Source organism: Triturus cristatus, chromosome 9, assembly GCF_964204655.1.
Source record: "Triturus cristatus chromosome 9, aTriCri1.1, whole genome shotgun sequence".
Lineage (NCBI taxonomy): Eukaryota > Metazoa > Chordata > Amphibia > Caudata > Salamandridae > Triturus > Triturus cristatus.
The window spans coordinates 1152457354-1152701146 of record NC_140592.1 but is presented as its reverse complement, the minus strand read 5'-3'; the positions used below and the strand labels follow the sequence as shown (position 1 = coordinate 1152701146).

General features: G+C 44.9%; 1 long non-coding RNA gene across 1 annotated transcript; it reads left to right on the top strand.

The window, feature by feature from the left end:
* The first annotated feature begins 4127 nt into the window (after nucleotides 1–4127).
* Nucleotides 4128–143878, top strand: LOC146799535 (uncharacterized). Its single transcript, XR_014968936.1, has 4 exons — nucleotides 4128–4463; nucleotides 18140–18255; nucleotides 44779–44838; nucleotides 143703–143878. It is a non-coding gene; the product is annotated as an uncharacterized LOC146799535 (long non-coding RNA).
* Nucleotides 143879–243793: the final 99915 nt, after the last annotated feature.

Sequence of the window (243793 nt, the reverse complement as noted above, 5' to 3'; positions counted from 1 at the left end):
GGACTTATTTCATACCGACTACGAGTTTAGATACAGCTTATGCTCATCGGCATAATTTGACGTGCTTATTGTCGGAAACTGAAAAGAAGTTTATTGGCCAGATTGAGGATAGATATAGAAAACTAACCCAGAAACTAAACACAGGAGAGAGTCCAGTAGATTGGACTGAGGAGGAGAGATTACACAGATTCAAGGGAAGTTATGGACCTATAGCATTAGATCAAGTACAGAAGGGGAATTTGTGTGTAGGACGTCCTCAGACCTATTAGTACAAAGTTCCAGTGGGACATAGTACGTGTGACCAAACCTTTACTATGGAAGATTCTGCTAAGAACTTTTTGCAGGGTCCGGTGCAAGTGATTCCAACGGTGTATTTCGTATGCGGAAAGAATGCTTATGTGAGATTGCCTGTGGATTGGTATGGTACATGCTACTTGGCTATAATTTTTCTGAAGATTTACCATACAGAAGATTTAAATTTGTTAGAGACAGGACATCATTCTAAAGTGCGAAGAGCTGTGAGTGCAGGTGCAGTGATTAGTGATATCTTTGGAGTAATGATACCAGGTTTGGGCGCGGTTCTGAATTACGTGAAAATAAGAAAGCTGGTGACTGTGGTTGATGAATTGTCAATGAACACGGCGAGGTCATTGCTGTTGGTTGATGGAGAGATGTTATCGATAAGAACGATGGTTTTGCAAAATCGTCTTGCTTTAGACGTGTTATTGGCAAAAGAGGGTGGAGTCTGTAAATTGCTGAAGGTCCAGGAATGCTGTACGTATATTCCAGACAATAGCAAGAATTTGGAGAAATATATAGCCAACATTACAACGGTGCACCAGGAGATTGTGGAGTTGACTGAAGAGAATGTGTGGGAAAAGATTGGTAAAGGATTTGGTCGTGTTGGAAGTTGGTTTGCAAACTTGGGAAAAGGGTTCCTCGGATTTGTGCTGAAGCCACTGGTTATTGTTGTGGTTTGTGTGATCTGTTTGTGGGGACTTATTAGAGCCTGTAAATGGTACAGGGGAAATAAGTTTGAGAGAGCTCTCAGAGCGAATGAGAGAAGAATGGCGAGACTGCAGGACAGTCAATATCAGAACCTTAAAAGGATGGAGGGGTTCCGACAGAGTAGAATGCAACAAGCACTGTTTAGGTCGGTTCTTTCTCCAAAGGGAATGAAGTTGTGATGGTGTGATGACAATTGTCATCAAAGGGGGGAACTGATAGAGCGCCATGTGATTCTGAGATTTGTAGGGGTGCATCATATTCACTGTTAGTCGGCACCCGCATATAATCGATGTATGTCTAGAAGCGTCATAGAAATGTATTTGCTATAATCATATAACATAGAAGTGTTAGACATGTAATAACGTTTTGCGAAGTTTAACGTTGCAAGCTATTGTGAATGTATTTGGAATAATGTAGATGATTAGGTTTCACAATCAATGTAATGGATTAAATGTGTGCCACGTTAGAATTATAAAGTAGGGTGCTTATTTACAAGATGATTATGCTGAACTAATACTTAGAATGTGGTTTCATAATGCGTTTAAATTTGTTAGGCCTAACTGCATATGTAGAAGAGAAGGCCTGTTCATTTCTTATTTTAGCTATATTTTACAGGCTGACAGGGATTTCTTGGTTAAGGCTTGAGTTGTCGTGAAATGTAAAACTTCAAGATGTGAAGAGCTTTCCTTTTCGTTCCCATGTTTCTGTTGCAGGTGCAAGGACATTTATCTTAGTTAGTGAGAATAAGTCTTTGTTTTAGGAGTTGAGATACGGTGAGAAGCCTACAGGGGAGTGCATTGGAATGTGCAACTGTAACTCTTAGTATGGAAGGTGCCTGGGACCCAAGGTCAAGCTAACGGACGATGGAAGATGGACAGTTCTGGATGGAAATTTACCGGAGGAAGACCTGGTTGAAGAGGTGTGCCGGAGGGCGTGTTCTGTGATTTTGGGGTTTTGTATTAGGGACAGACTCCTGTGGGCTGAGCAGATGAGGTTTAGTCGGGAAGCTAGAAGGAGCATCCAAGATCGAGCTCTCACTAAGTGAAGACTTCTTAGGAAGTTTCACTTCTGACACCTTTTCCATGATTCTCTTGCTTGGGAGGGAATGCTAAGTAGGGATGCCACTTAGAATAGAGTAGGGACAGAAATGTTTTGACTAATGATTCCTAAGATCGATATCAGCATAACTATTTTTTATTTGATGCTTTTAGAATCTGTAATTCTTTTTATTTTTAGTCGAATGCGAATTCTTCGTAGGCTAGCTTTTGTGTTAGTGCCCATTTATCTTTTGTGCCTCGTATTGAGGTGCCTTTATGTTCAGATGTTTTTGCTCATAATAAAATCTCGGAAATTTTAGATCCCGAGTCCTTTGTCCTTTAATGATGTCAACTTGCGGTAGTTACATCCTGATAATTGTGTTTACTCCCTCTACTCTATTTGGCAAGTAAAAAGATCCAGTCGACCGGAGAGGGTTCTTGTAGATAATTGGTTAGACAAGAATTCGGCCTTATCAAGCTCATTACATTAGTGGTAAGACATCCACCAGAGCTTGGCTCAGGAATGAAGCACTGGCAGAAATTTACAAAGCTGCCATGTGAAGATTGGTACATACATTCCCAGGACACTCCTTCCTAAATTCAGGTACAAAAGCGGAAGCTAAAGCGGTCTGTTGGTGAGGCCTACAAAATGTTCTTTCTATCGTATTGGCATAGGCAACATTTCCTTTTCTTTTGTCATTTTTGCCAACATCAGATGATAGCCAAGAATGTATCCTGGTTTAATCTAAATACCTCCCTGATGTTAGGATGCAGGCCCATATTTAGATAGCATTAGAGAGAAGAAGCTGGAGAAAAAAGTCCCACCAACATTTTCCCCACATTTAATATGTGTAAATTATTGTTGTGTTCTGCGAAAGTGTTGTTTTTAATCTTGTTTTAACACCCTATGTCCAGTAATATTCAGGGTGATTACTGTCATTGAAATTAAAATTACTTGTCTACAGATATCACGACTATAAATGGGGGGTGGGGTGGCAGATTTACAAGCCTCTTGCACCACGTTTGCGTAATTTTTCCCATATTAAAAATTATGCAAAAGTGACGCGAGAGGCTTGTAAATCTGCCCCGTGATTGCTACGTCAATAAACTGAGGGGGAGATTCACAAGCCCCTTGCGCCACTTTTGCATCACTTTTCCCATGTTAAAAGTGACGCAAAAGTGGCTCAAGGGGCTTGTAAATTTGCCCCTGAGTACTTTTACAGTAGTGTCAGGTTACATAGACTTCAGACTGGTGGAAAACAGGAACAAATGTTCTTTTGTCGTGTGTTGTTGCTTGTGCATCAGGGAATGGAGCAAGCAGTGTATGCTCGAGTACTTTCGATTTAAAGGTGATTGTATTCGGGGAGGAAATGAGAAATATGAATTTGCTCTAAATATTTTTGAAATAGAAAAGATGAATCCGAGTTTGATCCAAAATCAAATTGCTGTGTTCCTATTACAAATGCAGCATAACTAATGCCAAATTCTTTCGTTTAGTTGTCAACAAATATTACTCTTAGATCACGTATTTCATAGTTAAAAACCCACACCTCACTCAGAAAATGATTCGGAGGCAACATGATTGCTGCATATTTCTGCATCTGTTTCACAACATTTTCTACATTTTGCGCATTTGGTTCACAATATTTTCCTTAATTTGTCATGGTGAAAAAAAGGTTTATGTTATATACCAGCACAAACCTGCTTGATCCATTCCTTATTGCTGAACTGGGAAAAAGACAGGGTAACAATTAATTTATTGTGGCAGAAGCTCTGAAAAACATAGTTAGTGACCATCTGGGGAATGCTACCACTGTGCATGCATGTGGTATAATTTCCTTTTGAACCAATCTTGGGATAGCTTTGACTGGCTTTCCATTTTTAGGTCTCGCATAGGGCAGCGCATGCGCTGCCTCTACGAGGCATTAAGTAATTAGTATATTGGGAGAAACTCCGCCCATTGCCGCTTAAATTCTCCTGCCTCTTCCCATTCGTTTAACGTTGTCATAGCTTTTCTTATCGGGCTTATTATTGGCTGTAGAGGCCGTGCTTCACTTCCGTTCATTCCGGAAGCAGCACCGCCTAACTACAGTTTCCGTCCGCTCTTCAGGCTAATCTGTGTCCGAGGGGAACTTTCTTAACTAGCCACACACCGCGATTTTAGTGCCGAGGTCTGCATGCTCCGTCTCTCGCTCGGTTTCAGTTTCATTAATAGCACACCTCTGAGCAAGCTCCTTGTGTGTGGTGCACGCCGTAAGTGCTCTCGTCCATCAGAGCTGCTGCGTGTGTGGTACAGAGAGTATCTGGTGTTTTGGTCACACCGTGTTCCTATTGGTGTCTCCAGGTGTTATCAGCAAGAATGATGGCTCACGTTCCGGAGCTGTGCCTCGATGGAGACTGCCCAGGAGCGCTGAATCAGTGAGTAACGTGTGTGTTCGACTCGAGTACTCCCTGCCACTGGTCTCTGTGTGCTCTGTGACTGCACGTTCTCCGTGTGTAAGTGTTGTCTCTGTGTACATTGTGTTGCATTATATAACTATGCGGTCTGACCCCTTCGCCACACCCACACCCCTCCACGGACGCCTGCACTTCATGGTTCGTGAAGCGGGCGCCGTTGCCGACGCTTCCTCCATGTGCCATGGGTCCCCCTCCCTCCCCATCCATGGCTTCCAGCGCGTGCTCTGCTTAATTTCACCCACAGACTGGGCTTTAGGCCATTTCTGGCCCATGAGACGAGGCGACTCTAACAAAGGCCGCATCTCCTGGGGTGCATTAATGATCCTCATGGTCTGCTTCAGTTCACACCAGCTGGCGCTGCGGTCACTGACTCTGTGCCAGTCCTATCTTCTGCTGAATCTAGAAATTCGTGATTTTTTTTACATACCGTCTTGATGCCCTTTTCATCCTTCTGAGGTCGATAGCATTAGCAGCCTTGCATCCACACACAATACTCTCACACACACTAGTTACTATCAAACACACACATGCTGCACACACACACATCTGCACTGCTCACACACAGCGGCACTGCTCACACACAACCAATGACACAGGCACTTCGCACACACACATCGGCACTGCTCACACACACCGGCACTGCTCACACACGCAGGGACTGTTCACACGCAACATCTCTCTCTACACACCTCACTCACTCTCTCAAGACCCCTCGCTGTGCTGATCTTTTGCTTCTGTGGAGAGGAGGGGATGGTTGAAGGGGGAGATGGATTTTCTTAATTCTGCCTCAAAATTGGTTACCTGTCCAACAACCTAAACTGCCAAGCTACATAAAAACGCCCCCAAAAAAAGAAATGTATGACCTTTTACATACCAAACAAAACATGCTTTATTTACAACAATTTGGTCCTACTAACTAAAGTCGTGGTCTTTTCGCCAGATATTAGAACGCTGCGTTTCAGGCATTTGGGGGGGGAAGAGAAAAGATTTTCTTTAAACGGTGCTCTAGTTTCACTCAATTAATGAGCTGCTTATTCCTTATGAAGAAAACAGATGCGGCGTTTGTGTCATGTGATCTCTGTTCTCGTGGCCACCCCGTGTTGCTGCAACAAAACACGGAAAGTCTGTTCTTTTTAATGTTGTTCGTGATTTTTTTTACATACCGTCTTGATGCCCTTTTCATCCTTCTGAGGTCGATAGCATTAGCAGCCTTGCATCCACACACAATTAGGCCACAATTAGTTTCTCGGTTTAGTGTTGTTCCATCGCAACATTTTATCGGCGAGGTTTTATTCAAAGTGGACATTTTACACACTGTACCACCTAAAGAAGATTAAAGCGCTGTATACATTAACAGAACTAAAGCGCCACAGCAATACAGCACCATAGCGCGTTTTTTGCAATTGTGTTTCCCATTAGTGGTGTGATGTTTTAAAATACGCCACTCACAGCGTTGTTCAATTCAACAAATGCAGCCCTTATATAGCAGCCTAAACATATACATTTTTGGGACAGCAAGGCGTATTTTTTATTTTTTGGCCGCTGTGTCGCTTTTAGACAGTGTCTATACTGTTGTGTCTGCTTACAACTCCTACTGGGATTTAAATCAATCAATTTGACTTCGCCTATTTGGCTAAACATAAGTGTCTATTATTTTACAGCCGGGCTCTACAACTCTTTACACAAAGTTTTCTGTACTTTGCTTTCATAATGCAATCTCCTAACTGCAGTTTGGTTGTCGGAGCAGAATGCATTTTTTAGGTGGATGCAGGTACTATAATACCCTGTTACGGCATGTTTAGGACGTTCCACAATATTATGTGGCAGCTGGTAAACGTATGCCATCTACAAACTTCTTACAGGACACAAAACATCCCTCTAGCACTTTGTTTGTTGTTTGGAGGTGGATCTGTTACTCTTATCTATAACACCATCCACTGTTCGCACTTAATTAGCTGCTACAAGCAAACTGTTCTAGATAGTAAACCACATGCTGTGCCTTTCTTCGTCTCTTTGATCGCTCCCAGTGTATTGTAAATAACAAACAAAACAGACTAAAAGACGCCTTGCCCACATCTGTCTGTTATTTCGTAGTTGTTTTATACATTACGTGTTAACTGTGTGAGCCATTTTCATGACACTTCCACTTTAGCATAATTTGGCGTATTATATATTTATTTAAAAATGTACCTTTTTTTTTTTACATACTTGGCGCTTTTGCTTCTGCTATCGCATCAATACATTTCGAGTCGGTGTCACTTATATTCACGTGCCGCTTTTGCTGTTCTAACATTAGGTTACTGTTTAGGGCAACTCACAGGACATATTTAACTAGTGTTTGTTTTGCATGTTTATAAGCAGCGCTTTAAACGTGCAACTATATTTTTATACCATTTGTTAATAAATATTATCCCACGACACATATAACAACAAACAGAGGCAACAAATACCAATTTTTATTGATACCTTCTGCAATGTTTTACAAATAGTAGTGTACAGATGCCCTTATGTGTATCTTATAAGTTCTGTTAAACGTTTCTGTGCGCTTTCTGGTGCCTTGCAGGGCACAGCCACATGCAGCATCTGCCAATTATTTCTTACCTACTTTTCTATTTAGTGTCCAATATTTGCCTTTATCCGTGTTCGTGGTGCTTTTACTTTATAAAGTTCGGCACTTTGATTTTTTGTATCCGTACTATTTTTATGGTTTACAGATACACACTATTGCTACCCTAGCTTATGCTACATATACTATTACACCAGCAAATATATTAAATGCGAAAGGTATAATACACATACTTACTCCACAGATACATAAAAACTGTAGTTAGCTAACACATTCAGTACAGAAAACAACAAACAATGCCAAAACCTCTAACTCTAACTAATGCGAGACCTATTGCATTGCAAATGCTTGTTTAAACAAAGATCTCACATTTATTTAACCTCATGTGGATTGGCCCACATAGCACATAAACCACTCCTACAATAATATTTTTATGAAAATATTGCCAGTCGCAGATATTCCGATTCAACATCGGTGCTGGTGCACAGGTATAAAACTACAAACTTCGCGTTCTCCATCCTTAAGAGTCTTACTTAAAAGTGCTCCGTGATGTGAAAGAAAATCCAATGTCTGGTAAGAGGTTCGTCACCCCTGAAGATTGCAGATGTAACATTTTATATGTACTGCCAATTTCACTTGTAAAAATGAGGTGACATTCTGTCTTGTTAAGAAAAAGTAATAATTTAACACTTACCGGTTGCACAAAGTGGGAGACTTGAAGGGGCTCCTGTTTTTTTTAATGGTCAGACAGATGCTTTCGCTCCTTTATTTCCTGAGATTAGCCTGGAAACTGTTAAAAGGAGGAGCCCACCTGCATGTTGTTCTGAGCGCCTGGAAACGCTGTCCTTTACCGAGGAGCTGCTATGACCTGTAGGATGCAGCAGTGAAGGGAGAGTGGGTCTTTGTTCTTTATTTCCAGTTGCTGGCAGAGGGTTTTATAGCGCTGCTTCACTCCTATCCTGATATGGACAATTAAAGTTCATTTCTCTCCAAGGCACGAGTGTCTGCGCGTGCCCTCTGAACCGAAAAGTAGGAACCACCCGTGCAGGGCGTTAATGTGTAATCTCCTTTGGTGGTATCAGTGTGCAGAACATATGGGCGCCGTGAAGTGCTTGTTTGTTATGTTATTAATGCTCTTGCAGAGTATATACGTCGCGTGGCTCTCTGGTACTATCAAGAGACCTGTCCAACACGAGCAGCTCTCAGAGTGCATTGACAAAGCCAAGAGGTTTGTCCTTTCTATACTGCATGACAACAGTCCGACAGAGCCATCTTATGTGTGTCTGTGTGTCTGTTGGGCTTTGTGAATTTAGTAATTTCCCAAAGCCCAACAGACACACAGACAGTGACACACAGACACACATACAGGATAAGTGCCTCGTCAGGGTTCAGTGCAAACGCAGGCACCGGCTGATCCACGTTCAGGATCACATGGAGGTGTGTAATGGAGACACAGGGGGTTCTGCAGCAGGGAGCACATTGCAATGTCCAATAGGCGCATAAGCTGGCGTGCAGTAGTTGTGAACAGGATGAGAGAGCGTTTAAAGATGTCTCATTACGCATCAGTAACTCATCGAGGCCTGTTTTTCCTGTGAATAGTAGTAATTGAATTATTCGTTAGTTTTATAGATGACGGACTACAAGTACCAGAACTGAAAGACACAATGATTGGGACCAGGTGAGCTCTGAACGAAGTGCATGTCCAGCCTGTCTTTCTAATTTATTTCATTGATTTGTTTGGAGGGGAACAAACTGTTAATTGCTAAATACTATATTTAAAATGCATTTTTAGCACTAGCACCATTATACACAGGCAAGAGGAAAGGAAACGCGTGCAGAGCTGTCAACCCACATGAAGGCACCCAGGCACACCTTTAAAGCTGCAGGAGGCCTGGTGTTGTGTTTATTTTTCTTGTATCACGCTGCTAAATGTAATTATTTCAAGGTGCAGAGGCATAGATGAAGTACAAGCAACTTGGCAATGAGTAACTGAGTAAGTTTTTAAAAAACAGGATGCACAAAGGATGTGATACCTATGGTATACATATCATGGTCATACAATAAGCCTGTGACATGTCATGTCAGGTCAGGAATGCCCACTTGGCAAAGTGTGCTATGTTCACATCCGCACCAGGTGTGATGAAAGGGACAAAGGGGAAGGTATCCGTGGCGTGCTGGCTCAAGTAGTCCCCCGAGCAGGGCACAAGTCCTAAAAAACAGAAGTGGGGGGACTAACCAGGATAGGCATTATGCAAGTGAAATCATGACGCCTGCCATCACAGCGCATGATGTCACGAGGCGTGACATTGCATGTGACATCACAGGAAGTGACCTCACTGGTCGTGACATCACAAGAAGTGATATCAGATATTAGGACATCACACATATAATTATCAGGTGTATATCATGAGTGCATATGAGATTTAACAAATTAGTAGTAGTAGTAGTAATTTTATTAGCATAGTTACTTAAAACCATTGCTATACAAAATAAATTAAGAACAGGTATGGTAAAAATACAATTCTAAGTAAAATCAGAATAAAAACAATCGCATTTCCTTAGATAGACTGTACACACAACAGCTTCTTGAGTATAAAGTTCTTTTTTTTTTTAAATTGAGCACTTCGAGTTAATAGGGTTATATCTTCTTTCTCGGTTTCCTCATGAGTTTGTATGATCAGTAATGTCAATCGACAAGCAATGTTAAGTCGATGATGCAGGTCCCTGCATCATCGACTTAACATCGTTATAGATTAATTTTTGGCATCTTTTTTTCCACTGCCTTCATAAATTTTACAAAGCTGCAATTCATGCGAGGATCGTGGGAAGAAAAGCAAGCGAGAACTGCCTTTCTTCGTGTGCGGATCCCTTGCTGATTAAAGTGGTGTTTCAACAAGTGTTTTCGTTCATCGCGTAGTTTCTCACAAGAGCAAATCAAGTGCAGCATATCCTCTTGCCCCAAAACACATAGCCGACAAAGAGGATCAGCTTTTATTTTAATCCAGATTGGAAAATTTTGAATGCAGGGGAGCAGGCCCAGCCTGTGCTTTAAGAAGCACATTTTGGCGGATTTAGAATATCCCTCACCAAAATAGCTCTGTGGTGCCTTCGTTGAATACGAGTTTAAGATCATCCAGCCATGCGTTCTTTTAGAAAGGGCTGCCTTGTCTTGAACCCATGATAGTTGTTTGATCGATTTTTTGACCAATTTTTTTAATGTTGTGTGGTTTGCTGGGGTATCCCAGAGCTGCTCTAATCCCGTGTTCTTCAGGCTGTCCTGTAGGAACTTGGCTGCTGCTGAGGACGGGTGTTGGGCTAGCTCCATCCACAGATGTTCATTTAATGTTCCTTATTTCGATTTCCTCACTTTGTCCCAGGCTATCATGTAGGCTCCCTGCCTTGCCAGGATCTGTTGATCAATGCCAAATTCAAGCCTGATTTGAGCTGGTGAAGTTTGCTTGGGCAGGCTGAAGATGATTCTGTAGGCAGCTGTTATTGTATTATCAAGGATCTTGGCGTCTCTTCCTCTAAGCACCTCACTCCCGTAGGTAATCGTTGGGAGAAGTTTAGCGCGGATTACTTGCATCAAGGGCAGAAGAGACGGACCAGAAAGTTTGTTGTTTAGAGACTGCAGCGAAATTGCCAAAGATATCCCTTTCCCTTGAATGCTCGTTCTTTGGGCGGAAAACTGCCCTCCGTTGTCAATTTTCACTCCTAGATATTTATATATTGGCGTGTCTCCGATTCTTATTTTTTCCCAGTACCATGGTGTTGATTTGTTTCTTTTCTTGCTGATGGTCATTGACTGGGTTTTCTCCAGATTTATTGTAAGCTCATTTTTACTTGAGTAGCATTGTGTTGCATTCAGGAGGTGCTGAAGTCCTACCTTGGTATAGCTTATAAGGACGATATCGTCAGCATAAAGTAGGCAAGGTAGTTGCAGTCCTCCTAATTTGGGGGCATAGGAGTTGCAGCCATTTAAAATGGGGACAAGGTCGCTTAGGAACAGATTAAATAGGGTGGGGGCCAGGATGCAGCCTTGTTTCAGGCCCTTTTTGGTCGGTATGCGCCTGGACAGGACGGATCCATCCCCCACCTTTATCTGTACCCAAGTCTCTGTGTGAAGGTTGATTAGCAGGTTCAAAAGGGGTCTAGGTATCCCCCAATCGTTTAATTTAGACCATAAAAGGTTCCGATTTATATGGTCAAAAGCAGCCTTGTAGTCAATGAAGCAGAAGTGTATGGGCATTTTGTTAGATTCTGCCTTATCTATTAGCATGCCCATGTTCAAGATGTTCGTCATTGTCCCTACTGCTTTGGCAAAGCCTGACTGGTTTGCCGGGATTAAGGATCTCTCTGTTGCCCAGGCCATCAGCTCTTCTAGTAGGATGCCTGCAAAATATTTTGCCTCATTGTCGATTAAAGCCACCAGTCGATAGTTTTGAGGGGAAGCCTTGTCTCCTGCCTTGTGAATTGGGGAGATAATTGAGCCCTTCCAGGAGCTTGGCAGGATGTTGTAGTGTCTTATCTCCAGAAAAAGCGGTTCCAGGGCTGCTGCCCAGCCTGCCACATCTTGTTTATAGAGAATTGGCGGGATTCCATTCGGCCCTGGTGCTCCCTCTCTTCTTCCCTTCTTGATTAAACGCTGAATGGTGTTTTGTAAGTTCAGCAGATTCTCTCTATCGTTTCCAATCTGCCCTTCTGTATAGCTTGTGTTATTACTCGTTAGAGATTTTTGAGTGTCAAACTCATGGTCTTGGTTATGTCCCGCAGCCTGATGAAAATGGCTGCCAAGATAGTTTGCCCATTTATCCTCTGAGATGTTAGATGAGACCCCATGGTGCATGGGTCTTATAAATGAGTTTATTGATTTCCAGAACCTTGCCCCGTCATTCTGTTTGATGTCAGAGTGTAGTCTCGCCCATAGGTTATCCTCAGCGTATTTGTTTGCTTCCCATTTTGATTTTTTCAGTGTTAATTTTAATTTCCGTAGTTGATCGCGCTTTGCTAGGTTCATAGGATTCTGTTGAAGTTCTCTCATTGTGCGATAGATTGAGGTTTTGATGCCTCTGATTTTTCCTTTATGTTCTTGGGAGAATTTGCTCGATCGTTCGTTGCTTAATTGTGGCTGTATTTTAGGTCTTGTAGCGTACATGGACATAGTATTTGTAAATTGTTCCCATTTTGTGATTTCGCTGTGTCCAGTGCAACTCCCAAAATGCTGTTTTGCTCTTTCCACTAAGGTTCCGTCTGTTGCTGCTGAATACTTAATTTTTTTGAAGTTGACGGTATGGGTTGACTCTTTTGGTTCTTTCGAGAGCTCAAAATTGGGTTTTGCAATCTTAAAGGTGGTTTCTTGAGGGCAGTAATCACTGTCTCCGCTACGACCTATCCGGTATGATTTTAAAAACTGAAATAATGGTAATGAGATGAAGGTATAGTCTAGAATACTGCTTGTTCTTGTTGAATGAAAAGTTGCGGCCGGGGGATTGTCTCCAGATGTCCTTCCATTTAAGGCCCTGATGTTGAAGTGTACCAGATCTTCCAGAATCTTATTACCTAACTTTGTTTGCTTGGGAATCTGTGAAATCGCTTGTGAAGGAATATCCCAGATTGCATTTTGAATTAGTGGCTCGTCTTCTTGCGTGGCACCCATGAGGTTGAGGTTGAAGTCCCCAGTGAGAATAACGTTTGTTGTAGGTCTTTCCCTTATGCAAGACTCCACGAAGCTGCAAAGGTTTTTAGCTTCTTTTCTTTTCTTTCTCGGATGAATGTAGACGTTGATTAGGGTAATGTCATTTTCAGCGGAGCCTATTGTAAGTTGTGGCAGATTAATATTTACCTCCAGCAAGGCTGTGAGAGTTGGGCCGACTTCTTTTGCCGTCAAAATGCTTGTGGCCGCTATATAAGTTGCTAGGCCACCTTGAAGGTGCCCGTATTTAGCTGACCTTTTTGCAGCGGAGAAAAAGCGTAAGTTGCCATGAAGGTGCGGGGGGTCTGCAAGCCATGTTTCTTGGAATGCCACGACATCGAAGTTTCTGACGTATGTCATAAACTCTGGGTCTGATGTTTTGGAGGCCAAGCCATTAATGTTCCATGAGCATGTTCTTAATGAGTCATGTGCGGCCTCCCCTGGCTTGAGGCTGGTTTGTCATTCGTTGTTATTTAAAGTTCTGGCTATCCATCTTGGGTCGGGCAGTCCCGATGGTTGTATGTGTTCGTCTACTATACGTCGGGCACTGTCATTATATGGATCGACCTTATTGCCCCCTGGCCCTGCCCCGCCTCTCAGGACCGAATTTCTAAGGCTTTTCGTAGTGGTTAGTTCTGCCTCTTTTTCCACCGGGGCAAGAATTTCAGGGTATCTAGGCTTTGTATATGGTTTTATTGTGATCCCCCAGTTTTTAAAGGTTTCAGCCTCAGCATATATTTTTTGTGAGATTGCCAAGGTTGTCCAAGTTGCTTTTGTTTTTTCTCTTCCTGTGTGCTCATCGACTACAAATTCAATGGATACCAGGTCTGAGCTTTTTACTTCTGCCAAAGAGGTGACATGAGATAACAGTCGTAGGATGTTACCCCTATTCAGTATATCATGTCTACCTTGCGAGCGGTAGTTCGGGTTGAACCAAACGACGCCTGTTGTATGACCTTGTTCACTTCTCTGCTCACTCTCTGTTTTTGGTTGACTAGATCGCATATCCTCTACTAGTCTTTTTACAGTTGTTTTCGTTTGGTTAGAGTTAGGTGCAGTGATTCTTAGCTCTCGGCCAGGTGTTTGCTGGGTTCGTGGAGGTGACTCAGCGGATGTATGACGTTACAACGCACACTTTTACAACGCATGCACTTACAACGCATTTTTTACAACGCATAATCCATTACAACGCATGACATTACAACGCATGACACTACAACGCATTTTTAAAAACTACCTTTACAACGCATTTCCATTACAACGCATACTACCTTTACAACGCATACCATTACAACGCATAATATTAAATTGCATTTAAGGTAAGTATTAGATAGTATAGGGGTAAAAGTTACTTTTCTAACTCCAGGGGGTGCAACAGTAGGGTAAGTGTTGGATAGTATAGGGGTAAAAATTACTATTCTAACTCCAGGGGGTGCAACAGTAGGGTAAGTGTTGGATAGTATAGGGGTAAAAATTACTATTCTAACTCCAGGGGGTGCAACAGTGGGGTAAGTGTTGGATAGTATAGGGGTAAAAATTACCATTCTAACTCCAGGGGGTGCAACAGTAGGGTAAGTGTTGGATAGTATAGGGGTAAAAATTACTATTCTAACTCCAGGGGGTGCAACAGTGGGGTAAGTGTTGGATAGTATAGGGGTAAAAATTACTATTCTAACTCCAGGGGGTGCATCAGTAGGGTAAGTGTTGGATAGTATAGGGGTAAAAATTACTATTCTAACTCCAGGGGGTGCAACAGTAGGGTAAGTGTTGGATAGTATAGGGGTAAAAATTACTATTCTAACTCCAGGGGGTGCAACAGTGGGGTAAGTGTTGGATAGTATAGGGGTAAAAATTACTATTCTAACTCCAGGGGGTGCAACAGTAGGGTAAGTGTTGGATAGTATAGGGGTAAAAATTACTATTCTAACTCCAGGGGGTGCAACAGTAGGGTAAGTGTTGGATAGTATAGGGGTAAAAATTACTATTCTAACTCCAGGGGGTGCAACAGTAGGGTAAGTGTTGGATGGAATAGGGGTAAAAATTACTATTCTAACTCCAGGGGGTGCAACAGTAGGGTAAGTGTTGGATAGTATAGGGGTAAAAATTACTATTCTAACTACAGGGGGTGCAACAGTAGGGTAAGTGTTGGATAGTGTAGTGTAATATTATGCGTTGTGATGGTATGCGTTGTAATGGTAGTATGCGTTGTAATGGAATGCGTTGTAAAGGTAGTTTTTAAAAATGCGTTGTAGTGTCATGCGTTGTAATGTCATGCGTTGTAATGGATTATGCGTTGTAAAAAATGCGTTGTAAAGGTAGTGCGTTGTAAAAGTTGCGTTGTAAAGGTTGTTCCCCTGACTCAGCGTTTCTTTGTTCATTTGACAGCCCTCCCTCTTTTTTGCGGGGGCTGAATCGCATGTCCTCTGCTAGTCGTATTGCATTTGTGTTGGCCTGATTTACGTTGAGTGCAGTTACTCTTAGGTCACGACTGATAGTATGCTTGTTCAATGCTAGTTGCCCGGCCGGGTGGCACTTGTCGCCGGGCCTGGAGATGTTGCGTGTAAAATCCACTGACCCTATAGTGGATGTTTCTTCTTCTCTCTTCGTGGGCGGTGCTTCTTGGGTGATTATCAGTGGATAACTTGCTGGCTGCCCTTTGCCTGTCTCTGCGTTTTCTGATCCTTGTTTGTTGCCAGGCTTCGCACCCCAAGTGTGTTCTTGATTTTTTATTTCCTGTAAGTTGGGGCCGTGCTGTCTGCCACTTTTTTGTGCCTGTTTCGCGCTGGATTCAAGGAAAATATTGCGAGCTTCACCGGTTTGGAGGCGTAATTTTTGTGTCCCGTTTCCGGCTCTTTTTGTATGCGAATCCCGGGTGGTTCCGTGGTTTTTGTTTTGGGCTTAATATTGCACCCCGTCTTATTTGGGATTTTTGCCTTGGTGGGAGTCTCAGATGTGCTGATGGCTTCCTCAATTTCCGGTGGGCACATGGCACTCTCGGATTGAGCTGCGCTTCGATCCATAATTGGAACTTACCCAAAGAGGTGCATAAAGCCTTTACGTTGAGAGACAATTTTGTGTTTCCTGCCTTTGCGTTTTTTACCTCGTCTTTGTTTGGTGTTCGTTTTTGGGCTTGCTTTTTCTTCCTCAGGGTTTGCCGAGAGTGGAATTTCTGTTGTTCCGGTTTCACAGGTCCCTGTGCTTGTTGGAATTGTAGATGGAGGTGCTCTTAATTTAGAATTGTCTTGTCTGTTGCTCACCGGCGTTTCTTTGATCCTTGAGTTGTTTGTGTCAGCCTCGAAGAAGACATTTTTTGACAGTACAATTTGTCATTCCAAAAGCATATCAAAAGAGAAAAAATCGAATATCTTGGCCCTGATATACTTAATCTTTGCACCATTTACAAGACCAAGGTTCCCTTTGATTAAAATTGTACTGTCAACATTTTTCTCTCTGGTTAACAAATGTTTGACATATAATGCTTTGTATTATGTTTTAACTGCATTGTATTTTATGAACTTATGTTTTTTTAACAATTATGTGTTATACACAGTTATATTAATAAAAAACTTTTAAATTATTGGAATTGTACAATAATATGTTTTAATAAAGCAAAAAATCTTTTTGAGATAATATCTGTATGTTGTTAAGGATAGAAAATTGTTGCTTGATGTAGCATGAGGAAAGGATCATTATAGGTGTTTTAACGATGTTCTAAGGGATACTGCACTTTTCAACTATTTAATAGTACTCCAATCCCTTAGTGTGATAAGGGGTCTCTCTCTTTTGTTTACATATTTTCAAGTAGCCTTGCCTATTTAAAAGGCATTTTGTTTTTTTTTTAGCTCCCAGCTCCTGCCTGTCACATGGGAATGCCTTAATTACATATCTTTCTTGCTGTATTGACTCTCCTTTCTATGCTGAGTTTCTTTTTCCTTTCCTTGTACCAAGAGGGACTGAGATAATGCTTTTCTCTCTTCTGCGTCCCTGTCAGCTTCTACAATGTGCTTAATTAACATATGGTCAGGTCGTGACCTCCATTAATTGTGCCTCAACGTTCTGACACACTGTGGTCTATATTAAAGGTCCAACATTGTCCTCATTAAAACGGTTAGTCATTGCTTTGAGCTTGTCGCACGCATCTTTTAAATGATTTTGTTGAGAGGCGCAGTGTGTTTTCACAGCATATGGGCAGGTTGAGATCTCCTTTAAAAGTTGTTGATCACCATTCTCGACGTTCCATGATGGCTAGTGACATTTCTCCTCCTGTAAGAGCTTCATCTTCTGGTACAAAGCCTAAGAGAGTTAAAAATGATCCCCCCTCACCCATTTTGTCATCGCATAATCCTGTCCTTGATACTATTCTTGATGAGGTGAGGGGTTTGAACTCTTTTATGTCCACAACTAAGGAGAAGCTTCAACAAATTGAAGATAGGTGGATTACTATGGAAGTGAAGGTATTCAACATGGAACAGCGCATCAGTGATTTACATGATGTCTCTACTAAAATTCCTATACTGGAACAGGAAATTCAACGTCTTAAACTGAGGATCTTAAAAATCGCAATAGATGTAATAATCTTCGTCTTTACGGCTTACCAGAAAATTTGGAGGGGCCGGGCCTCCTCATTTTTCTTAAGAAGTTCCTGCCTGAGCTCCTTGATCTTCCATTAGAGCCATCACTAAATATCCAACATGCTCATCACCTTGGACGTTTTCAACCGAACTCTATTAGACCTAGAGGAATTATAATGCTATTCCTGGAATGTACAGATCTTATGAGCGTTCTTCAAGCAGCAAAACTAAAGCGTCGCCTTGTATGGTCTGGTCACACAATTTATCTCTCTCAGTATATCTCTAATGCTACTAATGCCAGAAGGAAGAAATTTCTGGCTCTTCGTCCTCAGATGAGACAGTAAAATATTCGCTAGGGCATTTTGCAACCTTGTCTGTGTAAAATTACTCATAATGGTTCCTCTCGCTCATTTGATGATCCTATTAAATTGAGATCCTTTCTTCACAGTCTCTCACCGAATACTGTTGATAGTTCTACTCAACGTCCCTGACCTTTTTCTCTTTCATCTTTCTAACAGATTCCATATGGCTGTTCATTTTCCTACTTTTTAATTTCTCTTCCTCTGCTGTCCATCTGTTCTCGGTGCTGTTGCGCCCCATGCTCACTTTGTTTACACTTTTTCTTAGATCTGGATCTCTTTCCTTGATCTACCTTATTTACTTCTTATTTTCTTCTCTTTATCTTTTTTTCTGTTTGTCCTCTCTTTTTGACAATATTTTGTATGATGCATGTGCTTATTGTTGTTCTTTGTTGTTATACATATTTGTTTTTGTATTAATCTAATAAGTGGTGTTTTTCTGTTTCCAGCTGTTCTCCTGAAGTGTATCATCTTCATTCATGTATTACCTACCCCTCCCTCCAATATGTGTAATGTTGTTACGTGGAATGTTCATGGTCTTGGACACCCCGTCAAGAGACAAAAGGTACTTTCCCATTTGTCCAAACTAAATTTTCATGTTTCATTTATTCAAGAAACTCATGTAACAATATTGAATCGCTTAAGTTAAAAAGACAGTGGGTGTGTTAAGTTGTCTATTCTCCAGCCTCCAATAGGAAGGGTGGTGTTGCTATACTTTTTCATAAGTCATTATATGTACAAATGTTATCTACTCAATGTGATTTTGATGGACGTTGGGTAATGGCCAAGGTTGTTATACACAATAAAGAACTTGTTTTATTGAATATTTATGGCCCTGTTAAGCCAGATCCTGACCTTTGGAATAATATCAAGATTCTACTTTCCTCCATTGATGGTCCAAATATTATTGTTGCTGGAGATTTTAACCAATGGTTAGACCCATTCTCTGAAAGACAGTCCAAATGCAAATTTAATCCCGATAAATCCCACAGATTATTTCAATCCGCCATTACCTCTCGTCCATTGTTTGATGTTTGGAAGACTTGTAACCCTGACTCCCTTGAATTTACATTCTTCTCTAATGTACATCAGACCCGTTCTAGGATTGATTATATTTTGGTTAGTAAATCCTTACTCCCAACTATTCAATCTTCCGAGATTGGATCTATTTTCATTTCTGACCATGCTCCTGTCCTTTCTGCACTTGACTTTTCTCTGAGCTCTCCTAAATTTGTTCACTGGAAACTTAACAACTTTTTGTTGTCAGATTCTGTCTTCATTTCTGAAACTACTGCTTTTATTAATGAGTTTTTTTACTATCAATAATCCTTTGGATACCTCCATGCCTAATAATTGGGATGCGTTAAGGCCTCCTTTCCTTCCTTAACTATCCCATATTCAGCACGAACTAAGAAAAACACAAAGGCCAAGTATACAACTCAATTACAACAAATCAAATCGCTGGAAGTATTTTACCTCCAGATCTCCTTCCATTCTTCATGAATTAATTAAGGCCAAATCTGCTCTTAACAAATTTGCAACAGTTGATGCCTGTAATGTCCTTCTTAAAATTAAGTCAAAGTACCCCGGGGTCAAAATAAAGCTGGCAAGATGCTGGCCAATTTAAAAAAAATTAAATCTGAACCTAAAAATATTGGCCCTATCCTGAATGAATCCACTAACAAGTTTGGGTCCTCCGATGAAGATATTTCTATTGCTTTTCACGATTATTATCAATCATTATACTCTGATAACACGAATCCCTCTAGTGTAAATTTACTCACCTTTTTTACGGACCTTCCTTAACCTCCATCATTGTCTGACGAATTTGAGGTATTAGAAACAAAGATCACTCTCCAAGAGATAACGGATGCCATTAAATCTCTAAGAAAATCAAAAGCACCTGGTCCTGATGGCCTCTCTGCTGAATTGTTTTTTACTTTTTCCTCTATTTTTGCCCCCAAACTCCTTATTCTTTTTAACTCCTTCCTTGACGACTCCAAGGCATCTGGTTCCTTTATGGAAGCTTTGATTGTCCTTGTTCCTTAACCCGATAAAGATCACACCCTCTGCAAAAATTATCGCCCCATTTCTTTATTTAATTATGATTGTAAGATTTATGCTAAAATTCTTGCCTCTCGACTTGAGAATATTATCCCTTTATTGCTTAAAAATGATCAAGCTGGCTTTGTTAAGGGTAGATTGGCAGCGGATAACTCCAGAATGTTTGCTAATGTCATCTCCTTTGGGAAAAAGTATAAGTCTCCCCTTGCAGCATTGTCCTTAGATGCAGAGTATTAACTGGCAATTTATGTTTACTACTCTGCAGTGGTATGGTTTTGGTTCGAATTTTATTTCCTGTGTTAAATTGTTGTACTCGTTTCCTCGTGCCAGTATTTTTGTGTACAACCACTTTTCTAAACATTTTCCTTTATTAAGGGGTACCTGTCAGGGATGTCCTCTTTCGCCCTTGTTATTTGTTTTATGTTTAGAACACTTCCTTGAGCGCATTCGTGTTAACACTCTTATTTCTGGTTTTATGCCTAATTCTATAGAAACCAAATTGTCAGCGTACGCTGATGACATTCTGGTATATATGTCTCATCCTATTACCTCTCTCCCTCCCTTTTTATATGAGGCTCAGTTGTATTCCAGTATTTCTGGATTTAAATTGAACTTCCCTAAAACAGAGGTTTTACCCTTGAACTCCCTCTGCTCTCAATATATGCTATATATATGTTTAAGTACACTAACTTTACCTGGTGTCCTTTAAAAATAAAATATCTTGGTATTTGGTTTTCTTCTTCCTTATCTACTACCATCAGTTACACGTTTAATGCATTATTTACCAAAACACAAACACTACTTCATTCTTTGTCGCCTCTTCATTTGTCATGATGGGGTAGATTGGATACTATTAAAATGATGATTGTCCCCCATGTCCTTTATAATTTATCCATGTTACCTTTTCGGATTCCTGCTTCATATTTTTCGCAAATTAACTCTATTTGCATTAAGTTTTTATGGAATAATAAACATCCCCACATTGTCCTTGTGAAACTCAAACGCTCCAAAACAGAGGGTGGTGTGCGCTTTCCTGACTTTAAATTATACCATTCTGCTTTTTTAATTTGTCATTTTTTTGCCTTAATTTATGAGTTTGCTGATAACCCTATCTCTCGTTGGATTGTTTTTGAAGATGTTTCTTTTCGAAATATAATTTATATGTCTAATTGTACTTTCATATCAGATAACCCTATTCTAAAATATTCCCAACAATTTATGTATAATATTTTATCAGTCAGTCGGTCTTGAGCCATATCAATGTTTTTTGTCCTCTACTGTTTGGTATAATACATTAATTAAATATAGACGTAAATCGTTTTACTACAAACACTGGAAAGGAGAAGGGAATTATCTTTATGCATCATTTGATTATTCATAATTCTGTCATTCCCTTCCCCCAGTTGCAGTTGCAGTATAACTTGCCTGACTCATTTCTTAATGAATACCTCTTAATATCAACTGCTTTTTCAGTCCTATTTCACAACTAATAAATTTCCATTTGCTAATCCTTCACTCGTTCCTCCCACACCGTTATATGGTGTTTCTCAAGACCAAAGGCCTAAGGCTACTTCTATTTCTGAGATGTTGTTATTGCCAAGTACTGAACGTTCTAAATCTCATACCAAATTACAATGGGAAGCGGATTTATCTTTATCGCTTTCTATTCCTTTATGGAATACATTCGGGCTCAAGTTATTTAAAACTTCTAGTGCAGCCCGCATTACTCAATCCTTTTACTGTATTTATAATAGAGCTGTTATTACTCCTGCATGTATATCCAAGTACTCCCCTACCTATTCTTACCTTTGTTGGTCCTGTTCTGCGTCCACTGGGACTTTAATTCGTCAATTATATGAATGTTCTAATGTATTAAAGTTTTGGCAATCTGTTTGGTCTAAATGTATGAAAATATTTCAATGCAATATTCCATCATCATTGCAAAATGTTTGTCTTGGCTCCGCCTCACCTACTTTAGATGTTTCTTCCCCTACCTCTTTGTTGCTTGACCTTTTTATTGCCCTAGCATTTAAAGTGATTTTATCTTGCTGGAAAGATAATTCTAAATTATTATCGTTAATTTGATGGCACTATATTTGTGATGAAAACAGGATTGCGAATGTTTCTTCTCTTTCTTTATCTCAGAAAATTAAATCCGACTTATTGTGGTTACCCTTTATTCTTATCTTTCTACCTATGCACCTGCATCTTAGTTTTTCATCTTATCCTCATTCTCTCCCTTTTATATATTTATTTTATACTTTATACATCTCTTTTCTCTCTCTCTTTTTCTCCGTCCCCTTTTCCTTTCTATTTCTTCCGACTCTTTTCTTATTTCTTTTTCTCTTAAATTATTTGCCCATGTTCTTCTTATACATTAATTGTTGTATTTTATTTACAATGTGTTCATTTGCTTGATAATGTTTTTTCTTTTCTCCTTTATCTGAAAACTTAATAAAAATGAGTAAACAAAAAAAAGACTTCGGTTTAGGAAATGTAGGTGACACCTGCCTGCAAATGAAATACTGACTTGGCGCTAGCTTTGAGAAGATACTAATAAGACCGACAGATGTTGAGATTTCTCAGAGGCAGGATGTAGGTTTCACAAGAAACACTGATCATCAGCCCTCCATCCCACCCACCCACTCAAAATCCCAAAGATCTCCTGGGAAACATACATAATTCACTTGTTAAGCCCAAACCTGTGTACAGGAACGGATGAAATACATCACCAGGTAGAGAGAATACGCAATTTTAACAAATTGTAAATGACAATGCCTTTTATTTATGTTTTAGTATTTAAAACATAAATAAAAGTAATTGTCATTTACAATGCTAATAGCTTAAACTCACGTAAATGCGAGACTAATTGCATTGCAAATGCTTGTTCTTGCCAGGAATGAGGTTGCGGAAAACAACAGTACAGACAGTGGCATGTAAGTTCAACATGGACCCGGAGTAGAATATCTAATGCTAATTACGGGAGACGCACCAAAACCAAACAGTACTAATATATGAGAAAAGGGGTGTAGGGCGAAAAGGAGGAGAAGTGGGGGAGGCACAGGGACGAAGTGGGGGGGTGGGAAGAGGAGGCTGGCGGGCACGCTGAGCCCTAGTACGATAAAACAGGGGAGGGGGGGCGGATACAATGGGAGACTGGTTGGCAGCTACGAGGAGGAATGGAGGAATAAGGATTCAGGGCGGCAAAGGGGGGGAGGCGGTTGTCCTGCAGAAAGGGGGACCTCGCTGTTGTTTCTTACAAGCTCTTTCAGTTTTTTGCTCTCTCCCTCGTGAAGATGCAGACACTCAAGGACTGTGGTCTGATTGTTTTTATGTCCTTTTACCAGTTTGAATGAACGATGATAATTATTTAGAATTACGCAGGTGAAAACAAGCTATGGTCCACAATTTTGCAACACAGACTTAGAAGCCCTGCTGATGAGGTCGAAACAGAAAATCCTATGCAGGATTGTAGACTTCAATCAACACAGTGAGAATTTGAAGATGAAACCTGGATATTTATTTGTCACAGTGGATCATAATAAAAGTTTTTAAGCCATTTACAAACTCCAAGATTTTTATTGAATCGTATGCGTTGCCTAGCAGGTAATTGTTATTTAGAGCAGCCAGACACAGTTTAAGTGATAATGTTCTAGACAGATGCTATGTGATTCAAGCCTCAGAGCTGCATCGGTTTAGAATGTTGAAGACCACCAGTTGTAATGTGATTAAATAATCCTCGTGTGCACACTTACATAAAAATTACTGAAAGTGAATATACGCAACTACCAAGTTCCAGAAAATTGCGGTTTAGATAATCAATATTTTGTGTGCTCCTGGGGTAACGTCTTCCATTCGAAACGTCGTATAAAAATACGATTTCAGCACATCCTAGGCAGGGTGTGTCCCCCTGGGCACAACTCGTGTCCTGTTGATAGGCTCCTCAGGTTGTAAATCACGAAATGATCAAAAGAAGGTTGAATCCATATTTTTGTTTTTTATTTAGATCCTTGTGATAATTCTCACATGTTCAATTCAAGTAGCAAAACTTAAATCATAATGACTGGATTATGGTATCCAATGCATTTCGGGTATCTACCCTTCGTCAGGGCATAATCGTGTAATAAACATATAATACTATGAGGGACTAGAACTGTGTTCATTTTATAATTTTGTTTCATAGTGTTATGGTGTTGCATAAAAGTGCATGCAATCACACAGGTGAAAATCAGATGCGAATGCGTCTCTAAATCACTTCACTGAAATTAAGGCATTACAGTACATGCTGCCACACAAGTGAGTTCGAAACGAAAGGCTTCTCAGAAATTGCCACGCTGGGTTGTGTGATGTTGAAATTCGTCAAGCGCTGTAACCTTACTTCGGGATATTAAACAGATCGTGAGAAGCTTGGCACCACTAACCCCTAGCACGTTTTCGTTGTTAACACGGACACATCTCCCGAAGTAAGGTTACAGCGCTTGACAAATTTTAACATCACACAGCCCAGCGAGGCAATTTCTGAGAAGCCTTTCGTTTTGAACTCACTTGTGTGACAGCATATACTTTAATGCCTTAATTTCAGTGAAGCGATTTAGAGATGCCTTTGCGTCTGATTTTCACCCGTGTGATTGCATGCACTTTTATGCATCACCATAACACTATGAAACAAAATTATAAAATTAACACAGTTCTAGTCCCTCACAGTATTATATGTTTATTACAGGATTATGCCCTGACGAAGGGTAAATACCCGAAATGCATTGGATACCATAATCCAGTCACACTTACATAAGACCATCTCTTTCGAGCTTGGTAACTACATACAATTACTAGAGGTGGGTGAAATTCACATTTTTCAATATCCGGAAAGCAGACCCCAAATCCTCTGCCAAAGCAATGACTGCCTTCTCTTGGTACACAGGTAGGTGGCATCACCACTTATGCATGAGCCAGGTTCACCAATCTAACCCTTTTATTCACCCAGTCAATAATTGCCATGCGTTGGCGCCCAAATAATACTTTATAATGGACCACAAAATATGCATTTTATTTTCCGGATTAGCACTATTTCCGTATGCGATTAGCACTATCTGCCAATTATTTATTCCAGTTTCATATAGCGCAAATAAGACCCAAATGTGTTTAAAAGCGTTATATGAGCAACCCTAACATTATATAAGGTCACATTGTTGTGTTTCGATTTATATACCCGTACATAGGCTTCCCTAAATCATGTCCTTATATAGGCACAATTCGCATTGCCCTTATTTAGCATTAGCCATGCTATCCAAATACAGGCATGGTCACCTACATCCGTCCATCCCACGTCACAACAAGTTCTTAGAAACCAGACCCTTAAGCCATCGGGACTTTCCCTAGCTAGGATTATTGTTTTCTCCATGAATTTATCTATTATGCATGAACTACTATTCCTTGGGGGTTCATTCATGACGCCTTCCTCTGCCCGACTTTACGTCAATGCTAGCATTCCTAAGCACCTTCCAGGTATAAATATACCTTCCCTTACCATGGCAAGTGAGGCTCGGCATGGCTCAGCTCGACTAGCCTACACAGCTCGATACGGCTCGCCACGGCAGGTTCGGAAGGAATTCGAGTTCCCGCCTGACGCACTGACCAGACGCTGTCATCCCTGCTCGCAGAGAATCCAGCTTCCAGTGTTCTGACTCCCTTCGTGGGGTGTTGGAGTTTGAGATTCGGAAAGAGATTCCCACCTCTCTCATTCTAAGGTATGGAGCTGACTAGTACCTAGAGGGACTCTTGGCATATAAACTTAGTATATACCATTCTATAGAAAACAGCACCTACTTCTTACCTTGTACTATACTTAGGTTAGGTACACTGGGGTAGAACTATTTTAGAAGCATCAGACGAGAATTCACTTTTTAGCCTGTGTTATTTATGTAGGTGTATATGAATATATGTCATAGCTAAAAGACAATGCTATTGCAGTATTATTTCTTCTTACTGCTTACGCTGTGCGTATTATATCTTGCTTACTGTCTAATGATTGTAACAGCTCATATCTCTTACACGAGAAACAAGACTGTTCAATAAATCCTTTTATTAAAACGCCTGTCTATCTATTTCTGTGTAACTCTGGAGAAACTAAGCATGCACGATTGACTGAGTGAAACTGTTATCTGTTGTTTTCACGATTCAGAGACACGTTCCGATTCTAAGGGAAACTAAGTTGTCATGTTTATGCGGTTGTCAGAAACTACTCCCTTCTTGTTTATTCGAGAAGTTTCTAGTTACCTCTGAGTTAGCTGGCACACAAAATAAATAAGTTTAATGTACTTGATAGAGGCATACTGACCTTAGTCCTATGCAAAAACGATAGTGTATATTATTCCAATGCGCAGAGTCTATAAGGGAAATAGGAACTACAGTACATGGTGCCCAACGTTTGGTAAGGCACTAATTTAATGCTAGATACTGAAGTAACTCAGTCGTGCTTTTCTCAGAGACCCCTAATCATAATTCTCCATAAGATGTCTGAAGTGGGTAGGGTTAATATCCGCCATAGCTGAGTAGGACGCAAATCCTATGTATTAGCTATTTGGTTTGTTCAACGTTGAAGGATACAGTGTTCCAAAATATTGTGCACCTTATCTTTGTTTCCTTGAAACTTGTTCTACATTTTCAAAAAAAATAATGTCCACTAACAGGGATGTTGTAGACGCGTCTGATCAAGTCGCAACTGGTTTTAATCTTACAGGTTTAAATGAAACCGATGAGGGTGTTATACACACCCCTTCAAACTTAAGGAGAGCCATCATTCTAAAACTTATAAAACATGGCCTAACACCAAGAAGTGGTAGAGCAGTTTTTGTGATAGAGGCACATGAATCTTTTCAGACAGAGGTATTCTATTCATGGATTACATTCCCAGAATCAAATCCAGTAACACATGTGTTTCACTTCTTCAACGAAGATGAACCACCTGAGGAATACATTCCTTTCGAGGATGTTGAAATTCCACTCACATACCAGGAGCATCAGCTCTGGTTTAAAGGCGCCCTAAAACATTACAATCACATTACCAGGCTCGGTCCATTAGGTAGTCCAGGAGCAACATGGCCGATTTTAGCCAGCTACACACCTCATCCTGACATTGAAGCAATGTCAGACGATGAATTACTCACTTAACTCAAAGAGTTAATAAAAATTTACAGACAGTTAGTACAATATGTCATGTGGACTTTAACAGTCCAACCACCAATAACCATTCCAAATCAAACCCCTCATCAGGGGAATACAATAAAAATTACTCCAAAGACTTTACACGCAGTCATGGGTAAAATGCCCACAAAACGTGAACAAATTCCATTCTGGTTAGATCAAAATATTACTCAAATCGAAACAGTATTTCCTAATACTAGCCCTTATGAGAAACACAGAATCCTAACAATCTGTTTACCAATGGGGATCACACCACGTCTGGAAGACTGCACCACTTGGGGCACAGTCTTTGCTGCTATCTATACTAAAACACCAGGGGTTCTGTCTATTGCGGTAATACCTGATGTCCTGAAACAAATTCAAAATGAATATGGGGCAGAGTCTGTTCTGCATTTATGTATGAAATTACTAAAGAACTTCGACCAGGTCTCAACAATAATATTATCTAATGTTAAAGGGGAGGCAGCAGCAGTGGCGATCTGCCAACGATTAAGGAAATTTGATGTAACAGAACACCAACAAGAACTACCCAGAAAAATGGAAAAATCCTATGAAGAATTAGGCAGAGATAGTTTAGGTGGAAAACCAGTTAAACCACAACTGTCTGAAGGTCTCAATTAAACACAATCCAACATTCAAAAGAGAAACGTTCTCAATCCCGAGGTAGGTCTCCTCAAGGTATAACCTCAGGAACAGGGATAATTTGAAAAAACCTGACAGGTATCAAGATACTGATACACATTCCTCTCGTACCTTTCAGACATCTTCACAGAAATCTCAAAGAAGCGGACGGTCAGATCACAAGAATGAACGCGTGAAGTCCAAAGACAATCAACAGGTTCAGAAAAACAAACCAAAACCTCAATTCAATTAAAAAAAAGGTGGCAGGTCTGAAGATCAGACATGCCGAAAATCCTGAGAACACAACTCAAGAACGGAGAATGGGCTCAGACAGTGCTGGACAGTGCAGCAGAAGTAACAATAGCTCGCCAGAACCTGAAGGAACTTCTGGAGACAGTGGACTTGAATGAGTACATAACAGTAGAGGCTGTAGGCACCAGAGTTAGTACTCCACAAAGGTTATATGAAATAACACTCCGGATGGAGGGAGACACACCAAGAAAAGTGAAAGCACTCTTTTGGGAGAAGCTTTCATGGGGTTATGATATACATCTAGCAGAACAGGACTGGCCACCAGAATTTGTCAGGGAGTACCCACATGGCGAAGACATCATTATGCCAGCCTTCTCCAACCATGTTCCTATACATTTAAAATATACTTATGCCAGGAAATGGGCAGTAGCCCAGGCCCCAGCATTATACTAAAATCATGTAGGATCGGATGAGGACTCACCGCACCACAAAATCAAATTAAAATGTCAACCTAATGCACAAAGGCAATACCCAATTAAGCAAGAAGCTAAAAAACAGGTCAGGGAGATCTTAGATCAACTTGAATACCAAGGGGTGATTGAAACATGCACCTCATCAATGAACAATCCTTTGTTTCCTGTTTCCAAACCAGACAACACATATCGTCTAGTTTTGGATTACAGACACCTGAATACTTGTTCTAAAACATTTGCTGTGCAAAATGCACACAGTACAGCATTAATGAATAACATTGTGCGTAAAAAATATAAAACCACATTAGATATTTCAAATGGTTTCTTTTGTCAAAACATAGCACCTGAAAGTAGGTACTTGACAGCTTTCTCAATAATGGGGACCCAGCGTCACTTCTGTTGACTCCCACAAGGGTTCAAGAACAGCCCGGGGTTATTCTCAGCAAGAGTAACAGAGTTACTACAAATTTATGATGACAAGACATTATCATATGTCGATGATATCTATCTGACAGACGATGACTTGGATAGGCACTTAAACAGGGTAAATACCATTATACTGGGCTTTGCCTCTGAGGGCTACAAATTCAATTTAAAAAAGTCAAGAATTTCCCATCTCAAAGTCCTTTTCAAGTGAAGGAAAAAGCCTGGCAGCTAACTTTTTAGAAAAGTGTATGCTGTTCCAACCTCCAAAAACCCTGAAAAACTTCCAGTCAATTCTAGGTTTCCTGAATTTCGGAAGAACCTACATTCTAAATTACGCAGAAAGGATTAAACCTCTCTACGAATTAATCAAACCTGATTTCAAAAACAAAAATTGGACACAGGAACACCCAGATATCCTGCGTTCACTACAAGCAGACACGTTAGCTGAAGGTGAAAAAATTCCAATTGCATACAAATCACATTTGTATACACAAGCGGAAATGCGATTCACTTTGACAGAAAAAATCCTGACAGCAGTTCAAACCGCTGTAGCAAAAGAAAGAGCTCTAGCTCAGGGGAAATGCATTATTATCGTGACTCCGGTACCAGCCTTAGAGGCGGATACAAAAGCGAGCATTCTAAATGCAAGAGCTTTACAACCTAGATGGATACAATGGGTTAATTCTTTTGCTGCAACAGATGTTGAATATGTTTTTGATCCTAATTTAAAAACACAAGCATTCCTGCAATACGAACACGAATGTCCTCTGCCTATTGAGATTCTACCTCTTGACCAGTATGAATTTATAATTTATATTGACGAATCAGCACGACCCGCTACGGAAAGTAAGCAAGCTTACAGTGCAGCGTGCACAATCGTTAAAGGTCGCATGTGCGATGGTAAATTCCGACCAATGGTCACAAAAACACAATCTCTAGGAGATTGTACAGTTCAGCCAGCTGAACTACAAACATTCAAATTGGCACTTGAAAATACGGATCGCGAATTCCCCACACTTATAGTGTGCGATTCTTTTTACTGTGTTCAATCATATAATGAATATTTACAGAACTAGCTTCAAAATGGTTTCAAAGATGCAAAAGGTGGCACAATCAAGCATAAAACGCTTTGGGAACAAGTAGTTCAGTTGCGAGACGGACTACAAAACACTCACGTGATGCACACGCGATGGCGTTCACGTTGCAGGGACTTCATTGGCTGACGAAGCCGCAAAAGGGGCTGTGCAAATGGCTTCCGTAGCTGCGATCACTCGTTTAAAAACAACGATAGACAGTGAGATATTGTTGGCTGTCACTGTTTCAAGCAAAGGCAGTGGTGCAGCGTTACCTAAAAAATTTCCACTCAAATACTCGTATATAATTGATGCGAACAACGTTCCTTTTGCTCGAATCCCTGGAGTGGGGGATAGGGTAATTCCAAACATGGAGCGTAGATTCGGACTAATCCTAGCAGCACATGAAGGGATAGCCTCTGCCCATGCAGGTGTTTCCGCCACAGTATTGTTATTAAAACAGAGATATTAGTGGCCCGGCATTAGGAAGCAGACCTAAAACTATGTTTTGTAATGTGAAATATGCCAACAGATGAAAGTCTCTACAATGAAACGTCCTGCGCAGACGTTCCTGTTAATTTCAGATAAATCATTAGCTTGTGTTTACCTGGATCACTGTGGTCCCTTGCAAAGGGATGGTAACTATAAATATATCATGGTCGCAGTGGATTCGTGCCCAAGGTTCCTATGGATGTGGCCTCAGCGCTCGGCTGACGCTCGTACTGTTATAAAAGATTTGCGAGTCTTTATCGGCACATACGCAATAGGCACACTACATTCTGACCAGGGCCCTGCGTTTAGCTCTCGGGCTTACAAAGAAGCCATGGTCAGTTTGGGCATTGCATTGCGGTACTCCTCTCCATACCATCCTGAGGGAAATTCGGTTGTGGAAAGGAAAAACCGGGACATAAAGTGGTCTATAACAGCTAGAGTATTAGGTTCGGGTGACTGGTGGGTCAAACATCTTTATGGGGTCCAACGCTAATTAAACAATTTTCTCTAGGGGGGGGGTCACTCCATATGAGGTCCTATTTGGGACAAGAGTGTGGGTTCCTGATCTCGAATGTAAAGGCACAGTGGTGGAAAATAAACCATTTGATATCAAAGATCGTTTGGCTGTTTTACAGGATTTAAATGAACTAAGATCGAAACAAAGCAACGTGTTCCTGAAGCCAACCACCACTGGGGAAAATCCAGCCATCCCAGGAAGGCCTGTCTGGATCCCAAAGCTTGGGGATCTAGTCAGAGAGAAGATCGCGGAGAAGAAGGAATTTGGGCTTTCTTACAGACAACCAGTACCTGTCCTAGCCATTCACGGAACAAGAACAGTACTTCTGCCGCCCCTTGCTGGTAAAAAGGAGAAAAGATTTGTGTTCATCGACCTCATCAAACCACACAATGTGGCCAATACTAAGCAGTAGGCCATGTGGACTCCGACCAAGTAGCAGACGCACTCCTCTAGCTACCAGCCAAGAGGTTCAGACTGAAAGACTCATCACCATCGAGAATTCAGCAGTAAGAGATGAAGGACTAAGCAACAATGCTATGGAACTCATTCCTCTTGAAACCCAAATAACAGTTAGTCCGGATACACATGTCTACACCAACATAGCAAATGATCCACTGGTTCCAGCGATTTCAACAAATCCTAATGCAATTTCAACCATTGACAGAACTGCCTCTGGCTATTTCATTAACTTTGATACGTTTTCTGAAGATTCAAGCGAACTAGAAACGACACCAGCCAAAAGAACTTTCAAAGAATAAGCACAAGACTTCTTTCATCACGTGAAAAAGACTTATCTGGTTTCACCATGGATTGAACTATGGAGTATTTCTGGAATATTTTTCTTTCTGCTTTGGCTAGCTTTAGTGATGACTCTGAGCATGCTGATAAATGGAAGATATATTAACTCATCACCATCGAGAATTCAGCAGTAAGAGATGAAGGACTAAGCAACAATGCTATGGAACTCATTCCTCTTGAAACCCAAATAACAGTTAGTCCTGATACACCTGTCTACACCAACATAGCAAATGATCCACTGGTTCCAGCGATTTCAACAAATCCTAATGCAATTTCAACCATTGACAGAACTGCCTCTGGCTATTTCATTAACTTTGATACGTTTTCTGAAGATTCAAGCGAACTAGAAACGACACCAGCCAAAAGAACTTTCAAAGAATAAGCACAAGACTTCTTTCATCACGTGAAAAAGACTTATCTGGTTTCACCATGGATTGAACTATGGATTATTTCTGGAATATTTTTCTTTCTGCTTTGGCTAGCTTTAGTGATGACTCTGAGCATGCTGATAAATGGAAGATATATTAACTTGGACACAGAAAGTAAAATTGTGAACTTACTTTTGAAATCACACAAATCATCCCATCGTGAAGCAAGAGACTTGTCAGCAGTGAACATCTCAGCAGTTCCTATACAAGACGGTATAGTTTGGGACAGAACGGATTATGATATATTCGACCCGTCTGAACTTTTGAAGATTCCACACTTATTTAAGACATCATTAAGTGACTTTATTATTACCTCTAGTACCTATGCTAATGATTGGGACATTGAGACTGTTAATAACATGATGTCTGATCTAGAAAGGTCTGCTGCATTCTCTAACCATGAATACTTAGAGGGTTCTACAGACTATGAACAGCTTTTTTGTTACAACCACTATGGTCATCATTTCTTGCATAAATCTGCAATACCTAGAAATGTATTTATGTATATCCAATGGGAACATTGTCCTACACCACCAAGGGGTAGCTCAAAAACGTTTGTAATGAAGTTTCCATATTTTACAGGGTACAATACATCCAATCCAGAAACGTTTTACTTTAAAAATGTGAACAAAACAGGAACAAAAAATATGTTAACCAATACGAAACAGATTTATTCTGCAGCCTTTATTGCCCAACTGTCTAGACAGATTTCTACTTTTGGAAACACACATTTGACACAAAATCTGTCTGGGGTACAAAAGATTGGCAAGTGCAGGGGATAGAAGCTTTGTTTAGAGCCTGCATCATCCCACAGCAGATAATATTTTTGAATGACACTGTCCAACAAACGTCTTGCCTTGGTTTAGCCAAGATCAAAGACATGAACACACCTTCTGTACCAACTCCAGCTAGTAATAGCACTGAACAGGGAGCGGTGACAGTAGACACACTTTTACAAAACAACAGATCAGATTCCAAATGGGAAAAATGGTTGCTCTGGCCCACAGACACAAACATATGTCAAGAAACATTCCCGAACAAAATACAGGGATTTACTATCAATAGGCCAGACCCATGCTATGTTCAAAGACACCATCCAGGGGTAGTAACAACATACAGTGTAGGAAAATTATGCCTTGATTGGCTACAGACATCTACACTAGAGGATGTGAAACAACACTTATCTTTACTTAAAGAAAACGCAAACCTTAGGGATTTTTTGCTAGGTCCAAGAAAACCGCCTCAAAAACGTTTCACATATGCCAGCATCTATGCTGCTTATAATGAAATATGGAAGGTTACACAAGCAGACGCCGCAGAAAGATTACGAGAAATTGATCATATTAATTTAGAGAAATCTCTCGCTGTGGTAGACAATGGGTTAACGACTCTGTCATCCAGGATATATTCATTGGGCAACATTGTATCCTCTGCTAGAGACATTGTGGAGCAAGATTTGGTCCTGCTGCAACAAGGCCAGTCTCAATTACGTTCTATTCTGTTATTAGGTTGGACGCTACAAAGCTTGCGTGCAGGCTATGTGCCTTGGCGTTTCATTAACACGTCGTCTGTTTTCAGAATACAATCTCACTGATAAACAGATCGAACTGGCACAAAGGGGAGCAAAGTATACAGTGCTGAGCATTGAAAAACTGAAAAAATTGCCATTTACGGTAGCAGAAAAACTGGCTACAGAATGGATCATTCATGGCAAAATAACTCTGCCAGTTACAACTTTTCATTTTCAGTATTGCCTCAAACACATGCCAGCAGCCAAATATGAAAGGTTGGGTAAATAATACATCAGGACATCCTGGGATTAACCTCACACACACATATGTTGGAGTGGGGGGCGTGAAGTGTTTCTTAGCGGTACACGCTGTGAAAATGCACTGAGCGGTTCACTCATATGCCGGGATATTAATTTACACGGGGCCTGTAGCAGTTCTACTGCAAATTTATCCTGCCACCTGCAAGGTTCACCTGCCGCTGTGATTAATCCAACGTTTGGACAACTTTCAAATGGGAGTTACCTCATGTTGAATGATCAGAGCTGTTGCGGCATGTTGCTAGGTATCCCATATCTAGTAACGGTTAGGTCCAGGGTGACTTGCTGTATGCAAGTCTTGTTCCCCCAAATAGACACAGACAGGGAGTTGCCTTTATGGCCTTCACTGAACATCTCTTCTATACGAACTGAAACTTTAAGCAGAATAAAAGCCATTCTTTTACAACAAACCGTGCCTTTGACCTCGGCAAAGAAACCTATGATCTACAAATTGCAAGGACTTCGGCTGAGATACAGGCACTTTTACGTACAAACTGCCCTACACATTTCACAGAAATGTTGGGACGAATCTTAAACATGTCTGATACGAGCGGTATTGTGCATGTATTTAAGACCGTATGTTCAGGACTGTTAACACCTTTTCAAGCAGTCCTCGGAATCATTCCAAACTTCATGCATTCGGACTTTGGTGGTCTGCCGCTAATTCTAGCAATTGTTTTTATTCCTACTGATACACCATGGCAAGCCTATCCACCAGTGTCACTCTCTGCGACCTGGAGAAAGCTCTCCTGGAGAGGAAGTGTTGTGAACGCATAGTACAGCTATTGGGTTTACCTCGTCTATGAGAACTAAATACCACATGGTTTCTGTTGTTCAGACCAATCTGGAAAGATTGCATCTTACCTGTTCTATGCTGCCTGCTTTGTGGTGAAGAATGCGTGCTAGACATCTGTCTAACACTCCCATCAGTCATGCCAATGGATATCGATACTCTGCTGGACCCGATAACGGCCCATGCTCTGTGTTGTCCCCAGAGGCTACCGATTCTGATGACGGCATTCATTGAGATCTCACAGACGCAACATGCTACTGCTGAGGTACGAGATGGATCAACAGGCACACAGATAACATCGGTAATGGACACTGCTACTGACGATGTGTCACATCTATGTGCAGTTAGTTTTCTAAACAAGGTAATCACCTATCACCGACTTTGATAGACAATTTTTTGTCTACAGGAATAGAAGATTTCATGTTTTCACCAGCATCTTACACTGACTTTTGATTTGGCTCACAGTGTACCGGATAATCTATGCATTTGGCCTTCATTTTTCAAAAACAAAAGACTACATTTTGGAACTTTTCAGTTAATTGAATTTTTTCTTTTATGGCTTACAAACTCTGCTTACAGTAGAACTGTTCATAGAGAACAGACTTCTTTGAAATCTTCCAGAGACACATTGTCACCTTTTCTTTGCATTTATGTAATAATGGCATGAAATGGCTCTCAACTATTTTTTTTCCTTTCTGTAAAACTGGACCATTTCATTACATATGTGTATATCTTTCTGTCCATTCACTTAGCATTCACTGTAAATATAGGCTTAGAATGAAACATTGCTTTAATATGTACAGCACCTTTGCATTTCATGTCTAGCAAAGTTTTTTTACCAAAGACTTCTTTTAGTATGCTTTTACAAATGTTTTTAGTGAACATGTGATACTCAATTTTATGTGTTTAGCATTTAGAAATATCAATCATTCGTCAATGGAGTGGGTGTTGTGTTCCGACTTAGATGCCCGTACATAGGTTTCCCTAAATCATGTCCTTATATAGGCACAATTCGCATTGCCCTTATTTAGGCATAGAATCCCAGTCCTTATTTAGGCATTAGCCATGCTATCCAAATACAGGTATGGTCACCTACACCCATCCATCCCACGTCACAACGAGTTATTAGAAACCAGACCCTTAAGCCATCGGAACTTTCCCTAGCTAGGATTATTGATTTCTCCAAGAACTCATCTATTATGCATGAACTACTATTCCTTGGGGGTTCATTCATGACGCCTTCCTCTGCCCGACTTTACGTCAATGCTAGCATTCCTAAGCACCTTCCAGGTATAAATATACCTTCCCTTACCATGGCAAGTGCGGCTCAGCATGGCTCAGCTCGACTAGCCTACACAGCTCGATAATGATCGCATGGCAAGTTCAGGAGGAATTCGAGTTCCCGCCTGACGCACTGACCAGACGCTGTCATCCCTGCTCGCAGAGAATCCAGCTTCCAGTGTTCTGACTCACTTCGTGGGGTGTTGGAGTTTGAGATTCGGAAAGAGATTCCCACCTCTCTCATTCTAAGGTACGGAGATGACTAGAACCTAGAGGGACTCTTGGCATATAAACTTAGTATATACCATACTATAGAAAACAGCACCTACTTCTTACCTTGTACTACACGTAGGTTAGGTACACTGGGGTTGAACTATTTTAGAAGCATCAGACGAGTATTCACATTTTAGCCTGTGTTATTTATGTATGTATATATGAATATATGTCATAGCTAAAAGACAATGCTATTGCAGTATTATTTCTTCTTACTGCTTACGCTGTGCGTATTATATCTTGCTTACTGTCTAATGATTGTAACAGCTCATATTTCTTACATAAGAAACAAGACTGTTCAATAAATCCTTTTATTGAAACGGCCGTCTATCTATTTCTGTGTAACTCTGGAGAAACTAAGCATGCACGATTGACTGAGTGAAACTGTTATCTGTTGTTTCCACGATTCTGAGACACGTTCCGATTCGAAGGGAAACAAAGTTGTCATGTTTATGCGGTTGTCAGAAACGACTCCCTTCTTGTTTATTCGAGAAGTTTCTAGTGACCTCTGAGTTAGCTGGCATACAAAGTAATTAAGTTAAATGTACTCGATAGAGGCATACTGACCTTAGTCCTATGCAAAAACTATAGTGAATATTATTCCAATGCGCAGAGCCTATAAGGGAAATAGGAACTACACTACAACATTTTTATTTTTTACAGTACGGGAAGATTAAGTGATTAGCCCAGAAGCACCAAATGTTGAGCCGAGACTCGAACCTTATTTACTTGTTCTAAAGTTGGCAGCTCTTGCCCTAACGCCACATCCATTTGATATATATCAATTGTGAAGTAGGAATCTTCCTGTTATATTTAAAAGTTGAGCGCTCCCAATTAACTTACAGTCGCCCTTTGTCTTTGAGATTTGCCGTTGTAGTCCTATGTTTATAGCAGCTGCCACAATAAAGTCCTACTTGTGTGTTTGTGGCGTATCCTCAATGAGAACCTTGGGAATCTGGTGAAATTAATATATTGAAAAACCGCTGCTATCGTAACACCTAGAGCATGTGCACACTTATTGCCACGACAGATGCAGACCGTCATGTCTACAGAGGTCATTCAGAAGCAAAACACAGAAATGCACACACTAAAAGAACCTGTAACAAAAAAAATATTTGCTTTTGTCCAAAAGAACTGCCTGGCCATGCTTCTCCGATAAGAAAGGGGGCTGGCGTTCTTTGCACACAAGCCGGACCTCTGCCGGAAAGAAAGTGGCTTTATCAGTTCCAGCATCTCAGAGGCTGTTTCATGATTAACCACAGAGGCCTAAGGGGGTAGCTGTGCCAACAGCCCATGGTGACGTGTTGAGATAACAAAACAAGATATAAGCGAGATTAGCCCAGAACCACATTTGACAACCCACTGATGCCATGGAGGTACTGCTCATGCAGCTTGGAGCACCAAGAAGACCACAGCAACCACCGCCACCGCTCTCGCCTCCAGGTCCACCATGGAGGCAGTGCCAAAGAAGATAGCGGGTGTATCGTCAACACATCACCCTGATAGACCTAACACCAGAGGATGTGATAGTCCACTACAGGCTGAATAGGTCCTCCATCCCCCTTATATTGACCCAGATAGCCCCCTGGCTGCAGGCACCAACACAGCATTGCAACAAAATCCCTCCGCAGACGAAGCTTCTAGCATTGCTGCACATGTTGGCCTCAGGTACCTTCCAACTAACAACTGCCAGAGTCATCCTTTTCAAGGTTCCTCCTAAATGTCTTCGATGCTATCATCAGCCTGATGCTACAGCACCTACGCTTCTCCAACACTGCTCAAGAACAGCTTGACACCAAACAAGGCATCAATGCCATTGCTGGCTTTCCCCATGTGTTGGGGGCAATTGCCTGCACCCATGTCCTACTTGTGCTTCCTGTGGACACTGCACACATTTACCGGAACAGGAAGCACACACACTCCATGAACGTGCAGGCAATGGTGGACCACTGTGGCTTGTTCACCGATGTCGTTGTCAATTTTCCAGGGAGTGTGCATGACTCTAACATCTTCCGGCAGTCCATCATCAACCAGCGGTTTAAGAATGGCACATATGGAAATGGACTGCTTGTTGGAAAGTACAAATTGAACACATCACACACAACAAGTCCAAAATCATGTAGCACACAAATGTGGGAATGCACATGTAGCAAATGTCAAACAACATGCCTTGAAATATATCCAACCATACACAAGAACCCAATGGACTGTGGTCCTTGGGGGTAGCCTTGTAGACGACCTTCCATCCAAAGTCCTGCCCCTCTGTCACACAGCTACAAATGCTGGGAGCCAAGTAGGTGTGATGGTGGGTCAGGACCTATGAGGAAAGTGTGAACACAAGCCCAAGTATGGTGGCGGTGTCCAGCATTGTCACGAGCTTGTGGAGTAGAGACTGTCCCATGCTGGCACAGAGGGCACGTCTTCATCCCAGCCTGATGTAAATTAGTGCATTGGTGACTGTATTCTTGGATTTGGGGGGATCTATTTTAAGCTCTTACAGAGCATGCAGAGGGTGTTGAAGTAGCTGGATGTGATGGCAGTGACCTGTGGTACATGGAGAGGGAGGATTTGAGTACGATGCCCATTTCTCTGGCGTGGTCTGTGTGTGTTGTGAGACTGCCGAGGGTGGCACTGTTACATGCCGCTGGGGTGTTTCCAAGGATGACAACTCATGTTCTCTCTGCGTTGAGTCTCATGCAGTTGTTGCTCATCCAGTCTGCAACTACCTGCATTCCTTCCTGGAAGTTTAGTCTGGTGGTGGTGGGCTCTTTGGTGAGGGAGAGAATGAGCTGGGTGTCCTTGGTGCAGTATACTCTGCTGAGTCCGTGCTGTTGAACGATGGTGGTGAGGGGGGCCATGTGGATGTTGAAGGGTGTTGGGCTGAGCAAGGATCTCTGGGGCACTCCGCATGTGAATATTTGTGGGTTCAGAGAGGAAGGGTAGCAGTCTGGTCCTTTGGCTTTTGCTAAGGATGAATGATCAGATACAGTCAAGGGTGGCTCCTTGTATGCCTGTGTCATGTAGTCTGCCCGCTAGTGTGTGGTGGGAGACAGTGTGGAATGCTGCTGGCAGGTCAAGTAGAATCAGGGCTGCGTTTGCGGCCTTGGCCGAGGAGGGTGTGGATGTTTTCTGTGGCAGCGAGTAGGGCGGTCTCGGTGCTGTGGTTGCTTTGAAATCCAGGTAGAGACGTGTCCAGGATGGCGTTGTCCGTGGCTTATCTGGTGGTCTTGGTGAATTCATGGATGACATTGAAGAGGTATTTAGAGTTGGTGGAGTATGCAACTATTATGTCGTGGATGAAGGTCCTATCAGTGCTACCGATGCGTTGGTGGTATTTGAACATGGTGTCCTTGTATGTCTAGAAGTTAACATGTGTCTTGCAGTTTCTCCTGTTTTTCTCCAGGGGTCTGCAGGTGTGTCTGGAATATATGAGTTTGGTGGTGAAATATGCGGATTTGCTGCTGCGCTGTCTGTCAGAGTTGTGTGGCAGGGTGAATTTGTCTACGCATTTGGAGATCCATGAGTGGGATTCCCTGGCAGCGCTTTTGGAGTCTGCTGCAGTGTTGGGGGAGTTGCAGTTGAGGGTTGATTACATCTGCTCATCGGTGACTTCCTTTGCGGGGAAACAACCTTTACATCGCGGCCATTAGACCGTGATACCTTTACAACGTGGTTGTTACAATGAGCGCGTACAACAGGATGCCATTACTGTGCAAGTCATTATATCGACTTGCTGTAGACGGCGCTCTAAGATAAGGAATAGTATAATTTACTATTCCAACATCTTCCCTACTGTTGCGGAGGCTGGAGTTGGAATAGTAAATTATACATTCCTAATTTTACAGCGCCATCTACTGCAAGTCGATGTAATGACTTGCGTAGTAATGGCATTGCGTTGTAACAACGTGGTCGTTGTAACGAATGCGTTGTTACCTACCGCCTAGTAAAAGCACGCATTGTAACCTACTATATCCCCCTTTGCGTGGTGCAATGTGCGGGTGTGTCTGGCGTGGTTTTGTTGACAAGGAAGTGTATGCAGTGATGGTCAGTCCATGGGTGATGTGTGGTGTGGCTGAAGTGTACGCTGTTTCCTCCTGTAAAGAAGGGATCGAGGGTGTGTCCAGCCTAGTGGTGTAGTGAAGGCAGCGTTTTAGATGCATACATTGTTATGTTAGCATAAGCGCCTTAGTCGTCAGAAACGCCATCTTGCCACTTTTTGCTGCTTTTGCACACAACACTGCAGATACATGTTATTGTTTGAAAACTGCTTGCTTGCCTTTTCTTCACATGAGAACTGTCTGTTGTTCACATCCCTAGACGTGCACTGCAACCCTGGTCTGAACATTGTGTGCAGAAACAGTCTGAGCCCCCAAATAATGTATGTTTTTGAGTTCAGGTTGATCGGCCCCCACTCTAGCCATAACACGCACACAGCTGCAAATATCTGAAAGTCGAGAGCCTTTAATATTGCAGTTTGCATGCATTAGACACACATTCTGGAGAATAACTTTTCCAGGCGCAGAGCAAAGCTGATCCTGTGATGTGATTCACCTAAGCTGATCTTTACGGTATGGGGTTCCCCATTCAAGCCTAGAGACCTTCTATTAGTATAATAATACTAGCTCACTAGTGAAGGGAGGGTGGTTGTATTCCACGGTCATTTGTAATATGATTTCTCCCTTCATTTTCTATGGTATTGTAACAATGCTGATGGTTTTAATTTTAATCATTTGTCTGCTTATGTTAGCCAAAGTACTGCATCTTAGGACACGTAGTTTATAAAATAAACATTTTAAACTTTACCGTGCCTCTGATTACTCTTGTTGTGGACTGATATGAGAATAATAACGAACAGGTACTTCTGATTCCCACCATTCCTGAGAGTACTCTAAGTCGCTTGTTCTGGGTTGTCTATACATTGGGACCTCCAAGAGAATACGGATAACGAATGGGACACTGATGCTAGTCGGATTGGGGTTCTGGGTACTGAGGTGAGTTTTTGGTACACCACAATTCACTGAGGTCCTGGTTTCCTGCACATAGTTCTGTGCATGAGCAGAATCCCTGCAACAGTGGGTCGGTGTGGGTGAGAGTTGTGTCATTCACATGTTGCCGAGCTCTTCATCCAGAGAGTAGTGGAGTTGGTGTCTTTGGGGTTGTTGAGGTCGAAGTCCAGGTCTCCGATGAGTAGGTAGTCCATGGAGGTGATGGCGTGGGGTGTGAGGAGGTTGTTGATGGTGTTGGCAAAGCAGCCCATTTGTCCGGGGGTCTGTAGGCAAGTGTGCCGCAGAGTGTGGGGACGAGGCAGAGCTGGACCTGGAACTGCATGTCTTCCGTGGTGGCAAATGTGTTGCTGGAGGTGGAGGAGCAGAGGGACTTTTTCAAGCACAATGGTGAGGTCTCCTGCCGGGTGTTGGGGGTTAGTCCTCCCTCCCGATCGTGTCTCCATTTGGGATTGTGAGGGCGATGTCAACGGCAGAGGAGTTGGTGGTCCAGCTGTCCAAAAAGTAGGCGATGTTGGGTGACAGTGTGTCCTGGAGGTACCAGATGACAACGGTGTGTCTGTACAGGGAGTGCATGGTGATGAGGATGCATCTTAGTGCGTTGGCGGTGTTGGCGGCCATGGCGGTGGTAAAGGTCATGGGGTAGTGGAGGCAGGATAACTGGCCGTGGGTGGTGTTCATTGTGGCCTGTTGTCAGTTGTACGTCCTTCTGGGGTTGAGTGCGAAAATGGTGGATGAGTCGTAGAGGTAGACTTAATGAGATCCAAGGTCCCTGGCGCCTGTTGTGTCTGGGTCACGGACAGAGACGCAGACATGCTTGATATTTGTGTGCCTTTGTTGCACCAGCAGTGCTAATGTGCAGCCGCCGCCATTACATAGGGTAGGGGGATGGACAAGCAGCTGGGAGGCAATGAAATTTGCATTGATGCTGGAAAATTGTCTGAAGCTACATACGGCAAAGCGAATTTACCTAAGTAGCACAAATCACACACACACAAACAGGAACACTGCAAACACAGCATGCACATCTACTAATGGACACATCTCTATATTTCATGTTACAGGTGATCAAGTATATGCACTATCTCCATGGCTGATGACACCCCTCAGAGCCACAAACACACAGACACAGAGACATTACAATGTCGCACTTGGACGCACCAGGTCCATTGTGGAGAGAACATTTGGTGTACTCAAGTCACGGTTCAGGTGCCTCGACATCTCAGGAAGCAGACTGCAGGACAGCACTGAACTAGTGTGCAAGATCATTGTGGTATGTTGTGTGCTGCAAACAATATGTGTCCGCACCAATGCACCATGGATAGAGGTTCCGGATCAACGGGACAATCCTGAGGATGACGAAGAAGAACAGGCTAATGCTGCACACCCCCCAGCCATGGCTGCAGGAACAGTACGAAGGGACAGAATCATCCACAATTTTTTCACATGACCACATAAAAATATGACAACCCTTTCTTTGTTTAGACTGTGCAAAATGCACATGTGCATAGTTCTTCCAATAAAACATCACAACACAAAAACCTTGTGTGCATATTCATACTCTGCATGAGCACATACATCTGACAAGTGAAAGTTTAACAATGTGCGGTTATTATTGTTGAATTGTATGTTTGTGGGTGGGAATGTGTTGTGGGGTCAGAGATGAAATTTAGGGTGTGTTTTGGGGTCAGATATGGAATTAGGGTGTGTTTTGGGGTCAGAGATGAAATTTAGTGTGTGTTTTGGGGTCAGAGAACAAAATTAGGGTGTGTTGCGGGGTCAGAGATAAACTGTAGGGTGTGTTTTGGGGTCAGAGATGACATTTAGGGTGAATTTTGGGGTCAGAGATGAAATTACAGCAATACAGGTCATCTGAGGTAAAACTTGCAGTTAGCATCCAGGTTTTTGCCGCACTTATGCTAATGCGATAATTTTTTCATAACCACGATAGGAAAATATAGCTAAATACATGTGTAAACACGAAATATTACCGCAAAATCCAATTCGCATGCAGAAAATGATCGCAAACTCCAAAAACGGGCTGCAAACACACAGGAAGTGATGTCAGCATGCATCCTGTTGTTTGGAGGAGTGCACTTTCACTTTTGAGCACACTTTTTGTGATTGTGAAGAGAGTTGGAGGTTTTTGGTGTTGTGTGCTGCTGAATTTGATTTTGAGAGTGTGGTTTTGTACTGTGAACTATCTCGAGTGTCCCTGTAAAGTCTTGTGTAGTTGTCCTTACTTGTTTTTCGTGTCTAGTACTATATTTTGTCCGGTGTTTGTCCAAGGGGTGTTTTAAATTATTAATCGTTGTTGGGGTATATATTAGGGTTTTAATTTTTTAGGAGTGGGTTTAGGTGTGTGCTGGGAGATGGTGGATGTGGGTAGGGAGGGCAGGATGTCGGAGGGGGCATTGGGGGCTTCCTCTGGCTGGTGACGCACTACCTGCCATTGATGATCGAAAGTGGAGGCCGGATCCTGCGGGGCTATACGGTACGTGTGAGGAAGGTGAGGTGGGAGAATGTGAGGAGCCAGATGCTGAGAGTCTTTGACGTGGACAGGACTGTCCGACAGTGGAAACATCGATGGCAGGATTACGTTGGCCATGAGATTAACATGTTGGACCACCAAGGAGTCCTCATTGGCCAACAAGGTGGTAAGTACAGCCTCAAAATAGTTGAATGAACACTTTTGTTACTAATAAAAAATGCTGTCTGTAACACAATGGGGTATATGTACAAGTATTTTGCGGAGTGAGGCATTCTACATCATGCCTTCAGGCCTATCTTTCCCACCATAGAGACGCAACGCTGCACCATGTTTACAAGCATATGGAGCAGGCTTGTGTTTCCACCTGCGCTGGTGCAAAAAACTTGCAGTGTAGCGCCCACAGGCACTCTTGCACCATAGTGCAAGTGTGTCTGCGTCCCGCGAAAAGATTGTTCATGTACATGAAGTCTGACCTTACATGACATAAACAAGCCAATGCATTATGATAATTCCATGTGTGATGCACAAGGCAGCACACATGTAAAGATTATAAAAAATGAGGAATAAGGCTTTTCTCAGAGTTTTGCTGAGATAGGAACCTCTATTCACTAACATCCCATGTTGGCGCAGACTACTATGTACGCTGCCCTTGTACCTCTGTCTAGAGTAACATTGTATGAGATATGAAGCTTAAAATATTTAGCATATGACTTCTCAAGAGTGACATACACCATGAAAAGTTTTGACACACCCTTGTGCAGTCTCCATCGATGTTATTGTCAAAAGAGCATGGAGGACATGATTATGTTTGGCCAAACAGGGCCTTGGGAATGTGTCACACATGTCATCTGTGCATAATGTGTGAATGTGCAAACATGGTTTTCTTGTTTGCCCTCACTCTGCATTATCATGTCTTGTTGGAATGACAGGCAAACTCAACACAATCATGTATGCTACATGAACTGCAAAAGTACAGTTACAGAGCATTTACATTGAAGGTGATCAATGACTAGGACGCATGTGTGAATTATGTTTTTGGTTACCAACACACATTTTGTTTTATGTCTCACAGCTAGAAGACCACTCCTTACACAGGGGGACATCTACGCCTTCAGGGACCCACACGCCACTGGTGAGTACACCCATTAAATGTTGTCAATGTGAGTTGTGATGAATGTCAGGATCAAATCATATCCTTAGTACCAGGCAGTATGTGTGTATATCACATGCACCTTAACTCCTGTGTGATGGGCTTTGGTGGAAGTGTGAAAGATGTACAAATTAGTAAGTGAAGATGGAGGAATGCATATGTCTTCCGTGCACATCCCCAGTCAGTGATACCCATGCAAGATATATCTATGTGTTCTGTCTATACAGCACATGCATGCTGATTCCAGAGCGTACAGACAGGAGAGGGGACATGTGAGTGGTGTTGGTGATGAGTATGACCAGACATGGAATGCGTGTACATCCTTGGCTGAGATGACTGTACAAGTGTGCCAGATTATGCACAAGTAGGTAGTGTTTTACTGGCTGTGCGGTGTCAGATACAGGTCTGCACAGTACTATCATATGTATACTGCATAACAGCTTTAAAATCTTTCCATGGCATAGCTTAAAGCCAAGGCTTCCAATGGCACGTTCACCCACCAACTAGCAAAGATGGGCCTTTGTATGTAATTGACATGTTTTGTCACTGCAGTGGTGTTTTAAAGCTGTCTCCTTGGACTCATTCCCCTCATTTGACTCAAGGTTAAATGTACAAGCCACTCTAGCAGAATATGTTACGTTACCCCACATGCATTTTCCAGGCATGCTTTTTAAGTTTGAAATGCTTTATTGAGAAAAAATTGTTAAAACAGAGAGATACCAACCATTACAAACAATATTATCCAGTACATAACTAGGATGACAATAGGCTAATACCACATAGCAAAAAGACAAAAGCATTTTATAAAATGTTATAAGTAAGAAGGGAAGACAAGAGAAAAGGGAAACAAAAGGGGAAGAAGTAAAAGGAAGAGAGGGAGTGAAAGCACTACAAACGAAATATGAAGAAAATAGGGCATAATGAGTAGGCAAATAAGAAAATCAAAAACATATTAATCAGTGAATGTAGGAGTAATAGGAGAGGCATGGAAAATTAAGAAAAGGAGGACAGAACAAATATCATTCAAGGAGGTTTAAGATTTTCAGAAGAAAAATGTGAATTGTTTTTCAAGGCCATGCGATCAAGGTATGTTGTAAGGGGTAACCAGAAGAGATCTCTGTTGAGAGTGGGGGTGCAGGAGGAGGTAAATGCCACATCAGGTCTATGAAGGTGACAAAGAGAATTCCACCAACATTGTATAGAAAGGTTGTTGAGAGTTTTCCAATTAAAAAATATGTTGTGGAATGCCAGAGCAAGCATAAGGTCTAATAGACCAGAGCAATGTGGGGGGAGATCTAAGGAATCAGAAAGGCTGCCTATAAAGAGAAGAGGTATAGAATAGGGAATAGATATTGCAAATAGACGAGATATGTAGGACCAAACTTCATCCCACAATGTAGCAACAGGAGGGCATAGAAAGAAGAGATGGAGAAGGTCAGCATCAGGGAAGCCACAGGTCCAACAGTTAGAATCTTTAGAGATAGAAAAGCGAGAAAGAGAAACTGGGGAGAGATATAGTCTGTGATATAGAAAAAACAAAGATTGGGTCAAAGAAGCAGAGCGAGAAACTTTTAGAGATCTGGACCAAATTTTATCCCAAAGAGCAACAGACCAATCACATCCCAGATCCAACTCCCAAGCAAGTTCCAGTTTAGATTTGACACGGTTTGGATTGGGAGATGAGAAAAATTTATAAATAAGAGAAGCTTTAGGGAAGGTAAATAAAATTTGAAGAAGAGAAGATTGAGAAATAGGAGAAGATGAGGAAGGAAGGGAATAGTGAACGTCGAGAATAAGAGCCATGAGAACGGTGAACTTGCGTAAAAAGGATTGAGGACACTGAAATAGAAGTTGAAATCGAGGAAATGAGCAAGGAAGAAGTCCATCAAAGAGTTGCTTAACCCATATGAGACCCTTTGATCTCCAAGAAGTCCAACAAATAGGTCTGTTGTTTAGGAGAATAAGCGAATTATGCCAAATGGGGGCCTCCAAAAAGGATTCGCGAGTAATTGGGGCAGATTGGACCAAGGGTCTCAGAAGGGAAGAGGTATATCTAAATAAGGGAAGAGAAGTATATGGATTCTTGGCAGAAAAATGTATAACTTCATTGAGAGAAAAGGGTGAAAGTAGCGTACGTTCTATAGAAAGCCAGAGAGGAGTAAAAGAAGAAGGTTCTGATGCGAGCCATCTAGAGGCTTAACGTAGAGAAAAGGATTTATGATAGAGGCGAAAGTCTGGGAAATTGACTCCACCATTCAATTTCGGTTTACGAAGAGAAGCTAAAGCAATCCTAGACTTTTTATTTTTCCATAGGAATCTTGAAAGGCAGGAGTCAAGACGTTTAAAGTGAATATCGGGGATGTGTACAGGGAGCATGGAAAAGGTATATATAAGGATAGGGGAAATCATCATCTTAATCGAGTCCAGCCGACCCCACCATGAGAGATAAAGAGGATTCCAAGAGGAAAGTGATTTATCAATACGGGAGAGGACTGTAGACATATTCAATTGAATGGATGAGGAGATGGAATTAGAGAACCATATACCCAGGTATTTAATTTTTAAGGAATTCCAGGCAAAACCAGTAGAGGAAAAATGATGAGGAAGGCAAAATTTTGTAAGAGGGAGAATCTACGTTTTATCAGAATTAATCTTGTAACCAGAGACTTGTGAAAAGGAAGTAAAATCAGATAATAAGGCAGGAATAGATATTTCGGGGGCAGAGATAAATAAAAGGATATTGTCTGCATATGCAGAGAGTTTCAATTGATTATTACCATACGGAAAACCAGAAATGGATACGTTATTCCGAATAGAAGTCAAAAAGGGTTCAAGGGCTAGAACAAAGATAAAGGACAGCCTTAACGGACACCGCGCTGGAGAGGAAAATAAGAGGATAAATGACCGTTAACTAGAACTGAAGCTTTGGGAGCAGAATAATGTAGGGAAGTGAGGGAGATGAATTTAGGACCAAAACCATGCCAGTGTAAAGCAGCAAACAGAAAGGACCAATCCACTCTGTCAAATGCCTTCTCAGCATCAACAGAAATAGCAGCTAGAGGGATGGAAAGAGATGAGACTTTATTTAAAACGTTGAGGAAAAGACGATAATTGTCCGAGGTAAGCCTGCCTTTAACAAAGCCACATTGTTCTTTACCAATGAGATGGGGCATAAGAGGATCCAAGCGAAGAGCGAGCAGTTTAGCAAATAATTTATAGTCCACATTTACTAAAGATATCGGTCTGTAATTTTTACAAAATTGAGGATCACGACCCTCCTTGGGAATAAGGCAGATTGTGGCTTCATGGAAAGTTCCTGCCGCTTTGCCAGAAAAGAAGAATGATTGAAAGAGTGTTAAAAGTTTAGGGAGTAAAAGATCAGAAAAATGCATGTATAATTCGACAGAAAAACCATCAGGTCCCGGCGACTTACCTTTAGTAAGAGTCTTTAAGGCGCTATCAAGTTCAGTAAGAGAAAGTTCGTGTTCAAGGCCAAGAAAATTGAGATGAGAGGTAGAAGGGGTAGGAAGCTTCTCAAAATAGGATTGAATAAGAGAGGCGGAGGGAGGAGATTCGGGTGTGTAAAGGGATTGATAAAAAAGCCGGAATTGGGTAAGTATATCTTGCTCTTTGTGTACAAGTAGATTATCTGAAGAATAGATAGAATCTATAGAAGTACGTTCCTTACGCGATTTGAGATAGTTAGCTAAGAGTTTACGCGATTTGTTGCGACCACCATAGTAACGGGCACTACTCCGAAGAAGAACTGAGGAGGCATTATCAGTAGTAGATTTGTTAAAATCAAGTTTAGCACATATGAGATCTGGTAAGACAGAATTAGTAGAAGAGGTGTAAAATCTATGTTCTAAAGACTTAATATGAGCCAACAAAACTTTCCGTTTGTTAAGAAAGAGTTTCTTTTTCTTAGAAACAAAATCAATAATGAACCCTTGTGCCGTCGCTTTAAAAGAATACCAGACAAGATAAGAGGACAGAGAAGGATCAGAAATGAGTAAAAAGAATTCGTTGGCAAAGGAAAGAAAAGAAGAAGAGAAAAGAGGGTCCGTAAGAAGAGAGTTATTGAACAGCCAGCGAGAAGATTTAGGGTGTGAAGGGAGGAGATCAAAGTCTGTTACAATAGGAGCATGATCAGAAATAACTATGGGTTCAATAGAAGAGGATAAGAGATTTTGGGAAAGGGATTGAGAGAGAAAAATGTAATCAAGACCAGAAAGAGAAGCATGAGGGCGAGAGAAAAAGGAGTAGTCTAGAGTATCAGGATGTGAGAGTCTCTATGAGTCAATGAGATGCGATTGTGAAATAGTGTCAAGGAATTGTTTATGGGATTTGTGAGGTATAAAGCGGACAGATGACTTGCGATCAAGAAGCGGATCAACAATCTGGTTACAATCACCACCTAAAATAAACATGGTATCTCTGTGTTGGAAACATTTCGTTGTAATTAAAGGCCAGAAATTACAGTCAGGTTGAGTAGGACCATAAACATTAAAAACAGTTAAAGGTACAGAATTAATTAATAACTTAGCTAGTACCCATCGACCTTCAGTATCATTGTCCTGGGATACAACCTTACATTTTAGTTTCTTGTGGCATAGAATAGCAACACCATTTTTTTTATTGGAAGATGGGGAGAATGGGACCGTACCCACCCAGCCTCTTTTCAACTTAAGCGATTCGGCTTCAGTAAGATGAGTTTCTTGTAAAAGAACTAAATCAGGATTCTAAGAAGCCAGGTGAGAAAGTATTCTCGGTCGCTTAATAGGATTAATAAAACCTTTTACATTCCAAGAAATAACTTTGAAAGTAAAAACAGTAAAAATGTAATAGAAGAAAAAAGCCATAAGGACAAGAAGAGAGAGAAGAATGCCAATAAATAAAAGAGAAGAGAAAATGAGAGAAAAGAGAGATTTTAAAGAGGGAAACATGGGAGCACAAAAAAGAAAAAATGGAAAACGCATGTATAGGGAAAGTAATAATGAGAAGGAACAAAAGAGGAGGGAAAGGTACCACCAATAAATAAAAGGGACAGAAGGGATAACAGGGGAGAAGAAGGGAGAGGGAAAAACAAGAAGAGACAGTACATATCCAAAAAGGATGACTGAAGACAACATGCCTGAGGGGGAGAGGAGAACAGAGAGCGATGGGGCAATGGCGACACTCAACAAGACGAACCCGCCAAATGCGGGAGTCCGAACCACACCAGGACAGGGAAAATGCAGAAGAGGAGGCACACAAATTGAAAAAAACCCAACGAACCTGTTAGAATAAAACAAAGAAAAGCAATTAACAGAGAAAAATTTTTAAAGGAGAAAAATAGTCAGCAATCATTAAATATACAAGATAATGAGTCCTAAGATCACTGATGTCTAAAAGGTAAAAACAAGAAAGGAGGTAAAGCTTGAGAGGGACATTACACTAAAACAACTAGTATAGCATCAGAACAATAAGACCGTAATGAAAGCGGAAGCAAGAAATGTAAATTCAGGAACACTAAACCTGTAAGGAAAGAAGGTTATATGATCAACCATTAGAAGAGGTGGAGGTGTCCATGCCATTGGGAGCGTGAATATGAATAAAGTTTTTAAGTTCTGCAGGATTTTGAAAAGTCCATGTTTGATTCTGGTATGTGACTTTGAAAAGACATGGATAGAATAAACCATATCTAGCGCCCAAAGAGCGAAAAGGAGCCCGAAGATTCAAGAACTCCTTCCTTCTGGTCGCAGTAGCATTGGAGACGTCCTGTGAGAGAAACACTTTTTGACCCATCCAGGAGATTTGACGTTTGGAGCTAGCAGCCGAAAGGACTGAGAGAAGATCTGTAAATTTCAAACAGAGGATGATGACTCCACGTGGCTTGGTTGAGGAAGATGTACGAGGACCAAGTCTATGTGCTCTTTGGATACTGAGAGAAGTGGTAGATGGCATATCCAGAAGTTTCGGGAGAAAGGAGGTGAAAAACGAGACAGGGTCGTCTCCTTCCAGAGATTCCGGCAGACCATAAACGCGAAGGTTATTCCTCCTGTTGCGATTTTCTAAATCCTCGGTGTGTTGCTGAAGAGCGAGGACCAACTTTTCCAAAGAGGAAATTCGCTGTGAATTGGCTGGAATATCTGTAACTTGCTGCTCCATCAGCGATACTCTGCTCTCCATAGCGGACCATTTCTCCTCAAGAAATTGCATCTTGTGATTAGTTTCTTCAACAAACGGCCGTAAAGTGCGTATCTCGTCCAGGAGAAGTTCCAGAGAGACAGGGGGTGTCGTCTTATCTGGAGAGGGAGGATCTTGCTTCAGGCGCTTAGAGGAAGTAGTAGGCGAAGAAGCCTTACCAGCCGATGTTTGCACCGACGAAGGGCGATTGGAAGAGACTCCCGCCATTGGGTCTGCGTTAGAAGAAGAGTCCGTAGCGGAGGAGAGCGAATTCGTTGCCACAGGAGGACGCTTAGAGGGGATAAAAACAAACTTTGGACAGCGCAGTTTTCCCATAAAGAAGTAATAGTCCTCAGACCTCAGGGTGTCCAATAGATGGCGTTGCAGTCAACACAGGGGAGCATGACGCCGAACAAGGCGAGGGAAAAAGGAGCACTCCTCACAATTCCCCCTCCTCCAGGTAACAATGCAGCTCCTGTGAAGCGTGACAGTAACAAAGTCTACAAAGTTATAGGTTCTCAGTGCCAAGAAAAAATAACCATTGCAGCTGAGATAAAAACAGAAGTCGTTTTCATACAGAGGAGCCTGCAAAGCATAATGTGTAAAATAGAAGCATTCCTGGTGTTAGTGACAGTTAGAGTAGAAATACCAAGTCTTAAGGGCCATAGAAGGTGGCAGCGTGAGAAAATCCCCTCCGTGTAGGCAGCATGACGTATTTCAGAGCGCGCGAAAATCACCTCAGCAGAGGCAGCAACTCGCTATCACGAAACGTGCATATTTAAGATGGCGGCCGCCCCGAGGGAATCCACCCAATAAACAAACGGTGTAACGCGGATCCGCCGACATCCACAAACAACCTCACCCGAGGCACGGAGTGTTCCCTGAAATGATGCTGGCGGCCGACAGGCTGTTCCGAAGGAAAATCACGCCGGTCTTGTTGAAAGAAGGTCCCGGTGCGGGAGAGCGGAGACCCTAGGCAGCCATCTTGCGCGGCGCCGTAGCCACGCCCCCTCCAGGCATGCTTTTAATCCACATGTTTTAACACACAATACATTTTACAATGCTGGGCTTTACAACGCAATTCATTAAAACACATTACCCATTACATCTCAATGACTATTCTGACTACAGGGGGGCGTTACTTTTGGGAATGTCTTGTAACATTTAGCGGTGTACAGTCCTGTGTTTTGAAAATTCAGCAGGGTCAAAGATGTGGATTAAACCACGTTGGTCCCGATCACCACCACTACGTCACCTATTGTGAGGTAGTGGTGGCGAGAGGGGCTGCGCCTCATGTGCAAGTCAGTGATCATACACCAAATGTTGTTTTACCATGTGTGATGCTAGATGCAGCACCAGTGAAAGTGACAGTAAGGCTTCTCCAGGATTGTTCAAGTGCATGAAGGGACACCTTCTACCCACGAACAATCATCACATGCACACATACACCCTTACATTCTGGTGCAAGGGCACCTGCGTTGGCGCAAAGTAGTTAAACCTAGTATCATCACAGGATGAAAGGCAGGGCTGCACCATATTCTTGTGAATATGGTACAGCCTTGCATTTCAAAAGTGGTGGAGAGTGTTGTTGAGCCAAGGAGGCTAACGACACGCTCCACCACTTCCTAGTACATATCCCCCGTTGTTCATGTACAGGAAGGCACACGTTCATGTACATATACAAAACATGGCATTTTGAATATTGCATGTGTGCTGCACAAGGCTGCACACATTGAAGAATCACCTACGATGAGAAATGTATTGGTTATCCTCCTTTTGACTATTTTGGACCAGGATTATCAAGGTCTTATTTCTGGTGCTGCCTCATATGTAGGTCCCCCCTTGTACATAGGGGGCAGCGTCAAATACAATGGGTGTTGCGCTTGAATGACCCACACAACACCCACTGGATGCACCTTTCACACTAACCATAGTATGAAAGGGTGCCTGCGTTACGTGTCTTAATGCTGCCTTGTACATACAGTGCAGCCCCTTTCTCCACAATAATGTCACTGAAAGTGATGTTATGGTGGCTATAGTGGCTTGTACATATGCCCCTGACAGTGTCATGTGGTTGTGACACTACCAGTCCCATGCCATTCACTGTCATGTCAGTGTTGCCAGCATGTTGTAACTGAGCATTGATTTTACATTGCATTGTATATCTTTTGTTAGACTGTAGGCTCCCATGTTCCACTGACCTAGTGTTTCTGTGTTAAAAGGAGAGAATTGACATAGTCTTCATGACTCACATTTGATCATTGCTCTTCTTTGACAGACAACATGTCGCCAGTTGGTCCATGCATTCGAGGTCAGAAAGGACCGGTATCTCCAAATCCTCAAGGTGGCGAAGAGATACCACAAGTTGCCACCTGATAGGTGGAAATCGGTGCCCAATGTAGGCCAAGGACACAGCCAGAGTGTGACACAGGCCAGACTGGGCACTTCTGCTGACAGGCGTGGGTACCAACATGGGCAGGGATCTGCACATCCCCCTGGAAGAACACTGAGACAAGCTGCAACCTCAGTATCCAGAACAAATTCTGGTGCTCCCTCACAGACCCAAGGACAAGCTACATTGGCAGCAGCAGGATCTGATCAGGAGGTCCCGTTTACCATGCGGGACCGCCGTGATATAATGGACATGAATGTCAGGTTGGCACATTTAGAAAGTGAGATGGCTGAGCAGAACACCCACATGCAGGACATAAAGGCTGCCCTGGGTCTTCCATTTTGAACTGGCCAATGGAGAGCCATCCCCCTTTTCTACGTTCCCCCAATGTAATTTATACTTAGTAGTTAGTGATAGGATAGTTTTTTAATTGTTAGGTAGTGTAGTTGTAGTGTACTAATAGGTAGTGTTACATTTTAGCATAGATTTATATTTAATATCTTGTAGTATTCGTGGATACGTTTCCTTTTCCTTTGGGTGGGGGGGTTGATGTCTTTGATTTTTTTTTTAAATATTCAAAAAACCAAAAAAATGTATATTTGTGTATGATATCTGTGTAGTTAATTTATGTTTAGCTAAGATGTATTTGTCCTGTCTTCTGATGTGCTTTAAGGGTGGGAGGGGGTGTTGATGTCTCAGTAGTTTATTTGGTTAAATGTTAATAAATTCATGCTGTTTCGGAATTCAGTTAGCACTTATGTCTGAAGTGGTTTGGTGGAGTGTTGGTTTTTAGCTAGTTTCCAACTTCTTCAATCTCAGGGCAATCATTTGAATGCCGTAATGTGGTCATGACATGTTACTTAGCTGGACGGATAGTCTCAGCATCCTTTTGATTTGAGCACACTGAACTTGCATGCATTACAGTCATGGCCTAGGCTATGGACACTCTTTTGTAAAGTTGAACATCTCATGTGTGACTCACAGAGTTGGAATGCACATTGATGCACATTTGCAACACAATGTTGAAACATGGACTTTGACATTGCAATTCTTGTCCATCATGATGATGGATGTCTGCACTGTGTTCCACAGATTACATCCACACCCTTCATATCATAAGAACCTGGCGCTGAGTCCATCTAACATGCACACACATAGGCACACTTGCTGTGTAGTGCAAGTGTGCCATCATTATGGACATTGGTTGTTCCTGTGGCTGTTGGCTCACCCTCCTGCCCATGCACAATCTTGTAAATTAGCTGATCAAATGTGCATGGCACAAGGCAGAACACAGTTCTGCAGCAAACAGGAGGGGTTATGTAGCATTGCTCTCTGTAGTGCCAGTGCCATACCCACTTTTCCACACTGTTACTTTTGTCATTGCCTCATAGTGATGCCACACTTGAAATGGTGATACAGCATCTGACTATGTGCTAAGGGCAGTGCACTACACATTCCTGAACACATTGCCCTCTCCTTTCACAGTGAGCACAGCATGAGAGGGTTCCTTGTTTCCAAGGCATTGTTAAGCCACGGTAAGTGCCTGACTGTGGACTTGCACTTAAGACTAAGTCCCTATTACCAACACAGCTTCACTGAAACAGACATTGTGATTCCAATAGCAGGTGGGCGATATGTGCCATAACGAATTGTTACCTATGTGCATGTGATGTGCTCTATCTTGGAATGTCACATGCAATGACCCCCATCACAACAGGCTTTGTCCACCCCGTAGAGTGTGAGTAGATCTGCCAAGTGAGACTTGTTACTAATGCTAAATGAAGACACTACTTGTGGCATGCAACAGACTTGGACCTATTTCCACACATGCCTATTGCCATCATGTACTGAGGGCAATGTTGGGATATTGCTAGTAGGTCATATTTGATCAATGAGGGCACGGCTAGATCTCACATGCCCAGTCATCTTACTACCTAGCTGTGACACAGTTTAACATGAACATTTATCATGTGTCACTCGGTGTACATTTGGATGGATTCACTGCTCAAACATTATTGGAGACTTCTATACCTGAAAGGTCATGATAAACACACATCTGCGTAAATTGTAGGTTTTAATTAGCTTGTGCATTGGCTTTGGTGAAGACTGCCACAGTAATTGGTCAAACAACCCCCATATTTCATAGATGCCCAGTGGAGGCCTGACAGAGTCCTTTGTGTGGAACATGCCCAGAGATAGAGGCAGAGGTCAGTCAGCAGGCTGACTGCAGTGTCTTTGTGTACAACACAATTTATGGCAGTTCATATTGAGGTCAAAGGTGAGTGTCACAATGTGTAGAAGAGGACATTAGAAGATGATGTTCCATGGCATGGTGCTAAGCACAGATCCAAGGTAAAACTAACCATTTGGCATTGATGAATAGTACCGCTTTCTTCTTAGCAATATTGCAAATTATTCAACATCTTCGTCCTCTGATGTGTCATGTGCCTCTGGTGTGCGTGGTGGTAGATTGTCAGTGCCACTGTGAAGCACTGACACATCAGGGGGCGGAGATGTAGATGTTAAAACTTTCTAATGTTGTTGCCAGCTGAACAGACAGTTACAACACCCATTACCCTCAACGTTGACACAATGTGTAGTGTGTAAGTGGGCCTGGATCTCAGGGCTGTGTATTCAAAAGTATTAATTTGTGCGTCTCAGGCCCTATCACCCCGCCCCCACATCACATCATGTGCGAGTGGCAGGGTGATGTGTGTTTGTGAATATTGCACACAGATGCTGACATGGATGATACATGCTGTACTATTTCGGAATTTTTGCTGCCAGTGTTTGTGTGCAGATGATAACAGTCCTGACTGTATATTTGTTCATTGACCCTGTTGACTTTCCCAAAATACTTGTTTATATGCAAATCAATGTTTGATGGGCAAGTCACACCAGGACTAATGTATGGTACAGTTTTAGGTATGGCAAATGTGTGCACTTGAGAGTATAGGAGTGCTTTTTGAGCTAAGGAGGGATGGTGACATGTATCTATTAGAGAATTGTGGTTGCTAAATTGCTATTCTTGCTTGGTGTCATACTTGACCTATCATACTTCTTTACAGAGACTCTTTTACTTCTGTGAGTATGGTACACAGACAGGACACGTGGTAAAACATTATGGTGACACATTCCTGTTATGCGTAGTCCATGCACTGTACTATTGAAGGCATGTCCCCCCTGCTTATGGTATGACATGACATTTTGACTCCACTGTGCTGAATGTGTGCATTGTGGGATATGCACCTTTTAGACAGGAGGCTGCATGATCATTATGTTGTGACAATGCATGTGTTCATGGTATGCAGACTCACTCCATGCTTTCTCACTTGGTGTACACAGGGCTGCATCTAATGAACATGGAAAGGGGCACATTCCCTGGAGATGCGTCAGGCTGGCAAAATGTCCCCCTTGCCTCAACACCATGCACATACAATTGTCTGCACAGGGCTTCATCTCTTTGATGACAAAATGAGGCTGCACTGTGAATGCGTCAGATGATGTGCACAAGTGAGCATGCCCCTACCGATGTCAGCACACATGCACCATTGTGCATGTCTGTCTGAGTTGTGTGCAAGAATGTGGATGTGCACCAAGGTCCCCCTTCATTGACATAGACAATCTAAGAATCAACTCAGAAACCCTTGCACAATGGTGCATGTGCAACAGTAGTACTTTGTCTGGGTTCGGCAGCAGAGTGGTAGGGACTGAAAAATGCAGTGAGCTGTAGGTCTGGACAAAATCTGCATAATATCCTTTGCTAAAATTACCCAAAATGCTCATAAAGGTAGTCGCACTATATTTTAAAGCAAAATGTATCACATTTGTGGTGGGCGGGCGCATTTCCCGCTGAAAAATAGTGCAAACCCCACATGATGCGAACAGCAAGTGCTCGCATTTGGTTTGTTCTCCTCCTTCCCATGTTCCTGAAATAGGATTGTTATCCCAACAAAGTCTCAGTTAGACAATTTGGCATAATAGCGAAATCTAACAATCTGTGTAACAATCATAACAATATGTGGTACAAAATCCAGAGATGGATTAATCACAATGCTCAAGTCACGGGCAGAAACAGAATAAGGCAGTACAGTGAGAGGAGAGAATGATAGGTGGAGTGAAAAAGGTAGATCAAGCTGTGACAAAGAGAATCTCTGTTTTCTTGAGATTAAGGCCCTCATTTACAACATTTTGGTGCAGAACAGTGCAGCAAGGCTTCGTGCTGCGCTGCCCTGTGTCAAAAGAAAAGGTCAGGAATGCGCTGCATCTATGAGATACGACGCATTCCTGTCTACTTTCAGTGCGCTGGCACACAAATGACTGTCTTGCGCCAATGCAGGCATCCTTGCACCATATAAGGGTTTCCGCGTTGTAGGAATGATTGTTTTTGTGTGGAAAGAAACACCTTCCTGCACAAAAACGATCAATGGCAGTGCTTTCAGCACACATAGAAAGAGAAAAAACAAGCATTGGCAATGCAATAGGTCTCGTAATTGCAAGATTTTGAGCTATTGGCATTGCAAATGGCAATGCCCTTTTATTTGTGTTTAAAAACTTGCATTGTCATTTGTTATGTTAATGTTGATGTTAAGAATAACTTGTAAAGCGCACGTACACCGGGTGGTTTCATGGCACTGTGATAGGCTCTGTCCATTACCTATGGAGACGTCAATTGTAGGCTTGTGCAAATAGCCATGTTTTGAGGGACCTTCTGAACTTCATAAGGTCCGTGCAAGACCGGATCTCTAAGGGGAAGGAGTTCCACAGTCTAGGGGCGAGGGTTGCAAATCTGTGGCCTCCCTGACGTTTCCGTTTGAACGCGGGGGAGGAAAGGAGCGAAAGGTGAGCAGAGCGCAGATTGCAAGAGGGGGTGTGCTTGAATATCAGGTTGTTTATAAATATGGGGTTTTGACTGTGCAAGGATTTGAAAATCTGGGTTGTTGCAGGATCAATCTGGCTGCGTCATTCTGGACCATCTGCAACGGTTTGAGCAGATAGAGTGGCATGCCCAGGTACACTACAATACCAATAGGTCAAAGTTTCTAAAATGTACGACCTATTGCATTGCAAATGCTTGTTGTTTACAAGCCCCTATGCTGCGCTTTCACTAGAGGCCACGCACCTTTCTTTAGATGAGCTGTGTCTAAAGAAAGGTCAGCAGCCGCTATTAAAGTGAAAGCGCGGTACGGGGAGCTTTTAAGTTGACAAACAATTGCTTTTTTTTTGTAAAAGCGCCCTGTGAAAGCGCGCAAGGAATGCTGAATGTGCTGAATGTCAATGGCACAAGCTAATGACAAACATGGGCGGAGAGTGCGCGGGGCTTCAAATCTATACTGCAATGCAGCATGGCTCGCAGCGCAGCGCTTGCGCTGCCCAGGCTCGACCTAACCAGAACTGACAAAGCAAAGTGGCTCTTGCGCAGTGAAAAACTGTTCATTTTGCGAATGAAAAGAAATTGGGAATCCTAAAGCAAACCAGCACAATTATTTAATATTTGAAATAATTCAATTCAGAGAAAAAACATAACTGAAGTTTGTAGCGAACACGTTGGTTTTTTCACGCAGCATGTCAATATTTAGAATTCACTTTTCAGACCCTGGGAGTTCTCCACTTCTGTTAAAAACTGTTGCAGGTATCTTTAGGCCGTTCCAGGCTAAGGCAAGGGGTCCTGTTTTTTGCCATTTCTGGATCACTAAGAGTCAGTATATTTAGAGTCCCTGTTGCTGTTTTCTCAGAAAACCCATTTCTGCACACCAGTTGAACAGTCCTTTCGGAGTTAGACAAGCCTTCAACATACCTGCAGCAGATCAACTAGAAAGAGAAGAAGGACACCTCCCCTGGAGAGGATAAAACATCTAGAATCATACTCACTTCCTTGGATGCAAGGACAAGCCTCTGGCATGCTTCCATTTAACCTCTGCTAAGGAAGACACATGGAGGATTCCCGGGACAGGAACTTCAATAGTCACAATGTCTGCCAGTGGTGTGGTTACAGAAATGCCGGCTTCACCAGCCAGAGGCCACAAGAAGAGCTCCTATGTCCAAACCCTACAAAAGGAACAATGTTTACCCTTTGAACTGCATCGCCTATTAAATCAAAACTACTCTTGCTCTGCAGTTACATCCTGTCTCAGTGCGTGTGTGGTTGTCAGAGGGAGACAAAAAGAACAGGGTCACTAGATTCTAATCCCGAAAAATATAAACTACTGAGCGGTTTTGGAAAGAAGCAGAACACAGAGGGAATACAGGAACCTCAGCAAGAATGACCGGCAACAGGGTACTCATAAGTCTCCGTCAGGACCAAAAGATTCTTGTTCTCTGCAGAAGAAACACTGCATGCAAATACTAAGTCTGGAAAGCATTTAGAAAGTGGCTAACAAAATGAGGAAAAATGAACGGGTGTTCAACAGAACCATACAATTAAACAAGCGCACTCCTACATCTGGGAAGGTTTGAATACTGGAGGGCGACAAATATCAAAAACACCAAACCAGCATATAGTTTGAGGAAAGTTTGTCACATTTAAAAGGCATGCCTTTGTAGTACTTCTTATTGGACCCTGGAAAAGATCTTCGGTGGCTTTAGTCTCAGAGACGAAGCACGTCCGACACTACTGCTAGTTCCAAGAAACGAGGGTCCCATCGGACGTCAGAGGGTCCCATCGGACCTCAGAGGGTCCCATCGGACGTCAGAGGGTCGGACGTCAGAGGGTCCCTTCGGACGTCAGCTCCCCGAACTCCACGCCCAGTTGTTCATGGGAGACATGTACACGAGGGACTGCCAATGCGTTCTTGCTGTATCATAGTCCATGCCTCTCAGGAAAGGGATAGCTGGTACTCCCCAAATGTGGCAGCAAGTCCCCCCCATCATATTGCACAGATTGTTTCCATTGGGGATCCGGTGCGGAGGGGGCCTGCAATGTTCCAGATGTACAATGCTGCTATAGTGCAGGGCTCAATGCAGGCCACACTTACTTCAGTGAGGTCTGTCTCTCCTCCTGACACCGATGCACCTCACACTCATCCCAGTCACACTTGTCATAGATGAAACAGTGACACAGATCCAGCACCAGAGACATCATCAATCAAAATCATGCTTGTGGCACAGCAGGAAGGTCTTTCCTATAGCCCCGCGCGCCCTACTCTTACTCCCCAATACCAAGAGAGACCAATGCAAGAAGCCCCAGACTCCACATTTCATCGATCAAGAGAGAGGAAACCTTGGACCACCCCTAGTTCTGGAAAGATGACGTTTTTGCAAAAAGACTCATCAGGGAGGAGAGACATTGATAATAAGAGCCTTTTGCAGGTGATTGTATTCCCACACCATGCCCGCTGTATCACAGCCACCAACTCACACTTGGAATACAAGGATCGCAACTTGCAGAGCTGCATTTAACTAAAAAAAGGTAATGTGGATGATTCCAGGCACTATCGGTAAATATTGTATTGTGTGTGCTTTCCATGCAGATGTTGCCCATCATGTGTTTTGATAAGAACAGACAACACAGCCTCGGGCGGAGGCAGAACAGATAAAACGGAGGTCTGCTCAGGGGAAACATTGCCTTACCAGGTTTCGGGAAAAGAAAGGCAGGTTCATGACAACAGCAGAGTAACTAAGAGTAAACACAGCCCTTGAATGAAAGCACAGCTGCAATTACCAGGTGAAGGCGCTGGTCTCAATCACGATGAACTCACAGGTGTCTGGCCTGGGGTGCAGATTACAAAAAGACCAGCCCTCTTCACTCAGTCAAGGCAAACAACAACTAGACCGCAAAACGCACGAGACAGCCTGGGTACGGGTTCCAAGCCACTGGTCGTGCACAGCCTTCCCTTGGACTTTATTTTGTCGGGCCCTGGGGAAAGTTGGGTCCCAGACCAGTCTTCCCCCGGGGATCTTCACGCAGGGCCAGAAGGACATGGGGAGGGGGTCAAGGGGTTGGGTAAAGGGAGGGGTTAGGGTGGGATATACAGGTGCAGGAGAAGAGGTCTCAGCCTCTTCCTAATACCTGGCACCACTGGGGAAGGATAGTTCAAGTTGGTCCACCCACCCACCCTACAAGTTATAGGGGATTGGTTCGGTGATGTTAAGCGTGCCAGTTCAGGACACGTTGCGGGTGATTGGGCCAGCAGTACTTTGGAGGGGTGCTGAGTCACATACAGGCGGATCCACCCTTTGGGGGGTAACAGGTGATGGATGGCGGGGTGCCAGATGCAATGAGCAACAGAGAAAATTCAAAAGACGATGTTGGAGGGAGAGTGAATCGGAGAATGGGGAGGTGCAGGAGGTAACAGAGTGAAAGGGTAGGAGTGAAACAGATGTGATGGTTCAAGGATGGGTGTGGATAATGAGGGGTATGATGATGGTACAGTGTTATACTTGCACTGATGTTATTGGTTAATAATGTTAACTGTTAGAACCTAGTCCTAATAAAATGGCCTTTTACGCTTTAAGTAACAATGTGGAGTGTAGTTATTGTGCAATGAATCCCCCATAGGACAGAAATTATTCTCAAAAGCTCAGCTTTGTTCTCATTGAGCACCACAGCGTTTTTGAAGTTTCTTTCTATGACATTTTAAAGCCACGGTTGAAAATAATCTGACTGTCATTTTATTTACACACAAAATTTAGCAGAGTCTCCAGGCAGATTTCACATATTTATTTATATCAACATCAGGGGTCCCCGCGCTGCCTGAGGCTGTGCAGGAAAAACAAGCGCTCGCCAGCACTCCTTGGAAACATAAAATAAAAAAACGCCTGACCTGCAATAGCCAGATGGGAGGAGGGAAGAGAGGCCATCACACGCTGTACTGTGTGGTGGCCGACCAAAATGCTCTCTGAGTGAAATCGCTGGCAAGAGAGCTGAACACACAAAGTAGGGACTTTTACAGAAACGCACCAACAAGAAGCCAGCATTTCTGAATGCTGCAGGTAAGAGCCAGTAGAAATGGGTGTATTTGCCAAAGCAACACCGAGAGATACAACAGGTCATCGCTGATGCTCAACCTAACGAATCAAGTTACTGGGGAGCGCACGGTTTTGCCCCATTTCCAGATTGAAGCTATGCTGTAAATCTTGGAACGTGTCAAAATACATGGGCGTTGAGTGGGAACATCCACTGCGACACCTTTTTCATGCCTCCCTGATGCAGCGTTGCCTTACACCGTAACTACGAGGGTATAAAAAGCCATGCAAGGTGGCTTTTTGTGGCCTCCCATATATGGCTCTGCAATCTGCGCCGCCGGAACGTCAACAAAAGTGATGGTCTGGCAGCGCGCAGGGCTTGTGAATAAGCCTCTAAGTTTAAAAAATGAAAAAACATTCAAGTCTTCACTGCCCATAGGCAAGTGTAGACATATTCATGAAGAGAGATGGTGAAATACGGAAGTTAAAAGAAGATTTGATAATCAGCATAGGAATAAAAGTTAAGACCATGCAGTGAAATAATAGAAAAACAAGGGAGTATTGTAAAGGGAAGAGGAAGCGGATATAGAATAGCACCTTGAGGAACACCAAAGTGAGCTCTGTGGGAAGCATCTTCTATTGTTTCGGTGATATAGAAAGAAACAAAGGTCTACACTGGAGGGTCCCTTGCCACTAATGTTTAATTGCTCAAAGGAATAAAAAGAGGTGGTAATGAAGGCACATGAGCTTTTATATAGACCACCATTCGTTTGTATAAAAAGCAAGCACTGGCACTAGGGTTTCTCTTTCCCGCAGCTCTATTCATGTTGCTGTGGGACCAGGAGTGCAGGCAGAGTATGGAGGGAGGGAATAAGTGAGTCTTGGACCTGGCCCTTCATGCAGGCTTATCTGTTATACTGAAAATAAACCCTCGTTAGTTATAAAAGATATAGGTTTATTAGGTTTAGTGTAGGTTACAGGTAGGCCCCACCAGGAGCAGCCTCCCTGCTGCTTAGCCTATTCCAACTGACGCTCCTTCCACTCTAAACACTCCTAGTATTCTGATGACCTACATACTAGCCGAGCAGCGGGGAACATAGGGACAATAGGAAGCATGCAAAACCGCAACATTGTCCTCAAACCATTACGTCCCTATGCCTATTTTTCTGACCTTCTTTTTGTTGGCTCGGGCACATCACCAGTGCTCCCATCTCTAAACATGGTATGATTAGTTTACACCTGTTTGGCATATTTGAATTTCTTGTAAGTCCCTTGTAAAGTGGTATACCATATACCTAGGGCCTGTACATTAAATACTAGTGGGCCTGCGGCATTGCTTGTGCCACCCATAGATGTAGCCTCTCAAACCTGTCTCAGGCCTGCCACTGCAGGGCTTGTGTGCACAGTTTAGTTCCACTTTAACTTGGCATTTAAAAATACTTACCAAGCCTTAAACCCCTGTTAGAACTGGGGGTCTCTAGTTGGCAGAGGTAGGTACCTTTGACCAAATAGGGACCCTTGCTTCTAAGTCAGGGAAAAGGGGTTACACTACTGGATAACCCCTGCTCACCCACTTGGTAGCTTGGCACGAGCAGACAGGCTTATCTCCGAGGCAGTGTGTTAAGCATTTGTGAACACATACAGTAATACAGTGAAAACACTACAGATGGACACCACACAGGTTTTATAAAAATAAGTATTCTTTATTTAGACTTAACACAAGACCACAAACGACAAAAATCCACAATACTGTACTCAAAATTTACTTAAAGATGGTAGAAGACACTTAGTTCAAGTTGCTGGTAAATGCAACACAGTTCTCACAAAAGTACCTGGATGCGTAACGCAAAATAAACAAATGGCTCGCAGCGTTGGAGATGCGTTGGTTCCTTGCTTTAGGGGAGACGATGCGTCGCGCCTCAATGCTTGTGCAGAGTAGGGGATGCGTTTTGATCCTTACCGGAGAGGAGGTGATGCGTAGATTCTCGTGCTGCAGCCCGGTTGCGATTCGGCAAGATGGCGCCTCGATGCGATGCGACAATCCGGTGCGATGCGATAAGATGGCGCCCTTGATGCGATGATGTTGTGACAATTCGGGCACGCCCTGGCAGCCTTGCGGCGACTCTGTACTTTGGAGCCGCGACAGGCCCTGTGACACGCTTCTCCGATGATGCGACGGCGACCCTCACTGTTGCGGCGTGCTTCTCCGGTGAGGCGACAGCAGACAGCTGCGACGAAGACACAGTTCTGCGAGATGCGGCGGCAGCACGATTCTCCGGCGATGCGATGACTACAGCTGCGGCGGTGACACGCTTCGCTTCTCCGATGATGTGACGGTGACCCTCATGGTTGCAACGCGCTTTTCTGGTGATGCGACATCAGACAGCTGCGACGAAGACACGCTTCTGGGAGATGCGGCGGCACACTTCTCCGGTGATGCGATGACTACAGCTGCGGCGGCAACATGCTTCTTCTTGTTGCGTCACGCTTCCAGCTCCCAGCGACACGCAGGCTTCTGTAGATAGAATTCCCAGCAAGGAAATTCAGAGGGGAGCTGGTTGTGAAGTCTGTTGTCCCTGAGACTTCAGCAGGAGGCAAGTACAAGTTCAAGCCCTTGGAGAAATATTCTACAAGATGATGAAGTACACACAAAAGTTCCTTCTCCTCTCCTTGGCACTGAAGACACCACTGTAGGCCAACTCAGCAACACAGCACACTGGCAGAGGGGCAGTCCACTCCTACAGCTTTCTTTGGTTCTTCTCCTTGGCAGAGGTTTCTTGTTGTTGTTCCAGAAGTGATCTAAAGTCTTGGGGTCTGGGTCCCCATATTTATACTACTTTTCTCTTTGTTCTCTGAAGGCAGAAAGGCCTTTGCCTAGTCCAAACCAGTTCAGGTCAGTCCTGGGGCACTTTGTTGACAAGACTCCTTCTTTCCTTTCACAGTGCAGACCAGGGACATCAGACGCACCACAGGAGGTGGAACCAGCATTATGGCGGGGAGGCACAGCCGTATTCAGGTCCCAGGTGCAGCTCCTCCCACCCATCTACATGCAGATCTCTCTAGTCAGCTCTGTGCTGACTCGCCCTGTCTCCTGGACTCCCCCAGCCCCTGTCACTCACAGAACCCGACACACAATACACAACCTAGCAGAGGCAGGCTTGGACAGTTAATCAAGAAAATACCTACTTTCTTAAAGTGGAATCTTCAAACACAGAATGTTAACACCAACTTCACTAAAAGATGTATTTTATCATTCATTAGTTCAGGCATACAAAACTCGAATTTCTACCTAGTTCCCTGAGTCAGTTAGGATTATAAGATGTAATAATCAAACTGCCCATTCTGGCCTATGGGGAACAGGTAGCCTTGCAATAGTGACAAGCATTGGCATAGCCAATACGTCTAGCTTTTGGGACCTTATAAGTATTTAGTTATGCAGCACAATATCCTTGGTGCAATAACATCAACTGTTGCATGGTTAAACACTTAAAAGGTCCCAAAGGTGAGACCTATTGGCTAAGCTCGATGACTCAATTATGTGGTGTCCTTCTGAATTGTGTGGCATGATGTGGAATTCTATGGTGTGGAATGGATGTATGTGGCGTGTAGTGTAAGAGTTGAATTATGTGGTTTAGTGTTGAATTATGTGGTGTTGATTGGATGGATTAATGAATAAGAGGTTGGATGATGAGAGTGAAAGAGTTGCTGGATGTATGGGCGAAAGGCTGGATGGATGGACGTGTTGAATGGGTTGATAAATGGATGATAGATGGATTAATGAGTGAGTGAAAGGATGGGTGTAAGAATGGATGAGTGAAAGATTGAATGAATGTGTAAAAGGGAGGACAGATGGATGGCTGGATGAAAGGTTGGACGGGTGGATGAGTGAATGGATGGAAGGCTGAGTGAAAGGGTGGATGGGTGAGTGAAAGGTAAATGGATGGATGGATGGATAGATGTGTGAGTGAAATGGTGGATTGCGGGTGATTGAAAAGATGGATGGATACATGCATGGATGAATGAGCAAAAGGATTGATGTAATGATGCATCTAATCACAGGCATTTACAAATGCAGTTTATCACATTAAAGCCAGACAATTTGCCAAAAAAGGATTGGTTTCTTATTGGTTGCATATACAAGAAAAATAAATGAATATGATCCTGTGATGACAGAGTGTACTTTTCACTGGCAAAATAGTCCCTCGAGCATTTTAATGGAATCACTTTAAAGAAAATGGAATGATACACCTGAGGACCATTAATCACTACAGGTATCTTGACATTTTTATTGTTGCCTGGAAATTGTTAGAAGCAAGGAATGAGGCAGCATGTTGCACAATATAAACAACAATTGTAGTACTCACCTTTTAAAGCTGTTAGCTTTGCAAGAGCGTGTTTGTATTGGCGTTAGAAAATAAATTAAATACAAATTGGCACTGGTAAGTCACAACATAGGATCTTGTATGCGCACACCTGGGTGGCCATCCCACAATACTATTTATTAATAAAAAAGCATTGCAAAATTGTTGACCTTCTGTGCATATGTGTGTGTCTGCTGCGTGATGCAGTGGCAGTTGTTGTGACATATTCTTTTAAACTTTTGTGCACCATTCCAATATGGTGAATGGACATTTTAGAAGGGTAAATAGAAAAAATGTATGCACAGTGTTGTGCAAAGCAATAGAAGCAACCTCCCTGGAAGCAGTGTGATGCTGCTGGGGCAACACTGGAATAATTGAAAAATAAATAAATAAAAATAGAGTGCAAGCAGGAATCGGATGGGCAAGAATCACGATATGCAGGAAGCAAACGGACCAGTAGCAGTGTTATTCTGCCGGGCATTCGCACAATGATTTGTTGAAAAATGTATAACTATTTTAATTTCTTTTGTGTAATACCCGCTCATGCTTGCTTCTAAGAAATGCAGTTTTTTGAGGTTATGGGTTTCGAATCATGGCAAGTCAGACTCCCTTCTCCATTCATCTGAGGTGGGTGAATTGAGAACCATGAATTGGGCAACAGTTATATAACATAGGGTAGTGAAAAACGTGAGTTGGCCATTATAAAGAGCTATATAAAACTCTTGACATTATTGTTCCTTATATGTACCTTTTCATGTAACTTTCTGATATATTTTCCATTAACAATTCTCTCACCAGTTCAGGTGGGGGGGGGGGTGAGGGTGGGGGCGGCAGGGCTTTCATTTTCAGCATTTCTTGGAGAGTCCTGCCTCAGTGAGGAGGAGTTGATCCTAGTAGTAATGATTGGGGTGTTGGCGCGTAAGTTTAGGAGAAATGACTATTACTGGTAAGTGATGACAACATTCTTTACAGAACACAGGAAGATACTTGTAGGAATATACCTACTTTGTACAACACACGGGTACAGTAACCTGTGCATGTCCTCTAGACATTCTGGAGATTTCTATTAGGGTGAGGCCATTTCAGTTAGTATGAAAAAGAATGGGATAGGGCTGGGACTAATGAAGCAATATACATGCAAGGAGCAGCCTGCCAAAGGGGCGATGTGCACGTGACCAGTATATGTATAGAAGCTTGGTGCAGAACCAACTAAAAAAAGCGTGGTCATGTTACTGTCAGGACGTCCTCTCCTGCGTGGGAGTAAATGGTTAACATTGTACGGTGCGCACAGTGGGCCACTGTTCGTCAGCCCTTGGAGTTCGGGAGATAGGATTCCTCAAAATGTTTAAATAGTCCACACGAACAACTAGGATGTCAGTAATTAGAGGGTATGTCTGGTAGAAACTGTCTCCATCCTCAGCAGTACTGGAGTGGAGGGAGGCAGGAGCTCCCAAGAGATGCCCCCACCCCACTGACCGCCTTGTGCCCCTCCTGGCATGTGTGGGGTCTGCAGGGCGAGATCCCTGACCCCTCAAAGTACACCCACCAGGGCAAGAAGGAGAAATGTGTTAAGAAGCAGAAACTGGTGGGACCAGGAGCCTCAAATTAGATCAATAATGCACTTTGTATCGATTTACATTAGGAGTAAAGATGAGAATAGGAAAGATGGGGAAGGGAGCGAGGGAAAGTCGATTCAGAGAAGGGAGAGGGGACAATGGGACAGGAGAGGGGCAAGGGTAGAGGAGAGAAGCCAGGGGATGAGAGATGGGAATAAGGGGAGCGAGGAACATGTGTGGTGGAGAGAGGGACACATACACACAGAGTGGAACCGAGGGCAGCAGAAACACGGAGCGGCAGGAAAGACCCAGAAACAGAGAGTAGAAGGAGAGACACGAAGAAACAATCAGAAAACTGGAAAAGAGTGGGTGATAGAGAGCAAGAAACAGAAGGAAAGAAAGAGTGAAGAATGGCAGGGAGGACCACGAGTCGGGGGGGTCTGGGTGGAGTGGGTTGTAGAGAGAGGCAGACAGAATTAAGAAGTTGAGTGCAAAAAAAAGCATAAAATGCCATAGTCCGTGTACCATGGGTAGGAGTCCCCCAAACTGACAGTCATATTTCAGCAGAGGAGTCTTTTTCTATTGAGCCTTTAAAGTCATGCAAATAAAGTGGTATTTTAGTGGTTCACTTGGCCAGCTCCCTGAACCCTAAGGTCGAGGTAGCCACTCACGCGGGATACAGACCTGGTTCAAATCAATGGCCAGGGCCAAAGATGAAACTGAGGTGTACAGCGCTGCTCTAGTCTTGGCCACGATCACACAGGGATGCACGCGCCTCGGGGGTTACCACCTCTTCACTGTTTCCGCTCTAAAAATAAGCCATAATTGTACACGGTGCGAGCCATCACCGGGGAGCCAAACGCAGCGCAACGCTGTGAATGCCCGGCGATTCCATCTGCTCGGGGTTTAATGGGCGGATGCAGGCCGCGCTTCGTTCAGGCTGTTATTCTTCAGCCTCTATGAGAGTGTTTGAAAAGTAATGATTTGTAGAATGGGTATCACGGTGGAAGCGCGGCCTGCCTTGTGCACGTAGCATGAAAATGTGTGAAAATAGACCTGAGGCTCGCGTGTGCTTCAATGTCACGGGCCTCAGCTCGCACAAATGTCAATGAAAACGCTTACCTCTCGCCAACCTCCTTTCCAGCCAGAGACTTCAATCAAAAGAGCTGCGACGGAACGCTTCCAAATAAAACGTGAACTCTGGGTGTACTCCAGCACCCATCCAGGATTCAGGGAGGACTTCCGGCAAGAGCAATGCCCAATAAACAGAGCTAGTCTAGGGAGCGAGAGTAAACAGAAGGAGCGAGGGTAAACAGAAGAAGCGGGCAGCTGCGAGCCGGACTGAATCTAATTTCCCACTGATCCGAGCAGCGCACTAGCACGAGAGGCGTTTATTCGCTCTAGCGAACCTGTGAGGCATCCTTCGTCCAGGAAGCTTCTTCGGTACGGAACGACGTGCAGAAAAAACAAGGTGCTTTGCATTTGAAGTAGTTAAAAAAAAAAAAAGACGCCAAAAGTCAAAGCAGGGCTGAAAAGACGGCAAAAGTGAAAGCAGGGGTGCACGCGCTGCATTTGAAGTAGTTAAAGTGATCGCGGACACGGCAAAAGTGAAAGCAGGGGTGCGCGCACTGCATTTGAAGTAGTTAAAGTGATCGCGGACGCGATCAAGCACGGCGAGACACATGGCGGCTGCACGCGTGCACGCTCACGTGCACGCAAGCTTTAGGCCGCAGGCAGCACTTGGAAAACCCACATACAAAATGTCTCAGCCAGGCCAGCGCATGCGCTGGATCAGGCGAGACCTAAAAAACGAAAATGGCTGTAATTCACTATTAGGACATGCCACACACACCAGAGCATGTCCTACCTTATACTTACAATGCACCCTGCCCTTGGACCTACCATAGGGGTGTCTGATATGAAGAAAAGGGAAGGTTTAGGGACTGGCAAGTGGATGCCCTTGCCAAGTCGACATGGCAGTCAGAGACCTCACACAGGCTCTGCAGTGGCAGGCCTGAGACACACTTTACAAGCTGCTTCTGTGGGTGGCACAACCAGTGCTGCAAGCCCACCAGCAGCATTTGATTTACCAGCCCTGGGCACCCATGGTGCACTGTACTAGGGTCTGACAAGTAAATCATATAACCCAACCATGGAGTCACTAATCAATACATCAATTTAACAAAAGGGAGAGCATATGCTCTTTAGCACTGATCAGCAGTGGTAAAGAGCCCAGAGTCATAAAACAGCCAACAACAAGTCAGAGACAATACAGGAGGAAGGCAAAAAGTTCAGGGATGACCCTGCAAAAAGGGCCAAGTCCAACAACCCCCTTTTTATTACACCAAGGTTGCCCCTAAGGTAGGCCCTTGGTAGCCCTATGGGCAGGGTTCGGTGTAAGTAAAAGGTAGGACATGTGCCTTTATGTGTGGCATGTCCTGGTAGTGACGATCAGCCTCTTTTGTTTCTCACTGCTGTGGCTTTCAGGAATGTAGCAGACAATGGACGATTGTGGGTGCACTAACCTTGGGATTGCCTGCAGAGTTCTCTCTTTCCCACAGTCAATAGTCCATGTGGCGAGCTAAGGGGGATGGCCCTGCCCAGCCTCGTCTTTGGCCAGGGCTTTGCCGGGACGCGGCCCGGGCAACGCCCTCGCGCGGATGATGGTAAATCAGTCTTGACCCTGCTCCTCCCGCCTGGCTGAAGACGGCTGAAATGCCAGAAACCGGTCCTAGGAAGCTTGTTTCCAGTCCAGGGAAGGCATGGCTTGGCAGTTCGGGCTGGACTGTTCCCATGAGGCACAGGGTCAGACTGATTTGCATATGGCCATGTCTGAACTGGGGTGGCAGAGTGGGCTAAAGAACGGTGATGGATCAAACCCAGATCTGTTGACTGGGTGTGAGTGTTTGATTGGTTCTGATGCTCCGTCCATCACCACCCCCTTTTGTACCTGCTCCTCATGGGAACAGTCCAGCTCGAACTGCCAAGCCAGGTCCTCCCTGGACTGGAACCAAGCATCCTAGGACCGGTTTCGGGGTTTCATCCCTCTTCAGCCAGGATAGCTTGATTCCAGTGGCATGGAGAGCACGGGACTCACGTCTGAGCATACCCGTCCCACTCGGGGTGACAAATGCAAAAACAAGAGTTGATGGACAGAATGCAGAACAACGTCATACATTCACCCCAGTACAGAGATCTGGGCCTAAATCCATCTTTTTTTTGCTCACCATGCCATTCCAGTTTGAACCCAGCCATATGCAAATCAGTTTTGACCCTGTGCCTCATGGGAACAGTCCAGCCCGAACTGCCAAGCCAGGTCCTCCCTGCACTGGAACCAAGCATCCTAGGACCGGTTTCGGGGTTTCACCCCTCTTCAGCCAGGATAGTTTGATTCCAGTGGCATGGAGAGCACAGGACTCACGTCTGAGCATACCCGTCCCACTCGGGGTGACAAATGCAAAAACAACAGTTGATTGACAGAATGCAGAACAATGTCATAAATTCACCCCAGTACAGAGATCTGGGCCTAAATCCATCGATTTTTTGCTCACCATGCCATTGCACTTTGAACCCAGCCATATGCAAATCCGTCTTGACCCTGTGCCTCATGGGAACAGTCCAGCCCGAACTGCCAAGTCAGGTTCTCCCTGCAATCTTGGATAGAAGAGCATAACATATTAACACCTTTACAAGCAGGATTCAGGGCCAAGACCTCCACTATTGACCAGATCTTTAGATTACAACTTATCCATTGGAAAAATGTGGTTTTAGGGGGTGGCAGCCTCTATCTTACATTTGTGGATCTTAAATCCGCGTTTGACTTGGTGCAGTGAGACCAGCTATGGGGCATACTTCTCGACTTGGGAGTACCAGAATATCTTTGCCACCAGCAGCTCAAACGCTTGCACTATATATACTATATATAGTTTATATACAACAACTATGCGTGAATTAGATATGGTAAAAATTGTGAACTTTCCGTCCCTTTCCCTGTAGAGAAAGGGGTGCGACAGGGATGTGTCCTGGCCCCGACACTCTTCTCTCTTTTCTTAAAGGGCCTAATCGAAACTCTGTTAGCTGGTATAGACATTGACGCTCCGAGGCTGGCAAATCGCAAAATTCCAGCACTTATGTTTGTGGACGATACGCTGCTACTCTCTAAATGGCCCATGGGTTTGCAGAGGGTACTTGAGGTATTTAGTTTTTTTTTGCAGGAAGAGGGGACTGGAGATATACCTCCAAAAAACCAAGTATATGGTTTTTAATGCTAATACCCCAAATTGCCCACATCCCCAACTACATGGAAGGGCTTTAGAGAGGGTGTCCAATTTTGATTACCTAGGGTTCACACTCACCGAAAAAATTGACTGGGGGACACATATAATAAAAGCCAGTCTAAAATTGACTCAGTCCACGGGGAGCATTTTAAAAATATACAAAAATTGCACCCATGAAGTGATAGGTCCACTATCAGAAATCTACAAAACGCAGGCTACGGGAGCTTCATTGTACGGGGCAGAATTATGGGGCCAATGTCCATCAACTTCCCTATCCATGCCAGAGAACCTATTTTTTAGGCAACTGCTGGGCCTCCCCATTAACACCGCTCAGAATGGACTTAGGGATTGGCCCTGTAGCAGATGTAGTTTCCTCTAGACCCCTCATATACTGGCGTCGCCTGTGGAGTACACCTAAACTAGATGCCTATAAGGAGTTCAAGGATGTCATGACCCTTCTTGGTGCAGGGAAACTCCCCTGGCTAGCTTATATCAGGAATTCTTGTCAGGCACTAGGGAGGGCAAATATGTGGACCACACCAGAAGGGACCTGTCCCACAATCTCCAGAAAGGCACTACTCGACTCTCACAGAGAATATAAACTGGCCCTACTATGTCAGGGGACCAAACCAAGTAGCTTGACTTCCAGGTTTCTGGACATCAAGCAACAATATAGGTCAGAACCGGCACTTGATCATATCCAACCATTATTGGCAAAGAAACTCTTTCTTCAATTCAGACACAGGGTGCTCCCGCTTCGAGCGTTTACTAACAACTGGCAGAGAGCCCACAAACTTGATTGCCCAGGGTGTGACCAAGTCGAAGAAACTGAACAACATGTCCATTTCTTTTGCCCCGCCTATGGAAGGCCAAGGTCTAAGCGGGTGTTACAACTCTGTAGAAACATCGGGATCAGACACTGCACAGAGGCCTACAGGCTCCTCAAGTATGAAACTGACACACTTATTGTGTTTGCCATTTCTAGGTTCCTTTACTCGACGTGGTGCATTCGCAGAGCAATTTTAAAGAAAACTATTGTAGGAAATCCCTAGTTTCCAGTACCCTCTATACACGCTGCTATGCTATGTTTGCACATATCCACTGTATGATTATTGGTATCGCAAATTTTCTCCCTCCGGGTTCTTCTTTGTTTTTTAAATGTTTTATATTACCTGTTATAATGCGGTTTTCTAACATTGTTACATCTATCTACTAGATAAAGTCAAAAGCTTTTTTTAACATTTGTTAGGAGTTTTATATATACCAATGAATTGGCTATTTGTTTTAATATGCAATATTTTAACCCCTCCTGCACTCAAGGTAGAACACTTATCCCTTGTTGATTATTGTCTATTGTACCTAAGTTTAGCACCGAGTGCTGTTGTGAGGGAGCGCAATGAATTAGAAAATTAGAAAATTCTCCACAAACCAGATTCATACCATTTTTTAATATAGCACTAATGTACATAAACTGTATGATGACATATTTTAATATTTTTTCCTGCTATGTAATGTTATATTGTCTTTTTTTATGTGCTTTTATGGCTATAAAGTCGAAATAAAGCTTTTTGACTGACTGACTGACATATGGCTAGGTCTAAACTGGGGTGGCATGGTGAGCAAAAGAACTATGGATTTAACCCGGGTCTCTTGACTGGGGGTGAATGTTTGATTTGTTCTGCATTCCATCCATCATCTGTGTGACTTTTACTTTTAGAAAGTAAGCTTTTCTCTGTGCTTATGACTCTTTCTGATTTGCAGTCTGACTCCAATACACGTTGACAGATACACTCAGTGCATTCTTTCCAGACAGTGACAATACAGGAGGGACTGGATGTGACAGGGGTTATATCTGCATTCATCTACATATTAATGTTCTTCCTAGGCTGGGAGCGTTCCTCAGTTTGCATATGTATAGGTTGTGTCCTGCCCTCGCACAAAGAGTTGATTTACCCCCAATGACATCTGGAGCCAGGGCTGGGTTGAAAGAGATTTCTGTGCACTTAAAAGAGTTTATTTGAAGTCACCCCTTGAACAAAGATAATTTTGAGTATGAGTACAGGGGCTCTAACCCCATGATTTTAGACACTGCGGTGACTTTTAACCCGGAGCTGCTGGCTCTACATGCTTCACATTGCCAGAGAACTGCTGGGCTGCCAGGAGGAACCACCATTTGGACTATTTGCTGTATTGTGCTGCCCTGCTGCCTGTTGGGTTGCTGGAGAGGCTGTCACCCTGAATTTGGACTCTTGTGCTGACCTGCCAGCTCCTTGCTTTGTGTCCCAATGCTCTCCCTGGGCTTGTAGCTTGCCCTGTGCCCTACAAACCAACATGTGCTGAGCGCTTCTGTACAGCATAAATCTGAGGGGCGAGTGCTTTGGTTAAACCAGCACATGGTGAGAGCGTCACTTTCTCTAAGAGCACGTGGAGAGCTCTTCACCTTTCATTCACGCACGTTAGGCACTTTTACGAGAAAAGTGTGTGTGGAACACCGTGTACTGCAGGGAGCCACAGGTGATTTCTCCCCCATTCCTTTTCTCTCAGCACCGCCTCCCCAGCCGGAGAGAGATGCCGCAGCGGCAAAGGAAGCTCAGCTTTGTAGCCCCAGGGAGTTAACCTCATGGGAGTGGAGAAACTCCACTTGCTTCATGCTCTGGAGGGGGCCCGGTGAGGGAAGTCACACCCGCCCTTCCCTTCAGGAATACTGGATTTCGCCAATGGCCATGCAGCTGTGAAAGCCACAATCGATTTTACCGTGTGAGCTTAGTAGGCGGGCTCCGTCCCGTGGCCCGCCGGTATCCCTACCGGTGTTCCCCACCCAGCGACGCTCTGGAGTGACGAGTGGCTGGGGGGAGCCCCTCTTTTTTATAAGGTACTATCAGCCTGAAGCTGCACCACACACCCGCAGTGGCTCCTAGGTGCTTGCCACTTCACCAGCGGTGCCAAACGTTCATTGGCAGCTGCTCTTTCTCAATGCAGCCTGTGGGGTACCCAGGGAGGTCTCGCCACTCTTGCCTACCATGTGTGTATCCCTGACCCCTCGTTGGGCCGTACCCGGGTGCACATTTTCCTCGGGTAGGCATTACTGGGTGAGTCCTCGACGGAGGCCTCCCGATCAAGAGCTTGATGAATCAGGGAAAAACTTGCCTGAATGGAAATATTACCGTAATGCATGTAGTAGGTGTGCAGGTGCACCTTTGCCCTAAGGATGATGCCTAATGCCCGTATACAGTGCAGTAGGAGTGGAGGTGCGCTGCACCCTCCACTTATGGTGTTGTTTTGTGATCCATGTACTGCTGGTGATATTTGGTGATATATGTGTTGTCCCTAACCTAAACTACTGCACGTTTGTGCCCTGATGTTATAATGTATGTCATTTTGATTCTTGCATTGTTCAAGATAACGAGAACTACCTCAGTATTGTATAATATGCACAGTATCTATGATTCATGTTATTTTGGTTTTGTTTTATGTATAATATACTAGATTGTTTTATATAATCATTTGTGCAGTCCCTTTTGTGGTGTGATGTAGGAAGCTGGCTCTGTGTATATTATACCAAAGTAAGATATAGTGTGCACAGAGTCCAGTGGATCCCCGGAGGTATATCAGGGGTTAAATTAGGTAAATACTAACAGCTCTCTTTGTGGTAGTGTGGTGTGTTACGCATTTATTGTGTTCACTCAACCAAGGATTGATTACACACACTCGGACACAGAATCCAAACCAATTAGGTAAGTATAAAAAGAGATACTTGTATTTTATTTTGTAGAAACAAACAGCACTTGGCACAGGTAAATAAGAACACTTTCAAATGCAAAGCTGTACACAGAACTGCAGTTGTGGATTGTTTTGGTATCTTTCAAAAGTTTGTATTACTTTTACAGTTTAAAACACAGTGAGATTACTTTTGATTACTTTTGGATTACTTTTCAGTTACTTTGAGATCATGAGGTGGTATACCGAGATATCACACACTGGCTGTTGTTACCTACTGGTAAGTACGCCAATTCTTGATGTAAAGCACAGTGACTTTCTTTTCATACAAAAGTTCAGCTCGATAACATTTTTAGGAACTAAACATCACAACATTGGTTCCTATGGGGAAAAGAAGGTTATTGGTTTGCAAGTAAGTAAACAACCTGCAAGAATAGTGTTTGGGGATTAGAACCAAGGTTGTCCAAGGTTCAGGTAGTCACTCAATTTGCACCATCAGCGGCACCAAGGGGCGGGCGGGTGCAGAGTGTAAGGGCCCAATGTTAGCCAAAGGGGCTAATGATGCCTTCCCTCGGGGATTGCTCATGAGCAGGCTACTTGGCTGAGGGAGCAAAGCTCCTGGCAGTCAGATCAGCACTGCAAGGGCCAACAATCAGCACAGGAGTTGCACCACCAGCGGCACAGGAGCAACTGGGTGCAGAGTGCAAAGGCGACGTCGGGACCCTGTGGATGTCAATGAAGATCTCTGGTTCGGAAAATATGTTGCAGGCCTGGGCAAGGAGGCTTCCTGGAGGTGCCACTGACTGGAGAGGTAAGTTAGGATCTTAGGGGATGCTTGGACACCATCAGTTGAGCCACACAAGGCAGTGGGAAATTGGGTACAGGGGTGTCTTTTGGTGCCGATTTCTCCTTACCAGCTCCGGTCGCGGTCGGGGGGACCCTTCAGGTTGAGTCTACAGGCGTCGGCTTGTAGGTTGAGGAGGTCAGGGATTGCCATATCCCAAGTCAGGATCACTGAGGTGACCTCCTCTTAGGGTTGGGCCACTCGAACTCTGGCCTTGGGCGTTGGGAGTGAGTGGTGTAGAACCACAAAGCTGCTTGGATCCAGTTTCTGTGTTGGAAGTCTTTGCCTGAGCAAACCCGGTGCTCACAGGAGACAGAGTCTTTAAGTTGAGTGCAGGGTAGTACGTCCGGGCTCTGGGGGGCTGCTAGACATGCCAGGGTTCTCGCTGTAGGCAGGTTGAAGTCGAGACATGCCAGTAGGGTTGGGGCCAAAGCAGTAGGTGTCCTCTTCTCCCTGTGTCAGCACGGCTCTTCGGTCTTTCTTCTTTCTTCCTCGAGTCTGAGGACGCTGTGTTCAGGTTTGGCCCTAAATACTGCATTTAGGACGTTACAGGGTTGTGCAGGTTGGGACCAATGGGTCCCTTCGCTTTTCTGTTTAATTTCCTTTATTAGTTTTACAATTTTTATGTATTCCAACAATCAAATTGTTCGTCCTCAAATATTCCATGTAAATATACATTGTAGCGGTTGCAATAACATATTATCTCAACAAATTAAGAAAAAAGGTGTGGGTGGGTAATATGATAACAGGGTGATAAGGTAACAGTGGGAATGGAAAGGGGAAATCGCACCTCACAAAATTGCCATATCAAATGTGGTTGGTGTAGCCATCACAGTGTTGGTCACATAACTTGTCATCCCTCCCAGCGCCTGCGGCCCATGTAGTATTGTCTCGATGTTAACAATGGGTCCCTTTGTTAGGGTGAGTACACCTCCTATTATGCCACCCTCCAGTGGGAGGAGGGGCATGAGCCCCTTCCTAATTGGCTGGGTCACCTCATCTCCAAGATGGAGAGAACTGAGATATGTGCTTCACCTCGCCTCCCTCGTCTGAGGGGTGGGGTTGGCAAAGGTGGGCACACCTCTCCTCCTAGCTCAGTTCTCCGTCGATTCTCCAGTTCAAAGTGGTGGTAAGAACCAGTGGGAGCCAGTTGTTGGGGGCAGCAAAAGGCAGGGACAGCTTACAAAGCCGGCAGGCCTTTGAAGCTTTCCCTTTCATAGACCTAGCCCATCCTGGGGGAGGAGGTGTGACACTTCTGCCCAAGAGGGCTCTTTTGTGGACCCAGAGTGCGGAGGCTATCTACACAGGGGTCCAGAAACCTGTTTGGTGGTGGTAAATGGTGGGCAGTCATTCAGGAACCACAGCAGGGCTGGTCACTTTTGAGGAGTCACCTCTAAGATTCGCTCTGTGTGCATTTTACATCAAGTCCCACACTGGCATCAGTGTGGGTCTAATCATGTTCTGAGAAGTTTGCGTCCAAACTTTCCAGGTTTTCAGTGAAGCCATTGTGAAACTGTGGAGTTCGTAATGACCAACTCCCAGACCATATACTGTTTATGGCTTCACTGCACTTACATATCTAAGAATGGACTTGGACACTGTAGGGGCACAGGGCTCAGGCCACGGTACCCTCACCTGTGGTCTAGTGTATCTTGCTTGAGGGGTGACTTACATAGGCCACATGCAGTAGATTGTAGGCCTGGCACTCAGGGATGAGTGCCAGATCGACTCTTCACTTTTCTCTGCACCAAAACATGCAGGCTGCAATGGCAGTGTGCAGGTGTTAAGGTACAGGGCCTTTAATGGTGGCACAATACGTGTTGTAGCCCTTAAAGGGTTTCTCTGTTCACAGTGCCCTTGGTACCCATGGTACCTTTTACAAGGGGCTTACCTGTGGCCAGAGATTCCAATTGGAGGTATAGAAGTACAGCTTTGGGAAAGAACACAGGCCCTGGGAACAGGCAGGAACCCAGGGCACACCAAGTCAAAGTTCTTCATGTGTCAGGCAAAAGGTTGGGGGCAACCATGCAAAATGGGGCACTTTCCTTCACAACCTTATCCCCAAACAAAAGAGGATGGGGCTAACCTTTCCCTAGAGAGTTTTCATTTTCTAAGTGGAAAAATCTAGAAAGGCCATCTGCATTGTCATCGGCAGTCCCAGGCAGTCCCAGGTCTCTCACCTTATTGGGGTTTCAGAGTTGGGCTGCCAGGGCGGGTTGGCGTATTTGCGGGCTCTTAGCAGCAGCGGGCGCCATCTTTGATTGGGCTGCCTTCCTTCCCAGCCCTGCCCCTCCTCCACCGCCCCGCCCCGCCCCTACTTAAGAGCTTGGACTTGTTCTCATATCGTGTTTGCTAGTAGCCCGGTGGCAGTGGGCTGGCTGGTATAACGCTGGATAACTGGTCGCGATTTCCCTGCTCTCCGCCCCCGCTGATTACTAGCGCAGGCGATGTTTACTTGTACTGTATTTCACTGCTATTAACTGTTTTTAAAGTTTGTGCAGGTCTCTCACCTTATTGGGGTTTCAGAGTTGGGCTGCCAGGGCGGGTTGGCGTATTTGCGGGCTCTTAGCAGCAGCGGGCGCCATCTTTGATTGGGCTGCCTTCCTTCCCAGCCCTGCCCCTCCTCCACCGCCCCGCCCCTACTTAATCGTGCAGCATGTGTCAGCGCAGCGGACGAGCGCAGCGGGCGCGACGTAGGCGCGCCGGAGTTGCGCCAGAGTTAAGCCCGTCTGCGCCCGTCCGCGGCCGACCGGGGCTAGGGGCACGAAAGGCAACTCGTTTACTTATGTATTCGCCAGCCCTACTACTCTCCTACTGGGTCCCCGGAGCGGTTGACCCTCTGATCAGTACCCACCTGAGACAGCTTGATTTATACTCCCCCCCACCTCACTGTCCTCCCATTATCGGTCCACACTTAGTTCCTTCACCCAAAACACCATCCTGTATTCTTTTGCCCCCATCAGCCCCTCCAGCACCAATTTGCAATACCTCAGCAATACTTCTAAACACTAGATCCGCGGTTAGTCATCAATACGATCTATTTGACTATATTGACACTCATAACCCAGACCTTATATTTTTAACTGAGACCTGGTTCAAGGCTGACTCCCTACCCAACGTATAAGCCGCGCTGCCCCCATCATACTCTGCCATTCGAGCAGACCGGCCTGAGGGCAAACGGGGTGGTGGAGTAGCCTTAATAGCCCGGACCGACTTCAGCTTCCAGATTCTCCCATCCCTACCCATTCCTGAGGTGGATTACCTTGTAGCTCGTTCAACCCTCCATCAGGTACCATTCACTTTTGTCTTAATTTACCGTCCTCCCCAGCCTACCCTATCCTTCCTTCCTAGCATTCAGGCTCTCTTAGCCACCCTGGTGGTTAACAACTCATCGGTACTAGTTCTAGGGGACCTCAACTTTTGGCCCAATGAACCTGCTGAGAGCCCTCAATCCAAAGAATTTACAGACTTTATGATTTCTTTAAATTTCTCACTGCTCACTCATGGCCCCACACATACACACGGTCACATGTTGGATCAAATCTGGGCATTAAACATTCCATCTACATCCCCTATAATTTCCCCGTGTTCCTGGTCCGACCATTCTATCATTTCTTTTTCCCTTGCACTGACCGCGTTGGTCAAACCTCCTCTTCCCAAAAACACCTGGGTCAGGAAATGGGGAAAAACGGATATGCTCTCTTTTTGTTCTACCCTGGCCAAAACCGCTCCCGATCTTACAGACCTCACTGCTACCTCTCAACTGGCCGCCATTGACAACTGGCTGACTTTGGCGGGCGACGAATTCGCCCCCCTGAGGCGACTCACTGTTAAGCGGGCCCATGCAGCCAATCGATGGTTCACTTCAGAACTAAAAGAACAGAAATTAGCAGCCAGAAGAGCCGAGCGAGCCTGGAGGAAAAACTATAGTCCAGAGCTAAAGACAATGTATTTGTCTGTTCTAAAAACTTATAAAAAGGGCATTCTTGCGGCTAAAACGGAATTCTACACTAGCAGGATTATGGCAGCTGAGTCTCGCTCAAAGGAAATCTTTACTACGGTCCATGAACTAGCGCTATCCAGTAGAACCACGGCTACCATCCCCCCCTCTCAGTCCCTCTGTAACTCGCTCAATGAGTTTTTTATTGACAAAGTAGCCAAAATTAAACTTAACATTCCCCCACCCTCCCTCACATTCGTCAATCCCTCCCCTCCGCCCACTGTCCCTAAACTCAATCTCATCCCACTACTAACTGAGGACACTTTCTTCCCATTACTTCACCGAGTCAAATCTGGTTCCCCCTTAGATTTTGCCCCAGCCCATATCCTTAGGGAAATCTACTTAACCTCCCCCATTCCCCCTCTGACCCTCCTTAATGACTCATTAAGGAAAGGAAATGTTCCTGGCATACACAAATCAGCGGTTGTAATACCCATTATTAAAAAATCTGACGCTGATCCTTCCTCCCCCTCCAATTATCGTCCCATATCCCTACTGCCTTACCTAGCAAAAATTCTGGAAACTCATGTCACAACCACCCTAAGTACTCATGTCGAAATCAATCACTGTCTCTCCCCCCGTCAAGCCGGTCTTCGCCCATTGCACTCCACCGAGAAAGTGGTGATCTCGGTAATGGACGCGCTACGTGAAGGCATTGACACCAACCTCCCGCAAGCCTTGATTTTATTAGATCTGTCCGCCGCCTTTGACACGGTGGATCACTCCATTCTCCTCAATCGTGTCAGGGCGGCGGGCATAGAAGGCCTAGCCTTCTCGTGGATTGAGTCCTTCCTCACAGGGAGGGCCCAAGCTGTCCATCTGGCCAATTTCACCGCGGACTTTCGTAAGGTGGAATGCGGGGTCCCTCAAGGCTCATCACTTTCCCCCCTTTTATTTAACTTATACATCCACCCCCTCATTTTTTCGTTACAGCAGATGGAGGTCACGGTGTTCAATTACGCCGATGATCTCCAGCTAATCTTTAACCTTTCTAATTCCCCTTCATCTGCCTCCAATGTTCAGACTGTAATGACATTCATTCAGGACTGGATGAACTGCAACCACCTCAAACTCAATCCGGACAAGACTGAGTTAGTCCTGACCGGAGGTGGTTGCAGCCCATGGACCTCCTCCCACTGGCCCTTGTCACTTGGTGTCCCCCCTCTTCCCGTCCCTAAGGTTAAAACTCTTGGGATTTTTCTTAACTCACAACTCTCTATCCACTCACAAGTTGGTTCAGTGGTTTCTGCTTGTTTTTTTTCACTAAGACTAATTAGGAAGGTATCCCGTTTTTTCTCCCTCTCTGCCTTAAAAATTATTGTGTTGGCCATGGTGTTGTTGCGAGTTGACTATGGTAACATCATCTACAATGGAGCTCCAGCCTATGCGTTTTATCGCTTGCAGCTCATTCAGAATCAAGCGGCTCGTTTGATTTATGGCTTACCCAAATACCATCGTGCCACTCCCCTGCTTAAAGCTTTGCATTGGCTCCCGGTGAGGGAGCGTGCTCTTTTTAAACTCGGTTGCCTCACTTTTCAGGCAAGATCGGGTACAGCCCCCGAGTTCATCTGCGCTGCCATAAAACCGTACCTCCCAGGTCGCGAACTCCGCTCTGCCCACATGGCTCTCCTGACCATTCCTCGCTTCAAGAAAAAGAAATCTGGCGGAGCGAAATTCGCTTCTCTCGCCCCGCTCTTCTGGAACTCTCTTCCTGCCGCTCTCCGTACTTCTCCCTCATATATACAGTTTCGGAAAGATCTTAAAACCCTGTTATTTGAGCAAGCCTACATTGTCTAGCCTCTACTGCCGACTGCTACTGCACCACTTAAAGCGCCATGAAACCGCATGGTATAAGTGCGCTTAATAAATGTTTTTAAATTCAAATTAAATTCAAAATGTTCCACTGTGAAGTCCATTCCCTGGAGGGAGATGTACCATCTCAAAAGTAGGGATTTTCCCCCTTCATCTGCATTAGCCATCAGGTCTGTGGTCAGTTTGAACCTCGGAGTGAGTACCAAACAGGTATGGTCTCAGCTTCTTCAGGGACCAAACCACAGCAAAGGCCTCCCTCCCAATGGCACTCCAACGCTGCTCCAGGGGAGTAGCCTTCTACTTATGAAAGCAATAGGCTGGTCTTATCCATCATAATTGGTCTGGGATAGGACCGCTCCTATCCCTAGCTCAGAGCCATCAGTCTGTACAATGAACTGCTTTTTTTGCAGGAAGAGGGGACTGGAGATCAACCTCCAAAAAACCAAGTATATGGTTTTTAATGCTAATACCACAAATTGCCCACATCGCCAACTAGATGGAAGGGCTTTAGAGAGGGTGTCCAATTTTGATTACCTAGGGATCACACTCACCGAAAAAATTGACTGGGGGATACATATAATGAAAGCCAGCCTAAAATTGACTCCGTCCACGGGGGGCATTTTAAAAATATACAAAAATTGCACCCATGAAATGATAGGTCCACCAGCAGAAATCTACAAAACGCAGGCTAGGGGAGCTTCATTGTACGGGGCAGAATTATGGGGCCAATGTCCATCAACTTCCCTATCCATGCCAGAGAACCTATTTTTAGGCAACTGCTGGGCCTCCACATTAACACCGCTCAGGATGGACTTAGGGATTGGCCCTATAGCAGATGTAGTTTCCTCTAGACCCCTCCTATACTGGCGTCGCCTATGGAGTACACCTGAACTAGATGACTATAAGGAGTTCAAGGATGTCATGACCCTTCTTGGTGCAGGGAAACTCCCCTGGCTAGCTTATATCAGGAATTCTTGTCAGGCACTAGGGAGGGCAAATATGTGGAGCACACCAGAAGAGACCTGTCCCACAATCTCCAGAAAGGCACTACTCGACTCCCACAGAGAATATAAACTGGCCCTACTATGTCAGGAGACCAAACCAAGTAGCTTGACTTCCATGTTTCTGGACATCAAGCAGCAATATAGGTCAGAACCGGCACTTGATCATTTCCAACCATTATTGGCAAAGAAACTCTTTCTTCAATTCAGACACAGGGTGCTCCCGCTTCGAGCATTTACTAACAACTGGCAGGGAGCCCACAAACTTGATTGCCCAGGGTGTGACCAAGTCGAAGAAACTGAACAACATGTCCTTTTCTTTTGCCCCGCCTATGGAAGGCCAAGGTCTAAGCGGGTGTTACAATTCTGTAGAAACATCGGGATCAGACACTGCACAGAGGCCTACAGGCTCCTCAAGTATGAAACTGACACACTTATTGTGTTCGCCATTTCTAGGTTCCTGACGTGGTGCATTCGCAGAGCAATTTTAAAGGAAACTATTGTAGGAAATACCTAGTTTCCAGTACCCTCTATACACACTGCTATGCTATGTTTGCACATATCCACTGTATGATTATTGATATCGCAAATTTTCTCCCTCCGGGTTCTTCTTTGTTTTTTACATTTTTTATATTACCTGTTATAATGCAGTTTTCTAACATTGTTACATCTATCTACTAGATAAAGTCAAAAGCTTTTTTTAACATTTGTTAGGAGTTTTATATATACCAATGAATTGGCTATTTGTTTAATATGCAATATTTTAACCCCTCCTGCACTCAAGGTAGAACACTTATCCCTTGTTGATTATTGTCTATTGTACCTAAGTTTAGTACTGAGTGCTGTTGTGAGGGAGCGCATTCAAGAATGAATTAGAAAATTAGAAAATTCTCCACGAACCAGATTCATACCATTTTTTAATATAGCACTAGTGTACATAAACTGTATCATGACATATTTTAATATTTTTTTCTGCTATGTAAAATTTATTATATTTTCTTTCTTTATGTGCTTTTATGGCCATAAAGTCGAAATAAAGCTTTTTGACTGACTGACTGACATATGGCTAGCTCAAAACTGGGGTGGCATGGTGAGCAAAAGAACTATGGATTTAACCCGGGTCTCTTGACTGGGGGTGAATGTTTGATTTGTTCTGCATTCCATCCATCATCTGTGTGTCTTTTACTTTTAGAAAGTAAGCTTTTCTCTGTGCTTATAACTCTTTCTGATTTGCAGTCTGACTCCAATACACGGTGACAGATACACTTTCCAGACAGTGACAATACAGGAGGAGCTGGGTGTGACAGGGGTTATATCTGCATTCATCTACATATTAATGTTCTTCCTAGGCTGGGAGCGTTCCTCAGTTTTCATTTGTATAGGTTGTGTCCTGCCCTCGCACAAAGAGTTGATTTACCCCAAATGACATCTGGAGCCAGGGCTGGGTTGAAAGAGATTTCTGTGCACTTAAAAGAGTTTATTTGAAGTCACCCCTTCAACAAAGACAATTTTGAGTATGAGTACAGGGGCTCTAACCCCATGATTTTAGACACTGCGGTGACTTTTAACCCGGAGCTGCTGGCTCTACATGCTTCACATTGCCAGAGAACTGCTGGGCTGCCAGGAGGAACCACCATTTGGACTATTTGCTGTGTTGTGCTGCCCTGCTGCCTGTTGGGTTGCTGGAGAGGCTGTCACCCTGAATTTGGACTCTTGTGCTGACCTGCCAGCTCCTTGCTTTGTGTCCCAATGCTCTCCCTGGGCTTGTAGCTTGCCCTGTGCCCTACAAAGCAACATATGCTGAGCGCTTCTGTACAGCATAAATCTGAGGGGCGAGTGCTTTGGTTAAACCAGCACATGGTGAGAGCTTCACTTTCTCTAAGAGCACGTGGAGAGCTCTTCACCTTTCATTCATTCACGTTAGGCACTTTTACGAGAAAAGTGTGTGTTGAACACCGTGTACTGCAGGGAGCCACAGGTGATTTCTCCCCCATTCCTATTCCCTCAGCGCCGCCTCCCCAGCCGGAGAGAGATGCCGCAGCTGCAAAGGAAGCTCAGCTTTGTAGCCCTAGGCAGCTAACCTCATGGGAGTGGAGAAGCTCCGCTTGCTTCATGCTCTGGAGGGGGCCCAGTGAGGGAAGTCATACCCGCCCTTCCCTTCATGAATACTGGATTTCGCCAATGTAAGGCTGCCCGGGGGGGGTTGCGCAGCGGCCCGCCCCTTGGAGGGCGGCCGCCTTAGTGCCACAGGAAGCCACAGGGGTGGGAGGTCGAGTCCCTGGGCTAGTCCGGGGGAGACCCCAACAGATAGCTGTTTCCGGCGAGGGCGGGCAGGAGACAGGGGTACTTATACTGTCTCCGCCCCCTCCTCGTCCTCTTGTCCGCTCGTTCGCCTTGGGCCGAGGTCGCAGTTCGTCGTCGCAGAATCGTCGTGTGCGCGCTCAGCCTGCTACAAGCTTACGTGGTGAGTTTGCCGGTGACCTTCCTCTCGTCCCGGCCCTGTCCCTGGGCAGTACCAGGAGACGGGGCCCTGTGGTCGGTGTACCACGGGCGGGGGGGAGGGCCGTGCGTGGAGTGCTGTCGGTGTTGCGTGGTTGTGGGGTGACTAAGGGGTCTGTATGGTGGAGACGCGGTTCGTGTCTCACACTGGTGGTGTGCGTCAAGATTCTATCATGCGTTAGCAAGCGGGAAAGGAGTTGTGGCCGAGAGGGGGGGGGGGCGGACAACCTTTATGGGGGACCGGGGGATTTTCTCCCGGATACGACGCTGACTAGGCCTGTGTTCCGGGCCAATCCCGACAGACGCTTTGTGGCCTAAGGGACGGTCGGAGACTCCCAGTCTCAATTTTACTGTTTTAAAGGCGTACACGCAATTTGTGGTCTGGCGGCTAGTTTGCCGACTCTGGTGCTGGAAACCGGGTTTCGAGCCTCGGGGACGCGTTCACATCCTGTGATTCTGGGCGATTCACTTAATCTTCCCGATCCTGAACCCAAGCAGTTGACCCGGGTTCGATAAAAACGATGGGCTGCACCATGCTCCTCGTGTGTATGTTAAGGTTTACTATTTAAAACAATTGCAAGCGCCTTGATGCCCGAGATGTGGCGGGTGCGGGCCTCTAGCACAGTCTGAGGTCACGTGACCAGGCATCTTATTGAGTGTGAATTGTTACAGGTCCTATTTAGACTTGTAGGCGCATTCTTATTGTCTAGTGGTAGTGTCTGCGCGGCGCACTGTACAATGTTTACTATCTTTAATGTGATGCTCTTTGGAACTCTCACGCGTGAACCCAAGCCTGACGGCATTCCACCAGACTCGTTAGTTAATGTGAATTGTTTCTTCGTCGACATAAATGCGTTAGTGCCCGACTGGCTGGTGCTTTTCTGCAGTCTGTACACGCAAGCCTCGAGATATTGTGCGAATGGCTGGGGTTGGCATGTTCTCGTGCAGACATACAGTGCCCGGGTGGTTGCTGCATGTCTGCATCACAGACGTCGATGCAGTTCGGCTGTGCCAGGGTTTTCACTTGCGCTACGGCGCATCTGCAGCCTGGTCCAGGCGGCCTCCGTAGGTACAGTATGGAAGGTTTGCAAGGCTGCCCGGGTACTTAGGGGCAGATTTATGAGCCCCTTGCGCCACTTTTGCGTCACTTTTCCCATGTTAAAAGTGACGCAAAAGTGGCGCAAGGGGCTCATAAATCTGCCCCTTAGTCTTTAGTTGATGTGGTCCGTCGGCTTAAAGCGGCCCACTTTGGTGCAGCAATCAGGGGCTCGAGCCTCGAGTTCGCGTCCTCACCCTGCGAGCCTTCGCTGATTCATGCCATACCATTATTATTAGGACCCTGACAGGCCCGGCTCAGATGTCCCTGGCGCGGCTCGTGCACCTAACTCCTGCCCCGGCTCCCCTGTGGCTCAAGGGCCCATGCGGAAGGAGTCCAGCTCCTGCAGTTGCAGCGCCAAGACGCCCCTAGGCATGAGCTGCGCTATATAAATGATATTTTAGATTACATTACAGCAGTGCATTTACCGTGCCCACACTCAGCGCTCCTAGTCCCCCTTGTCGCTCTCGCGCCATCTAGAAGACCTTATTCATGCGATGCTCCCGGGCCACGTAAGCGCTATGATATGATATGTTGGCAAGGGTTGGCCTGGCAGCGCCGCTCCAGAACGTAACTGGTGCTCTCCTTAAAGCGTCCCATTACCTCCAGGTCGATTTCGCGCCATATATCAGCCCACCTACCTCTAGAGCGGGATTCGCACTGTCGTACTCGTGACGTGATCGCACACGTTCATTTGCACGGACCGCGCACGCAGGGTGGGCGGCATGGGACCCGGCTCGGTTGGTCCTGGGGGTTAGCGTACGGGCCGGCCGTCGGACCCCTGACAGCTGGGGCTCTCCGACAGGCTTGTATCCCCCCCCCGGACACGAGGGGCATGGCTGCGGGCACCAGTGGTATAACAAAAACAAAAAAAAAAAAAAATTAACAACAAAATTAGTAACTTTTCATTTTCCTCCTTAGTTTGTGACTGGTGCCCGGCCGATCTGGAATATCGCTCGCTGCTGGACAGGGGTGTAAGTTCAATGGAGGCCGGGGGGTGGGGGAACCGGAGTGTATGCACCGGGTGCAAGCATCGGTCTCCGTGTAGCGCTGGACATAACAGTTCTTGTTCTCTGTTTTACACAGGATTTTGTGACTCCACACGTTCGAATCAGACGGCCGTGCGCACGCTCCGTGAGATTAGGAACGAGGCGAGGGATGGATAGCGAGGGTGAAACGAGAACGTAGGGCCATCTGCCGCCTTCAAGTATAGCGAGTCAGTCGTGGCGTCCGCAACACCATCAGAACTGGTGTTAGTCACGTGGTACTCTGTGTCTGGCCTTAGCAGATTGCAATTGGACTGAAGTGAGTCGAGGGGGCACCTTGCAAATGGTACAACAAACTTACGCTTTGGAGCAATCATGCTATTAAGCAGGCAGACACCACTCACCCATGCATCGTGGGTCTGGGGTTTTTTAGTGTGTGCACGAGACTAGGCCCGATCTGCATCCAGGGCGCGCTTTCGTCCGCCCCCCAGCGCAGCAGAGCGGTTTGCTGCTTTACGGTCTTTAGTGCTGGGCGCACGATTGTTTTCCCTCGGTTTCGCTCTCATATGCAGTCACTATTCTTGTGGTGATTCAGTGCACTGTGTGTAAGTCAAGTAGAGTTGGGCACAGTTAGTACTCGAATGGGAGGTCTGTTTTGTGTCTCGGCGGGTATAGGTTGTGACCATTCTGATCTGTGGCGTTGTATGTACCGAGTGAAGCTCTGCCCCTTGGCCACAGCATTGCAGTTTCTCCGCGAGAGTGTGCGAGTTCGACAGCATTTGAGTCATGTTTGGAGAGGAGCATAGTTTAGGAGACTGCCTCAAGTCTTTAGTTTGACTAGGCACTTTTTAAGAACTCTGCTCCATGGCTGTGAGATGATTTTCATCTGGCAAGGAAATATATGTTAAGGGCTTGTTTAGGGGACAACATATTCTGATTGGCACAAATTAAAAAAAAAAAAAAAAATTGTTTTTTTTGAGGAGGAAGGTAAGGGTCATGTTTATCATTGCCTTGTTTTTGTAAAATGTGATATATTGCTCAATGAAAAATAGGGGTTGCATCACACTTTGGTACTGAAGTAGTCGCAACGCAGCACAAACGGTGAACTGCAGCACTATGCATCTATACATATATGTACCACAACTCCCCACCACAGCGACATCTAGGGTCTAACCATTGTTCGTTGCATGGCAGTTTTCTGTTCGAAAAGAAACCCATTGCTAGGCACCGTGCTCCTAATTGCACCAGTCTTTGGGCAGGGTTGACCATATGAAATTGCTAGTGTGTGCTGCCCATGCCTTGCTTTTAGCCGTTGGGGCCAGGAATAGTCAATTGGTTTTGTATACTGCAGGGGGAGGGACTCCTATCATCTTCAACCCTGCCAATATAGAGCAGTGCTACAAACTTTCCAGATTTGCAGTTACATGGGCATCGCTCCTTTTTGCTATCCTCGCACAATTCTAATGCATGTTTATGTAAGGGCACGGCATAGCACAAGACCTGCTAATTATATACATCCTCCAGTACCTTCAGTATACGTGCGCGCACATATCTCTCACTTCCTGTGGAGGGCAAATGAGACCGAGTGGACCTGAAACACCTAGTAAATGCGTGGTGTGTTGGTGGCCGGTCTGTATGCCATAGCCAGTGCCTGAGCATGCTGGGTAGCCCTGCAGACCAGTTTTACTCTGTAAAACACTTGTAGCTGCGCAAGGCTCCCTCGGTTCTGTCGAGGTCTTTTATATTAGCCGAGCACTCCTGGGACACTGCACCACTACGGTCGGGAGCAGGGGGAGGTGTCACTTTGCTTCCAGCACTTAGGCTAAGCAAAGAGTTACGCCTAGTGCTGAGTAAGTGTTAATGTTACCTGGTCGTTCATAGGGGCCCCTTAGGGTAGGATGGCCTAGTGGCAAGGAACGGCTAGGGTGGTTTACGTGTGCTTCAGCGATCATGGAAAAGTATGCATCGCGGGCCCTGGCTCACACGGAAGTGGGCAAAGATCGCACACTCCACAGGTGCCGAGGCTTGCTCTTTGCCTGGCTTTGGGGCTCCAGGTTACTTCTGTAGTGCTAGGCCTTCAGATGCTGTAAGGATGCCCGTTTTTATTCACTCGATTGTCAAACGATTGGTATTTCCGGGGTTATTCCGCGGGTGTTGAGTGTTTGGCGCTTGTTGTTTTTCCATTGGGTCGGTTTGATGCGGGATGGTGGTTTTTGGGCACAGCCACGTGGTGGGTCTTTCTGTGTCTGACTGGGGTTAGCCTTCCTTTAATCTCCCGGTCTGTCACACACGGTTGCAAGACTTTTCTGGGAGCAATAGGGGTCCAAATACTTGTGGGGTTGCCAGGCTTGGACAGAGGTTGGTGGCGAGCTCCCACATCATTCGGTAGGAGGATTTCGTAGAGTCTTGGGGCAGGTCACAGGCTGCTTCCTCTCGCTGTGTTGTTCTTCTAGGTGTGATCGGGTCAAGCGACGGAGGAGAGCAATTATCACATGGTATATCTGGGCATGAAGGAACGAACGCCAGGCAAGATTGTAGCGTAGGCAGATAATGGTACTTATCGGGGACTGGACGTTGGTCTCAATGGCATGCCGCCATGCAAGAGGACCATGTACCTAGGTCACGTACATCAGGCAGTGACAAGTGATCTGGGACCATGTGTACTAGAATATACAGGAGTGGTTCCCACCACGGTTGGTCAGATGGGAAGCTGTCATCTTATTCTCACTGTATACCCTTACTCCATCACTCCTATTGTAAGCTGAGGATGCCTGTTGACGCTGTTAGACCTGCTATTAGTTATTACATTACTTGTGTGCCTTGGCATTGTTTGGCTCGCATCAGGGCCAGTTTGGGGTTACTGGCGAATTGTTTGCTCTAGGGCTTAAGCGGGCGCTTCTAGGACAGGGCAAGATTGATTAGGCCAGGCAGCATGACAAAGGTCTTTTCGGCACTGGCAGAATGGTGCAGGCTGCGAAGTAGTGCCATTGCAGAACATAGATTTGTCAACATTCTGCTAGGAAATGTTTAGCAGCAGGAAGGTATTGAACCATGGCGAGCAATTGGTTGTGGGTTCGTGCTCATCAGGAGCAAGGGAATTGCATTCTGTTCCATCAGGCTACGGGTACCGTCTATAGCACCAGAATCTGTGAAGCTGCCATTTTCGCCCTGGGCTGGGGTGTCAATGTCATCCAACTTTGCAGCCAGACTCTAGGCAGGCAAAGGCATACTTGCAATGGTGCAACAGGCACTCAGCAGTAGAGTTAGATGTGTCATCATACCCCGATATAACGTCAGTGATGAAACGTAGGTTGTGGCCACACACGACCAGGCACTCTAGGGCAGTTGCTTTAGTTATGCGCATGTTTCTTGGCAGTGTCAGAAACATTCAGAACGCAATGCTGGTGGTTAGCCTGTTGTCATGCTGTTCAGAGGTATTTTAGCTCAGGCATGGCCAAGCATGGGTTATAGGCCGGTGGTCTGCCCTGGGATTCGTGTTAACAGGCAGGTGAAGCAGCAGAACTTGGAGGGGGTTGGGTTTGACCTCTTGATACAAGGGTGGAGCCTGGTTGCTCACTTATTAGCCCGCCCTTGAGTTCGACGAAACAGGTACCTTGATGCGAGTATCGGTACCGGGTAACTTCTCCCGCCCTCCAGCACTGGCTGGCAGCTAGGCAGGTTGTGGAAGTGGCTTATGGTCCATACGATTAAGGGAAACAACGGGGCAACACTTTGAGCTACAAATCTGCAGGAGAACAATTGGCGTTGTTCTCCTCTGTGGTCACCCTGATCTGTCTCTCTCTGGTATACTAGCAGAATTTTGGGAGGGCAAGGCTTTACATTTGGTGGTGACTGATGACATACGATGGGCGTAATCCAACGGAGTGAAGGAGGAAGTAAGGCAGGCTTGTCAACTCTTACCTCCTCCCGCATGGGCACTGCCAGGCAGGAGTGACTTGGCAAAGAGATTGTTATTTAGCCATGCAAAGGCAACCTTGGACCATCGCCTATTTTAGGTTTAAGGTCATTCCAGTTAAATCCACGGGGGAGTTAGAAAGGATGGGGGAACCTGTCCTGATTGTGCCCGCTGGCCGCCGGCTCGGTTGTGGCGTAGACTTGTTTTGGCTGGACCTGGGAGAAGCCCGGTATCAGTATGCTGTAGGTATGAAGGCCTATCGGGAGCCATGCGCAGTTGCGCAGAGCAAAGTGGTCTTGGCTTCATCAGGCATGGTCTTGTACACGCCAAGTCCACAGGGTGCCTGGAGGGAGATGGGGTGCACCTCTCTAGTTTAGGCATGGACCTTTTCATACTGGACCTAGGGGAAGCTTGGGCTGCAACAGGTTGTAAGTAAACAGGTCTACCTTGGTGGGGGGCCCTGGTAGTGACGGTGGCCACTCCCAAGGCTGTGGAGGAGTTACAGGGCGATCCAGGGTCTGCACATACCAAGGGGTACAGCATGCAGCAGCACCGCGGGGTGCTAAGCCAGGATACCCAGGGATGTTTAGCGGGTCCCCTGGAAGAACGACGGCGCCCCGTTAACCGAAAGGCGGTTGTGGGTCTGAGCAACCGGGGGCTGCCATGTATGCTCCGCCCACCCATCACGGGGGGCGTGTGAAGCATGTGGACTGGTGGTCCACGGATGGGAGGGGTGGACCCTCCCAATATTTGGTATACACCAGTTGGCGTTGCCATGGTGACTCTAGGCTTATCAGACGGGCAGGCGGCATAGGGCTGGCCTGCCCCCGTAAGATAACCCACCTTGTTTGCATATTGGTTATGCTAATAAACCTGCAGCAATATTTCTCCACTTACATTACAGTGTCGTGTGTTTTATTTATGTACTTATGTACTTATGTGCTTTGTGATAACTGTTGCCGATATTGGCACTATGTAAGGCTGCCCGGGGGGGGGGTTGCGCAGCGGCCCGCCCCTTGGAGGGCGGCCGCCTTAGTGCCACAGGAAGGCACAGGGGTGGGAGGTCGAGTCCCTGGGCTAGTCCGGGGGAGACCCCAACAGATAGCTGTTTCCGGCGAGGGAGGGCAGGAGACAGGGGTACTTATACTGTCTCCGCCCCCTCCTCGTCCTCTTGTCCGCTCGTTCGCCTTGCCCGCCCCTCCGCTTACCCGGCGTCCGGAGGGACAAAAAGGGGGGGGCAGGTTTTTTCTAACAATTTTACTTTGTGTTGCAGGAGGAGTTACAGGGCGATCCAGGGTCTGCACATACCAAGGGGTACAGCATGCAGCAGCACCGCGGGGTGCTAAGCCAGGATACCCAGGGATGTTTAGCGGGTCCCCTGGAAGAACGACGGCGCCCCGTTAACCGAAAGGCGGTTGTGGGTCTGAGCAACCGGGGGCTGCCATGTATGCTCCGCCCACCCATCACGGGGGGGCGTGTGAAGCATGTGGACTGGTGGTCCACGGATGGGAGGGGTGGACCCTCCCAATATTTGGTATACACCAGTTGGCGTTGCCATGGTGACTCTAGGCTTATCAGACGGGCAGGCGGCATAGGGCTGGCCTGCCCTGGGATCGCCCGTAAGATAACCCACCTTGTTTGCATATTGGTTATGCTAATAAACCTGCAGCAATATTTCTCCACTTACATTACAGTGTTGTGTGTTTTATTTATGTACTTATGTACTTATGTGCTTTGTGATAACTGTTGCCGATATTGGCACTATGGCCATGCAGCTGTGAAAGCCACACTCGATTTTCCCATGTGAGCTGAGTAGGCGGGCTCCGTCCCCGTGGCCCGCCGGTATCCCTACCGGTGTTCCCCACCCAGCGACGCTCTGGAGTGACGAGTGGCTGGGGGGAGCCCCTCTTTTTTATAAGGTACTATCAGCCTGCTGCTGCACCACACACCCGCAGTGGCTCCTAGCTGCTTGCCACTTCACCAGCGGTGCCAAACGTTCATTGGCAGCTGCTCTTTCTCAATGCAGCCTGTGGGGTACCCAGGGAGGTCTCGCCACTCTGGCCTACAATGTGTATATCCCTGACCCCTCATTGGGCCGTACCCGGGTGCACATTTTCCTCGGGTAGGCATTACGGGGTGAGTCCTCGACGGAGGCCTCCCAATCAAGAGCTTGATGAATCAGGGAAAAACTTGCCTGAATGGAAATATTACCGTAATGCATCTAGTAGGTGTGCAGGTGCACATTTGCCCTAAGGATGATGCCTAATGCCCGTATACAGTGCAGTAGGAGTGGAGGTGCGCTACACCCTCCACTTATGGTGTTGTTTTGTGATCCATGTACTGCTGGTGATATTTGGTGATATATGTGTTGTCCCTAACCTAAACTACTGCACTTTTATGCCCTGGTGTTATAATGTATGCCATTTTGATTCTTGCATTGTTCAAGATAACGAGAACTACCTCAGTATTGTATAATATGCACAGTATCTATGATCCATGTTATTTTGGTTTTGTTTTATGTACAATATACTGGATTGTTTTATATAATCCTTTGTGCAGTCCCTTTTGTGGTGTGATGTAGGAAGCTGGCTCTGTGTATATTATACCAAAGTAAGATATAGTGTGCACAGAGTCCAGTGGATCCCCGGAGGTATAGCAGAGGTTAAATTAGGTGAATACTAACAGCTCTCTTTGTGGTAGTGCGGTGTGTTACGCATTTATTGTGTTCACTCAACCAAGGAGTGATTACACACACTCGGACACAGAATCCAAACCAATTAGGTAAGTATAAAAAGAGATACTTTTATTTTATTTTGTAGAAACAAACAACACTTGGCACAGGTAAATAAGAACACTTTCAAATGCAAAGCAGTACACAGAACTGCAGTTGTGGATTGTATTGGTATCTTTCAAAAGTTTGTATTACCTTTACAGTTTAAAACACAGTGAGATTACTTTTGATTACTTTTGGATTACTTTTCAGTTACTTTTAGATCATGAGGTGGTATACCGAGATATCACACACTGGCTGTTGTTACCTACTGGTAAGTACGGCAATTCTTGATGTAAAGCACAGTGACTTTCTTTTCATACAAAAGTTCAGCTCGACAACATTTTTAGGAACTAAACATCTCCACATTGGTTCCTATGGGGAAAAGACGGTTATTGGTTTGCAAGTAAGTAAACAACCTGCAAGAATAGTTTTTCGGGGTTAGAACCAAGGTTGTCCAAGGTTCAGGTAGTCACTCAATTTGCACCATCAGCGGCACCAAGGGGCGGGCAGGTGCAGAGTGTAGGGGCCCAATGTTAGCCAAAGGGGCTAAGGGTGCCTTCCGTCGGGGACTGCTCATGAGCCGGCTACTTGGCTGAGGGAGCAAAGCTCCTGGCAGTCAGATCAGCACTGCAAGGACCAACAATCAGCACAGGAGCTGCACCACCAGCGGCACAGGAGCGACTGGGTGCGGAGTGCCAAGGCGACGTCGGGACCCTGTGGATGTCAATGAAGATATCTGGTTCATAAAATATGTTTCAGGTCTGGGCAAGGAGGCTTCCTGGAGGTGCCACTGGCTGGAGAGGTAAGTTGGGATCTTAGGGGATGCCTGGACATCATCAGTTGAGCCAAGCAAGGCCGTGGGAAATTGGGTACAGGGGTGTCTTTTGGCGTCGGTTTCTCCTTACCAGCTCCGGTCGCGGTCGGGGGGACCCTTCAGGTTGAGTCTACAGGCGTCAGCTTGTAGGTTGAGGAGGGCAGGGATCGCCAAATCCCAAGTCAGGATCACTGAGGCGACCTCCTCTTGGTGTTGGCCCACTCGAACTCTGGCCTTGGGCGTTGGGAGTGAGTGACGTAGAACCACAAATCTGCTTGGATCCAGTTTCTGTGTTGGAAGTCTTTGCCAGCGCAAATCCGGTGCTCACAGGAGACAGAGTCTTTAAGTTGAGTGCAGGGAAGTACGTTTGGGCTCTGGGGGGCTGCTAGACATGCCAGGGTTCTCGCTGTAGGCAGGTTGAAGTCGAGACATGCCAAGAGGGTTGGGGCCAAAGCAGTAGGTGTCCTCTTCTCCCTGTGTCAGCACAGCTCTTCGGTCCTTCTTCTTTCTTCCTCGAGTCTGAGGATGCAGTGTTCAGGGTTGGCCCTAAATACTACATTCAGGACGTTACAGGGTTGTGCAGGTTGGGACCAATGGGTCCCTTTGTTTTTTTGTTTAAATTTCTTTATTAGTTTTACAATTTTTATGTATTCCAACAATCAGATTGTTCGTCCTCAAATATTCCATGTAAATATACATTGTAGCGTTTGCAATAACATATTATCTCAACAAATGAAGAAAAAAGGGGTGGGTGGGTAATATGAAAACAGGGTGATAAGGTAACAGTGGGAAGGGAAAGGGGGAAATAGCACCTCACAAAATTGCCATATCAAATGTGGTTGGTGTAGACATCACAGTGTTGGTCACATAACTTGTCATCACTCCCAGCGCCTGCGGCCCATGTAGTATTATCTCGATGTTACCAATGAGTCCCTTCGTTAGGGTGAGTACACCCCCTATTATGCCACCCTCCAGTGGGAGGAGGGGCATGAGCCCCTTCCTAATTGGCTAGGTCACCTCATCTCCAAGATGGAGAAGACTGAGATATGTGCTTCACCTTGCCTCCCCCGTCTGAGGGGTGGGGTTGGCAAAGTTGGGCCCACCTCTCCTCCTAACTCAGTTCTCCCACCGATTCTCCAGTTCAAAGTGGTGGTAAGAACCAGTGGGAGCCAGTTGTTGGGGGGCAGCAAAAGGCAGGGACAGCTTACAAAGCCGGCAGGCCTTTGAAGTTTTCCCTTTCATAGACCCAGCCCATCCTGGGGGAGGAGGTGTGACACTTCTGCCCAAGAGGGCTCGGTTGTGGACCCAGAGTGTGGAGGCTATCTACACAGGGGTCCAGAAACCTGTTTGGTGGTGGCAAATGGTGGGCAGTCATTCCGGAACCACAGCAGGGCTGGTCATTTTTGAGGAGTCACCTCTAAGATTCGCTCTGTGTGCATTTTACATTAAGTCCCACACTGGCATCAGTGTGGGTCTAATGTTCTGAGAAGTTTGCGTCCAAACTTTCCAGGTTTTCGGTGAAGCCATTGTGGAACTGTGGAGTTTGTAATGACAAACTCCCAGACCATATACTGTTTATGGCTTCACTGCACTTACAATGTCTAAGAATGGACTTGGACACTGTAGGGGCACAGGGCTCAGGCGATGGTACCCTCACCTGTGGTCTAGTGCATCTTGCTTGAGGGTGACTTACATAGGCCACATGCAGTAGATTGTAGGCCTGGCACTCAGGGATGAGTGCCAGATCGACTCTTCACTTTTCTCTGCACCAAAACATTCAGCCTGCAATGGCAGTGTGTGGTTGTTAAGGTACAGGGCCTCTAAGGGTGGCACAATAAGTGTTGCAGCCCTTAGAGGGTTTCTCTGTTCACAGTGCCCTTGGTACCCATGGTACCTTTTACAAGGGGCTTACCTGTGGCCAGAGATTCCAATTGGAGGTATAGAAGTACACCTTTGGGAAAGAACACAGGCCCTGGGAACCTGATTGGCAGGAACCCAGGGCACACCAAGTCAAAGTGCATCATGTGTCAGGCAAAAGGTTGTGGGCAACCATGCAAAATGGGGCACTTTCCTACACAACCTTACCCCAAACAAAAGAGGATGGGACAAACCTTTCCCTAGAGAGTTTTCATTTTCTAAGTGGAAAAATCTGGAAAGGCCATCTGCATTGTCATCGGCAGTCCTAGGTATATGTTCCACTGTGAAGTCCATTCCCTGGAGGGAGATGTACCATATCAAAAGTAGGGATTTTCCCCTTTCATCTGCATTAGCCATCAGGTCTTTGGTCAGTTTGAACCTCGGAGTGAGTACCAAACAGGTATGGTCTCAGCTTCTTCAGGGACCAAACCACAGCAAAGGCCTCCCTCTCAATGGCACTCCAACGCTGCTCCAGGGGAGTAGCCTTCTACTTATGAAAGCAATAGGCTGGTCTTATCCATCATCATTGGTCTGGGATAGGACCGCTCCTATCCCTAGCTCCGAGTCATCAGTCTGCACAATGAACTGCTTGGAGTAAACTGAAGCCTTGAGAATAGGTGCTGAGCACCTTGCCTCTTTTAAGGGTGTCAAAAGCCTTTTGGCAGCCAACTGTCCAGTTCACTTTCTTGGGCATCTTGTTGGAGATGAGTTCTGTGAGGGGTGTCACAATAGACCCATATCCCTTCACAAACCTCCTGTAGTACCCAGTCAAGCCAAGGATTGCCCTGACTTGGCTCTGGGTGGTTGGAGCCTCCCTAACCAGAATGGTCTAGATTTTGGTTTGGAGTAGTTGAACGTAGCCTCCTCGTACTATGTAGCCTAAGTATACAACAGTTCCCTGCCCTATCTGGCACTTGGATGCCTCAACAGTTAAGCCTGCAGTTTGCAGAGCCTGTAAAACCCTCCCTAGGTGGACCAGCTGATCCTGCCAGGAAGAGAGCTAAACACAGCAATATCTTCAAGATAAGCTGCACTAAAGCCTACCAATGCAGCAAGGTCTTGATACACCCACCTCTGGAAGGTGGCAGAGGCATTTTTCAGACCAAAGGGCATCACAGTAAACTGGAAGTGCCCATAAGGTGTGGAGAATGTTATTTTTTCTTTTGCTCCAGGAGCCATGCCAATTTGCCTGTACCCTGCAGTTAAGTCAAAGGTACTTAAGTATTTGGCAGCCCCTAACTTATCTATCAGTTCATGAGTTCTAGGGATGGTATGTGCATCTGTCTTGGTGACAATACCAGACTACAGGAGGTAGCCCATATACCCTGAAGAGACTAGGGCAATCATGTATATCATAGAACAGTGTCTCAAAAGGGTGTAAATTAAAGGTCAGTTACACGTAGCACAATTAGTTTGCTGTGAATTGATTCAAAGGGGGAGAAAAACTTAGGGAGACAAATTGCTTATCCAACAAAAATGGTATTTTAGTGAATATATACATTTGACATATTAAGCTTCATATAATCAAACGTATAAAAGGCACTGTGTTACTTTGAATGACATGTACCTGTATGATACTGTGCATGAGTGCTTACGAAGGATTGTGATGGCGCAAGTGAAACGTGAGGAAGTATGTACAGCGATAGGAGGGGGCACAATGAGGAGCAGGTGAAAGTGAAATTTACATAGTTAGGACACCCTAACAATAAATGGTCATGAATACAAATTAATCAAGTAGGGTATCCTTGAAGAGAGCACCGAGAATTCCGCTGTAAAAAGTTTACGGCGTTTTGGCATGTTGAAGTATTTAGGCCATCATCAGGAGCAGGTTACTTTTACTGATATTGCAGTGGCGGGCGGGCACACTGTCAAAAATCCAGGTGGGATGCTGTCAATTTGTAGTTGCGGCAAGGTCACAAGTCATTTGCGATTGGACCTGCGCAGGTTCAGTTGGGAGTGACGTAATTGCGAGTCCCAAGGGGGAATAGGGATCATTCGGAGTCACAACATCCCAGGTGCTGCTGGTCTGGTTCCACATGGGGCCTGACTCTTGCCGGCCCCGTGTGGAACCTCGCCATGACCAGAGCTGACCAAGCCAAGTAGCCAGACCAGCAGCACCTGGGATGTTACGACTGTGAGCGATCCCTATTCCCCCTTGGGACTCACAATTAGGTCCCTCCCAACTGAACCTTCTCAGGTCCGATAGCAAATGCCTTGTGACCTTGCCTACCCAGGTGAAGACACCAATGATCACCTTGGCTACCACAGAAGCTATAGTAGTCCTACGGGGAATGGCTTCAGGATACCTAGTAGCATGATCCACTACTACTAGTATGAACTTGTTTCCTGAGGCTGTGGGAAATTCAAGTGGACTCACTATATCCACTCCTACCCACTCAAAGGAAACCCATACCACTGGTAGTGGTGTCAAGGGGGCCTTTGGGTGTCCCCCTGTCTTGCCACTGGCTTGATAGGTGACACAGGAGCTTACAAACTCCTTCACTTTTCGGAATATCTACAGCCAATAGAAGTGGGTGACCAATCTTTCCCCAAGTTTAGGTCTCACCTAGATGTCCAGCTAGGGAGATGTTGTGGACTAGAGTGAGTAGAAACTCCCTATACAACTGAGGCACTACCACTCTTCTAGTGGCACCAGATTTGGGGTCTCTGGCCTCAGTGTACAGGAGTCCTTCCTCCCAATAGACCTTGTGGGTGCCACTGACAGCTACCTGCTCCTCTGCAGCAGCTTGCTGCCTCAGGCCTTCAACAGAGAGGCAGACCTGCTGCCCAAGGCATAGCTGTTCCCTAGAGGGCTCCCCTGGGCCCAAGAGCTCCACCTCATAAGGTTCAATCTCCATGGGCTCAGTTCCCTCTGGGCTCACAAGTCCTCTCCATGGGGAGAGGGGTCTTGACCTGTGTGCTGCGTGGAAGCTGTCTTACTAGTCTTCCCACCTTTCCTCTTGGGAGGTTGGGCCATTATTTCAGGCTCCAACTCTCCTTTTTCACCCTGTGCTAGGTATTATGCTCTTGTTTTCACACACAGGAATTTGCAGCATAGCTACACATGTGTCTTTCTTTCTACCTCAGCCCATGCAGAGGTCTCCAGCTAAATTCCAAGCAGATAGGCGGCTGTGAGTTTTGGAGAGACCACCACCTGTTTCAGGCCAGCAACCCTCCCTCCCCAGTCTAATGTCACCATCGCCATGGCATGGTAAGCAGTGACACTGTCAACATTGGTAACTGGATGGCTTTTTCCAGTTAGGTATTGCTCTGGGAAAACCAGTTTAGCTTTCACCATGGTGACACTGGCTCCTGTATCCCTCAGGGATGTTATCTTAGTCTCATTCACTTAGGGGTACTGTAGGTATTTCTTATTAATTAGGGGGCCAGACAGCCAAGTGGCTAACCCTTCCTCCCCTTCAGAGGCTAAAACAGCCTAAGTGTGAACCCTGATTTGCTCTGGGTACACTATTGATCCCGTCAGGAGATTTGCAACACCAGTAGAAACTGGAGAAGGACTAGGGGTATTCTTGTTGTGACAGGCAGGATATCCAGTTCGGTGTACCCTCTTGTTACAGTGGAAACACCAGGCCTTTGCAGGATCAAAATTATTCCCCTTGTACCCACCAGTGGGCGGGGAAGAGTTCTTAGGCCCACCCCCCTGGACAGGATCTTGGGGACATTTAGAAGACTCTTGATGTTTATCTTTGGGTTTCTCACCCTCTTTTCCCTGGGGAGGCTTTGTAACCCCTTTCGTTTGGTCACCCAGTGGTTGTTTTGGTCACCCATGTCTTGACCCAGTGGTATGCCTTCTTTCCCAATTCTTGGGGAGAAATTGGACCTAGGTGAACCAGATACTGATGCAACTTTTCATTGATGCAGTTACTTAAAATGTGTTCCTTCATAAACAGATTATAAAGTCCCTCATAATTCTGCACTTTACTTTCACTCAACCACCTAGTGTTTTTACTGAAAACTCTACAAATTCCACCCAGGACTGGCTCTGGAATTTTTGAGCCCCCTGAATTCAATTCTGTACACCTCAGTAAGAAGAGTCCAAATCCCTCAATAAGGGTGCCCTTCATGAGTTCATAGGACTCTGCTTCTGTCCCTGTAAGGGTCAGAAGTCTGTCTCTGCACCTACCAAAGAATAGTTCCCAAAGGAGTGCCCCCAGTGAGTCTTTCTTACTTTTCTGGCATCACAAGCCCTCTCAAAGGCTGTGGACCACTTGGTGATATCATCACCATCCTCAAATTTAGGGACAATCCCTTTGGGGATTTTAGGATCATAGGATCCTTCTCTCTCTTGCTTTTTATTATTGCTGCCACCATTGATGAGTCCTAGACCCTAATCTGGTCTCTCTCTTTCTGGAGATAGGAGCCTAGTCTCCAGCTCTAGCCTCCTGGTCAACCCTGTAAAAGGTTATCCTCTTCAGTGAAGTTATCTTTACTGTCTTGTACAGAGTCTAACCTATCTTTGTAGCTTCTAGACCCTCTACTCCCTGGCTTGGAGGTGGGAACTCAAAGTTTACTTCCTCCCTAAGTAGTTCAGGTGGAGTGTTAAAGACCTCACCCTCCTCACTACCTTTCCCATTTCCCTTTGAGTCTTCCTCATCAGGAGAGGGGTGGTCCTTCTCATACTCTGTCAGAAACTCCAGGGGCCATATTATAAAGAACGGCGATAACAATATGGAGAAAAGAAGGTTATCGATTTGCAGGTAAGCAAACAACCTTCAAGAATAGTTTTTGGGGAGTTAGATCCAAGGTTCCCCAAGGCTCAGGTACGCACTCAATTTGCACCAGCAGTGGCACTGGGGCAGCCGGGTCCAGAGTGCAGGGGCCAAATGTTAGCCAATGGGGCTAAGGTGGGCCTTTGGTCAGGGACTGCTCATGAGCAGGCCGCTTGGTTGGGGGAGCAAAGCACCAGGGGGTAATATCAGCACTGCAGGGGCAAACAATCAGCATAGGAGCTGCATTACCAGCGGAACAGGGACGGCCGGGTTCAGAGATCTAAGGCCACATGGGGGACCCCGTGGATGTGAATGGAGATCTCTGGTTCAGGAAAGATACTTCAGTCTCGGGCAGGGGTTTTCATGGAGGCAACCACCAGCTGGAGAGGTAAGTTGGGATCTTGGGGGATGGCTGGACACCATTGGTTGGGCCACCCAAGGCTGTGGGGCATTGGGTGCAGGGGTGTCTTTTGGCATCAGATTCTCCTTACCAGCTCCGGTCACAGTCAGGGGCACCCTTCAGGTTGAGGCTGCAGGTGTCGGCTTGTAGCGTGCGGGAGGTCAGGGTTTACCAGATCCCAAGTCACGATCACTGGGGAGACCGACTTGTGGTGTTGGGCCACTCAAACTCAGGCCTTGGACATCAGGTGCAGAGTGGTGCAGAACCGCGTAGCCGCCTAGAACCAGATTCCTTGATGAAAGTCTTTGCTTGAGCAAATCCTGGTCTCACGGGAGACAGAGTCTTTAAGTTGAGTGCGGGGTAGGTCCTCCGGGCTCTGTGGGGCTGCTGGCTGCTGAACACGCTGGGGTTCTCACTATGGGCAGGTTGAAGTCGGGACAGGCCAGTAGGGCTGGGGACAAAGCAGTAGGTGTCCTCTTCTTCCTGGATCAGCATAGCTCTTCGGTCCTTCTTATTTCTTCCTCGAGTCTGAGGAGTCAAGGTTCAGCGTGCGCAGGTCGGGACCAATAGGTCCTATCCTTGGGGTGAATACACCACCAAATATGATACGCCACCCTGCAGTGGGAGGGTGGGCATGGCTGGGAAGCTTCCCCTTTCATGGACCCAACCAATTCTGGGGAAGAAGGTATGACACCTCTGTCCAGGATGGGCTTTGTTTTTGGACCCAGAGAGTGGAGGCCCTCTACAGAGGGGTCCAGAAACCTGTCTGGTGGTGTCAAATGGTGGGCAGTCATTCAGGAACCACATCAGGTCTGGTCGTTTTTCTAGGGTCATCTTTAAGATGCCTTCTGTGTGCATTTTACATTAAATCCCACACTGCCATCACTGTGGGTTTAATGTGCTGAGAAGTTTGCTGCCAAACTTCACAGGTATCAGTGAAGCCATTATGGAACTGTGGAGTTCGTAAAGATCAACTCCCAGTCCATATGTTCTTTATAGGTTCGCTGCACTTACTATGTCTAAGAATAGACTTGTACACTGTAGGGGTACAGAGTTCATTCCACTGTACCCTCGCCTGTGGTCTAGTGCACCCTGCTAGATGGGTGACTTACCTAGGCCACAGGCAGTGGCTTGTAGACCTGGTACACAGGGATGTGTGCCTGGTCAACCCTTCACTTTTCTCTGTACCAAAACATGTAGTCTGCAATGGCAGTGGGTGGGTGTTGAGGTACAGGGCCTCTAAGGGTGGCACAATAGGTGCTGCAGGCTTTAGAGGCCTTCATTGGTCACGGTGTCTTTGGTACCCATGGTACCTTGTAAAAGGGGTTACCTGTGGCCAGAGATGCCAATTGATGGTATAAAAGTACAGCTTTGGGAAAGAACACAGTCCCTGGCAACCTGATTGGAAGGAACCCAGCGCACACCAAGTCAAAGTGCATCATGTGTCAGGCAAAAAGTGGGGAGTAACCATACAAAAAGGGGCACTTTTCTACATGTGTACATTGTGTTCCTGTGTGAGTGTATTGTGCAAACGCTTTGCACATTGCTTCTAGATGATAAACTTGGCTGTTCTGCGCAAAGCTACCAGAGGGTGAGCACAGGTTACCTTTTGTGTGTAACTTACTTGCCCTGAGTAGAGTCATGGGTTCTGTCTGGCTTAGGTGCATAACCTAGCCAATCAGAACCCCATTTCTAACAGTGAGGAAACTGAGATTACCATGAGGAAAGAAGAGGTGAGGGACAGAGTGACGAGAAGTGATAGAGAAATTGTGGGGAAGTTAAAGTAATGGCATGGAAAAGAATGGGTGGGAACAGTGGGAGCAGCAATGAGCAAGACACACCTGAAAGAGGGCCTTGATAAGAATGAGTAGCAACACAAAGGTGAGAAAGGTGGTAGAATGTTCCATGTCACACAGGGGTAGGACAATGAGGAGCTTTACACACATGTAGAGGGAAAAGGAGCAAACTGTCGTAGCCAGCAGAGCAGACACAAGGGGGATTGAAAACTGAAGAGGCGACAGGAGACCTGTAGCAGGAAAACAGTCTGGCACGAGGTTCTAGGTAAGAACTCAATTGGAAACGGAGCTATAACCATACGGTTAATAATATTAAGTGATGGAAAAATCTTGAATCTTTGGAAAAATACTCCTCTGGGCTGAGCCAAGAAATGATTGACAAACTCGCAAGTCAATGGCGGAAATAGGCTGCTTGAAAAAGGCTAATGGATGATGGTGGCGGATTCAAAATCTGCTAGACCTGTATTAGAGAATATAAGTCTGTTTGACAAATGTGCTGTCAAAACCCAGACATGAAAATAAAAAACTCAACAGCCAAAGCACAAGCTTATGTTTCTCATTTTACTGCGTGCAATAGCTGGTGATTTTAAAAGACAATTTACTGCACGATTTGTGTCAATATCCATTTCTGCTAATTCTGTCCTGTCGCCCATGACATCTAGGATTACTGAGTAAGTCCATTAAACAGTTCATGTCACGCAGCTCACAAACAGGATTCATTCATTATTCAACCTTTTCAGCAAAGGAATGCATGCAGCCTGGATCCTTTCAATTTAAGTGTGGAGTCGCCACCACCAGGGCGGAGTCTCAGCAGTGTCAAATTAGTATTAGTAAAATCACATTTTTAGTTTGTGAATAACAAAAGAATAGTACATATACACAAAAGCATATGTCTACCTTTGTGATTCAGGCCCAGAGGGTGAAGGAAGCCTGCAGTATGTGCTGGCATCAGACCTGAGGAAATCAGCAAATCGTGAAATCCACCACCCATAAGGTGTGTCCTTAGGGTGAACAGGCAGCCCCAGGAGAGCACTGGGAACCCAAAGCAGCCCAGGCAGTTTTGTCGGACTGGCCCCCACCCACAGTGGGGGGCGGCAGCAAGCATGAAGCGCTGCTGGGTAACAAAACCGGTTCTGCTTTTGTTACTGGAGGCTGATTTTGCACCATCGCTGCAAAACCAGCCCCCAGTAACAAAACCGCCCCCACCCTTCCGGCCTCCCGGGAAACGCCCGATGTCCTCTACAGCCAGTCCGGCTTTGGACAGCCCTGGGCTTTTCAGGCTCTGTCCTGGGGCCCAACAGTTTTCATTAAAATAAATATGTTTCTTGGGTTAGGAGAGAGGATTTGGGTGTGCGTGAGCACATTAGTGCACAATTTTATGCATACTCATGTTTCCACTGGTCTTTACTGTACATCACAACTGGCACAGAGATTAATTGCTTTAAAGACTCCCCTGTGCAGCACAGCAGGATTTGAAGAGGGGCGAATAAGCATTCTAAAAATGTCCTCCAGCAAGGTCCTGATGTCCTAATCTTCCACTGAGATTTATCACAGTATGGGGAGGAACAAAGGAGTGCGTTATTTAATGAAAGCATTATTTTGAAGTAGGTTGACTGATTTTAACAAAAATGTGCACACTAATAATGAACTTTGAAAATGTACCAATAATTTCTTCTACAAATTTATAGCTTGAAGACACAGCTTTCCATCTCCATTGGACTCTTCTTTGAGGCTCTCTGTTGGTAGTAGTGTGCAACACGTTTTCCACCTACATTGTACGTACTCCTTTTTGGCCAGGATCTTGGCTGGCAGTATAGTGCAATTGAATTCGCACACTTAAAAAATAGTTCCCTACTAATATAATTTTGTAGACACTTTTTCTCCCCAGGGACTGCTAATCTCTATATACAGTAGAATGTTATTAACTACTTCCATAACAATAAAGACATTTATTGTAAATTGCAGTGTTGATGTGTAACTATCAACCAGCTTTTGAATTCTTTTTGTTCTTAAAAAAAGAGCAAGAATGTATATGGATATTTCTAGGCTGAAGTCACATCCCACTTTTTAATTGACATATAGATCTCCACAAATTGAATTTGTTAGACTCTTCTAGTCCCCAGTGACAGCGAGTGTCTATGTATAGTAGGGTGTTATCAACTATTTCCATAACACTCAAGACATTTATTGTAAGTTGCAGAGTTGACTCATCACTGTCAGCCAGCTTTGGTAAATGCATGTATGCTTTAGAAAAATTAGCAAGTAACAGTTGCAAAAGTGTATGTGCAAATTTCTAGTTTGAAGCCATACCCCCTCAGGTTTGTGACTGACATTTCAAGCAATTGTGGCTGACTTGAGAGGGGCTTCTAGTAACCACCCTTGGAACTACTGCGGCTTTACAGCCCTTGCTCTTATTTCCAATACATTGGTGTTGCCATTATAAACTTTCCTTGATCCGTATGACAGAAATGTCCCCAAAGCCTCAACGGGCATTTGCGCCCACTTTATGTACCCCTGGGGCACTTTGGTATTACAAAGGGGCCTTAGACGCTTGTGCGGCCCCTTTTGTAATACAGATAGCACTGGTACACATGTAGCACCAGCGCTATCGAGAAAGGGTGTTCCCTCATTTGCATGAGGGCATGGCACCATGCAAATAAGGGAATTAGCCTCTGTGCCCATGCTGTATTACCGACTTCGGTGGAGAGGCAAACATGCTCTTAGGAGGCACACTGAAAGTGCACTACAAACAGATGGTGCACCGTCACTGCACCCCCTAGAGGCAGCCCTCTCAAGGTATGAAAGGGGGTCCCATGGACACCTCAGACGTCGTCCTGCAGGTGGGTGCAGTCACTTATGGCACCCAACTGCAAGGGGATGTCTAATCCCTTTTTAAAGTGTAGGCAGATTGCTACCTGCACAGAGAACAGGGAGCAGCTTTTCCACAGCTACTTCGAATTTCTCTTAAATGAGCTGCGCCGGGAGGGGTGGGGGGGGGAGAGAGTGCGGATTCGCGACTGCCCTGGGGCAACACATTCTTCATAATAAGGCACACTTTCCTTGTGGGCACCTGGCACACCTTCTTAAATGTGCACCTTGACACAAACAGGGGAAATGCGCCCTCTAAGTAATATGGGCTCTTGTGTGCAACAATTCCAGAATGTTAGAGGAATCCCAGAAAAGTTGCACAGTTGCCATTCTTCACTGGGGTGCACATCCTCATTCCTTAAAAAACAAAAATGTAAAGGTTTAGTAGTGGACATTAGTTCATGGCAAATGTGGTCCTGCATTAGTTAATATGTTTGCTTATTACACTTGCTTGAGGAAAACCTGGACCTAGGTGCAAAGCAGTGCTATATATATTTTCTCTTGATGTCCAAGTTGTGTTCCTTATGCACAACTCATTCTTCCAAAGTGCCCAGGAAGGGCTATGACACCATTGTACTCTTCTGGGAGGACCTCTGTTGGTAGTGTAGTAAAACAAGCTTTCTATCTCCATTGTGCTCTTCTGTGAAGGTATCTATTGGTTGTAAATCTCAACTGCTGCTTTCAGTTTCCACTGTGCTTCTCACACCTCTATTTGTAGTATAGCACAACTGGAGCTTTCCAGCTCCACCATACTCTTCTATGAGGACATCTGTTGATAGAACACTGGAAAATGTTTTCCATCTCCATTGCAACTTCTAAAAGGCCCCCTAATGAGTACAGCATGACTACAACTTTCTATCTCAAGCTCCACTGTACTCTTATATGAGGACTGCTGTTGGTAGTGTAGCACACATGTAGCTTTTCATCTCTGCTGTACTCTTCTGTGACAACATCTTTTGGCTATATCATGCAACTTCAGATTTCAGGCAGTTTTATGTTGCGCCAGAGTACCGCCCGACAGTAACCCTTGCTCTGTTCTTGAATGGACAGGATGCGCTGCATGAGGTCAGCAGGGGAGAGGCCGGTGAGCAGTCTCATTTGCTGTCTTAAATACTTACCTTACGGTGGGCGACCTGCCGGTGTCATCTCCCATGACTGCATTCTTCTCCATGGGAGAGTCAACTGAGAGTATGCTGTCAGCATCTTCATGTTCTTCCTGGTCCTTCTTCCCAGAATTCTCTGGGAAGGAATTCTGGGTGCCTGCTGACTTGCAACTTCCTGGGAGCTACTTCCTGCTCCAGTAGTATATACAGACACTTTTTCTCTGCTCCTTGCGTCGCAGCACTTTTTTGTTCCTGTGGGTGTGTTTCCTCGCTCCTATTTCTTCCTGTGTTCCTAAAAGGTAGATTCTCTCCTTTTGTCTGCATCTTCAGCTCGTGCCTGCCTGGTTGTGTTATTCCTCAGTTCCATATTACCTGTGGTTGCTGCCATAAGAAAGTTTTTTGCCTCATGGCTTTTTGTACTCCTCTGGGACTCCTTCTGGAATGAAACATCTACTTAGGCACTTCCAAGTGGCAGCGGCATTGTGGCTACTGGAAGGGGTCTGCCCTACTTTAGGCAGACCAATTCTGTAAAATCTGGGGCTTAACGGGTAACTCACAGTCCAAGGTTGCCTTTTGAACATCCAACGCCCGACAGACCTGACATTATACTCTCCTTAGAGGACATCTGTCACTCTAAATGGCATCATTCCTGGTCCTAACTTGGTTGCTACTCATGGTGCTGTGGGTATAAAGAGTACCAGCCTTTTACATTGTTAGGCTGTGTGGAGACTCGTGTCTCGAAGTCAGTCAATGACAAAAGCAAATATAAAAAATCTTCACAGAGTGCAAAGCAAAAAAACTGCTTTGTGCACAAAATCTAAGAATGAGATAAAGAATAAATTGAGTGATGACAGTCTTTTTTCAGATTTACAATAGTTCCACATTCATTCTATAAAAAATAAAAAACACATCAAAGATAGAATGGTGTGAGAATTAAATGCTCTTGTGGGATGATCCAAGATGTGATTAACAATGTCTCAAGCCAATTGTGGATGAAGGCCACACTAAAGCTCCCTTCCGAATGTATGGAGTATCAAAAAGGAAGGATCAGCACTCAACATATATTTAGTTAATTATACAAGACATGCAATCAGAGAGTAATTTTGCATATGGCACAGACTCTGTTTTCAATTTTCATCAAATTGTCCTTTATTTGTCACCTCTTTTCTTTTCATTAAAATCTAATGTAGCCAACGTGTTTCGTCCCGTGATCGGTACTTAATCAGGGCTTAAATTGTAGTATAATTTGATCAAAAATTCCAGCTGGAAAAATACCTTGACGTGCTGCACTAATGAATACAGACTCGGATGCCTAAAGAGGCTTTGACTTATAGTGCCCATATTTGACACAAAGTGCAGAATGGGTCTTCCAATAAAGAATGGGAGGGATATTATGATCAGAGTGGTGTAACCCTGGGATCTGGAGCAAAACTCAGATGAAATCTGGGACCCTTGATGCCCTAATAAAGTGGAAGTGGGGAATTTGTGACCAAATTATACTACAGTGTCTTGTATAGTGAACTAAATATATGTTGAGTGCTGATCATTCTTTTTTTTATTGTTTTATGAGAACTTGTTCCCATATGGGGAGTTAGGAGGTTGGCTGCTGGATCGTTGCGTTACTGAACTTTATTTATCTTACAAATAGTGATAAGTGTGATTTAATTGCCTCAGCCTTATCTTTGTGAATCAAATGGATGGACTATGTACGGAGCACTTAAGAAAAACTGTGATTCAATTCTTGGTAGTCTTGTGTTCCTCCAGCAGTGCAATGTTGAAGGCTGTAGCCGAAAACGGCTCCTCAAGTTCACACAGCAGAGAATTTACTGACACAAAAAACTCAAAGCGTGGGAAACTTGAATCTTCAGCCCAGCTACAACACACCTTGGTCAAATTTGCTTGGTATGTTGGTCCAGGTCCTCCAGAGGTCTTTGGACCCAAAAGGTTTCTAAGGCTTAGGTTTTAAAAGGTAGTAGAGGTCCAGACAGATACAGCCAAGGGTTCAAGGACCTCAGGAGCTGCACTTGTGGGCTCAGGACCACTCCAGCAGAGGCCAATAGCAGGGCCCAGGGCGGGCCCAGTTGGAAATGGCCAGCTAGGCAATTGCAGGAAAGGCCTCTTTTAGCTTGATGTTTCCCAGTAGCTTGAATAGGGAACCAGCCTTATGACCTCTTCTTTGTCCTGAGCCCAAGAAGAAGCATGTCCAGCCCTGGAGGGCTCCTTTCAGGTCTCATAGAGCACATTCGGTCAAGCAGAGGTGCCAAAAAATAAAGGAAATCACAAACGTTTGTGAGTTCCCTTTTTAATTTCCATAGGAAGGTTTGCTCTTGGATAGAGAAAAAATGTCTAACAGAATTACATCAAATTTGACATGGTGGAAGGACTTTACCCATGGCAGTACCTTTGCTTGGTTTAGTGGAAGTCAGTTCAGTAGTAGCTCAAGAAATGTATTTTTAAAAATGCGCTCAGTTGGCATGAATTGGTTGAAGAGATAGAGATATGTGGACTATTAGATCCTCCGATTATCTGTGGATCAAAAAATAAAAAAAATAAAGAAATGCCATTGACCGAGGAAGCTTTTCCTCCTGTTGGCCATTTCAAATTTACGGATCCTGAAGAGTCTCCATAGATCCGAAACAATCTGAATGACTGACCACAACACCATAAGAAAATGTAACGGCCACTATTTAAGGACTTAGCGACATATAATGGGCCAGGGTGAGCGCACTCTGACCTCAAGGCCAATGTCGAGGGATCCCAAAGAGAACTTCTCTGTGTATAATAAAAAAGAAAGAATTGTCACAGGATCTACGGTTCCAGCACATAGATGCAGGGGGTAGGGACCAGTGATGCAACGGATGCAATGAACCGGGCCTAGAGGTAGGGGGGATCCCCCACAACTGCCCCTTGAGCCCTGAGAGAGGACCTTCTTTACCATGTTTTGAGTTCTGAAGCTGAAAGAACATTTCATCTTGTAACATTTTCTGTGCATTCGAAAACAGAGGTCAAATGTCAGTCTAGTCTTCTGAAAAATTGCAATTTAGTCTTTAACCATGGAGGCTGTTGTTTACTTTTCTTTCACTTACTGCCGGGTGTGTGAATGTTGTAAAGTGAACTATGTGAAAATCGTACTGTGTGAAATGAAAGGCTGTGGGATGTCTTTTCTTCTTAATCACAACAAAACTTAAATACTGATAAATGAATTGTGCAAAGATTTTAAAATAAATAAACAAGAAAGCACAAATGAAGTGCCTTTTTTCTAATTCTAAAGTGGGATGGAAAAAAGATTTAATAGGATCAAAACAAACCAAGACACTTGTGATGCAAAATGGCAAATATTCTCTGACACCTCGTATGTGCTCTATATAATTTTACAGGTAAAATTATATGTCTGTGCAAATGTAGTGATCATGTCAATGAAAAATGGGCTGTCTGTAAATGACAGTGGCTACCACACCATGCTCTAGTGATATATTTGTGACACTGTGCTCCTAAATGCAACACCAGCTACATATTACACCCTTACCACTCTCCTGCTGAATAGTCATGGTTCATTTGCCACACTTGTTCTTTGGGTGAATCTTGGATTTTTCTGAATCCTATGAGTTCAGTGACCTGCCATTGATGGCAACCCCACTAATTAGAAAATTATTACAGTAGCAATGCCTACTAAGGTCACAGGAGCACTTAAAGCACTGTAAGCTTGCTGTTAGCTCTGTCCCACTCCACCAGCTGCAGTACTCCAAGCAGCAAAATCTACTGAAGCACATGGGGGGGCACGAAAAGGGACTTATTGTGTGCACACTGAATAGCTAAGCAGTACGCATGCTCACTTTTGTAAATGCAAAGTGTATTATTGGGCCCTGGCTGAAGACGTTTTGGCAATGCTGCTGGGTGGCTTCTGAAGACAAGACAATCACAGTAATCACTGCATTCAGACTGATGGGTAGATGGCAGATGATGGCAGTTAGCAAAAGGAACAAGACTTACTTAGGACAGAGTGCTAGAACTCTAAAAAACTATTTTCACGTTCTTTGTTTCATTTTATGCTAAATAAATAAACAGGTAACTTTAAACAACTTTGTGGAGTCGCTAAAGCACAATTCTTCCTTACTGAAACCAGACGTAGGAATAGATATTTTCTGAAACCTGTTGAAACTGACCATAATCTTGGAAAACAGGATGTTGCACTCCAGAGCGAGATACTGTGAGAGGTGGAACTCAAGAAGCTGTGACACACAGTACTGTAGTAGAGGTGAATGAGCCAACAAATTAACAGGGAGAGCAGAGTTAGGTGTCTGCCTTGGCCCTAAGAGCCCGTCATGGAACAAGCTGAGCCATCGGAACATTGGGCATGGAATGCATGTAACAAATATATGGCAAAAATATTATAAAGTGTCTTAAAAATTCAATGAGGTAAATTTCTTTGACAAGCTTCTCACCTTAGTACCTCAGAGTCTATCAATACATTCAGAGGCATTTATCAAAAGTGATCAATTTTAAACATTAATGTTCCCACCTCCTACTCCAATGACACGAGTGAGCTCAGAGGAAAGTCAGTTGTTATGCACACCCTCTACATCTGCTACATTCTTATCTAACAGCGCAGCATTTCACTTCATTAAGTCAAACACATGTCTGCATGACACCGCTGGCCAACATCATCCGATCCAAAGATATGATCATAATTTCCTATGCCGAAAACACCCATCTCATTCTCTCCCTGACAGTTAAAGTAACCACCACCAGAACCAATTTCACCAACTGCATGGCCATGGTAGGAGGATGGATGAGAACCAACTGTCTAAAACTCAGTTCCGACAAGAAGGAAGTACTGGTGGGGGCTTGGCTAAGCAAGATGGCTAGCTAGACGCGGAACCCTGGAGCTCCTGCCAAATATAAATAAATCCTGCACCATCCTTTTATTACGCCCCAGAAAAAACGTGCTGCCCGGCTGTAACATGTTGGCAAGTCATCGTCGCCCGGAGGTCGGACCTTCGGCTTTTGAAGGACGCAGAGCTGGGGACATTGATCGTGGGGCCTGTGGCGTAGATGAAGCCCTGGGCTGCAGTGGTGGGCTGGTCCCAGTGAGTGACGGGATCCAGCTCAGTGGAGCAGGTGACCCAGACTGGCGGAATATCACGGACGACCCTTGAGCCGGGGTGCTGCGAGAGGCAGAATAACAGTGGGTCAGTGGTCCACCCTCCTTCTGAGTGGTGACTCGAGGTAGTCTGAGGGGGCCGGGATTGCCGGGGGCTGCCGAAGACTGCAGAGAAGGAGAGAGAGAGGCGTCTGGAAGCCTCTGAAGGGGCCCTCTGAACACAGGGACATGTCAGACCGCAGGCTAGCAGCACCGCAGATTTGTTCTGAAGACCGGGAGCGGAGACCCCGGCGTGATCACTTGAGCTGGGAGCTGGCTGAAAGTGGGCGCGCCCCCATTGCTAGGCACTTCAGATGTGAGGACAACCTCCTGCAGCAGGGGAATGGGGCCGTGTACAACAGCTTGCACGAGTGGTCTACTGTGTGGAGCCCTCCCCTGGGTGGATAGAGATCGGACTGGATCTGCCAATGGTAGAGAGGCCGACGCAGCACTACAATAGAGGGATGTGCCTCAGCTGGTGGGCAACTCGGCGGGGCCAGGATTAAGTGTGACGGAGCAGGAGGAGAGCTGCTGTGAGGCCCCAATGGTGTTGGGTGAGCGGCACACTGGAGATTCCCCAGCCCTTGGGACTGGGTGTAACATCCAGCGGCGCATTTCTTTAGTGATTACACAGCTTCAGGATCCCAGACAGATCTGAGTCGGAGGGCTCAGATTGGGAAACGTGGAGGCATGGCCGCAGCACGGGGACAGTGTTGCTAGGCGGGGTCCCTCCTATTGGGAAACTGGAGTCGGTGTTGGGCGAGTTCCCAAACCTAAAATATAACTGGATCTTCCCATGGGGCGTCCTGATATCAGAAGGCCATCCCTAAGGATATAGGAGGCAAGTATGTGCAGGCAAATAAAATAGATAACTACACCATGCCACTGAGGTTGGAGGGGTGCTGAGGGTGCAGACACGCGAGCGTCCAATGGGGAACTGGAAGACCCTTCGCTTGCCGAATTACTGGCTGAGATCAAGGGATCCAAAGACTGCACCATAGCTAAGTTGACACTGTCACACTGGAGATGGGACTACTTCGCACTGATGTCCGGAAGATCTTGGACAGGGTTACTGCCACAGAGGGTGAAATGCAAACCGTACAACAATCGGAACTAGCCTTATTGAAAGTTGGAGGAACAGGTCGAAGACGTGGAGGGGCGTTCAAGAAGGAATAATCTTCGTATAACCAGCATCTTAGAAAAGGCGGAGGGACAATCGATGGATTTCTTTCTAGAGGATTGGATCCTGAATAAGTTACATCCCAAAAGGATATCCAACTTTTTCACAATAGGGCGGTCGCATTGAACTCTGGCGCCTCCACCCAAACCGGGAGCACTACCACGCGCGATAATAACCCAGTTGTTTAATTTCAGAGATCGAGATATAATACCCCAACACGACAGAGCGCATGGCACCCCAAAGATCAATGGACAAGTGATCGTGATATTCCCGGATTACACACGTAAGGTACAGGAACAGAGGAAGGACTTCGGAGCTACTGAGAAAAGGTTGCGAGACAATGACATGAGATACAGCCTCTTGTTCCCTGTGAAACCCAGAGTCCAGCATAATGGAAAGGCATACTTTTACACAACTCCTGCAGAAGACAGTGATTGGCAAGACACGCTAGTGACCATATTGCAAAGGAGTGCCCTGGAGCGAGCAAAATCTAGATTGGATGGGCTGAGGCAGGGCCCTCAGGCCTAGAGGCACTCAGCGGAATCATTGCTCAATCATGATGAATGCCTTTCGGCAGGATCCTGGTCTGCCCGGATGGTACCCTGGTAGACTATGACTGTATACCAGACACAGATGAGCCTCCACAGCAGCAGCGAGAGAACAAGAGCAGAGGAGGGCAAACTACTGCCTGTGAGTGAGCAGATGCCGGAACGCTGGTTTGGGGGGGACGAACTACTGTGATGAATGCACGACTGCACAACTATGGCAGCGCTGTGTCAGGATCGCTAGTATAATCTTTTTGAAATCTTTATAAGTATGTATACTATGTTCGCATGTGGAGGAGAGTAGGTAAGGCCTTGACAGCTTCTTTGAAAACATGTATTTTTGTAATGTGGGTACTATGTTCACATAAACTGCTGGATGCTCCACGTGGGCAATGGTCCATCGGGTGGGCTGAGTGCCTTGGCCTTGACTGCTCGTTGGAACCCTGGCCCTCTGCTAATAGCGAAATGACACAGAGACCGTTGCCTCTTCAGCGGGTATGGCGGGGTGCATCCAGTGCAAGGGCTAAGTTGGGGTGGGCTCTCTAGAGTAGACACACTGCCAGAGGGAGGGCTTAGATTGACTGTTGGATTGAGGTTCTAGAATATGCGATAATCAGGGAGAAGTCAAATGTGGGAGGGAAGGGAAGGGAAGCTTGTGTCTTAAATTGTCCATAACCCACAAAAAGATTGATGGCCTCTGATTGGAAATACGTTGCCTGGAATGTCCGGGGATTGGGCAAATATGTCAAGAGGCAGAGAATACGCACATACCTGTGCAGATATCGTGTATCAATAGGCTTCCTGCAAGAAACACACACATGGGGGAAAGTTTGCCTGCCATACACCACAGATCGGGGGGGGGACAAATCTATGCAACCACTTTTTCTAGTTATGCCTGGAGAGTGTTGATCTGGGTGGCACCGAGGGTTCCATTTGCGGCAAAGGAAGTCAAGATCGGTATGTGATTGTGGCTGGCACACTGGATGCCAGAGAAATTTGCCTGGTGAACGTGTATGCCCTGAAAAATGATGATCTCTCCTTCTATAGTGGAATCTTGGGGGCAATCATGGAGCACTCACGCCCTGCGGCAATTCTGGCGGGAGACCTGATTGTGTGCTTGATGGAGCAATGGATCGCTACCCCCTTGCACAAAGCAGATTTTTTGGTTTTCACTCTGCAAGGATTTTTTATATTTGCTTTTGTAATTGACTGACTTGGAGACACGAGTCTCCACACAGCCTAACAATGTAAAAGGCTGGTACTCTTTATACCCACAGCACCATGAGTAGCAACCATCTTAGGACCAGGAACGATGCCATTTACAGTGACAGATGTCCTCTAAGGAGAGTATAATGTCAGATCTTTCGGGAGTTGGATGTTCAAAAGGCAACCTCAGACTGTGAGTTACCCGTTAAGCGCCAGGTTTTATAGTGGCATTGTTGTATTTAGTTAAAGTTCTAGGACTACATGATGTCTGGAGGGTGCGCCAACCTTAAGATATGGAGTACTCATGATATGTACCCGCTGTTAATACATATAGTCGGATAGACTACTGTCTATTATCGGATGTGATGCTGCAGTGGGTTACGTCATCCGCGTATTTGGCCCACTGTCTTTCGAATCACTTGCCGTACTGGTTTCCATCCCCATGCAGGTACAAATACCAGCAATTCAGCTGTGGAGTATGAGTGTGGAAGCAGTATCTGAACAGGTGTTTATGCACAAATTGACAAGGGCGCTAAATGGCTATTTTAACAATAACTGGGACAGTGCCTTAACTAGGGCAATGGACTGGGATGCTATGAAGGTGGTATTGAGAGGAGAGTGCCTGAAGATAACGTATGGTGTAAAGAGAAAACTCCTCGCAGACATTGATATGCTCAAGAAGAGTCTAGGCGCATTAGAGAAAGATCTGATTGAAAAACCTCTCAGTCTGCAGGCTTGGCAGGAGTGTAGGGCAGAAATACTGGACACTTGTGACAGACTTGATAAATTCTCCCGCTCCACATATAGGAAAAGGCTACATAGGGAGGGTGACAAAGCAAGCTGTATGCTCGCAATGATCATTCGTGGTGAGAATCAACATCCACCAATATCGGGGCTCCGAGACAAACAGTGTAGACTAAGATCACGGAACGCCTGCAGGGCATATATGGAGCCCATGAAACAACTAGCCCCCCGGAGATTAGGTCCTATCTAGAGGAAATTCGAGTGCCTCAACTATCTGTGGTAGGCAGTCAGTCTGCTCCTAAATGCTGCTATCACGAAGGGGGAGATACTGACAGCTATCAAAACCTTAAAGTCGGCCAAGGCCCTAAGGTGTAGATGGCCTTCCGGCCGAGTTTAATTGCTGCCAACAAGAAAAACTGGCTGAGCGACTACTCGAAGTGTATCAGGAAACAAATGGGAGGGGAGTGCTCCCGGAGTCTTTGAGGGAGGCGATAATTGTGATGCTGCAAAAGCCTACTATAGATGGCCAGGTGGACTCCTCCTACTGCCCACTGTCAATGCTAAATGTGGACCTGAAAATCCTAAGTAAAGTACTGGCCACAAGGTTATTGGGATTCCTACCACAACTTATAGCGGATGACCAGTGTGAATTCAACCCGAAAAGGAACACACAGTGTAACCTCAGGAGGTTGTCGCTGGTTCTTCACTCCCTTGTCTTATGCGAAGGGCAATACGCCACGGCGCTACTGGATATCAAACAAGCATACAATTCACTCTCCTAGGAATTCCTATGGGAAGTACTGTACAAGATGCACATCGGTGAACACTACATAAAATGGGTGCAATTATTGTATAAGGAACCCTCAGCCAGAGTATGTATAGGTGAGTTGGTATCACGTGGCTTTGCAGAACATGGAGGACACGTCTGGGATGCCCATTGTCACCGCTCCTATTCGCAATAGCTATGGAGTCGCTTGCTAGCCGCCTGCGGGATGTACTACATGAGTGGGGCATGCAGGTTGGGGACACCAGACACATGGTAGCACTATATGCAGATGATTAATTAGTCTATTTTAGAAGTTCCAATCATGCTGGAGGTTCTGGGGGACTTTGGCAAGCATGCCAGATTACGCATTAACCATTCCAAGTCTAAATTGTTCACATTAGGACTCTGGCGGGGAGACCGGATGCAGATATGCCAGATCTGGCCCTACCATGGGAGATTCAGTGTGAGACACCTGGGCATAAGGGTCACACATAATGCTAAGGAGTTTGAGGAGGCTAATATAGGAAGAGTCATAGGCGGTCTGAAGCATAATGTAACATTTTGGAACACACTCAAAACTGTCATTGATGGGGAAAATTGGCCTGGCCAAAATGGTAATGCTCCCTAGGTGTTTATATATTTTTCAAGGCACCCTATATGATATACCTAGGCAGGTATTCTTGGTACTGGAGGAAATGCTGGTGGAATTTCTCTGGCATATTGGGAGGAAACAAGTGAGTTTGGTGACCTTGAAGCATGAATGGCGGATGGGTGGACTCGTGGTGCCATGTATGGAATATTACCTGGTGGCACAGCTCCAGCATGCAGTACATTGGATGGATGAAGGGGATAGTTGGGCGAGCAGATTGCTGTGAGGCACATGTGGTGGACATCCGCTACCGGAGGTCCTGAGGATCGGGCTGGGGGCCCCAGAATGGTTGCCCTATGCGGCCCATATGGTTTGCAGGGCTTGGGATAGAACAGTACAAACAGTGATTAAATGAGACCCATATGCGGGGGAATTGAACATTTGGGCACTACGCCCGTTCTGCAATATAGAGGTCTATTTCTCTGCAGAGATGGCGGAGAGGCGGCTGTGCGACGCTGGAAGATCTCTACCCCAATAATAGATTTATAGCACTAACTGACGCATTGGAGACTTTCCAATTGGACCCTGGACAGTTTTTGCAATATGCCAAGATCACGGCTACCTCTTGTGAGATCTGGCCGTCATTCCCTAATGAGCCATCCACATCTCGAACGCTAGAAGTTATCCTGATAATAACTGGGGGCAAAAGGCTGATTCCTCATAGATATAGGACCCTGAGGGAGGACGCCCCCCAAAAAACACTGGTGATACAAGAACGGTGGGAGGCACAGATAGAAAAACCCATTATGGAAAGAGATTGGGAGAAGATACATGAAGGGGTCAAAGGCACATCCACAAATGCGAGGTTTAAGCTCCATCAGTACAATGTTGTGCATTGGGTGTATCTGGCCCCCAGTAGGCTGCAGTCTTTATACCCGGAATGTTCTCTAGAATGCCCTAGGTGTGGGAAGCAGCCGGTGAATTTTCTGCACAAGTTATGGAGCAGCCCAGGCTTAGATGAGTACTGGCAGACCGTCCTCTTAACACTCAATTCTGTAATGGGGTGGGAGACCCCTAGGGAACCATTACAGTGCTTACTGGGGTTATTACCGTTTCACAAAAAAAAGAAATTAAGCAGGCGGCTCATGGTGTTGGGGCTGACACTGGCCTAACACAGGATTGTAATAAGATGGATGTTCCCTAGACGACCCAAGATAGAAGACTGGCTGAAAGATATGGCTGAGTGGATAAGCGCTGAGGGATGCCATATGAAGGCAACCCTTAGGAACAAAAAAGTGAGTGACGATTTGAGGATGTGAGCGGCAATGCTAGCAGAGCTGCTAACACCACCAGATGAGCTACCCCATAGATTGTTGGGGACAGGAGCAGATCTGAGCCATAACACATGGTTACATTCCAATTGGGGTCTTGGGTAGACAGGTGGCGCAATTTGCTTGATTTGCACACATAAGGACACTTTGATGGAGGATGTGGTCGCTGGTGGATTCCCCTCAAGTACAGGGTAACTTGGAGTCACCTGCACACATTCCTGGTTTACTGAGCCCGAGGTAAGTGGGAGAGGGAAGGGCGGGGTGATGTTGATAAATTATGTATGCATACACATGCATGAGATAATAAGTTGATGTCTTCTGCAAAATGTACTCAATGTTCTACTTATTTGAAATGCCCAAAAAAAAGATTTAAAAAGAAAAAGAAGGCCTCCCTATGGGACTCCACCTAGTGGCCCTCAGAGCTTGGACCAAAACTCATACACACTGACCATGCAATAAATCTGGGGATCATCCTGAAGAACAAGTTTAACATGACATCACAAGTCAACACAGCGAGCAACTACTGCTTCCACATCCTGCACATGCTATAAAAGATCTTCAATCTTTAAGGGTCTGTGACAGAAAACCAGGCGGACCATCACACAGCACTCATACCAACAGACTTTACTACGGCAATGCATTCCATGCTGGAATCGCCAAGCAATTCCTACACAGACTTCAGACCATCCAGAACACCACTGCAAGACTCAAACTTGACCTCCCCTGCTGCACCACATTGCATCAAACTTGAAGGAGCTTCACTGGCTCTGCAACCACAAGCGCAGCCAATTCAATTCCTCATGCACACATAAAAAGCCCTACCAGCATGCCGGGACAGCCACATACACTTTCACCAGGCTGCCAAACATCTACGCTCTGCCTCACACCCACTACCATCCCCCCACCTTCACAAAAAAAGAACAGGTGGTCGCTCATTCTCCTATATCACCCGCAAAAAAATGAACAACCTCCCTTAATACATCTGAGCCTCATCCTCACTTCTTGAGTTCTGCAAGGGGCTGAAGACCTAGCTCTTCAAGTAACTCCACGGTGACCATGTGCCTACACACCTCTGAAATGCCTGGATATCCTCACAGTTGATTAATGCTCTATCCAAATAGTCATAACATAGCATAGCATACCATAGCATACCATAACACAAGAGAGATTTGTATGCAGCACACATCCTCATGGATTTCAAAGAGTTCTTATATGTAATAATGAAAAACAGAAGGCACAATAAAAGACAATGAATGCCAAGCATTACACAATGTGATCACTTGCCAAAGCCTGGATTAATCGCAGATTTTCTGGTCTCACACTGTGTAATTCGGCCACTAGTGGTATCCCTTTCTTGCTCCTGCTTCACATCACAGTTTAATTCTTTGTCTTTCAGTCCTAGTGCATGAGGTTAGAGTGTGGGTAACATTGTATCCAAGTGAGGGATTGTATGGTACTGCCTAGTGCCATACTTGTTTATGTCTTTGAAGGGACCTGCAGTGGCCCTTCAGTACCACACTTACGCCATGCATTTGATACAAGCTCACACTGGCCCTGAGTGCCAGACTTGTTCCATGTCTTTGACAGAGCTTACACTGGCCCTGCAGTTCATACTTGTTCGACAACTTTGAAAGAAGCTTGTAGTGGCTGATACTGCAATACAACACTTGTTCCATGTCTTTAAAGGAAACTGACACCGGTCTTGCAGTAACACCCTTGTTTCATGTCCTTCGGGGAAGATTGTGATTCTCTTGACCAGTGATTTATGTCTTTTGCTTGTGAACTAAGGACCACCTGCACTTCCGAACCCTATGCTCTATTTATTTCTGTGTTTTTCAGGTTTTACCAAATTCTCTCCAGCCATATATTTTCTCAAAAACAATATATAATGGGCTTTAGGTAAGCCCACTTTAGTTATTCATCAGGCAGAGTATCACTCAAATAGTAGTTCAGCCTTAAAGAACAGGAATCATAATATTGGGCAGTGGATCAGCCATCTTCAGCCATTGACTTTGTTGCAAATTTCTATATCTGCCTAGTGGACAACCGCTTGTCTTTCGGATGTCAGATAGTCTGAATAACAGTATTTTACTTGCTTACTCGGTTTAACTCTGGACCTCAGGAGATATTTCCTTTAGTTCACCCCCCAGCAGCTCACCTGCAAATGCAGACTGGCACTATTTGAGTAATGACTGTACCAGCAGTTTCGTTGCCATTGGACCCCAACTTTCTTATACATAGCAGTAGGCAGGGCACCGGGCATCCCTACTACAATACAAGCTTCTAAACCATGCCACATCTTGCATACACTCTCATTTGTACTTTTTCAAAATGCAAGACCAGTGCAAAGCTCTACTTTTTAACTTGCTGCCCTCATTACGTTGGTATAAAAAAATATATATATATATTTCTTTTTATTCTATCTTTTTTATTTTAGCATATCCTTGCAATACAAAGAAACTTACATCCTTATTTTAGAAGGGAAGTGGGACTTTTTATATGCCAAGACTCTTCCTCATAAAAGTCATTAAAGATCAGACACACTTAGCCTGCAGTGCTCATCCATGTGTGACTGATGGGAGATTAGATAACCTTGGTGGACATGACGGCTTCAGTATAGCTTCCTTCAAGAGCTTTTAATTACACTAGTGGACCGATGCACAAGATAATCAATCTGTATCTCCTATGCCATCATCTGTCCAAACTTTGCTCAATACTGTTGAGCAGTATACCTGTGAGTGAGCAGTGTGCTTGCAGGAGTGCAAGATAGCCACCATGTTTTGTGAGTTTACTGTGAGAGATGTGTCTGTGTGAATGCAGGATTAACATTGCCTTTTGTGAGTGCAGGGTAAGTGCTCTATAAGTTGAAAGTTGTGCCTGTGGGAGTACTGGAGTGGGGTTTTTCTTTAAAAATCGTATACCCTCTCCATTTTGCATGTTTAGATTAATAAGATTAATTAATTAATAGTAATTATACTAATGGTTTGCTGTGTGAATTGATCAACATTACTAATATAAGAAATACACGTGGGAATTGCATTTGCATGGCCTAATTAATGACGTAAACTAAATTTGTATGCATATTAATAATAGATATTCAGAAATTGCATGATTATATGTTGCTTTCGTGATGTATCTGTGATTTGTGCTTTATTAATGTGAATATAACCCGCATTAAGTGTTGCTTCGGCTAGATAAATACATACACATATGGGTATTAGTAAGGGGATAACAGATTATTAGTCATTTCTATGTATTAATTACAGTATTAGGAGGAGTATTAAAGGTGAAGCTTAGATCTTTCTGAATAGGGTTATGTGAGTACTCTCTTCCATTACAGCGAGTGGAACAATCACCTCTTTGAAAACAGGTTATTAGATGGGTGTATGTTGGTGTTATGGGCCCCACCAGCGAATGTAGTGTTGTGTGTGATCTATGATCTGTGACGAAGGGAGGGATTTTGCATTCCGCGCTGCATCAGTTTTTCTTGGTAGCAGAGATATGGTTTACTACTGTTTTCGTTTAGTGATCATTGCCTGTAAATAGCTTATTGATTATTGATTGGTATTGATTTATGTACTAACACTATATGTTGGGTTACGTTGAGTTATATGTTGTTAGCACGGCTTCTGGGATGTAGGAAGTCGGAAGTCTGTAACAGTTCCGTAGTAGAGCAGAGGTAAGCGCAGCTCTCGGGAAAGACGGAATTGTTGTTGCCTTGTAGGTACACAGGGGAAATGTGTGACAAGTAAAGTTGCATGGCGCATTGTCTGGGTTCGATTCGGCGGCATCGTCGTGTGTTGCCATTAGAAATATTCTCGGTGTGAGAGAAGTGTGTATGATAGCGAAGGTTACCTGTGAAATTTTGGTCTTTAAGTACCAGGAAACCAATTGGCATACCGATAACGCTTATCACTGAAAAGGTAGCAGGTGTTCTCTGAGCTTGTTAGAAGGACAAAGTAGAGGGAAGCGCTGCTTTTTTAACGTGTGTTATAATTCTGTAGTAGAACAGACTGTTCGCTGTTCTCGGGAAAGACAGGATTCTGTGCGTATGTACTACATTTTCTTGTGTGAATGAGTGTGAAAGTAAAGGCATTCGGGTTGATTGCGAAACTCTAGGTTTATTTAAAAAATGCCAGAGAAACAATTAGCTAATGCTTGCTAGAAGGGTGAAGTAGAAGGATGTGCTACTTTATCAACGGAAGTAACGATTCCGTAGTAGGGCAGAGGTAAGCGCTGCTCTCGGGAAAGACGGAATTCTCGTGAGAAAGGTCTATTGCTATTCTTTGGTTAGCGAAGCGGACAATGGAGATGTTTTAGTGTTGTTACTAATAGAATGGTAAAAGTTGCAGTAAGAGTTCACGGAGCGGTCTTGTAAAGGAGGGGTAGACAGGAGCAGAGCTGCCGCAGCGGCTGCTGACGTCAAACGACCGCGCTGGGATTGGACAGTGGGTCAGAAGTGTAGAACGCTCCGGATTGGTGCGTTAGTGTAAAGCCGCGCTGGGATTGGAGAAGTACAGGGTGACGTAAATGCTCTTCATTGGTGCGTTAGTGTGAGTCGCGCTGGGATTAGAGGACTGTGAAAGTGATGTAGACGCTCTTGATTGGTGCGTTAGCGTGAAGTCGCGCTGTGAGTGGACAGAGTAGCGGTACAGTTGTAAGAGACTAGCGATACACAAAAACCAAGAAAATGTATTACCAGCCACCAGATAGGGAAAAGAAATCCTGGTTTGGTAAAGTTAAAAGGTGGTTCAAGAAAGATAAACAGGTCAAAACTAGGGAAGGATAGTTAGTTCCTCCACCGAAACCCCCCGCAGCTTTAATGGTTGCGAAGTATGGATATTATACTTGTATTTGGGTAGATAATTGGGTAAAATATACCAAGGACGATGGAGTCCTAGCATTTCCAGAACATGGTTCCTTTAATTTGGCTGTTTTAAGTAACTTGCGCCAGAGGATGATGTACTTAGAACCAAGACCTAGACCGATGCAGTTTGAGGCATTGACAGAATGGGAAGACGAAGCCCATGAGCGAGAAAAGCAAATAAATGGTGGAATGCAAGTATGACTGAGGGTTTGTTTCCTGTAAGAGCGGTAGGAGAGAATGAAGGTAGAAAATGTGTGGAAAAAAGGAAAAATGTGGAATCAAGAGGTTACGGAGCAAATGATTCGGATGATGATGTGTTGGATGATGTGTTTTATAAAAATCCACCACCGTACCGACCAGAACCAGAAATGTTGACACCAAATCCCCCAATGAGAGAAACATTACGAATTATCAAATCAGAGACTATGTCACCAGATTTAGAAAAAAGAAACTCCATCAGAGAGGTAGAAAAGAGATTGGAGAATAAAATGGATAGCGAAAATTCAGCAGAATTGGCCAAAACCACTCTAGAATTAACAGAGAAAATAAGAGAATTAACTAAGAATCTAGAAGCTGTAACAGTTCCAGTGACTATAGGTCCGGTAATGCCCATTTTTGAGAAGCAAAAAGATAGTGAACATTGTTTAACGGTACCATACCGGAACAATAATGTGATTGAGAATCCAGAACGGAGTCAAATTGAGAATCCATGGGGACAGACAGTAAATATGTTTGAACCACACATTTCAAATAATCCTTTTTTAAATCAAAATTATGCTGAAAGGAGTAGAATGACAATAGAAACTTTGTTAGAACCCCGGAGAAATCCAGAACAAAGTAGTGTAGAGAACCCGGTGGGACCATCTGTGGAAGAACTGAGTGAATGGTTAAAAGGGTTGCAGAGACCAGATAAAGATTCCCAGTCAATAGATGTGGCTAAATTACGGATGATATTGGAAAAATTGATTGAAGGGACTATTCCGGTAGAAAAATTAAAGTTTTATCAGGATGAGGAGCTGTTATTCCTATGCAAAAGTGTGACATGGAGAGCGAGGAATCTGCATGAAAGACTAGGAGAAGTTGCGAATGAAATGGGTATAGACATTGATAAGGTAAAAGCCTTACAGAAACCCTATCGAGTTGATTTTACTGAAAAAGACATTGAAAATCTGAACACCACAGGACAGATAGGTCAGATTAAGGACATAGGGCCATATGTAGGAAGCCAAATACCGGTCGGTAACGGCCGATTTTCGGTAATTATCCCGTTACCGACCGGTATTTTGGCATTTGCTATGTAGGGGGCATCTTTCAGGATTCGGTAATTTACCGAATCGGTAAAATTACCGAATCGGTAATTTTGCCGATTCGGTAAATACCGAATCCTGAAATGAGATGTAGGTAACACTCTAATGAGTGTTGTGAGGGAATTGAAATTCGGTATTTAACACCAAATATAGGTTGGTGTTAAATACCGAATACATTGCAAAAAGCAATATTTTGCTGAAAAAAGAGTGCCATGTGGCAGACATACATGCCCTTAGGGCATGTATGTCCGCCACATGTGCACACATGCAGGAATCAGGGGTGCAACAGGGTGTCAATGTGACACCCTGCCACCCTTGACTGTGCTCCCCCATTACCGAATCGGTATTTACCGATTCGGTAATGAGGCATACCTTCCCATTCATTCCTATGGGCCTCCAGGCCCATAGGAATCAATGGGAAGGTATGCCTCATTACCGAATCGGTAAATACCAATTCGGTAATTACCGATTTTCTCCGATTCGGTAATATTTACCGAATGATTACCTACATACAAGTTACCACTTCTTAAATACCGAATCGGTAAAGTTCGGTATTTAAGAAGTGGTAAATTGTATGCTACCTACATATGGCCCTTAATCATTGTATTGAGAAAATGGGGAGATGTGGATAAATGGAGAAGTAAATGGTATAGAAAACGTAATGATGCCTCAGACAGGACAGTTTCGGCATTCCCTGTTAGAGAAAAAGAAAAGGTAGTGACTGAATACCCCATGAGAGAGATCCCAGGAGGAGGATATGTACATGTCCCATGGACAAGACAGGACATTTTGTCATTTACGAATGATTTCCCTCGACTAGGCGAAAAGCCTGTCGAGTGGTACAGACAGGTAGACAGATTTGTAAAATTATCAAAGGTACTGTGGATAGATAGTACCAGCAGATTTGTGGTCTGAGTGCAAGTTGATGATCAACTGGCCAACTCAGGAGTACCCTAGGGATCCTAAGACAGGAGCCCAGACCCTGAAGTAATGAAGAAGTATGAACAGGTTATGGTATTTTTGAAAAACAAAGTGCCCCCTAAAGAGACAGATTGGGTAAAGATTGATTAAACGCATCAGGAAGCAAAGGAATCAGTACATGCATACTATGAGAGACTAATTCAAGCTTTTAAACAGTTCAGTGGAGATGAGAACCTGAGTGATAAGGATTTGAGTCATTTCGTATACAGATTTGTATATGGTTTATGCCCAGAAATTGGTGACATGATAAAGCAGCATACAGTTGATTGGCAGAATAAGAAAATAGATGAAGTACTGAGACATGCTAAATATTTCAGTGACGAGATTGAGGCTAAACAGCGAAAATTAAAGGAAAAGGTAATGTGGGCACAAGTAAAGCTAGCTGAAAGGCAGGAAGCTCAGTTGGTCGAACAAGCAAATAACCCAGGAACTAAACCGAGATTTGGCCCAGGAAAAGGGAAAGGTAATATAGAAGAAGCTAAAAAGAAGTTCCCCTGCCATAATTGCAGTAGGTTAGGGCATTGGAAATTCGAGTGTAAATACCCTCCAAATACTAATAATGAAAACGCATCATTGAATCCGCAGGTGCAGAGTGAGGTGAGTGGTCAACTGCAGCAACAGCAGCAGGTGGTTACTTCACAGAATCAGGTGCCAAAACCACCTTTTCCGCAGAGCAGAAACACCCAGAAGTATAGTAGTGAATCAGGATTCTACAATGAAGAACAGGTAAATAAACCGCCGCGCGTTCGCGCCGTTTCACAGTATTGGCTGCAACGCGATGGGAGTGACTCAGAGGAAAGCTATTGACGGTGCCGAAAGGAGGAAGAAGAGTGCGTACTTGGCGCAACTCTAGAAGTAGACCAGACAGGACCATTTGTAGACAGGAAGGTTAATGATGAAAATATTACTTTCCTAGTGGACACTGGTGCTACTCGATCAACTGTTAGATCAGCTGATGTTAAGAATCTTCCTCTTTCGGATGAAACAATCCAAGTGGTTGGTGTGTCCAAGAGACAGTTAAAAACATTTTTGACAGAACCAGTGAAAGTTAGTATAGGGAAATTCACAGAAATGCACCGCTTTGTTGTGTGTGACACCAGTCCGGTGAATTTATTAGGTAGGGACTTGTTGTGCAAGATGAATTGCACTATATTCTGTACTCCAGATGGAATAGCCTTTGAAACACCAGATGAGGATGTGTTATATAAAATGACTATAGCTAACAGAGAAAATGAGGTAACTGAGACTGATGCAATATTCAACCCTGATGAATTACCTAAAGAACTAAAAGAGTCAGTGAAGGCAGAAGTGTGGTATTTTACTGGAGAAGACGTAGGGTTAATGAGAAACGTAGATCCAGTCAGAATAACTGTGAAGGAAGGAATAAGTTATCCAAATGTCCCTCAGTACAGATTGACACCGGAGATAATTGAAGGGGTTACTCCAATAATTGAGAAAATGATCAAGCAAGGAATTTTGAGAGAGATTATGAGTAGTCCATGTAATTCACCGATAATGGGACTGAAAAAGCCTAATGGGAAATTCAAGATAGTGCAGGATTTGAGAAAGGTAAACAAAATTGTGGTATCATACTGTCCCATCGTGCCAAACCCATCAGTAATTCTGTACCAGATTCCCCATGATGCGGAATGGTATACAGTAATTAATCTATGTCATGCATTCTTCTCTATCCCATTGCACCACGACAGTCAGTCAATATTTGCATTTCGTTTTGGAGAGCGGATTTTGGCATGGTGCCGAATCCCACAGGGGTATACAGAGAGCCCCTCAATATTCAATCAATTGTTGAAGAAATCTGTGGAAAGTCTGCAAATGCCTGAAAGTTCAGTACTAGTGCAGTATATCGACGACCTTTTGGTGGCGTCAAAAACACGTGAAGCTTGCGAGGTAGACACAATAGCACTACTGAATCATTTGGCAGACGGAGGATTGAAAGTGTCACCAGCAAAATTACAGTATTGCAAGAAAGAAGTGCAATATTTGGGACATAAAATTGAGAAAGGACTGAGAAAAATAACAATAGACAGAATCAGAATTATAAAAGGAATGAGAGCCCCCATGACCCAAAGAGAGGTGAGAATGTTTCTGGGAATGGTGGGGTATTGCAGTCAGTGGATTAGTAACTTTTCCCTGATTGCAAAGCCCTTGGTGCGATTAACAAGGAGTGATGTAAAAGATCTCCTTGAATTGAACAAGGAAGAATTGGCAGCATTCAAAAGATTAAAAGAGGGTTTGTGTGAAGCACCAGCACTGGGCATGCCTGACTATGAGAAAGAGTTTGAGTTGTACTGCAGTGAGAGAAATGGATGTGCACTCTCTGTGTTGATCCAGAAGCATGGAAGATTGAGGAGACCAATTGCATATTTTTCCTCAATGCTTGACCCAGTGGCTGCAGCTTTACCTGGGTGTCTGAAAGCAGTGGCTGCAACATGTCGAAGTTTGGAGCAGAGTGAAGGTATTGTGATGGGGTATCCATTGAAAGTGTTTGTACCACGTGATGTGGCGATTCTTTTAACAAGGAGTCATACACAGTATATGACCCATAGTCGGCTGACTAAGTATGAGAAGGTCATATTAGGTGCAACGAATGTGAGCCTTGCGAGATGTGTGAATGTGAATCCTGCAACATTGTTACCTGATGCTGAGAATGTGGATGTGAGAGATGAAGCAGATCATGATTGTTTGGATGTGCTTGAGTACTGCACAAAGCCACGACCAGATATAAAGGATGTACCTCTGCCTGAGAGTGATTTTGTGTTGTTTGTTGATGGGTCATGTTTGAGAACAGATGAAGGAGTGCTAAGCGCAGCATATGCAGTATGCACGGTTGCAGCAGTGATGGAAGCATCTTATTTGAAAGGAGTGAGGTCAGCTCAAGTAGCTGAACTCGTTGCTTTGACCAAAGCATGTAAAATTGGGAAAAGTGTGATAACTGACAGCCAGTATGGCTTCGGGGTCCTCCATGATTTCGGCCAGCTTTGGCTGCAAAGAGGTTTCCTGACCTCAAGTGGAACCCCTATAAAGAATGCTGAAGTGGTTGGGAAATTGATTGAGGCGATACAGCTGCCTAAACAATTGGCTGTGGTAAAATCTGCTGCCCATAGTCAAGGAAGTGATTACATCACTACTGGGAATAGGTATGCTAATGATATGGCACAGTATTGTGCACGGAACCAGAATTCAGTCAATCGGGCCAAGGAGAGAGAAATGTCTTCTTGCTCAGTAATGTTTACTAACACAGTAGGAACCTGGGAAGAAGTGAGACAATTCCAGGAAGAGTCAGGAGATGAGGAAATGAAACAATGGATAAAAGCAGGGTGTGCACCAAGAGAGAAGGACCGTGTGTGGGTCTATCGAGATGGAAGACCAGTAATGCCTGATAGCATGATGTCTACCATGGCACGGATGTATCATGGCCAGGGACACATAGGGAGAGACGCCATGATAAGGTCTTTTAAGCAGACCTGGTACAATCCAAAATTCAGACTTGTAGCAGAAAGCCTGTGTCAGACATGCCTGATATGTCAGCAATACAATCCTGGGAGAAAGACAGTGGTGAGTCTAGGGACCATAGGCCGGGAAGGTGGACCTTTTACCAGAATGCAAGTTGACTTCATCGAAATGCCTCCGTGTAACAGACTGAGGTATGTTCTGGTTGTAGTTTGCCTGTTCTCCAGGTGGGTGGAAGCATTCCCAACAAAAAGAAATGATGGGATGACAGTGGCAAAGCTACTTTTGAGAGAATTCATCCCTAGGTTTGGGTTCCCTGTGACTCTTGAATCAGACAGAGGAGGACATTTTCATAACGAGATTGTAAAATTGATTTGTGAAGCATTGAATGTACAACAGAAACTAAATTGTGCCTACCGACCAGAGGCTTCTGGTGTGGTTGAACAGATGAATGGTACAATCAAAAACAGAATTGGGAAAATGTGTTTAGCCACTGGTATGAAATGGCCTGATGTCTTGCCTCTTGTTTTAATGACCATTGGAGCAACACCAGACAGAACCACAGGGTTAAGTCCTCATGAAATAGTCACGGGACGAGCAATGAGGCATGTTTACATTCCAGTCAACAAGCTGATGACAATAACTGATGACATGGTGTTGGAGTACTGTAAAGGCCTGGCTGACGCAGTTCATTCTGTGTTTCATCAGGTTGGAGCGGATGCCACCACCCTTGAAAGGAAGCCAGCCCATGATCTGAGCCCAGGAGACTGGGTAAGGATAAAAGTCCACAGAAGAAGAAATTGTTTGGTTCCAAGGTGGGGAAAACCAAGACAAGTCATTCTGACCACAACAACAGCTGTGAAGTGTGCTGGAGTGAAAAACTGGATCCATGCAAGCCATACTTTGAGGATACCGAATCCAGTTGACAGCAAAGGAAAAGAGTACTATGACGAATCAGAGTCAAGTACTGAATCAGATAACGTAGAGCCAAGAACACAAGAAAATCCTGAAAGGGGGGAAAAAGAACCTGATCAAATATTAGTCCCCAAAAGTATCTCTCTGAGAAGACAATTGCAGATTTCTGATATCAGTTCAGATTCTGAAGACGAACAGGGAAGACAAGGTCCCAGAAAAGAACACAGAAAGAAAAAACGAGAAGACAACGAAGAAGCAGTAAAAGAAATTCGAGAGAAGGAAGTTTCAGATGAAAGACCAAGAGAAATTCCACCTGAAATTAAAAATCAAAGTGAAACAGGGACAGGTACAGAGAGAGAGAGGGACAGATTGCGGAAGACCCCCGAGGAGGCGTAGGGAACTGCAACATCCAGCTAGGTGAAGGGACAAGTAGCCAGCAGGAAGACTGCGTGTCGGAGACCCCTAGGAGGGACAGAAGTAGGGAAAACAGTGGTGGAAAAAGAAGTTGTCGAAAAGAAAAAGCAAGTTGAGACAGAATCTGAAGAGAGTGAAAATGAGATACCAGAAGGACGAGTTCTAAGGAAAAGAGCTTGGAGAGAGGAAAAGAACAATAAAGAAAGTAAACAGAAAAGAGTCAAAAAGGATGAAGTGTGGCCAAACAAAATAAAGAGATTGAGATATCGGCTGACACAAGTGAAATCACCAGGAGCAGATCAGGTGAATGAAGTGACAAACCTAGACAAATCAAAAGAAGAAGAGATTAATCAAGAAGAGGGAAAAAGAACGAGGAAACCTAACCAGAAGTATAAGTCACCAGAATGGACGTACATGGCACTGCCTGAAACGGAGGAAGAGGCAGATAGTCAAGGAAATCCAGAGGAGGCTGTACTGAAAGTGGTTGAAGAAGAAGAAGAAGCAGGAATCCTGAGAGTTATCTTATCCGACATCGGAGAAGAAGAAACGGAAGATCAGGAAATTCTGTATTTGGATGAACTGAAAGAAGTGAAAAATGATGAAATGCCAAACTGAGAAAATCTAGAAAACTACTGATGAAGAAGTAACAATTGAATCAAACGATAGATACTGGTAGAACTAAGTAGGGCCTTAGAGGCCTAAGATTAGAAAACTAGTCGCGAAATAAAGAGGCTAAGTCAAAAGACACAGTCCAAATTAACAAAATGGCTAACATAGATAATAGCAAAAGAAGATGTACATTCATGAGGAGATGGTGTAAAATGTGTTGTTGTTGTACAGGATTATTAATGCTTCTATGGAGCATACTTGCTCTTTTGATTTCTTACAAGTTCACTATCGATACATTAGAAGGACACACTGAGAACATCACTAACATTAAGAAGATTGAAAAGGTAGTTCCAACTAGAATAGATAAGAATTATTTACATAAAGCTAGGTCTATTAATGATTTTTCAAATAATGTGTTTTCAAAGTTATTGTATGAAGACCATGGATGTAAGGGATTGCTATGTATGTATGCAGTTACCTGCTTCTGTGTCAGAGGGAGTGACATATCATCACCTTCCAGCAACATATGGAATAGCATGTAGTGTGATAGCAAGCTTATTTTATGAGACAGGAAAATCAGAATATTATTTTTCAGATGTAGATAACATTTTTGCGCAAGTACCTGCTAATAACAAACTAAACAAAGTAAGACCAGCTAAAGTATTAGGTGATTTTTTCTTAGTGACTAAGGAGCTAACATTAGAGTATATTTTTAAAAATAATTTGACATGCAGTTTGAAGAGTGAAGAAAAGACATTCCTAGACATGGTCGAGGAAAGGAGATTGAAAATGAGAAGAAAGGGATCTGAAGGAAAAGGGGAGAAAACAGTCTGGGATGTAGAAATGGAAAAACATATGCAGGGAGAGTCTAATCCAACTTTGGCTCTAGATTGGCCTTAGAAAGGGAAACTGTGTATAAGAAGAAATCAAACGGCGTATGCTAATCGTTTTGTAGGGAATAGTGAGTGCCATGATACATACCGAATCATAGGTGGATGGGGATTTAAAGGTGGAAGAGATCCAGTCTTTCCTGGACTTTATTTTATCTGTGGGAACAGGGCATATTATCGTTTGCCAGATCATTGGTATGGCACATGTTACGTAGGCCTGGTCTTTCCATAAATCTTTCACATGTACAGAGATAAAGATGGCGTACATAGGTTAGGTAATCATTTAAGACGTAGTAAAAGAGAATCTTGGGCAGAAATTGTAGGTGACATTTTTGAAGCATTGATACCAGCAATGGGAATATCTCTGAATGCGAACAATATTAGAAGATTATCAACAGTAGTGGATCGCTTGTCAACAAGCTCCGCTGGAGGATTTTTATTGGTCAATACTGAAATGGTTGCCATGCGTGCTATGGTAATGCAAAATCGACTTGCCCTTGATATATTATTGGCAAAAGAGGGTGGAGTCTGTGGAATGCTGAAAGTTCAACATTGTTGCACTTCCATTCCAGACAAAAGCAAAGATTTGAAGATTTATATTAAAAATATTACTGAATTGCATGACGAAATTGTACCACTGGAGGTTGAAGCTGTTTGGGAAAAGATTGGGAAGAAAATTGCTGCTATTAAAAATTTCTTAGTGAAAATAGGTAGTACAGTTATAGGTAAAATATTATTTCCATTAACTTGTGTGATTTTCGTTTTATTAATATTAAGATTAGGATGTATGTGTTGTAAAAACAAGAAAACAAAGAATAAAATAAAAATAGAAAAACTAAAAAGAAAGAAGGATCCAGATGGAGACTTAACAGAAATAGCTTTAGAAGAGTAGAAAGAAAGTTTGTATAAAAAGGCAAAAAGAGATGAAGAAGAAACTAAACTATAATTAAGAGCAAGAATACATTTAAATTTTCCGTAAAAGGGTGAATCAATTTAGTGTTGTGGTGGTGATAAAATCACCAAAGGGGGGATTGCTGAAGTGGGGTTTTTCTTTAAAAATCGTATACCCTCTCCATTTTGAATGTTTAGATTAATAAGATTAATTAATTAATAGTAATTATACTAATGGTTTGCTGTGTGAATTGATCAACATTACTAATATAAGAAATACACGTGGGAATTGCATTTGCATGGCCTAATTAATGACGTAAACTAAATTTGTAAGCATATTAATAATAGATATTCAGAAATTGCATGATTATATGTTGCTTTCGTGATGTATCTGTGATTTGTGCTTTATTAATGTGAATATAACCCGCATTAAGTGTTGCTTCGGCTAGATAAATACATACACATATGGGTATTAGTAAGGGGATAACAGATTATTAGTCATTTCTATGTATTAATTACTTTTTTGTGTTTCTTTGCTTAAGTTGACCATTTGATGGCCACAAAATGGCCGACGTCCCTGTTAGACGAGAACAACTCCATTATGAGCATCTCTGGGTGAAGTGCGCATGCGTCGCCATCAGCTGCCGCGGCCTTTACACGAGCCCGACTCAACTGTGACAACCAAGGCTATACCCCGGGCTTTCGGCCAGCTGCTCTGAAAGAAACAATGAAAAGATACTATTGCGTGGATTGGAACTATATCTAAAGACACATTATATGTATGGGAAAGAAGTCGAACTTTCCCCAACGGACCAATCAAATTTGTTCAAAATATCAATCGTTACACTTTGGAATGTAAATTTACTATAAAAATGGTAGACTAGAGAGGTTGAGAAAAAGTTTTTCCGGTCGAGACCCTTCAGAAGATTTGCGATTTCCTGATGTTATGCTGACGGAGAGGACGGTGACACTGCAGGACAGCTGTTTTCCAAAGACTCTGACAGTATGAACTGATGACCGAGATTTTGACTTAGAGGGCGACTTTTAGCCAGAATAGGTAACTATGATGATCTATTTTGCTTGATTAAAACCCAGAGAATCGAATTTCAATTATTTAGATACAATTTAATATTCATCACAAGAACTGTGTTGGGTCGTTATTATTTGAGGAAATGTATTTATGTAAATGATGTTATAGATTTTGATATCACTTCAACCTGCAGCTAGTGGATCCATGGCCTATACATGGGAGGAGTACTAAAGGTGAAGCTTAGATCTTTCTGAATAGGGTTATGTGAGTACTCTCTTCCATTACAGCGAGTGGAACAATCACCTCTTTGAAACAAGTTATTAGATGGGTGTATGTTGGTGTTATGGTCCCCACCAGCGAATGTAGTGTTGTGTGTGATCTATGATCTGTGACGAAGGGAGGGATTTTGCATTCCACGCTGCATCACAACGTGAGTCTTATGCCTGTGTGAATGTAGCATGAAGGATATGCCTATGTGACGGCAGCAAAGTGAGTGTTGGGTGCCTGCATATGTATTTGTATGCATGCACTTTACAAGGGCCAAGTCTATTAGCTTAGGTAATGATTTTTAGGTCGAGCCAGGCAGCGCACATGTGCTGTCTGCAAGACTAAAGTATTTACTAAAAGGAGGTAAGTCCAACCTGCTGCTCCTCATAGATTGATTCCTCTGTTGCCCTCTACTTTACTGCCTTCTAATTGGCTCCTGACCTGATACGTCACTTCCGTTATCTTGCTATGCAGCACCGCTCAACCACGCATTAATTTCCCTTGATTAATCGTCATCCGCTGCGATTCAGGTACTTTTTCTTCACCCCACCTCCCTTTCCCCCTGCCATCTCTCTGCCCATTACTGCTTTCAGCAACGGGGGGATTTGCTTTTTTTAAATGACTTTCTCCTGTTGCACGCGGTACATGCTTTCCTGCAAGGGACCACTTTTCACCTCTCTGCTGTCTGCTTCTGATTGCCCCGGGGTTGCTTCACAACTCTGCTCCTCATCGCCCTGGTGCTGCACTTAATATTTCAGCACAGCACCTGCTTCCATACAAACAACGATGGGTGCGGGGGTGGGCGCAATATAAACAATGGTGGCAGCAGCTTTTTTTCTTTTCACAGCAGGGGCCCGCTTTTATAAAGCACGGCGAGCACACAGCCCCTGATTAACAACAATGGTGGTCACAGATTTATTTTCCCACAGCCGGCGCCCGCTTTTATAAAGCGCTGCAGGTATTTTTTTATATTTTCTTTTTTTAAACGGTGGCTGCAGTGCTTTTATAAGAGTAGGCACCGGCTGTGAGGGAAAAAAACTATGCCGCCACTGTGAAGAAAAAAAACTGATGATTATATGTTGCTTTCGTGTTGTATCTGTGATTTGTGCTTTATTAATGTGAATATAACCCGCATTAAGTGTTGCTTCGGCTAGATAAATACATACACATATGGGTATTAGTAAGGGGATAACAGATTATTAGTCATTTCTATGTATTAATTACTTTTTTGTGTTTCTTTGCTTAAGTTGACCATTTGATGGCCACAAAATGGCCGACGTCCCTGTTAGACGAGAACAACTCCATTATGAGCATCTCTGGGTGAAGTGCGCATGCGTCGCCATCAGCTGCCGCGGCCTTTACACGAGCTTGACTCAACTGTGACAACCAAGGCTATACCCCGGGCTTTCGGCCAGCTGCTCTGAAAGAAACAATGAAAAGATACTATTGCGTGGATTGGAACTATATCTAAAGACACATTATATGTATGGGAAAGAAGTCGAACTTTCCCCAACAGACCAATCAAATTTGTTCAAAATATCAATCGTTACACTTTGGAATGTAAATTTACTATAAAAATGGTAGACTAGAGAGGTTGGGAAAAAGTTTTTCCGGTCGAGACCCTTCAGAAGATTTGCGATTTCCTGATGTTATGCTGACGGAGAGGACGGTGACACTGCAGGACAGCTGTTTTCCAAAGGCTCTGACAGTATGAACTGATGACCGAGATTTTGACTTAGAGGGCGACTTTTAGCCAGAATAGGTAACTATGATGATCTATTTTGCTTGATTAAAACCCAGAGAATCGAATTTCAATTATTTAGATAAAATTTAATATTCATCACAAGAACTGTGTTGGGTCGTTATTATTTGAGGAAATGTATTTATGTAAATGATGTTATAGATTTTGATATCACTTCAACCTGCAGCTAGTGGATCCATGGCCTATACATGGGAGGAGTACTAAAGGTGAAGCTTAGATCTTTCTGAATAGGGTTATGTGAGTACTCTCTTCCATTACAGCGAGTGGAACAATCACCTCTTTGAAACAAGTTATTAGATGGGTGTATGTTGGTGTTATGGGCCCCACCAGCGAATGCAGTGTTGTGTGTGATCTATGATCTGTGAAGAAGGGAGGGATTTTGCATTCCACGCTGCATCACAACGTGAGTCTTATGCCTGTGTGAATGCAGCATGAAGGATATGCCTATGTGACGGCAGCAAAGTGAGTGTTGGGTGCCTGCATATGTATTTGTATGCATGCACTTTACAAGGGCCAAATCTATTAGCTTAGGTAATGATTTATAGGTCGAGCCAGGCAGCGCACATGTGCTGTCTGCAAGACTAAAGTATTTACTAAAAGGAGGTAAGTCCAACCTGCTGCTTCTCATAGATTGATTCCTCTGTTGCCCTCTACTTTACTGCCTTCTAATTGGCTCCTGACCTGATACGTCACTTCCGTTATCTTGCTATGCAGCACCGCTCAACCACGCATTAATTTCCCTTGATTAATCGTCATCCGCTGCGATTCAGGTACTTTTTCTTCACCCCGCCTCCCTTTCCCCCTGCCATCTCTCTGCCCATTACTGCTTGCAGCAACGGGGGGATTTGATTTTTTTAAATGACTTTCTCCTGTTGCACGCGGTACATGCTTTCCTGCAAGGGACCACTTTTCACCTCTCTGCTGTCTGCTTCTGATTGCCCCGGGGTTGCTTCACAACTCTGCTCTTCATCGCCCTGGTGCTGCACTTAATATTTCAGCACAGCACCTGCTTCCATACAAACAACGACGCGTGCGGGGGTGGGGGCAATATAAACAATGGTGGCAGCAGCTTTTTTCTTTTCACAGCAGGGGCCCGCTTTTATAAAGCACGGCGGGCACACAGCCCCTGATTAACAACAATGGCGGTCACAGATTTATTTTCCCACAGCCGGCGCCCGCTTTTATAAAGCGCTGCAGGTATTTTTTTATATTTTCTTTTTTTAGACGGTGGCTGCAGTGCTTTTATAAGAGTAGGCACCGGCTGTGAGGGAAAAAAACTATGCCGCCACTGTGAAGAAAAAAAACTATGGCCGTCATTGTTTGTTTTGTGCCTCTTTTTAGGTCTCGCCTGAGCCAGGGCAATGCGCTGCTCTGGCGAGACATTTAGTAAGAGCGGCTTTTGGAAGTGCTACCAAAGCGGCCACCAGCTTGCGATTACGTGCACAAGCGCACGCCTCGGTCCGCCTCTGCTTTCACTTTTGGCACCGTGCGACGCTGCATCTGCTTTCACTTTTGGCGCGCGCGCACAACACTGCATCTGCTTAAAAACTTCTATTTCTTTACTTTTGCTATAATCGCGGCACCCGCGCTTTGCTTTTAACATTAAAAGTGAAGCGCGGGTGCCGCGATTATAGCAAAAGTAAAGAAATAGATGGTTTTTTCTATTTCTTTACTTTTGCTATAATCGCGGCACCCGCGCTTTACTTGTAATGTTAAAAGTAAAGCACGGGTGCCGCGATTATAGCAAAAGTAAAGAAATAGAAAAAAACATCTATTTCTTTACTTTTGCTATAATCGCACCACCCGCGCTTTACTTTTAACATTAAAAGTAAAGCGTGGGTGCCGCGATTATAGCAAAAGACGATCGGTTGGGCTAGGAACTACTTCTTAACCACTGCACTCCTTTTTGAAAGATGAGTTTCCAAACATTAATGTGTTTTATCTTTGTTTATCTAACAAATTACAGCTAAATCTAGGCACTGCTTTTGGCTTATTTAATCTACTTGATGTACTCTGTAATATCGCTCTGTACCCTGGTGCAAACACAGGATATTGTTTTCTTTTCATGTTTTTCTGTGTATATATTTTATTTTTAACATATGTAAATGTGAGGTGCTCTGATGCCCTTTGGGGCCTGGCTCCTGTTTATATAACACCTTCCACATTAATAAATAAAACAAAAGTTCTTCCAAATGATTGGAGTAAATGAGCTGCCGGTGCCTCACATCATCCCTTTCTTTGGATACAAGATGTCTCAGAGGTCTCTTTTTTATATCCAACAGATAAACAACACGGTATCTTATGCTTTTCTGTTTCTCTATTGATTGGAATTCATGAATAGCTTTCATCATAAAAACAAACAAGCATTGGCATTGCCAATAGGTCTCGCTTTTGGGATCTTATAAATATTTAGTTCTGCAGCACAATATCTTTGGGGTAACAACATTAACTGTTGCATGGTTAAACACTTATAAGGTCCCTAAGGCCAGACCTATTGGCTATGCCAATGCTTGTTTTTTCTTGCGGCTCTCCTAACTCATTGTTTTTTGGTCATGTGAATTAGGCTTTGCCTGTAAATTGTGGCCCCTTCTGTGTGTTCTTCCGGTGACCTTTATCTGTGCCCTACCAACATTTGTGAAGAAGAACTGAGTTGCAATGGAGTTTGCACAGTGAATTTGATTCCAGCAAGGCAGAGCGAGTGTTGTGTCTATCAGGGTTTTATGCAGTACGGACTCATGCGGAGTATCGCTAGTTTGCAAGCTGACGCTGATGCTCTGTACTGCGTTGCTCACACTCGCCTTGTACTCTGTAAAGGCAGAGATTGCTAGTTTTTGCTGCAGGCAAACATGGGATCGGAGGGCAGAAATGTTTAATCGAAAGGAGACAGATTAATAAAGCTCAGTGCTAAAACATGCAAATATATTCTGAGCTAAATTGTAGTTTCGCTTCTGTATGGCCGCAGTTCCAGTTTCCTGATGGCCCCTCGTCTTTTCTTGACTAAATGACTGACGACGTGCCCAGACAACTATCGTGTGTAAGAACTAACCGACCTCTGCTCGCGATTTAAGGCACGTTACGCGTTCGACTAAATTGACTTGTACATTCCATAGAATGCCACCAGAGAAATGTGGGTTACGTGGATTAGTGTAGCGCAGGTGAAGGGCATTTTGTTGCGACAAGGCTTTCCATTTCCTTAACCACAGGTCATGTCAAGCTGGAGCATACAATTGCAAAAAACAAGGTTAAAGGATCATTTAGGTTTTCAGAGCAAGAAGCACTCACTGTGGGCAAGAAACTCCCATGGCACGTACAAGCCGGGCAAGCTGCCGAAAAACCTTAAACCCAAATGCAGACAAAGGATGTAAATGTACCCTGTCAAGGGACAGTCAGTGAGGTGTTTTACTAGTAGTTCCATTATTCATATTTCACATTAAAATTATAATTGTCCTACCTCACATTCATACCCTTTTGAGATAAACTAGCAAGGAATGTCTTTAAAAATAATCAAGAACCAATTACAATATAACGTTACAATATGACTCCACGTCATCAGGGACATTAAAGTATTCCCTTCAAAAGTCATTTTTTTCTGGCGTGTTGGTCCAATTTGTTTGTTTGATTTTGTCCAAAACTACAAATCCCAGAATTCATTTGTATGTCATAGGAAAGCCTAGCTAGGCCTGTCCTTGATGCCATAGAGTCATCGGGTATCCTTATTTCAATGTAACTTCAGGGCAGGATATTAAAAACAGTACTTCATTTTCCATATTTTGTCCCAGAAACTGTGATTCCTGCTCAAAATCCCTTAGGGCAGAGGATGTGGTGTAAGGGCCAGAGCTGCCGACTTTGGAATTGGTGAACTAGGTTCCAGTCTCAGAATGGGTTTAACATCCTGTGATTCTGGGAAAATCACTTAATCTCTTTGTTCCTAAAACAACAAAACAAGCATTTGCAATGCAATTGGTCTCACATTTACGCAGGTTTAGCTATTGGCATTGTAAATGACAATGCCTTTTATTTATGTTTTGTTTTTTAAAACATAAATAAAAGGCATTCAGGCACATGCATCAACCTTTTTTGCGAGCGCAAACGGTGCGATTTGCAAAAATCGTCCACGTGCGCCCGCAAAAAGGGGCTCTGCGATGCATGAAACTAAGAGGCTCTTGCAATTTAAGAAAACGCAATTTATTGCGATTTCTTAAACTGCGAGTGCATTTAAGGAATCGCAAATTGCGATTCCTTAAATGCAATGCATGATGAAATCACAAATAGCGATTTTGCTAATGGGGGCGCAATTTACCATCAATTTGACCTTGATGGTAATTTGCAAAAACTTCAAAAAATGCACTAAAGTGCATTTTTCAAAATTGCAGGTCACACATACATGCTCTTGGTGCATGTGTGTGCGCAACATGTGTGCACAATTCAATTTCAGGGGTGCAACAGGGTGTCCTTTTGACACCCTTGCACCCTTGAAGTGCATGCGCAATTTGCGAGTACCTAATGGTACTTGCAAATTGTGCATGCAATCTCCTATTCACTCCAATGGGCCTGTAGGCCCATAGGAATGAATGGGAAGGTATTCCTTAATTACGAGTCACAATTTGCGAGTCGCAATTAAGGAATGTTTGGGAATCGCTAATTTAATAGTGATTCCTACATGCATAGGCTTTTGCAATTCCTTAATAATCACAATTATGGAATCGCTAAAGCCTACATTGATGCATGTGCCCCATTGTCATTTACAATGCTAATAGGTTAAATACTCGCAAATGCGAGACCTGTTGCATTGCAAATGCTTGTTTGTGTTATGACTTTGACTTGCAAAAATGCAGTGCAGCGAGTGTAAATACAATAGTATGTGTATGAGAACAGTAGTGAGTTTTGATATGGCAGATGCAGACTCTGTCTGAGGCGCGTCAGAGGCAGCTGACAGACTGAGATGTCCCCCTAGGGAGGGGGGGCCCAGTTACTTTCCTTCCACTAGTACCCATGGCAACCTAGCAATGCCACTGCCTAGATCCACAGATCCCAGGGTTCCACGGATCCTCCACGGATCATGGAATCCTGGGACGGTCCAAAAGGTGCTGGTGCATTTGTACATATGCATTTATGCTTATGTGCAAGTATCACTGTATCTGTGGCTGGAAGACTAACAGTAACATGATATTTTATTTTTTAAAGAACAAAACCCCTCTGTCCCTCTACCTTGCTCTACCTGGGATTATGTTACAGCAAAATACAGAATCTTATCAATATTGTATTTTGAATGTTGTGCTTTGTTAGGTCTTTTATTAGGAAGTTGTGCTAAAAACACATAGGGGCAGATATACAAGCCCCTTGCGCCACTTTTGCGTCACTTTTCCCATGTTAAAAGTGACGCAAAAGTGGCGCAAGGGGCTTGTAAATCTGCCCCATAATATTTACAATTGTCTCAATTTTTTCCTAAGGCAAGCAAACCTGCAAAACTCCTGATGAGGGTCAGGCTTTGATGCACACCGTGAAAGTGGTAGATTTATTTCAGAGTTTACGACTTTTATCAAATTTATGCTATACAGAAAAGTGCTTTAAAATGCACCATTTAACAACAATTCTTTCAAAAATGTTTCAGAGTGAACCTTAGCCTAGACCCTTTAGATGCCAGTAGGGCTAACTTGCTTTCCTCACTCGCTCTTGGCAATTTAGAGTAAATTACTCCCGCCACTTTCAAAGATCACCAGTCGCCATGGGCGCCCACAGATATTTATTCAGGGAGGGGGGGCAGGTATGATTAAAAAAACATGTCGAGATCGCGCTGCCGGCATTGTACCAGCAGCGCGATCTTGACATATTTTTTAAAGGGCAAGTGACAAATCCGGGTGGTGGGGTGACGCCCATGCCAGTCACTGCTGGCTGTTAGTGCGCTCAGTAAACGAAAGAAATAGAAATACATGAGGCTAAGGTTGAGGTGTGTCTGCAGCTGATGCTGCTGTTATTTTATGTACGTCCATGTTTTTTTTGCATTTTCACAGGTGCTGTTGTCTTCGACTAGATGCTACTAACCTTGCTTGCTGGTGACAGAGCAGAACTGAGGGAACCCTGGGCGCCCTGCTGCTGGAATAGCCGCAGTGTATTTTACTGCATTTCACATGGAGCAAACTATACCCCCTAGAATGTGGAGCTACTGTGTGCGCCTAGGGTTGCCACACAGAACGGTAACTATAAGATGAAAGCACTTTAACATGTGTTCTAGAGCTGCTTTGATGCTCCCTGACTGATGAATACAGCAAACAAAGACAGAGAGGCCAGGCTAAAAATGAATAAAGATCGTTTTATATAAAGTCTGTTTAAGGATCATGTCCAGCCAGGCCTTTGCAGAGTCTTACTAAATGGCTGGTATTTTCAAGGTTGGTATACCTATGTTGGACTGATTTTTCTGGTCTTAAAAACCATACAGAATGCACAATTACATGGAGTTTAATGCATGCATTTATCACATTTAATGTATGTGAGAGCCTCTGGGTAGTCCTGGGGTGAGGGAGGGGTGGATGAAGTGGGGAAGGGAAGGCAAAAAAACACTGGAATGAGGCATGGCTGCTGCTACAGCCAAAGTATCATGCAATTTTACTCTGCAGAATGGGGTCTGGTTGGAAAAATTGGATGGAGACTGATACACTTGGAATCAGGTGGCGTGTAATTCCATGAGGTTTTACTACTAATGAGCACCTAAAATGGGTTTCTTATGCTAGCAAGAGTGTCCTCTTGAGTGAGTACTGCTTTGTGCTGCATAGGAGGCCTTCAAGGTCTCGGTGTGTCATATCTACCATTGCGAGTAAGTCTTAGAACTTCCGCACATAATTCAGCCGTGGTCTGCCGTCTGGGAGGTTTAGCCACTTTGACCACGCTATAATATATTGTTAAGAAGGGTCTCACCAGGACCGGGACTTGTCAGTACTTCTATATTTTTCACTATTTATCTTCTGGTTCATTTTAATTCGTTTTTGGTTCTAGGAAGCGTCTGTAATGTAATGTAATGTAATGTAAAATCCACTTCTATAGCGCTGCTATCACTCCAGGGAGTATCTTGGCGCTCACCCAACTCAGGTGTACGAGAAGGGGGGGGAAGAGGTAGACAACATCTCACACAGGACACTGCATCTTTAAACCATTGCTATGCAAGCTGAATCGGACATAGAGTATACCCAGGTTTTTAGTGCTTTCCTATAATGGGTTTCATCCGACATGGAACGTAAGAAAAGGGGGAGCTTGTTCCAGGCCTTGGCACCCAACACAAAGAGAGATTTACCACCCTTTGTTGTCAGTCTGAATTTAGGGATAACCAGCAGATTCTGACCCACAGACCTTAGACAGCGTACTGGATTATATCGTCTAAAGCCCTGGCTTAGATATTTAGGGCCTTGATGGTGAAAAGCCCTAAAGGTAATCAAGAGGACCTTAAAAAGGATCCTCTTTGCAATTGGAAGCCAGTGTAGAGCATCCATTGCCGCGGAAGCTGATGATCTGCGTGGCCAGCCTAGTACTAGGCGGGCTGCTGCATGTTGGACCATTTGAAGTCTGTGGAGTACCGATCTATTGGTTCCAGCATATAGACTATTACAGTAGTCCAGCCTAGAAGTAATCAAGGCTACAGCAACAGTTTTCCTGGCTGACAATGGCAGAAGATCGAAGAACTTTCTCAAGGTTTTAGTGATGTGAAAACACGTGCCAGCTACTGCAACAGCTTGTTGTTTAAAGGACAACTGATTGTCAAATGTAATGCCTAAGTTCCGGACTGATGTGATGGTATTAGGGGGAGTTTCCTCCCCGTCAGGCCAACATCCTATCGGGGAAAACAGATTTTCTTTCCCAACTGGTAGAATTTCCGTTTTACCCGCATTACATTTAAGGTGGTTATTTGTCATCCATTTAAATGTTGCAGCTAGGCATCCTTTGAGATTTTCTTCGGCGCCAGCCTGCTCCCTGTCTAGTACTAGCATAAGCTGGGTGTCATCAGCATACGAGATGGTACTGATCTGAAAGGAAGCAATCAAATCTATCAGGGGAGCCAAATACAGATTAAAAAGTATAGGACTTAAGCTCGAACCCTGGGGAACTCCAGAGCTAAGGGCCTTTGCTTCAGATTGGTACTGGCCCAATACTGTAATTTGGTGTCTGTCCCTGAGAAAGTTTCTCAGCCAGGTCAGGGCTGTCCCATCTACCCCTGCGGCAGCTAGACGGTCCACTAGGATGTTATGTGAGACCGTGTCAAAGGCTGCCGACAGGTCAAGTAGAATTAGGACAGCCTTTTTTCCTTGGTCGATGGCCATACGGAGAGTCTCAGTTGTAAACAGTAGGGCAGACTCGGTAGAGTGTTTTGACCGAAAACCTGACTGATTCTGATGTAAAATGTCGTTTGCTTCCAAAAAATTCGTGAGTTGAATATTCACACATTTTTCAGTCAATTTAGCCATCACCGGGAGCAGGGAGATCGGGCGAAGGTTGGAAAGGGTGGTTGGGTCGGCAAGAGTCTTTTTCTGAAGCGGCTTGACAGCAGCAAGCTTCCAATCACTAGGGACGTCTGCCGTCATCAGTGATGAATTTATAATACTGTTTATAATAGGATTGATAGTTTCTGCTAAGGTTTGTAAAGCCAAGGGAGGGCACGGATCAAAGGGAGATCCGGATTTGCTTGCGAGAATGGCTTTAAGGGAGTCTTCAACAGAGACAGGAGCAAAAGTATCCAACCTAACTAGAGGTTTAACCCTCTCCACTCTTTCATCTGCTTCTGGGATGGAGGAAGCTGGTGGAAAGGTTCTTACAATGTTAGCAATTTTGTTGTCAAAATAATCTGAGATGTCATCACATAGGCTTTGAGATGGCGGAATGTCCTGCCGCAAGGCAGAAGGATTCATAAAGTCCTTGACTATTTTGAAAATTTCTCTTTGCTCTTGAGCAGCCGTGTCGATGGCCTGAAGATAGTAGGCTTTTTTGGCTGATTTAATATCAGCATGATACTGTCTTCTTGCCTGTTTGTAGGTGTCGCGGGCAATGATGTCATAGTGCCTGCGCCACCGACGTTCTAGTGTTCTTATTTTACCCATTTCTATTCTCAAAGATGGTGTAAACCAAGGGGCCTTCTTTTTCTTTTTAATAGAGTTTATAGTGTTGGAAGGACCTAATTGATGGCCTATTTTTGTTAGCCAATCCCGTAAATTTTGGTTATCTACGATGGTGTTGCCTGTTGGCACCGGGGTACAAATTCCAGGAATATCCAACACGTCCAATCTGCTAGGTAATTGTTTCCAGTTAGGCTTACAACTCAGATTGGGGGCAATGGTGTTACATATGGTGCTATTCAGCATTTTATGCTTTAATGAGATTTGAAACGGGATAAAGAAATGGTCGGACCAAATCTGAGGACAGGGAGATTGAACTGTCAGCCTGGTGGAATTGGAGCAAATACAGTCTATTGAGTGACCTCCTAAATGTGTCTGTTGGTGAGTCAGAAGACTGAGTCCTAAGATGTTGATAATGTCCATGAAACAATCAACTCCAGGGGCTGTTGAAGAGTCAAGGTGCAAATTTAGGTCACCCAGTATGGTGAAGTTCGAAAATCTGAGTACCAGATTACTGAGTGTGTCTCCTACCGTTTCCAGGAATTCCTTAGGGGGACCTGGAGGGCGATAGATGAGTACCCCTGAAAATGTAAAAGAATCATGTATTCCCAAGGAAAATGATAACGCTTCTGCTCCTTTTATATCAACAAGTTCATGGGAGGAGCATTTTAGGGACCTACGATGTATAATAGCAAGGCCTCCACCCCGAGTTTCCCTTCTGTCCAAGCGCTGAATAGAAAACTCGTCAGGGAGAGCTATGACCAGATCAGGATTACACCAGGGCTTGAGCCATGTCTCAGTAATCAGAAGCCAATCAAGCTTATTTACGATGATAAGCTCGTGTATGTTTTGAGCGTTTTTACATAATGAACGAGCATTGATAAGGCCACCTCGCAGTGTTGGACCGATAGGAGCAGAGTGTGCGGTCGTATGATGGTCGTAGATAGGACCGGTACGTGCTGGCGCGGTAATGGCAGCCATACCTGTAAGGGCTGAATGGATGCAGCCTAGGGGGGGAGACTCCCGCCTCCGATGCGCTGACGGGCGCAGACGGGCAAGACTCTGGCCCGACTCAGGCACGAGTCAGGCACTACCGCTGCGCGTCACCGCTGCGCGGTCCTATGGGAGCTTTAAGTAGTGGCTGCCCTCCCCTCCGCCTGAACACTGGAGCGCTCAGCGCAATGGCGCCGCGAAGGAACTCCAAGATGGCGTCAAGCACCGGGTGAAACAACTGATTTAGCCCGCTAAAGAAGCGGTGAGTTTACAATTTTAAATGCGAGTATGTGGGCGATGGTTGTAGGTTAAAAACAAGGGAACAAATAAACAATATGCAACTAAGATACAAAATAAGGATCTGACGATTTTAAAAATGCACAGTTCAAGTCCTAATTGCGCTTGTTAAGTGCTGGCTAAAATTAACAGCGCCGCGGTCAGTATGTCCAGCTTTCCCTCGGCTAAGCTGTCAAATGCTCGCCTTAAGTAGTGGCTGCCCTCCCCTCCGCCTGAACACTGGAGCGCTCAGCGCAATGGCGCCGCGAAGAAACTCCAAGATGGCGTCAAGCACCGGGTGAAACAACTGATTTAGCCCGCTAAAGAAGCGGTGAGTTTACAATTTTAAATGCGAGTATGTGGGCGATGGTTGTAGGTTAAAAACAAGGGAACAAATAAACAATATGCAACTAAGATACAAAATAAGGATCTGACGATTTTAAAAATGCACAGTTCAAGTCCTAATTGCGCTTGTTAAGTGCTGGCTAAAATTAACAGCGCCGCGGTCAGTATGTCTGCTATCTGCAGTTCATTTCGGAATTGCCCCAGCGTTGCTCTGAGATATTTCAGAAACAAATCCTTCTATGCAAAAATGAAGGAGTGTGTTAATATGGAAAACGAGGCATACATCGATGGAAAATAAATATCATCTTTATTAACAGATTCGCCAGTTGTGAACTCTACATCAACCTTGACTCTCAAATATGCTGTTAGGCAGGCTCTGAGACCTGGGCCTGGGAATTGCTGATTTATGGTCACAGGTGGGAGGGTGCGCAGCTGACATGCAGGAAACTCTTGATCAATCCCACAGATAGGCGCAGTGACATTACAATGGTCAGGGTAGATTGTCCCAATAAAGAACACATGATCGAAAGGAGAACGGGCGCTCCTAAAAACACCATAAAGTCAGATGCCACATGAGTTAGGAACACTAAGACAATCAGGACCTAGAAAACGTAGTGATCACGGCCGCCCCATGCCGGACATTTGGACACAATTAGCACTGTCCACGTGAGGTTGAGACCCACCTGTAGTAACTATTCACCATAAATGTATGACTCTAAAGGCAGCAACCAATATCCCTCACCATATGTGGAATGCCAGAAACCTGTTATCGCCTATTGTATTTTGCATATGAGAAGGACACCAACCGAATGTAAATTGAGATAGTCCTCAGATCTAGTGAGCGTACAAGCTGACGAGCTTTGGAGTTTTAGTGTGCCCAGAGCGTTATTGACCGTAGGAAATTTGTGGCAGCATGTCCAACAAACCCAGAATAATTCTCTACTAATGAAGGAATAATCCCAAAACCCATGTGAATAGAGATACGGCAATGACGGAACCAGCTTTGGTAAAAATTATGATGAACATTGATGCAAGCACGAAATCATGTACTACACTAACCAGGATGCAAAGGGTTAATGGTGCTGTGATGTGATGCAATGTGCTCTACCCCTCTTACAGTCCTCAGACCTAGTGCCTGCAACTGTTCTCCCGGCCCAACTGTTTAATTAAAAAACGGTTCCTGTTTTGCCAAGCGCCTCTTGGCTTCTACTTTTTAAGGAATTGTACTTCAAGCAACATTTTGGTGAGCCACCCTAGGAGGACTGGGCCTCATCCCCGACTGCAGCCGAAGGAAGGTGACCCCATCCGTATGGATTCACGTTGTACAACGAGAAAGGTGGACAGACACTTCAATTGATTAGAAGCTCTGCAGAATCCCCAGGGCAGAGGTCCATCCTGAAGCAGCCGTCAAAGAGGGTAAGAGACTGCAACTCAACCTAAAACATTGTATAAAGCATTTGGTAAGCTAGGGAGAAACATAAAAAGATAACCTGAGCACCCTGCCACTGACCGGGTCAAGCATATTACCTATTTTAATTGTCCTAACTGTATCAGTTGTAAGGTGGCCTTGGAGGAGTTTGCGTGGGAGTCACCTTTGTTTGATAGCTGACCGCTAGCTACGGTGAATATAGTGTAATGATGTATATAGCCCTTGATAACACCTAGGACGCTGATTTCCGTGACTTATCTATCCTGATTGGGTGGAGTTGACACCTCAGATTCCTAGTTTTTTAGTTCAACGTGTTTCCAGTGCAAATGCGGTTTCTTAACACCAGTAGCATCTGGAAGGAGTGTGCGAGGTGCATCGAGCTTGACCCCAGACGTTACAGGGTGGAATTTGTATAGGGAAACTTGGACCCAGGAAACTGAGCATAACTCATGTGTGGCCAAGAGGGGCCCCTGATTCCAAAGTTATTACTAAATGGTTTCTATTATTACCACCTTTGTTTGGGAGTAGATAGTCACAGACTATCCAGTTCACTTAGAAACGAGTTCCACGCTAGTCTTCCCTTGCTAGAGGATAATATGTGATGAACATACAATTTTTTCTGTCAGCCATTATTGAATTGTATTATTGTGTGATGGTATTGCATTGCTTGTCTTTGAAAATTGTATTGTGTAAAAATTTGAGATTGTGCAGACTCCATTTTAACATATTGCACATTTGCCCTGTGTTACAATACTACATATGCAGTCTTATCTTGTTTTATTGAAATTCTCGTTCAAACTGTTTGATGTAAAAATTGTAAGCGATCAGCTCATAATATGTAATTTGTAAGAGTGCACCACGTAGGAATTGCCCCAACGATTCGACAAACGAATCTAGAAAAACGTAATTTGAATTGTATTATCCAAATTACTAAAATTGCCATGGATTCCCCAATAAAGCTCAGGGTGCCACCTCAAAGACAAGTAAAATACACATTTCCACTGGGTCGGGTGGGTGAAAACGTGTCAAGGAAGTTTTTGGCGGTTCTCAATAGCGACTCAGCAAACTTGGAAGATGAAGGTGTCTCCAGTCCCCCTGAGAACCTATGGCATGGGTGGGGTTACAGTGTTTGCCCAGGTAGCCGGGGAAGAGAGCGAATTTTAGGGTGAAGCCAGGTTAACTAAAGCAGCGCTTAGCTCTGAGCAAAAGGGACAGGCCAGACGGCCTGAGGAAGAGAGGCATGACCGGAAGCTCAAGACAGAGAGAGCGCACAACCGGAAGTTAGAACATGAGTACAGGATAGCGCACTGTCCTCATGAGGAAAGCGAAGCCAGGTACAGGTGACTGCACTGGGAAGAGTCAGAGGTCGATGACATTCTACTAACAGGGCTCAGAGCCACATTGTTCGGTCAACATAGGAGAGGGGCTGACCAAGAGATAAAAGAACAAAGCAGCCTGGTACTTACCCACCTGCAAGGCAGGAAAAACAAGCTAGCACCAGTGCTTGCACACGAGGGAAGTATCAATGAGGATGCACATTGCTCCTCACAGGTGCACGGCAAAGATAATAGCTAAAAGGGAAGACAAGTCCTTTGTGTACCCATTTTTTGACCTAATAGTGGATAGGATTGGGGAGAGGGACCAATATAACTGGCCTTGGTTGAGGGAAGGATCATTTGAGCCAAAGCACATGGCAGTAGCGGAGGCCTGCATCAGGCATGAAGGAGGAAACCCTAAGTGGGACTTCCTCTAAATGTAGCGGTGCCTCACGGAATGGGAACACTATGTTGACGAGAAACCCATAGAATCACCTAGCGTGAGAGCGTACCCATTACTACAGAAAGGAGTGGCAGGAATTATATACGTGCCATAAGCCCAGATGGACAAAGAGGGTTTGAGGACAAAGTTATAGTCTTTGCTGGATGGGGCAGGGAAATGGATTACATGTTTTGAGAAAAACACTGCAGGTATCAATCTAGCGATAGGAGACATTAAGAGTTTGGTAAGTAGTCTAATTGGGGAGTAGACCATCACAGTGTTTGCCCAAGCTCTCATTCCAGCAATCACGCTAACAGATACCCAGCATGATGGCGTCTCATTTAATACACACAGGCACTGGATCTGGACAGCCCTGAGAGAAAATTTCCCTGACCGCCCCGATGAAGGAGGGCTAATGGCAGAAACCATTTAGCCTGAGGAAAGCATAAACAATTTCCTGAATTTAAAAGATGGGGACAAGAGACAGGACAGCTGTCAACCAATACAGGCCACAAGTTACAATTTTCTACAATATTCTTAAGAAAGGCTTACCCACCAAGATACAGAGCAGTAGATAAGTGCCAGATTTTTATTTTTTTTATTTTTTATTTAGTGCCCATAAAGCGCGGACATTACCCAAAGGTGTCAGAGCGCTGTACAATAGAGCCAGTTACGTTACAAGAGAAAAGTGGTACAGAATATAACATTACACAGACTGAAAATGAAGGGTACACAAACGCAAAGTCCAACACAGCACACAGGGGTGTGGAATGTACAGGAAAAAATACAAATTTACAACGAAGAGCGAACTTCCAAGATGGACCTGAGAATAAAGGGTGCACAAACACAAAATCCAACACAGCACGCAGGGGTGAGGGATGCACAGGAAAAAATACAAATTTACAATGATGAAGACATACCATGATCAGCAGAAGCAGAGCTTAGTGAACCAGGGCCAGCCAATACAAACTCCTACTAAAGTCCTTCTTCAATACCAAGCACAGAGTAATCAAAACATGCCCTTCGCTCAGTCGCAGGGAGGTCCGTCAGTTGCCACACAACCGCAGCAGGGATCCAGCAATTGAGCAAGCACATTGCAGCAGCAGCCACAGACAAGGAAACCAGGGCAACAGGGACTGGTATCACAACCCTAGCAGGGAGGGGTTACAGTGTGAGGAGGAAGCGCCTTCATGTAATCACAGGGGGAACAACCTTTACAACGCAACTTTTACAACGCACTACACTTACAATGCATTTTTTACAACGCAACATCCACTACAACGCATTCCATTACATCGCATGACACTACAACGCATTTTTAAAAACTACCTTTACAACGTATTCCATTACATCGAATACTACCTTTACAACGCATACCATTACAACGCATAATATTACACTACACTATCCAACACTTACCCTACTGTTGCACCCCCTGGAGTTAGAATAGTAATTTTTACCCCTATACTATCCAACACTTACCCTACTGTTGCACCCCCTGGAGTTAGAATAGTAATTTTTACCCCTATACTATCCAACACTTACCCTACTGTTGCACCCTCTGGAGTTAGAATAGTAATTTTTACCCCTATACTATCCAACACTTACCCTACTGTTGCACCCCCTGGAGTTAGAATAGTAATTTTTACCCCTATACTATCCAACACTTACCCTACTGTTGCACCCCCTGGAGTTAGAATAGTAATTTTTACCCCTATACTATCCAACACTTTCCCTACTGTTGCACCCCCTGGAGTTAGAATAGTAATTTTTACCCCTATACTATCCAACACTTACCCTACTGTTGCACCCCCTGGAGTTAGAATAGTAATTTTTACCCCTATACTATCCAACACTTACCCTACTGTTGCACCCCCTGGAGTTAGACTAGTAATTTTTACCCCTATACTATCCAACACTTACCCTACTGTTGCACCCCCTGGAGTTAGAATAGTAATTTTTACCCCTATACTATCCAACACTTTCCCTACTGTTGCACCCCCTGGAGTTAGAATAGTAATTTTTACCCCTATACTATCCAACACTTACCCTACTGTTGCACCCCCTGGAGTTAGAATAGTAATTTTTACCCCTATACTATCCAACACTTTCCCTACTGTTGCACCCCCTGGAGTTAGAATAGTAATTTTTACCCCTATACTATCCAACACTTTCCCTACTGTTGCACCCCCTGGAGTTAGAATAGTAATTTTTACCCCTATACTATCCAACAATTACCCTACTGTTGCACCCCCTGGAGTTAGAATAGTAATTTTTAACCCTATACTATCTAATACTTACCTTAAATGCAATTTAATATTATGCGTTGTAATGGTATGCGTTGTAAAGGTAGTATGCGATGTAATGGAATGCGTTGTAAAGGTAGTTTTTAAAAATGCGTTGTAGTGTCATGCGATGTAATGGAATGCGTTGTAGTGGATTTTGCGTTGTAAAAAATGCGTTGTAAGTGCATGCGTTGTAAAAGTGTGCGTTGTAACGACGTACATCCAATCACAGAGCCAAAATACAGAGTAAATATAGGCCCCTCAGTAAATAAAGACAGGAAATAATAATAATACTAATGGCCTAACACTCAGTAGTTACCTCCGGTAGCAAAGACAAACAGCATCCCCCTTCGCCCTTTTTCAGAACAGAGAGGATTACAAACAGCATTGGATGCTCAAAACATTTTTACTCACTTCCAGGAATTCAGGGCTTCTGTGGGCTGTGTCATCAGGTGTCCACATTAGGTCCGGCATTGATGATGGGGCCATAGGAAAAACTGAGTAAACAGGTTGCCTAAGGGCTTACAGAAACTAGCCACCACACTGCTGCTGATCCCCCAGGGAGGAGTTTGTTTCCGCCCCCAGGAACATGGCACCTGACGAGGGGCAGAGAAGTAAACAAAAACCCGATTCCCAGGTCCCTCTGCAGTCGAATGGGACGTAATCCAATCACTAGGCCAACAGGTCCCGATTTCCTTGGGCCTCATGCACAAGCTTGATGTTTTTTTCATGGCGTGCAGTTCCAACAGCACCCCAGAATGCTCTGGCCTCCAATGCAATGGAGGCCTCCCTTTCAGTTATGGACAAAGCCATCCGCGGTGAAGGAACCAATGCTCTTCTTGGGCCTTAAAACTCCACAGCTCCCTGTAATGCTATTAAGAACGATATATTGACCATTTACTCCATCTTGTGCAACTGACTCAATTTTCTGTGCTCGTGATGGAGCAGGTAGTGCAAAAATTTGTATACCTCCTCTATTTTGCATGAAAGTATTAATTGAATAACCTACTAATAATAATTTACTAATGGTGTGCTGTGATTTATTATAACTAGCCATTTGCATACACAAATTACACGTGGGAACTTGCTATTTGCATGGCAAAATAACTCTAATAACTAAAATATGTACGCATATTAATAGTAGTATATGTGGTAATTAGATATCGCATGATTTATGTTGCTTTTGTGACATTTACATCTTCGTGGAGGACTGTAAAGGTGAATATATTGCTTTAAATGTCGCTATATGCTAGGAAAATACTAATATATAAAGGGATTAGTAAGGGTATAACATTAGAAGCATCATTTCTTTGTATTAATTATTCTTTTGTGTTTGTTTCGCTTAAGTTGACATTTGGGCCTATCGCAATATGGCGGCAGAAACTGAGTTCAGCAGTGGCCATCGTTTCCTGAAGCGCGAAGTCTAATGCACAGACTCGGATGGCTCCATGAACTTCCTAACGACCTGTATACACCCTGTCCCTGTCAAGGATAGGATATTGGTGGACTGCCAAGACCCCAGACATTAGAAACTAGTATAAAAGAACAATGGATTCACACAAATAGAAGACGAAACTTTGCAACAATCAGTATTGGATCATCGCCGGAAACGTATCAGCAAAATCCATGTGAACGTGGACTGTCCAAAAATCGGACGTTTGCCCCCAACCAATAGAAATCATTCTCCGCCCAAAAATGTTTCATGTTATCCAGAGATGTATTATAAAAATAGTAGTAGAATAGGGAGGGGTTATCACATTTGGCTTGTTACTATGACTGCACACCCTCTTTGACCCCACAGGCGATGACGGAGGCTGGCACGACTTCTGGTCCTTTGACGATCTTTGGGACTGTAACGTGCTGAGCAAAGGACTTTCGGACCCTGAGCTCTGGCCTGCTTATTTGGACAATCTAACGACAAAATTCGGTTATGCAGAGCAAATGAATTAGAGAAAACCCAGATAGCCAGAATAGGTAAATATGATGTTCTGTGATTTAACTAAATCGATCTAGAAATTCTAAACTTTTGAAGAGACAAAGGCTAATATTAATTACAATGAAATTTTAGATAAACAAATTTTGATTAACAGAAATTATGAGTTTGTGGTTCTTCGTTAAAGAGAATTAAGGATTCTGAGTATTAAATGTGTTTTAGCTGTTTCTAAATCACCATCAACCAATCCAACTAATTGGTCTGTCGACCAAGTGGTGGAGTGCCTTGATGTTTAGGATTAGGAATCTATAGGTGGCGAATGTTAATGTATATTTTGTAAAGTAACTTTTCTTTCACTATAGGTTATAAGGTACCCCACCCACATGTCCAGCACGTAAATCATCATCCCTCCTGTGTGCAGACTCATGAGAGAAAACGTATGAGTGTTGGCGTTATGGGCCCCACCAATGAATGCGTGTGTGAATGAGCTAGTGTGACGTCGGGTCTGCGACGCAGGAAGGATAGTTGTAAAATTTGCTCTCTTTTTCCCCGACTCTCTCTCTCTCGCGCTGGATCAGTTTTTTCAGGTAGCAGAATGATGGTTTTATTGCATTGGTTTGGTGATTATTGCTGATAGATTTGATTATTGCTTATTGATTTAGAATATTGATTATTAATTGTGGATGTTGGATAAGTATTGGTTTATGTATTAACACTCTATGTTGAGTTGTGTTGCGTTCTATGTTGTTTGATGACTTCTGGGATGTAGCAAGTCGGAAGTTTGTAACGATTCCGTAGTAGGGCAGAGGTAAGCGCTGCTCTCGGGAAAGACGGGATTGTTGTTGCCCTGTAGGTACACGGGGAAAACGTGTGACGATGGAAGTTGCACGACGCATTGTCTGGGTTCGATTCGGTAACATCGTCGTGTGTTGCCATTAGGGACATTTCTGTATAAGAGAAGTGTATGATAGTGAAGGTCATCTGTGAAATTTTGGTCTTAAGTACCAGGAGTCCAAAAGGCACTCTGATTACGCTTATCACTGTAAAGGCAATAGGTGTTCTCTAAGCTTGAAAAAAGGGTAAAGTAGAGGGATGTGCTACTTTATTAACGAATGAAATAATTCTGTAGTAGGACAGAGGTAAGCGCTGCTCTCGGGAAAGACAGGATTCTGTGTGAATGAACTACATTTTCTGTATGAATGTGTGTAAATGAAATAGCAGAGCAAAAACCAAAGGAAATGATGGACGGAGTGTTGAACATTGCATGCACTCGCCCCCAGTCAACTGATCTGGGTTTAATCCATCACCGTTCTTTAGCCCACTCTGCCACCCCAGTTCAGACATGGCCATATGCAAATCAGTCTGACCCTGTGCCTCATGGGAACAGTCCAGCCCAAACTGCCAAGCCATGTCTTCCCTGGACCGGAAACAAGCTTCCTAGGACCGGTTTCTGGCATTTCAGCTGTCTTCAGGACTGTTCCCATGAGGCACAGGGTCGGACTGATTTGCATATGGCCATGCCTGAACTGGGGTGGCAGAGTGGGCTAAAGAACGGTGATGGATTAAACCCAAATCAGTTGACTGGGGGTGAGTACTTGCAATGTTCAACACTCCGTCCATCATTTCCTTTGGTTTTTGCTAAATGAAATAGCATTCAGGTTAATTGTGAAACTCTGGTTTTAATTCTCAGGAGCATTGGGTCTCCAACAGGTGTTTTATTTCTGGAGAAACGGTTAGCTAATGCTTGCTAGAAGGGTGAAGTAGAGGGAAGTGCTACTTTTTTTTTTTTTTGTTTTTTTTTTTTTGTTGTAAGACATTTATTATGAACAAATGAAATAGATGATGCACACTGCGTCACGCCAACAACCCGGAGTCCGGCCGCTATCAGGTAGGTTATACAAAGATTACATAAAAATATCTCAGAGGCCATCATCCGGCCGGGTTGATCATTCAGAGGTAAACTTAAGATACAATAAAATCTTCAGTGTTTACAGTGCATCTCTAGCGAGTAAACGGTCTTACTTTTCTTACAGTGCTGCTGACAATTGAAAGATAGCGAAAATCAATGAAGCCGCCCCCGAGTAAGCAGCAGTCAACCACCCGCTGCAGCAGCCTATAAAAAGGATGTGTCTGTCAGCACCATGTTTCTCCCAACAGGACCCCCCAACAAGCTAAACCAGAAACTTCAAACATAGGTGCAAGTACTTGGAAACAGCATCCATACAACACTCCAGTTCACAAAGGGGTCGCGCGGGCCCGCCACAGGTTGTCCAGATAGAGGGCCAGCCATGTTCAGGTCGGGCACGGAAAGGCATCTTGGCTGTGTACGAATTAGCGAAGGATGTATGGGGTGGGGGGGAGGGGCAGTGAATTGTCCACAGGAGGACCAGTAGGACGGGGGGGGGGGGCAGGGGACTCCATCCGGGTCAGTGGAGGCAGTAAACGCAAAACTTGCGTCTGGGCAGTTCCTGTCAGTGTAAGCGCGGGACAGCGGGACCCCTATCATTAACCTACGCAGCGCGTACCTTTAGCCCATGTCGTCTGAAATACTCGTAGCACGTGAGGTACCTGTGGAGTCAGGGGCCGTGCGTTCTGTAGTCCACTGTACAAACGGGCCCCATATGTCAGTGGGTCTGGAAGCGGTGGGCATGGTCTCCCAATAGTGCGTCAGTTGTGTGTGGCCGTAAGTCACATCCCTGATCCAGCTCTCAAGCGTGGGGAGGGCCGGCCTGCCCCAGTGTATAGCGATCTGTCGTTTGGCATATAACAGGAGTAATGCATGTAGTTTCCTGTCGCAGGGCTCAGTGTGCTTAACATACCCCAGCAATCCCAGCAGTGGAGACGGTGAGTCACTCCTTTGTGTGATTTGATTGATGGCATTGAAGATCCCTGACCAGTATGCCCTCAGCTTGGGGCAGCTCCAAGCCACATGAATAAAGGTGGCATCGTCACCCCCACATTTCCAGCAAGAGGCATCCTCACGGATACCCATACGGCGTAGTAGTGTCGGAGTGCGGTAGTATCTGTGTAGGAATTTGAAGTGGATAAGCCGCAGTCGGTAACTAGGGGATAGAGCTGTGAGTTGCGCGCAGCAATACTCCCATGCGTCATCCGGCAGCTGGTCCCCCAGGTCCTCAGCCCAAGCGGTCTCGGCCGTGGCTACTGTCACCGGGGCTTGTTCCTGCATGCAGTTATATAATCTGGACACCAGCTTCTTAGGGGAAGGTCGTGAGAGCAAGTTTTGGAGGGCGGCTAGTGCGCAAGGCTCTTCCGGGAAGCACGGTCCTATCTTCTTGCAAGATTCCCTAAGGGAATGATATAGTAATTTGTCAGCAAACGTGCAGGGCTGGTCATCCCCATCCGCAGGCATCTCGAAAAATGAGCCATCTGGATATAGGTCAGCGAAGGTGAGAAGTCGATTCCCACGGATAGTGAGGACGTCACCTCTTGCCGTCAAACAAGGCAGCATCGGGTTGCCCCTCAGAGGAACCGCCGGCGCATAAAGCAGGGAGAGACCAGCTCGTTTCCGAAGTTCACGCCAGGACCAGCGGACCATTTCCACTGTGTCTACACCACGCGACGGGCACGTAACCTCTCCATATAGTGCCACTCGTAATGGCAAGGGGGCGACCACTGCCAGTTCCACCGCCACATGCGGCTGGTAGGGGGTGGGGTAGGCCCAGAAATGCAGGAACTGAGCTTGTGCACAGAGTGAATAGAGCTTCAAGTCCGGGGCCCCCAGGCCTCCCTGTCGGAGCGGAAGCGTGAGTAGGTCCCAGGAGACTCTGGCTTGGCCGCCGGCCCACACCAGTTTCAGCAGTAGTGAGCGGACCCGGGTGTGGAAGTGCGTTGTCATAGGTAGTGGTACGTTGACGAACAAGTACAAGAATTTGGGAAGGACCACCATTTTGGCCAGTGCAATTATAGCGACCAGGGACAGCGGTAGCCTATTCCAGACTTCGACCTTTCCTTCCAACCAGTCCACCGCCCTACCAAAATTCAGCGACCACAACTCCTGCACATCTCGGCTGATCCAGATGCCCAAATACTTGACAGCTTCCGTCTCCCACCTGAGGGGGTAGTCAGGGGCAGGTCTAACAGTGCTCTCCGTCAGGGGGAAGGCCACTGACTTCGACCAATTAATGGATATCCCTGCCAAACCCTCAAATCTCACAAATTCTCGAAGTAGTGGGCTCAGGTTGTCCTTAGGGTTCAGGACGTACAAGGTGACATCGTCCGCGTACAGCGAGATCAGTAAGCTTCTAGCACTAAATCCGATGCCCCTGGCAGTGTGGTGCTGCCGAACTCGAGCCGCAAGTGGCTCCATCGCAATCGCAAAGAGGAGCGGGGACAGAGGGCAGCCCTGCCTAGTACCCCTCGAGACATCGAATGGCTTGGAGACGAGACCATTAACGCTCACTCGGGCTCTGGGTTTCGTGTAGATGAGCTTGATAAGGGTCAGAAAGTTTTGGCTAAATCCCATCCGCCTCAGTACACTGAAGAGGTAGGGCCATTCTAAGGAGTCGAAGGCTTTGGTGGCGTCCAAAAACACCACCGCTGCCTGTACTGACGGGTGTAAATAGTGAAGGACCGAAAAGATCGTTCTGAGATTATGTGATGTTGCTCGGCCAGGGATGAATCCCGATTGATCTGGGAGCGCTATCATCGGCAACATCGGTTGTAATCTATCGGCAATTACTTTTGCGTATATCTTGGCATCTACGTTTATAAGGGACAGGGGCCTGTAAGAGTCCAGCTGTTGGTCATCTTTGTCTGGCTTGAGGAGCGTGACAATGAGAGCCTCACGCATGGAGTCTGGGAGGGAATTTGACTCGAGAGCCTCGACAAACACAGAGTGTAGTCTCGGCGCTAGTTCAGCCACGTAGGTTTTATAAAAGGAGGTGGTCAGGCCATCTGGGCCAGGAGCTTTATTGGCCGGCATGCTTTTAATCACCTGGGCGATATCTTGCACTGTAACGGTGAGATCCATGTATTGTCTGTGGTTGTTGTTGAACCACACGAGTGCTATGGAGTCAAGGAAGTCCCGCAGTGACGCCGGTGTCGTGGGCTGTCTTGAGGTGTACAGGGCAGCATAGAAGTCTGCGAAGGCGCCTAACACCGCCTCTTGGCCTACTACTAGACGTCCGGTGTTATCATAGATAGTGTGTATGTAGTTCGACTGTGTGTGAGGAGCAATCAGTCTGGCAAGAGTCCTGCTTGGCCTATCTCCCTCCCCATACCTGCGCGCCTCTGCCTGCCTCCCTAGAAACCGCACCTCTCGCTCCGCCTCCTCATTAAATGCCAACAGTTTAGCTTTCAGAGCGCCAGCAGTCGCCAACGATGGGCCGGAGCTAAAAGCAACATCTAGGTCCTTCAGTTCCCCCTCAAGTTTAGCTAACGCGTCTCTTATGGTGCGTAGGACCCCTGCTTTTCGTGCAATACATTGACCCCTTATAACAGCTTTAAATGCATCCCACACAATGGCTTCAGAAGTGGCAGATCCAGCATTCTCAGCAAAGTAATTAGTGATATCCTCTCTTATCTCCTCTACAAACACAGGGTCTGTGAGCGCGTGTGGGGGAAGGCGCCATTGGAACGCCCTACGTGCAGCGTCGGGGGGATGCAATACCAACATACACGGAGCATGGTCTGATAGTGATCTAGCCATAATATCAACATTTGACACCCATGTCGCAACCTCAGGAGACACCAACCAGAAATCTAGTCGCGACCAAGCAGCCTTATGATAGGTGTAGCAGGTCCCTACTTTTGCACCCGGATTTCTAACTCACCACACATCTGAAAGTAGACCCTCACTCATGATATCAGAGATCGCTTGGCGCGCTCTAGTGTGCTGCGGTCTGCTCACACCTCTGCGATCCGTGTCATCATTTAACACAACGTTGAAATCCCCCCCCAACACAACCGCCTGGCAATCCAGCAACACAATTTTCGCCCAAACATTTCTAAAAAAGTCAGGATCATCCACATTCGGGCCATAGATTGCAGCTAGGACAATGGGTCGCCCCTGTAAAGCCCCATGGAGCAGGACATATCTTCCCTCCGCATCCCTCACATGGGAGTACTCCCGCCAATCCAACCCTCTGCGAATGAGTATAGCTACGCCCCTCGCATAATTTGAGTAAATGGAAGAATAAACGTGCGCCCATCTTGAATTCTTCAATCTAGCTGAGGGGGTGACATTCAGATGTGTTTCTTGTAGGAAGCAAATATCTACATTGTGTCTTGACAACACGCCATGCAGCAAGCGGGCTTTTTTGAAGTCCCCAAGGCCTCTAATGTTCCAAGTCCAGATTTTGATACCTCCCATTAAAGCATTTGACAGCCCCGAACCCCCATCTCATAACCCCGCCCCCGGAAGCCATCCTGGCACCTAGACACCATAGCCGCAGACCCAGCGCACAGAAATATAGGCATGTGTAGTAGTACATTGCACCCAATACGAACCAAAACTCGCAACATATTAAAACCCCCCCTCCACCCCCTTCCCTCAGCAACCCCCCAATCAGGTCGTGACATATCCCAGTAACATGTACGCAATGCGTAGAAATACCCCAACATCAACAACAAAGGGAGGCACCCCATGAGGCGTGGTGCGCTCGGCTAACACCCCCGTATACGCGGGGTGGCTACTATCAAACTTTAGTGGTCCTGGGTTCTGGCAGTGCCCCCACCCCGTAGTCCTCAAGGTCCGCAGCCAACCAGTGTCCCAGTGGGAGCGCGGAGACGGCAGCACAAGCCGGTGCACAATGGCGTCTCAGTAACTTACCCCCAATTAGTCAGTTCGGGAGGAGCAAACCTGTGCGAGAGTTCAATCCGGCTTTCAACTGTGACACAAAGAGTAAATTTGCAGCCTTGCAGGGTGAGCATGTCAGAGACCTCAGTCGTTGTCACTCAGGTGCTCCGAAGCTTCCTCGAGTCTTGGCGATTTTCTCCTGGCCCCAGCACAAATGTGTTTAGCGAATTTGAGGGCTGATTTGGCGTCAGTGAAGAAGTGAGAGGTGTTTTCGTGGTGGACCTTCAGCTTTGCCGGGTATAGGAGAGAGTAGGGCACGCCGGCTTGTAGTAGAACTTTCTTCGCTGGTAAGAATTCCTTCCGGGCCGCTTGCACCAGAGGGGTGAAATCTGGGTAGAAGGAGATGTGATTACCCTGATGCGTGATCTTACCCTTCTCTCTCGCCAAACGTAGAATGACGTCCCTATCTTGGTAGTTAAGTAGTTTAGCCAGGATCGGACGCGGTGGGGCTCCCACCGGGGGTTTCTTCCCCAGGGACCTGTGTGCCCTCTCCACCGTGAACACCGGGGACAAGTCCGGGTCGAACAGTTCATGCAGGAGGCTCGACACAAACGATTCCATCTTTCCCGTGTTTGTAGTCTCTGGAATGCCCGTAATGCGGATGTTGGATCTTCTGGAGCGCGCTTCCAAATCGTCCGACTTGGCGCGCAAATTGTCGAGTTCACGCTCCAGCGTCGTGATGTGCCGCTTAGCCTGTTGCTGGAATTCGCAACATTCAGTTTGCCTATTTTCGAGACAGTCCAGTCTCTTCTCGTGGGTGTCCACCTTAGCCTTCACGGTTTCGAGTTGCGCCGTCATGGTATCAAGTTTTGCATCTATGCTCTTCAGGCTGGTCCTCACCTCCATGATGAGGGCCCCAAAGTCTATGTCCGGGGCAGCACCCTGCGATGCCGATGCGCCAACATCCGGCTCCATTGTCGCGGTCTTCGGAGGCTTTCTACTGTCAAAAGTCAGCTTAGGTTGTTTGGCGTCATTTTTCCCCATCTCAGCAGTCAAGAGATATCCACCGGCCAAGCAATGGGGCAGCACCCCTCTGTGCCACCGCTAGCAAGTGCCCCGTATGAACGTGACTGTCCAGGCGGTGCCAGTGCGCGCCAGGCGTGACTATTAACACGCAGCAAGTAGGGCCAGCCGCGTTAGTGACCTCTGTAGGTGCCCAGTGAGCTCAGCAAGCTTCAGCGGTTAACTAGGGCCTTCTCCGGATTCAAAGTGGCGGGCTCCCGCAGTGCAATGAGGGGTCCGCTCACACCACTAGAAAAGCGCAGCACCGGGGCTCAGGGGATTCAGGGCTGCAAGGTGCTTCTCCGTGCGTGCAATTGTGTATCCCGCCGAGCTGAAGATCAGCGGGAGGTCCCGGCGCTGCTGCGAAGCGGCAGGATCGACAGGGCTCCTCGTCCCTCCATGGCACCCTCTCACCTCCTCTCCGGTCGTCGCCTTGATGTAGCTGGCGCAGGCCAACTTCTCCGATCTCCACCGGGCTCGACACCGGCCAGCGCCGCCCTCGGCGGCTGCAGGATCACCGCACCACGGCGCGGCTGTTCTGCCAAGCCGCGCCGGTCTCCTCTATCGCCCCGCAGCCTTCCGCCAGGGTAACTCTCCGTCGGCAGCAGTGGGGGTTTAACAGCGAGGAGCCCACAGCAAGTACCGCTCAATCAGCTGGGGCCTCTACAGCCGCGGCCCACCGTGTCTCGCGGCTTCCAGCGAGAGGCACTTCCGGCGCGGGTCAGGACCAGCCCACCAGCCGGCAAAAAAAGTCGTCCGTCTCCGCTTCGAAGGGGAACCGTCCCCGCGCTCCCAACTCGGGTCGGAGGATCACCAGGGTGCAGGTAGCAGAACCCGGGAGGTGTGGGGTTCCGCAGTCGCCAGGAACAGGATTATGCAAGGATCAATCGGAGTAGCCGGCGGAGCTCACTCAAAGAGCGGCCATCTCGCTGCTCGGCTAGCCACGCCCCCAGAGGGAAGTGCTACTTTAACAACGGATGTAACGATTCCGTAGTAGGGCAGAGGTAAGCGCTGCTCTCAGGGAAGACGGAATTCTTGTGAAAAAGGTCAAGACTATTCTTTGATAGCGAAACAGACAATGGTGGCGTTTTTATGTCTTTCCTAACAGAATTTTAGTAAAAGTGAATGTAAAAGGTTTGCCGATACATTTTGTAAAGGAGGGGTCAGCAGAAGCAGGAGCAGCAAGAAAAGCTGATGTCAGAAAGACCGCGCTGGGATTGAACAGTCTGTAAGAGACGTAGATGCTCCGGATTGGTGCGTTAGTGAGAGTCGCGCTGGGATTGGAGAATTGCAAAAGTGATATAGACGCTCAGCATTGGTGCATTAGTGTGAGTCGCGCTATGATTGGATAAAACAACCAAAACAGTTGTAGAAGAAATCTAGCGATACAGAAAAGAGAAAATAGTGTATTACGAGCCACCAGAGAAGGAGAAAAAGTCCTGGTTCGGTAAAATCAAGAACTTATTTAAAAAGGACAAACCGATTGTGACTAGAGAGGGACAGTTGCTCCCTCCAGCGAAATCACCTGCATCTTTTATGATTACGAAATATGGTTATCATACATGTATTTGGTTAGACAATTGGGCAAAATATACAGCAGATGATGGAGTTTTGGCATTTCCAGAACATGGTTCATTTAATTTAGAGGTTTTGAGAAATTTGAGAGAAAGAATGATGAAATTAGAACCAAGACCTAGACCTACACAGTTTGAAGCATTGACAGAATGGGAAGATGAGATGTATGACAGAGAACGGCAACGAAGTGGCGGAAGGTATAGATATATGTTTGGTAGATCATATGGACAAGAGAATCATGATGATAGAATGAAGAGATGGCGAAGTGCAAATATGACTGATGGGTTGTTTCCTATGAGAAATGTTGAAGAAACCACTAGTAGAAAGTGTACGGAAAAGAGAAATAATACAGGATCAGAGAGTTATAAGTATGGTGTGCATGAGTTGGAGTATGATGTGCTGGAAGACATGTTTTATAAAAATCCACCCCCGTATCAACCAAATTCCACATTGACACCGAATGCCCCAGTAAAAGAATCGCTACAGAATATATAATTTGAAACAGTACCACATGAGGTAGGAAGAAATAATCCTTTCAGAGAAACAGAAAATATTCAAGTTAGTAAAATGGCAAATGAAAATTCAGCTGAATTAGCTAGAACTACTTTAGAATTTACTGAGAAGATTAGAGAATTAACTAAAAATATGGAAGCCGTAACTATTCCTGTAACAATAGGACCTGTAATGCAGATTTTTGATAAACAAAAGGATAGTGACGATTCCTTATAATGGAAACAGGGAAAATGAAATACAAAGAAGAGATACAAGAGAAAATTAGTGGGGACAAACGGTAGGAATTTCAGAACAAAGTACTCCTAAAAATTTGACAGTAAATCAGTAAATCAGAGTTTAGTAAATAGAGCAATAATGAAATGATTCCTGTAGGTCCTACTTCTGATGAATTAAGTGAATGGCTAAGAAGTTTACAACAAAAAGATGCTGAGCCTAGACCTTTAGATGTGTCCAAATTAAAAATAGTATTAGAGGAATTAATAGTTGGAACTATTCCTACAGAAAAATTAAAGAACTATCAGGATGAAGAATTAATGTTTTTATGCAAAAGTATAACGTGGAGAGCCAGGAATTTACATGAAAGACTTGAAGAAGTGGCAAATGAAATGGGAATTGATTTTGAAAAGGTAAAGTCATTACAAAAACCATTTAGAGTACATTTTTCTGAAAAAGACATTGAAAATTTAAATACGACAGGACGAATGATTCAGATTAAAGATTTAATCATATTACTGAGAAAATGGGGCGATGTAGACAAATGGAAGAGTGGATGGTTTAGGAAACGAGACGATGAAATGGACAAAACGTTTGCAGTTTACCCAGTAAGAGAAAAAGAAAAGGTAGTAACTAAATGTCCCATGAAAGAGATTTCAGGTGGAGGCTATGTACATGTCCCCTGGACTAGACAAGATATTTTGTCATTTAACAATGATTTTCCATGACTGCGCGAAAAGCCAGTCGAGTGGTATAGGCAGGTAGACAGGTTTGTAAAATTATCAAAAGTTCTATGGATTTGAATAGTCTTTATGACATAATAGTACCAGCAGATTTATGGACAGAATGTAAGGTAATGATTAGTTGGCCTACACAAGAATACCCTAGAGATCCAAAAACAGGTGCCCCTGATCCAGAAGTAATGAGAAAATATGAACAAGTAATTACTTTTCTGAAAAATAACTTACCTCCTAAAGAAACTGATTGGGTAAAAATTGATAGAACTCATCAAGAAGCGAAAGAATCAGTACATGCCTACTATGAAAGGTTTATCCTTGCCTTTAAACAGTACAGTGGTGATGAAAACTTGAGTGAAAAGGATTTGAGTCATTTTGTATATCGATTTGTGTACGGATTGCGACCCGAAGTAAGAGAAATGATTAAACAACATACAGTAGATTGGCAAAATAAAAAGATAGATGAAGTCCTCAGACATGGAAAATATTTTAGTGATAAAATTGAAGCAAAGCAGCGTAAACTAAAAGAAAAGCCATGTGGGCTCCAGTAAAGGTGGCAGAAAGACAGGAAGCTCAATTGATTGAACAGGCAACTGGTACGGGTATGAAACCAGAAAGGACAATTTAATATAGATGAAGCCAAAAAGAAATGGCCATGTCATAATTGAGGAAGAATAGGGCATTGGAAATCCGAGTGTAAATTTCCCCCGAGTGCTAATGGTGATAATGCATAGTTGAATTCACAGGTGCAGAAAGAGGTGAGTTGTCAACCGCAGCAACAGCAGCAGGTTGTTCCCCAACAGAATCAGGCACCAAAACCGCCTTTTCCACAAAGCGTAAATCATCAGAAATACAGTAATGAGACAGGATTCTACAACGAAGAACAGATAACTAAGCTGCCGCGTGCTAGTGCTGTTTCGCAGTATTGGCTACGACGCGATGAGAGTGAGTCAGAAGAAGGTTATTGACGGTGCCTAGTGGAGGAAGAGGAGTATGTACTTGGCGCAACTCTAGAAGTAGACCAGACAGGCCCATTTGTGGATGGAAAGGTAAATGACGAAAACATTACTTTCCTAGTAGATACTGATGCTACTCGTTCAACTGTTAGGTCAGCTGATGTTAAAAATCTTCCTCTCTCGGACAAAACAATCCAAGTAGTTGGAGTATCCAACAGACAGATAAAAACATATCTCACTGATTCAGTAAAAGTTAACATAGGGACATTTTCTGAAATGCACCGCTTTGTCGTGTGCGATTCAAGCCCTGTAAACTTACTAGGGAGAGATTTGCTGTGCAAGATGAATTGCACCATATTTTGTACTCCCGATGGTATAGCATTTGAGACTCCAGATGAAGATGGACTGTATAAAATGACTATGGCCAATATGGAACCTGAGATTACTGAGGTATTTGCTGTATTTAACCCCGAAGAGCTGCCTCAAGTGTTGAAAAAGATAGTAAAGGTGGAGGTATGGGATTTCACAGGAGAAGATGTAGGATTAATGAAAAATGTAGATCCTGTAAAAGTTGCTGTAAAATAGGGAGTAAGCTACCCAAATATTCCCCAGTACAAATTGACACCCAAGATAATTGCAGGAGTTACTCCTATAATAGATAGAATGATCAAACAAGGTATTTTGAGAGAAATAATGAGCAGTCCATGTAATTCACCAACTATGGGCCTGAAAAAGCCTAATGGAACATTTAGAATAGTGCAAGACCTGAGAAAAATAAACAAAATCGTTGTGTCATGTTGTCCCATTGTACCAAATCCATCTGTGATTTTGTATCAGATTCCTCACGATGCAGAATGGTACACCGTAATTGATCTATGTCATGCTTTCTTTTCCATCTCATTGCATCCTGACAGTCAACAGATTTTTGCGTTCCGGTTTGGCAAACGTATTTTTGCATGGTGCCGAATCCCACAGGGGTACACAGAGAGTCCTTCAATATTCAATCAGATATTGAAAAAGTCTCTAGAAGATTTAAAAATGCCTGAAAGTTCAGTTCTGGTCCAATACATAGAAGACCTGCTTGTGGCATGAAGAACTCGAGAAGCTTGTGTAGTGGATACCATTGCACTGCTGAATCATTTGGCAGATGGAGGACTTAAAGTATCCCCATCGAAATTGCAATTCTGTCAGAACGAAGTACAATATTTAGGCCACAGAATTGAAAAGGGACTGAGAAAAGTAACTGCAGATAGAATCAAGATAATAAAAGGAATGAGAGCCCCAATGACGCAAAGAGAAGTGAGAATGTTTCTTGGAATGGTTGGATATTGTCGTCAGTGGATAAGTAACTTTTCCCTGATTGCAAAACCTTTGGTACGCTTGACGAGAAGTGATGTAAAAGACCCCATTGAATTAAATAAAGAGGAATTAACGGCTTTTAAACAATTGAGAGACAGTTTGTGTGAAGCACCAGCACTTGGTATGCCTGACTATGAGAAAGAGTTTGAACTCTATTGCAGCGAAAGAAATGGATGCGCACTTTCTGTATTAATACAGAAACATGGAAAACTAAGGAGACCAATTGCATATTTCTCAGCTATATTAGACCCTGTAGCTGTAGCATTGCCAGGTTGTTTGAAAGCTGTAGCAGCCACTTGCAAGAGTTTGGAGCAGAGTGAAGGAATTGTGATGGGATATCCTGTGAGAGTGTTTGTACCTCATGATGTGGCAATCCTTTTAACAAGGAGCCGCACTCAGTTCATGACACATAGTCGTCTGACTAAATATGAGAAAGTCATCCTAGGTGCAACGAATGTGAGCCTGGTGAGATGTCTGAATGTGAATCCTTCAACGTTACTACCTGATGCTGAGAATGTGGAAGTCAGAGATGATGTGGATCATGACTGTTTGGAAGTGCTTGATTTCTGTACCAAACCCCGACCTGATATAAAATATGTACCTTTGACAGAAAGTGACTATGTGATGTTTGTGGATAGATCATGCTTGAGAACAGATGAGGGAATTCTGAGTGCAGCATATGCAGTATGCACAGTAGCAGCTGTATTAGAAACATTGTGTCTGAAAGGAGTAAAATCAGCCCAAGTTGCTGAACTATTTGACTTAACAAGAGCATGTAAGTTGGGAAAGAATGTGAGAGTGACTGTGATAACCGATAGTCAATATGACTTTGGTGTAGTGCATGACTTTGGCCAAATTTGGTCCCAAAGAGGATTTTTGACATCGAGTGGAACTCTTATAAGGAATGCTGAAGTAGTTGGAAAATTACTTGAGGCGATACAGCTGCCTAAGCAGTTAGCTGTTGTGAAGTGTGCAGCCCACACAAAGTCCAACGATTGCGTATCGGCTGGCAATCAGTTTGCAAACGATATGGCTCAATATTGCGCACAAAATCAGAATTCCATTAATAGGGGAAGAGAAAGAGAAATTAATTCATGCCCCTTGATGTTTACTAACACTGTGAATATATGGGAAGAAGTAAGGCAGTTGCAGGAAGGAGCAGGAGATGAGGAAATGAGACAATGGGTGAAAGCAGGATGTGCACCACGGGAAACAGATCATGTATGGGTCTATGCCTGATAGCATGGTGTCTGCCATGGCACGGATGTATCATGGACAAGCACATGTAGGAAGAGATGCAATGATCAGACTTTTTAAACAGATACGGTATAACGCAAAATTTAGACTTGTAGCTGAAAGTCTTTGTCAGAGATTGCTTATATGTCAGCAGTTCAATCCTGGAAGAAAAACAGTGGTAAATCTGGGAACGATAGGTCGAGAAGGAGGGCCTTTCACCAGAATGCAGATTGACTTCATTGAAATGCCCCCTTGTAACAGGTTGAGGTATGTTTTAGTGATGGTTTGTCTGTTCTCTCGATGGGTGGAAGCATACAAAACGAGAAGAAGTGATGGAATTACAGTAGCCAAGCTATTATTGAGAGATTCATTCCTAGGTTTGGTTTTCCAGTCACGATTGAGTCAGATAGAGAAAAACATTTCCATAATGAAATCATTAAGTTAATTTGTGAAGCATTGAATGTACAACAGAAACTACATTGTGCCTATCGCCCAGAGGCTTCTGGTGCGGTGGAACAAGTAAATGGCACCATTAAAAACAGACTGTGAAAAATGTGTTTAGCCACAGGTTTGAAATGGCCTGATGTCTTGCCTCTGGTACTCATGACTATTAGATCCATTCCAGATAGGAATACAGGTCTGAGTCCCCATGAAATTGTTATGGGAACAGCAATGCGACATGTTTTCATACCAGTCAACAAACTTTTGCCTGTATCTGATTACTTGGTGTTTGTGAGAAGTTGGCCTGGCATATGCTGGTGACTAGTTATAGTGCCCACCTTGCACCAGTCCAATTCGACTCTTATGGTAGATAGGCTTAAGACAACCTTTTAAAGAAAGCTATCCTAGTGGTAGCTGTGGAGAGCAGTCTTCAGGCTAAGTCTCTGAGGAATGTAAAGCAGCTTGTTTTACCTTATAATCTCTTGAATTACCAAATTAAAGGACACCACACAGGTATATATATCAAATATATGTATTTATTTCTAGACACACTCTACTAATCTCTTTATGAGATTAAAATTCAGGAACACATTCAAATATCAACGTTTCACAATAAGTTAAGCACAAATATGGCTGGTGCCCAGGGGCGTACCAGACCAAATACTAAAAAAGAGGTTTAGGAAAGTCGACTTGCAATGGGACAAGGCCTAGGGCCTGTAGAATCGCTGGGGCTTCACTAATGCAGCAAAAGCAGGTAAGTAAAAGACCCACGCAGTGTGAGAACACAGCCGCGAGTTCCCTATTGATTTCAATGGAGCAAGTCGCGGTTGGATTTTTAAAGTTTTAGGGTACTTCGAGGAAGTCTACAAGCAAGCCACTGACAAGGTAAGTAATTCGAGGGCCGAGACACACTAGGGCACCGGAGTTCACGAGTTACCTCACCCAGGGAAGCCGGGTGCATAGGTGTCTATCGGTGTCGGGTCGCGTTGCTGTTTTCTATGGAAGCCAAAGAAAATTTGCTGCTTGCGAAGACTGAAGAAGTGTCCGGTAGAATCCAAGGCTGGATTCAAGATGAAGATGACCTGAAAGCAGAAGGGACAGTGTTCACAGTCACTTGCCAGTGACCTGGGACCAGAAAGATGGATGCCCACGGATGTCGGGTGATTTCAGGCGATCAAGGGTGTTTTTACTCTTCGCTCACGAGGGCCAGGAGGGATCAACAATGACCAGCAGCTGGATTCGGAGTGTCCCACGATGTCTGCAGCTGACTGCGGTGTTGGCAACCAGGTTGGAGCCAACAAGCCTTGGCAACAGCAAGTCTCATGGAAAGTAAATTTAGTCAATGGTGCAGACCAGCAAGGTCTGAGGGACTCACCCAGCAAGGGTAAGTGAGGGCAGGCCTGGAGCAACCAGGGGAGCCCTTTGGTTTGATCAGAAAATCTTCAGGGGACACACAAGCCAACAGGCGAGGGATCACAAAGACGCCTCATGAGGAAATGCTTCACAGGAGCCCACGGTCACTCAGGATGGTGTAGGCTGCTGATTTTTGGTGCACAACCTGCTGGAGGCTTGGGCCACACATGGTCCAAAGCACAAGTTTGTAGAACATCGTGAAGGGGTTGCAGTTGACAATAGTGCACGGTACTCGGTTATTGCTGTTCCTCGTCACTCGTGGGGTCCACTCGCCTCAGCTCTGCTGGGGACTCACAATGGCCGTCGAGAAGTCAGGAGATCCCCTTCTGGGGACTTAAGCTCCAGCAGGAGCGGGAAAGTTTGCCACCGTTGATTCAAAGTTTTTGGTGCCTGCCAAGCAGGGGAGTCACTCCTTGACTCCAAGGGAGATTCTTCTGTCTTCCAAAGGTAGTGGAACATTGAAGGACCAGGATTCTTCTTGTAAAGCGTCGTCCAGGTTTATCTAACTTGCAATGGCAAGGTTTCCCTATCTTATACTAAAAGACAGGGAGGGACTAGCTCTATGATCACTCCTCTGGGAGGGTCAGGGTAGGGGGTGGTTACACCCACTTTCCTTTGTCCAGTTTCACGCCAGAGCAGGGACAGGTAGCCCCTGAACCGGTTTGAGCTGGCATATGCACAGAGGAGCCTACTGCTCCCCCAGTGCAGGACTTCAAAGCACTTTAGGAGTGCACCCACCTAGCCCCAATACACTAAATCCTGTCTGGAAGGTGGTGACACCTCCCTGTGACAGAATGCCTATTGTTGGGCCTCCTCCACTGTAAGTTTCAGTCAGCAGCAGGAGGGCAGCCCAGTGTCTGTGCTGGTGGCATCTATTTTGTGATGCCAGGGCTCTTTCAGATTTCTACCGTGTTACCACAGTAGGTACATGTCTTCCCCTCTAGAAGAGTGGGATCATACTCCCACACCAGTTACTGGTGTGGGGTATGGTTCCAAGTTGTTTGACACCAAACACGATATGTTTTGATGCAGTCATTCCAAAGTTAGCATTTACCGGTAGGTTATAATGCACTTAAGAGTATATGGTTTAACCGCATCCACAAACAGCCACAGGGAATAGACCCTGCCAGCTGCAGAGGGGCCCTGCTCAGGCAGAGGCACCCCCTCACATTGTAAACCAAGCACCCTGCCCTTAGGATTGATAGGGCCTGCTTTAGGGGTGACTGATAGGTTTATATGTGTGAGTATGGTGAGATATAGGAACCTATACCTCAGTGAGGAGTGCTAACACTACCTCAACCAGGCTGCAGTAGCAGGCCTGTGGTGTCAGATGTAGTCTGCTTCCTAGGGGTGGCATAATACATGCTTCAACCCCTGGTAGGCCTGTGAAGTACCTATGTCCTTGGTACCTAGGGTACCATATGCTAGGGGCTAATAAGGTACCACAGCATCCAATCACTAGTGCAGCTAGTATGCACTCAAAGTTGTTTAGCGAGAACAGAGAGACTGGGGCCCTGATTAGCAGGGACCCAGCCAAACTACAGCCAGAAACCAGTGTTAACATAAAAAAAAAAGTGGGGGCAACATAAGTGCAGATCCTACTCTCCTACACAACCCCCCCCCCCCCAAACGCAGGGACACTAAACTAACCTGGACCAGTTGAGTCTTCGTGTTCTAAGTGGAAATACCTTGAGAGTCCATCTGCATTGGCATGTTGGGTCCCATGTCTATGTTCCACTGTATAGTCCATCCCCTGTAGGGAAATGGACCACCTTAGCTGTTTGGGATTTTCACCTTTCATCTGTTTGAGCCATAGGTGGGGCTTGTGGTCAGTCTGAACTATGAAGTAAGTGCCAAACAAGTATGGCCTCAGCTTCTTCAGGCCCCACACCACAGCAAAGGCCTCCCTCTCTATAGCTGACCAACGTTTCTCTCTAGGGGTCAGCCTTCTGCTTATAAAAGCTACTGGCTGGTCTTGACCTTCATCATTCAGTTGAGACAGTACAGCTCCCGCACCCAGCTCAGAAGCATCTGTTTGGACAATGAACTTTTTTGTGTAGTCGGGACTCTGTAAGATGGGAGCAGTGCACATGGCCTGTCCATGGAACCTTTTTTGGCATTTTCTTAGAGGTAAGATCATTTAAGGGGGTCACTATAGATCCATATCCCTTAACAAACCTCCTATAGTACCCAGTCAGGCCTAAAAAGGCTCTAACCTGTGTCTGGGTTGTTGGAGCTACCCATTCCATTATGGTTTGGATTTTGCTCTGTAATGGTTGAACCTGGCCTCCACCTACAAGGTGGCCCAGGTACACAACCTGACTCTGCCCTATCTGGCACTTAGTGGCCTTGATAGTGAGGCCTGCTTTTTGCAGGGCCTCCAAAACATTTCTGAGGTGGACCAGGTGATCCTGCCAGGTGGAACTAAAGACAGCAATATCATCTAGATAAGCTGAGCAATACGTTTCCATACCTGTCAGAACTTTATTCACCAACCTCTGAAAAGTGACAGGTGCATTCTTCAAACCAAAGGGCATCACCACAAAGTGATAGTGCCCACCAGGGGTCGGAAATGCTGTTTTGGCCTTGGCATCATCAGCTAACTTGATTTGCCAGTAGCCAGCTGTTAGGTCAAATGTACTCAGATATTTGGCTGAGGCCAAAGTATCAATGAGCTCATCTGCCCTGGGAATTGGATAGGCATCAGTCCTGGTGACTGCATTGAGGCCTCGGTAGTCAACACAAAACCTCATTTCTTTCTTACCACCCTGCGTATGAGGTTTAGGCACAAGGACTACTGGACTAGCCCAAGGGCTATCTGAAGGCTCAATCACACCTAATTCCAACATTTTCTGGACTTCAGTCCTGATACAGTCCCTGACATGGTCAGGTTGCCTGTAGATTTTACTCTTGACAGGCAGACTGTCTCCAGTGTCCACCTCATGGGTGCACCAGGAAGTCTGACTAGGGGTCAGGCTAAACATATGTCTGAACTGTTGCAGAACTTGTCTGCACTCAGTTTGCTGATGGTCAGTGAAGCTGCTTGCCAAAGCAACACCATCTACTGACCCATCATCAGGGTTCTGTGAGAGCAGGTCAGGGAGAGGGTCACTCTCCTCCTCCTGTTCCTCATCAGTTGCCATGAGCAAGCCCATGTCAGCCCTGTCCACATATGGCTTTAATCTGTAGACGTAGAGCACCCTAAGGGGGCTCCTGGGAGTTCCAAGATCCACCAGATAGGTGACTTCTCCCTTCTTCTCAACAATGGTATGGGGGGCACTCCATTTGACTTGGAGAGCTGCTGGGGTCACAGGCTCCAGCACCCACACTTTCTGTCCTGGCTGATAGACAGTCAGTACAGCCTTTTGGTCATGCCAAGCTTTTTGCAGTTCTTGGCTAGCCTCCACGTTTTCAGTTGCCTTCCTCATGTATTCAGCCATCCGGGAGCGGAGACCAAGTACATAGTCCATACATCCTGTTTGGGAGGTTTGAGAGGTAACTCCCAGCTCTCCTTCACCAAACATAATGGACCTCTGACAGGGAGCCCAAACAGAAGTTCAAAAGTGCTGCAGCCAACCGCCTTCTGTGGAACCTCCCTGTATGCAAACAGAAGGCAGGGAAGTAAAAGGTCCCATTTTCGACTCAGCTTTTCTGGGAGGCCTTTAATCATTCCCTTTAGGGTTTTGTTGAACCTTTCAACTAACCCACTGCATTGTGGGTGACAGGGAGTAGTGAACTTGTAGTTTACACCACACTCCTTCCACATTGCTTTTAGATACCCTGACATGAAGTTGGTACCTCTGTCAGATATAACCTCCTTAGGGAAACCCACTCTGGAGAAAACTCCAATGAGGGCTCTTGCCATCACAGGGGCTGTGGTGGTCCTGAGGGGAATTGCTTCTGGGTACCTGGTGGCATGATCCACTACCACCAGGATAAACCTGTGCCCAGATGCTGTTGAATGGTCAAGGGGACCAACAATGTCAATCCCTACCCTTTCAAAGGGAACCCCCACCACAGGTAGTGGTATCAGGGGGGCCTTTGTTGTGCTACCTGACTTGCCACTGGCTTAGCAAGTGACACAGGAGCGACAAAACTCCTTGGTGTCCTCTGACATGTGTGGCCAATGAAAATGTGGAACAAGCCTGTCCCAGGTCTTGTTTTGGCCCACGTGTCCTGCCAATGGGATATCATGTGCTAGGGTCAAGAGGAACCCCCTAAACTTCTGAGGTATTACCAACCTCCTGGTGGCTCCAGGGGTAGGATCTCTAGCCTCAGAATATAGGAGTCCCTCATCCCAATAAACTTTATGGGACCCGCTAGCTCTTCCAGCAGCCTCAGCAGCAGCCTGCTGTCTGAGGGGTTCAAGAGAGGAGCAGCACTGTTGCTCCTTACTCAGATATTCCCTCGAAGGTCCCCCTGCATCCAAGAACTCAACCTGACCAGGCTCAAGTTCCTCTGGGGCAGTTCGTTCTTCAGGCTCTGCTTCTCCTCCCTCAGGAGGGGAATCTGAGATCTGAGACAGAGGGGAAGGCACTGCCTTAACCCTACTGCTCCTCCTCTTGGGTAGCTTCTGGTCCATAGTTTCAGGATCCAGAGCTGGTTCAGCTTTATGCATTTTGGCCTGTGACCTTGTCACAGCAAATACCTCTGCACGTATGCCCAACATCTCAGCCTAAGTCCATAACTCCACTTCAGACCAGGCTGAAGTCTCCAGATCATTGCCCAATAGACATTCGACAGGGAGGTCTGCACTGACTACTACTTTCTTGAGGCCAGTTACCCCTCCCCAGGAGAAATTCACAACTGCCAGACTATGGTTGGTCCTGACATTACTTGCATCGGTAACCTGGTACATTTCACCCAGGATGATCTGTGCAGGGTCCACGAGATCCTCTGCCACCATGGTGACACTAGCACCTGTGTCCCTGAATGCAAAAGCCTGTTTGCCATTTATTATAGGCTGCTGTTTGTATTTGCCCAGATTACTGGGGCTCACTAGGAAGGACATGTCAAGGTTTCCCTCACAAACCAGCAATGCCTGAGTGGGTACTCTGACTAGGCCAGAGTCCACCCTTATTCTGATTACCACCTCCACCAGTAGCTGCACTAGGGGAAACAGCTGCCTTAGGGGCAGGAGTGGTGGTGGTTTGGTCTTTGGACTTGGTACAATCAGAAGTCCAGTGTCCTTTCTGTTTACAGAATTTGCACCAGGGCTTCTTTTGGCCTTTTCCCTTTGTAGACTGTGAATCCCCACCACACACAGATTTTTGGGGCCCTTGTGAAGAAGTCTGGTCTTTTGCCTTATCCCCACCTTTCTCTGAGCCTTTAGGATCTTGCTTCTTGGTGTCACCCCCTTGGTTTTGGGTTTTCTGCCTCACCCTGGTTCTGACCCATTTATCTGCCTTCTTTCCCAATTCTTGGGGAGAGGTCAGATAAGAGTCCACCAGGTACTGATGCAACAACTGGTTTTGGCAATTATTAAGGATCTGTTCTCTCATCATAAGATCATACAATCCCTTAAAATCAGTAACTCTACTACCAACCAGCCAACCCTCCAGAGCCTTGGTTGCACAATCTACAAAGTCTGTCCAGTCCTGATTCTGTGCTTTTTGGGTGTCTCTGAACTTCAACCTGTACTGTTCAGTGGTTAAGCCAAACCCATCTATTAATGCACTTTTCAGGACATCATAATCATCAGCATCCTCTTCCCTAACAGTGAGGAGCTTGTCTCTACCTTTATCTGAAAAGGAGAGCCACAAGATTGCTGCCCACTGTTTCTGGGGGACCTGTTGAACTTTACAGGCCCTCTCCATAGCAGTTATCCACTTGTGGATATCATCCCCACTCTGGTAGGGAGGAACAACCTTGGACATGTTCCTATGGTCTGGAATGTAATCTCTGCCTCTAGGAACACTTTTGCTGCCACCAGGGGGGTCTAACCCCTCATTTTTAGAAGCTCTCTGGAGCTCAAAGGCTTCTCTAACTAAGGCCAATTGCTTGTTTCTGAGGGCAAGCCTGGCTTCCTCATACTGGAGAATCGTGTACCTTCTTCCAGAGGAGGTCTCTCTTCTATTGGAGTATGAGTTCCTCTGATGGACAGATTCTCTGTTAGAGTGATAGGAGTGGTTATATTCCCTTGAAGGTGACCTAGGCCTCTCTTCCACTCTGTCAGCTCTCTTAGGGAGAATTAATCTGTCCTGTGCAGACCCTTGTGGGTCTGGCCCTTCAATCACAGACTCCAGGTCATCTTGATTTTCATCATCTGACCCAGAGACTATGGCTGACCCACCCCCTGATCCAGATCCACTAGCTCCTAGAGCCAGTCTAAGATCATCTGCTATCAGTAGATTTATCAGGTGTAGTGTGGAGGGTCTCTGTCCTAACCCCAGGTGTCTTGCAACACACATGGCCTTCAAGTCAAAGAAGGTCATGTCCTTATACTGAGGTTGGGTGGACCCACTGGCTCCATTCCTTGAGGACATTCTAGTGTTATGCATTGTTGCACTAACTACACTAGTTTGTGGCCTACTGATCCTAGCTTGAGCTGTAGCAAGGGTGTGCTATCTCTTCACAAACAACTCTAAGTTCAGTACGCTGCCCACCAATGTGAGAAGTTGGCCTGGCATATGCTGGTCACTAGTTATAGTGGCCACCTTGCACCAGTCCAATTCGACTCTTATGGTAGATAGGTTTAAGACAACCTTTTAAAGAAAGCTATCCTAGTGGTAGCTGTGGAGAGCAGCCTTCAGGCTAAGTCTCAGAGGAATGTAAAGCAGCTTGTTTTACCTTATAATCTCTTGAATTACCAAATGAAAGGACACCACACAGGTATATGTATCAAATATATATGTATTTATTTCTAGACACACTCTACTAATCTCTTTATGAGATTAGAAGTCAGGAACACATTCAAATATCAACGTTTCACAATAAGTTAAGCACAAATATGGCTGGGGCCCTAGGGGCGTACCAGACCATATACTAAAAATGAGGTTTAGGAAAGTCAACTTGCAATGGGACAAGACCTAGGGCCTGTAGAATCGCTGGGGCTTCACTAATGCAGCAAAATCAGGTAAGTAAAAGACCCACGGGAGACGCGTGCAGTGTGAGAACACAGCCGCGGGTTCCCTATTGATTTTGATGGAGCAAGTCGCGATTGGATTTTTAAAGTTTTAGGGTACTTCGAGGAAGTCTACAAGCATGCCACTTACAAGGTAAGTAATTTGAGGGCCAACACACACTAGGGCACCGGAGTGCATGAGTTATGTCACCCAGGAAAGCCGGGTGCATAGGTGTCTTTTGGTGTCGGGTCGCGTCGCTGTTTTCTATGGAAGCCAAAGAAGATTTGCTGCTTGCGAAGACTGAAGAAGTGTACGGTGGAATCCAAGGCTGGATTCAAGATAAAGATGACCTGAAAGCAGAAGGGACAGTGTTCACAGTTACTTGCCAGTGACCCGGGGCCAGGAAGATGGATACCCACGGATGTCGGGGGATTTCAGGAGATCAAGGGTGTTTTGACTTTTCGCTCACGAGGACCAGGAGGTATCAACGATGACCAGCAGCTGGATTAGTAGTGTACCATAACGTCTGCAGCTGACTGCAGGGTTGGCAACCGGATTGGAGCCAACAAGCCTTGGCAACAGCAAGTCTCAAGGAAAGTGAATTTAGTCAATGATGCCGACCAGCAAGGTCTGAGGGACTCACCCAGTGAAAGTAAGTGAGGGCAGGCCTGGAGCAACAAGGGGAGCTCTTTGGTTTGATCAGAAAGTCTTCAGGGGATCCACAATCCAATGGGCAAGGGATCGTGAAGACACCTCATGAGGAAATGCTTGACAGGAGCCCACGGTCACTCGGGATGGGGTAGGCTGCTGATTTTCAGTGCACAACCTGCTGGAGGCTTGGGCCATAAATGGTTCAAAGCACAAGTTCGTAGAACATCGTGAAGGGGTTGCACTTGACAATAGTGCACGGTACCCGGGTATTGCTGTTCCTCGTCACTCGTGGGGTCCACTTGCCTCAGCTCTGCTGGGGACTCACAATGGCCATCGAGAAGTCAGGAGATCTGCTTCCGGGGCTGCAGGGACTTCGGGCTCCAGCGGGAGTGGGAAAGTTTGCGACCGTTGATTCAAAGTTTTTGGTGCCTGCCAAGCAGGGGAGTCACTCCTTGACTCCAAGGGAGATTCTTCTGTCTTCCAAAGGTAGTCGAACGTCAAAGGACCAGGATTCTTCTTGTAAAGCGTCGTCCAGGTTTATCTAACTTGCAATGGCAAGGTTTCCCATTCTTATACTAAAAGACAGGGAGGGACTAGCTCTATGACCACTCCTCTGGGAGGGTCAGGTTAGGGGGTGGTTACACCCACTTCCCTTTGTCCAGTTTTGCACCAGAGCAGAGACAGGTAGCCCCTGAACCGGTTTGAGCTGGCATATGCACAGAGGAGCCTACTGCTCCCCCAGTGCAGGACTTCAAAGCACTCTAGAAGTGCACCCATCCAGCCCCAATACACTAAATCCTGTCTGGAAGGTGGTAACACCTCCCTGTGACAGGATGCCTATTGTTGGGCCTCTTCCACTGCGAGTTTCAGTCAGCAGCAGGAGGGCAGCCCAGTGTCTGTGCTGGTGGCATCCATTTTGTGATGCCAGGGCTCTTTCAGATTTCTACCGTGTTACCACAGTAGGTACATGTCGTCCCCTCTAGAAGGGTGGGATCATACTCCCACACCAGTTACTGGTGTGGGGGTATGATTCCAAGATGTTTGACACCAAACACCACATGTTTTGATGCAGTCATTCCAAAGTTAGCATTTACCGGTAGGTTATAATGCACTTAAGAGTATATGGTTTAACCGCATCCACAAACAGCCACAGGGAATAGACCCTGCCAGCTGCAGAGGGGCCCTACTCAGGGTGAGGCACCCCCTCACATTGTAAACCAAGCACCCTGCCCTTAGGATTGATAGGGCCTGCCTTAGGGGTGACTGATAGGTTTATATGTGTGTGTATGGTGAGATATAGGAACCTATACCTCAGTGAGGAGTGCTAACACTACTTCACCCAGGCTACAGTTACAGGCCTGTGGTGTCATATGTAGTCTGCTTCCCAGGGTTGGCATACTACATGCTTCAGCCCCTGGTAGGCCTGTGAAGTACCTATGCCCTTGGTACCTAGGGTACCATATACTAGGGGCTCATAAGGTACCACAGTATCCAATCACTAGTGCATCTAGTATGCACTCAAAGTTGTTTAGAGAGAACAGAGAGACTGGGGCCCTGATTAGCAGAGACCCAGCCAGACTATAGCCAGAAACCAGTGTTAACATCAGAAAAAACTGGGGGCAACATAAGTGCAGATCCTACTCTCCTACAGTGTTGGATTATTACAAGGGGTTGGCTGATTCCGTTCATTCTGTGTTCCATCAGGTTGGATCGAATGCCACCACTCTTGAAAAGAAGCCAGCTCATGATTTGAGCCCAGGGGACTGGGTGAGAATAAAAGTGCACAGAAGATGAAACTGTTTGGTCCCACGTTGGGGAAAACCACATCAGGTGATCTTGACTACGACAATTGCAGTAAAATATGCAGGAGTGAAGAACTGGATTCATGCTAGTCACACCTTGTGAATTCCAAACCCAGTGGAAAACAAGGAAGGAGAATACTTTGAATTCAGATACAAGCTCTGAATCAGATACTGAAGAAACAAGAACGAGACAAATTCCTGAAAGGGGGGAATCAGAACAAAGTCCAGTTATTGCACCAGAGAACCTTCCTTTAAGAAGAAAGTTACAGATTTCTGACACCAGCTCAGAATCAGACACCGAACCTGTTCAAGCACATAAGAATGAGAGTAAAAACAGTGAAGAGACTGTAAAAGAAATTCTTGGTAAGACAGTCCCGAATGAAAGTTCAAGAGAAATTCCACCTGAAGTAACACAATTAGATTGTAAGGTATCAGATACCCCAGAGTAGTTGTAGGGAACTCACACATCCAGGTAGAAGAAGGGAGCAGGAAGATTGTGTGGAAGAACCACGAGGAGGGACAGAAGTAGGTAATAAAAAAGAAGTGGTGGAAAGAAGAACCACTGAAAGTAAAAGTCAAGTTGGAACTGAATCAGAGGACAGAGATGAAGAAGTACCAGAATGTCGAGTCCTGAGAAAGAGAGCATGGAGAACTGAGAAAAATGAAAAAGGAAGTAAGTTGAAAAGGCCAGCAAGGGATTAAATTTGGCCCAAAAAGATAAAGAGGTTAAGATACAGATTGACACGAGTAAATTCATTCAGGGCTGAACAGTTGAATGAAGTGTCTAGCCAAGAGAAATTGAAAGACGGGGAACAAACAACAGCAGAAGAAAATAAGAGAACGAGAAAACCTAACCAGAAGTATAAGTCACCGGAATGGTCATATGTGGCACTGCCTGAAGTAAAAGAAGAGGCAGACAGTTAAGGGGATCTAGAGGTGACTGTACCAGGAGTGGTTGAGGAAGATGAAGAATCGTAAATCCTGAGAGTTAACTTGTCCAACATCGGAGAAGAGACGGATGTTCAGGAAATTCTGCAACAAGATTACGAAAGAAAAGTGAAAGACGATCAAATGCCAAACTGAAAAGATAAAGAGTGCTCAAAATGAAGAAACAATAAATTACTGGAAAAGAAATAAACTGAAAAGAACCAAGTAGGTGCTTAGAGCCTTGGGTTAGACAAAACTAGTTGTGAAGTAGAAGAGGCTAAGTCAAAAGACACTGATCATTTTTCGAAATGGCAAACACAGAAAATAGAAAATCTATATATGTGTTCCTTAGAAGATGGTGCAAAATGTGTTGTTGTACAGGAGTACTAATGCTTCTGTGGAGTGTGTTGGCATTAATGGTTTCATTTAAGGTTACACTAGAAACAATAGAAGGACATAGTGAGAATAAAACTAATATAGAAAAGATTCAGAAGGTATATCCGACTAAAATAGATAGAAGTTATTTACAAAAAGACAGGTCTATAACTGATTTTTCTAACAATGTATTTTCAAAATTACTATACGAATATGTGAAGACCATGGATGTAAGGGATTGTTATGTCTGCATGTAGTTGCCGGCGTCTGTATCTGAGGGAGTGACTTACCATCACCTTCCAGTAACATATGGAATAACATGTAGTGTACTAGCAAGTTTGTTTTACAAGATAGGGAAATTAGAATATTACTTTTCAGATGTAGCTAACGTATTTTCACAAGTAACTGTAATTAACAAGTTGAATAAAGTTAAGCCTGCTAAAGTGTTAGGAGAATTTTTCTTAGAAACTAAAGAATTAACATCAGAGTCAATATTTAGAAACAATCTAACTTGCAGTTTAAAGAAGGAAGAGAAAGTTTTCTTGGATATGGTTGAAGAAAGGAGATTAAAAATGCAAAGGAAAGTACCTGAGGGAAAAGAAGAAAAGACCGTCTGGGATGTTGAAAGAGAAAAACATTTGAAAGGAGAAGCTAGTCCAACAATGGCTTTAGATTGGCCTCAGAAAGGGAAGTTGTGTATTAGAAGGAATCAAACTGCATTTGTAGGCACAATTGATTGCCATGATACTTATAGAATCATGGGTGGATGGGGATTTAAAGGAGGAAATGATCCAGTATTCCCTGGACTATATTTTATCTGCGGGAACAAAGCATATTATCGATTGCCAGATCACTGGTATGGCACATGTTATTTAGGCCTGGTTTTCCCAAAGATATTCCATGTGGGAAGAAGAAAAGATGGTGCACATGAGTTAGTAGTCAACTAACACGTAGAAAAAGAGAATCTTGGTGAGAAATTGTAGGAGACATTTTCGGAGCGTTGATACCAGCAGTGGGAATATCTCTGAATGCACACAAAATTAGAAAACTATCAACAGTAGTGGATCGCTTGTCAACAAGCACCGCTGGAGGATTTTTATTGGTAAATACTGAAATGGTTGCCATGCGTGCCATGGTAATGCAAAATGGACTTGCCCTTGATATAATGTTGGCAAAAGAGGGGGAGTCTGTGGAATACTGAAAGTTCAACATTGTTGTACTTACATTCCTGACGAAAGTCAAGATTTGAAGACATACATTAAGAATATAACTGATTTGCATGAGGAAATTGTTCCACTGGAGGTTGAAGGTATTTGGGAAAAGATTGGGAAAAAGTTTTCTTCTCTTAAGAACTTTTTACTAAAGCTGAGTAGTACCTTTATTGGTAAAATATTACTTCCAGTAACATGTGTGATTATTTTAGTATTAATTTTAAGACTAGGATGTTTATGTAACAAGAAAAGAAAATTATGAAAACACATAAAAAGAGAAACTGTAAGAAACAAAGAGAAAAAAAGAAAAGAAAAGGATTTTGAAGACGTAGAATTAGAAGAGTGGAAAGACAATATGAATAGAAAAACAAGAGAAGAAGAGACAGGTGAAACAGTTATGTGAACTAACACAATAATTAAGAGAATTGAATTCATTTCTTTTACTAAATTTTTTCAAAATTTAAAGGTAGTGTGGGGATGTTAAAAATCACCAAAGGGGGGATTGATGGAGCAGGTAGTGCAAAATTTTGTATACCTCCTCTATTTTGTATGAAAGTTTTAATTGAATAACCTACTAATAATAATTTACTAATGGTGTGCTGTGATTTATTATAACTAACCATTTGCATACACAAATTACACGTGGGAACTTGCTATTTGCATGGCAAAATAACCCTAATAACTAAAATACGTACGCATATTAATAGTAGTATATGTGGTAATTAGATATCGCATGATTTATGTTGCTTTTGTGACGTTTACATCTTCGTGGATGACCGTAAAGGTGAATATATTGCTTTAAATGTCGCTATATGCTAGGAAAATACTTATATATAAAGGGATTAGTAAGGGTATAACATTAGAAGCATCATTTCTTTGTATTAATTATTCTTTTGTGTTTGTTTCGCTTAAGTTGACATTTGGGCCTATCGCAATATGGTGGCAGAAACCGAGTTCAGAAGTGGCCACCGTTTCCTGAAGCGCGAAGTCTAATGCGCAGACTCGGATGGCTCCGTGAACTTCCTAACAATCTCTATACACCCTGTCCCTATCAAGGATAGGATATTGGTGGACTGTCAAGGCCCCAGACATTAGAAACTGGTATAAAAGAACAATGGATTCACACAAATAGAAGACAAAACTTTGCAACAATCAGTATTGGATCATCGCCGGAAACGTATCAGCAAAATCCATGTGAACGTGGACTGTCCAAAAATCGGACGTTTGCCCCCAACCAATAGAAATCATTCTCCGCCCAAAATGTTTCATGTTATCCCGAAATTTATTATAAAAAGAGTAGTAGAATAGGGAGGGGTTATCACATTCGGCAGTTACTATGACTGCACACCCTCTTTGACCCCACAGGCGATGACGGATGCTGGCACGACTTCTGGTCCTTTGACGATCTTTGGGACTGTAACGTGCTGAGCAAAGGACTTTCGGACTCTGAGCTCTGGCCTGCTTATTTGGACAATTTAACGACAAAATTCGGTCATGCAGAGCAAATGAATTAGAGAAAATCCAGATAGCCAAAATAGGTAAATATGATGTTCTGTGATTTAACTAAATTGATCTAGAAATTCTAAACTTTTGAAGAGACAAATGCTAATATTAATTACAATGACATTTTAGATAAACAAATAGTGATTAACAGAAATTATGAGTTTGTGGTTCTTCGTTAAAGAGAATTAAGGATTCTGAGTCTTAAATGTGTTTTAGCTGGTTCTAAATCACCATCAACCAATCCAACTAATTGGTCTGTCGACCAAGTGGGAGGAGTGCCTTGATGTTTAGGATTAGGAATCTATAGGTGGCGAATGTTAATGTATATTTTGTAAAGTAACTTTTCTTTCACTATAGGTTATAAGGTTTCCCACCCACATGTTCAGCGTGTAAATCATCATCCCTCCTGTGTGCAGACTCGTGAGAGGAAATGTATGAGTGTTGGTGTTATGGGCCCCACCAATGAATGCGTGTGTGAATGAGTTAGTGTGACGTCGGGTCTGCGACGCAGGAAGGATAGTTGTAAAATTTGCTTTCTTTTGCCCCGACTCTGTCTCTCTTGCGCTGGATCACTCGCACACAGTTGCAGCGTGGGGATGAGATGTTTTCACTCTTCACTTGTTTTCGCTCCTCACCATGCAGAGTGAACTGGAACATGTTGTGTGGGATGCGTGCTTGGTACCTTTCAGAGCAGAGATTGTTGTTGCCAGAGAAATGTGTGGAATGTACAGCTCTGTCTCGTAATCAAAATACAGGGGCCTGGCCAGCTTCTGTCTTGACCTTGAAACAGACCAGTATGGTCAGCTCGGTTTTTGGTAACAGAAGAAAGTGAGCGAGGTTTCTAGAGCCTTCTCCTCAGGTTGAGTAAAGGTATTAAAGGCAGGAAATCTTGGCACCCAGACGGGAGCTTGCTGTGGAACAGACGTGTTGCCGCAGGGAACTTTTTGAAGGTCCCGATCAAGAATTCTGCCGGGGCTGTCAAGGGCTCCTTCAGTCGAGTTTTGCAAGAATGTCGAGAGAACTATTGGTGATGCATTTCTGTTACTTACATCATGCATATAATTTTTAAGTTTCTCTGCTCCATTTATATAGGTTATTTCGGTTTTGTGCCTATGTTACTTGATATTTGAGAATCTGCATTAACCAATATATTATGCCTTCCTTCTTAAAGTTTTGAATTAATAAATATGTGTGTCACTTTAAATGCACCTGCATCTGTTTTCTTGCTTTGCCGTAAGAGAGTGCTGGGTCCTGTTTTATTGCCTCATCTTTCGGGAGTGCTGATTTATGTGTGTTATTTAAAGCCGCTGCAGTACATTTGCCTCTTCTTGGGAGTGCTGGGTTTATATGTGTCCTTTCGTTTCAGATCAGAAGCAATACACCCCCCCCCCCCACATGCAGAAGTTAACAAGCCTAGAAGCCTCGGTGTGGGGTGACCAGGCATCTCAGATTTGCACGCAGTCCTGTTTTTTTTCTTTTTTGATCATTCGTTTTAGCAGATTTTCTGGGTTTTTTTGGGAGGCACCATCGAACTAGCATTTTGAGTCCATAGTTGGTCTATGTCCAGCAGCACCTAGGAGTCTGTGTTTGCTCCGTTGGTGAGCACCGTCTTCCAGCCATTCTGTGCCCCTCTGCAACGTGAAATTGTAGTCCTACTGTCCTGTACTGTCTTGTCTTGAAATTGTAGTCATACTGTCCTGGCATGATTTTTGGGGGCTTGGGAAAAGTGGTCGCCCTACCTCAGCTTAATGCTGAGCTTGAAACTCCAGTTGGAGCTTTTCAGGACTGCCAACCAAAAAGAAAACCAGGAAACAGAAGTCAAAGATGAGCACAGCGATGGTGTTTTTGATCATGAACATCCCTCCTGGCTCTGGACCTTCTGAACTGAGTCACTCTTCCATCAGGTGGTAGACCTGGGATGGCACCCTATGTAATCGTGGAACTGGCCAGATAAGATTTCCTTCCATACATGTGTAATATTAACATACCAGGGGAGAAGACTGGTTTCACACAAAACATGATAAACTGTACATTTCAATACCCAATATTTTGCTACGCTTTGGAAATAATTGTGAAATCTCTGTCTTTTGCATCACTGGACATGATTATTACAACAGGAGTCTCTCGTTGTTAAAGAGGCGATTGAATACATAAATGAATTCCATGTGAGCAGGTAATAATGTGTTTTTATTGTTACCAGTTGCTGGTTTATGGGTTTGTGGACATTTATGAAGTACTGTTAGAAAATATCATTCAATAGCATCTTGGAACTGGTTGCCAATTTATTTAATGATCACCATTCAGTTAAAATTAAATAGATCCCAGCCTTCTCCACCCTAAAGCATCTGTTTTGGGCTTAATCAATATAGATAGTTTCACAAAGACTCTAAAAAATTACAACACTCTCTGATTAGCAGTGCAAAGCACATTTTGTTTGATATAAATGGCAAATTTGAGGATACAGGTCAAAAGTACTGGAGGATTGGATACCACACAAATGTTGCACTTTCAGATTGCTGAAGTTTGAGCAATCGGTAAGCTTACAGTGACCTGCTTATTGCTGTTCCATATGGGTTTATTTGATAGACTCCATTTAATTACAGAGAGGGTCCAAGAAGTTTGGTGTCCCAATTTAAAGCCAGAGAAGCCAGGCTGGTATGCTGATGAATGTGACTGTACAGTATTAAAAGAAACTGAGAGACCTCAGATTGAGAAGTGAGCGTCTATACGTTTCTCTGGCTTTAAATTGGGACCAAACGTCTTGAACCCTCTCTGTAATTAAATGGAGTCTATCGAATAAACCCATATTCGCCAATTCATTTGAAAGTCAAGATCGACTACTTAAGAGTTTAGATACAACCGCCAAATAACGACGGCAGTTTTCTTAACAATTTGTTTGGAAATCTTAAAAGAAAAATATTTAGGGGTCAACTTTTTAAATTCACTAGTCCTGAAGATGGCCTTATCAACGAAAATCTAAAGACCGAAACGTCGACTCACACATTGTTTTCCTGTAAAATAATTGACTGTAATTGTGAAAAAGTGTTTGATAACTATTACAGTGAAGGCATGAATAACTGAACGGTTCCCTTCCAATACAATTGTAACTGCTCTTACTTCAAGTACCCTTTTTGAAATTTGATTATAAACTTTATTAGTTTTATATACACCCGTATTTACTCCTTTTTATGTTTATATTGCTTTGGATTAATTTGTTCCAATCTTTTGATGGATATATACTCATTTGAGATATATTTTCATATGATTGACGCATAATTGGATAGAATTATATTGTCTTAAGTATAAATTGTGAAAATTGAGTTTGTAAGCAAATCATAAAGCCTTACATATAACTGAGATTCAGAACTACACAACTAAGTATTTGAATAAATCCCTTGAAGGCACCTCTCACCTGCAGTAAAGGAGTAGCATGTGTCCGTCTTGAGAGCCTGAAGATCAGCCTAGCTGCCTCATTCATGGCCACCTGTAGTTTAGTTAGCAGTTTCTCGGGGAGACCAATGTACAAGGTGTTGCCATAATCCAACCGCAAAACAATCATTGCCGACACAACCATCTGTAGTGTGGCAAATGGGAGGAGGGGAGCCAGTTCCGTAGTTGTCTCAGTAGGCCCACACAAGTCCCGACCACGGTGGACACTTGGTTTGACATGGTTAGCTTGGCATTCATTTTGATGCCTAGACTTATTACAACCGGGACTGGCGGCGTAGGGGTGGTACCCAGCCCTCGTGGCCAGAAGAGGTCATTCCAGGGGTTGTTTTCGGTGGTGATGGCAAGAACCTCGGTTTTGTTGGGATTGATATTGAGCGAGTTGGCTGTCATCCAGTTAACTGTGTACCTAAGTATGTTTTGCACGCGGGCATGGGCATAGGAGGAGTTGTCAATCTGGAGGGTTATTTGTGTATCGTCTGTGTAATTGAACACTTGCTAGTCCATGCGGGCCAGAGCAGTCACAAGTGGTTGGAGATAGATGTTGAAGAGAAGGGGGGACATCGCTGAACCCTGGGGGACTCTGCATGTTAGTGTTAGTGCACCGATGTTAGACACCCGGTCAGCCAGTTGGACCCTTTGTGACCGACCTGACAGGAAGGACGCAATCCATTGATGTGCCATCCATGGATACCCAACTCTGAGATCCAGGACAGTAGTTGGTCGTGATTGACCATGTTGAACGGCGCTGATGGATCTAGTAGAACCAGGGCGTACGGCTTCCTGCTGTCGACCGTGAGACTAAGTTCGTCCAGCATTAACAGCACCACCAGCTCTGTGCTGTGGTGGGCCCTGAAGCCTGCCTGCCGCACTTGGAGTATCTGTTATTTCTCAATGAAGAGTGATAGAGTTTTGAGGACATGCTGTTCCACTACCTTCACCAGGAAGGGAAGCTGGGAAATGGGCCTATAGTTCTTAAGATTGGCTGCATCTGCCCCTGTTTTTTTCAGTAGGGGGGGTAACCCTGGATTCCTTGAGGTTAGCACGGACACAACCCGTCTCCAGTGATCGATTGAGCAGGACGAGGACCTCCCTCTCTACCCCAGGTAAGGCCATTTGGAACACCCTTGGTGGGCAGGGGTCTTCTGGCTAGCCTGGCTTGACACGGTCCATCAAATGGGACAGAGAGCCTTGGTCCAACCTTGGAAGGGTGGTGACAGGCGTACCGTGGGCGCAAGGCGCTAGGTCTGCCGCCAGGCGGCACTGGTTAGTGAGGGTGTTGTGTATGTCAGTTAAGATGTCCCTGACTTTGTGGAGGAAGAAGGACTGGAGCTTATTGCGCTCTCCCGGACTGGAAGTGGATTTTTGCTCTTGGTTCTTTTAAGATTCTTGAGGTTTCTTTCTGCTTGTTATCGGCATCTGTAATCCTGGCCTCATAGTATTCGGCCTTCCTGGTCATAATGGCTTTTTTGTATATAGCTTACACTGCTTTGTGTTCTGCAAGCGTCGCTGGCCCTATGATTTGCTCTATAGCCTCTCATGTTGGCGTAGAATTTGTTTCCTTCCCCTCAGGTCCTCATTGAACCAGGAAGCCCCTTTGCCCCTGTTCCTAACTCTTTCCCTCTGAGCAGGTGCCACCTTATCTATGGCCTCTGTCAGCCTGCAAGTGAGGGACTCAATTTCCTGATCAATTTGGCTAGATCATCTCCCTGGACATAGACACTGAAACTTGCTAGTGGCCATGTCCTCCAGCAGAATGATAAGGTGGGCATGCCCCCAGCATTCATGTTGCATGAGGGTGACTGGGGGCTGATGCAGAAGAGCTTCTGACTAAGCCACTGAGGCGGGCATAAGAGGGCAAGACCTCCGGTGCACTCACCCCCCTTGGAGGAAATAATCATTTTCATGTTCTCCACACTGCAGAGTTAGTGTTGAGGACATCAAAATCACATCTTTTGCTGCTAAGGGGTTCATAGAGGTGAAATGTAGTTTCACAATGCTGTAGTTAATGATTAGCAGCAGTCATTCATTCTCAATATTTTAAAACCCACAGGGACCCTAAAGCCTTCATGAAGGAGCCACTTCGCAAGCGGCAATAATGAACAAGAACGTAGCCTATAATTTGGCAATCCACCCCACGGTTGTTAACAGCCACATTTTCAGGCCTTGTGCTGGCTTTTCATCTCAACCGGTAGGGAACTGAAATTCAACCTGAACTGTAGAGACACATTCGCCGATGCCTGGGTGCTTTAACATTTCTTGGTGGGACTAAATGAACTTGAACTCATTCTGCTGCCAAACTCAATATAAAATAACCACCATTGAATCTGTAATTATCTACCTACCAGCTAATTCAGCAATTACCTCTATAGTCCTTATTGCATTTTTAATATTTCTAACATCTGGCCTTTGTTACTTCATGATATTATTTGTATATACTATAAAAAATTATCTCACAAGGAGTAGGGGTCTAAGGGATAGATTTACCGACTCAAACAGTTTGTAATCCCCAAATCAACATATGTATACAAAAAAGAAACTGTGAGTCAAAAGAGGTTGAGTGACCGTAACAAAACCACTAAGTAAGTACTGATCAGGATTTAATTGCTGTTTATAAAGTGCCAACTATATCAATAGGTATGTGTATGTGTATATGAATATATGAAAAAGATTCCCATCACCCACAACAAGTGGCTCGCTTCATCATTTGGGAACCTGGGAACTTCACCAGAGAACCGTCTTCTACCAGATGGACGTAGATATCGGTTCAATAATGTGTCCCAAATGTATCTACTGATGTGTTTATTAGATCGAAGGAACCATCAAATAACTAATAAGGGTTGATGTGTGCAGTGCTAGTGTTAAAGAATGTGCTAATTAAAATTGGTTAACCAGGCACAAAAGTGTTTTTAATGAAGTGCTACCTGGATACCAAAATAAAACAAGACAGTGCTGTAACAGTTTGAAAGGATAACTGTGTTGGAGAAAACTGGTCAACATGTTTCAGCTCTTGGATACATTGTATCCTAGCTTTCGTCAGGACCAGAACGCTACTGCAAATAGTAATGTTGTGACTAAGATACATAGAAAATTTTTAACATACAACCTGGACCTTGTTTTTCGGTACAGGAAAATACCTACAAAAGAAACAGCATTAATCAAAAGCAGACTAACAGAGTGGTTGAATGTGGAAGATCGGTCAACAACTGCAAAATATTCTATATAAGGTTTTTGCAAAAGTACCATTGAGTGTACAAGAACAACCATATAGCCATAATCACAAAATAGGAAAAACGATGATTAGGTTGTCACTCACCCGAATTAATCTGGGTATGTGCCTCACCCCGCCTGGCAACTGCTCAGGTTAGGAGGCACCGCTCTGGGGAATAATATGAATGTAGAACATAACGTTATAAGGCTGCACTTGTTGAAATGTTCAAACATCATATAGCGCTGGGTATATCTTTTCGTCTCTGGAATCCTTAAATAGGATTCGTTACCTTAAGCGTACACCTCCCCTTCTCGCTCAGACACTGCGAGAGGTACCGACGGAGAGGTAAGACTAATCTCTACATACTGCTTTGGTTCCAAGTTTTAACTCCTAATTTCATGACTCTTTGAGTACGACTGGGTCAGAGTGGGTCTTCCTGTCACACGATTTGCATTGAGTATAGCCCAGCTACCTCAGTGTAGGATTTGACTAAAAAGGTGTACTCTTACCGTTTTAACGTGATCGCGATTTGAGCACACTTATTTTTCCCTTATTATACGCGTGCTAAACTTTCGAAATAGTGACAACAATGTTAAACATCAGCATAAATCACCGGCCTGTGTACTTGTAACTCTCTCTTTGAACGTTTAAATCCCTAAACTTACAATGTTGTTTGGCATGTTTTTTGACAATTGGACTTCCGTGTTTTTAACCGCTTGGTTGCCATACCCAGCGCTATATGATGTTTGAACATTTCAACAAGTGCAGCCTTATAACGTTATGTTCTACATTCATATTATTCCCCAGAGCGGTGCCTCCTAACCTGAGCAGTTGCCAGGCGGGGTGAGGCACATACCCAGATTAATTCGGGTGAGTGACAACCTAATCATCGTTTTTCCTATTTTGTGATTATGGCTATATGGTTGTTCTTGTACACTCAATGGTACTTTTGCAAAAACCTTATATAGAATATTTTGCAGTTGTTGACCGATCTTCCACATTCAACCACTCTGTTAGTCTGCTTTTGATTAATGCTGTTTCTTTTGTAGGTATTTTCCTGTACCGAAAAACAAGGTCCAGGTTGTATGTTAAAAATTTTCTATGTATCTTAGTCACAACATTACTATTTGCAGTAGCGTTCTGGTCCTGACGAAAGCTAGGATACAATGTATCCAAGAGCTGAAACATGTTGACCAGTTTTCTCCAACACAGTTATCCTTTCAAACTGTTACAGCACTGTCTTGTTTTATTTTGGTATCCAGGTAGCACTTCATTAAAAACACTTTTGTGCCTGGTTAACCAATTTTAATTAGCACATTCTTTAACACTAGCACTGCACACATCAACCCTTATTAGTTATTTGATGGTTCCTTCGATCTAATAAACACATCAGTAGATACATTTGGGACACATTATTGAACCGATATCTACGTCCATCTGGTAGAAGACGGTTCTCTGGTGAAGTTCCCAGGTTCCCAAATGATGAAGCGAGCCACTTGTTGTGGGTGATGGGAATCTTTTTCATATATTCATATACACATACACATACCTATTGATATAGTTGGCACTTTATAAACAGCAATTAAATCCTGATCAGTACTTACTTAGTGGTTTTGTTACGGTCACTCAACCTCTTTTGACTCACAGTTTCTTTTTTGTATACATATGTTGATTTGGGGATTACAAACTGTTTGAGTCGGTAAATCTATCCCTTAGACCCCTACTCCTTGTGAGATAATTTTTTATAGTTGGTTTGAGCAGCTTTGGCTGCGGGTCTTTATATCCTTTTTTAAGGGTATTATCACACTATACCCTGTTTTCTAGGGGCCACGCTGGTTTTTGGTAATTATGGCGGAATGCACAGGATTGTCCTTCGACGAAAACATGTTACAGACCATTCTGAGTTCTAATCCCAGTATTCTAGAGAGTCTACCCACAATCACTAGCAATACACAAGATGATTGGCAGGTCCTACTCAATTTAAAGAAAACTCATTCCCGCACCTTTATACATGGGGCTATAATGGCAGAGTATTTGAGGAATAACAGTGCCCCGATGGGTTTGATTGTTACCAATGCCCCTCGTCTCTTTTTCTCACAGACAAGACATTTCTGAAAGATTGGTCGATGATCGCGTGGCGATGCACCCGCGACTGGCTAATCCTAATCATTAGTACTGCGAAAAAAGCAGCAGACATGATACTTGTAGAGATACAGACCTTAGAAGGTCAAATCAAGGCATCTATCACCAGCGCCTTATATAAGAGAAATTTGGATGAAACTAATAAGTCCAATAAGGAGCATAAAGATTCCATTCTCCTGACAAAAATTGAGAAATTCAAGAAGGACCTAGCACGGTTCTCTTTTGAAAAAATTTATCCCTACACAAGTGAGAATTACACTCCTCCGGAGTTCAACAGAAAAGGCAAAAGATATGGGTCTAATTATTCGTCGTCAGGGTCAGACACTCCTTCCACTGACTCTGACGGTTCCAACACATCTATACCACCTAACAGAACTTATAATCCTCGTTCACGTCCAAATCGCAGACGAGGTACACAAAACTACTATGAACAACAAGGTTCTTGGTGGCCCCCATCTCCATGGGGATTTCAGCCCTCTCCCTTTGCACAACCCATGCCTCCCTTTCCATACCAACCCTCCCCTTCCTTTGGGCAGCTACCTTTTTTAGGACAGGGTCGAGGACGCAACAGAGGCAGGAGAAGAGGAGCAATGACACCACAGGTACACTGGCAAACAGATTCAACCCCACAGAACACACGCAACAAGAGGGGGGCACCATCAGCGGGCCAGAACATGGACATGACGACCTAGTGGTCAATTTGAGTCAGAAAACACTCACTACAGTGGAGTTGAGTGTCTTGAACAAAGGTTTGGGATTCGTGCCAACAAATGTAGGCGAGCCTTTTCAGTTGAGGCATGAACTTGAAAGGTTTTTTAGAAAAATACGCCTCCATTTTTTCTTCAAAGACAAGGACTCTGTGGCTTCTAACGAACTTGATGCCACAATTCGCTCAGACACCGGCTTGAAACCTCCATCGACTTTCAATCCACCTGCTCATCTCACACCAGACCAGGTGAAAGTTTTTGAACAAGCTGTAATACACGACATCGATTCACTCGATTTCAAGAGTGATAGAATATTTCAGAATCTATCGAGAGCACAGAAATTAGCTCTGAAAGAACTCCAGAATGACAAGTTGATTACCATAAAGCCCGCCGATAAAGGCGGAGCCATCGTCATTATGGACACTTCCTCCTATCGAGAAGAATGTCTGAGACAATTGAGCGATATTAAATCATACCGTCTTCTTTCAGAAGACCCCACCTCACGTCTGACCATGGAAATTCATGACCTTGTCAATGAAGCGAAGGAATCTGGCTGGATTAGTTCACAGGAATCGGAATTCCTGGTTACTAAATTCCCAGTCATGCCATACTTCTATGTACTCCCAAAGATACACAAGCCTACAAGACCGCCACCTGGTCGCCCTATTATATCAGGGATTGGTTCTCTTTTAGAACCACTGTCCACCTTTGTTGATTTTTTTCTGCGGCCCATGGTGAGAGATATGCCAACTTATCTCCAAGATACCAAAGATGTCTTGCGTCTTCTGCCAGAAACTGCTTTCAATATCGAGACTGACCTTTTGGTGAGTTTCGACGTGGAATCACTTTACACCTGCATTCCACAAGAAGAGACACTTGAAGCCATCAGAGGTCTCCTAGATAACAGTGACCGAGACACCACGACACCGACGCAATTTATTATGGAATGTGCCAGACTGGCGATGATGGAAAAAATTTTCCAATTTGAAGAGACTATATACCTCCAAATCTCCGGAACATCTATGGGGAGCATTTTTGCTCCCAGTCTGGCCAATCTTTATGTTCATATTTTTGAACAAAATTGTGTGTTAATTGATCAAAATCCCTTCCGTGCGCAGATTGCGTGCTGGAAGAGATATATAGATGATATCTTGGTGATCTGGCATGGTCCAGTTGCCACTCTGCTGGATTTTCATGCATGGCTTAACGCTCAAAACAATTTCCTCAAATTTACAGTCACATATGACAGAAACAAACTTCCGTTTCTGGACATTATGATCTACCCTATTGCAGGGGTATTGGGAAGTGAACTGTACAAGAAGCCTCAGACAAAGAATTCCCTTCTGAGCTTCCAGAGTCATCACCCTCAATCTCTCCGACACAATCTTCCAGTGGGACAGTTCCTGCGTATCCGCAGGAACTGCTCCACGTTGGACAGTTTTCAGGTCCATGCACAGTCACTCTCTAAGCAACTTCAAGTAAAGAAATATCCAGCACATCTGGTGAGAAAAGCGCGAAAAAGGGCATGTAACAATAATAGAGACGCCTTGCTAGAACCACCAGTGGCTAAGGAACCCTTAACGAGAATGACATGCGTCACCACCTTCAGTACACTATCCAATAGTGTCCAAAAATCAATAAGGAAACACTGGCGCATCTTGAATGTAGCAAAGGAGAGTATTCCATTACCACTTTTCTCATTCAAAAGAGGAATGAGCTTGCGTGATAATCTCGTGCATACCAGACCTAGGATGAAAGATAAAGAAACTACTTCCACATTATGGGATTTACCACCCGTACAAGGCCACTACCCATGTGGCTCATGCTCTGCCTGTCCTCAAACCCAGCCAACTAAGTCAGTTGACCTAGGGTTGGAAAAACCATGGATTTTACGGCGACACACCAACTGTAACTCAGAAAAGGTAATTTACCTTATCACGTGTCCGTGCTCACTAAGATACATAGGTATGACGACCCGCAAGATCAAGGTCCGTATCAGTGAGCACAAAAGTACCATCAGGCGGAAGAAACAAGCCACAAGACTTACCACTCACTTCTTGGCTTTTAACCACAAGCCAGAAGATTTGAAATGGCTTATTCTAGAACAACCATTCATTCCATCCCACATCACAGACATTAATAAATTCCTTTTCACAAAAGAGCAGAAGTGGGTTTATAAATTGCATAGTGATGGCGTGGGACTGAACGACCAGATACCGTGGACTTCGCTCTGAGTTACATACACAGGCTATATCAGCCTAGCGTTGTCCTCGAAAAACAGTAGAACGGTCATTCATTATACTACTCTTCCTGATCTGAGTCTCGAGTATTATTACGCTATCACCTAGCTGTTAATCCGATTTTATATTCTATATCGGAATTGATTGTAGATTATACTCCACAAGGAAAATAAATCGTTACTGCTATTTTACTAGTCCTTTCCATGTACTGGGTTACGTTGTGTGGGGCCTGTCAACATCTTTTCGATCCCAATAAAGCTGGGTTTAGTACACGCGCAAACTTTAGTCAGACTACATTTCCCAGGATCACTTGTACGTCATGCCACAACGTGATTACGTCATCAGTCGGCGTTTTCTCCTGTTTTGGATTATGCGCCGAACGGACATGACGTCTCTGGAATCCTTAAATAGGATTCGTTACCTTAAGCGTACACCTCCCCTTCTCGCTCAGACACTGCGAGAGGTACCGACGGAGAGGTAAGACTAATCTCTACATACTGCTTTGGTTCCAAGTTTTAACTCCTAATTTCATGACTCTTTGAGTACGACTGGGTCAGAGTGGGTCTTCCTGTCACACGATTTGCATTGAGTATAGCCCAGCTACCTCAGTGTAGGATTTGACTAAAAAGGTGTACTCTTACCGTTTTAACGTGATCGCGATTTGAGCACACTTATTTTTCCCTTATTATACGCGTGCTAAACTTTCGAAATAGTGACAACAATGTTAAACATCAGCATAAATCACCGGCCTGTGTACTTGTAACTCTCTCTTTGAACGTTTAAATCCCTAAGCTTACAATGTTGTTTGGCATGTTTTTTGACAATTGGACTTCCGTGTTTTTAACCGCTTGGTTGCCATACCCAGCGCTATATGATGTTTGAACATTTCAACAAGTGCAGCCTTATAACGTTATGTTCTACATTCATATTATTCCCCAGAGCGGTGCCTCCTAACCTGAGCAGTTGCCAGGCGGGGTGAGGCACATACCCAGATTAATTCGGGTGAGTGACAACCTAATCATCGTTTTTCATATTTTGTGATTATGGCTATATGGTTGTTCTTGTACACTCAATGGTACTTTTGCAAAAACCTTATATAGAATATTTTGCAGTTGTTGACCGATCTTCCACATTCAACCACTCTGTTAGTCTGCTTTTGATTAATGCTGTTTCTTTTGTAGGTATTTTCCTGTACCGAAAAACAAGGTCCAGGTTGTATGTTAAAAATTTTCTATGTATCTTAGTCACAACATTACTATTTGCAGTAGCGTTCTGGTCCTGACGAAAGCTAGGATACAATGTATCCAAGAGCTGAAACATGTTGACCAGTTTTCTCCAACACAGTTATCCTTTCAAACTGTTACAGCACTGTCTTGTTTTATTTTGGTATCCAGGTAGCACTTCATTAAAAACACTTTTGTGCCTGGTTAACCAATTTTAATTAGCACATTCTTTAACACTAGCACTGCACACATCAACCCTTATTAGTTATTTGATGGTTCCTTCGATCTAATAAACACATCAGTAGATACATTTGGGACACATTATTGAACCGATATCTACGTCCATCTGGTAGAAGACGGTTCTCTGGTGAAGTTCCCAGGTTCCCAAATGATGAAGCGAGCCACTTGTTGTGGGTGATGGGAATCTTTTTCATATATTCATATACACATACACATACCTATTGATATAGTTGGCACTTTATAAACAGCAATTAAATCCTGATCAGTACTTACTTAGTGGTTTTGTTACGGTCACTCAACCTCTTTTGACTCACAGTTTCTTTTTTGTATACATTATTTGTATATAACCAAAGTTTTATATGTCCCAGGGCCTAGTCAGTGTATGCTTTGCAAATGGGAAATATCAGTTACATCGCGGTCTTCACACTGCAATACCTTTACAAGGTGGGCATTACAACGCAAGTCATTTCACTATAACGACTTGCGTTGTAATATCTGCGTTGTAAAGGTATCGCAGAGAGCATTGCCCAGTGCTACACAAGTACTTTGCATTCTGGAGACCTATCAATAATTAAGCCAGCCACTGTTTCACTCTAAATTCTCCAAGTTGGTCATGTGAACTAGTGACCATGTAATTTCCCTAAAAATATCTAGTTCACCTTATCCAACGCCTTTTTGGTATCTTAAACTTCACAACAAAGTGCGATCACAGATTTTCCTACCTAAGCAAGCCACTTACCTAATAGTTTTATATTTGTGGCCAAGGGTTTCATGTACAAAGCCCTTTTGCATCTCAAGTCTGCAGTTCACAAAGTTACAGGGTTTGCATCCTAGAAAGGGCTTTTCTTTGTGTTCAAAAGCCCTTCTACTAGTTGTAAAAAAAATCCTACCCGTAGAGGGACTTTTTTGACCAAAGGGCATATCAAAAATAGGAGGGTGTGAAAGGGATTCCTAGCCACTATTTATGAGTCGGATGGACATATATCAATAGTTTCTGCAGGCAATTGTTATCTGAAACCATTGATCAGATCTTGACACCTCAGAGGGTGTGGCATTTGATTCACAAATGGGAAAAGGTCCAAAAAGGACCCCTTGCTCTTGTTGAATATTGCAAAATGTTCCACGGACAATTGGCTGTGGTCTGATGGGACCACTGCCAACAATGAACCCTGAGAAATGTTTAAAAAAAAATATATATTTTGGTTAAACGCAGTGTTGTTTCTTATAAGGAAAAAAGACTACTTTTAAAATAAAAAAGGTTTTTTTCAACACAGTCACGTGCGTGGTGGTCTGCTGACCCTTGCAGTCTACTATCCCTGTAATTGTTGCAACCTCCCTAATGACTATTAATTCAGCAGGCTGCGACTTCCTGCTTCAATATTTTGTGAACCGGCCTATTTGTGCATAGGCCCGTTCGCAAAATATTATTCCATTCGCAAAAAGTCAGTGGTCAATTTGAGATCACTTTCTGTGAATGCAATAATAGTACATGAGGTCCAAAGGCCATCCAGATATAAAAACCTCTAATTCTAAATGAATCTCTATCTTAATTTATAAAGCAATATCAAATCTTCTAAAACTTGTATATGTTTAAGCCTGAATCACTAAATCGTCAAGCGCCATTCTTTTGAGGTTTGATTTGAACGACACCTAATTTTACATGCAAAGCTTAGCTTTCTTCCAAAGAACTCAGGATTGTAACACGGACACTGCCCCCGTGCAGCCTAAGAACTACAATTCTTTCAGATATGAGAGTCTTAGGGTTGCCTCAATACACTGTGCAACAAAGCCCCATCATTTTACATCACTGAAAAAATTGTCCCACATTTTGTCATTCTACTTGCAAGATCTGCCCTTTCTTCCTCTTTAAAGTAGTCTGTCACAGCAGGAGTGGCTCCAAAGCTGATGGCCCAACAACACAGGCCATGGCCATCACCGGAGTTTACACCTGGATGTCAGCAACAGTGATACGTGTATCAAAAAATTAGCCCAGGGCTTCAGCCCTACTCTTTATGACTACCTTATCAGGCCCATCTCCTTCCTGAGATGTGCCTAGTCCCATTGCTTGTGACTTCGCTCTGAATCAAAGAGCTTACTTTGAAGTCTCTAGTGTGTCCAACAAAGCGTACAGGAATGCATCAATACACAGATCTGTCTGGGGGAATTGCTCTACTTCCTCTCCATGTTTCACCATGTAGCCCTGTGACTCGAAAATGAAACCTTTATTCTGCCATGTATTGTGCCATTCACAGACACACATACACCCAGCACATATATTTAACATGCACACACTGCACATCATTACACCCTTCATGTACTGCACCACTTACAGGGGAACATACACCCAGCACTTGCATTGAACATGTACGCACTGCATTCTATCTGTAATGTATCCTTCCCAGGCACACATATGCCCAGTTCATGTACACCACTCATGTTCTGTGCAGCACTTCAAAACACCCAGATGTAGGCCAAAGGTTAAGTTAAGGACCCAGCAGTGGAACGTTCAATAAAGTAGCCTGTAGGCCTCACTTTTGTGACACAGATAAAAAAAGAACCTGTTCACTCCTACTGATCGATACACGGTATGCTACCACCACTGCACTCCTGCTGTTTAACTCCTGGTAGAGGCAGTAGGTTTTCACCATGATGAGGGTAGCGCTTTGGGAGCGTCTCCCAGCCCAAGACTGCAATCCTTGAGACAGGCTCATGTCATGGCACACACACATGATCCATGTTTGACTATGACAACAAAAATCAGCATTAAGGATCCAGACATCAGTACAGTTGGAGCACTCAGGGCAGGGGTGCACGTCTGTTACCATGCATAGGACATGTCTGTCCTAACATGCCCCTCCCAGATCAAAACACCCTCAACCACCTCTTAATCTGGAGAGGTTGGGTGGTCAGATTAGTAAAACCGGTGGGAAAGTCCACCAGCATTCCCATGACTTAATCCGGCTTGGTGCTCCACTACAAAGTCTAACCTTTGCAAATAAATATACAATTTTAACACCTTGGGATTGTCTTCCTTCATAGCCTTCAACCATTTCAGTGGCTTACGATCTGTTTGCCCCACAAACTCAGTGACAAACAAATACCGACAGAATTTACATAAGGACCACACTATGACAAAGTGCTCCTTCTCAATAACTACCAAGTACTGCTGTCTTGGTAGTAATCTCCTACTAATAAAGGCTACTTAATGCTCTCTACCTTTGTCATCCATTTGTGTTAACATTGCTGCAACTGCTTTGTCAGATGCATCCATCTATACAATCAAAGGCTGACTAATCAGGTGTTTTCAATACTGTTGCAGCGCATAGGACCTTCTTTAGTTCCTCAAATGCTCATATAACTTTTCTGGGCTTCTGTCAATGAGGCAACTATACTTCCATAATTCACCACAAGGTTTCTACAATACCCCTCCTTAAAAGGACCTCACTTCAGTGTGGGTAGTAGCCACTTCCCACCACTCCATCACAGACTGAATCTTGGCATCCCACGGGTGAATCTTACCATTCCTCACCACATGCCTAATGTAGACTACAGAGGACAGCCCCGTCTGACACTTGGACACCTTGCTGGACAGTTTCACCTCCTGTATCTTAGTCAACACTTGTCCAAGGGGTTTCAAGTTGTCCTGCCATGAATTCCTGAACACTGCAATATCTTACAGGTAGGCCAAAAAGAACCGATCCATCCCTGTGAGATCATGGCTCACCACATGCTGGAAAGTGGCAGAAGCATTCTTCAAAACAAAGGGAATTACCTTAAACTAATAAAGTCCCTTTGGAATAGAAAAAACTGTCTTCTCATTGGTATTTGGTGCCAAAGTAATCTGATCAGATTCAAAGTGCTCAAATACCTAACCGAACCACAAGCTCGTCTGCTCTGTGAACTGTGTGGGCATCAGTTTTGGTCACCTTATTGACGGCTCAGTAGTCCACACAGAACCACAGGTCAGCAGACCCTTGCTTTAGTACTAGAACCACGGAACTAGACCATGCACTAAGATCTTTCAGTGACCCCGCAGGTCCAACACTTTGGCAACTTCCACCTAAATGTATCCCTGAACCCGGTCAGACATTCTGTACCCTGCCCTTTAGTGGCAGACTATTACTTGTGTCTATGTCATGTACACATGCAGGTGTCAACCATGGGGCCAGCGAGAAGAGATTGGCAAACTGTCCCAATGCCTCTTTACATTCCTTCTGCTGCTCAGACGTTAACCCAGGGACAAACTAAACCATTTCCGCAGTGGAATCATGTCACTATGCAGCACCCCAGGAAAATGCTCACTCTCTCCTCAACTTCCTCTGCCATAGCCATGAAATTCACTATGTAATCTCTCCAGAGGTAAGGCTTCAGCCTGTTCACAGGGAACATCGCTTGGTTTTCTATGTGGCACTTGTGTATACAAAGTAGTTAACCTCAGAAACCTTCTCAACTACTCTGTATGGCCCACACCATTTGTCCTCCAAAGTCCTAGGACAAATAAGCTTTCACACCAACAACTCGTGACCTTCATGATACCCTGTCATTGTAGCTTTCTGCTTGTATCATACATTCCTTAAACCATTCCATCAAACCATTGGTTTGTGGATGATATGCTGTAGAGAAGTGGTTTGGTACATCAGCTTACTCCAACATGTTTCTCAGGTAAGAGTCGTTGAATCTAGTTCACCATTTTTGAAAGTCTGACGCTTGAAAAGATGCCCAGGAGAGCACTCGCTACCACCCAAGCAGTCATGCTCCTCAGAGGTACAGCTGGTACCTGGTGGCATGATCCACCACAGTCAAGATATCCTTGTTCCCTGACTGTTAGGGTAGGTTGAATGGATCAATTATGTCTATTTCTACCAGCAGAAATGGAACACTCACAAATAGTAGAGGCACTAATGGTTCTCCCTCATGTTTTACCACTCATCTGGCAAGTGGGACAGGTTCCATCAGACTGCTCTGGGTCTCTGCTCATCCCTGGCCAATAGAACAGAGGGTCTAACCTAGCCTGGGTTTTTATAATTCCCAAGGGTTGCGCTAACCGCTCTTCGTGGTCCAGTGACAACAAGAAGTTCCTGCGCACTAATCGACTTACTAGTTTCTTGCTAGTTCCGGGTTCAGGATTTGCTGACTCACAATAGAGTAGGCCATCCTCTCAGTTAACATAGTGTTTCATGACCACTCCTTTGCTAACCTGCTCCTGGGCTTCTTAAAAGTTTCACAAGTCCAGGACACTCTTCCTGTGCCTTGTGGAAATCTTCCCAGGTAGGCCCTACAGCTGCTATCAAACCTAGCAGCTCTGGAAGCGACCCAAACTCCTGAAACTGTTCTGCTTCGGAAGCCTCATCCTCCCCTCCCTCTGGAGCAGAAGTGATGACCTCCATGGCCATTGCCTTCCCAGAGTCTGCTCTTTCCTGCAAACAACCATATCCTGTTCCCTGCAAATCAGAAATGATCCCTGTCCCACTCTGAGACTGATGTGTCGCATGTGCTCTGGTTGACACAGCTGACGTTGTCCAAGTCATAAAGGCTTCTGGTCCTGGCACCAAGCCTGGGGCAATCAAAACATTGCCCATGAGACATCCATCACCTTACTTTTTCCTTACCCCAACATCAATCACGGTTGTCTTACAATTGAGCTCGAGCTCAACCTTGGCAAGCAGATACTCCATTCCCGCTCCACTGGCTACCACACCTGTATCCGTGGTCCCAGGGAATATCTCCTCTGGCTTAAGGTAATTCCTCTCAACTATAGTACAGAAGACTCCAGTATCGGTCAGGGCATGCACTTTCCTCCCATTGATACAACTTGCTGGGATTAATTTGCTTTGGAGCATCTGGGTCCCTCTCCAGGAAGTCTATAGCTAAGATACTGAGTGCAACTGGGCCTTCTCTGGTCCCTTCTTCCACGTGTAACATGCTTACTGATAGTGCTGGATCAGGATGTTTCGCCTGACAATCTCTCTTAAAGTGTTCCACATTGTGGACCTCAAAGCAAGTCACCACCTTGGACTTGCTTTGAGGTGACGCAACGGCGGCGCAAAAGTGGCGCAAGGGGCTCGTAATTCTTCCCCCATGAATCTAAGTTTCAAACGAAACACCATCCCCTCTCTTGCAGTTCTGGAATCTTTGAAGGTACTGAGCTGGCTTTGTCCCAAGAAGCCTAAATAAAACTTCCTTAATTCGCTCATGGACCATCTGGTCTGCCACAGAAATACTTCCAATGACGGCTGTCCCTTCCACTGGCATTCACCCCATCAAGACAGCTGCCTTAGACACCTCATTTGATTCTAAATGTCCTGACCTTCCACATACACATGCAAAAAATGTTTTGATACCTTGGAGACAATCTGGTCTAAACTGGATGTAGAGTCACTTATACCAGAAGGAGTTGTCATTGCTGCCATACTTAGTTTCTCAATCTCAAGGTCTATCCTTTCCCTTTCCATCTCTCTTTCCTTCTTTTTCTCCTTCCGCTCTCGCAATTTCTTCTCCCGGGTCCAGTCCTCCTTTCGCCTCTCATGTTGTTCCAAGTGAGATAGTCTTAGCGTTTCCCACTCAAACTCTCTGACTGTCTCATCTTCCTCGGCTTTATCTTTCTGATGCTCCAACTGCAAGCTTAGGGTCTCTACTAGACTCAACCCACTCAAGAGATTTACTCATGGAATTGGTGACAGTGGTATTCCAGAACTTTGAGGTGGTGTACACACCTGAGGTATTCTAGAAACTAAAGGTCATGAGTATATTGGTGAAACTCTGTAAAATGCAACAGGAGGCACAATTTGCATGTGTCTGGGATAGATCAGTTTTATGAAGATCCTAGAGCCTGAATCCACAGCACTCTCTTCCTGGCATTCTATTATGGTTTCCTAACCCTTTTACCCTGTGTTTCGTGCAGGTCCCTAATGAAATTAGCAAGGACCTCTTTGTCCTTATGCCTGCAAATTGTGCCCCCTCTGCCCCTTCATGAATCCTCATGTGATCTATGGACACAGTGCTGAACTCTATTCCCAATTCTCTTTGCATGACTCTTTTGTGCTTAAAAAGCTGGACCTATTGCACTACTGTCGTAAACTGGAAATGGCCGATGCCACATCTGTATCCTTGCTTCTGAACATTAAACACCCCACTGCTTGCCATCAACTCTCAATAGCCGCCTTCAGAGGGCCACAGGGCAAGCAGGGGTTACAGAGCCCAACCAAGGGCCTTTCAGTCCTGATGTATCGAGTCCCATCCTACTGAGAAAACGGGCCTAGTACCCCTTCAGCACTTGACTCTCAGTGATAGTGTGATCCAAGCAGACCAAGGCTCACAGAGGAGGGGTGGGGTGTGAGTGAACACAAGCTAATTACTCAAAATACGCACAGCGTCAGCAATAAATTATTGTCCAGCCAAATACTCACTTTTATGAAGAAGGAGAAGTATTTGTATTTACCATAAGCTACACAAAGGTAGATACTACATTCACACACAACAGCACAGTCCCTCTGTGGTCAGGGCTCTAGTGTTTTGTAGGCAGTTCCCTCTGTCCCAATTCCTCCTTTCACTAGCAAACTAGGTTATTTCCCATTCACTTTAGACAACACTTACTAGTAGTCCGAGTCTCAAGAGTTCTCTTCAACTCTATTGTAAAGTCAAAAGTGTTCCAGCACTTGTGAATTCTCTAGCAACCCTGTTCTCCAGAGACCAATTTGGCCCGAAACCAGCCTTACCTTTTTCTACAGGATCAGAGTGTCTGGAGTTCCTGGCATGGCTGGATCTGGTGAGTTCACTGCATGTGGCAGAGACAGGCAACACTAGATGATCCCTTCTGTCCTCACATGTGGTCACGCCCCTGCAGCTCTTCACAGCTCCTCCTTGCAGGGTAAATCTTTGATCCATCTGAAGAACCAGAACCTTTTGGGCCTGGCGGCGCAGGGTACGCCTTAATCTCCTGGCTTCACCTGCTTAGCTACACAGAGACACAGGACACTCTGTCGGCGTTAGAAGATCAGGTTTATTTAGCTGCAGCTAGTACAGTTATCCCAGAAGTACACAAGGTAGGTTCTCAGGAGACTGCCACTTCACTCTGTGGCGCACAATCTTATATACCATATAGAAACATATACATTAACCAAATATACACCCAGAGCATACAAGTAAGAGCCAATAAGGAAAGTTGGAAAACAGGGCAGAACCAATAGGAGAGTTTGGAAAACAAAGTGTCAGATGACTCAAAGAAACCTCTCCTCCAACTATGTTTGTCACCCCTCCCTCAAACTAATTTATTAACAGATTCGTAACTAACTTTCAGGTGGCGAGATACGTTTGTGTGTATTGGAGGACAGTTGTGAAACGAGAGAATGCTAGCAGAAGACAGTGAAGGCCAGACGATAAGATAAAATCAGAAAAGAATAGTGTGAACCAACAGATAGTTGAGACGGGGATTAGAAAACCAGACGGGGATTAGTGTACTCGGCCAGTCCTAACACCAGCTTTGCAAATAGAGGCAGAAAGGTTGTTTTTAACATGAAGCTGCAGAAAAAGCAGAATAGACTTTGTTCGCCGTGCTGCCTGAGTGATGGCAACACAAAATGGCGGCGGAGCACAAAATGGCGGGTCGATTCGATCGCGATCGGAAATCGAAGTTCCTCAGACCCTCCTTTTGCCAGAACTCAGGCAAGATAGACTCATGTTAATCTGAGTCAATGTCGATAGCCATAAGGTCAGCGAGCTGTTGCTGTAACATCATTCTTATATTTTCTGTCACTTGTGGTTTGGGTTTAGGGATGCACATAGTAGCACATAGGTCACAGATGGCAGGACCACAGTGCATACAAAGGCAACAGGAGAAAATAATGGTCAAAATTATTCCAAGAAATGTCAACGCTTTCCAACCCCATTTGGACAGTAGTCCCCAAAACCACTCCGTAAAAGACCAATCTCCTTCGTCCTGATGAATAGACTCAGAGATTATGTGCAACTTGGAGATAGCTTGGTATACTGTCGGAGCGTCATTTGGTATGAAAATACAGCAACTTGACCCAATCAATTTGCACACCACCACAATCTGCGAGAACAAAATCTAAGGCAACTCGATTTTGTAAGGTCATAAGACGGTCCGCCTGTAGTTCTGCCGTGATATTACTTAAGGCTCCTACAGTGATGTCTATTGTAGTTTCTACGACACGAACCAGTTGCCTTATATTTCTGCTGTTAGCCATTGGACCCCAGAAGGGAAGAAATCCTTTAAGGAAATCTCCTCCCTCTTGTCCTGCTGTGTCCTTCGAATCAATAATCCCTCTGCCGTATCTGTTTCGATCATGATTTGCGGAAGCGGTGTAAGTAGGAGGAAGAAGGAAAGCTATATAGCAAGTACCAGAGAAACCTGTTGGCAACCACGTATAAGCCCTATTATAACAAATGAAATATGTGCCCTGAGACGGCACTAGAGGAGGCGAGTTTTGAGAGGAGTAAACATACGTGTGGGAACAGCTATTTCTTTGTATATTGTCAGAAAAGTGATCGTTAATTTGCAGACAGAAATTTCCCTGATGAGGATTCGTCCAAATTGGTGGAGATTGTCTTTGTTTGACTTTATCATTAAGGCTAGTGACGTAATGGGTGACATTCCAGTTTGTATATGCTTTTCTTTCATCAATAGAAATCTTACTATTTTCCATGATTTTAGCCATAGCTACCATTCCCTTAATTAATGAGCTATGACTAAAATCTGGACCACCAATATACGAAGTAATAGATCATTTGAACTTGCTTTGGTAGGCATTGGAGAAGATGACAAAATAAGCCCAAGCAGAACCCTCATAAGAAAACGGAAGAACTAAATATGGCATTGCTTTCTCTGTGGTATGTGGCATAAGTCCACACACCCAACAGTCAGTCGTATTGACCACTAACTGGCGTTGGTGTAACAATTGGACAAAGGAATTGTTATAATATTCAGTTCTTCTAATGAGTTCATGTTGAGGAAGGGTATGAAAGAGATGTGGAGAGACAGTAGAAGAAGACGAAGAGGAAGAAGGAGAGACAACTTTTTGCTGCAGAGCATAAATAATCCAACCTATAAACACCAAAGCAATACACAATAATATAATAATACATAAGGTTATATTAAAACAACTGTACATTAATTTACAGGATTCTTTCTTTATTTCATCCTTTCTTTCTCTTTTCCCTAGTGTAGTTTCCATCTTTCTAATGGATGCTCACGGCAATCTTCCTCGATCGCTCAATCACGATTGTCTGCCGTCCTATGACACTGCAAGTCCTGCAGGCCTATTGCCACTACTCAGGTCGCAATCAAGACTCCTACCGTGACCCTGCAACCGGGACAGAATACTACACAAGAGAGAAATTTTAAGAGTTCTTTGTTCTAGGTCTCAGATTGTAGTGTTCTTTTCCAGGTATGGTCTGATCTTGGAACAATGTTCGAGGATTAGTCGTATTCAAGCGACGATGTGCTGGTATTGCTTTCTGCAGAATGTCGTTGTCCTCTTTCTCAGACAGTGTCTCATTCAGGCGTGCATCACTAAAGGGCATGAATCGTGGAACCTTTTCACTTTCAAAGTCACCAATGCCCCTGCGCACCCATTGATCGTAAGGTAAGGGCAAAGGCACTTTCTTACAATGCACGCCGTGAATCCAATTATTCTTTCCTTCGACTTTAACTGCTGTTCTCGTGGTGAGCAAAACCATTCGGGGCTCTCTCCACCCCGGTTCCAAATTTCTCGTCCTTTGGAAATTCTTGGTACACACCCAGTCACCTGGTCGGATGGAATGACCTGGGTCGGTGGAAGTCTCTGGTAAAGCACTCTGAACCTGTTGGTGGAGAACACGCAATTTAGTCGTAAGATCATGCAAGTAGTCAATCAACATTGGATATGGCAAGTCTGAGTATTTCTTAGGGCGAGGGACTCCCCATACGTTAGCTGGACGTCCAAAAACCACTTCGTAAGGGCTAAGTCCCAAACAGGAGTGTTCTGCAGTTCTGGTGGATAGAAGGGCCAATGGTAAAGCATCGGGCCAATTTAATCCTGTACTAGCCTGAACTTTCGCTAGTTTTAACTTTAAGGTTCCGTTATAGCATTCTACTAAACCCGCTGACTGTGGATGATTTGCCACATGGAACTTTTGCTTGATACCAAGACCTGCACAAACTTTTTGCATGACTTGGCCAACAAATTCACTCCCATTGTTACTCCAGACAATGCGCGGCAAACCAAACCTGGGGAAGAACTCTTTTAATAGAACTTTAGCTGTGGATAAGGCTGTGTTGTCTTTTAAAGGATATGCTCTATCCATCTTGAAAAGGCACATACTACCACCAGAACATATTTAAGGTTCTTGCATCGCTCCATATGAATATAATCGATTTGCAACACCTCAAATGGATATGTTGGAGGAGCAAAGTGACCTGCTGGAGTTGGGGTTCCCTTTCCCGGGTTGTACATTATACAAACAATACAATGTTTCACTATATTGTCTGCACATTTTGGGATTTGTTCGTTTTGCCACACTGGAGCCAGAAGTTTGCATATACCCTTTGCACTTAAGTGGGCTGGACCATGCGCCATAGTAACTACTGGGAGTACATAGGCATCTGGTAACAGCCAACGTTGATGTTCTGATAATTCCACCCCACAACCCATCTCATCCAACATTCCTGTACTTTCTTGCCATTTGCTCAACTCTTTCTCTGAAGCCTCTTTCTGAATCGCTCTTACACTTTCCACTGTATCCTCATACATTCCTCTTTCTCTAACCCAATTCGCAGGACCCGCCACATACATTCGACTTGTTACATCTCTCGCTGTCTTTTTCGCTACTTCATCTGCAAATGCATTTCCTCGGCCAACATCATCGGTAATCCTTTTGTGTGCACTACACTTCACAATCGCTATTTGGGTGGGTAAGGCAAGTGATTCAAGGAGATCAGTCACTAACTGACCATGTTGTATTTTGGTGCCATGTGAAGTCAGAGAACCCCTTTCCTTCCAAAGACGCCCAAAGTTGAACGCTACACCAAAAGCATACTGACTGTCGGTGTACACGTTCACTCTCTTCCCTTTTGACAATACACATGCTCTCGTTAAAGCTATCAATTCTGCTGCTTGAGCTGAATTGTGTCTGATGCGTGCTGTTTCCACAATTGTATGCAAAGTAGTTACAGCATAGGCTGAAACTGTATCTCCATTAGGCATTTTAAAGCAAGAACCATCTACCCATAGAGTTCCATCCGGATTCTCTAGCGGCGTATCTTTCAGATCAATTCTTCCTTTTGTTTCTTCCTCAGTACGAAAGAAACAATCATGTTGCTCCTCAACACTTTTCTCATCTGGAAGGGGCAACAGAGTAGCTGGATTCAGGGTATTACATCGTTTGATGTGTACATGACTAGCCAAAAGTGTCAGCTCGTATCCAGTTAGACGATCACTCGTAAGATGCTGTGTTTTTGTTCTGTTTAGTAGAGTATCCACGCATGTGGTACCATGACAATGAGAGTGTTATCTAACACCATTCCAGCAGACTGTCGAATAGAAATTGCTGCTGCCGCTGTAGCTTTAAGACAACTAGGCAATGCTTTAGCTACAGGATCTAATGTAGCCGAAAAATAGGCACATGGCCGCTGTTTGTCCCCAAATTGCTGTGTTAAAACTGACAACGCACAACCTTCTCTCTCGTGAACATAGAGTGAAAAAGGCTTACTGTAATCAGGAGTACCCAATACAGGAGCAGAACACAGAGCAGTACGTAAGTCGGTAAAACTCTTTTGGCACTCATCAGTCCATGGAAGGGGCTGAGGTGTATCTTTCAAAGTGAGTGCCAACAAAGGCTTGGCCAACAGAGAGAAGTTAGGGATCCACTGCCTACAATAAGAAGTAATACCCAGAAAGGCACGTATTTCCCTTTGTGTGGATGGCACAGACATTTGCGTAATCGCCTGAATTCGTTCTGGTGTTAATCGCCGTCCCTCCTTTGATAGGAGATGACCCAAGTAGGTAACCTCTCGACAGACATATTGTAATTTGGAAGGTGAAACCTTATGATTCAGATTAAACAAATGGCGTAACAATGCAACAGTGACATTTTTACAAATATCTTCTGAATCAGCAGCGACTAACAAGTCATCCATGTATTGGATAAGAGCTGCACCAGACGGCAAATGAAAAGTATCAAGATGACATTTTAAAGCTTGGCTGTAAATAGAGGGACTTTCACAGTAGCCCTGAGGTGCGCGCTTAAACCGGAAGCTTCGGCCTCCAAGAGAGAAGCCAAAAATGTCCCTACTCTCTTCTGCAATGGGAATGCTAAGGAAGGCATTCTTTAGATCAATAACAGAGAACCAAGTCGCTGTGGAAGGTATCATCGTCAACAGAGCAGTGATATCTGGAACAATAGGAAATTGTGGTACAACAATTTTGTTTACCTCCCGCAGATCAATTACGAAACGATATACAGGTGGCTGAGAAGGATCAGTGCGTTTAAGAACAGGAAGAATAGGACTATTGCATGTGTTACCTCTTGTTTCTTCAACCACACCCTTCTGGATCAAATCATGAATGATTTCTAAAAGCGCTTTTTCACCTTCAGTGGAAATCCTATACTGCGGGATGCGCGGCAATTCAACATTGGGCTTGAGAGGGACAACATAAGGTGGAATCTCAAGACAACCCACTTCATTCGGACCCGTGGCCCAAAGTGTTGCTGGAAGAGAAAGCAATTCAGGTGGAAACTGATCTTTGGACAAATACATTGGGGAAATCAATTTCTGTCCTAAAGTAAGATGTACACCAGAAGGAGAACAATATATCGTAGCATGCATTCTTTTCAATAGGTCTAGACCCAACATATTCTCACCACAACCATTCGTAAACAGAAGTGAAGCTTACAAATCGTAAGGGCCAATAGAAATAGGCAAAGGTCAAGAAACCGGATTACGAACAGGGGCGCCAGAAAATCCTACAGAAACATTCGTTAAGCCAGACAAAGGTGCCCCAGGGAGTTTAGAATGAATGATAGAACTTCTCATCGCCCCAGTATCTAGAAGAAATGGCTCTGAAACACCCATTGTAGATCCATTCTGATCTACTGGTACTAGCACACACCCCTGTTTTAACCCTTTTGTTGTCGGAATGGGTTTAGAGAGATGTGTGCCCGCTCCTAGTTTAACTTTAATCCAGGTGTTTGAGTGGAGTAGTATCAGCACGTCTAGGAGATGTTTAGGTATTCCCCAGTTATCCAGTTTCTGCCAAAGTTTGTTGCGATCCACGTGGTCGTGGTGCAGATTAGAGCTTCCGAATCCCCTCTACTTCCACGGACGGAATGATTTCACAGTTACACACGCATACACACATCATACGCTGGTGGGGCCCATTACACCAACATTCACCCTAAATCACACTATCCGTGCACTGTAGAGGAGAAACCACCTTCCACATGTGCTCTATCTGATCTACCTGTACTTTGAGGTCAATGCGACCAGCTAGTTGCTGAAGATCTAGAGGAATACATTTCAAAGAATACACAATAAATTAAATAAAATTGACCAGAAATAATCACCCGAGACAGGAATTCAAACAGATTGTGCATTTATCTAATATTTCAAGGAAAGCCAATTAAATGCAATTTCATTTCTCTCATATTTACCTATTCTGTCTAAATGTCAGATCCTAAGTCAGAACCGGTCCTCTGGAGATGATTTAGAGTCTTCTATTGTCATGTAGAGTCATCGTCCTCTCCGTCAGCATAGGGACCTCGCATCATCAGCTCGGGAAGAAGTGGCGCTAGACCTCTCTAGTCTACTTACTTTTATACTGAAATTTACATTCTAAAAAGTTACATTTCTTTATTCAGAACGGATGAATGGCGGAAATAATGTCGTCTTGCAACATGAGCAAAAGTTCTCAGATATTGTCTGTCTTAAACGATGAATAGAAAATATAATGGATAATCAAGGGAGAATGGATCACTTGTTGCTGGCACCAGGGTTCAGGTGGTTGTATCTGATATAGGTAAAAAACCCTCAATCACGTCAAGATATGTATGGGCGGTATATCTTGGTTCTCCGCCTTTAAATACGTGATAGCATCATCATTGGGTTTATTCCATGCATCCTCCAACCCGGAGGGAACCACTGAATTCTCCAGTAGTGATCAGGGAAAAAAATGATAAAATAAAAAAGTGAGGAGTGCTCAAGTGAGTGATTAAAAAGAAGTGTTCCTCATGCTACCTATAAAAAGTCTTTATTCTGATAGGTGCTGGGGAAGCGTTAAAAAGGTCAAATTCCTACCACAGGAAACCAGAGTCAGCACAAGTCGTAGCGGACCAAGCGTATTAACGCTGCCTGTATCTTCGTACGGAGCTCGTACTGTGAAAATATCAGGTACTAATCCTGACGAAGTCCATCTGAATTGACATTGGAACTTCTACATGTAATTGATAAAAAAAAAATTCAATTCTCTTTATTCACCTGAGGTCCTGAAGAAAGCTCCCTGACCCTCCTCTGGGCTTTACAAGAGCTGAAACATGTCGACCGATCACTACGTTTAATATCGCAGAGGATTCATTACACATCCTATCTGCAATTTGACCTTTTTAACGCTTCCCCAGCACCTATCAGAATAAAGACTTTTTATAGGTAGCATGAGGAACACTTCTTTTTAATCACTCACTTGAGTACTCCTCACTTTTTTATTTTCTCATTTTTTTCCCTGATCACTACTGGAGAATTCAGTGGTTCCCTCCGGGTTGGAGGATGCATGGAATAAACCCAATGATGATGCTATCACGTATTTAAAGGCGGAGAACCAAGATATACCGCCCATACATATCTTGACGTGATTGAGGGTTTTTTACCTATATCAGATACAACCACCTGAACCCTGGTGCCAGCAACAAGTGATCCATTCTCCCTTGATTATCTATGACTAGCTGGAAGCCGTTTGGATCACAGCTTCTTTTTCCCTACTTTGATTGTATCATAGAAAATATAATGTCCATAATTTATTCGTTACTTTTACGGATGTTTTCCCAGATTAAATGTATCCCAGTTGTGGGATTGACAGTTCAAGAGTTCAAAATTCTTTTCTTTGAAACATTTTCTCAATCAGGGGCTTTTCTGGCAGTCCTCCCAGATTTGTCGTCATGGTCATGGCTTTTCAGTTCATCAGAGGTGCAAGGTCACAGGCAGAGCGAAGCCTTTTTTGTAAATTTCCAGCAACTCCAATGCAGGCTGCGGGTGGCGGCCATATTGTGGCAGGCCACAATGGACAACTTAAAGCAAAGTAAACATAAAACAGAATTACTGCATAGAAATGACTGAACAGTGTTATTCCCCAGCTAATACCCTTATGTGTGTGTATTTATCTAGCCATTTGCGACATCAGAAGCCATTAATGCATATTAATTATAAGCGCAAAACACCATAACATCACATAAGCAACATCGTTTTCTGTCAGTTTGCTCACCAACTTAGTTCACTTGTTATTTAGCCATGCAATAGCATTCCCACATGTAATTTTCTGGTTAATAAGATTGATTAGTCAACATTCGACAAACCTATAATCATTAATAATTATTCAGTAGTACTTTTAATTATAACATGCGAAAATGAAACAGATATTCGGTTTTAGAGTAAAAACCCTGCTCCATCAGTCGAATGCAGCAGTATAGTCAGTAAAGGAAAGGTATGGAGTTTTTTTGATCTCTTTTGCTGCTTCCATCAGCAGGGTCAGTGCCATGATGTTAGCTGTGGTCCCTTGGCCCCTGCAGAACCCTGTTTGGTTGATCGGAATTACTGAGTTTTCAGATGCCCATGACGTTAACTTCTCCAGTATGATTCCTGCGAAATCCTATGGGGGACGGGGACCAGGTAAATGGGATGAGAAAATGGTCCGACCACGGAACAGGGATAGGTTTCTCTCCCATTAAGTCCTCCAAATTTGAGAAAATGGGGTCTAATAAGTGCCCTTTTATGTGGGTAGGCTCACTTAATTTCTGTTGGAGCTGATAGCCCGCAAGATCCTCTGTAATTTCAGTTGCAGCCATCTGCAAAGGGTCGTCAAAGTGGAGATTGAAGTCCCCCATTAGCATTAAATTGGCCGATGTGCTAGCCAAATTAGCTGCCAGATTGGGCAAGGAGTTGCAAAATTCCACTGAGGGACCAGGGGGCCGGTAAATTAAGATACCCGAGAAAGTGAGCGCTGGAGAGAATCCAATGGAAAAGACAGCGTTCTCACAGTCTGGTACTGAGCTACTTGTCATGTGACAGGTTAAATAGTTTTTATGGATAATAGCAATCCCGCCCCTTTCCCTGTAGGCCGATCAAGCCTCTGTATGGAATACCCAGGGGGGAGTGCCTGTACAACGTCAGGGTCGGAGCTAGGTTTAAGCCATGTTTCCGTTAGAAACAAGACCTCTGTCCCTTCTTCTTCCAGGAGGATAGAGGTTTTTGCCGTATGTTAGGGCAATGACCTGCAGTTTAGCAGGAAAATTTTATATTTTTGGGCTTTGGTGGAGTTGGTGAATGTGGCTGTTGACAGTTGAAGACAGCAATGAAGACATTCGGTAGAATCACTATCAGGTGTAATAGAGTGTTAACATATATTCATTATTGGGCCTGCTAGGCTAAGTAGCTCCTCTGCCTCATAATGCATCCATTGAGGAATGCAAGACACAGGGGTTGTGGGCCCTGGCCCCGACCGGACGCGGACGGGCGCAGACAGGCTTGCCTTTGGCGCACCTTTGGCCCGCCAGAGGCGCGCCCGCTGCCTGTCTGGTCTGGCATTCTAGTTAGGAGGGTTCTGCCCCCGGAAGTGAGGGAGGTAGGGGGAGGAGCCACGTGCCTCTGCATCAATCAGTGATGGAAGTTAATCTGTCAAGAAATTGTGCTCTGTAGTGTGGGCGACATCCAGATTTGTCATCACAGAGGGTAATCAGGATACTGTCACCACAGGGTCCTTGAGGATACTGCTAGAGTGAGTCTGTCTCTTGATGTGTTGGTTGCTGCCCAGCCCAGCTTGTTTCACATGTGTCTGTTGTGAACCCGCTCATCTAACAATGCCCAATTGGCCACAAACAGGAACCCAATTCAGGAGATACTTCTGGATTGTACTAACAACGCATATGTCTAATTGGAGTTCAGCCCCCCATCATCTGTGTTTTTTGGGCACACAACCACTACTTTGTCACTACATTGCTTGTGGTTTTAGGACAAGGAATCATACGTGATATTTCTCACATGCTGGTATTTTGAACCTCAGAGTTGCATTTTGGTCACTGCAGGAGGAATTAGACCCCTTTTCCCCATCCTGCTTCCCAATTCTGGATTTTTTAAACCCGCACTCCTCTTTTGGTCACCACAGTGAAGGGGGTAGACCCCATTTACCCGTTTTACCTCTAAATGCTGGGGGTTTGTACCCCACACTCACCTATTGGTCACAACTGTGATGGGGCTTTCAGTGCTTTTTCCCTTTATGTGTCACAATTGCAAGCAGGGTGGGCACATGACACAATCTTGGCATGATAGGAGGTGGGTGTTCACCCTCCACACTCTATGGGATGGACAGGGCTGTGAGTGATAGCCATCCATCCCCCTATGGGTAGAGACTGCTGGGAGTGATAGCCATCCACCCCCCTATGGGCTGGACAATGCTGTGAGTGATAGCCATCCATCCCCCTATGGGTAGAGACTGCTAGGAGTGATAGCCATCCATCTCCCTATGGGTAGCGACTGCTGGTAGTGATAGCCATCCACCCCCCTGTGGTCTGGACAATGCTGGGAGTGATAGCCATCCATCCCCCTATGGGTAGAGACTGCTGGGAGTGATAGCCAACCATCCCCCTATGGGTAGAGACTGCTGGGAGTAATAGCCATTCACCCCCCGTGGGATGGACAATGCCATAAGTGATAGCCATCCATCCCCCTATGGGTAGAGACTGCTGGGAGCGACAGCCGTCCATCCCCCTATGGGTAGAGACTGCTGGGAGTGATAGCCATCCACCCCCTATGAGTAGAGACTGCTGGGAGGGATAGCCATCCACCCCACTATGGGTAGAGACTGCTGGGAGTGATATCCATCCACCCCCCTATGGGCCGAACAATTCTATGAGTGAATACCATCCACCTTCTATGGGTAGATACTGCTGGTGTGATAGCCATCCACCCCCCTGTGGGCTGGACAATGCTGGGAGTGATAGCCATCCATTCCCTTATGGGTAGAGACTGCTGGGAGTGATAGCCATCCATCCCCCTATGGGTAGAGACTGCTGGGAGTGATAGCCATCCACCCCCCTGTGGTCTGGACAATGCTGGGAGTGATAGCCATCCACCCCCCTATGGGTAGAAACTGCTGGGAGTGTAAGTCATCCATCCCCCTGTGGGCTGGACAATGCTATTGGAGATAGATATCCACCCCCTATGTGTGTGTCACTTTTCACGTGTTTGTGACGTTTTTGTGTGTGGTAGGTATCTGACTTAACGTCTGCGACGTACGCGTCGGTTCCGGTTGTTGATTCAGTCATAGACGTACAGTACAGGGATGAAATGTGTGATGGGATACATGGTTGGTTTGACTCATAGGCGTAGATCGTTGGTTCGTCTCGTAGGCGTAGATCGATGGTTCTTCTCGTAGGCGTGGATTGTTGGTTCGTCTCGTAGGCGTAGATCGTTGGTTCGTCTCGTAGGCGTAGATCGTGTTATGGCACAATTCGGACCTGATGTACTGCTCTTCCGGATGCTGTGAGGTGCTGGAGGCGGCGACCTGTTCGGCGCGTAGGAAGTACGCATCGTACTTGGCTGGCTGGAAACTGCAGTGAAAATGCTTCAGGATGACTCCATTCAGCGTTTACGGTTCCAGCTCATACGGGAAATGTGGCTGAAATCGGAGCGTACGTGTCGTTTGGGATTTGGACACATTTGCGCATCGTACTTCATTGTTCGGACGGACCGGCTCCCGGAACGAGTCGGTTGGCAGGTAACGCCACGGACAACTCTGGGAGGGCTGTCCCAGCGAGATGAGAATCGGCCTCTTAGTGTCTGATGGTAAATCAATCGCCATGCTTAAGGTTTATTTAATACATCCCGTTTCCTTCCTCTCATCTCTTCCTATCAGTACATCATCTCAAAAATAAATATTCACTAAAGGTTATAAAAGGTGTCTTTCCACTTGAGTTACTGTTATGTTATGTTATGTTATGTTATTTATACTTTTATATAGCGCAACGGTTACTCAAAAAGAGTGTCCCGGCGCTTTTAGGTAAGGGTAAAGTCTGATAAAGTCTATGGTATTGTCCATAATCTTATGCATTTCTTCCATAGAAAATCTCTATCATTAACACTAGACCCTAAATCTGGTAACTCACTACTATGATGTATCAAGAGTTGATAACAAAGCTCATTTCCCACTTTTGCTTCCTCACAAAGGCCTTCCAGACAAAGCTGACAGCGCTCTGTGAGAGCCCGTCAGCGCAGCACTGCTTGACAACTCTAACTGAGAGCTGAAAGCAGCGTTGCAGTAGGGTATGGAAAGCAGGGAAGCTGGTGGGGGCTGCTTAGGGGGGCAGAGTAGTAATTTGTGTGAGTGAGGGAGGAGAAGTAATGTTATGTATGGCTCCTCCTTTACTTCTCTGACCTTAGTAGCATAAAAGCAGGTGCAGATGATTTTGGGGATCGTAGCTAAAATTAAAGCTGGGAAACGGTTGAATTAAATGGCTTTTTCCACTTAAGGGCTCTGAGTGACAACATAGATAACTCAAGCTTCAACCTCATTTCTATTTGATTTCCCTCTGAATCTCTTGGTGAAAAACATCCCCGTAATTTACTATTACCCATTTCTAATTCTACATGTGTACATTCTTCTCTTGCCTCAGTAGTCACTGAGGACTCACATCCCGAAAGTTATCCATAGGAAACATTTTCTAGAGCTGATATGACAGATTCCCTTCTTCACTAGAATCCCACCTGCCCAGAATTAACTCCTGACGTGTCTGTTTTTACCTTCGAAGCAACCAGCCTGCAAATAAATAATACAAAAAATGTGGGAAGGCAAATGGGTTAATCTATTTTTTTTTTTTACTTTCTAGTTTTTATCATACCAGAAACACCAAGTGTCACTGTCTCCAGCCATTTCTTCCTCAAAGCCTCTCCCTCAATGTTTTTGCTTCAATCAGCTTGAGGGACGTTCTGAAATCTAAAATCAATGTCTGAACTGGAAGAGCAAGACTTTTCCTGGTAAATAAGACTAGAAAACACGACGTGGAGCCAACTACCCTTTTTCTGAGTCTCATGCATATTTCTTCTTGGTCCCTCTCTCTGCTGAAGGGTGGACAAGGGAATCTGGCGCGTCCAAGCTTGTGAACTCACTAGCCTCTGGACTGCACACCTCCATTGCCTTCTGCAGATGGCCATCTTTGTGTCCACCTTCTGCCTGCTACACACTGGTCCTGCTCTCGTCTTCATCAGTGCCAGCAGCTTCCCTGGTGTCACTGCCCAGCTTCATAGGTAGCCCACCGCATTCTCGGTCCCCTTGATTGGGCGTTGTGCAGTACAAGCTAACTATGCTCTCCCTCGCCCTTCCGCATTCAAAGAGTTGCGTCTGATGCCAGATCCTGAAGCCTGGAATACAGCAGCGATAAATACATGTGTTTCCTGGAGGTCCAGCGAATGCCTTGCTACAGCGGTCCCTGGAGTGAGTGTGCTTTGGGTCAGCCCTTGCCTACTTACTGCTCTACTTCTTCTCGGAGAGTTGGAAATGTCACGGTGAGATAACAGCACTTGCAGACCAGAGGCGCTGGTCCCAGTGGGCGATCATCAGTGGGCTGTCTAGCACAGCAGGTGCCAGGAGAGGTCATTTTTGAGCTGGGACAGAACACTCTACAGGCACTTTGAGATAAAGACTGGTGAAATCTTCTCCTTTCTCGTTTTATCTTTACCATATTGAATATGGGCTTTGTTGTTGTGCAGGCCAAGTTTGTGGAATATAACATTATATTCAAGGCAGCCAGTGCAGCTTAATATCACTCACTCTAGACATCCACATAGTGATATATAGTGGCTATAGGGTATTAGATTGCAACAAATGGCCTCACAATGGTCTTGTTGCAAGACGAAAGGGAGCATCCAAATGGGAAAATTGTATTTTGCCTGAGGCTATGCTAAACCAGCCTAAGACTTGCTTCCCATGTTCTAACAGATTCTGTCTATCCTCTCTACCATTCTTAAATATCGTTTTTAATTTCTGTGAAAGTATTTTCAATGTTTCCTTGTTATAAAGGGCACAGGAAGGAGGTGAAGCTGTCAGTCTGCAGGCATGCACATGCATGCTTATGGTGTTGAAATAAAGGTACATATTAACCCCACCAACTATACTGAGGTTTTGTTGGTGGAAGATGAGATCCAGCAATTTCCTATTCAGAATAACAATGGCCACATCCCCAGGGCTCGTTGCTTACAGACGGGGATTTAAAACACTATTGTAATTGATGTAATGTAGTCTGTAATCGCTCTCCGCCGTATTAAGCCACCAAGGAACACGTAGTTCAATCTTTGTTTAATCCCTGAGGTATTCATTACGGAATTTCCAACGAATATTGTTCTTGTGACAGTTTTGAGAATCAGTGAAACACATGTAAGGTGTATGTCTTGTCTTATGTCTTGTTATGTCTTGTTAGTGTCTGGTGGCAGCTTAAACATTCCCCTTGGTGTACAGGGGTCATGACTAGGAGCATGACTCCAGTCTATACCTATCTCTCAGAGCAGCTCTCTATAAGCTTCTGAAACAGCTGGGACCACGCCACCCCTTCCTCCAGAGGGCCCTACGGGGGTGCTCTTCAAACAACTCACTCATAGCCTTATAATTCTCCACGATTAAAACTGCTGGCACCAGTGTTTTTAACATCACTCACAGCACAAGAGGCTCCTCTCCAAAGACACCACAATCACCTTTCTGTGTAGAGCAAACTGGACAGAACCAATCACGACGCAATGGTAGCTGAGTCTGAACATCAATGAGACATCACACTCTTGAGCTCTCATATACATCCAATCGCAATCATTCACTAACTTGATGACCCTCAATATCTGTGACTGCTATAGTTTAGTTTAGTTCAAATAACTTTATTCGGTCTAGTTAAACCATAAAAGTATAAAAGCAATCACAAAACATGTATAAAAACACATCAGTGTACTGTGTACAGTGATCCAGTAATAAAGTAAATCATTAATAAAAAAAGAACATGCAGACAAATAAAAAGATAAAATACATAAAACATCACATAAGAACAGTGGTCCTCCACTTTATTTCATGATCAATGTATACAGCAGCAAGAATACAGATGTTAGTGGTGGGCAAAGTTTGCAAATAAGTAAAAATCGCTCTGCAGTGGCGAATATTTGATTCCCTAAGAATGGGCAATAAATAACGTTTCCTCAACAGCAAGTAAAATTTACAAAAAACATAAGAAAAGTAAAGTAGTTTGTGTGATTAATCATCACAGGGACACTGAGGTAGTTGGGACAAATAGGAGCTAGTGACAGAAAAGCAGGCAAAAAGTGCACCGTGCCTAACCTGAATTTGACTAGTAAAAATGTATGATGCTTGTTGCCCACCTATATTACAATCCGCACACGAAGGAAGGCAGTTCTCGCTTGTTTTTCTCCCCATGACCCTCGCTTGAACAGCAGCTTCGTAAAATTTATGAAGGCAGTGGAAAAAAACATGCCAAAAATCTGTCTATAACGGTCCCTGTATTATCGATTTAATATTGCTTCGTCGATTGACATTACTGACCCCATGAGCTCATGAGGATATTGGGAAAGAAGAAATATCTTACAAACACAAACTTGAACTACCCTTTTAAAAACTTTATTGCTCATGAAGTTGTCGCGCGTACATTCGAACTTAGGAAATGCGAATGTTTTATTTTGATTTTATTAGAATTGTACTTTTATTACTCTCTGCTCTTAATCTATTCTGTATAGCAATGGTTTTAAGTAACTATGCTAAAATAAATTACTTACTTACTTACTTACTTACACCCATATTAAGTATGGTGCAGGACTAACGCTCCAACAAATCCCCATAAAAGCCTTAACCGTTGGTTTATCGACAGCCCTCCGCATTCTGCCCTTCAGACATCCCTCTAGAAACGGGTTCTTCAAGGTAACAATAGATCTGGCTGACGCATTACTGGGCGCGGTAAACAAATCCTCCCACCTCAAGCTGCAACAGATATTCTGAATATACTTCATCCAAGGGATTCTCAGCCAGTGGTCGAGTTTCAGGCAGTCTGCAAGCACAGCCCTGTTGAAAGAGGTCTGGCGTTAAGTCCAAATTCTAAGCCACTGAAGGAGGGGGTCATTTTAATAAGATCGTTAATGTATGAGATCCCCGCCTCTGTGTGGTTTGGGCACATCTAAGAGCCTCTTAATAAAGGCATTCCAATTGTTTCAAGACCCCCCTGATCGTCAATGCCCCACACACCTGCTCCGTAAGAAGCAAAAGCACAGCACTTGGGTTTGTAAACAATAGAAAGTTCCTTTATGGGTTTCTGGCCAAGTCTGTGGGAAAAGTTGAGGACAGCCTCCACTGATTTACAAAAGGCAATGGCTCTACTGGTCTTCATAGGGCCCCATGAGAGGTTTGTATTAAAGGGGATGCCTAAATAGGAAAAAGTGGGAACGGTACCAACTTTGCTGCTGTTAACTGAGAAGGATACACTAAACTTCTTCCTTCCCCAAATTTCATTAAGTGAGTCTTGTTTTGGTTGACCATAAGATCTATACTGGCCATGGACTCACAAAAGCAGTCCATCAGGCGTCGCAGGTCATTCACATTCCTGTCAATAAGGACAGTGTTGTCTGCATAGATTAGTGTAGGGATGCTATGGTCACCTACACTAGGACAGTCCGCTCTAAGTTTGACTAACGTATCCTCCAGACTGTTTATATAAAGAGAAAAAAGAAAGGGGGCCAAGACACACCCCTGAAATATGCCCCTAGCAAGGCTAAAGGCTGGCGTAGTCCCCCTAGACCGATCGCCGCCCCCGGCCATACCTTATACTGGCAGTGACATAATTGTGTAGTTCTCTGAGAAAATTAACAATATGCAAGTCAATCAATCAATCAATCAATCAATCAATCAGGGGTTTGTAAAGCGCGCTTCTCCCTTGTGAGGGTCTCAAGGCGCAGGAGGGGTGGGGGTGCAGCTCCGGATCAGTCGAAGAGCCATGTCTTGAGGCACTTTCTGAAGGTGTGCAGAGTGGGGACAGTCTGATGTTGACTAGGAGCTCGTTCCAGGTCTTTGCTACGACGTAGGAGAAGGTTCTTCCGCCTGTTCTGGTTCTGCGGATGCGTGGGGTCTCTGCCAGGGTGAGGTCGGCGGAGCGGAGGTTCCTTATGGGTACAGAACTCATATCCATAAATGCCATGTACAATGTGATATGCTTAGCCACAGTATGTTTGGCAATTAGCAAATATAGATTTAAGGAATGCTCAACGGTGCCTAGGCCGGAGCAGAAATCAAATTGTAGTTCCAAAAGTATTTATGCTTCTCAGCCCATAACTGCAAAAGGTCCAACAGGATTCGTCCCATTATCTTTGTAGTAGAATTAATCGGTGAAATGGGACGATAACAGTGGCGATCATTTTTTTAGCCCTTTCAGAAAATAGGAACAATGGTCGCATGAGACCAATTGTTTTGGGGGGGCCAGAAGCTAGGGCGGAAATAAGGACATTGTCAGGAGTGAGGCCCACAATGAAATATTAGCTTTGAATATATCAGATGGAAGACCATCTGGACCAGGAGCTTGCCCAACTTGCCACTGCCCACAAAACCTCACCAAATTCAATAGCTGTACAATAAGGGAAATTAGCGGGAAGCTGAGAGGTGGGGAACAGCCATTACATCGCATGCGTTTCAACGCATGCGATGTAATGAGTAATGGTGGCTATCCAAGTCGCTGTGAGGAAACTGAGACTGTTTCCTCACAACGACGTGCACCGCCCCTCGAAGCAGGATGGAGGAAGCAGGAACCGGGAGCAGAGACGGCGACGCTGGAGAGGAGAGAGGTAAGGGGGTTTGCGCTTGGGGTGGCGGTTACTTTTGTAGGGTTTAGGGTAGTGTAAAAGTAGTGTTGTAATGTTCGTGTTGTGTGTTTGTTTTTACGTTTTAGGGTGTTTTTTTGTAGTGTAGTGTAGTGTTTTAGGGTTTAGTGTAGTGTTGTAGTGTTTGTTTAGTGTAGTGTATTAGGGTTTAGGGAACTGTTGTATTGTTTTAGGGTTTAGGGTAGTGTTGTAGAGTTTGTGTAGTGTAGTGTTTTAGCGTTTAGGGTAGTGAAGTAGTGTTTGTGTAGTGTATTGCATTAGGGTTTAGGGTAGTGTTGTAGTGTAGTGTTTTAGGGTTTAGGGTAGTGTAGTGTTTTAGGGTTTAGAGTAGTGTTGTAGTGATTTAGGATTTAGGGTAGTGTTGTAGAGTTTGTGGAGTGTAGAGTTTTAAGGTTTAGGGTAGTCTTGTAGTGTTGTGTAGTGTTTTAGGGTAGTCTTGTAGTGTTTGTGTAGTGTAGTGCTGAGTGAGGGTTAAGGGTAGTGTTGTAGTGTTTGTGTAGTGTAGTGCTTTAGGGTTTAGGGTAGTGTTGTAGTGTTTTAGGGTTTAGGGTACGGTTGTAGAGTTTGTGTAGTGTAGTGTTTTAGGGTTTAGGGTTTAGGGTAGTGTTGTAGTGTTTGTGTAGTGTTTTAGGGTTTAGGGTAGTGTTGTAGTGTTTGTGTAGTGTAGTGTTTTAGAGTAGTGTCGGGGGGTTGTGCAGGGTAGTGTAGTGTAATTGTAGGGAGAGGACAGGGGGACGTGGGAGGGATGTGCAGGGGTAGTGTAGAGTCACTTACCTTGAAAACTTTAACCACATATATGCTTTGCCACGCATGCCTTTGCGTTGTAATGGCATGTGTGGTAAAAGCATACTCGTGGTAAACATTTGCGATGGTTGGCATTTCGTTGTCATTGACATCGCATAGTAATACCCGCATTGTAATGGCAAGCGTGGTATTAGTATGCGATGTAATGACATACATCCCTGAGAGGCAGTAGAAGGGCTGGTCGGTGACTGAATCAAAACGGAAGGAGCATGATCAGGGGTAGTAGAGTGCCCTAAGCAAGGGACGGCATAGAGCTTGGAGAAATGGGCAACCCATATATCAGGTGGAATACCCAATCCAATAAGCTTTATTCGACAAATACATATCATAAAAGTATGTTACATATAATTAAAATAAATAATTTTTGATTCAATGATTTCAAAAATAGTATATAATAGTTAATATATGTACAACAAACATGGACTCGGTTAAAATCTGATTAAACAACAAGGACAATACATTTGATAAAATATTGGATCATCCAAATCAGTACATTAAAAAGTTTATCTATGGCTAAAAATGCGGTTAAGTGGATAAGCACACACATTGATTCAATGAAAGAAAACTTCAGACATATGTGTCAGCCATTTGTAAATCAAATAGTGGGGAGGGAGAGTGATCTTATAGCCTACATCCAACTCAGGTACTTGGCTACAGCTATTGCAATACAAGGAAGTGTGTCATTACACAATATTCTCAGTGCGATACTGCATGTTCTAGTGCCCAGCAATCTGCGAATTGGAGCTAGCCACGCTTTGCACGGTGCAGTGTATGCTGGGCACACAAAAAGGATGTGGGCCTAAGACTCTTCAGACTTCTCACAAAAGGGCATTTACTATCGCCCTGGCTTTCCCATTTAGCGGTAAAAGATCTCAAGGGCAGTGCCCCCACTAACTAAATTGGAAGTACAGCTTCCAGTCGTGGGGTTTAGATATGATGTCTCAGTACTTCTCCAAATTAGGCTGGGGTTTCACTGCCAAATAAGTCCCTGTTAGGGATGAGCTATCACATTTGCTGTAATTATTGTGATACACCGTAGCCCAGTATCTTTCTTTTATACTCTCCTTTGATGGAAATGGGATGTTCGTTGGGTTTTCCCATAAGTTTAGCATACCCACATTTGTCAGTGATGCTCTTATTTCACATAGTCAACTGATCTGTGGAAAGAATCTGCTTTAATTATCTCCCTAAGGCCTTCAGCGTATGGTAACAGTTCTGGAGTACTCCAGATTCTGTGCTAATACAGAATAGGACGCAACCTGGCAATATCAAACAGAGCTTTACGGCAAAGGTCAAGCAGCAATGGTAGTCTCAGGATGCTTTGTGGGAGAGCGGTGATGTTATGCAGAAAGCGATTTTCAGCAATAGTGAGCTGGGGCATATTCTCAAAACCCCAGAGTTCTGCGGCTTAGTCAGGGAGGCATTGAACTCATTTTGTAGGATACCTGACAGCTGTCGATGCTTCAGGGTGGCAGCATCTATCTGACAACCCCATCGCATGTCTTTTTGCATGGTAACACCCATGCATGTGAAGGTGCTGACTTTTTCCAATGGTTGGCTGTCTAAAAGTATACCTCCTTTAAATGCTCTATGCGGATTGAACGCCATAAACTTAGATTTGGGACCGTTAATTTCCAAGCCCCGAATGGTACAGAACTTTTCAAAAAGGTGTAAAGCTCGCTGTAGGCCACTTGGGGTTTTGGAAATAATTGACATATCATCGGCGAATAGCAAAATAGGAATTTTAATACCTGCAGGAGCCGTAGCATCGGTGGGGATGGATGTCCGATGCTTAGCGATGCCATTTATAAAAAGCGAGAATAATGTAGGGGCCAGGACACAACCTTGGTGTAAGCCCTTCACAACAGGGAAGGGTGTAGTAATGTTTCCCTGCATTCTCCAGCGTATTTGGGCAAAAGGTATGAGGGATAGCAGTTCAGGCGGCATCCCCATCTCCTGGAGCACAACCCAAAGTTTGCTCCAAGAGACCAGATCAAAAGCTGACTTGAGGTCAACAAAGGCAGCATACATGCTGCCCTTGCCTAGGACCACAGTCCGCCAGTGTATTCATCTATTAATATAAACCTAAATACCTGGTCTATTGTGCTAACATGCTCTTGAAAGCCCGCCTGTGAAGGAGTAAGAATATCCTGGTCCTTAATCCATTATTGGACCTTTCCTAACATAAGTTGGGCAGTCACTTTTTGTATGGAATCAATTTAGCTTATAGGCCTGTAATTTCCTGGAAGTGTTTTGTCATCTTTTTTGTACACCGGGATAATCTCAGCCCCCTTCCAGGAATCAGGTATAGGTGCCTCAAAGGCAATAGTATTTGCAAGTAGCAAAACATATCTATTCCATTTTGTCTTATCGTGGAGAAAGATGTCAGCCGTGAGGCCGTCTCTCCCAAGCACTTTGCCCTCCACGATTGCACAAAGAGCTGCATTAACGTCAGCTGCAGTGAAAGGCTTACTGGAATAATAAGTATGAGGGAGAGCTGGAACACTAGCCTCTGCAGGATTAGCAGCATATTGTGATTCAAAATGGCTAACCCATTGGTCTTGTCCTACATGATTTTGTGGCTGTGTTTGGGAACCCTCCCTACCCCATTTCAACACTGTCCAAAACCAGTGAGCATTGTTAATAGCACATGCCATTGCGAGATCCTACCACCTATTCTCATCCCATTCCTTTGGCCTTCCTATACTTTGCCCTTGCTACCCGCAAGCTACAGGGCTCTTTTGACGAAATCGCATCCACAAGATTGCTCCTGGCCATTTTACATTCATTGTTAAACCAGTGGCACGTATTTGTTTGAGATGTGCTTTTAGCCCTACCCACTTTAATAAAGAGCGGTCACAATTTGGAAAGAAACTTTGTTGTGGGATGGGGTTACGGCCAGGAGAAGAGCGGTTGTGAGATAAGAGGGCCTTCAGATAAGATATTACGTGCACAGTTTCCCTGGCAATAGAATCCAGAATATGTGGCTTCTCCAGAACCATTTCCCACTTAAGACACCTCATGTCATTGGTGGGCAGCAGGTCGCGGTAGTGAGCTGGATATCTTGGTAGATATATTCCTGTAGGACCAACAGTTTGAAAGTTGAGCACAGCAGGTCGTGGTCACTCTCCAGGCGATCACACATCTCCATGTCCAAGAGTGTGTGCCAAATCTTTAGGCTGATTAACATATAATCGTGCGACTTGAAAGGGGTATCACGACCAGTCTCTTCCTTTGCAGGCACTGAGGGGTGTGAGGGGCGTGAGGTGAAACTACATTTTGTGCGCAAGGTTGGATTTAGCTCCGTCTCCTCAATAGCAAGACCAGATTGGGTAAGCTCACTGGGTTTACTACTGACCCCCACCCAGGTGCTGTATGATGGAGCCAGTGCGTCCCACTGTAGATGATCACAAAATCAGCGGCACCAACTTGAGCAAAAGACAGCCTTGATAGCACTCAAGGTCAGAACTAGAGTGGGCGCATAGTTTGTGTCACCAATTTAATACAAACAAGCCCTTATGACCCTTATGACCAAGTTCCCTGAAATAATAGTTACAATTTGGTATCCAGGGACAGGGAAAAGAATGTTGGGAGTAGACCAACACACAGTTTTTGTTGCAGTTATCACCGTAGTCCGCAGTCAAGGGAGGGTGGCCCTGCCCTGCCTCTTTCTGGCTATGAGGGGCAAGGAGGGGCCCTTGGCCCAGGCACATCCCGCTCTGCGGGAAGAAGCTGGCGCTTTTCAGCACGTCAGGTGGCCCCTCCTCCTGGAGTCGCAAAGCAGGGCTTCGTGGATGTTGGAGTCCCCCACTGCCAGTGCACACAATCGCGTCCCACACTGCGAGAAGAAGCTGGTGCTTTTCAGCGTGTCGGGCGGCCTATCCTCCTGGAGTCGCAAAGCAGGGCTTCCTGTATGTTGGAGTCCCCCACTGCCGGTGCACACAATCGCATCCCTTCCAGGTGGAATAACAGTATCAATAGTAAGATATTTTCTATCCTCAAAATAGCTGTGATTCACTTGCCCAAAAAGCCTTGAAATCCTTTTACTCGCTGGCCTGCACCAGTGAGGAAAAGACTGGTGTAATACTAGTCTTCCCTCGGCCCACTCCACCTTTTAATATGCACAGCATCCATATGGTATATTGGGCCGTATAACTTAAAGGGGAATATGCACAAGAAAATGCTGTACCGTGGTGTTACATCAAATTTGGGCAGCGCTGTGCTCCAACATCTTTTAAACACAGGGATGCGCTGTGTTTCCCCTAGTGCTAATGCAGAAAAAGCTTCCTAGCAGCAGCGCAGGCACCCTGCTGCCATGTTGCAATGGTGCCGGTCCTGCAGGGGCGATTGTTTAAGTGCAGGAAAGGACACCTTCCTGCGCATAAACAATAAATAATGGATATTTGCTCTTTGTATGTGTGCTGCACTCTGCAGCACACATAGAAAGAGCAAACAACGGGGAGAAATTAATAATTTTTCCTCATATCGCCAATCTAAGACCTGGACTTAGTTTCTGCCGCTGCCCCAGCCTTGTAAATCTGGGGCAGCATCTAAAAGTAATGGGTGTTGCGGTGGAATGCCCACAGCAACACCCATTGCCCGCCCCTTTGCCGCAGCAGAAAGGGGCATATTTACAACGTGGCGTTAAGGCATGTTAAGCGGCTTAGCACCACCTTGTAAATATGGGGAATAGTGCAATGCCACTGAACCGTCAAAAAAGGTGATGATCCAGTGGCAAAAGGGCCTTGTAAATATGCCCCAAAGTGAGCACTGGGAGCGCTAAGTTAAGCTACAGTCTCTGCCACCGTTTTGGGCTGATTAGGGTCTTATGCAGATGAAGCTCTTACTACCTCAGACTGTTTTAAATGGCTGCTTGTCATTGTTGTTTGCTGCTTTTGGATGGAAATGTAGTTGCCAGTAAACAACAGAACATCAGCAAACAGCATACACAAACTAGCATAACGCCTCAATGGAAACATAACAACTCATATCACAACAAAAGAGTCAAAACAGAATGCAGCACAAAAACTGAATAGGAACACACAAAAATCACCTTGTAATAATGCATCACAAATACACAATAGGACGAAAACCAACAGAACACATCACCACCACACCAAAATGCCATAAAACAAATATGCAATAGGCACACAACAAAACACAACAATCAATAATACAGTGGTGAAATGTGTTTGGGGCAAGTAATGCCTTAATTTACAACCAAGAGCATGAATTAGTGCATCAAACATGTATTGTGATCCAGCCCATTTTTCTCCTTGTTAGGCATATAGAACCTCTTTTTGCAGAAGACAAATAGATATTCTTCTTCTATCCCTCTCTTGTAAATAAGGCTATGGGTTTTTTTCTCCTGCCTCTCTTCATCCTGTGCATAACTACCAACAACAACCTCATACTAAACACAAAAAAGACAAGGATACTTCGGTTTCTCCGCTTACACTGCACCCGAAAACGTTCTATCTCTTACCTTATTCACAAAAGATGTTATATTTCTGCACACACCCTTACAGCATTTTGAACAGAAATGTATGTCTCTTCACCACTATTGCCACTTCGTCTCGCTAAAACCACCTTAACATCAGCTGGTTTTAAAAAAAACAGAATGGGGTCTGCTCACCAGACAAGGTGCAGTTCATCTTTTAAAAAGTAGATACTACAACAATGTGGCAGATGAGACCTGAGTAGGTATGAAGACAGATATTTCCTCTTGATGAATGTGTAATTGCAGAGGACATCCCCTCCTGCCATGACCATGTGGATTTAAGTTTCCCTAGTTAGGGTCCCTGTATCCCAATTTTCAGAAAAATGTAGGAACGCCTTTTTCCTTGGATGTGTTGTGAATGGATGTGTACTCGTAGCATTGACATGGGGATCCTTTAGAGCCCTGATGAAAGCCTTTGACTCCTTCTGCATTTATACAGGCTGAAACATGTTGGCACTCAGAAAGTTATGTACGGTCAATACAGCCTGGGAACTCAATACTCACCCGTGATGGCCTCAAGCTGCTGAGGGGGGGCTTGAAATACTGTGCGCACACACCAATCAGAAAGAGGATGATGAAGGCCTAGAGGTCATGGCTCATGTGGAGGTTCCCGGGGAGTGAGTCCCAGGTATGTTTGGCCAGGTGGGAGAACCATCTCATTCATGCTGGAGTGTTGTGGATGTGAAGAATGGTGTCCAGGCCAAGTTCGGATGCATTGAGTTGTGCCAACGGGGTCTTGGATGACAGACGTACAAGGTTGGTTTTGGGGTCTGGGGTTGTTGACTGCCTCCTGAGTGTGTGTGAGGAGTGTGAAGGTCATCCTGCAGCACACAGTGATCCCTTGCAGCTATCTCAGGTGGACGGTGATGTTGATGGGGTGCGGGATGTTGAAGCTGAGTTGTGCAGATGCACCCTGGATTTGGACAAGTTTCCCGTGAGTTAGGATGTACTTGCTCCGTAGAGGGCGGGGCAGTAGTTGACACGGCTGGTGTCGTGGACCTGGGGGATGGTCTGTCTTTCCTTGGAGTACATCTATCAGAGGATCATATGCATCATGCAGAGGGTGTTGCAGCATGAGGTACAGATGCTGGTGATTTGCATGGCAAATGTGAGTGACAAATCCATGATGCACACCATCTTGTGTGCGTGGCCACTGGGTGCTTGTGTAGGGCCCCTGCAGGTGGGACACAAGGAGTTGAGCCAGCTGTAAGGGGACAATCCTCAGATGCTTACCTCAGTCCTGTACAAGTCCAGCCTCAGGTGGCTGATGTTCAGCCATTCATCCATGGTCCGCATGCCTTATTGAATGTTGGAACTGGCAATGGCTGGGTCTTTGGTGAGGGTGAGGAGCACCTAGCTGTCAATGGCATACAACATGACAATGAGGTTGTGTGCGCATGTGATGGTGGAGAGGGGGGTCCTGAACACATTGAAGATTGACACGCTGAGAGATGATCCCTGGGCCATGTGCCAGATGACGCCACTATACCACATGCTGAAGGCCTGAGTCCCACTCCCATGGCCTTGCTGGTGTACGGAGCCGGTGTGGAGCACGAGGGACATGATCTGGTTGGTGTGACAGGGCCTGGAAGGCGAGGCAGCGCTGTGTAGGCAGTTGGAGTTGCACACTCAGCATGCAAAGGTGTCATGTGTACGCTTAGGGTATGGCTGAGAGCAGGCGGTTGAGTTTCGGATAGACATTGCTTGGAGGGTGGCTACAACATCAGACTGTAGTGTGATGTGGGTCATGCAAGGACATGAGGGCCGTGCAATGCGCACGTTGCATGTGCTGACGGTTCTGCCTTTGGCACCGCGTGTACCCACCAGTGGCACAGACAAGATGATGACAGCCAAATGAATGGGTGGAGGTAGGCAGGGAGGAGCATCTTTGAGGCGTGTGTGTTGCCGAATCCCGCCACTTTGTGGGCCCTTGCAGGGGCCGCAGCAGCAGGCGGCATGTCCTGGAAACTATGCCAAAAGTAGCACACAAAGACAAGGATGTCAGAAAGGAAAACTGCAACAGGCGTAATTAAAGGAAGGAGTGTCCGGTTACCCATGGAACACCCAGAGAAAATGGATGCACAATCACCAAAGATGACTGACACAGGATCAGGAAACAGAAGGCCGAGCCGCGCACAGGAGACACACTCTCAGCAGGCGTTGACGGCCCGTCGCGGGGACCAACATGCCCAAATACATACACAACCATGGAATTCAGGCACAATCGAGATTCTAACCCATGAAGATCTGCATGCATGTAGCCAAACTACACATAGACTCATATGCACAATCTTTGACAACTATGCCAGAGATGACGCATGCAAAGTGGCAAGAGACCTGCATTGACAGAGATGAGGCACCTTCGAGGGTGAGGAACCCCTTTATTACTCATGCTCACACTAAGGGAAAAGCATCAATATGAACAGACACACAGGTCATTTGGCTGAACATGTGGGACCTACACTGGACACCCCCTTCACAACACAGATGTAGTAAATCCAAATGGCCTGGCACACAAGTTAAGGGGATGAGCCAAACACCCCCTTCTGCACACGGAGAGGCTGCAATTCCCCATTGAGCCTGTAATGGGGATGTCCCACACCATGTCCACCCGTAGCATCCCGTATGTCTCTGAGGGAAGTTATACACACATTGATGCCTTCATCAGAATCCACAAACCATTAGAGATGACTGTCACGAAGGTTGACTATCAATTCATGGGAGTCATGCCACATGTCATGTGCCCCATGGTGAGTCGACATGTATGCATGGTAACCCAACATGCACAGGAGCAGTCCCCACACATTCCAAACACCTAACAACCCCAAAATGCCTTGCTGCAATCCTCACCCAAAATGACTTTTCCACATGTCCGTGCATGGAACGCTGATACAGCACACGTTGCAATACTCATGAGGAATAGCAGGAGGCCAAAGATGACACGACCAGACAACATGCGCAAGAACCTGTGGATGACAGACACACAAGCAGTCAGCTAAAAGATTGTTATCCGCATACATGGTCATTTACTAAACAGGAATAATGTTGTCACCATGCGATTAGAAAAATTAGGGTCACAGCTAAAATGATTGGAATGACATCATCACTCGAGTGACAGAACGCACATCTAAGTCACTTAGCATACAGTCAGCTGGACACACACATTGAAACACATGCCACAAAAGGCTCCAAGCGTGCACACTCAGACCCAGTGACTCACCATTATGAGAAGAAGTTGCGTATGAGCTGACTCCGGATATCCTCCTCCTCCTCCTCCTCCTCCTCACTTGCCTCGTGACCAAGCACTTCATCCTCCACGGGTGGATGTTCCTGCTCATGCTGCTCCAGGATGAGTGGCACTGCCTTCTCCACTGCCATGTTGTGCAGCATGCAGCACACGAGGATGATTTTGCAGGCCTTCACCGGTGCATATGGGAGGGACCGGCCTGTCTTGTGAAGGCACCGGAATCGGCTCTTCAGGAGGCCAAACGTCCTCTCAATCACTCGCCTGGTCTGCCCGTGTGCATCGTTGTAACAGTGATCTGCAGCTGATCTTGGGTTGCGGAGAGGCGTCATCAGCCATGGCATGTTGGGATAGCCAGAGTCCCCTACATGGAAACATCATGTAAAAAAGTAGGTCAGGAGATGCCGTAAGATACAAAGATACTGCAAAACACAGGACAAACAGAGTATAACCACCAACAAGACATGCTCGTTCGTTGTGCAGCCGCAGCATCATTTCTGGCACCCTGCTACGCCTCATGATGTAGGCATCGTGTGCTGACCCTGGAAAACGTGCACAGACATGGGAAATCAGCATGTTAGCAAGACACGCCACAAGGGCATTTATAGAGTGGTAATGTTTACGGTTGCGATAGGCGACCTCCTGTGCCTGTGGTGGTACAAAAGCCACATGTGTTTCCTATCAATGGACCCAATGACATGGGGCATCCCTCCCAGGGCATAGAAATCACCCTTGACACATGTCAACTCCTCAGGAGTCGGAAAATGGATGAATTCATCCAGGTGCTGCAACATGGCTGCCAAAACATCATGCAGGACACGGCTGAACATCGTCTGGGACATGCCACCAACATCAGCTATGGTGAATTGAAACGTACCAGTGGCAAAAAAATGTAGGGCTGCCATCACCTTCATCTTGGGGGTCAGCGCAGTAGGATAACTGTGTCGCGGTTGGAGGTATGGTGCCAGCCTGTTTGTCAGGTCCTCAATCAACTGTTGGGTGAATCTGTAACGGCGTATGCAGTCACGTTCCCTCATGGCACCCAAGTCTGGCATTGGTCTGGGGACAGGCGGTGCCCTGCAGAAATTGGGAATAAATAACAAAGAGTGAGAACATAACAACATCAATGTCAATGAACTGAGCACATGCTCAACTGCTAATACACATCTGCTAAATACATCCAGGACACGTATGCCAGCCAGGTGATACTCCTACGAAAAGCCAGCTACACCCGTTGATTGGCAAGTGTACATGGCATGCCCTGAAACTAGTTGTGGGCCAGTGTCAGTGAATAGCCAGAGAAATCACAAGAGTGACATACATCCACATGTCAGCATTTTAAGGATGTCATCTCATACAGACAGCTGACGGCAAGCTAGACGCACAGATCACATGGAATGTCAAATGTACAGATCACACACGTTGCGATGAAGGGGTACACGAGAAAACAGAAAACACAGACATTGAGACGACGCAGATATGTCCTCATGTCAAAATATCAAATTCGATGCATACAGACACACGTTACGTGGAAATCCACATGTGGCATGGTGTGCGTAGATGTGTGCCATGCCCATCTAGACACAGACACATGTTGGATGTAGCAACAGCAGATGCAGTTGACGGGACACCAACAGCAAGCTCATGGGAACACATGACACACACATGACATAGTCACATCGTTGCACACTGGTCGTTAAATGTCAGTTGTTAGTGTCCCTGTCCCTGGCATCAGGGGACACTTGCGGGTGGTGGTGACTCTGCCATACCAGTGATGCTGTGCTTGACACATTTGTACTACATTCCCACATGTGCAAAGTGTGAAGGTGAAGTGTGCCACATAGTGCCCCATCACACATGACATGTGTTCACAGGTCATCACACATCAATTGTGCAAATACATGAGGAGACATGTGCAATATCACTGCCTGACACACCTAGGCCCTGCACATGTAGGACAGCAATGACAATGACTTGATGTACATCCTTCTGCGGGTCTGAGACCTCCATTCCTTTCGTGTGCGCATCCTATCAACAGTGTAAGCGTGTGAAACGCACTGTACACACGCTCTGAGGGCGTGTGTACGGTCCGTATCACTAGAGTTGTGCGGCCGTAGGAGCACTCGTGGTACGGACCGTACACATGTACGTGTACTACCAGTGCCTACCCATACGTGTACTCCCAACGCCTACACGTACGTGTAGGCACTGGTAGTACACGTGCAGGTATGTGTACTACCAGTGCCTACACATAGGTGTACTACCAGTGCCTACACGTATGTGTAGGCACTGGGAGTACACGTGCGGGTACGTGTACTACCATTGCGGACACGTACGTGTAGGCACTGGGAGTACATGTGCGGGAGTACACGTGCAGGTACGTGTACTACCAGTGCCTACACGTACATGTACTACCAGTGCCTACACGTACGTGTAGGCACTGGGAGTACACGTGCGGGTACGTGTACTACCATTGCAGACACGTACATGTAGGCACTGGGGGTACACGTGCGGGTACGTGTACTACCAGTGCCTACATGTATGTGTAGGCACTGGTAGTACACGTGCGGGTACGTGTACTAGCATTGCGGACACGTACGTGTAGGTACTGGGAGTACACGTACTGGTACGTGTACTACCAGTGCCTACACGTACGTGTACTACCAGTGCCTACACGTACGTGTAGGCACTGGGAGTACATGTACGGGTACGTGTACTACCATTGCGGACATGTACGTGAAGGCACTGGGAGTACACGTATGGGTACGTGTACTACAAGTGCCTACACGTATGTGTATTACCAGTGCCTACACGTACATGTAGGCACTGGGAGTACACGTACGGGTACGTGTACTAGCATTGCGGACACGTACGTGTAGGCACTAGGAGTACACGTACGGGTACGTGTACTACCAGTGCCTACACGTATGTGTAGGCACTGGGAATACACATAAGGGTACGTGTACTACCATTGCGGACACATACGTGTAGGCACTGGGAGTACACGTACGGGCACCACCATGTCTCCTTCGTGCCAGGCACCGCACCCCCTGCCCCTGTCACCCCTGCTGCCCTCACTGCAGAGTCTGTGGACATTTAGCGGCAGTTGCAGGTTGGCCAGACATCGATGCTGAATGTCCTCCATGGCCACACCACACTGCTGACACAGATTGTGTCGTTCATGGAGGGCATGTCAGCAGGGATGTCTGACCAACGGATGTTGCTGAGGTCCATGGACTCTTCACTTATGGCAGCAGTGAGTCTCCTGCAGCGCTTCGTCCCCCCTTACCCCTGCACCATCCACACTTCCCACTCCCATGCCTGTCCCATGCACACCCAGACATTCCCAAACACGCACCCCACCAGACACAGGCAGCACACAAACACGTAAGGGCAAGCACACACCTCCTGGCACGCACACTCAGGGGGATAAAGGCACACCCACTGGGTCTGGGGCACACAGGCATACACGCAGCCACAGTCAGAGTCCACATGCCTCAATTCCCAGTCCCTCCAAAGGCACTCCCCTTGGCTCCCCTGCCACACAGTCAGACAAGGAGAGCTACTTGGCTGTGCTGGGCCTCAGCCCCACTGGGTCACCAGCCCGCAAACGGGCAAAGCACTCCCCGGGTAGGGGAGTTGATCCCCCCCCCGTCCACCCCCTCCCCCAGTAGCGCTGCACCCCATCCCTCCGACCCCACCCCCTCCTTTGTGCCTGTGGTTTCTTCCGGTGCAGGGGATACTCTGGACGACCTGGCAGAAGTGTGCAGCGCCAAGCTCACCTCCACCTTTGGCGCTGCCCCACCCCCTGTGGTGGAGGTGTCCAGCCCTGCACCCACCACACCTACCTTACACCTCCTGTCCCTGCGGTGCCTGGTCCTTCCCCACATGATGCCCCCCCCCAGTCGACGAACCTGAGGGTTCTAATGTGCAGGCAAGCTAGGGGAGACACGTGTCCATGTGTCCCCCCAAGGACTTCTATTCTGGACTGGCCACTGGCCTTTGTGTATAGTGTTGTTGGAAAAAATATTATCTTATGCTGATTAAAGCATTTTCTTTTGACTTTGAACACTATTGCATTTCAGGTATTGATGTTGGTGCTGATGCTCCAGGAGTTGGGGTTGTGGTAATGTGTTATGTTTCGGGCAAAGGTTCGAGTCTGATGGTCAGGAGGTGGCCCATGGGATCTGCGTGCCATCACAAGGTCTTTGCAAAGGATCTTTGGTCGTGTGTGTAATTTGTTTTTGGAGACATTGTACCAAGGTGTGTCCCTTCCTCCGTGGCACCTGACATCTTCCCTGCAGAGAGTTGCACAATTGTTGTGCTGACATGTGTATACATTCCCTTTGTTGGTGACTGATCCCTTCAACTATGGCCATACCTGCTCAGCAATGTCTCCGGCTGCATCGTCTGTGCCATCCTTGCTAGTCACTGTACTTGTGTATTGAGTATGTTGCCATGCCTTCATGGAGTAATTCTCCCTTTTCCGCACTATGCATGTGTGTAATCCCAGCCTAGCACACATATGGTACTTGTTCTGCAGGGTATTTGGGCACCTGACTGACAATTGTGGGCATTGTATCTGTGGGAACTCCACCCTATTCATTCCATGAGAGACAACATCTTGGTGGCTGTCCCAGCACCTGTACATTCCTATCAGTCCTGGGATGTGCGTGACAGTGTGTGTTCCCTTTGGCTCTCTTAGTTTAGAAGGCATTGACATGACTATACAGTCTTGTAGCATGATCTCTGTCCACTGCTGGGAGTGATAGGCACCCATCCCCAGTCCCTGTCCACTGATGGGAGTGATAGGCACCCACCCCTCACATGTCTCTGTCCACTGCTGGTATTCCTCTGCACCCACCCCTCACATGTCTCTGTCCACTGCTGGGAGTGATAGGCACCCACCCCTCACATGTCTCTGTCCACTCCTGATATTCCTCTGCACCCACCCCTCACATGTCTCTGTCCACTGCTGGGAGTGATAGGCACCCACCCCATGTCTCTGTCCACTGCTGGTATTCCTCTGCACCCACCCCTCACATGTCTCTGTGCACTGCTGGGAGTCCTCTGCATCCACCCCCATGTCTCTGTCCACTGCTGGGAGTCCTCTGCACCCACCCCCATGTCTCTGTCCACTGCTGGTATTCCTCTGCACCCACCCCTCACATGTCTCTGTCCACTGCTGGGAGTGATAGGCACCCACCCCTCACTTGTCTCTGTCCACTGCTGGGAGTCCTCTGCACCCACCCCCATGTCTCTGTCCACTGCTGGTATTCCTCTGCACCCACACCTCACATGTCTTTGTCCACTGCTGGGAATCCTAGGCAGCCACCCACCCACCCACCCGCACCCTTGGTGCAGTACACTGCTGTCCTGGGCATACACCCCCCCCAATGTACTGGTTATATGCTGCACCAGGCCCTAAGCCAACATTCGTGGCGTGTGTATGCCTTGTATCACAAATGTACTGGTGCCCTAGGGGTACGGGTGATGCGGTCTGTACCCCCGCATTCATAGGTTGGGTACGGTCCGTACCACGCGTACCCCTACATCCCCACTACAATGGTGGTACGGACCGTACCCACGCCCTCAGCGCGTGGGTACGGTCCGTACCACCATTGTAGGGGTGATGTAGGGGTATGCGTGGTACGGACCGTACCCATGCCCTCAGAGTGTGGGTACGGTCCGTACCACCATTGTAGTGGGGATGTAGGGGTACGCGTGGTACGGACCGTACCCACGCTCTGAGGGCGTGGGTACGGTCCATACCATACGTACCCCTACATCACCACTACAATGGTGGAACGGACCGTACCCACGCCCTCAGAGCATGGGTACGGTCCGTCCCACTGTTAAAATCCGGTCTGCGATGTCAACATAATCGGCGCCATCTTGTCCCCTCTCAGACCCGCATGCTCCCTCAAGCAGTAGCCATTTTTGAAAGCGCCATGGCCCCTCTGCCCCTCGCCGGTCACCAGCGCGTTCCCTAGGCGCTGCGAACATCCCCCGCGCGCTGGCCACCCCCGCTCTCTCATACATGGGCCGTAAAACCTCTCCTTCTGCGCAACCCTGCCATGGAATCGCACCCCGTGCCTGACCAACACCTCCTCTCATCCCATACATGGTCATACATCCTTTTGGTAACCCCTTCCTCCATGCCTGATCATCCGAACCGATCCCAGGCCATCACCTAGCCCTGCGGATGCAGTTTATTGCCCCTACTGTAAGGGAAACACCCCACATCAAAGGGATTACAGTAGATCAAGGCCCCCACCCCCTGAGACCCGACCAGTCGCACACGCCCCCGGGAATTGGCGGAATGTCCCGCCGTGTGATAGCCATCTCCTACTGTGGGTGGGGTGGGGACTTCTACTGTGTGGGAGCGGATCTGAGCCGGGGATTCTGAGGATGTTCTTTCATGCATCAAAGCGATCTCAAGAATGTGCCATGTATGATAAACCTGCAATAAAGTCATAAACGTGTGTATAAGAGGCCAGGCCTCAGAGATGCAGTTAGAGCACCTCGTGACGATACCTTGCTGTCTGATCTGATGTGTTCTCCTCCGGAGAGAATAAAACTTTGTTTCCTGCCTTCCAGTCTCCGACGCCTGCCTCTTTTTGTTGGTTAATCATCGAATGGTATAAAAGGCGATTACCGCCGGGCAATACTTGAAAGGTTATCAACTGCCGCTACCATTTAACAATTGGCGTCCCAAGCGTGGGGCCCATCAGTGACACGTGGATCCAGTGAGAGAGGTCCCAACGACGGAGTGAACGACTGCAGCGATCGGGAGAGCTCCTGCCTGATAGACCCTCGTCTGGCAGCCGATCATCCGAACTTCACTGGTTCCGAACAGACCTCTCTCGAGTGATCTACGGTCCTGACTGGGAACCGTCAGGAGTGCCGCGGCAAATACGGAGAGTAGAGGACGATCGGGCGCTGGAGGCGGAAGACGAGAAACTGTCCATGCGGTCCGGGTAAGGTCGTGAAACACGACAAATTGCGAAACGATTGATTGATTGATTGAAAATACTAGTATTGCTTATTGATTGTTCTCTTTGAGATATTCGCTGTCTACAAACGGGGAAGAGTAGAAATACTCTCTCTTCCTTTGCAGATAGTGAAGGGTAGGTAACGCCCCATTGATTGATTGTCCGAACATTGATTGTTTTGAAGAATAGTGCTCTTTGAGATATTCTCTGTTTGCAAATAACGTAGAATAGGAATATTCTGTCTAGTCTTTGCAAATAGCGAAGGGTAGGTAACGCAGACTTTTGTCCCCATTGTAACCCGTCGTACCTATCTCTTTCTCACCATTGATTGATTGATTGTCCGAACACTAGTTGTTCGATATTGGTTCTTTGGAGGTATTCTCTGCTTACAAATAACGTGGAATAGAGATATTCTATCTAGTCTTTGCAAGCAGTGAAAAGATAGGTAGTGCTGACTTTTGTCCCCGTTGTAACCCGTCATGCCTATCTTCTCCCCATTGATTGGTAGTTGGTTCTGCCCGGACCGCTTATTAGAAGGTGAACCATCCGGCTCCACTGGAAGACACCCCTAATAAGGACATATTTTCTAAATATGGATTAGTCGCCGTAGCTTACAGCAAATTAGGGCATAAAGATCGCTATTTAGAAACAAGAATAATCAAGCGAGACCAGTAGACCGATAACGGGATCCTTTTGACCCTGCAAGAATAAGAAACGTTAGGAAATAGCCCTTTTGCGAGGAATATGAAACCAGGGGAAGGAGCCAAGCTCACGGTCGAGGTAGCCACGAGGTAGCTCGACTACGTCGCTCTCGCTGTCTAAACATGTCTGCCCTACTGCCCACCCCGCCCAGTAAACACGACAAAATCCTGCACAAACGGAAGCCTGCTGATACCCACAATCGACGTCACCGAACTGGGCTAGATCGCGCACAATTGGGCTATGTCATTTTCCGGTTACGCAGTAACATCCTCGTGCTCGTTGCCAGATTGCGAATATGTACAACACTCCAACAAAGTAGTATAATTATAACATTTTAATAACTTATAGGTATAACAACACGCCAACAGGGTAAACACATTAAAACACGTTTTTTAAACAACTATTTACATGACAGTCCTCGCCCCTCCTTCTTCGAAATAGCAACATTGGCCTGTTTTGGGCGGTCCTTTTAGTTGGCTTTGGGCTATAAAAGACCTGCAAAATCCATCGGCCTGTGAGGCGGCATCAGTGGCGGACGATTGTGCGAATTGGCCGGAGGCTACACGCAGCGCCGAGGCCCTGGCAGCGCCGAGGTGGAGTCCACCACGTTGTACTGGTCTTCCCACTCTCTGCTTCGATCGACAGCGAAGGGTGCCTTGGCGGGGGGGAGACGACGCGGACGGGCCTCCCCTGCCTCCCCAGGTGGAGGCTCGCCAGCTGAGAGGGCACCCCTGCTGTTTCACTCACCGGCCAGCTGCAGCAGGACAGCCATTTACGTCTTGCCTGCCGGACAACCACTCAGGCGCGGGTCCACTAAGATTGCCATTAGCGTTTGACTCGAGAAGTGGGCCCCCGCAGCCGAGTGATCGGGGGACCCACCCCGGTGGCTGTAACGAAGAGCTGCTGCTGCTGCCACTGGACTCTCGAAATGGCGGTTGGCTCTTCAGATTCAGGCCTGGCCCACTAAAAAGACGGCTCTGGGCTACTTTGAACCTCGGAAGCTTGCCTGCTCGGGCGTGGGCTCCACCCTTGGAAAAAACGTCCTCTCAGCTTTGCAGATTCTGCGGGAGTCATTGGCCCTCGACTCCCGCGGACTTCCGGTGAAGGCAAACCGCCGCTATTGTTCGATTATTCCGCATTAACTTGTCTTTGCCCTGGGCGACAGCCACCTTGCCTCCACCTGATGCAATGAAAGAGACTGATTCAAGGCGTCGGCAGCGAGACCCGCCTGCTGTCCCGCCCTGAGGACGGATCACGGCATCGCTGCGAGACCGTGGTGACGCCATGCTGACGCAAGCTCCTGTTTGAATTATCAGAAGACACTGTAGCCTATCCGCTCGCATCGGTTCCGGTGGAACCTCAACATGACCCGGTAGGAACAAAAACTGTGCCTCCCCATCCCCGAATCACGATTTATGCGGTCTGTTCTTTTCCATTGATGCCAACGACAGTTCTCGAACTGCCGAAAGGGATTCTGGTCCGACAACTAATTCATGGAAAGACTTAGACTGTACACTGGCCCGACCTCGCCCCAAAATGGCGCCGATGTAGGAAGGGCCTACAACTCCTTATGGCGTCTCAGTTATTTGACATTTATGTTAAAAGGATATCAATGCAATGTTTTCGCACATGAC